The sequence below is a fragment of the Plectropomus leopardus genome, chromosome 9, assembly GCF_026936395.1.
Source record: "Plectropomus leopardus strain MGB_pleo_1.0 chromosome 9, ASM2693639v1, whole genome shotgun sequence".
Lineage (NCBI taxonomy): Eukaryota > Metazoa > Chordata > Actinopteri > Perciformes > Serranidae > Plectropomus > Plectropomus leopardus.
The window spans coordinates 27,769,328-28,057,685 of NC_142184.1; the positions used below are offsets into that span (position 1 = coordinate 27,769,328).

A 288,358-nucleotide genomic window follows, 5' to 3' on the forward strand; every position below is an offset into this window, starting at 1 on the left:
GACCTCAACTGTACGGCAAGGTGAACATTACCATAGCAACAGATACAGCGCGGTGGAAAATACCAAATGAAAGGTGGAGAGGAATAAATGCTAAGATTGTGAATTTCGGTTTAGATGTTCGTAATCGGGGTAAAAAGACTCGTTGTATAAGCACCGTTCAATTATGTGAAATCAGTACTGCTTTTTATTAATGACTTAAATTCATAAATACTCCTTATGAAATCATTGATTTACTCGGCTAACCCCTCTTGCACTGAGTGGTAGAATCCTATTTCAACATGGCGGCCGCGGGTTTGAAACTCTGAACAGGCAGAAAAGATAACATTCGCATTAACAGCCCCGTCGTTCGCTATATTTCTTGTTTTTTTCGCAATGTCAATCTCATTTTGCCATTAATTACAGAAAATGGTCCAAACAGAAGACATGTCCACTATGGCGGACGGCTGGAGAGAAGTGTTTGACAGAAGCCGGTTGGTTCCCCCGCCCAGTCAGACAGTCCGCCGGGCGGTGGAGAGCCACCACAGCCGGCCCCGCGGCTTCCAGCTCAGCCTCAGCCGGCTCACTGCCGCTCACCTCCCGCAGGTGATTGCCCACAGCTAGCGCTAAATGCTTCGTAGAAATTTAGAAACAGTTTTGCTCATAGCAGAAATGCGGTGGTAGTTAAACGACCTAAATTCCCTATAGTTATGAATTTGTGGAGTTGAGTCTGACTTTCGACAGTCACTGTTTAGGAAATACATAGTAAAGGGCTGTGCCGTATCTCGCCCTTCTAACGTATAATACGCCACAGTTCACCTGGAGAAAAGTAGCCAAACTACCATATAAAAGTTTTATAATTAAAGGTGATCTAGAATTTTACTGGTCAGTTACGTTGGCCTCTATAAAATGCCGGTATAAGCATGCTATGGATCCTCTTGTAAATTCGGTTTAGAGTTAATCCACCAAACACCACTGCAGCTAATCTTAATTTGTAATTATTTTATGGAACAAAAGAAACACTTTCAAGATAATCTATGAAATTTGTGTATTTCATGTATGCAGAATTTTCGGTTAGGATCTTGTATGAAGATGTTGAGTGAAACTCACTCATGAATGTTTGCTGAAAGGTTTAGCAACATTAAATTGGAAGATTGTGAGGTTTGTTTTTTCATTGGATTACCTGTGATTTCTCTTAAATTGGTGTTTCCCCTTTTTTTACTCACAGGAGATGTCAGAGGTGCAACAAGATTTGACCTACCAGGTGCGAGTGACCCTGTTTGATAGAAACCATCAGCAATTCTTTGGGAAAACATGGAGGAGCTCACCAGAAAGGATGAAAAACAACAAGATCTACTTTAATGAGGTAGCTTTACTATAACACTAAAATATACCCGACAACTGCAGAAAACACACAGCTGTGATTTAGTGTGTGTTAGGTTTTCGGGCTGTATTTAAACTCCGCTCGTTTTGTTTTGATAAGCAGTGGACTGATGATTATGTAGTGAAATCAATGCCCATTCAAGCATAAATTACATGAATTTAGCACAGCCATTATTTAATTAAAGCCAACTCAAAAGCTCCACCACTCAAGGCTTTCAATTAGCGCTGATGATTGGACTCTGTTCTGCTGCGCTGTTCAAAAGGTTGTCAGCCAAAACTTAGTGAGCTACAAACTGCCCTGACTGCAAATAAGTGATTCCATTTGTATCCAACAAGTCCCACTTTTAAGTGTCCTAGTCAGTTTCTCACCTTGCAAGTTTAAGAAGAGCACATTTTTATGTGAAGCAACAACTAATGAGAGTTATTGGAGATGATTTTTAAAAAAGAAAAATATGGATTCAGTACAAATTGATATCAGTTACCTTTTATATTGCTTTGTGGTTGACATGATGGATAGAAGATCAGTTAGTAATTACGCAGTTCAAGCTTTCAATTAGTGTTACAGTTAGGGATTAGATTAAATGGTCCTAAATCAGTCAGTGACTTTGACAATGTAAGAGCTAAAAGTTAAACGGGGCTGCTGCCTCGATAGATCGATTGTTTGTTTGCATTTTTGTGAGGCTTCAGTGAATCTGAACGACTCTTTCAACTACCAAAATCCACAGTCTGAACCATCCCTTTAAAAGTCAATAACACGTTCAAGTTGAACTGCAAAGGCGTAGTGATGTTGAGGAAGTCAGTGTGCTCAGATTAGTTGTGCTTGGCTTTGCATTGCTGTCATTTTTGGAGTGATGTGGTAAAACCAGCATCTTGTTCACACCTTTCAATTGTGGAGGCTTAGGTGTATTTTAGTTTTTCAACTCAGCCCTCCCAGTTCTCACACTCCCACTGAACAGATGTGAACAAAAATATGTGATTGATTTGCAGTCAGCATGTACCGGGCACAAGCCTTCAATATTTAACGTATTCCATAGCAGTTTCTCTGCCTCCTCTAAGATGTTCACAGATGCATCTCTCTAGTTCTCTGCTCATCCAACACAAGTGAGCAATAACAGACATTTCTCTCAGTTCACGTTCACTTTCATTATAGATTTAACTTTTCTGAACGACAGATTTAGAAGCCCCGCTTAGAACCAGTGCCAGTTCATTAGCAGCAGATATATTAAACCTGTGAGAAGCCTAGTGAATTCAAAATGGACCATTTGGCTTTATGTGCATCAATCAGTCACCTTAAACATCAAATCTGTTGATCCTGAAGAGTCACACTGCAGCACAGTGAGACAGGCAGCCCAACCACGTTACAATATGTTCATTTTGATTGACAAACGTCACATTGAGCCTTCGGTATCACACTATCTTCAGTTTTATCGTAGGTCTGCTGCGTACTGCTGGTAGGTGGAATCTTGGTCAGGCTCAGTAGAGGGCTGATCACTACATTGATGCTGGTGTGCTGAAGATTTTTCAACGACCAGAGTGAAGAAAGTTGTATGAAGTTACTTTTCTCTGCTAAAATCTGCTTGCTCTGTGACAGAAGCACAGGTCTTCCTGTGATGTGGTGATAAATTTAGTGTATTTCCTCATGTCATAAGTTTTATGTTCATGTTAGCGTTTGTATGCAGATTGCATTACTGAAAGCACGTGTTTGTTGGCCATGTCATCATGAAATAGGGCTAGGGGAGTTGTTTTATTTTCAATTATAATATTGTCTTCTAATGATTATAAAAACAAGATAATCAAGATAAAATTGTTATGCCACAGTCTATTTTCAGTAGGTTTTGAGAGTGCAGAGTTACTACATGTGTGATATTTATTTTGGTCTAATTTGTTTTTATGAATTTTTATATTATGTATTTAAGTTTATATATATATTTTTATATTATTTATATTTTATATCATTATTATCGGTTTATTTTGCATTTATTTCATTTGTGTTTTAGTTTAATTATATTAAAAGTTAAAGAAAATCCAGTGGTTAAAAATACATTTTTTGAGTTTAATTCAAAGCATGATTTTTCCAAAGTCAATAATTAATTGTGTTAAATAATCGTGATTAATATTTATATATCAAAAATAATACTGATTATGATTTTTGCCACAATAGAGTAGCCCTAATGGAAAACTCCTTCATAGTTTGGAGAGAAATTTGGTGTTATTGCATACTTTGCAATACGGTAGTATTTTTTGTAATGTTTCGGGGTGTGGTAATTTTTCTGCTGTGGTTGAGTTCATAACAACAAGCCACACCAAAGACTTGCTGCTATATTGTCTTGGGATTTTAACTGTAATGCATGCTCATCTGTGAGTCAGTGTGAATGAAGTTGGCCTTCTGGTTCAGTCAGATGTGGGGTTGGAGTTGCGCAGAAGTCTGCTGTCTCACTTTGTTGCACTTCAATTCTTTGCCAAACATTGTTCTTGGAGTCGTTTCTCCTCTATAATCACCATTAGACCAAGGGAACAAAGAAACAATTTCTTGATGTCAAACTGTGTGATGTACTCTTTGGAAGATGTGCTTTGATGATGAAATTTTCAATTACTTCTTGAAAATGCTAAAGAGAATGTCGAAGCTACGGAAGACAAAATATACCGCACTGATATTGAAATATGACACAAATCAGATTATCTCCATGCTATCGATTCAACTTGAAAGGACTTCTTTTGTTTAGCCGGGCACCCTGCGGCCTGTCATGTCCACGCTGCTTTGCAGCTTGTTTCCTGTACAGTGAGTGAAGTTGATGTTTTCATATAACCCTTTATGCTTCACTGTGCAATTCATTTTTTTAGTCTGTCCGATGTGAAGTAATTTAATGAAGGGCGCTACACTTTGATTTCAAAAAAGTGTTCTTGCTATGGTTTAAGCCAAAGATGATCACCATGGAGTTTTTTTTAACTCTACTGCACTATTACTACTACTATTGTAGTCTAAATATTGTTTTTGCAGGTAAATTCTGAATGTAAAATAGGTTAATTTCTTCTCTTATGTCTTTTATTCCATCAGATTAGTCTAGATCATTGTCCTGTGTAGGGTTAAACATGAATGTCTTTTTCAGTTGGGGCAAGTGGATCAGAAATCTACTTGTCTGAGTTCAGTATTTACTTGCCCTATTAAAATCTGTTTTATTTATTAACAGTTTTCAAGTCAGACTGTTAATTGCCATGTTGTATCTTTATTTAAGTTAATGAATCAGAACAAGGACACAATGAGTCACTGATGGGAAGCAACAAACATTCTTGCATATCAAAATTGGGGTAATAATTCCACCTCGTTCTTCCCTGAGATGGACTTGCCATTTTCTCGTGAGCGCCCAATCTGTGCTGAGCATGTGCAACTCTCAACAGAGATGAGAAGAAAGCAAGATGGCTCATTCCTAAGCTACTTCCATCATCAGCTCCAGAAAAAAAAGTACTGCTTGCCTGATTGGCAAGTGAGTCAGTAGATTTGCTAGCCTGACATGGCATTTTATTTGCAATGGGCAGTCCTTATTGTGGAGCCCTGCTGGGGTCAAGAGGAAGAGCAGAAATATTTTGCCACTTGTCGTTGTCAAGAGATATTTGACTCTTCATGCTAAATGCACCAACACTGACATGTGTTGTAGTTTATATAGTGGCTCTATGGAGACTGCTATTCATTTGATAACAATACACATTCATGATGTATGTTTTTGTGCTAGCTTTTGATATATATTTTTTAGAATAACAGACACATTTTCAGTACCAAAAAAGTATTGAGGTTTGATACTCAACCCTATAATGTCTCCCAGTGATGAAGTAATCTCTATTCAAAACAAGTGGTGAGCCCTTCTGGTTCTTGTAGTAGTGACACCTTTTGTTCTTGATGAAAGGGTTAACAAGGGCAGGAAGTCAATTGAAGTTGTGACCAAACAGCCCTCATAACTATGAAAAAGATGTATAACTACATTACACCTTCCGTAGAGTTTGTAAATGAAAACAGCGAGCTCTGAGAGATTAAATGTCAAGTGCTCTAAAATGACCACCATAGAGGAGTCATTCAATGTCTGTCAGTAAAACATTAGAAATCGACTTTTTGAGTGTATTCATTTTTATGAAAAACATCACTCATTTATTTCCTGGTAATTCATTTGCAATAATAAACTTAAAGCTCTCATTGTGGTGAATGTATTGGCATAATAATAATAATAATAATAATGATAATAAAAATAATACTATAACAATTCAAAGCAAAAGCAATTATTTTATGCCTGCGGTGGAAGGGAGAAAGAATGAGGAAACAAGCTTTTACCGCCTCTTCTTCATTTATGTAAACTCATCTATTTTGCAGTCATCTTTCAAACGTCTGCCCTTCACTTTGAGAGAAGAAAACTTTCAGCAGCAACTATTGGTCCCCTCTGTTATCTTCCCCCCTTCTATGGTAATGTAAAGCCAGAAGTCAGGGTCAAACACAGAACAGCAGCTCTGCTGATGGCAGGTATTTAGCATCATCTTGTTCAAAACTAAACACTTGAAGATAAATTCCTTGACCCTCAATCCTCTGAATCAGTATAACCTCAGTGCCCTGTGGAGTTTTTCTGTGAAAGGGTCATCAGTTGTGAGCTAGAAAACGTTCCCCTCTATGGTTTCATCCCTCTAAAATGTATTTCCCAGCATTATGTTTCCCATCTCTTTGAAGTCATTATGTTATTTTGGAGCAGATATCTGTGGAGCAGCTGGTTGTCTGTGTTCTCTCTCAATCAAACATCTGAAGGCCTCTGTACATCCTGGTTGGAGGCCAGTCACCCACTGTTTTATGATCGCGTCACTGCTGAGCTCCTCTGTAACCTTCAATGTTGGCGATGCCCGGCCTGCTTGCGGTGTGAGCTGCCACACAAGATGTTTTGAGAAACTCTTTTGAATGGAAAGAATACCGTGAGCTGTAGCTGGCTGATAAATGCAGAGTGTTGCATAAGTCTTTTACAGAGCCGCCAATGAGTCACAGCTATGGCACATTTTGATTTCCAGTTTTGTCACCATCTGTTTTCTCTCCTTCCCTCTGCTTGATGTTCTTTTGATCGAACAATCTCTCACAGTGTATGGCCTCACTTTGATCCACCATAATAGTCGTAGTCTGTATAAAAACCCACTTGGTATCCCAATAAGCGTCCAAATCCTATTATCCATCCAGGGTAATAATATAAACCACATCATATCCTATCAGGATGATAAAGTAGGGCTGGCCCTCTCTGTGTCGTGCCGCAAGAGCTGCACCAGCTTTTTTATTGGATTTGGCCCGATGCACTCGCATTCATGCTGGTGTTTATGAGTGGCAAATTGCTGTTTGATATCCAAATAATGTCAGAGGGGGGATCCTCTCCTAAGTTACAGGAGCGGGGTGAAAATTGCAAGGCCCCACCTTCCTCCTCGCCTCAGTCAGCCATGATGGATTGGTTTTAATATCGCATGAAAAGCAAAGATGCGCCGTGATAAAAGAGAGAAAGAGGGAGCTCTTACTAAATCTATTTTCTTGCTTTGTCTCCACATTTCTTTCTTTTTCCAGTAGAGGTGAGACGTTTTGACAGTGACGATGTCTGTTGCTTTTTGTTCCGCTTTACGAATTGTTTTCGAGTTGTCAAGTCTGAGTTATGAAGCTTTTATTTTGAAAGTGGAGAGCACATTTGGATTTGATTCTTTTGTCAATGCTTTAATGGTTTTTTAAAATCTTTTGAAAGGCTGCTTTTATGCTTGGAATGAAGCAAGTACAGCACAATACATTCACACAGAAAATCTAGCTTTGCTTGAGCTAAGTCTTTTTGCTTGGATGCACAAAGGGAAGTTTAGGTTACTGTACATTTCCATTGATTGGATTTTGATACAGAGGAAGAACAAGGACAATTGTGTCATGTCATGGGCTTCTGTGTATGTGCTTTTTAAAAATATCTCTAGACTAGTATCATTTTTGTTTTTTTCTCTTGTTTTTATCCTGCTATAAAGTCCAGTATGTCCCTGAAATCACTCACCACTTTCACTTTCTCGACCATTGCTGGTTTTCTTTCATCGTGATTCATATTATTTAACAACCGTTAACATTTCCTACAAGGCAGCTCTCTTTGCAGTCTAATGTAGTGCAAGTTGTGGGCAGTAGAGGGCAATGTTGTGCTTCAGACGGTGCAGACGGAGGAGTTGAGAGACCGTAGGAGGCAGAGAGAAATGTGCATCTTTCTGCATTGTCTCTCACTGTGATCACTCCATTTGAACTCCCTGCATTCACAGGGAGCCAGTGGTTCCTTCTCATATGTGCAACATTATCAGGCCGACAGCTGGGCTTTGGAGAAAAGGCCAAGTTTTGTTCCTGTCCGTGCAACCTCTGTTTTTTTTTGGGTCTCCAAATGCTGTTAGGCGTGACGTAGGTAGCGCTGCACAGAATAAACTGGGAGTAACACACGCACACGTACACACATGCATATTTTATTTCTCTACCCTTTATTCCTTTGTCTGTTTTCCTTGCCCTAACCACATGCCTACACCTAACCCCTGTGCGAACCCTCTAACCTTAACCCTGCGATAAACTAAAGTAGACCCACAGCAGAATGGACTATCATGTCTTAGTCCCCACAATGTGATGAAAACAATACCCCTCACCACCATATGCACCAACGCGCACACACACACACACAGCCTTATTACATGACTTCAAAGCGCTGAAAAGCAGAAGAAGACAGTGCTTCACCGATGGGAAAACATTTGAACATCAGTCATGCAATTCCTCCGCTTTTGTTTCTCGAATAGTTGTTCTCTAAAGAGCAAACTGGTTTCAAAGTGAAGAATCCCATATGGTTCAAACTTGAGCTCGGAGTAATGAAAATGTGGCAGTAGTCACATTCATCCTGTAAAGCATAAGTTTCTCCTTAAAGCGTACAATATGTTGCCAAATTTAAGCTGTCAGTGCTGTAGAGAAGCTACAGTTAAAGCCTCCAACCCCCCTACCCCTCCGCCCCCCTTTTTGGCTTGCTTTCTAAAATCAGACACATACTCCAGAAAGGCTGGCTCAGCTGAAGAAAAACTTCTCTTTTGACTTTATTATATTTGTTGTTGTGTGTGCTATAGTGTTTGCAGTCTATTATGTAGGATTGCACTCGTGATCTATTTAAGTGTGTCCATTTAGCGGTCACGTAGGAAGAAACTCTGCCCTTTTTGCCAGTGTTTAGAGAAAAGGTGAGATTATATTGTATTTCAACTCTTAATTTAACTCCACAATAAAATAATAAACTGTTTGCAAATGAAAATGATGTTCCTCTCTGTTGATAGGTTTTTAGGTGTTTCAGGCTGAAAATAGGCAAACATCAGTGATAGAAGGGGCCTATTGATTTAACCTGTAATGTTTATTTTAGCTGGTTTAGGAATGATGCTGCTTCTCTGTTTGTCCTTTATATTATGGACATTATAGCATGACGGTTACCATGCCAGGGTTTCTACATTTTTAAAATCAAGGGATAGGTTTTGTTTGGATTTTATTGACCCAAGTATCAATACTGGTAGTGCTTATCATTTTTCTTATGTTACTGTACTCTTATTTATATTTCTTCCTAATTCTGTAAATAAGATGGGCTTTACCTGAGAGCAACTGACAATGTGGAATCACTGTTATGCATGCTGGCTAGCAACTCGAACTCAGTTGAGTGGGCGGATTCAAAGGTCTGGACCCAGGCAAGCTAGCTGTAGCAACAGTCTGTTTGTCGTAATCGAAAATGAATAAAATGAGAGAATATTTGCATGGCATTGGTTTTCATTTAGATTTTTCGTAGTTAAAGAAAAAATTCTGGTGAGCGTGCTTGCCTAACCCTAACCCTAACTCGCCAATGTTAGTATAACAGAGGATGTTTACCCTCAATAATAGACATGCTGCACGGTTGGGAATCAGTGGCACTCATGTACAGTGTCAAATACATGGCATTCTTGGAATTAAGGACCATGTTGCATGGAGAGATGTTTCAGCATGTTACTGATGTTTCCCATGTTACTTGAAATGATCCATTCATAGACATTACATCATTACAAGCTGTTGTCATCTTTCGTCATGAAATCAAGCCAAGCTTTAGACATTTCTTCTACTCGCTTATTACTCCTTGTTCCCTAAATTTCAGTGGTGTTGATGCATGAGTTCCTCATCATTGTTTTGCAATGTGCAACTGTTAAAAAAACATTCTGTTATCGATAAAATGAGTGATAAAATGATTTCTTTTTTTTTTGGAGGTGGTTCTTAACTGGAACCAAATCTTGATTCCCAACCCTACTCTTCAGTTGCCATCACTTCCACCACTAAGTACATACCTCTTAAACAATGGAAAAAGTAACAGTAATTGTATTAAACAATGAATAGCTGCAGTATGAAATCATGTTAAAAAAATGTACGCTACGTCTTAGCCAACACCCACGCAGGTGTTTTCTCTTAGCTCGATTAGACCTGTTTCCAGCACTTGACTGACAGCTCGCTCCAGCTGCCCCTCTATGTCAGGTCAACTTCTATCATTCTTACTGGTATGTTGAGACTGGTGACCTATGTGCCGAAATCAACTTAAGAAGAGGTGCTGAAAACAACTGTGTGGGTGGGCAGCGCCTTCAAACATCACTGTTCATTCTTGACCTCGGAAACAGTAATTTGACAAAACAGTCAGAACTCAAGGTCCATTTAATATGTGTTGTTCAGAATTGTGTCCTCTGGTGGTTCAGGCAGAAAAAAACAACTGAGGGGCGTGACATTTGATGTCAGGTATCCTGCTTTAAAAAAGACAGTCGAGAGCCAGTCATGCACAATATATGGCGTGTTTGTATATATACAACTGAATACTGTGTGGGTGGTATTTGATATAATGGTGCAATTATCACCTTTTATTTCAAATGCATAGCTTACACTTTGTAGCTTATGGACCTGTTGCCTGTTGCCATACATATACATAACTGCCTTTATTGAGTAGGTTCGATAAAAAGAGTGATTAGTCCTGTTCCCTGTATGTGAAAGTCATTAGAGACAGCCTCACTGTGTATGTGTCTGGTTTGAAAATGTCGGCTGTTTGAAAGTACATTGTTGTAATTATGGCACCTGTCCATAAACCATCACATCTAAAGCAGAATGTCTTCTCAACTCTTTCACAAGCTGCGTTTTAGACAAACTGTGATGAAAATATTAATCAGGATACACATTTCTGCTCAGCCTATTCTGCAAGGCAATTGTACATAACTATATTTGTTGTGGTATTATATTGTGTCGTTTTTATTCTTGTATGATTAGCTGTGTAGTCAGTCTTTCGGCTTCCCGTGGCTTGCTCGTGAATCTGTCAGTGCTGTATGTACATGCTATTTCTCATTTTGCATACACACGGGTACATGTTTGCAAGAAATTGTAAACGTTTCCACCGCTGAGGCAGATATGTTGGTAGATTTTGACCTTTTCATACGAGGGATGAATAAGAAAACTAAATTTGTTTTCAGTGTTGTTCTTAAAAGTCCTGTGTGTAGGATTTATATCGGCAGAAATGGAATATAATAAGTACGTTTTATTTAGTGTATAATGGCCTGAAAATACTTTTTTTGTGTGTTTTTGTGACTTTGGAATGAGTTATATATATCTTCAAAGGAAGTGGGTTCTTGTCTATGAAGATTGCCATGTTTATGACTGGCTTAAGATAGTGCCATTAGTATTTCGTATCATCCACCTTAGTTAGAAGCATGAGCACCATAGGAAACACATTTTTACTTGAAACTACTTAATGCTGTGTTTTTACTAGTTTAAAGCCATCAGGTTCATATGTTTTAGAGAGGAAAAAACCTCTGTTGATGCCGCGGCTTCTAGTAAAAACATCTGGACAATGAACACTAAAGGAACTCTGACTGGGAGAAGTTTCAGCTGGCTGAAATCTGCAGTTCTCCTCACTGCCAGACACCACTAAATCTCTCTAAAACTCGCACACTGTTCCTTTAAACCAAAAGCTGGGAATAATGTGTATATTTAGTTCTTATAACTGACAGTGATTTTTATAATATTTCCTGATACCTAAACAAATAACAAGTATTGTATGCATGTCAAAACCCTGGTATAGCTATTTACTCTGCCATAGAGCTCAATTTTTTTTTAGAAATATTAAAAGTCCTGTCAAAAAGAAGTTAGAACATCTTTAGCTTCTATACAGAAACATATATCCCAGTGAAACTAATTGTTTAAATGGTGTAAAGTTACAAGAGGTATTTAAAACCAATCCTTCGCAATCGACCACTAAAAGGTAGGCAGGCTTCGAGTGTAGCCTACTCAGGAGCTACAGCACATAGTTAACTGCATGCACACCTCCCTCGCTGTGAGATCAGGAGAAGGATGAGAGAGAGTCGAAGGAATTAGACCTCGGTCGCATTGTTTTGTATAAAAAAAACAAAGGTTTTGTCCACTGCTATCCGAACACACATCTCATCTCTCACCAGTCGCCCAGAGTTTCATTTGCGTGGATGAACTTCTGTTCAGCACCTGAGTGCAGGATGAGTCTTCAGACATAATTACAGCCGTTTTACAGAAGGAGAAAAGACAGCGACTTTGATGTAAAAATGCTCTGATGCGGGTTTTTTTTTAACATATATTCAGAATATAACGAGATAAATGACCAATTAACACAGTGACACAGGATTAAAACAGGGAAAAATTATTTTTAATTTCACTGGGTCTTAAAAAACACATCAGTGAGCCACACTGTTGCTCTGGGAATTGCGTTCCTTCAGTACCATGAACATGGGTACTGAAGATTATTTTTTGAAGCCAAAAGTATTAAGAGACAGACTAACACATTGTTTTTCTTGGTCTTTTCATGAGATTTGTTGACAGTAAGAAAAATATAAAATAACAATAGCCCTTACACAAATTGAATTGTGTTCCTTTTTGAATGCTCACTCACTAGTCCAAAATGGCCCAAAGGAGTCCTCCTTTAAACTGCTTAGAGCTGAGATAAATGGCGAGCAGTAAAACAAGAACCTATATTGAGTCTTGTTATATTCTGTCTTCCATTCTCTTTTTTACAAGGCAAGGCATTTCCTACAGTAAATGTAGCGAGCCTATGAAACCCGCTTGTGTGAAAAGCCATATGATTGATGGACAAAGGAGCCGCTACAGCAGCACAGACAGGCCTTCAGCTTACCTCGGGGCTTAATTCCTTCTCCCAACTGGCATGCCACACTAAGAGATATACACTTCAATTATACATGGGGATGGTGGGGGCGCAGGCGCTGCTGCCTTGCTCGAGAACTGATCAATATTTCAGCTCCAACGGGGACCAAACATCTAGCGGAGCAGCTGCTGCTTAACAGCTTTACACACTGGAGTGGCACACCCCGTAACACACAGCTATATGCCGTAGGTGTGTGTGTGTGTGTGATCAGGGGAATTCAAGGGCCACAAGAGCTGCTGCCGAGGTGACAGTAGAGATGAGAGCCCCGAGGAGGTGTTAGGTGTGCATGTGTTACTTGTGTGTAGTGCATTTTGACTTGATTCTTACTTGACTCTTCTCGCGCCATCTCTAGCTCATTTCTCTTTCCGTCACTCCCTCTTTTCCTTCCACACATGCAAACAAACACACACAGGCGCTCAAACGCACGCACCGAGTGAGCTCGTCCCTATAGTTCTGCTATCAGCTCTCCCGGGGGTCTGTATTGCCTGTGTGTGGGGTAGAGAGGGAGAGAGAGAGACACTGAGACACAGATAGAAAGAAAGAGAATCTGTCTGTCTTGTACTTTGTTGTTCCAGGCTTTGACATGTCAATTCCCGACTTCCATTGAAATATACCTTTATAGAATACCTTTTTGAATCTGAAGTTTGGCAGTGTTCCTCCAGCACTTTCAACGTTGTATATTTCCTGCATTCCTCCCCTATTGTGATGCACCTCCAGCATTCACAGTCGGTGCCCGCAGTTTGTCTGTGAGGCATTTCAGACAGGATTTACAAAATGTCAGGAGACCAAAACCTGGGTGACAAACTAAGACTTTACCCGGCGAGTGCTGAGATCTGTCGGTGGCAAAGCTGGGGATGTTGTAGAATGCAGAATCTTTTGGATTTTATTTTTTTGTTGAAGTCAGGGACAAGGCAGCGAACACCAGAGGCACTGAAGCTAAAAACGAGGAACGGGGACTCGGGGAAAAGGGTATGGGAGTTGTGCTGATTGGGAGGTTTTTATTGTGTACAGGCATGTGTTAGGGAAACTGGCGTGAGTGTGATGCTGACAGTAGGTGTGAACTGCCATTGAAGCAGGCTCGCTACATGGAAAATGTCTGATGGAATTACTCCACTACTGCTGTTCTTTCATCTTGTTAATTTCTCATCTGTCCCAGACCAGCCTTGGCTGTGATCCAGGGCATATAACCTGTCAGCGCACATGTAACTCAGAATCGACGTTCCCTCTGCTTTCAGGACCTTAGTTACTTTTCGGCTTCATCTGTTATACCCGTGTCAGTTTAGAGCCATTATCCATCATTGTTAGTGTTTGTCTTCTCCATATTGTATCGGGAGAGAAAGAGTTTGCCCGTTTCTTTCAGGTGATAACAGTGTGTTTGCAGGCATGTGGCATTTAGACACACTACTGTGAAATAAACATTTGCCTTGGTTTCTGTGGGTACTGAGGATAATAAGTTTGATCCACAGTTTTCTCTTTGGACAACTTTTTCCCAGTTTAGCATGACATGTACCATAGATCATTTTAAGAAGATGCCGTTAACCTCTCCACAACATTTAAACTAGCACTGTCATCAGGTAAAAAAAAAACCCTTTGATTTACCTGTTGACCCATTTTAATATTGCAAAAATGAATGGCAAAATTGCCATGTTTATCTTTCATAAATCTAAAAGACTGATTGCCACAAAATTGACAGAACATTTGTACACGTGACTCAATGCCTTCCTCTTGTGCTCTCCCTGGAGCCAAACTGTTCATTTTTCTACAAAATATTTGTTTCCTTATAGTCTGTGTCGTCAATAAAGCAATTGAATAATAGCAAAAAGCTATTAGACTTGTTGCTCATTTTCCTTATAGGAACACTTAACGCCCCAAATGATCATTTCTTCAACTCGTGTTGCAACTTTGTTTTTCTCACATGACTCCGATGAACGGAAATCCAGACATGGGGATGTTGGTGCTTTATAGTTTTCTTTCCACTGCCCAAAAAAAACAAACAAAGTTTTTCTGTCTGGCCTTGACTTGTTTTTAATGTTCCTGCTTGGCTTAACATTTAGAGGATGCAAATCGTGAGCTACAAAACCACAGAGTGGCTCATGATTTAGAATGAATTTTGTGAGAGCAAAAGGAAGCAAAAGGTCAATGAAATGCTCAAGAGTGTGTGGCATTGATGCGTAATTGCTGCTGCTGCAGTGTAGCAAGATGGTCAGCCATGATACCAGTCACAGATCTAGAGCTGCAAGATAGTGGACACAGAGCCAGTGTTACAAAGACTAGACTCCATTCAGTCAGGATCTTTGTGATTAGAGATAAGGATGTTTGTGCTCTTTGCTTAACATTTGGACAACCAAAGTGAAATTATGTTCTGAGTATTTTTGCATTACAGATGGCAAATATAAAAAGAAAAGACCTTGAGATGTGGCTGAAAGCTTAAAAAAAAGAGAGCATGCCAGATGTTTTCATGTACTTTACTGTTTATAAATGTTTTATTTTTCTATGTTAAGGAAGGTATTAAAAGGATTTTGAAATTTATCAACAATTTTATATCAACAACCAATTTCTGTATTTTCAAAAAAATGTTAATTACAAAGATGAGGATCCCACTGCGCATAATTTTATGTTGGATTCTTTTACCTATGGTTATCGTTATGTTTTTATTCTCTACCTTTGAATTGTGGTCGATACCCACTAGGTCTGGCAATCACCTGAAACTTGAATTAAATCAGGATCTATCAGATCAAACAATAAGTAAACAAGATAATGAATCTGACTCTTGATGCCAGCTTTTGCTAATTGACGGTTTTTCAGTTATCGGTGCTTTGGACACATTTAGGTCCGTGCCAGAATAGCATTGAGGTTCAGTCGTATACGTGCTGGCCAGGCATCTTCAGCTACAATGACAATAAAAGGCTGGTCACTTCTAAATAAAGTAGCTTCACTAGCTGTTTAAATTGTCTGTAGTCTAAAATAGCCTCAGATGGAGATTTTTGAAAAATGAGAATTACTGGTCGATGAAAGTCTTTGCTGGATAGAAATCGCATCACTGTCACCCTCGTTCCTTGGAGGGATTCCACATAATTGGGCTGTTTCTCCAGTAATTGCTGCAGTCCTCTCATCTTTGGCTGATAAATCAGCTTTTCCCCTGTCCTCCACCTGTTCTTTTTACTTTTTTCTCCTCTCTCTGTTTTGTCCTTATGACATAAACTTTTATATCAAACCATTTTTTTTTTCTTTAACTTCAGCCACATTGCACACCTCAGGGGACACGTTCACTGCCTCCATTAATGCAGTCGTAGCCTCTTTTTTTCCTTGCACCAGTCACTCAGGTGATAGAAAAGAACACCTTTTCTGCCTTCAACTTCTCAATCAGCTCCATTACACTGCTTGTTCTTTTTTTCCACCTGTCATGCTTCAGGATTTCACAAGCTGCCTCCTTCACTTCTACATCTCTGATCCTGCAGAATGGCCACCTTAAACAGTATATAGGGTTTCAGGAGTGTATTATGCTAATGGTAAGATGTAAGCAGACTTCCTACAAAGATCCAAAGTTACCATCTGTTCAGCAAGCACAACATTGCATTTAAGTTAAATGTTTTCTCTTCAGAAGATCATGTTATTTTGCCCCAATCAGTCACCAGTGACTGACTTCTACCTGCCTCTTTGTGGTCTGTTTGACGTTGACACAGAAGCTGTTAGCAATCGCTTTGGAGCAATAGCTTATATTGCAATAATTAGCATATCACAAAAACATTTAAAATGGCCATAACATTGTATCAAGAACTAAGTACCGTGATAATACTGTATCAGGGGCCTCTGGTGATTCTACCCTTTCTGTCAAGGTAATGCAGCTCTACTATGCGTGGATGTGTGACAACATTTTGCTTACCTTCACATACGTTTCCTCATTTTCTCTCTGTGTTCTGTCTCCTGCTTCATGTATGCCAGCTAGCTGAAAGTTTGAATAGAGTTGGTGCCGTAGACATTGGGCAAGTGACGTATTCCCACCTACAAAGCTCAGACGAGAACAGCAGAAGACTTGTCTTAAATGATCAAGAGAAAAAGGGGGATGGTGGTTGTTATTCAGAAGTTTAAATTTGTCCAGGTCCAAATTATATTCAGATTAATAAGCACTTATTTTTGGAATTCATTGCAAAGACTTCACATTGATTGTTGGAACTCGTATTGCTATCCTATTTGTTAAGTTGAGGTGCATCAAGCTGCTGCCAGAGTTGTTGTTTTTGTTCTATTTGGGATTAATTATCCTCCAGTCTAATTAGGACCGACTCTGACGGTCTGTTTTCTTTTTTGGATCTGCCCTCTTTTTAGTAGATTTTCCTTGGGTCAGTTACACATCGGGTCTAAACTGTCGGACCAGTGAGGACCTCTTGTTAAAAGTCTGTTTGGTTCAACTGCCACACAAATGCATACGCAGTCCTATCTGCCTCAGCTGCGATCCAGTGACATTATTGGCCAAAAGGCAGCCCGAAGCCTCCATCCCTGTCATTTTCTCTGCCTCTTTATCATCCACGCTGCCGTCTCTCCTATCCTGGTGACAGTCACAGAATTTCACACCGAGAGGATTTGTGATGCTGATACCCGCTGTTTTCTGTGCCTGTCAAATGACTCTCTCTCTCTCTCTCTCTCTCTCTCTCTCTTTCTCTCTCTCTCTCTGTCTCTCTGTCTCTCTGTCTCTCTGTCTCGCTGTCTCGCTCTCACTCCCCCTGAAACTCAAGGCGTTGGCTATCCTGCCAAAACTAGTATCAAAGCATTACAGCCAAAAATCTTCCTGAGTGCTTGCGCCTGCTTAGCTTCATAGCACTTCATGAGCTGAGCTATGACTTTGAGTTTTTGCTTTTAACAACAAAGTCCCAGGGGGAAGGCACAGTGTATACAACAACTTTAGTAGATAAACAGTAGGAGCTCACAGTTATATGTATACACTTATGTACTGCAGTAAAGCCTCATTGTGTGCTTTTTTTCAGTGCTGCATTATGACAGCCTTTATTCATCCTAGACACACGTGCACACACAGTCACATGCATGCAGGTACATGCTTAACATGCAAATATTTCATACAGGCTTGCAGACATGTGCAGCTGGCCTGTTATCTAAGTCCTAGGTAGCTGACACCGGAGCTCCCAGCCTCCCAGCCAGCGTGTTAGCTAAATGGAAATGCCCTGTTTGCTTTTCTTTTGGGAAGCCTCCGGGGGTCAAACTACAGGGCCCTGTCAATTACACTCCAGTTGCTTTGGACCTCTCTATGCAAAACCAATGTTCATTTGCAGCCTCTTTGTTTTGTGCAATGCCTGTGATTCCCCCTTCAGTGCTTGCCCAGTTGCCCACAAGTCAGGCATTTGAATGACCACCTCGAGGGGGCAGGAAGAATTAGTCTCAGCTTTTACATTTTGATAGCACTGTGAGAGGCGCATAATTGCTTATTTAGCACCACCAGCCACTAATAGGACTCCATGAAGCTATTACACAAGTTTTTGTTCATGTTTTCCAAAAGGAAGTTTTATGTACGCATCACAAACCTCTTATTACTGATCAATACTGTAAGACAGACAATAAGTTAGCTCTGTGATTTAGTGTGTTACTAAAACAGCTGAAAAACCAATTATAGATATAGAATATATTTTAACTTTTTATCAGTGTATTAATTTTATGCAATAAATTAGAGAGTGCAAACTAGCTTAAACTGACAAAGCATAGTCCAAAAATGTCTCTCTTCACACCACATCGAATTGTTTTTGTCTCAAGGGCAGCATGATAAGTTTATTTCTGCATTTTACCAGCAGTGCAACCAAAATTGCATACTATGCATGACATCATCAATATGTGTATTATTGTCCCACATTTTTTTGTGTGAATAAATAGTAGAGGGGCTGCAACTAATGATAATTTTTGTTGTCAATTTATCTGTTGATTATTTTTTCAATTAATCAGTTGGTTGTTTGCTCTGTGAAAAGCCAGAAAATTGTGAAAAATGTCAAACAGTGTTTCCCAAAGCCCTAGATGACATCCCCAAATGTCTTGTTTTGTCAACATCTCAAACATTTTCAGTTTACTGTCATAGAGGAGTAAAGAAACCAGGAAATATTCAAATTTAAGCAGCTTTTTTCTTCAAAAATGAATGAATGCAGTGAATCGATTATCAATTTAGTTGGCAGTTGACAACTAACCTATTAATTGATTCATCGTGCAGCTCATCGAGACAATGACCTACCACATCACTTCCTGAGAACCTTCTTGTGGGTTGTAAATGTGTAACCATGGTAACCCTGGTCAATCCCTGCTAACCTCAGTTTTGGTGGCAATTTATAAATAATTAAAAATATAGATATACCTGTATAACTCCAAGAAAAGTGAAAACTTATACTTTTAAATTGAAGAATTATCGACCTTACAGTGCTATCTTGGTAGCTGTCGACCATTGCTTGTTGTGAACGTTGTCATCTAATACATTGCATTTTGGATTATTAATGATGATGTAGTGTACAGTGTTTGCATACTGTAATATTTCACCAGAAATAATATGCAATTCATGTACCATTGGTTTTATACTGAGGTACTGGACATGCTAAAAAAATCACATATTGTTTTACCATACTGTATGTTAGTATGGAATTTGAGATGCAGCCCATGATACATCTCTTACCTGCTGCCACAGCAAGTAAAACCAGCTTACCATGAGATGGATGTAAAACAATTCAAAGCGGAACAACATCACAATTCTCCCTTCATCTCTCTTGCTCTCTCTTTTCTACTGTAGCTGTACATCTGAAAACAGCTCCCTCACGCTTTAATTTGCCTTTTTCCTGTCATAGTTAAGTTTTCTGTCTCCCACAAAGGGGTCTCTGTAAAGCCCCCAGAAGCTGCAGACAGGCTGGTTGTTGGGAGTGACAGTGACTTTAGGCTACATGCCTCTGTGCTGATGATGTTTTAATGTCACCCCATCGCCGTTCGCCCCTCTTTACTCAAGTTGCGGGGGGATGGATATTTACCCCTGTGAGAATCGATTACTGCTTTGTTGACAGTCGCTGCGGAGTATAACCTCTCATTAGGTCCGACATATGCTGCGCCTGGCATAGCTGCCGATGCAAGCTGTTTTCTCAATGACATCTCCCAGTGCTCCTGTGGCGTCGGGAAGGAGCAAGATCTCAGAACATTGCCTCTAATGTAAAGTTCTGGGGGAAGAGAACTGTTGGTTATGCTAGTCTTGAAATTGTACAAATTTGGAACTTTGCTCAGGCAAACTGAAGTGAGTGTCAGTGTTGAATATTTCAATGTGAGATGAAATATATTTCCATAGCTAGAGGGGTAACAGTATGCGAAATTAAAAATTTAGAATCCTCTTTTTCTCAAAAGGCGACATTTTGCATTTATCAATAAGTTATCTTAAACAAAACAACTGACTTCTTGTTGGCAAACACTTTTCTTCATTTGTGCACAAAACATTATAACACATCTATTTCCTATTTGCATAACTTTTGCCCAACTCGCTTGATACAGTTGGTTGAAGACATGGCACCATCATACTTTTGCCCTTCTCTGAACAACAACACATGATATGTAAAACCGCTTTTCCCACTGCTCAAAAAAGCCCACTAACGCCTGCTAACATCTGGCTTTTGTATGTAATTGGAAAACTTCATGGCATTCACACCCAGGTCAAATGACTCTGCAGTAGTCACAAGTATTTAGATATTGGCTTTAAAATGAAATATCGGATTCGGCCAACATGCTGATTTCTGACGATATCACAAAACGATATTTCTTTTATTGACAAAGTAAACATGTACAAAACATCAACCCTAAGTTGAAGTGTTTTTCGTATTGAGCTCAATGAATGAATGTCACATACACTAAAAAGCATTGTATTTGATGTTTCCATCTGCTGGTGGGCCATCACAGTAAGACTATGCGTAATGTGAGGTTAATTCCACTACAGAGGAGACTTGATGATCAATAAATTAGGTGAGGAAATAAGTGGATTTATTGATTTCAGCTTCAGTATTGGGTATAGGTTATTGGTAATCAGTCAAATTAGTTGTTCTATATTTGCATATTGTATATTGGCAAAAAATCTAATATCATGCATCCCTAATGGAAATACAACACCTGGGTTAAATGCCCTAATTCTAGCTCCTTCCTATGTTTAAAAAAAAAAAAAATTGGTCGAGAAGGGGTGAGAAATCTCCATATGTGAATTTCTTTTGGAAAATGAAATAAAAACAGCTCAGTGTGGTGGAACAAGTTGCACCTAAAACATGACGCATGATGTGAAAAACTACACAAATCTGCAAAAATATTTATTCAAAACACTTGACACTCTTTTATCCTTAGTTAAGCTTTTTGTTTTAAAATATTCATAACCACTCATGTCTGCTTTCTTGAGCATTGACTACATCCTTTGAAAATCTGAATTATTTCAAACTGAGTAAAGGAGATGTTTGCTCTATGGGGACATTTTTGTTTATTTATTTATTTATTTTTCTTTTTTCCCCCCTGAGATTGGAACAGAATCAATTTGGAGGTATATCAAAGCAGTGAGGCAGATGAAAAAGAAATTCTACCTTTGAATTGGAAATCCGTCATGAACAATGTCCACGTTTGGATTGCTTTGAGCCTGGGGATTACATCTTTGACCACAATGCAAATTCCACATTATCACGGGGGGAAGGATACTTGGGTGATCATGTCAGAAGATATATATCGCCCCCCACGATGTCTTGTTGATACAGCATGGGACAGGTTCAATAGAAGTTCAGTCACAGATGAGACTTTGATTTGGGAGTTAAGGTTGGAGGGAAATAAATAAATAAATAAAGTGAGTGAAAGTAAAGTTTTCAATCCATGAATACTGAATGACATGCATCTTGGGATGGGGGATATTTTTACTCTCTCAGCTCAGCCAGTTGTTTGCTGCTGCAAGAATATCTGTCTCAATTCCAGCTCAGCAAACACACACAAAGAATGTTCAGCGGCAGAAAATATGTGTTACCATTATTGAGAAATGAGTCAGTTGTCAGAGTAGAACAGAGATATTGTTAAGATTTCATAAAACAACTTTTGCCTCAAAGTTTCCATTGAAAGTGATTCCTCACAGATTCACAGCCTCTATGTTCTGTTACCAGACATTGTTACTTATCCCATTCTGTCTCATTGCCCGTGTTGATAAAGCCTTCACAAAAATGTGTTAATGTTGAATCACCTCCAGCAAGAGACTTTCATCTGAGCAGACACACCAGTTTATGAGCTATTGTGAATCTCAGCATCCTTGTCGGTAAGGCAAAGTCCGGCGATATATGAAAACAGGCAAACAGACAAACAACTAAATCAATGGCCAGATGAGTACCTTTGCCTCCTACGTTTCCTATTTGTATTCTGCAGTGTTTTTATTTGGAAAACTAGTAATTTAAACTCACTGTCCACATAGATAAAAGACTGATGTGGCCAAAATAGGAATGCCTTCGAGGTTTTGAATTTGAATATACTGCTCTGTGGTGGCTGATAGCTGGGGTTGAAGATGAACAGACTCTGCCACAGTGGGCTGAAAGAAATTGGCTCTGTATTTCAAGGTAGCTCATGCCTACTTATGCCATTTTTTTCTGTTGACACTGTCATGTTCTCCTTTGTGGCTTTGAAAAATAACAGGCTTTATTGTGCTCGGGGACCAATGGATCACAGAGCATTTGCGGGTCTCTTTATCATATTCAGGCCTTTGTGAATGTAAATCAGCGTGGCTCTGCTGTAGGTAGGCTATTATTTCCAATTTGAATGGCACATCAGAGTCTGTAAACAATTGCACCTACCTGGCACCGACTACAAACGGGCTCCCATAAGGCTCGGCTGTCTTCCTCTGAACCTGTGTAAAAATAGTGAGGTCAAACTCCTCTATATAATCCTAAAGACTCTCATCACCAGGGGGGCATACTTGCCTCTTTAACGTGAGATATCTGGTGTCACATGCTCACCAATTAGGCATTCTTGTCAACCCTGGATTTTTGGGCTCTTCCTCTTAGAGACTTGGAGGGGCATCAGTTCGTGTTGAAAAGTGGTGTGAACATAAGGGCTCAGATTTTATACAGTCCTTAAAATATGTGATTTTAGGCAATGTAATGGTGGGGATTGGTACGATGTCAGAGTAGATTATGGAGATTTGGGAAAAAACACCTAAAAAAAAGATAATTTTGAGCATCAAACACTGTACTTCTTACTTATTGGTAAGTTTTTATGCACCTAATTATGGTGGAAATGTCGTTATGTTAAGGAAAACACAAAATTCAGGCAGCAGGTGACAATTCAAATGATAAAAATATTATGGAACATAATGCAATAAGCCTCCAGGCACTCTGTATTGCTTCAATTGCTTTAATGTCCCCAGTGTCCCCAGTGTAAATGACACCTATGGAGACTTGTGGTATGGAGAATGACACCAACATGCACAGCATGACCACAAATAATAAACATCTGCAACAACAACTGGATTAACGCAAGGATTTTATTTATCCTTTAGGGGTAAGGTTTTATGACTGTAACAGAGGCAAACAATGCTTTTGTTTTACTTTTCTCATTCAGCCTGACATATTGTTCTTTTAAGCCCATGTCTTATATGTAGGTGGCATTTTGTTTCCCTCACTCTATCAAAAGTGAGTGATTTATCCATTCTGCTGCTGTCACTTTCATATTATTGGTAGCAGTTGCTAGGAGCAGCTAACTTTATTCACAATTAAAGAAATTTGCCTATTTTAAGAGTTGTTACCTCATATAATGTGGCCATCAGGGCTCAAATTCAGTTTATTCAGGATACCAATCATCTGGGATACAAGTACACCATGAAATATGTAGTACTGTGGTACCATTTTCATATACTTCTGTTTTTGTTCTTTATAGTTTTCTAATGGTACATGTTTTTCTTTTTTTCTTTATAGAGAAAATCAGACATATGTGATCAAAATGAGTCTAGTCTTTGTATTACTTTCATTCTCAGTGTATCCCCGGGTCTCTCTGTGTCAAGGACCCAGTATTATAGGTGTATGATGTTCTTTTGATTGTCCCTGGACTGCAGTAATGTAAATGCCAGCAAGAGTTGATGTTAAAAAAGCTAGGTACCAAGGGACTGTACACCATCTGCACTTGTTTATGTGTCATTTCCCTGAAGTGACGCGCAGCATGCTGTTTATTAAGTACAGTATTTTTTTTTTTATAAATGCTTTGGAGTAAGGCATACAGTGATAGAATAGAAACAAATTATCTATTTTTTTCCAAAGAAAAATGTGCTTTATTTTATGACACTTTCACAGGTCACCTGTTTGGCTCAGTTAAAACAGGGGTGTCCAAACTTTTTAGAATGGGGGCCAGATTAGATAATGTGAAATACCTCGGGATCAGCCGCTTCTCACATCAGATGACTCATTAAAAAAACAAACAAATAAACGTGTTTCATGTGAAAAAATATGTAACATTCCATCACTATTGAAGGTGGCAGCCCTCGCTGTCAACTATGCTATTTCGCCATGGCCATGTCTACTACCTTGGAGGAAATATTTAGTGTTAAATAACCATTAGCTTCATTAGCTTCTTTGCATCTTCTCTACATATCTTTATCAAAAACATATGTTTTGCCTATTCGGTGCACGTCTTCAAACTGCATGCTTGTCCTGCCATTGTGAGGTGAATGAAAATACATGGAAAGTGATCGAAGTAATATGGTGTTAATCAAAAAAAATTAAAAGACAAGCCAAGGGCCGTTTAAAATTGGTGTGAGGGCCACAATTGATCCCCCAGGCTGGACTTTGGACGTAACTGGGTTAAACTTAACCCTGTGACATTAGCCTGTTAAGTGCAGTTTGTTTGGGCTGGTGTGACGGCTGACAGAACACATGCATGTTTTAACTGTGTGTTAACGTGGCTAAATTGCACTGTTTTATAGTGTAATGATATTATTTGAAAAAAACTTGCTAACTTGTTTTAAAAGTTGCATTGACCCATGCATACCTAAATTTGATGTGTAATTCTTCTTTTTTTTTTGCTGGCTCATTTAAAATCTGGCTTTAGATAAATCCAAGCTGCTCTCTGAACAAAGCAGAAATGTAGCATTGATAACATCTTTCTTCCATCCATGTGGCTCTGTAGGTCCTGTACTTCCATACGTCTCTGCGGCTGCCCAGCACGGTGCTGGTTCTGGAGCTGGTGTCATTGTCACCCAGGCCAGACGGCTCCCAGCAGGCCCTGGGACGAGGCTTCACTGTCCTGGAGCTTTTCACCAACAGGCCAGAGGCTCAGGCTGCTGATGGGAACAGAAGGTGATTAGCCAATTCTTAATTACACCAGCCAGGTATTAATTCAGTTTCTCCTGAGGAGATAGTTGAAGGACAGGAAAGGTTTTGATGAGGGCGTTGCTGCCTAGGTATCATCCAGGGACTAATTGTTACATATTATACCTGTTTAGCCCTTGCAATAAAATGTGGCACAGCTGCAGAAATCTTACCTCTACTTTGTGTTTTGCGTTTGCTCTGTTGTCAGCAGTCAGGATCTAGAGGGGATACCCGGAGAGGTAGTTTGGTTGAAAAACAGCGATTATTGACACTTGAATTAAATGTAACTAGCTCAACATTAGACACATGTTTTTTGTTAAATGGGCAACTAAAGCAGCTCCTTTCGTGTATTCATTCATTTATGTTGGTTTCAATTTATATCTTAGGCTGAATCTTCACCATGGATCACCAAGAAGCCTCCTCCATCCCCTCCTGAAGGACACTGTTGACTGTAAGGGCATTTTTTATATACTATGCTTTGTAAATATTTACTAGCCACAACAGCAGGGCTGGTATTGTTTTCACCTTGTGAGTGTGTGTGTGTGTGTGTGTGTGTGTGTGTGTGTGTGTGTGTGTGTGTGTGTGTGTGTGTGTGTGTGTGTGTGTGTGTGTGTGTGTGTGTGTCATCATAGCACAATATGTTTCTGGAGACACCTATTGAAGCAGAACTGACCACAGAAGACTTGACCTAATAGTTATACATCTGTCAGTCTGTTGACATATTTTGTCACCGCGATAGCGTCACAACTGTGCAAAATTAAGTTGTGAAATTTTACAGGTGTGTAGGTGAGATCACAGTGGGGGCTCAGATACTGAAGTAGGGGGGGAGTCATTGGGATGTAGTTATTATGGTTAATGGATTGTTTTTGAATAGAGCCTTTTTTAAAACAAGGTTTATGTCACCCACTCATAAACCCTGCCAAACCCCTGGGTTGGCATGCTGTTGTAATAATGCAAACGATTAACCCTTTGAAACCTGGAGTGACATCACTTTCCTTGTGCTGCTTTTGGATGCCTTAGACAAATATTTAAACATTTGAACCTTGAGCAAACAGGTGTGATTTTTTCCAAAACATGGAATAAAAGTTAATGAGCAACTTGGAATTTAGAATTGTTCCACAAATTACAAGGATTAGTAGATTTAAAATATGATTTTTAAAAAACTAAGGAAAAGATTGTCATAAAAAATATCAAAATTGCATATATAGAATTACAGAATTATCATCAATTACTAATACCCTTCTTCCAGTGTTTTGAAATATATATATATATATATATATATATATATATATATATATATATTTATGTATATATATACATACATACATATATATATATATATATATATATATATATATATATATATATATATATATATATATATATATATATATATATATATATATATATATATATATATATGTATGTATGTATATATGTATATATATAATTATATATATAATTTTAGAGCATTTTTACCTTACTGGACAAGCAGCTTAACATTTGCCTCCTCTTTACCCATTAGTGCACACATTCATACACCAGCGGCTGCCATTCTGGCTGGTCCATCTTGAGCAGTTTAGGGTTTAATGTCTTGCTCAGGGACGTGTGGAGCCAGGGACTGGACTGCCAACCCACTCTACCCCTCAAGCCACAGCCGATGGCATAGGCCTTTTCACTTTAGGTATATGTCCCTGGAGTATTGTAGCAGAAAGTTGACAGGGCCACAGTGCATGTGCATGAGCAGTATTTATTTCTAGGCCATTTCTACTTTTTGTCATTTTTTAAAAGGCTGAGCTGTTTCAAAATGTTGTTGAATCATAATTCACTAACACATAATCTAGCACATATAATCTGAAGGGATTATGTCAATTGTGACCTTTGGGAATGTTATCTTGACAGAGAATTAATCTGTAATAATAAAATTAATTAGATTGAATAGCAAAACATTCAACTAACATCAAAACATCTAACTGCAGCTCAACTGGCACTACCATCCTTAAACCTCGCGGACATGGAAAATACTCCCAGTATAAACCCTAAAGGAAAAAAAAATAAGATGTGAAAACGCAACAATACAGCAGTGCAGTAGGTGCTGTGAGAAAACAACAACATGGGCATTGTAATGGGCAATGACATTTGAAGAAGAAAACATAAGTGTGAATTGACAGAAAGACTGGCTCTCTGTTGAGTATCTGAATTCTCTGCCAGGTACCATCACAGACAGACGTGTCAACTGCCATGTAAGGTCAGTATAACAAAGAAAAAAGACAGATTTGAAGCAGATAACACCTTGCCCCTTGCATTTAGCTTGAAATAAAAGATTTCCCCGGGAAGCCACGGTCAATATATTATTGACCATCTGTTGTTCTTCTCAGGCCAAGCTCGGCTGTTTCAGTTGTTCATGTTTTAGCTACATACATTTTTAAGAAACCACGTGCAAGTTGTTTCTCAAGCTCTCTGGATGATTTTAAATATCATAACACTCTGCATGATACCTAACAATCACATATACAATGAATAGGTAATGAAGAAAGTTATTACAGATGATTCGATGAATGAATTTAACTGTTTCTCCCTGCTGGAGGCTGACAGTTTGATTATTCCTTTGGCTTTGGGTGTGAGTTTTGTTGGGAGAATTCATAACTATTGATTTGGTTATCTTTGAATATTATACTTTTATCAGTTCAGCGTTTGAGAGCAAATCTTTTTGAATTATTAAGTTTGCTACTGAAGCTCGGGGTTGGTCTGGATTTGTCCTCGCTTGGCCTGAAAACCAAGGCTATGAATTACAAAACACTGTAGTGCCTCGCAGTATGAATAACAGTGCGCCCAGTGAGAGTCAGAGTTCCTGTCTTGGCTATCATGTCACATGAATATTAGAAAACCTGCTCTCAAACGGACTCTTATGCTCGCTGAATTATTAACCACATGCCTGTTGTTTGGTGGGACGTTGCTTTTTTGTTTAAGAGCTATATTGCAGCCACTCTCGCTGTTGTTCTTTTATAGTCAGGACATTTTTCTCATTTCTTTTTATCGCTTTTAGTCTGTGACAGGAACACACAGTCCTTGCATCTACTGCGTGCTGTGAAGCATTTTGAGTGTGAATTTGTAGAACCTAAACAATATCTGAAAGTGTTCTGTGCTGAGCTTAAATTTTTCTTATGGTGGTCATTCATGTCTGGTTGTGTAAAAGAATTATAATGAGAAAACATGCCCTGGAGGCCGACATTGTTTTCATCCTTCATTCATTACAAATTCCACTTTATTCAGTTTCTCCGACTTTGTTTTGGAAAAATACCACTGCTCCGGATAAGAATAATATCTTCATTACCTCTTGATGTTTTGCAAATGAAGTTGGGGTGAAAAGTTGAATTGAATAAAAGCGAATGAATTAAAACTATAAATGGCTCAATTTCCACTTGTCTACCATAGCAAGCATCACCTCACCATCATCACTGCAATGGAGTGTGCTTCCTAATACACCTAAAACAAGCTGAAGCTCAAGGCAAAGATGTAGTTCAAAAATGGTCTGTGTCGCTGTGCTCTCCAGACTGTGTGACTGGGCCTCACATGTCAGCAGCGGTGCTCTGAGCTCCGTTGGTTTCAGTTCATTTAGGTTTACAAATAAATACAGACAGAAACAAACAACCAACTCATCAGGGATGAGAGTTATAATGTCCATCACTGATTCAACAAATCGTTTTTCTTTGTATTCATCTGCAGGAGGGCTTGACCATAAATCAATATTATATCAATATTGTAATATGACACAAACTGGATTTTGGATATCATAATGTTGTAAGTGTTGTCTTTTCCCAGTTTTAAAGGCTACGTAACAGTGAAGTGATGTAACTTTCTGAACTTAACTGACTGTTCTAGCTTTTTTATAATTTCTCTTTATACACATCGCTGTGATATTTATCAAATTCCTCATTCTGTGAATATTTTGTGAAAACACCAAAAGGAAACCCTACAATATCATCGCAACATGGATATTTAGGTAATTGGTCAAAGTGTGATGTGTGATATTTGATTTTTTCCCCAGCTCACCCAGCTCAGTCATACTGCGTTCATCTACTCCCTTGAAAATTGTCAGTAAGGCCTTACTGAATGTCATTTCTTTTTTATATTTGATGCTTCAAACAGTTTTATATGAAGCTTTAATAGATCAACTTTATTTGATAAACAAATGTAATATATGGTACTGTTAGACTGCTGTTAGACCACCACATTATTTGCAGGTATGTGCCTCCCTTTATGTGCAGCAAACAGTTTTTTGGCCCTAGTGAAATTGCTAAATCCCAACAAATGTAGATTAAAGCAGGAATTTTCATTTAAAAGATATATTTGAGTTTTTAAAATGATGACTCCTGTCCATTCTCACTTGACTTTTGAACTTGAACGATCTGGAATCATTGCGAATTTTTGGATCACAGGAGTTGGAAACAATTCGACGATGCCAGCCATGGAATTTAATTCTACAAATAGTAAAAAAAAAAATAGTACAGTACTAATAACATTAGTGTAGCCAAATCCCCAACTGCAACTATGCAGAAATAAAGAGAACAAATAGACATGCAATGCAAAAAAAAAATTGAATGTCAACATTATAAATGAAGCTTTGAACTATTCAGTACAGCCCTAGTCGGCAAACAGTCACAAATAGTAAGTGGCACTCTGCAGCAAGACCTAAGATATCTTGGTGCGAAACACAATGGACTGCCTTGGTGTGGGAGTGTTGTTACAGGTACTGGAAAGGGCAAAAGATGCAAACCAGAGTGGCTTTTTTTCGGTGGGCTGCCCATTGTGTTGGGACCCCCGCTTTGCCCACACAGTGGTCTTATTGAATGAGAAGGCTGTGTTTTTTTTATGCAGTGCAAATGACGATGTAAACATGTTCTAAACGTCCCATTGTTTGTTTGCGATAGCTTCATACAGACAGCCTGAAGCCAGGCAGAGTAAGGACAGAGTAAGGCTCTGTTTTGTGATTTGGTTGATACACCAGAGATCTGTAATTTTCCTCTTGTTAAATATACATACCAGGCGATAACAACCACTGAAGCATGTTGTTGATTTTGTTACACTGTGAAGAATTTGTTGAAAGAAGCCAATATTGACTGCCTGGATGTTGACTCACATGAGCCAGTGTTTGTCCCCGTGTTTTTAATTGAATCTTTAGCACGGTGTAAACTGTGTGCATATTGTATGAACCTCCCTGGTATGGAAGTACAAGAACTGAAGAGCAAACAAACCTCGGTACTGCACAATGGAGCTTATTTTCCGTTTCGAGGCCAGTAATTGTACTCTGTCCTCTGGAGTACACAGATAGGTCAGCTTTCAGTCCGCCATTCACGGTGCAAAAGGTCTTTGTCTCACAATATACTTAGAGTGGTTTGCTGCATCAGAATATAGAGAAAAAGACACATTTGATACATTCTTGCATGGAAATATATTTACTGGGTTCTTCTCACAAAAGGAATGAAGAGAGATGAATGTACTTTGTGGCCTTGTGGCAACTCAGTTTCATAGAAACAATAAATGTTACACGGCATATTTGGGTCACAAAGTTTCGTAAAAACTTTGTTGTTCAGTTGCAGTTATCAGGATTTATTCTACAGTGACCATAAATGTCTGTACAAAATCTCATGGTAATCCTTCCTGTATTAGTGGAGACATTTCACTCTGGACCAAAGTTGTAGACCGACTGAGCATCCGTAATTGCCCTCCCCGAGGGCCCAGCTGCTAGAAAGGCCAAAAAAATTACACTGTTAGTGCTGCTAATGTCTGATTGTTTTGCCTTTTCGTAATCCTGTGTTTTTGTTCTTGTGAATCTGTGTAGTATTGTTCAGTGTCACTGCGGAAACCATGATGTTCTGGGGCAGAACTGTCACTGGAAAGGCCTTTTTGCACATTTGAAATGTGTGTATTTTGAGCCGTTCAGACCCTCATTGAACCAATCACAATCATTTACCTGATGTGGGTTGATACAATGACTGGCCACTTGCAGAGCCTTCGTGCTTTATGCAAAATACATGACAACACCACTTTCGACTCTTTTGATTTGCACACTGTTGAGTATAAACATAGCTTAGTAAAGAGGAGGTTTGCTGCTGAACCGTAGAACTTTCTGTTTTGATTCGGATGACAGAAACGGCAACAATGTTTTACTGACATATAGATGCTGCATCATCACAGCTCACCTCTGCATATTGTAGTCTGTTTACATTTGTCTGTCACGCAGCGCTTCGTCACATTTCGTCGCTCTGATTGGTTGCAAGTCTGTCCAGTTGCGTCCAGAAGCACTTGGGCATCGTATGGTGTGTGTGTGTGTGTGTGTTGACAGTAAGAAATTCACAGAATATGCCAGCCTTATCCTTTGAAACAGGTATGTTAAAAAAAACAGCCACGTCAAGGGGAAGACAATGACTCACATTCACATGTAAATGCACAACATGTACATATAGAAATGTAATTTTAATATATGCATTTACTGAGATCCTCCACAACTGTGTCATAACAGAGTCAGTCCACAGTTTCTCAGTGACACTGCCAGCTTTTACAACAGGCCTTCTGGAGATATGTTACTCACTGCAGAGAATTGCCACTGCCAGAGCATGTACACGCTGTATATGTGTGTGGTGTGTGTGTGTGTGTGTTGGGTGGGTGTAATTGCCAGAGTGTGAACAGGGTATATACTGTAGGTGGCTGCCAAACACTACATGTTTCTATGTTCTCCTGCCTAATCAGGCTCTCTGCCACTGGCTCAGTACCACACACATAAACACCCCCCCCCCGCCCCCGCCCCTCTGGGGCAGGGTAATGAATGGATAGGACTAGATAGCTAAACATGAATGCATGAAGAAGAGAAAGGGGGAAAGCAGCAATAGTTTAAAACTGATTTCTTAAAATGTATGGATGCCAATTATGGGATGTGTAATTTTTTCATAACTGCAATAATAATGATTGTGCTGCTTTTGAGGACCAGACTATATAATTAGATGGTTAGATTACATATGAGGAATAAATGCAACCACTGGGCTGATTAAAAGATACAAAGTGGTGCAGCTAAAGCAGGAAAACACAGGCTTTTCATGTCTCTGAAAAGGGGGTATTTCTGATAAATACACTTTTCACTTTACAACAGAAAACAGAAGTAAGTTTGCTCCTTGGGTTAAACACAGTTTTAACCTATGTAATACATATTGGACCGAGAGGTATAAGATCAGAGGAGAAAACCCAAATGCTGAAATAGAAATTGGAGACAAGTCAGTCTGAATTCAGACAGAAAAAGGAGCAGTGAAACTGGGGATGAAAGAAATAGAGTGGTAGTGGCAGAGAAGTCAAAGCGTCTCTATTTTCCAGAACTGGAGTCAGGGTCAAGAGGCAGGAAATGGGAAAAGGAGAGAAGATAGAGGAAAGGAAGTTGCCTTGGGGCTTTTGAAAGTCTTAGAGGATGGGAGGCAAAAAAAAGAGGGGAGGAAACAAGCACGGAGGGAGGCAGTAAGCTCATTGGCTTGATCTAAGCTTCTCCTCTCGACCAACTGGGAGGAAAGGGAAGGAGTAGAGAGAAGAAAAAAATGGAATGAGAAGGATGGAGGGCTGCTCTGGGGCTCTCTTAGTGTGATGAGAGGACAAACAGATGGTACATTGTGTTCACATTAGCATATCTTAATTTGAAGCACGATGCGTCAATTTATTGTGTGTACGTCTGTGTGTGGGGGACAGAAAGGTAGTGCCATGACAAATTTTCTCCCTGATATACTGAAAAGCCTCGCTGTGGCAGAGATAAAGAGGTTTGCTGGTGTTTTCAAAAGGGTTTTCCCTGCACATCTGACTCCAAGGCATCCCACATAAGTGTTTGTTTTTGGCCACCCACGCCAAGGTTTATTGCTGTTCGGGTGAACTTCAAACTTCCAACAAACATAATGAAGTTAAACAACACTTTACCCCTGTAGTGGCCCCTCCGCCTGGAACATGTTCCGCTTTAGGCTCATATTGAGCCTGAGCAAAATCTGCTTTACAGCATTTATACTATTCCTTCAAGTATATGATGCACCACTGTTACTGATTTGTTCTTTTCTCAACCTTTTTTGGTAAATTCTTTCCCCAAAAAACTCCCTGCCAAGATTTACACCGGTTTGACACAGTTTCTATAATAACAACCAAGATCTGTGATCTATTATGTGTATATTGAGCAGCAAAAAGAAGGAAAGTTTAACTTTGTCAAAGGTTCATTCAGCTTTCTGATAACTTGGGCCTTAGTTTTGCACTTATGGGCAACATTTGAGCATTTCTTGCCTTGACTAGATAGTTAACAGACAGGAAATGGACAGAGAGGGGGGGTTTGTCATGCAAGAACATTGGACGTTGCTTATTAGTGTATTTATAAGCACCTTTCAAGAGCAGGCATCACAGTGTGCTTCACAACAAAAAAATCAAAATAGCAAGTAAATGACATAACAAAAGATGTAAAGAGGCAGCTATCAAGTTGAAAACATAAAAAGAGATTAAAAAAAAACCTAAACAAAAGCAAGTCTAAACAAATAGGTCTTGATCTGCTTTTGAAAAGTGTCCACAGAGTCCACAGATCTTGAGTTCACGGGAAAGAGTTCCAAAGTTTAGCAGCTAAAACCTCAAAAGCACAGCCTCCTTTTGTCTTGAGCCTGGAGCGAGCAACAACCAACAAACGCTGATCAGAGGACCTCGGAGACCTGCTGCTGACGTGGGGCTGCAGTAGCTCTTTAATGTAGGCAGGCGCCTGACCACGCAAGGCTCTAAACGTGATCACAAGAATCTTGAATCTTTCTTTGTATCTATATTTGATGGGAAGCCAGTATGTGGTTGGTTATTTGTCATGTGCTGTAACCATTCAGCTGCCAAGATGCTCAAACATTTCTATTCTTATATGTTCTCACCAAGTTTAGAATGGCTAATATTAGCTTATTGCAGATACATATTGGTATCAACATATATCAGCTGATCAGTACAAAGAAATGGCATGGTACAAGACATCAAAAATATGTGTTGTAGATAATTAAGTAACAGAGATTATATGGTTTGTCCACCAGAGAACAATGACAACTGTTAAATGTTCCACCCAGTGGATATGTTGATAACATTTCTTCAATAATAAAATGCAAGGAATCCTTACCATGGATGTTTTAGTTACATGTTCTTGTGTATGAGGTATTGGCCAGTATATCACTGTCACATTTATTTTATTCTCAAATATTTGTCAGTATCAGTAAAAATCTGTCTCAAAAATGCACATCAGCATTTCCCAAAAGTTCAAACTGTTCTCTCACATGAACTCTGGAGTTTTCCCAGTCACACAGTCTCAAAATACTCTGTATGCTTTAGGCGAGGGGTGTTCCCTTGGCTAGAGTGTGTAGGATGCAGAACATGATGTGGACTACACCATGTTTTCATAGCTGGTTTGTAATTTGGTCAAACAACAGAGTATCTTGCCATTCTTTGAATTTGTTCGACATTGTGTGTTGCTGTCTTTTTGTAAGTTACCCTCCCTCTTCACCCTCCTGTGTTCGTTTTCTTCCAGTTTTGCATGAATTGTTTGATAGAAGCGTCATCCACAGTAGCCCAATTGGGGCACTGACTTATGCATGGTTGGCATTAAGTGCGAGTGCTGCTGCAGGCACATATGTCAGCATAGCTTTAATTTACCATTTTTTTGTCTTCACTATTACCTACTTTAATTACGAGCATTGCAGTGTCTTTACAGTCATGTTTATAGTTTAATCAAAAAGACAAGTGACACCACACAAATGTAAAAGAAAGCGTCCATTCTTTGATTAAGAAATTGTTCTTTAAAAGTAAATAGTACTATTGCAATAATAAAGTGCCTGAAAAATGAAATTGCCGAAAATTAAAAAAAAATAAGCCGCTTTGAACAAAGTTGAACAAACAGTCAACAAACAGTTGAATCAGCTTATTTGGTATGAAAAATGAATCAGACTAGACACTATTCTGACACATTACTACCTCTCAGTTTTAATATTGAATGCACTTATAAACAAAAATTCAGTTTACTAATTTAACAGTTTAAATTGACAGATTTAATGGGGTGGCACCTGGGATGGGCAATCTGATTTTAAATAGGCCAACATGCTGTGAATTCTCCAGACTATTACCTGCTCTATTCACACATGGGCTCATTTCACCATGAGCTGGCACAACAAGGTCTGTTTAAATTCGGTCTTACTGATTCAGCCTTTTCCGTTTTCACATACAGCTCCTCCAGGTAATGTCTAGATAAGTTCAGGTTTGCTGTGCATTGTCTTAAAGAGGCTCAAGTTGGCATTTACAAATTGCTTGATATGTCTGACCAACAGTCCAAAACCCAACAATTTAGAATGGTGTAAAAAAGTCTGAGGTTTACATCCCTAATAATAGCTTCCCTGTTTGACAAGTAATCTCAGGGAACATGACATGCAGAAGCACTAAAGTACTGATTGCTTAATACAGTACCAGACGTAGAAACAAATGCAAGTCTCTGCTTCAAGTTGGCAGTCAAACCTTTCAAAAATAACCCCACTGGTTTTCATCTTTATTACTTTCTTCTTTCCCACTCAACCATCTCCCAAAACCACTGCTTCTGTTTGTCTGATGCTGAGCCATTTTTTAGGTCCCCCCCCTCCACTTCCTTGGTTTCACATCTCTTGCCAAGTTGCTGCTGAACTGACTCTGAGGTACCATGCCACTGCTGTAAGGAAAATTTGGGGTATTTTTCTAATCTATGCACAGCATCTGACTGAAACCCAAGCTTGATGCATAATGAATAACAAGAAATAAATGATGAAAAAGTTTGCCGACACCTGGGCACCATCTGTGTCAAGAAAGTTCTACACTTGATTCCCCCCCCTCCTCTCTTTTTCCCCTTTCATACCCATCCTACTTTTTTTCCTGTTTCATGGTGAGAAACACCTTTTCTACGAAAGCTGCTGTCGCCACTGAAAGCGTTTGTAGAACAGAGTCGAAGCTGTGCTGCATTCTCAGAGATTTCCCAAAACCATTTTCCTTTTTGGGCTTTAGACATAAGCACCTTTTTTGTCGTAAGTTAACTGTTCAAGAGAGTTAAAGGGTTTGGATGAGATGAGTCATGGACAGGGATGGGAGGAGAACGCAGCCATATACTCTATCTTCTTTCTCTCACAATCCCCTTTCATTGACTTTAAAGATAGAGGTGTTTAAAAGTGGAAGAAATTGACATTTACATTCTTCTTGTGAAATGATCAGCTCTCCATTTTTTGTGTGTTTTACATGGTTGAAAAATAACTCCTTTATTAACAGAAATGTCGCTCACCCTCAGGTCCATGCCATTTACCATTTATTTCAGGAAGTTCTAACAAAAAAATGTTATTTCTTTCCAGTCCTGCTGTTCTGCTGTTCAAATCATGATCCATTTGTTATTTTGTTGCATTTATTTTCTTGGTAAAAATGTTACAAATGTTTTACTTCTGTGGTTCTAAAGAATAACACAGAAGCACAAAAATGTTAGTGATGGATTTACCAGTTTGTTTTGAAGTGTAGCTTCATGTCTTAAGTCATTTCAAAAGCTGAATTCATTGTGGGCAATATCTGAACAAATTGGATTCTTCCATCCAGAAGTCTGGACTTTGTTTTTATACTCGAGGTATAAACTTGTTTTCTCGTGGACTGAGTTTGTAAAGTAGTCAGAACTAAAAAGAAATGCACTGATGTTTTAAGAGCTGATAGAGTTTATTGTAAAAAAAAACAAAAAAAAAAAACAAAAAAAAACTGCTCTTGTGTGGATTACATTCAGCCATTTTCCCATACCTTGGGATGTTGGGTGTTTTTTTCTGAGAACTGTGATGCTGTGGCTGCATATTTTGATGTCTTCTAAGAAGTAGTTTGGCTCTCTGCCGTATATTAAAGGTCAGATATACTTCAGAATGGACATGAACAATAATAGGCACATAATTAATTTAAAACTACATTAGTTGGACATGAATGTCTTTACACATGTTTGTCTGTGTGAGAAGTCTGTGTGGTGTATATTTTGGGCTACACTTGCACATAAATAAATTTGGATCACATGACACAGGTATAATTTGGGTTTCATTGACAGTATTTTGTAACAGTCAAGGGTCTTTTGTCATTGTTATTGATCTTTGTGGCACAAAAAAACCTTAGCTGGATAAAATTATGTAAGTGGCACTTCAAAACCTGAAAACAAATCTTTAGTATTTTTTCTTGGACAAATGGTGTTATTTGACACCAATAATCAAACGAAGTAAAAAAAGTGTATTTATATGCACTGAAAATCACAACTTCTTGATATTTGTTCTGTCCATCATCACAGCTTGAAACCTCGTATTGATTTTGCCAAGCGCTTGCAGTTTTGGAAAATTCACATTATCCCAGCACTTTTTCACAACATCCAATAGTCTCCTTGTGATGTTAAAGTGTGTATCATCTTTTCTCATTGATATGTTCCCTTAAATATTTGGGGGTTTATGTGTGGCGACTGAGGGAAAGCCTTGTGAGTCAGCAAGTCTTGCTCTTCCTTGGTCTTCAAACAGACCTGGCACCGCTTTGATGCATATTTTGTGTGATTGTCCTGCTGGGCATTTATAGTTTTCTGCACAAGTTGAAGCCAGAAGGATGGCCGGCTTCTGAAGAGGCTCTCTTTGGTTAAAATACAGATGATCCTCTGTGTGTCACAACTCTGAGATTCACACAACTTAACATTTCCATTGACATGTGTCTTGTAGTAAGCAGAAAGAGGAAGAACAGTTTTTTTGTTGTCATTTATTCTCCCTTTTGTGCAAGGGAAACAATAAATCTACACCATAAAATATAACTGAACTGTTTTAAAGTAATTAAGTATTTCATTACACTTCCTCTAAATGAGCAAAAATTCAATCATACACATTTATGAAAAAAAACTTAACATGGACTTTTACATGAAAAACATATTTTTCAAAAAATAACTGCTGCTAAAGCCTTTTTACTACATATATCGTAATGCCCCATCTAAGATTGATTTAATATTTCTCTGAAAACAACTGTATGTATTTAAATATCTCACCAAAAACTACATTTTATAAGGTTACAATAAACACATCATGTGAACATTATAATTTACTTTCACCCAATACTCAGAATTCTTTTTTTTTTTTAGAGCTGGAATGAGTTCCAAAACCCAGTTTCCAGCACTTCCAGTTCCTGCGTTTCGAAGTCAGTGGGTTTTTTGAATGTGTTTTTTCGTTAGATGCCTGGAATAAAATAAATTAAATGCCTGACATAAAACACCTCATTTAATACCATACTCATGAACTCTATAGCTTTTTTTTACAGTCTCGTTGTGGTGGCAACATTAAGTCTTGCAACAGTTTTGTAGTTTATAGCCTAACGTTAGCTTTTTACTTTTAGTGATTGCATTTAGCTTCCAAAAATCCTTTAAGTAGTGTTCATTTGTGGACATTATCTTGCTTAACAAAACATAAAAGTATCATAAACGTTTGTTTGCCACAGAGCTTATTTTCTGCTATATTCTAAAATCCAATGAAAAAAAATGAAAAAAATCCCATAGACTTATTGACGAGGGAACCAGGATGGCACTAACTTCCATGTTGGCCTCCAGAAAAACAGTTATTTGTCAGACAGGTAATGTAATGTACTTTTCTTGCATCTGCTCATTAAGGCTGTCTGTCTGTCTGTCTGTCTGTCCATTGGTCAGTCTAATAAAGACATTTATATTTATTTTCTCTGCAAACACTTATGAAATTACAAAAGCTGGCAACAATCTCAGTGTTTTTAGACAAACACTGTTTACCATGATGATTATGAACTTGAATTACTTTCTCAGTGCTCTCAGACCCCTATTTCATAATCTATAACGACTCACCTGCAGATTGCTCACTGTCACCTTGTTGAAACAGCCTATGGGAGTGAATGGAGCTTCCCGTATTGATTGTCACTGATGCTTTCGAAGGTGCAATCATTAACCCTGTCAAGAGTGAAGGATTGTTCAGGCTGTTCAAGCTTGAAGGAAGCCAACATACGCAGCGCATCAAACACCACTTTGCTCACCTTCCAAATGGTCTGTGCTTTGTGTCGATGGCAGGAATTGTGGGTCGTCACTTGTCATTGGATGACCTGCTTGAAAAATGACAATGTCTAGCTCATTGCTCATAGCTTGTGCCTCATCTACGCTGCAGTGCTCTTCTGGAGGAGCACCTCTTCCAACTTGAATGGTTGTCATTTTGGTTTAGCCCTGGAAAACGATGCTTGCAGTGTAATGGAACATTGCACCTAGGTCACCAGCACCCTAATGGAATATTGAAAAATGGTCTGAGTGTTGGGTGTCATGTTGTCTGTGACTCATTGCTTTTGGGGAAATATTAGACTATGACGCACAGAGGAGATTGATTCTTTGGGTGGGTTGGGGATGATGGTGGTTTGAAATATCATATCTAATTCATTTGTATTCACACAGTTTGCTTCTGTTTCTTGAAATGCATGTGAAATAGTAAAACTGTTCTATGTGCAACCATTTGTGATATGTCTTTTTCTGCAGACAGCAGTATCCTGAGGACTATTGATGGAGCACATTTGGACTGTGTGATAAAAAACCACCCTGCGCTGGTTTCCGTGATGCATCTTTTCCCAGAGAACGTCCTTGTATCTGGAAATGAGAACATTCCTGGCCTTGCAGCTTCTTCAACAGGTAAACTTCACATAGCCGGTGGAGATGTAAGGTCAAGGAATGAGTAATAAGCTCCCCTGAAATCACAGATGCTCTTTTAAGATGTTATTTTTAGATCTTTGACTCCCAGATATGTGGAACAACAGGAATGTCAGACCTGAAGAAAATACCACAATATTTTTGACCAAATACCAATTAAGTTTTTGAGCAATAATCATGTAGTGGACATAATGAACAAGTGGGTAAAGAAAATAATAGAACAACTCTGGTAAGTTCAGAAAATTACATCATTTTACTGTAATGCAGCCGTCAAAACCAGGAAAAGAAAACAATTATGAAATGATGATATCCAAAACCTAAGATGATATCTAGTCTTATATCACAGTTTCAATATAGTTTTAATTTATGGCCTAGCCCTAGATCAGTGTAAAAAATAAAATCACAAAAGAGGAAAATATATTAGAAGACAGTTAATAAAATCACACCATGTTTACAAATGGCCTATGAATGAGATGGTGGCTCCTTTATTCTTATCAAGGGAATTGTGAGTTTGCAAATAGTGTCGCCAATAAAAGTGAAAACCAAATCCAGATTCACTCAGTTTTGCATTTTCGCCTCACTGTATTGGCGTTTTTTTCTGCGCGGGGTAGCTTCCTCTTGGATACGTGCTGCCTCTGGTTTGGCACTTTGTTACCTTTTTATAAAGCACTGACATGCTGCACACTATGCCTAAAAATGTCCCAAACACAACAAAGAAAGAAGATAATAAGAATATACACTCCGAGACCAAGCGTCTCTGCAGATAAATACACCGCCACACACTTCCAGTGGGTCGCAAGTGATGATTGAGAGGGATTACTTTTGTACAAATCAATATTTTCTAAGTCTGCATAGTAGACATTTTAGACTTAAAGACTGTCTTAAACACATTTGATTTTCTGACTTGAGCTAGCTTTGTTGTCATCCCGTGTGTGAGTGAGAGTAATCATGATAAATATTATACATTATAAATATTATACTAAATTGGCTGGCAAAAAGCCCTAAAAATGGCAACAACTGGTGTGTTGTGCCATGAGTAGTAATAATTTTATAACCCTGTTGTGGGATTCAGAAACCCTAACTCTCCAGCTCTTTATGCAGAGTCTCTTTAATGTTTTTCCTTAATTTTCTTGCCTCGTTGGCACAAATTATAGCATTAGAAGGTAAACGCTTTTTACATCTGTCAGTGTCTGTTTTGAGGTAGTCACATCGTTTTTGTGTTCTTCAGGATTAAGGGCTTTGTCATTTGACACAACTCCAGTTGAACTACCTGTTGTTCACTGTGTTGTCCTTTATATTTATCATTTCTTTTATAAATGCTCCTTTCAGACAAAAACAAAAATAGATCTATGCCTGTAGAAACAGTCACATGTAAGCTGTCTGTGTCTGCAGCTATATGCAGCTCATTAATGAAATGTACGAGATTCAGTAATCAATTTTTGAGCTGCTTTGATTTTTACGTGACAACAACTGTACAGATACTCCTGCTGCGCTCTCAGTCCTGATTCAACTCTGAAAAACAAAAGTTAGTGAACAAAGAGGTCAACTAAACTCGAGCCAGAGTAATCAAAATATGACACGACTCAAACCAAAACCATCAGCATAGTATATCAGGTGTTACCTTACGTAAAATAATTCAGAAAATACTCACTTGTGTGTCTCCAACTGCCAAAATAACAAACAGGACACTCATCATGGTACTTAATAGTGGTCTTTTTTTGAAACTTAGTTCCATCAGAAGTTGAAATGTCTGCAGTACTTAGAAAGTAAGTTTCTAAGGGGGAATGTAATGAAGTCTGACAGTGCAGAGCTATAATCATTGGGAGTCAGTGGGAGGTATGGTAGCTGGCTAATCCTCTTCATGTTCTGGGGCTGTGAGCAGCAGAGACCTAAGCTGCCTTTTAAGACCACAGCCACCGGTTTGATATTCATGCTGCATTCAGAACAGTCCAACTCTGTGCTCCAGAGACAAGAGCTGCAATGAAACGCTTGATGGCTACATTACTCTCGAAGAGATTACAATCACACTAGCTATTTTCTCTTTGTTGTGTCTGAAAGGGGTGATTGTAGACTTCACAGGCTTCCCTGCTTCATCCATTGGCTGAGATGCTTTCTTAAATCGATTCTGATTCAATTTGTGCCGAGTATCCAGATGGAAACAGTTTTGGTGGATTGTTTGACAACAGCCCTGGTATCTCTCTGTGGTTTAAATATTCCAGTGATTGGCATTAGACAGGTTACTACAAATCAGTGAAGACTTCATTGAGATGGAGCTGCTGTCTCTTCAAAAAAGTTTAAATCAGATATATTCAAAATCAAAAACCGTGTAAGCATTTGATGCCAGCAAAGTGGTGCATTTCGTCATCCATGTGACATATGACAATAAGTCAAGCATGGCTAAAAATACAAACAACCAAATGTTAACCAAACATTTAAGGACTATGTAACATTTGAAGTGGAGCGTCTCTGGAGTCCAGGGTGAGGGAGACATATTAATAAGTAAAGCTGCCATGAAACATTCAGTGTTCCTGAAAGCCAACCCTTTGGCTCCACTGTTGACACCACTGATAAAGTAACATGGAGAAGTTCTGCTCAGTTTGTAAGATAACGCACACACATAAGTAGAATCCAGCATGGCTGTAGCACTGTATCAAACCATGTGTTTTCCACTTGACCTCTTCCTTTAAGGTTTCTAGAACTTCTGGGGTGCAATGATAAATTTTCAAGGGATTATGGAAAATTTCGGGGAAATTTGCAAATGGGTCATAAAAAGGAATATTTTGAGACATATGTTTTAACTTGTTTCCCACATTTATATCACTAGATGGTTTTCCTATACAGCAACACCAGCAGATATTTTCTGAGCTGAAAGCTGAAAATGTCAGTTAGCGCTTTTAGCATTGCTGATAATGCTTTCAAGACTATGAGCAAACCCCATTAACAATGTTAGCTCTGTCGGCACTTGCCGTTGTTTGCACTGCACTGCTAGCTGCATTTTGGCTTTGATACCTCCATGGTTGCTTTTGACAGCCGAGGTGAGAGCTGTGTACCTATATTGCAGATTTAAGCAAAGTGAAAAAAAAAATGTGTGTGTTGTCCTGTCATTTAAATTGATTCCAAACTTTTGTGGGCTCTTTCCTGGCCCGTTCTACACGCTTCCAACAGGTTTCATGGTTTTTCCATAATCCTATTGAACACACACACAAACTGCACTGAAAACATATCCTTCTTGGTGGACAAAACAAACTTCAGAAAGAAGAATCACATTTTAGCCCCAGAAGTGGTCTAAATTTGATATACTTGTGTAAATGTCATGGTGATTTGATACGTTGATGCCATCTTCATACTGTCACCAGGAGATGCTCTGCTGAGGCCTCAGCTGCTGAAGCTGCTGCCCTTCACCCTGAGCAGACTGACCATTTCCCTCAAGCCGTCCCTGGAGAAGTTCGAGAGCCAGCTGCTGCAGCTGATCAATGCTGACGGCCACAACACAGTAAGACCAGACTTTCACAACACACACAGCCTTGATAGTCCGTGCACATGGGACATTAGGGACTGTAACAGTGTCATGACATGTGTGCAACCACTTTCAATAACCTTTTGATCCGTATTCTGATACAGGGTGTCTACATTTTGGGGCATATGAACTGTGCACCTCAGAAAAGATGTTGTATTTAGAAAAGCCAACTTCAGATACACTGTGAAGGGAAATATTGAAATCATCACACTGGTTAAGCAAATATGTCTCTTAATCATCTTACGTCCTACTTTCTGTGAGTGTATATGATGTGCTTACGAGGAAAAACGAGTCACCTTAAAGGTTTTGGATATTAATGCACATACAAATCCAGATAACATTTCATCCTTCTGAGGCAACAGTTCACTCCACTCCTCAAATTAAAGATGGCCACGATGGCCTTGACATACCTCTGCCAAGATTATTCTCTCTAGCCCGATGCTTTCCTTTATCTCACTTTCCGTTTCTTTACTGTGCAAGCACAAGCCCTTTTTACAGCTGCCACTGCAATTTAAGGCACATCGCCTCCCAAACTAAATGGAGCTTATCTATTCTCTTCTCCTTTCCTTGTCTCAGGAAACCCAGATGGTTAACCATATTTGACAGGTGCAACTATGGACTAGCAATTATTTGTACAGTGGCTTTGCACAGGCCCTATCTGTTCATTTCAGCCTAAGTGAGATGTGTCTTTGATGGGGATGAGAATTGATATGACAACACTGTCACTCTGTATCGCTTTCCCGCTGCTCTTTGATACTGCTGTACTAGATCCTCAAACACAGGGGATCGAGGGAGCGTTTAGAGTTTATTAAGTGGCGCAAAAGGTAGGCACTAGTGCTTCTACCTTGTAAATTTAAACTAAGTGCACCAAGATTGAAAACTGCATAAATATTTGTTTTAGGGAGAGCTGCAGGTGGCTTTGGGCTTACGTGCTTATTTTGATGGATGAGTGAAGAATCTGCATGGAAAAGCCTATTCCATATAAGTGGTTTTAAAGTTCCCATGGTATTGTAGAGTTAACATTGTGAAAACAAATAATAGTTCTATTGAATTGCAATTATACCGCAGTAGTGGTTATTTATTTTGAGAATTGCATAGACTCTGTATAATGACTTTGTATTTTCTTTCATTCTTGCAAAATATGACTGCTATATATTAAACACATTTTGTTATACTGTAGATTTCTGGCACTCAGCATTCACAGTACCTGCTTTTTAAAGAGAATAGTATAGCAGTTTTGATCTGAGGACATTGAAATAGAATAAATAGGCTTTTACTCCAGCACATTTCAAAAACATGTATTTACTGCAGGTGTGAAAGATCAAGCCTGAAGTACAGTGCAATCAATACAAAATGACCTTATGACTTGTGAAGAGTCCCACAAAAAGCTTGATGAAAATAAGCTATAATTTGACACAATTTGTATTATTGGACAACCTTTGACAAGGTGATCAAAATACAAAATAACTGATTGTTTAAGAGCCCTGCAGGCTTTTTATGCAGTTCTTGTGGGCTACAAGCCTCCATGAATTGTTGCGGCTCCTGGTTTGTCTGATGATCATCGTTTCTAATCAGCTAGAGGTGATTATTTGGCTGCATTTATGTGCACTTATTCAAATATAATGAATTGATTAAAGGGGCTTATCTTGTAAACAAACAAAAGTTGTGTTTACATTTAGTGTTACATACCAAAAAAACATTACGTGTATCCTTGAGGTCAAACAAAATTGTCGAATGTAGTTCTTCTCTCATAAAACTTTGAATACATCATCAAAAAAGGAAAAAAAAAAAAGAAAACTTTCCATAGGACTAGAATTAAAATAGAGGAAAAAATGAAGGTACTGGTAGCTGGTTCAGGTAGTTTTCCTTTTCCTTCTGTTCCCTTTACTATATTATTGAGCGTGCAATATTGACTCCGCCTCAGGCCACCCTCAGACTCTTAAGGGACGGCGCTGTCTTTTCATGGGTTCAACCTTGCTTCCCTTCTAGAACTGCCCACAGACCCTCGGGATGGAGACAGTTCTTTAGGGACTAGCAAGCCTATTTAAATATAGTTATACTCAAATGGAGGCTTTACGGAGAATCAGCCCTGCTTAACTTTCCATGCCGCTCTGCACCAGTGCGGTGAGTCCCAAACTGCCGCCATGGCAAAGGGGCAGTAATATTCTCTGGAAGAGTCCAGCCCAGATTATGTGACCAAAAAAAGGAGGGGAGAGAGGGGAATTAATTCATTAATTAATAAATGGACACACAAGAATAATCCTAATTTAATAGGCAGATTGGAATTAAATTTGCTAAGGCACATTTTGTACTCCCAAAGGTTCACACCCCACAGCCAGCACCAACCTCGAGACAGTGACCATAATAGCCTCATGGAGGGGATGTCAAACTTGTTTTTGCTCATGGGCCACATACTGCCCAGTAAAACCACTGATTATATATAACAACACCTCCAAAGTTTTCCCTTGTTTTACTGTGAGTAAGTAAAATTACATTCTGATTATACAGTATGTAACAACACCTCCAAAATGAATGGATTACATTCTTCGTCTATTACAAAACAGTTGATTGACTAGATGATTCATTTTTCCACATTCAGTCAGTCTACAGTTCACTGTCATTACATGTACATTCTTTCATTCATTTCCACTCCTGTCTGATAATCTTGGCATCACCACACTAAAATTAAGTGGAAACTATTTGTGAGCCAGATCATTTACATATCAAAAGTTTAGCGCTGCCTTGGCAATAGGGTTCCACAAATATACAGGGTTCCTGCGGATCCTAAAAAGTCTCTAAAGGCCAATTTTGGTTAAGTAAAATTTGTCAAATTTTCAGTCAGAGTGGAATTTAAAGTCTTAAAAAGTCTTAATTTTAACTTTCCATAAGCTGTTGTAACCCAGACTTTGGTTTTAAAATAGAAGTCTGATCCAGATTCTTTTGTACTGAAGCTGCTAATTGACAGTATTTTCCACAGTATTCAATATCTTTAAATATGACAACAAAAAACATTCATTGTTTTTTTTCAGAGAACTGTATTCTGGTCAGAGTGGAAAAAGCCTGTGAAGCAGCATTTTACTTGAAGTAGGCTTCTCACTCTTTAACCTGCCACAGAATCCTGATACCTCTTAGCCTTCACAAGTGCATCAGTATTAGTTGTGCAAAGTCATCCAATGGGCCAAATTGAACCCTTTTGCGGACCAATGCTGGCCTGCGGGCTGTATGGTCGACACCTCTGCTCTAGGTGCTGCTGGTGGGGTCAATCACCAATTCTGGTTTGGTCTAAATGAACCTTTAATTCACTGAGTCAGATAGGGAAACATGCTGGATCTACACACTTAGCAGCAGTTCTCCCTTTTTCTTCAGAGGCTGGTACAGTACATCATGTTTCATCAAACATGCAATCAGTGGCAACAAAAGAAATGAGACAGAGTGGCAACCTCAAAGCTGGAAAATAAAGCCAATGTTTATGTTCCCAAAACTGAAATTCATTGAATGACCACTTAAGGCTGTCTCCAAAACAGTCAATCCCTTTAGGCCCTCATGTTAAAATTTACAGCAGAAATAAACATGATGGGTACAAAAAATGGAATGGTCTCTGTAGCTAATTTCAATATTCATGACAACTGTACTGGGAGTGATTTTTTTCTGTAATTGACCCATTTAAATTTTATTATTATTATTATTTTAATTAATTATTTTAAGTCCCAAAAAATCTAGTTGGCAACAGACGAAATGCTGAACAAGAAAGCTCCAAAACAGGAGCCCACGAACCAGTGAGAGACACCTCAGCTAGGTCCATTAGTTTGTTAGTTTGAAATGTGCTAATATTTTAAAAGTATGCAGTGGCAACAGTACACATAAAAATGGCCGCCGCTTTGAACATCCTGCTGCTGATTTGAATAGAAATGTCCGTTCTACACTCATTCTGTTTCTATGGGTTTGGGTCAGCCCCCAATTTTTCTCCCAGTTGGATGTTCCCAGAATACCTCCACAGGGAGGCACCCAGACCAGGAGACATCCTCATAAGGATGAGCAGTATATACAATCACCTCAACTGGCTCCTTTCACTATGATTGAGCAAAGTCTACAATGAGTCCAGCTATTTTTATTGGCACTCACATATATGACGTTTGGTGTGTGTGGACGTTTACTTGGTTATATGAGCAGTGGTAGCACCTGTGCTAATTATCGCATGACCCTGTATCAATGGAAAGTAGGCTACAACTTTATCTTCTTTTTCCACGGTGAGGTAAGTGACATGCTCGCATGGATAATTATCTCATTTTTGAGCGTTGACAGTTTTTTTTCCCACCTCATTTGTGCGATGTTCTTTGAAAGTCTTCACAACCAGCCTAAGTTGTGTAGATTAGTAAAATGTTCCAGACTTGTATAACTTCAGAGGTATGACGACATTCTCATGTCTGCGAGAGGTGTTAATACATGCAGCAGTCAGCTTGATTGCAGATTTTAATTAAAGGGTGCCTGTACTTGTGTGTGTGTGTGTGTGTGTGTGTGTGTGTGTGTGTGTGTGTGTGAAAGAGAGAGAGAGACAGACAGAGAAAGAAAGTGTGTGTGATCTGTGTGTGACCTTTAAAAGTGTGACTCCAGCTGGATTGTCATCAAGCTGTCTCTGAAGTGATGCTGACACCTCACCCGCCAACTCAGTTTCACTGTGTGTGAGGGAACATGTGTGTTAGCGTGTGTGTTTGCGACTCTGTGCCAGCATGTATGTGCTTAAATTGGTATAGAAGCAGAAATGTAGTGACAAAAATTAAGAGGAATGGGGTGGTGGATGAATGTACAGTGCAGCATGAGACGAATCCCTTATGCTGGCTGCAAGTCTGACATACAGTCACATAATCCCCCTATAAGCATTGCTATTTTTAGCTCGACAAACTATCACGGAGTGTGACTTCTTTTCACAGTCCACTCTCCTATATATTATACAGCCAGTGCCTTAGTTGATGTGCTCTTCATGTCAACTACTGTAGCTAATTTCCATAGCTTCTTGGCATACTTTAATGAGCACCAGGCTAATTTGAACTGTGTTCTTGGAACACACTCTGACCTCCACTTAAAAAACTTAACACTTTCAAGTTTTCTTGAACATGACTGCCTTCCCCAAGTTTGAGTGAAGCCAGAGGCTGCATCACCTCAAATGACCTGTAGCAACCGCTCATCTAAACCTTCAATAAAATATTTTACCACTGATGAAAGGCCCTGAGATCTTGTCAGAAATTATGTAACATCTTGGCTTGTGATCAAAAGACCTGGGCGCACAGAAGACGATGAAGAGGAGGAGGGAGGCAGGCGAGGACCAATGCCACGCCGCAGGCAGAACAAAACGCCTTGGGCTGATTTAATGAATGGAGAAAGACTCTGGCAACAAAGCTCCAGGAAGTTTTCATTTGTCCTAAAAGAAGAAAACTCACTCAAAGTAGGACTGCCCCTGTGGACGCGGTACTATAAAAAAAGACAAAAGAGGTTGTACATTTCTGAAATAGCAGGCGTCTCGCACATTGTTCTCTGAGGACACCGGGTTTGGCTGCACCTCCAAATGTGCCAGCTGAGTGCCTTCTCCTTATCATTATTAGGCCTGTAACCACTGTAACTGATGCAGTGCACAGGAATGTGGTTTAATGCACTTGGCTCGCATAAAATATTCATGAAATGCAGGTCTACGTAATGATTGACGATCCAATGATTAGACGAAATAGACTGCGACCGGTTATAGGCCCTATAAGTCAGACAAGACAGAAAGCAGTTGAAGGAGGAGAGTCTGTCACTGCTTTTTTCTCTGCTGTTACTCTCTAATGTATGTATAGAATCTGACCAAACTGCACAAAGTGACCCCCAGGAGACACTGTTGTATACACAGAGCTGATACTGTGTCTCTAGGATCCATCAGTCACAGTTGGACCTCAACTATTGCAAGTTTTGCATTATTGCGAGTCTTTTGGAAGTCACTGCACCTTTCATACATGCAACAAGGGAGTAGTGCAGGGTCAGATATGAACAATCTTGGATCAGTTTATAGGTTCCAAGCTTTGCTCAAGGGCACTTCAGCAATGTCCCAGAGATGAACTGGCAGCTGGAGAGCTGCCAGTTCACACTCCGTATTTGACCTGCACGGGGACTTGAACTAGTGATCCTCCAGTTCGAGAGCCAAGTCCCTGCAGACTGAACTACTGTTGCCCTCAGTGTCTTGTGCAAGGGAAATTACACATTCCTTCAGCATGGTATTGTTCAGCATAAAGCAGGTTATTCTCATCTCACCTGAAATATAGCTATTGCATGTTTGGGAATTCAGCTGGTCCCTCAGGCACTGCCCTTTTGATGATCACCAAAATAAGATAAGATAAACTCATGCTCTTACTCACCTAACGCTAGCTGTTCTTTTAATCGTTGTAAAAGAAAATGTGTGATGGTATAAATGCCTTTCTGTATCAAAGCATTATTTTTTTGGGACTTATACTTCAGGCTGTTCTTATGCACTGTGCATATTCATACCTATGAAAAGGTATGCAGCAGAATTTGTATATAATCCACGAAATTATCAAGGCTGTGATCATGTAACCGAGGCGCTTATGGGAGTTAAAGAAGGGAATACAACAAAGAGTGAAAGTCTATGTAAGAATGTAGGCTGTGGTGGTGGATGGGCTTAAACTGGACTTTTCTCCAGGAGACTGCTGTTCATGTCCAATGTTGTAAACTTTTAGTTATGGTACGTCATCATGTTATGTTAAGTATGTATGTTTATATCGGGCCCAACCTAACCTAACAGGTAGGGGTGCTAATTCATTAGATATGAAACAAACAGTTGTATGAAAATTTGTTAAAAATTTGCAGAAATCATTATTACAGTCTATGTAAATTTGCCATACTAAATAGCAAATATTCCTTCTACAGGAATAACCTGTTCCAGATTATGTAGTGTGGATACTATAGATGTAATATCCACAGTTCTAAGTGGCATAATGTTATCTCTTGTGGTAAACTCACCTAATTAACTGGTAGACTAGACTACTGACAGTTGTGGAGAGCACAAAGGCTATTTAAGCATTTCTAACAAATTGGATGAACCATCAATGACTGCTAAGTAATACACCAGTATTTTCTGACCAAACAAAAATATTTTCACTGGCTCTTGAATCATGTTTAGTGCTCTCTTACATCCTTTTGCAAGTTTTTATTAGTAGTTTTATTAGGGCTGCACAATATGAGGAAAATATGAAATAACATGTGACATTTAAGTGACAATTTAGCTTGTGATATTTAAGTCTACTAAGTTATGCTGCTTTTAGTACACAGTAGAAATACAAGAAACTGCATGTTGAATTAAAAAAAGGATAATAAATGATTTCCAATGGTCTTGTTTTTTGAGCAAATTCAATATTGAAATGATCACAACACGCACCAATAAAGCATGTATACTCTTTCCCTCTTTTATGGTCACTTCAACTAGTAGTTTATTTTGAGTTGATCCCATATTTAAATACTCGATAGTGAACCAAATGTATATCTATCCACAGCTAAGGTTGTTTCCAATAAATGCACAATTTAATCCAGTTTGAGAAACTTTTGGTAAAAACCACAGTGTCCAGCTATTCTAACTATGTATTTCTTGCCGTTATTAAAAGTTTTATGTCTTAATAAGGGACAAATGGGCTTGGAACTGAGTACAACATGGTAGGAAAGACAGAATTCAGAGATGGTCTGATGCATTATTGGTTTTGGTCTTTTCATGGAATTTGTAAACAATAGGAATAAATATACGGTAATATCAGCCTCACCCTTTAAGGTTATGATAGTGCATGTGGTGTGTCCTGTTGGTGTTCATAGTTGGACTGTACCAGCATGAGGTGCTTCTTTCTGAGTGGAACCAAAAATATGCTCATGGTGGTGTAACATGTGCAGTGGATGAAAGTAGCATGAGTTAAATTATGCTTAGGGACAAGTGGTATGAGAAGGGAAATGGGAAGGCAGCAGTATGTGTGTGTGTTTGACTTAATATTTTTGGTTGTGAATTATGGGAGTGTTTCAGCAGTAGGGCAACAGTGATTTATCAGTGGAAGCGCTGTGCCAGTTAAAATCTGTTAAGGAGTAGGAGAGTGGGAGGATGAGAGCGGCATGCTAATGATGCTGCCACTGTTTCTTGCCATGGATGACTCACCCTCAATATGGGGGAGCTAACATCCACTGTGTGGGTAGCAACACATACACACACACACAAACACACACAAACATGCATGGCTCGACATATATGCAGATCATGTGTAGGTCAGTGTCCTGACTGCTATGTTATCAATTGTTCAAAATGTGGAAAATGATGTGAACAGCCAACTTGCATCTTGTCCATGACTACCATGTGTGAGAGATGTGTGTGAGAGGCATTTTTCTTTTGTTTGCTAGTTTTCAAAGGTAAGAGAAACATGCCAGAGTTGTGTAACTCACTTGGTAATTGGCTTATACAAAACTCATGGGGGACATACATAATTTCATCTGCTTTCTCTCTCTCACACTCTCTTGCTCTTTCCCTCTCCGTCTCTCACTCACACACCCCTTGAGGTGACAGTTGCCATCTGTAGCGTTATTATTACCTTTTACAACAGCCTACACATTGATTTCGGAAAGTACAGACAAAAACTTCCTGATGAATAGCTGATGGCTTTAATGGTGCCATGCATTAAAATAATCTACTTCGCAAAAGCTATGAAGCACCAAAGCTAGGTGTTTTTAGCTGTTATTATAGCCTTTTATAGCGTTTAGTGCAACATTTGCCACAACACCTTCTTTATTCTTTTATAGGAAGATTTAAATGGCAAGGACTGGAAAGGGTGGAAGTCTGCCTCTTTCAATTTAACCCTTGTGTTCCTTTTTTTTTTTCTTTTTTTTTTTTATACATTGTAGTGGCTTCCTCTTTGTGTTTCTACAGACCCAAATGCATTAGATGTGAAAATACTGAAAGGCCAACCAAAGGAAAACCAAAACCAAAAACAAAACAAAAACATTTGTCCCTTTCATTCCTCAACTTTTTCTGTTATACCCAGTTACATGAAAAGTATCAGACGCTTTTCCACAAATTAGGCTTGCATACTTAAGAAAAGTTATACGTACATTACCATAAAGCATTGTTAATACGCCAAATAAGCAGTTTTATACGTATTGCATGCAATGCTGCTGACACTGTGTAATAAGCTGTCTTTTTTGAGATTGTTGCAACCTAAAATGTGTGCTCTCAAACTTTCTAAAAAATCAAAATGCATGTTGTAATGTTTTCAGAAATGTCTAAGCATGCGTACAGCTTTGTAGAATGGCACTGGAAACACACAAAGCAAACATAACAATCATTGCAATTATCTCATTAGGGCTGCACAATATTAAAAAAAATAAAATATAACAACATTTTTGACCAAATATCTGAACATCTATATTGTTATGATGCTGTTGTTGCTTTCACAAAATATTTACACAATAAGATTTTTTTGCCAAATAATCATCAGTAACATGGACATAATGATGTAGTGGACAAATAACACTTAATGATAATATGCCATCCAAAATCTAAGAAGATATCTAGTCTTACATTGCAATATCAATCAATCATTTCCCAGCCCGACACATACCCTCTATGTACTGTATATCTGTTTGTTTGTGTTTGCCTAAACTCAAACACAAATTAGCAGCATTATAAGACTGGGCAAACAGATAATCAAATATAATGTGATATAATGTGGGTAATCAGTAATGTGAGGGAACATTATTAATTATATTGTCAAGTTGAAGCACAAGAGAAGTTTGAAAAGATGTAATTATCCTGTGAGTCATAGAACCATTTTGACTATTTTACTTATTATATATTTCAGCTGAACTCTGCGTCGGTAGCTTGGTCATCACTGTTTTTTTTACATGAACATGAGGCCATTTTCCTTTGAGTGAGACGATAATGACACATAATGGCGACACAGTTTAACTTGTTTAGGCTCCATACTTCTGTTTGTTCATTTTCTTTTCTTGGTGAACGTCTACTAGAATGGGTTTTAGTGGCAAGCTTTAGGCTGTGCCTTAAATTGCCTCCGTACTGGGCTCATCATAAGCACTCAGTAGTTTACAGAAAGTGGTAAATTGTAACCTGGGAGACTGTGATTCTCCAAAATCTTTTCTTAATCACCGGAAAGTGTAGTGTTGGATGAAGCAGTGTATTGTGGGATTTTTTAGAGAAACTCAGATATAATGGTGGAAAATACACATGAATAGTGAGTGATTTTGTACACAGCAGTAGGGTGTCAGTAAGTAAACTCTAACAGAAGTGCATGGTAGAATAACTTCAGAAATATCTTCTCCCACCTTTCCTGACATCAAAATGTGGGGCTGTTTCTTTGATGGTCTAAAATCAACAATCCAACATTCATAGCCACTTAACCAAGTGACTTCCCAGGCGTATAGAATTACAAAATAAGCAGGGATTCTGTCCCATGCTCTTTTTTTTAGTTCTTCACACAGATATTTCTGGTACTTTTTATGTGTACAAGCAAGTAACACTATACATAGTTTGTAACAGCTATGCGTGTTACAAACTATGGTCCATCTTTGTGAGCAAATTTATACTTTCAGGGTGTTTGGCAGTTCAGCTGACTGGGAAGTTTCTCAACTCTGAATATAGTTCTGGGCAAATAAAAAAAATGTAAAAAAAAAATTATGGCATGTAAATAGTCAACAATCAGCAGTTGGGCAGCAGCTGTTTCTATAAATTCAAATTAAGTCTATAAAATGCTACAAAGTATAAGGGTTGTAATCGAATCAGACTTGGCTGTTCAATACAAATTTTTGCTGATTTATTTTTTTCCATATACATTTTTAAAGTTTGAACCAGCTTAGCTAGATGTTCACGATGACAGCGGCATTCATGTATAAAGTAAACAAGCTGAATGTGCTAACGATGGTCAAAAAACACTCAATATCAAACAAATGCCTGATTCTGTGCTGTATTATGTTGCTGTGAGCTGTAAATTCACCACTTCTAAGCAGAAGAGATAAGATCACGTCATCTCGCAGCCTTACAGTGCAGTGTCTCTTCCTCTGTGCTGCTGCATACAGTCTGCTGCAGCCTGAACCAAAGACTTGGTGAAAATCAAGAGCGCTCACTCTGCAATAATCTCAAAAATGACCAAAATTCCCCAGATGTACACTGCACAGAAAACTGACTAGCAGAACCCCCCCCCCAAAAGACTGCTCAACTTGAAGCAATTTCAGTCGACTGAGACTGATGATGGATGACTGATGATTCGAATCTCTGACTTTTGGGGGCAGCCTTAGAAAATAGTACTGCTGAGTTAAATTTACCCATCAATCTCAGAACCTGTTGGCTTTTGGTCTGACAATGATAAATCCTCTAGGGGCGAGAACCAGTATTTTGGGCCAATCCAGTGTAGCCAAGATGTTATCTTCTGTGTGCTGGTCATTTTGGCGAATCTAAACAGATGAATGCAGGTCCATTTAAAAAAGCTAACATGAAGCTACCTCTTCGCCATACAATAGCCAATGGGTTCAAGAGATTTTTTTTGCCATTCTGTCTTACCTGCCGTTCAAACAACTACAAAAGAACTACAAACAAACCACAAACAGACACAGAACACTTATGTTACCAAACTTTAGTCCCGTTCTGCATGTATGCAGAATCTGTCTGTAGAGATTATTCCCCATAATCCCTTGTGACGTCTTAAAATGTTTGTGCTTATCTTCATATTGTTTTGTTGAACCAAGAGTCCAAAACTTCGAAATACTGTAATCCCTCTCTCTGTTTGTTGATGCACTTTGCTGTCATACATGAATGGCATCTGATGCTACAATATTGGAGACTGGTAACTGGTTTCAGAAGCACATCTTAGGACTTCTCTCCCTATTATTGATTAGTGGCGCTAAGCCCTGTCATGGCCATTTATGTAGTCCCTACTCAGTGATTACAGGGTCAAGACCCGTTTTCTGCCTTGAGCTTCTTATGTCCCAGTTGGAGCTATTAAAGAGCTTGCTCTCTCACTTCATATCCTGCCCTTTGAGCACAAAAGAAATAACCTTCAGAAACTAATTTATCCTCCTCTGAAAATCTACACTCATTTTCCTCAAACTCGCACAATGAGGCAGCTGCCGCCTGCTCTCCATTTCTCTTCCAACTGCTATTATTTCCAAATTCGCTCTAAATGACTTTCTTTCTTTTTCAGCAGTTCCATTTTATTCAAATGACAGTGTCCTCAACTAAATCAATTTTGCTTACTAATATGTCATCCTCACCCCTCTGTTTCCCCCTCACCTACCCCCAGCAGTTGGACCGGTAAATTGAATCTAAGAGAATCTTTGTTGTTAATAAACAATGATAATATTCAAGTTAGGAAATGGTCTTCCACTGCTGTACTCAGAGTTTTTTTGTCATTTTATTTTGGATTGGAATTCAGATGAGGTAGAAAAAAACCCAACACACCCTCAAACATAAAAAAAATGTGTCTGAGTTAATACCATTCATGCGGACTGGAATCAAATACAAACCTCTTCAGCAAACATTATGCACTACAATCCTCCACAGAAAAGTGTTGCCTGTATTTTCTGTGGAGTTTTTCATTCCAAGATAAGATATGTTTTTCTACCAGTGTTATCTTTGACTTGCTGGTGAGCACTTTATCCCCAACATAGATTTCAAAGGAATATAGTCATTTTTCCTCGAGATTGCAGACACATTAGAAATGTGGGGGTTTTTGCAGTTAAAGAAACATTTCTGTTGAGCCCTCAAGGCCATATCGGTATAAACTCGGCTTTGGCTTGCTCTTGATGCACTGCAGGGTAACAGACACGAGAGAAGCCATCACAGATAATAGTGATGCACTGGCGTCCAAACATTTTCTGTTTATTGTCTTTCAACAGGAAATGGATGGTTAAGCAGAATGTTTAGCTTCCCTTCTTACATCGCCCACGCTAGGGTGACTCGTGTAATTGTGAGACAAAAAAACCCACCACCAACTCTTCCCTCAAAGGCGCTGCTTTTGTTTACTCTGTTAACAAAGCTCTAAAACAAACTGCCTCCAAAAGCATGCAAATTAGTCTCTTTCTGCCTCCCCCCTCCCTTTTCTTTAATGATACACACAGCATCTATAGGCATGTTGGCCCAGAGCAACTTCCACTTTTTGTAACCCAGGTGTCAAGTGTACATTACGGTGTTGAACATGTTGATCGGTTACAATATCGCTGCCTGGTTTCGCAACTTTAGAAGCAAGATATCACAAATGTGACATAAAAGCTGGAAACAACAAGCTTATGTGTGTGTGGAAGAAGAGAAAGACACACCCACGTGGCACCGGTGTGCTCATCACTCAGAAAAGTCCCTCTTCTGTGACTCTGGAAATGGAGTATAATTTAACTTGGGGGCCATTTCATTGTTCCCTTTAAGCTTCTTAGCTCTAAAATATTCATATTTCAGGCGAGGGAGGAAGAAATCTGTGACGGCAGCAGACAGAGGCGAGCGGGAGAAGAAAGAGGATAGCGAGTGAGAGAGGTAGAGAGAGAGAGACTGACGGAGTGAGAAGAAAGAGCAATGAAATAAATGAAAGAGAAACTTGGAGGAGGGGAGGGAGGAGAGGGATGCAGAGAACAGAAAGCAGCACTTTAACTGATGTTCTTTTATAAACAACTTTCTCTCCATCTTTCTTTTATTCTCACTGTGAAACACTTCACGGCAGACCTGTCCAACAAGAGACAAAGCCATTTCTCTGTCATTTCCCCAGCACTGGCTGCAGTGGAGGAAGAAGGCGAGAGTATGACATAATCATAATTATAATCTGGATGTCGCCGAAAGCTATTATTTACAGATATCTCGTCATGATTGTGCTGCTTGCTGCCATTCGTCAAAAGAACAATTTTTGTCGGATGGGTCAATTCAAATAAAATGTAATGTTTTGCTTGGAAAACTATACATACATAACTTACACCAGTTGTATGAATGAAAGTTAACAAGGTAAGATAGGGCTTTGTTCAGCCTGGGCAAAATCTCTGTGTAAGAGGCTGTCTTATACATAGTAAAATAAAGACAACCATTGGGCACATATTAACAAAAATTAACAAAAAGGGTCAAAGTAGGAATAATGAGAGGGCAAAGTACCTCTTTATTCCTATATCACTACTATGTTGCAAATGTTACATATTACAAGCACAGAAATTAAAAACTAAATAAATAAAAAAATGATGAAATAAATGAAAACAGAAGAGTAAAAACTATGAGTTGATTTTGTGATATGTTATTATGATAACAATCCCATTTTATTTTTGTAGCCTGATTACAGACTTCCTTTTCATTTTGTTTTTTCTCTTTGAAACCTGACCAAATTGATTTGATTTCATTCACAAACTTGGGAGAATGTAACAAGTAACCTAATACGATGGCCAAAAAATAGCAAAAAATTAGTAGAAAAGTATTAAGAAAATTGCTTGAAAATAACCACAAAAAAAGTAAAAAAATAATTTTAAATATATATATATTTTTTACTAATAGAATCAGTTATCTGGACATTTTTTTGGGGGGAGGGGGGGTACTTGTTAATAATCTTCCTCTCTTTTAAAAAAAATAATTTTAAGGTAATTTCTTTTAGTAATTTCATGCATGTTTTTGGGACATTTCTTGCCAAATTGGTTATTGCCTTTTTCTGTCTATCTTTTGTAAAGGAATCAAAAAATTATGTCAATCCAGGTTTGTAAGGGTTAACTTAACTAGCTCTGTTGCTTTATGTATTTGGCGACTGTTTCCTTGATTGAAGAAACAACTGAGCCAGTCAGAGCTTTGTTGACAGAATTAAGGATGGAGATCTCTGTGCCAGAGCCAAACATGGCAACAACTGCTGATGAGATTGAAGTAGCTGTGCAGGTTGTTTCAAGTGGAGTTATTGAAATAAACAAGTCATATTGTTTATTGTTGATACAAAATGATTATGATTGCACTGGGATCAGACTGGGACAGATGCTAATACTTACTTTGAGGTCTTGTTGCATCCACATTTCCTGCATAAATTTAAACTTGATGTTGTACCCAAGTTTATCCGTATTGCCGAGGGAAGCTGGCACTAAATTTACAAGATTGCAAAAATCTCACTGTCTTCAGGAGGCTTCAGAAGACGCTGTGTGTTGTTGTAACAGCATTCGAACCATTATGTCAAATTTTGTAATCATGCAGCATCGGCAGGACCTGCAAATGCTGTTAATACTTTTTTGGGTCATTTCTTCTTTTGTTGCTCATTGCCTCCTTTACATGATTTTTAAAGAAATCAAGCCAAGTTACTCAGGTTTCAAATGGTTAACGTAATTCTAACAATACATCATTTAACTTTGTTATTAAAGTACTTTCTTTAATGTTATTATAACAGTACTTTAACTTTACTGTAACAGTAGTTTATTTAGTAGTGTAGTATTTTCGAAGTCCACTGTAGTTCAGAGGAGATATATATATATATATATATATATATATATATATATGTATAACGTCTATTGAGATGTTGCCTAAAAAGATTGCAATATTACCTATTAACCATATCACCCAGCTCTGGTTCCTTTGTATTGAAGAGTAGGCAGACATGTCTCAGTAGCTCCAACACTCAGCAACTTCAACAATCTACATTAATAAACAGCACTACAGGTAAGAGGCGAAATATGTAGCTTTGATTTTGGGGTGAACTTTCCCTTTAAGGTTAATTCATATTTCAGTATCTCGCTGATAAGAGAGACCTGAGAATAAATTCCATATATACACCATCACAAGAGAATTCAGCCACATAAAGCAGTGAGATCATCTGAATATGTAAATGTGAATATGTAAACACCACTGTGTCTATTTTCAACACGCTGACTTCAAGAGAGATATAGTTTTCTTTTTTCCCTTTCCACTTTCAACACCTCACCTTAACTGTATAGTGCACGTCCAGGGACTTGATGTATCATTTTCTGCGGTAATTAGTAATTATCCTGCCTGTTACAGTGCTTACACGGTGCATGCAGTTGAGTGTGGGATTGAAATGTGTGATGTGCGGTCCTCTGTGAGGAAACATCTTCGTCTTGGCACTCAGACTGCAAGCGTTAATTGAATGGAGCCTTAGCCTATGTGATCCAGCTGGAAGACAGTTACGTAACACTCCCAAAGCAAAATGAGAGCTGACATGATTCAAAACAAACTATACATAGAACATTGCATTAGTGAGTCACCACATTCTCTTACAGGTAAATAAAAAATAAGCTTTCACAAAAGCATGGACCTATAGAAGGCCTTGTGAGGTTCTGCTATGAAAACTTAGAAAACTCATTTTCTTTTACACGTGTCTTCTGTTCTCGGGTTGCCAGAATTGTACTAATGTATAACCTACATGGATCTTTTGTGCTAAAAAATACAGCACTCGAGCTGAGGGGCGCTTTTAGGCATTTTTTTTTAGATGAATCAGAAAGGGAAGGTATCATTTTAGGTGATGATGAGAATCCAGACCTTTATCCCTATCACCAAAAAGAAAAAAATGTGGTACACTGGTGAGCACATACCAGCCGCCGCTTACAAGTAAAAGAATGAGCATTGATAAAAAAGAGGAGGGTAGATAGTAGACAGGCAGAGTGAGAGAGGGATGGAGTTAGTGCAGAGATGTAATGTGAGCGGTGCAGCGAGCAGTGCTGTATGTGGGCTGTACAGTAGCCAGGCAGGCTCAGCTGCTGCTCCTGCTGTTGCTGCTTTAAAAGAAAAAAAAAAACAAAACAAAGCTGAATTGATATGCTAATTTGATTGAGAAGCTGTGGGTGGATATGGAGAAGGTTTTAAGCAGAGAGAGGGACAGAACGAGAGAATGACAAGAAACGAGAGCGAAAGAAGGGGAGTGTGGGAGTAAGAGATGTGATGGAAAGAGGGAAAAGATTGAAATGAAACAAATGGGAAGGAGTGGGATGAGAGGTGAGCTCAGCATGGCGCTGCACTTTGGGGTTAGAGAGTTTACAGTCAATCACTTTGCAGTTGTCAGTCAGCTGTGTGTTATTAGTGGCAGCAGCTACAGGGTGGCAGTACAATCTCCACCAGCGCCTGTTGACACGATGACTTTGAAACATTTGTTATTTAACATACATAGTATAGTTAAAAAAAACAACAAAACATGGTGTCCATAAATTGTGACACACAGTTATCTCATTACAGTATAATTTGAGTTTAGTACAGTGTACAACTTTTTTTTTTTTTTTACTTTTTGATCAGTTGATTAACCCTTTAAAACTTGAATTGATATTAGTTTTCTTGTGGTGCATTTAGCCGCCTTTTGCAAGTATTGGTATGATTTCTTTTGAAAACGTAGGCACTGAGCAACCTGGCAATTATATATCATTTCAAAACATTTTCATTTCCGTGATTATTATTATTTTTTTTATCTTTACAGATTTTTTTGTTAGTCTATTTGTTTCCATTTTGTTCTGTTGCTGTTTTTATTTTCTAATTGTCAAGTAACGTTTTTGGTACTTATTTTATACTTTACTCTCTCGCTTTTAAGCCATTTCTTCTTTTGTTGCTTATTGCCTTCATCCCATATTTTGTCAGAGAAAGCCAGCCAATTTCCCCAGGTTTCAAAGAGTTAATTAATGCAAGTCAGTTACTTTGAGATAAACTATGCAGGATTTTCGAAAAAAATAAAAATAAAAAAAAAATATATATATATATATATATATATATATATATATATATATATATATACACACACACACACACACACACACACATATATATATATATATATATATATATATATATGTATATATGTATAGACGTACACAGACGTGTTGCCTCTCAGTCATCACTTACGACCCAGTTGAAGTGTGCTGTAATGTATTTATTTGCAGAGACCCTGCTCTCTGCCTGTGCTTTCTTGTGTTCTTCTCATTTTACTTTGGTTTAGACATACCTAAAAAGGTTGTGACAAGGTTGTAGCATTTATCCAAGAGGAAACTATGAAAACTGAAGATACAGTTCTATAAAAACAAATATTGAGGCAAAATGCTAATCAGACAAAGCCACTTTTAACTAAATGTATAAAATATTAAAACTGTAATTATTAAAAAAGGCTAATGAACAACATTTAAAACTATCAATTTACTAATGCACTGGTCAAATGTAGCCAATTAAATAACTGTGAAATTGACACTCTTTCATCCTTATCAGTTATTAATTAAAAAATTAAACGTGTCCCAGTTTTTATTTTATAGAAACTGTGCATGCTATATGTTCCTTTGTAGCCATCTGGTTCATTTGTATCCCATGAATAAGCATGCATGGTATACGATTTAGATTTACCTCTAAACAGGTGTTAAGATATCATTTCTAACCTTGCTGTAAGAGACTGCAGACCATAACTTCAGCAGAGACCGCATCAGAGATCGCCATGATTGAACATGTTTGCAGGGAGTGATGAACGACTGATCAGCTATTTCCCACAGCGGTTACATTCACAGACGCTCACTGACAGTCTGACAGTGGTGTGTGTGGCCTTAATATGTATGCAAAAACAACTTCACTACTTTCTCAGTGATACACCTCTGGGCAAACGTATTTCCTTGTTAGTTTAGAATTCTAATTCACCAGCATACACGTGGAGTTAAGAACAAAATCAGCCGGCGCATGTATCATGAATCCAATGCTAGTTTTGCGTGCACACTTATTTAATGTGCAGAGTAAAAACATTTCTATGCACATATTCGTAAATGAGGCCCATCGTGCTCACCCTCAGGTCTCTCCCCAGGTAGCCCCATTGAGTAAGTGGCTCAGTTATAAGCCGCATACCCCTTTTAGCACCGTTCTGTTAGCACTGTTAGCAGTGTCAGCACTGCTAGTGGTGCCCACATATAACAATGCAAAAGGGGCTTTGTGGCTTAAAATGAGGTTGCTTACTTACCATGAATCAATGAATGGGTGATACAGCCTGCTAGTTCCCACCTGCCCAGGTGGTGTGTTGTGCAGAGCAGCCAGGGTGACATTAGATTAATAGTGGACACCGGAGGATGGGCATCTGGCACTATATTTCAGCATGTTAACGCTGCTAGTCAGCTGTTTGTCAGCAAAGGCAATAGAAAATAAAATAAAAGCCAAGACATTTACAATACAAAACATTAAAATTTACCATTTCTAAATGGAAAGTGCTTTGAAATGCGGCATTAAAACTAACTGTGTGCCGGACCAAGAGGAAAGACCTCTTGTATTTCATGTCGTTTTGCATTTTTTTCCCTTTAAAAATTAACTAATTAGTTATCTGTTGATGGGTGTCAGGCTATCTAAAGCTAAATTAACTGAAACTGACATTCCTAGCCAGATTCTCTAGACCACTTTATTTTAACATAAAACTAAAAGTGAATCTGCAAAAACTGGTAATGATCCACCTGTTAAACCAAGTATCAAATTGTCAGAATGTTGTATTTAAGACATTTAATGGCAGCTTTCATTGCCTTGCAGTTTCGAATACCTGCCATACAATTTCATCTGTTCTGAGAAAAGACTGAGGTTTGATACCCAGCCCTTGTGCAGTTCAGTCTTACCTGATAGGGACACTGATCACAACTATAGATATAAGACCAAAGCTAGAATAAACCTTTATCCTTTAAAGACCATTAAAACACACTCTTTCAAAGTTATTAGGGACTGAGTGCACTACGACATATTTATTTTCTAGTGGGATTCAAACAAGATTGGTTTTGAAATTTATTGCAGTGAGTTTAATAATATTCTCAGTGACATTTTAAAGTCTCCTCTTTTCTTGTCCAGACAGAAATGTGCCTGAAAGAATAATCAGCTGATAAGATGTTAAATGTCTTTAACTCATGAGTAGTGTGGCAAGGTGTGCATAAGTAGTGCAGACGAGTGCTTGACCACTGACAGCCAATCCGTCAGGGTGCAGAATGACCTGAGGATAGTGTGAAAAGATAATTGGGACAGGCTGTCAGTCAGTCCTCGTAATTACTTCAGAAGAGACCCATTGATATGCCATTATCCTTATTGTTTGAAACCTAATATATGTTTTGAGATTTTAATTTAATATCAAATAGATTGTGTTTTCTTCATGGAGTATTTTTGAGATCTTCTGCCAACTGGCTGAGAAACAGACAAGCAAACAATATAAATATTCAGTTATTCTTCATATTGGGTCCACAAGATCTACAGTCAAGTTCATAATCCTTTGTCATACTTGCATAACTTCATGACATTTCAAAATATGAACTTGTAATCCTCTTGAGATTTGAGAATATGAATATGTCTTTCTTGTGCTTTAATGTGTGCTGCAGCTTTAAGATTTTCCATCAGTGTAACTGATGGGCCAGGCACGAAACCACGAAAAACATACCCCTATCAAAAGTACCAAATTGTTTGAGTACATATGTGACGTATTATGTGTTTTTGTAGTAATACCAATATTCCTCTCACTGATTCTCAGAAACAGCCAGGACCAGAGGGTACACTGAAGACGGTTGTCATCCAGGAGAGGAGGCTTCATGTCGGGGTCCACAATGGCTGGTGTTTCCTCGATAAGCCCCAAGTGGTGGTGCTGGAGCCCCTAGCATCAGGGACCAGAGGTCGAGCAGACAGCACTTCCAAACAGAGCACCCTGGTTAAAGACAGGTGAGCCGGGGTAAAAGATGGGTAGAGTGGAGCTGTTGCTGTAGGAAATAGTGAAGCAATATTCTGTTCTCAGACAAAATCCAAAGATTTAATTTCAGAAATGCTTATTTTTATAGTATTTCATCAGCCTCTCCCAGCACTGGTCCTTTTGCTGATAGGCAGGTGATTGAAAGTTTATCCTGTAAAGTCAGCAGAAATTGTATTTTTGAAAAAGCCAGGTTGCTATGAATTTCATTTGTGTATAGTATTAGTTGGGAGATGTCTTAAAATAGTGAAACATTGCAGACTTGTGTCTTATTTTTCCCCGGGTGACCATTTGTGTCATGCCTGTGTCATTTTTATTGTCATATGACGAGACAAAAAGGATTCCAGTTGTGCTGGCTGTGCTGGTGGCTGGTTGTTTGATCGTTGGATACAGTGGTCCTTTGATATGGACTAAAGCAAGCTGTACGTTTGAAAATGTCTCAACACCACCCTTCCTTTTTTAGCTGCTTCATTGTGCCACACTTAAAGCTGGACTTAACCACACTACAAACCTACAGGCTGGTGACAGATTAAAGTAAAAACCTGAGTAATTGATTAAGGAATCGTAAAGACTGCAGCTACTTACATACAGGGGATGATGGTACACAAAGGGATTTAATGAGTATTAAAATGGTGTGAGTCATATGCCATGGCCTTTACATTCAACACATGTAGACCCAGTCGAACACGTGTTACACCACACATGAGGAAATATCTTGTGAAGGGTTGGGCGAGGGTGTTATAAATGATGACTAATTTAAAGAATGCCTCTACATTAAGCTGGCTCAAGGCCCTGACACACCAAGCCTACTGTCAGCCGTTGCTCAGTGTGGGGCTGTCGGTAAGCGCTGTCGCCCTAGTTTTTGTGGAGTGTCCAACACTAGTCAGCCCTTGTTGGCTTTTTTTGTTGGCGGTTCAGCGTGTTGAACTGGCATCAGAGCCCATCGATATATAAAATTACGTTGACTGGCAGTTCAGCTCAGTCCACAATCACAGAAACAGAAGTGAGGAAACCAAACAAACTGCTTAAGTCTAGAGGGCTCAACATCGAAACCAACTTATCACATTAGTTAAAATTCTACATGCTACATCGTAGGCAATTTGACTTGCTTGAGTTTCTTGAAGACGTTTTCCCTCTCATCCAAGAGGCTTCCTCAGTTCTTCAGATGAGAGGCGAAATGTCTGTAAGAAACTCAAGCAAGTTCAGTTGCCTACAATAAAACACTTAAAATTACCATGACCGGGGTCATTGAGAATCTTCAGTTTATTGCCATTAGTTTAGATTATTATTTTTTTGCCATTTAGCTCTGTCATAAAGAGAGGAACTGATCAGACTTTTCCACAATACAGATACCCAAATTCAGGGTACCAGATGATATTAATACTATGTCTTGTTATTTCCCCAATTTTATAATCTGTAACTCTCTTTGTGAAACTGAGTAAGACCATTCTTGTGTATGCAGTATTAAATGAGGCTATATATACATTTCAGTTCTTAGTTATAATAAGTATCAGTTATGTCTGGCTAATACACGATCAGCGTCTTAGCGCTGAAAAAAGCTGAAAAAGCCAAGTAAGAATAATGCCTCTACACAGTTTATTAGTTGTTGCATCGATCAAATTCCTGTCAGTCAAATTCCATTCAGTTCAATTACAATTTGGTAAGTCAATATTACTAAAGAAAACCATAACCTCTTTCAACCTTTGATCGTACTGGTTAATGCACACAATAACATTTTAAATATAATCTCGTAGGAACAAATATATCTGTCATTTGTATGTGACTTTCTTGCTAGTCCATTGACCTTGCTCAAATAGCAAATACGCTTGCTAAGGCCCTACATGTCCTTACTCAACCCCAGCCTCATGATTTACGCACTGTTCCATGACACACAGCCTTCCGTCCTCATAAAACTGTCTTGCAATACATTCCAATATGTGCGAGCACTTCATAACCAATCAGGGAGATATGGCTCCCACTGCCTCTGCCCCTGGGTTTTATTGAGACACCATGACACTCAATACTAACCTTGTCAAAGTGCATGTGCTGATGTAAGGTCACCAGCGTCTGCCTTAGATCAGCAGTAAAACACTTGCATTGAACGGATTTAGCATGTCAAAGCCAAAGAGGGTAGAGTACCACAGCTGGAAACTGAGTCCCTGGTGAAAATAAGAATTTGAAGCATCTGCATTGCACATCACATAGAAGTCTCTAATCTAATTTTATTTCAATTTATCAACAGCTGCAACCATGTAAAAGCATGCATCCACGCATTCATGTATCACACCGCGGGTTAAATTAGGGTTTTAAAACCTAAGCCCATGGGGAAGTGCCTTAAAACCTGCATTTTTTCATTTTGTCAGCAGGAGGTGACACCACTGGCTGCAAAAATAAAAACAATTATCCTACCTCTCACTTGATTTCTTAAATAGTTTATGATCTACCTTTTATAACTTGTGGTCTCATTTAGAATAAAATAGACAATAAAGCAAGGTATGCTTCAAGGTGTGGCTACTTTGATTAACAAGTCGCAAATTTCAGCCTTACAGTTAGTAAATTGCAGTTGCTTTAGGTTGGTAAAAGCTTTGCAAGTGTTGAACTTTGATACAAAACTTTGAAAAATGTTGATATTTGTTGTCTTTTTTTTTTTTTTTTTTTTACCACAGGGAGAATTTGCATTTTCCTTGTCTTGGTTAGTCGCAGAGAAAAGCAGAATGGTATTAGTAAACATTAACTATTAGAGAGTGCTAAAGTGCTGCTAGTATCGGGGTATTGATATTATGTAAAATGAGTATTTGTATTTCATTTAGATTGAAACTGTTTAAGGTATTAAGAATCTACATGTGCCAGTAAATCAATATTTTTGGTAACACTACTTTGTGGACCAACAAACGGATGGACCAACAGAATACAGAGCTGCACCACCCACAAGTGTGTAGAACTACAGGTTTATGAGTTATGCAGGACATGGCAAAATTATGTGTGTGTGTGTGTTTATGTCTATCGGTGTGTGTGTTAGTGTGTGTTCCTATGCAGATTGGTCATGCTAAGTAAATCCATTTAGAAGTTAGGCGCAGTTTTGCAATAGGCTCCCCCATTATCACAGCCCTTTTAGCCAGTTGGCATGAAGACAAACAAACATCTTCACACACAAACAGATTTGACATTCATGCCAAATATGAGCCTTCTTGGGAAAAAACTGTAGTCATGAAAGGGTGGGGAAATTTCGACCGACCAACCAACAAAGTGCCTGTGTCCACATAACTTTTTTTTAGCAGAAAAGCTACTCCGACAGATGGGCAAGCTGCCGCAGATGCCTGCTCCTCATAGGGAGCAGTTGAAAACAAGACACCGTTGCTGAAGAAAAAAAAAAACTTTATGTAGACACAGGCCCCAATAGCAAAAGCAAAAGAATTGCTGGTTGCAGCTAAAAAAAGAGTATACCCTAAGATGGTTGCATGTTACAGCACACTCATTACTTTTGTTAAACCCAATTTCCACAAATTCAGGTCCTTAGATTCAGAGCTGGTCGCTGCACTTTACCAATGGATCAGTGGGGACTGTAAAATAGCCAGATTCCCTCAGATATGTTTGTAACTTATTGTGCTTTGGGTACACCAGCTGTCAAAAATATCCCATTACACCCCACTGAACCACTGGAAGCATTTCTTAACATGAATGCTGAGAGCGAGTGAACCTTTGACCGGCACAAGTAAACAACAGCCAGCAGTTTCAATTAATGAGCTGTCAGGGCACATCAGTGAGCCATTGAGCAGAACTGCATTTTTTATTTTTTTTTAACATTGTGCAGGTATGTCATGCTTGTTACTTGAGCATTTTGTTCCTGCAAGTTATGTAGAGAGAATACAAAAATCCCGTCACAACAGATCACCTTTCTTTCCACAGATAATATGCAAAATACAACAAAACTACAATGCAACATGTCACAAGAAATCTTAACAGAAAAGCTGTGTGCAAGCAACTTTTGGGTTTCTAAATGTTAATGTGATAAGAGGTTTGAGATTTGGGGGTGCTCTTGGCTGCTGTAACAGAAATGATGAAATTGATTTTGTTTCAATGGGAACTTGTTTACATGTTGTTTTTTTCATATTGTAAAGTAATATTTGTCATACTTATAGTTGCACAGAATTTGTCATACCTTAAAGAGTATGTCAAGTATTTTTCAACCTGGATCCTATTTTCTCAAGTTTTTGTATCTAAGTAATTAAAGAAAACAATGATTTTTGAAGTTGGTCCATTATGTAGTGAGACCACTGCAGTCAGCATCTGCAGAACAGGCTGCAATCTAGCCATGCGGGGCACGTTTGCGCTTTTGTTTTTGTCGCTGAAGGGCTAAGGTTTCTGACAGTTTCTGAAAAGTATCCCTACACAGGTGCACCTTTTTTTCTAAAATCGCTATTTCCAAACCCAGACTCCATTTAAATGAACAATATTTAAATAATCGTAAAACACACAACATTACAAGTCATCAGAAACAAAACAAAGCCCACAAAATTCGTCTTGTTTTGTCATCCTCCACCTACTGTTCCAACAATCACAGAATCTGCACACAAAATGTACTTTAAAATCAGGCTATAAAAAAATGTTATAGTCCTCATCATAAATATCAAATGTTAATTAATTTTACCCTTCAAATATGTCTTAAAAATGACTAATTGTACCTTGTACCTTGTTTCACTGGCATGTTTTTTGCACTTAACAGTATGAACTTTGTTGACACAGTGTATTTTAGACTTATTGTATGAGCTGAGCTGGAAATTCCAAGATCAAACAAAAATACACAATCTTGCTAAAATGTATGCCATATGCATAAAAACAGCCATAATTATCAAAAAAAAAAAAAAAAAAGAATAAAAAGTGTGTCCTATGCAGCAAACCATCCCTAAGGGGTAAACCATAACATAATCAGATACTAGTACTATTTCTACTTATTTATCATAATGTCATAAAATTGTATTTGTACAGTATATTTATATTCAGGGAGGCAGAATAAAAAAAAATATATATTTTTTAAAATTTATTTTTGTTTTGTTTTTTTGCCTGATTGATTTTTGGGGGATTTTTCGTTTCCTTTGCATGCATTTTGTCTTTAATTCTCTGTAACTCTGTCTGTCTGTCATCTGTTTTCCTCTTGCGAAAAAACTTCTTGTTGGATGTTGATTGTTGATTCTCAAGGTCTTCCTTCTCATCCTGCATTTGTCTTTCTTTGGTTTCCCAGCTGTGGTGTTTCTCAACCAGGTCTTGTTGGGAGTTTTCCTCCAGAGCTCTGTATTTGGCCTGCCAGGCTCTCTTGCTCTGGAGGAAGTCAGCATTTTTGCTGCTGAGCTCTTTTTCAGTCTCAGCGAGCTTTTTAGAGAGAATGTCATTTTCGTTGCGTAGATCCAGGAATTTAGTGTCCCACCTTCGGATCTGTCCCTCCATCTGGTTAACCTTATTCCTGTATTCAATCTCCAACTTTTCCCATTTCATCTGATTCTCAGCCAGGGTCTTTCTCAATCTTTCATTCAGTTCCTTCAGCTCGTCCTTTTTATCAGCCAGGCTTTCTTTGAGTTTCTCCTCCAAAGCGGTATGTTTAGCCTTCCAGGCGTCTTCACTCTGAAGGAGAGTGGCTTCTTTGCTGCTCAGCTCTTTTGTGCTCTCTGTTAGTTTGCTAGAGAGATCTTCCTTTTCCTGTCTGAGATTCAGGATTTCAGTGTCTCTCTGGTGGAGAAGTTCCTCCATCTCAGTCACCTTCTTCCTGTACTCAGTCAGCAGCCTCTCAACTGAATGGCGATGGTCTGAATTAAAGTGCATTGTGGTTGCTACTTCAAATGAGACACTAGCTGATGTGGTGATTACACAGGTGTCTTACAGGCATGAGATTGTGTGCTAGAACACGGGTAAGCATAATCAACACAGTTACATGCTAACCAACAATTGGCGCTTAATCACTGCATTATACGGGCAACAACAATCATCATCAAATTAACAACAAAAGTTATATGATCTGCTATGTTCTGTTTTCTTTGTTGAAGAAAGTGTTCTGTAAAAGTGGTTTTAGTGCGATAACAACAGTCAAGGCAATAATTATGATTTTTTTTTTTCGGGGTGCTGCTTTTGAAGGCTGACAGTCTGTCTTGCTTGTGTTATGCCTGGTGCTTCCAGACAGCAGAGAAAGAGAGAGTGGAAAAAAAACTCTGAAACGCTCGCTTGTTTAGTTCTCCAGAGAGTCCGTGAAGCGAAAAAGAGAAAAGGCGCTCGGCCCCACCTCGTGACACGCCGGCGCTCCACAGTATGCTCCCGCCTATGGTGTATGCAAACTGTGAATGACGAATACCAAGAGTGCTGTTCCACTGCTCACACAGGAGGCCAGTGCTTGCCAGGGAACATTCAGCGAGCGAGTGTAAATCCTCCCAACACATTGATTTCTTTTCTTTTAATACAAATTAAACTCTATTAAAAGAAATAAGGGCACTCTACATTTAAATTAGACATTATCATTTTTGTCAGTAATGGCTTTAAAGCACATAAGTCACAAATGAGCTTTATGTTTGTCCAATAATAGCATCTTTCCTTGCACCTCTCTCCCTCTTAACACTCCACTCTCACTATATATGTGTTTGTATCTTTCCTGTCTCCTCAGTTCAGCAACATCATCCCTCCCTCAGATGCTGGGCCTTCGTAGCAGCTTGGAGCTTCGGCTGACCAATCATCAAGCTCTGGCAATTGTCTTCCAGCTGGAGTTTGTCTTCTCTGCTCCAATTGGCCGAGAGACGATGGTAAGAGGAATGCACAAACACTTCACCATACTTAATGCTAATCCTAAACCCAGCGCCTAGTCTGAAGTCAACCTCTTGATGGAATTAGGACAAAACAGAATGAACTCTTCAGTCAGCTCAAACAGGTATTTACAATTATACAAGTAGCAAAGACACCTCTCTGTCCTCTCCTCATCCTGCCTTTGTTCTTGCGCCACCTCTCTCTTGTCCTTGGAGTATCACTCCATCCATCTCTTGCTTCTTACTCTCAGAGGAAATTACTGAAGGCATCCTTGGCCACGAGCCTATGTAAACAAGAAAGACTGAAAGTATAGATGAAAGGATGGACGTGTGAGACTGAAGTAAGGAACCAGAATCCAATCATGATGAACTGACCAGAGCTGTCAGCTTGCTTCTTATCCTCACTGTAATATATTTGATCAACAGGAGGTTCATCTATTCCTTCATTTTGGGTCTTTCATCGGGACAACTGCCCAGTCTCTCTTGAAATTTTGCAAAAAAGTCTAGTTTCAATAACTTATTTTTCATCTTTTGTTAAAATACACCTCGACTGAAAAGTTACTAAGTCTTCGTGTTACTCACCAAAATGTACTGTGTCTGTGTTTTGCTCAGCAAAATGCTTCCTCATCAAACATTTGCAAAGTTGAGTTTATAAAGGAAAAATAGACTTTTTTTTCCTTTATCATTATGAAGTAAGCCTGGCTTTCACTATGTCCTTCTGTCCGCTGCTGTGGTATGATATCCATCGCACAAACTGGTAGCTATTAGTAGCTATCCCCAGTAAGCTTGGATGGTATTTAACCTTTTATACCTTCCTACCTTCCTGATATTTCACTTAGGTATGCTATATATGAGGTATAAGTGTGCAGCACCAGTGATATGATACAGTATATATGATGATATTGAAAAACATACCTTTGGGATTTCTAAATACCCTGGTATACCATAACACTGTGATTCCACCAAAGCCTTATCCCCAGTTACCAAAGAGTATAAATGTATGTTAGAAAGCCAACATTCTTGTGTATTAGGTTGGCATATCTGTGGATTGCATCAGGGTTGATGTTATTTTGGATGCTGGCATGGGGGTTAGCATCACCCTGGTTCCCTGGTTTTCCCAAATTTTTTTGGGAGAATCCCATTGGATTTTGGATTATTGCAGAAAATAATCTTTGTGACAAACAAAGTTTTTGATAGTAAACATTTTGTTCAGCAAGATAATCTTCGCATATGCGCACCACTTTTATGATATCTGAGGTGCAAATGCAATTGGCAGAAGTAAAAAACTAATGTTAGGCTACAAACGAACTACACTAAGGTCACATGACTTCAATGTCACCAGCACAACTAGGCTGTAAAGCTATGCTCAGCGTGATGAAGCTCTGTCTCATTCACCCACTTGTTAGCAGCTTCCTCTTTTAATACATCTAAAGCCTTCAAAATTCATAAGTTGGGTATTTACTGATGTATTTTATGTCATAGAACCAAACTTAAAAGTCTCTCAAACTTATGTTAAACACAGACTTTATTTCAGGCATCGAACTAAAAACCTGATAAAAAACCCCAAACCTTGTCTGTTCCTACTTTTAAGTATTTTTAATCTCGCTTTCTTTACATCCATGTTTACGAGCTTGCAGTCTTCCTCTTTCTTTTCTTTGCTGGAACGTTGCAGCATATCTCAGCGTGTTACCACCACCTGTGGATCAGTGGAATATAGTGTGAAATTGTAGGACTGAGTAACTGGTCACCAGCGTGGGTGTGTGTACTCATGTGCATCCTTGTGTACGGGAGGTCAAAAACTCCACAGGGAAGTTTTAAGTGACAGGAGTTAAAGCTGTGGTAGTGGTTGCCACTTTGTCTAACCTCACCTTTTAGCATAAGTTAGGATGTTCTAGCTCCAGTAAGTAACAAAGTGGCAATGGCCAGTGAACTCAAACTCCAGGCTCCAAAATGTTGCCAGGGTGATGGTTAAGATCATTGACTCACAGCCTATGGGCATGACTCACTTTATTCCCAAAAAAACTCACTGCGTAGGTCTACTGTACAGTCACTTCTGCCACTGCTGAAACACTGCTTGTATGGGGAAAGTTTTTCAGGGTGATTGAAAGGCTTTCTGGGAAATGTGGAGAATTAAATATGCTGCCAGGGGTTTCTGAGAATTGGGAGTGTGATACTGTTTGTTTTTTCCCACTTATTGCTTGAGTGAGTCATATAGGTCTTTAATAAGTATTATAATGCCTATGAACTAACACCTATAGTTTATTCATATGAAACTTAGAAACAAGTGAAAAACTGATGAAACTGAAATGATTAACAAAAGTATATAGCAGCTGACATACAACAAGAATTTGCACTGCAGAAAACAGATGTCCTACAATCTGTCTATAAAATCAAATTTATTCTTTAAACTCTCAATATTGGTATCTGCATGAGCCTCAAAAATCCAGTATCAGTTGTAAGGCTGTTTTTTAAAAAAAAAAAAAAAATTAAGATACCAGTACCAATATCTGTGTCCTGAAAGGCATACCAATACCAATTGAGTCCTTTATTTGGTAACTATGATATGACTGACATGGCTTGTTGTGTAGCCATACTTTTGAACATTTTTGTGGCATCTTAGCACGGTGTACTGCTAGCTCTATCAAATATATGACACTCAACTTCACCTCCCTAAAAATAATTGGTTTACGATGCTGCTGGGGGAATGTGAGCTCTGCACAAGTCATGATGATTTGACCAGACCATGACACACCCAAATTTAATACGCTGAACTGACTGTTTGCAGATTGTAGAGTGGCTCCAGAGAGGGCAGCAACAGAAAGTTTCCTTATTTGGCAGGACATTGGAACAATCTGGGATCAGACTCCAGGTGTAAAAAGAACTTTATGCAGGTATTGGAGAAGTTATGATACAATAAGTAAAGGGTTTTTGGTTGATATTTTAAAGATATTGAGTACCAATACACAGCCCTAATCAGCTGGACTGTATTACAGATAATAAAAATCTAGTTAGCCCTTTAATTTGTCATTAAAGGGCTAACTAGATATTTAATTAATTTATGGTTGCAGAGTTAATACCTGACTTTCAGTTTCAGTGCAGATTTTTTTTTCCACAGCTACCGTACATAAACATTCTTTCTGTGCCATAGCTCTCTCCACTTTGCAGCTGTCTGTAATAGTTGACAGTGAACAGCATGTAATCAGTGTCTTGGGCTGCCTGTCATTTAAAGTTGATCGACCTGCTGTGTTGGTCTGTTGATGTTGTGGACAGATATAAGTCTACAATCAAAGATGATATAATGCTCAGACATTGCTGTTCAGTGCTACTTGATTCTTGGTTGGTCAGATAAGTTATTTTTTCATAGAGCAGGAGGCTCGACACACAAACTCTCTTATGTATATGAAAAAAAGTATTGTGTGATGATGTAAATGGTCTTTTATAAGCAAGTCAAAAGGTTTTGTAACCATACTGCCACGTTAGGCAGTATGGTTACTAAATATCTAAATTAATATTCCATTTCAACATAAAAAGTCCAAAGCTTTTGTCCACCAAATATCATAATTTAGTTGAGTCCTAATCTGAAGTCCTGTCATGTTTCCCCTCTGTCCATATGAATTACAAAGACCAGTAGATGGCACCTGGTACAGACTGACATAGTCAACACACCCCCGGGGAAGTCATTTCCAAATTCAAGCCGCACCACTTAACCGCTCATGGCATGGAAAACCTCAGAAAGACGGTGGTAATTATGTGCGTGGGTGAGCCTTCAACACTTAACGCATGCCAAGGCTGGGCTCTCATTGTGTTACTGCGTGATATACTTTATACAAGCGTGGGTCACCAGATCACCAATTAAAAGCAGCAGAAATACAGCCAGCCACTCGGTCATCGGAGCGCCATGGTGCATTTGCATTTATGTATTAATTCACCCATTCTTACCCCTGTAACCACTTGACAGCCAATCAGTCTGATGTAAATGGACAGTTTCCCCTCTTTTGTTTTCACCATGGATAAGAGTGTTTTTTTTTCATGGACTTGTTGACATATGATGGATGTAGTGTAGGGAAAAATAGTTTTTACAGAAGAGCTTTTTTCCTAAGTATTAAACATATCACAAGTGAGTAGCAGTTTGCCATCTTTGTTGCTTGCAGTTTTTACTCTGCTTTGCTGTTCAATCTTTTATGAAGTAAAGCAAATTCTAATTTACCATACCACAATTTGAATGATCAAGAATATCATTTTCCCAACTAAGAAATGATATGCCTGTTATCTGAAAGTTGCAGTAAACATTGCTTATGGGAAGGCACGCAAATATAGAGAATTATTCAAATAGCTTCAAATGTTTTTGCCAACAAACTCCTACACACCTGGTTTCTTGACAGAAGCCCTGATTGGGGGTGTGTGTTGGTTTATTTGACTCAAATACTAAAACATTCCTATGTTATCGGGAGTTTGTGACTTTGAGAACAAAATTAAGAATTCATAAAAACAACAAGCCTCCAGGTACGTTAATGACGTTGTGAGCAGCTAAGGTAGAGGCAGTGTCATTAGTTTTGCATCCATTTGGTCACAAAGTTGGATAATTTGTATTTTGACCTGATGACGGCACAGGATTGAAAGTCAGAGGATCACCAATTCATCCTGACAAGGACACTGATGTCTGTTCCAATTTTTAGGGCAATCCATCAAACAGTTGTCAAAACATTTCACTCAAAATCACAAATGTCAACCTGCTGTTAGCAAAAGATTAAATGTCAGGGGATCATCAAAGCCTGACTGACCAACTGACCTCGCTATCCCCAGAGCTACACTGCCAGCATGGCTAAAATCATAAGACTGCTTTCTCACATTATAAGCATTTATTTCAGTCGTTGGTTTGGAAATAAACTTGAGCATACTTAGACTTTTAGTCCTACTTGTGAATGACGTAGTCTAGAGACTTATCTATATTCAAAATGAACAAGGTTGCACAGCGTGTTGTCCACCATATCACATATCCAAAGTTGGACATACTGTTTTCAAAATGGCTTTTTTTGAAAGTGGAAAAAGGAAGTGGCTGTCAAAGTGAGGAAGGAAGTTATAAAGGCAAAATAATGGGGCTAATGAACAGGCTACAGAAAGCAAAACTTTGCATTCACAATCAGAACACAGATGTGGTGTGTGTGTTATGATTCTGTTGGCTCCATGTGGCCCAGCCATTGTTCAGAACTTGATTCAGGTTTTAGTTGCACTCTGCCAGACTCATTTCTGAAAGCAAACTGCCACCCCACTGCTGCCAACATGGAGGCAATTGGTGCAATGAACACAGCGGGAAGCAAGGAAGAAGGAATACAAGACATTTGGAGAGAATCTTGAGCACATTTAGGGCTCTGCCCATCGTCCCATCTATGAACACCTGGCCAGTTTCTGTGTGCTTGCTGTGTGCTTGTTGGTTTTGAAAAAGTATAGACTGGGCAACGCAGACCACCCTGTGTGGTCTTTCCAACCCACTGAACATTTCACCAGTTTCCAAAGGTACTTTTTTGGAAGCTGGCAATTGATCTTGGCACTTTTTTTCAGACTATGTCTCACCAACTTATGGCCAGGTTTACATTAGATCTGCTGCAGGGGTTTACGTTCCCCAAACGATGAGGTCTAATGTTTTTGATGACCTCCTGATCTTTTCTCATGTACCACCATTGGGCAGACATAGGAAGATTCTCGGAAAATTTTGAGCGCATTCATGCTCTAAAAGAATGAACCTTTTAAGAGCTAGAGCTATCATTTTTTTTAAAATAATCAAGTATTCTACTGATTAAACAATTGATTAATTAGAAAATGTGTGTGTGTGTGTGTTTGTGAGACAAATGTTTTCTACACAGAGATCGTGCTATAGAGCCACTACAAAGTCCCTTCTATATGCCTCTGTTTTTTTTAAGCAGAACCAAATGACGACAGCAACACTTTTCTTCAGTGTGCGATTTCAAATTAAAAAAAGAGGCCAAAAGAGACGTGACAGGAGTGACGTTTAACACAATGATGTCTGCCGCTGATGACACATATAACATAGGTATCAGCAATGCTTTCTAAACAGTAACAAAGGCATAACTTGTCAATCACAATTATATAGCGTCTGTTAAATGGCAGCTGATCTGATCCTCTGCTCGGAGCGTAAGTATACTGTATACTGAATACTTTCTGCTTAGATGCTCAAGCACTGATGTTCTGGTATTATGGTTGGCTTTTTCAGTTTTACAGCAGACTCACTGTACAGAGTTTTTGTTTTGTTCCAACTTGAAATGATTGTTAACGTTGGACACGTTCTGTTGTTTTTTATGGCCTGTCTCTTCTGTTAACCCCCATTTTCTCTCTCCATTTTGCAATTCTGTACCCTTCAATCGAATCACCTGTCCAAGAAGCATTGTGTGACGGTAAAAATCATCATCCATGTGAAACACAGTGCACTGTATAGATAAATGATTAAGCAAAGCTTCAATGCAAAGAATTTGCATTTGTAAGTTTTAGTTGTAGAGTTTCTCGTGATATCACTTCACTCTTTCTATTTTGGACACTTAATGAGTTCTATTATTGCGCCTACCAGCTCTAGTCCAAAATATCAACTTTGCACACAAGATATCTCTCAGTCCAATAGAAAGATTGCCATGACATTTATTGAGAATGGTTATGCACCCATTTGGGTACATTTCCTTTGCTTTCAATGCAAAGTTCACTCAAGTTGAGAAATTCTAATAAACCTGATGGAACCATCAAACTGATATCTGTCTACATCCTCCCAGAATAGCTTAGCAAAAACTGTTGTGTGGGTGACAAAAAAAAAAAAATCTCCTACCACTCTCAACTTCACCACCTTCGCCTTCTCTGGCATGAATGTTTGATGAGGTGAGAGATATTTAGCAGGAGAGTAATTTCTGTCTGTGTGTGGGAGTGTGTGTGTGTGTGTGTGTGTGTGTGTGTGTGTGTGTGTGTGTGTGTGTGTGTGTGTGTGTGTGTGTGTGTGTGTGTGTGTGTGTGTGTGTGTGTGTGTGTGTGTGTGTGTGTGTGTGTTATTTGTGATTGTTAATCCAGAGCCCGATCTGCCTCTGTGTTGACTGATAATGTTTGATGTATAATGCCTCTTGAAGACAGCAGCAGTCGTGACACCTGAAGTCTCACCTGAACCAACCACTGCGTCAAAAGGCTCCAGTATTATCAGCATGCTGCTAAAACTTCAGCGTTTGCATCTTCGGCTACCAAGACGAGCGTGGTGGGATAGTGTACACGTCCCCTGCACTGTGTCATAGTTGTCAGAGATGTGATGCTTTTGAGGTGTTACAGCTATGTTGAGCTGAGGTGTGCCTTCAGGGCAGGCAGCTGCATGCTGTCAACAGCACTTCGCAGCACTTGACACCACTTGTGAACCACAAATGTAAAGTTTCATGTCTGATTGCCACTACTGTCTCCTCTGAGACTTCTCAGGCCCCTGTGGAACTGTAGTGGTATTTAACCTGCAAAAATCAATGAAGTTACTTTGGCCTTTAACCGCTGAGGCCTTTTAGTCAAAAACAAAACACCTGAATGTGGCTTTGACAGGAGTGTCTGCATGCTCTCGCCTTTTCATTTGTTATGGCTGGAGTCTTTGATGGAATTTTACTTAAAGTTTAGAGTAAAGTTAAGCAATGGAAAAAGGTCTTGGTCATATCACAGGGGTCTCTTGACTTCTAATCTCAAGATATTAGAATGAAATGGTTAGATGGGTACCCATGAGTCTCCCCTGCACAGACATGACCACTTTATGCTAATCTCATGCAGTTTTTTGCTATTATTTGATTCCTAAGACAATCTGGTAAGGATTGCTTTATTGTTTCAATATAGACTACAAATCTGTTTTGAAATGCAAAATAGTGGAACTGAAAATGTGATGAATTTTGACTTTTGAAATTCAGCAAATAGTCAAAAAAAACAATCATTTCACAGCCCTATAAAACATACACACGACATATAATGATCCAAAAAAAGATCTGAAAAAAATGGCATGTATATGTTATAGCATTTTAGGATAGCAGAATGTCAAATTAATGTAGTAAAATATAATGTTTTGTCTCATACTTCAAAATAATCCTCTGTGATTTGATAATAATAATATAAATGTTTTGTTTTTTTTCTGTTTAGTCTGTTGGCAGTGGGCACAAACAAATGGCTGAAACACTGTCCTTTTGTCTGTGTGGATTCACCCACCAGTGACACCTTGATCCTCTCATTGAGAGACCTTGACAATGGAGCACTAAACCTGTTTTTTTCCCCTGTTGCTCTGCCTCTGACTGTATACTTTGCCACTAGATGGTGCTGTGTAGTGCAAGTTGAGGAAGCCTCATCTGCTTTAGGACTGTGTTGGATGGGCGGAGGGCAGGAACATGCAGTCTGCCTTACTGCTGTTCTTTCCTTTGATTAAATAGAATTATGTCGTTTGATGTATTTTAAGGGGGCTAAGGTGGGTGAAAGGAGTAAAACAATTTTGTTGAAATCCCATCTCTCCTTTAACATAACCGCTGCAATCCAGAGGCAATCACTTGGTGCTCTGAGACTGCCTGCATGTCTCATCTTCGTTGTGTTGAAAAGCCAGTCTGCTTCTCACTTTAAGACAAAGAAAGTGGATGGCCTCCTTTTACAAAATTGCCCTCATTGCCTTTGGTTATGAAGAAAGAAAACCATGCTGTGTCGTCATTTGTCCTCCTTGGTATTTTTGATTTTAGTTATTATCGGGTTGCTCTTTCTGTCTTGTCTGTCTGTGCCGCATACTTTCTCTCTTTCAGAGCCTTTGAGCGGACTTCTTTCATGGTCCTTAGCAGCAGTCAGAGGGATGGAGATAACAATTTAAATTAAGGAGGCTAGGGAGAGGAGAGGAACTGGGAATTTGACTGATAGGCTCTTCTCAGAGTGTGTCTTGGGTCAACGAACTTTAAATAATCAACTTTTCTTTCAGTCAAATGTCCACTTCCTGTCTTCTTGCTTTCCTTTGTTTTTCCTGTCTGTCTTTATTACTTTTCTCATCAAGGGCTCCATTGTATTACCCAGCATCCCTCTTATTGTTAATTCCCTGATGGGCTGTGGACACGGTAACTCTGTTTTCCCATAAACAATCCAGTCACACTTTTTGCACATCACTCTGCCACCTATTGAAGAAGAAACCTGAAAAGGGAAAAGGAAGGCCGGGTAAAAGTAGTAGTCGAGAGCTGCAATTAGTTGCTCCGCTCACTGCAGTGATTATGATGCCCCAGAATAAGATGAGGGTAGCCTTGATTCCTTCCATCTCTTATTATGTTATTAACATAAGTGCTCTTTTATGTGCTATCCTGATTGGCGGTATAAAACATGGTATTAATTGGATATGATGATATAATATTACGATTTGATTTACACACACTGATAGCTCAGTCAATCCAAAACACAAACAAAGTTCTATTTACCTTGATTTTCACCCAGTGCAATACAAAAGAACCACCATAACAAAACAAAACAGATGGTACCAGATTTTTAATGTGTACCCAGTTCCATAATAATGAAGATATATACCATTATGTACAGCTTTATACACCTGATAAAGAATGTGCATACATATCGCTGTCTTTGTTAGTAGACAGGGATTTAGCCTTGAACCTTCATAGAGTTTTATGTATTAGGCACAATTAGTGACTGAACAGCTGGAGAAAAATCAAGGCCATTCAAATCTTAATCCCAGAGACCATAGCTGTATAGGGACAGGAGTTACAAGACCTCCTAGACACAACCACCTGTTATCCTGTCAAGGTCAACAACCAACTGTCATGTTCAAAACCAAAATGGCTTAAAACCACAACAGAGTTGGTTACATTTTGTGTTTTTATGGTCTTTTCTATTGTGGATAATCTGTCCATTTGCACCATGTTCCCCACAGTAAAAAATGATCCCTCTTTCGTATATACATGTCACTAATAGGAACCCACTGGCTATCGGTCTGATAACGATAAAGCCTCAGGGCCTCAGCCAGTATTTTGGCATATCAAGTGTAGCAAGCTGATACTCAGGCCAAGACTTCCTTTTCCTTGTGCATGTCATTACAGCTAATCTCTATAATCAGATAACTGCTTATGAATGCAGGTAATTTTTCATAAAAGGGAAGGTTAAAAAAAAAAAAAAGGTTAATTATGTTAAGACCTGCACCTAATGTTACTTTAGTCTTTTTGTGTATTGCACTGCCGCACACAGCAATTCTATATTATGCTGCATTCAAACTATGAGTGACTCAGCAACAGGCTACAATTTGTTTTTAGTGGAATCTGTTGACATGACGCTAGAAACTGACGCCTGGTGCTTGTCACTGCTGACGGGTGTGATGTGCTACAAATGAAAATTGAGCTCCCCTCAACTTTATTCAGGCTCCACTGAAGCAGTGAAGAGATGTTGAGACTCAGACATTGGTCATAAGCATAGACATTTTTATGACCAAATACAAACATTAGAAGACGTTCAGTCGAGGTGCTTTGTGGCAATTAGCAGACACACACACAACCCTTGATGATGTAACAACAGTAACGAACACTTGAGCACACTTGAGCAGCAACTTTGTGATAATGTAGCTGGGCACACTGTTGCTGTGTCACTTGTACTGTGAACACAGCGTTGTGTTACAATAGCCATTGAGTTTTGAAAATTGCATTTTTTACCAACCTCTTAAATTTGATTGGTCAATACTACTCGGACTACAAATTCTGACACTAAAATCTTATCCCTTTGCAGACAAATTCTGCATACATTTGCAGATATCTGCTTATAGGATAAATATGTTATAATCACACAGATATCGTCAGTCTCACGACAGTATTAAGACTTTTTTTTATCACAATATTGCAAAATCGATATATTGTTACATCCTTAGCAAAAGGTAACCATACAGAAAAGCAAAAGAACTTCAAAAATAACATAATATGGTGCCGGAGAAGAAGTCTGCCATAGTCAAGCAGATATGGTGGGTTTTAGGAAACCTGGAGACGGTTCCTTAATGACCCCTAGCTCCGTCAGCCATGAACCCCGAAAGTACACACACAGCAACAACATACACAAGCCCTGGCAGACGCCCTGGTGCTGTCCCAGAGAAAATGCTTCTACCCTTTTAATCACCTTTGTCTTAGATCCTTAGATACTCATCTTTTTGAGATGTGAAAAATTGGTGTCCATCGTGGTAAATCATGTGTTAAGTTACCCGCTCAAAAGTGTAAGTGGACGCCTTCAACAGTACATGATTTACTCACTGTGAGAATACTTGGGTCAATGACAACTGATGCGAGGCGACGACAGCTCTCCTAATTGTGGTCTGTCAGCACCAATTTAGCCCAGCCGTAACTTCATCTGAGACATCTCTGGCCTGCTCCTGCCTGCCGATCGCTGCCTCTCCTCACCGTTTGTGCCGCCTCTCCTCACCGTTTGTGCCGCTCATCAATTGAGCAATATAATACAGTTGCATAGGGCTTAATGCAAGGTGATGGGGCTTATTGTTGTCTGACTTCTTTCGCTGACAAGCACTAGCTCATTGCTAATGGAGGGGCCGGTCCAGGGGAAGTGGATGCACGAGGCGCTGCCGGCCCGTGTGGCTTTGTCCTTTTGCCAGGAAACAATTTGTCGGGAGGCGTGACAGCAGCAGTCATCCAAAACACTGACACGGAGGATGAGTGACTGCTCGTAGGTCACAGCCTCAGAAGAATGGAAGCAAAGCAGCGAGATGGAGAGAGAAGAGGGGAAGGGAGGGACGTGTAGAGAGCAGATACTCGGTTTCATCCTCTCACTAACCACCGTTATGCTTCTCAGAGACTGTCAGATGCGAATCACATCCTCGGAACAGTAATTGGCGGCTCTCCGGAGCTGTTACACCACAGCAAACTTGTGTTGCTGAGAAAGGAACTTGACAGTTGTGATATGCGTCATGGACTGAAATGGGGTCTCTATTTGAGTAAATGGGCCAGCAACGCAACCAGTGATGAATGTGTCACCAGCATCATGTTTTCATGTTGTGTCACCTTTGACCCTGACTGGGCGCGGCGAATGGCACACACGATTACTGGGCGTCTGAGGAAGCGTAACCATAAATGCATGACCTTTAAACATACTCACTATTTTGCCCTTTACTAAGCTCTCATCTGGATATATGCAGACACAGGACTGAATCTGGCAGCGCGCCCATATCTCATATGCTTTATAAAGCAACATCGCTGTTCAAAGAAAACACGGTCATCAGTAAGTCCGAGATGTTTGTTGTGGTGGTCGCCGCCTACAGAATGCCTTGGGCTGCGTTCATGAATGTTTTCTTATTTTCTGTCTGTTGTTTGATTTAAAACTAAGAACCAAAATCATCTGTCAGCTGTCAGAGGGGCAACGGAGAATAATTTCCAAATAACTGAGACCAATGAGAGCAGTGGATACGGAACTCATTGAGACTTTTTCATGCATTTTCACATATTCTGAAGCGTGACCGGACAGAGAGTTGCCAGCACTGGAAAACATCCTGCTACAAATATCAAACATCAAGGTCAGACATGTGGCATTATACGGTGTCAGTGCTGGAAAGTATTTTAGCCAACAGTGACTTAATGCACCATCTGAAATCAAGCAAATTACTGGGCTCCTAGACCACACGGTTTTTGACCTATGAAAATGAAAAAAATACAGGCCTTAGTTGTCTTTTATTTAATCCATGTCCTAGACTTCTCCACAAATCTACCATTCTTAGTTTTGGTCTATGGATGTTTTGCAAATAAAGGCCTGCTGGGTCCTGCCAGTGATACTAATTCGAACATGCATGCGACTTAACATTTCAAAGATTAAGCTGATTTTGTCTTCCTGTGTTCATTTTTATTCACATTTAATTTTTGGGCGTTGTCTTTTTCAAGCTGGATCCTATTTTCCCACGATTTTGTGTCTAAGTGACAAATGGGAACAACAGTTTTTGAAATTGGTCCAGTATTGAGTGAGACTTCTGCAGACGCAGCGGCCAAACAGGCTGCAATGAGGCATGTTCGCACTGTAAAATTACGTCCACTTTAAAATGGAAATTGCTATCGCCAAGGCCACTGAACTCCATTAAACAAAATCATTTAATCACTGTAAAACATAAGTTCTCTCTCAAACTCTCAAAAGCTGTCTTGGTTCATCATTCCAATGTTCTATCAATCACAGACTCCACTTGATCCCAGACTTGGTTGAGATAAACCTCTAATTCACTTAGTTAGATGTGAAAATATGCTGGCTTTATACACACTAATTTGAATGGAGTCTGTGGGTTTGTTGATGGCAATTTTAAGGCTGTTTCGGGTTAAATGTAAAGGATATTTCTCTTTAGAAAAAAAAGGTTGACTTCTGTAGAGATCTTTTCCATAATGCTGACATTTGTAATAATACTCTGAACCTGTCAGCACCTTTTATTGGATGTATTTTATTGGATGGGGTATATTGCCCCAAGTGGTTACATTGTAGCCTTTTTTGCCCAAACAGCCAGTCACTGCAGAACTGCCAAAAACAGAAGCAACTGAATCCCCATAGAGCCCCTTGTTAAAATGCCCACATTTTATAACTCACCCATTTCTATTACATACATTTTAAAATTCACAACATGCTTTTATCTAACGAAGTGTTCTGCTTCAGTCTCTTTTTGAAGGGTTTTAACTTTTGTTTAGCTTTTCAAACACGTTTTTACTGCTGTCACAATCACTTAGCTTGTGTTTTCCATCATGCCTCATGCTGGACTGAGTAATTTTTAGTTTGCAGTTAAGTTTGCTGTCATATGTTTCATAATGCACATCACTTTTTGCCAGTGTTTATTATGAGTCTGTTCAGAATATGGTGTTTTATGCTGGTTAATATCATCTTTGTGTGTATACTTTACACCATTAGTCAGTTGGCTGTTACGTTTTATAATGCCAGGTGTATTTCCTGAGCATCTGATGCTGGCATTGTGATGCTGTGTAACTGATATCCATTGATATTGCACTAAAATGCTTCTTGTACCCCGCCTGATAAACGTTACTGTGATCGTAAAATGTCTAGTGCAGTGACTAAGAAATGGCGGAGTAATATTTTTAGTGATTTGGAGGGTGTGCTGTCATGCTAATTTGAGCACATTCATATGCCTTTACAAAAGGATAAGGTACTCTGTTTAATGTTTTAATCAGACCATTTGGACTGATTTTGTACATCACTTCCAGTAGAAGCAATAAACAGATAAAACCTGATTACAGTAGGATTAGAAAGTAAATACTGAGCTACTACTTCAGTTGTATGTTGAAAAGTCTCCTGGACCTATGGCTTAGTGACTGTTTAACCCTTTAACACCTGGATCGACCTCAGTTTTCCTGTGCTGCATTCAGATGCCTTTCACTACCATTTAAACTTTTAAACTTTGGAAACCTGAGAAAACTGGTTTGATTTCTTTGAAAAACACAGGAAAAAAACAAAGTGAGCAGCTTGTCAAGAAATGTCCCGCAAACTGCAAACTGAAAAAAATAAATAAAGGGTGAGTGAGGAAATTATCTAAATATTGACTGTAGGAGGGATTATTAGAGATTATCAAAAACTGAGGAAAAAATGTCCAGAAAACTATATTTATAATTCTCTTGATTATGTAATTAAAAATTATGTTACAGAAAAAAAAGTCTTTATTAGCACTTGGGGTCATTTTTTTCTGAAGCTTTTTTTTTTTTTTTTTTTTTTTTTTTTTTTTTTACTTATTTCTTACAAATTTTTGGGCCAACTGTTAAGTTGCTTGTCGCCCTCTTTCCATATTTTTGAAAGAAATGAAGCCAATTCCATCAGGTTTCAAAGAGTAAAAAATCTACGTTGTGTTTAATGTTAAATAATATTTCCATTTGTGATGACACAACAAATATCACTCTCAATTATCTATTTATACATTGCTGTGTGTCAGATGTCGTTGCCAGGGGATGGAGGATATACAGTATGTGGAGCAGAGAACAGTGACATGGCTAGCGGCTGGGTTTATTAAAGGTGTTGGCGTACAGCTTCTCCTCTGTGCCACAGAGACTCTTGTTTGGATTTTAATTGGCTCAGCGACAGGTACACGCTGTATAGATTGTTGTGTGTTTTTCCTGTGACTTCCCTTAAGTGGCTGTTTGTGTGTGTGGCTGTGTGCAGTTTTTGTGTGTGTATTTGCACGGTTTTTGTGTGCCCCTGCAGGCTTTAATGATGTTTGCTGAATGAAAAGCAGCTTGTGAAGCTTTCCCCAAATCACATCCTCATTAAAATACCCTCATCACAATGACACTGTCCCCTGACCTTATGAACCTTTCCCTTGGTCTTCGTTTCCTTGACGACTGACATTACATGACATGTGAACACAGAGTCCTCCTGCTGGACTGGACCTCAACCTCAAAGAAGCCAGATATATATTTGTTTGCTTCTGGTTTGAAATGTCATACAAATGTCAATTAAATGTTAATCAAACATCTTAAGCACAGCAACGTCATCGGGATTTGGCCGTGATATATTTATCTGATTTGCGGTCTGTAAGGGAGGTCATTCCTCCCTGGAGGCCCCCTTTTCCTTTTTCACAATAAGAAGAGAAGTTGAGGATCAGGCAAGGGAGGCAACATGCCGCAGAGACAATATTTCGCCCGCCTAATTAAAATGAATGTCAGCTTTCCCCCCACTGAGAAGTGCATCAATCTCCCCCTGCGATAGGCCCAGAGTGAGTCTTACCCTGTCAGTGCCTGCCAGCAGTGCTATCCTTCTCCAGACGAATGCATTGCCCTGGCAGCCAGAGAGGCAGCGACGATGATGTTTGCACATCTAATGGTTGCCATGTCGATGGCCACCTCAGACTGAGGCTCCGCTTCAAATATAGAGGAGTTTCAGCCCAGACTTGAATGATTTTCATTTTAAAGCGGCAGTTTTATAAAGTGGTCAGTGGCATTTTGGGGCCATTTGGGGCGCGAGCAGCTGTAGCAAATTCTGTTTTAGCCATCCGCTGTTCCATGTAGCAAAACATAGAAAGCAATGCTTTTCTAATGCTGCACTGTTAGTGCCTCAGTAAAGGCACTTTGCTAAAACATTTGTGTATTTGTTCTCCTGCCTGTGCCCAAAGTCATTAGAGTTCTGTCATTTGCCTGTTGGTAACGCAGCAGTCCTTTCTGCCCTCCAGCGTCTACATTATCTCCGAAAAATGGTGTGTTTTAACCGGTCTCATTTCAAATCTGAAAGCAATATACCTCAGCAAGTGCCTTAATATCACATTTATGCATTCCTTACGTGTATTACATCCCATGTTAAATTGGTTGAGCCAAACACGCCCATGGGAACACGGATGCTGTTTGCAAAATGTCAAGTCAGATTGCATGTGCAGACCTGATAAATACTGTAGCCCCACAGAGCTGTTATGTTTTATAAAAATGCATTCATGCAATGAAGATGAAATTATCATCACAAGATTAATTTGAGACTATATGGATAAGATATCATGTCGGCAGATTTATATGGAAAAGGAAGTCCTCGCAGTACTGTGTGCTCCTAATCTTGCATGTGCTCCTAATATCATTTACTTTCATCAAGTGATTCGGCAGTCATTTGTCATCTTTTGCATTATCATTATCTTCAGGTGATTTAAATTTTCATCTGAGGGTGTACGCATGATCTGCTGCTCTGATGAGAGATTGATAATCATCTCAGCTACTTTATATTACTGCTTTCAGTTAAATGCACCCCTGTTATTTCAAATGAGGAAGCTACTGATGCTGATGATTGAAACAGACTTTAATAATGTGTTTGTCTGAAGGTGAATCTGTTTTTTAGTTGGTGATACCTTCTCTACACTGTAAAAAGCACAGACTGCAATTGTCTGTCCCTGATAGCCACTCTGTGAGACTGTTATGCTCATTAAAGTAAAGGCAGATTATAAGGTGGATAAATGTTGAGGCAAAATTCTTGATCCTTCTTGATGTTAACATGTTTCACAGGTAGTGCTTTCCATTTCCAGACCTCAATTAAGTGTGTTTGCATGCTAACACTTCTTTGACCTGCTAATTAGGTTGTAACACAAAGTACAGCACAGCCTGATGGGAATATCAGAAGTTTTGCAGGTGTTCGCTCATAAACCAAAGGACTGCATAGATTGAAATTAAGACCTGTTATGCTACAAGAGGATTTTTTTTTAGTTTATCCTGTGTGGAACAGATGACTGAATGACATTTCATGACATCTTCCTCAGTTGCTGAAATTTTACGCTAGAAGAAAAGTCAGGGCATCATCTGGATCTGTGAATCCTTGTACAAGCCTAGAGCTGGGCATATATGGGTATTATATTGATATCGTGATATGAAAGTAGATATTGTCTTAGATTTTTGGATCTTGTTATATTGTTATATTGTGTTTTCTTTTACTGGTTTTAAAGAGTGCATTACATTAAAGTATCATTAAAATCACATTACTGATGACTATCAAAAATCTTATTGATTAAATATTTTTTGAAAGCATCAATAGTCAACCCGACAATGTCATCGCAACATTGAGATATTTAATATTGTGATATTTTATTTTCCCTATATTGCTAAGCCTTAATCTGAAATACTTCATTTATGTCTTTGATGCATCTATGTTTAGTAATGTCGAAAGCTCACTGGGCTTTACATTTTTAATGAGTCATTTCTTAGACAGAAATAAGTCACTCATCTTGCAAAGGCTCAGGAAACAGGTATGAACCCAAAAGCATGACTCTGAGACCAGACTGGTAAAATAGAAAGTTTACTTGGCGTCAAAAACAGGCAAAAGTTAAAACCAGCCATGCAGGGGAGATGAGGAAAGCTTATGGGGGATCACACCAAAGAGCAGGAGTTCAAAATGCAGGCTGGGGGTCCTAATAGGTTAAACTCAGGCAGACAGAGAAAATGGCCAATGCTGCATCTAACACTAAATCAAGTGTTGCTGCGAAAATGTCAGTCCTCCCAAAACAGTGCAGTATAGTGCGTCTAGACTGCTGTGGTAAGAATGCAGGGGATGTTGAACCAATAACCCCACAGCAGCCTGCAGTGATTAGTTGAAACAAAATCAAGTTTCGGAAAAATGCATCCCGATGTCACACTGTGATTACCAATCATTTAACCCGTCATTAGATTGAAAGATGCAGGGGAGCAAGTAATTGTGGCAATATAGGTGTCATGGTATTTGGTCAAAACTAAAAAAAGGTTTGACTTATATATGTATATATATATATATATATATATATCATGTGTTGTGTGGTTGCTCATTGCCCTCTCCCCATGTTTGTGAAAGAAATCAAACCAATGTGCTCAGTTTTCAAAGGGTTAACCATCGTGGCTATGTACAGCCTCAGATATTTTAGTAGATGAGCATCCAACTGCAGATATAAAAAATGTTTTTACATTCAAAGTAAATTGGCCTGAGCTGTGAACATGCCTTTCATGAGCATCTCCTTGAAGTTTTGCCATCAATAAAGACTAGATCTGAGACTGAGCGCAATTCTTCCCGAGCCCCTATTTGGCCCCGGTGAGCTGAATAGAACTGGGTTCATTTGGACTACTTGTGCAGATGGATGAAAATGTGAGTGCTTTAGTGCTCTTAAGTTAATGATCTCAGTGCATGTTCCCTCACTTCCTCCAGGGCATCTCATTGTGGAGAATAAGTAGCGGGAGCTGTGGGCCGGTGCCTGTCACAGGGTCTTGGCTGAAATAATGACTTGAACAGCCCAACAGACTGAGGTAATAGTAATAACTGTCAGACTCCGTCTCCCATCAGCGCTCACATCCCCCTAATTTAGGATTAATTCCTGCTGTACTCTGGAGAGCCCGGAGTCGCTGAACGTCCTGCCATTTTCTTTGAGCTTCTCCAAAACTCTGTTCCTGCAAACTCCTTTATCTCGGCTTATCACCAACTTGCTTTTTTTTTGTAATATATATTTGAATATAACAGCAATAGCTGCTCTGAATTGGGAGCTGTTTCTAAAATTAGTGGTGTTTTTACTTTTCTGTAAAAGAAGAGGCCTTTCATACCCTTTTTCAGTTAAGTGGTGCTGAATTGGACTGGTTGTGTCTCTGCTTCCAGTTCTTCTCGTCTGCTGGGAAATGGGGTTTCAGCTGTCTTTGATGTGCAAAACTCGCCGTCTGTCACCTTTTGATAATTTCCTCCTTTTTCTCCCTCTCCACGGTGTCCCCCCCTCCCCCAAAAAAAGTTTGATGATTACTTTTCTTGCTCCAGGTTACAGACATGAGATCTCTGCTTCCACCCCGTAGTATGTTTGAAACAGAGGCACTTTTTTCCCCTATTTTTCTTGCGATGCTGCATCATTATATATTTTACACATCTAAACAAGGTTGATGGATTCTTCCCTTAGAAAATACTTTGCCAGTTGGAGCAATTATGGGTGCAGTGACATCGCCTGTTATTGTTTTCAGAACAACTTTATGAAAAAGTTTGCTGCTTCCTTGTTTTTGCCTCGGGCTGCCTTTTGTATTTTTTTTCTCCCAAGTGCACTATCGAAACAAGTGCTCAGCTGCTCTCCGAGTGAAAGTTAATGACTCTTATTTTAAATATAGCCTTTAACACTCAAATCAACAGCGTAATCACACGTTGGGGAAATTGGCTATTGATCATTCTGCCTTGTCCGACATAATGACCAGTGCCACAGCAAGCACTTTTAAAAGCAACTTTTAATTCAAACAGCAAATTCCCTGATTAATTCAAATGTTTCCTGCCCAAAACAGTGTGAGTGCAAGAAGTCATACTTTATTTCCACTGGAATATAATGTCATTGATTTGATGTCTCTTTGCTGTCACCATGCAGGCTTTGCAATTGATTAAGACTCACTGAGTAACTGTGGTGCTCAGAATGAGTCGATGTGACTGACCCTCCAGGCAACTTTCCTCTCACTGGAGGCCTTAACACATGCATACATCAGCTAACTACCTCCTACAGCACTGAGTTTGTTCTGCAATTCCATTAAACCACCTTCAGTTGCATGAAGATGTAACACTGATCTCCGCTGTCATATAATCAAGAAACTGCGTATTGTTGTTCTTAAGCTCATGTATGCCTCCAAACGTCGGGGACTGTTTGTGTACAAGGATTACATGCATAATGTGAATATTCTGCCAGGCTCTGAATCAAACTATTATCCCTGTTTGTTTACTCAAACCACAACTAAGGATTCTTTTTGAGATTCCTTCAGTCCCATTGTTTGCCAGCCCGAGCTGTCAGCGCTTTATGCAGTTTATATGTAGATCACTCTGTTCTGAAGCACGGCGCGGAAATCATGAGTGATTCATGTCGCTAACAGCTTTGCGTCTGAAAGGGAATTCTTATTCTGTGCCATTGTTGTGATCACAGATTCGAAAGATCCTCCATATTAACCATTAATAAGTTATTACTTGCTTGATGGATGGATGAATGTACACTTCACATGGGAGTACATGCAGTTGTGGTGAAACATGTTAAGTTTCGATCGGTCTCTGGTACCTAGTTTCCTTTTTATCCTTACTCACAGTTACTCAGAGCAATTTTGAACATAGAGTCATTCTCAGTTTCCTATGATTGGAAGACTGAAAGTGTGTGATAAGCATTGAGTGTCGGACAGATAAAAGCTCTTTCCTAGGCTGTAGGCGTCCCTGTAGAAGAGGCCCTTGATTGCTCCTTTGTCTCTCTCATTCTCTCAGAGCTCAGCTGGCATTTCTGCTCCTGAATCCTCCCTGCAACCGAATATATTCATTGAATAATACAAGAAGCGAGTGTTGGGTCATGTGCTAGACACTCATTTTCCCCTTTTGTTCTCTGAGAGTACAGACATGCTGGAGACAGAAAGTGCTTGGAGAGACACATTGGATAAATTGTCTCACAATCTTTACTGGCGACTCCTTGTGCCATAAAGTGATCTTTCTCTAGTTGGATCATTTCTACAAAATCATCACTTTGAAAATAGACTTGTTTGATTGAATGGTTCATATAAAGCATCTTATTAATTCAACCCCATGAGATGGAAAAACAGGCAGCGCCTCAAGGGGGAATGTGCTGCTATCTGTTTTATGACTGCCATATATTTCTGGTGTTACAATTCAAATAAATAGCTGTTTATGTCTGTGCTACTTGGGGGTAAAAATATAGTCTGAAACCAACTCTCTTGAGAGAAGAACTGAATATTGATCTGCATAAGACCACTTGAAATGTGTGAAGCTTTGAAGAGGTCTCCTTAGATACACATAGCAGATATTTAATGATAGGGCTAGGTTGCTTAGGCAACAACAATACTCTGTATATGACTGAACAGTCTGCATGCATATAGGCTTTATAGCTGTGGCACAAATTGAACAAGGCCAACATCATACAGGGGACTGGAGAAATTGTTCATTTATATAAGAAAATACAGCAAATACTCAAATTTGTCTACTGTAAAACATGAGGCTGACCTGTCTCTAACCTTTACACCTTTAGCACTCTTAGTCCTCGCTGAAGTGCACTATTAGTTGTGTGCGCAAAATGTCAGCTCCATTAACCTATCTGAACACTTGACTTTGGGCTTTGTTAGCAAGCTAACTGGACAGCGAGGTTACTTTGCATAATAGTGTGACATTTTGAAACTGCCCTCAACAGAAAAAACAAAGACAGCATTGGCTGTTTGTTCAAAAGCCTGAAATTATCTCTGGTTTTGTTTACCTGACAAGAACCTCTTGTGGACATGTGATTAAGGACTGTTGACCAGAGACTGCTGCTTATCTCAGGTTTTTGTACCAACACTGCTTTCACAACACCATCTTTCTCTAGCCTGAGCCGGTAATTTATGAATTTACTTGTTCAAACTTTATTTATTTTGTAACTTTAGCCAGGTGTTTTTGTGCCTAACCCTTACGAAACCTTAACCATACCAGTGTCAGATCTGATAACAATCAAATGATGCTGGTTTTTGGATCATTTTCAAAGGCAATGACATCAAAACCATTTTTTTATTTTGGAGGGGTTTGCTGGATATTTTTCTGCACCAATAAAGGTTAAGTTTCACCAAATTGCGCCAAATGACCAGGTCAGCACACCTTACATCTTTTGCCCATTAAAGTAGAAATGCATTGTAAATTCAGACCACTTGACTTCTTGCTGGCATCCAGACCTTTGAATCCGCCCACTTCACTGAGTTGACATCTGACATAATGACATGAAGTTATTATTGTCAGACAGTGTGCTGAAACCAATAAGGAGTAATAGCAAAAATGGCGACTGCTTTAGACAAGATAGACGCTGCTATCAAAGCTGTTCTGAATGACTGTCTTCTCAATATTGCCCAGCATTGTAATTTGTTTTAATTTGCTCTGCTTTGCTCCACTCTTAAAACCCAAGCAAAACCAGTATGCTGGCATTGTCACCTTCAGCGTAGACTTAAAATAACATTAGAATCAGGCTGATATGTTGGTCTCCAGTGATTGGTCTGGTGAAGTTAAATCCTTGTTTTTCAGAAATGACATCTGATTACGGAAGCTCTCAATGAATCAGAGCGGCAAGGAGCATTCTGCCAGCTGGTTTGTCCCTTATCAGGCCTAGACTATTTCCTCCACTGCTAATGGCCAATCTAGAGCTCCATAGTTTTTTTTTGTAAACCAAGAATTTGACCATTTTTAGCAAATGGTTATTCAGTTGTATTTTTCAGAAAAGACAGATGATTAAGGAAACTCTCAATGAATCAGAGCAGCAAGGAGCATTCTACCAGCTGGTTCGTCCCTTATCAGGCCATTAAATGGTCTTTATCAGTGGTTATGCGCATGATAGATATGGTTTAGAAAGACCTGCCTCACCTACTATAGGTTCAGAGGGTCATTATTTGGCCATTAAATGGTCGTTTACACTCACTGTTAAAATAATTATAATGGGGACAAAAAAGGGAGGCACCGGATATAGTATAAAGAGCAAGAAAGTCTGTGATGTACAGGAGGGATGGGGTGGTGGGGGTGTCAACCAAACTGAGAACTTTTACCCAGCAGAGCAGAGTCCTGCGTGAAACCAGAAGTCAACGTTGACTTACTGTCAACAGAGATATTTTTTAAAGTAATATATTTTGAAATTTATTCCTAAACCTCACCACAGAGTTTTTGCACCTATGATTAACAAAAGTTAGGTATGCAAATAACCATTTACTGGGCTGATAATGACCTTCTGAACCTTACCCATATCTATGAGGCTAATAACCACAGATAACAAATAAATCAGGTAAATCAACGACCCTGAAAAACTATATACTCTGATCATTACATTACAAAAGTGGTATATGTAAGGTTATATTGTTCTGTGCTGTATGAATCTGTATGGGTATGACTGGATGTTACTTGACTCACAGCTGTGAATGACGCCAGAGGCATATTGCAAACAGCTGATGCTATCAGCCTATAAAAGCGTGACTTCAGGGCTCTGCCTGAACTAATGCTATGCTTCATATGTATTAGTCAACATTACATCTGTTTTTTAATGCTCAGGGTATACTTTATTTTTTTGTGTGCCTAGTGAAATGTAACCTCCATTGGCAGCCACTAAAAGCCTGATAATTCTTGTCCAGGGTCCTTGCTGTTTCACCTTTGTCGTTTTCACTGTGAACTGTCCAGTTTCTGTGGGCATAGAGAGAAAAAACATTTTTTTTCATCCTTGTTACTGGCAATTTGTTTTTGCCCATTATTTTTTTTTTAATATCATGTAAGGTAAAGACCTTTTTTTCTGGCCACTGTCCCTTCAGCTGCTCAGCTGTGCTAGTAAAATATCAGGCGGTTCTTAGGACAATGACAGCGGTAACAGAGTTTGAAATTTCAAGTCTGGTGGGAATTTGGGGAACCAGACTCTATTCCTCTTGGCTGTTAGTATCACTGCTGCTGACAACCCATAACTGGACAGACCAAAATGTTCTGAATCTCAAGGCTATATCGAGCAGTATTCAAACCCGAGTCAGACCCAGAATTTGATGTATTTGTTAGAGAATTTCATTTTTTTCACATTGTGACAAACTCTGTTAAGAACACTTTAGAATTATTTCAATCATAGCAGGTTTGATTCCAGCCTTCGAACTGGCATTTGGGTTTTGTTGCCTGTCATACCCCCCCTTCTCCCCTTATTTCCAGTCTGCCTATACACTGCCATTCATCAAATGAAGGTGAAAATGCACCAAAAAAATCATTGTGTAAAGAAGTTGAATCACTGACATTATGCTTTAACTGCACTCACATAACCTTTCTGTGTGCACAATCTTCTTCAATACTATTGCAGGCAGTTCCTGTTTTCCATAATACCACCCAATGGACACTGCATGACATTTAGAATAAAAGCGATACTTACATGAATGATGACCTATAGTATTGGATTGCAGTGTTACATGTAAAGAATGTGCTCAGGGGAAATGTAAGCATTGAGTGAAACATTATATGCTCGACTCTGGTCTTGAAACGGTGTGGACTTGCCGGCTCGTTGTGTATTCCATAACGTCCCACCTGTGATTGATTACAATTGTCTGAGGCTGACCAGCTTATTAATCGATTCCACAAAACCTCAGTCCCCTGTGGATCATTTAAAAGAAAATGCTTTTTTTAACTTTTCCTGGAACGGCTGGAGAAGAGGTGCAAAGGGACTGATTGTAAATCATGTTCAAACACAACAAACTGCTGCTAAACTGTAGGTGTGACCTAGTATTTAGGCCCCTAATGCATAGACCACTATGCAGTATTGTCAGATGTAGTAATTTGTAAAGTCACTGCAGTACATTATTGTGAAAGCTTTGTTGTAAATTTGACCTATTTTCAGATTGCTATCTAAATTATTCACATGAGTAATGGAGTACTCTTTGCACTTTAACCTTAACTGTAAAATGCACTAACCACTAATCTTCTGTCAAATGGAGTTTTTTCATTGGGTTGCAAACTGCTGCTTTTTCATAATGTGAACAACTGTCATCAGACTCCCTGATGCTGCCTGGCACCACCCGTGTTTCCGTATGAAAGGCATGGTATGGAAAAAAGTACATGCTTAAAGGGAAACTAAATCTATTGTATCTTTTGAATATCAAATACTCATTCTTTCTAAAGTTGGAAGGATAGAGACTTTTCAAATCCACCCATGCAGCAACTCTCCCATTGTTGTTCCATATGTTTATATTTCACAAAAAATAAAATAAAATAAAAAGATACATTTTATTAAACTTGGGGTTTCTTGTGTGAACTCTGGAGTGTGCCACTGACCCAACACATGACTCCTGCCAAGCACAAGTCAGCTGTACAATTAGAGCGCTAGCTCCTGCTCCGTGGGTTTGATGTGTATGTTTATGTGGCAAACTGCATGGAAGAGTGATTCATTTTTAAATTAAAGAAATGTGCAACACTGTATAAAAGTGTGTGTTTACACAGTCATGTATAGATGCATGTGTGTAAAGGACAGTGCTATTTAGATCAGTCTAAACTTGGTCTTGGAAATAAAATTGTTACTGCAGGGAACTAGTTAACCAGGCATGAGTGGCTAATGTCTCCCTGTTTGGAGAAATTGATGGGACTAAAGCCCCAGAAGCTCAGCAATGCATTGCTGTGGATTAGAGTTAGCAGCAAAATGTATTTTAGCCACATAAAAAAGGCTAAATGTATGCTATATTGAGAATATTTTAACAGTTATACCTTGCCATCAGACAACCCTTTCCTTTGGTGCCACATTTTGTCAAGCATATAACTTCTGTATGCTGTGCTGCTCACTTTGTCACTCACTGTGTCACGCCAAAGGTCAGCTGTGTGCAATGCATTGCTCAGCTTCCGGGATGCTAATTTCGTCTTTTTCCCCAAAAAAGGGAACGTGCTGACAGCTATCTATTATAGGTAATACACTAACCACATACAGCCCCACCTCAAAAAAACCCGAACACCCCATTTAAAGCAAATGTTTCCCTAAATCCATACTTGCTAATGCAAACTGATGAAAAATTCAAATATTCAACCACCATCATGGGCATGTTGGAGTAGAAGTGCAGGCCAGGTGTGAAAGTAGAAAACAAGTACAACTAAGACTTCTATGTTACTTAAACTATTATAATTCTCTGTGGAGTTATGAAAAGGTTAATCAAGGTTGTTTCTGTATACAAAATGAATAATAATCATGTCAGGGTCGGTACGCCCTCTGATCTGGTATCTTTTTCCATCACACAGCTGTCTGCCACCTCCACATCCCGAGCGGCCTTCTTGCAGTGCCTCCGTTGGGGGATTTGGTGCCCCTTCCAGGAGCCAGCTGACTGGAAGGGGGAAGAAATACAGCTTGTTCTGCAAGGAGGTGCAAAGCCAAACCCTCACGGAGTCATGGTCTACAGCACAGAGATGTCTGCCAAAACTCAGAGCCCTGCACCACTCTCAGCTGCAGGCACAGCTCAGGTAGCACAATAGCACACATGTCTTTGTCGAAGGAACAGAATGTAAAGAAAGTGTTGAAAGGTGTTAAAACAAGGTGCTGTTTTCAGCACTCCCACAGATGTTTCCCTGAAGACTAAAGCTTTTGCATTACCTAAATTGTTTTTTGGGCATTATGTGGTGCATTAAGATTGTCTTTATTGGCATGTCCTCAGGTCAGATGACATCATCCATTAAAGCTCTGCATTGTAAATCATCATCACAGTTTACAGCACACTTGTAGGAGACTAATTGTCTTCAAGTCACATATTTTCAGTGACGATATCAAACATTCCAAAGGGTGCAAAAGTCGTCATCCTGTGGTGACTTCACTTTTCACACCTTAGCTGTGAATTTTCACACAGCTAAGATATTAGAAAATAACTACATGTCACCGGCACATATCTCCCTCTTCTGTCTGCTATCTCATTCATTCCAGTTGTGTTCTCCATTACACAATGTGAACTGTTAGTTCTCTAACAGCTTTTTTTTGTGTTACTGAAATGTGTGAAACTTTTTCCTCTCACGGAGGCGGAGGATACCATAACGTTTCGGCTGTCGTCCAGTCTGGAAAGGAAGGCATCGAGCCCAAAGGCGTCTCTGAGGACAAAGCAGGGGGATGTGTCACATCAGAGAAGATCACCTTCATCACCTTCACAGGGTAAATATCATCGTGTAACCCATAATGACTTTTTAAGCACATAAATTAATTACTTGGAAAGGAAAAGGGGCACGCTAATATGAAGAGTTTTCCTCCAAGGTGGATTTGAGAGGCTCTTTACTGCTGAAAAAGAACCCACAGTTTTGTTTCTCTTTCTTCTTTATTGGAACGGAAAGTGTGTGGTCTGTTTCTGCAAATTGTTTTCTGGGCACACCTCAGGTGTGCGGCAACACCCAGGTGTAATCAGCCAAAGTTCTAAGCAACAAGCACAGAAACAGCCTGTCCTCTGCATGTGATGCAGCCCCCACCTCTGCAGTGTTATCTCAATTGCACCACCTGCTCTCTGCATGATTAGCACGCTTCATGATTGAGGTCTGAAGGGAATAAAGGGATAAACTCAAAGTGCTTGGAGAAGACTTTGGCAGTCCATTAGGGCCTCTTGATCTTGAACAAGACTGACTTTGTGTCTTCATGCTCGTGTCTGCTCTGAGAGGGGAACTTTGGCCTGTACGTAGACAACAGATTCACACATCTTATTGTCACTCTTTAGATACTGAATAAATTGGGCTTTTAAAGGTGAATTGTGATAGTGTTATTTATTTTTAGTCAGTGATACCTAGTACCTGTGCCAAAATGATTCAGTATCCTATTCAAGTCTTTGACAGTATGAATGGTAATGTTGGCCTGTCAGTCAGTCCACTGCTTTAGTCTGGACTGGAATACCTGAATTGCCAGGAATTTTGTGTCATGGTGTCCATAGGGCGAATCCCAATAACTTTGGAAACCCTTCAGCTTTTCTTGTGGCACCACCAGCATATCAGATTTTTAATTTATCCAATGAAATATCCCTACATCTACAAAACAAACTGCCAACAGTCATGGCTCCCCGAGGATGAATCCTATTCAATTACTCCCTAGCTTTTTCTCTTGCACCCCCAAGTTGATATTTATGTTTTGTATTGTAATGTGCCAATAGGATTGCTAAAAATTGTGGTATACTAGTTCATGCCCCCCTCCAAATACTCATTTTTGTGATACCCAGATATTTGTTACAGCACTATTATCTGATAGAAAAATTTCCCATTTTCTATGTTGTATCAGTATTTGTCCAATACTTAGTTTAAAGACAACATACACTCAAAGCTGTTAGTCTGGAACATTGTTGCATGGCATGTGTTTTTTGTAATATGATGTTTTCATGAGAAATCATAGGAATGATGGCTGACATTAGAAAAAAATAAAGTTGTAATAAACCTATAAATATATTTATATTAAAAAGAAACCTGAATTATCCTTTTAAGGTGATGCAATAGGACTAACACATGGAGTTAGGCCTCAGTCCATAGCTCATTATTTTCCTATTTCTTATTTTAATTTCTTCATTTCTTAATTATTTCTTGCTCTTTGTTTGCTAATTCAGTTTCTTCCTCTTCATGAAAAGCAAATATTAAAGCATGTAAAGTACTATTTGTACATAGATAATATAATGTCACTAAAACACTAGCAGCAAATATTTTCTAGTTTGAACATGGGCATTTATTCTTAACCTTAGGAATTCTCTCCCATTTACAGCCTTCACTTAGATGTTCACATTTATTCACCAATCCACACTTACGTCACGATACAATATTATTGCGATTTTAAACTTTTTGTGCTTTGCCGATTATTGCAATAACATGTATTTGATTTATTTCCTTTTCAACTGTAAATTATATCCCCAAAGGAAAACTTTGTCAAAATCTGTTTTATCTTATAAGATAGGGTCTGTTTTCTAGTCTGTTCATCTTACTTTAATCATTTTTTATTGCAGCAAAATGTATCAAGTTGACTGAAAAGAAATTATTTTATTTTTCTAGTAGGCTGCCAAAAGTTGAATTTGTGTCTAAAAGTATTGATACTTGAAGTCCCTGCATTGATATAATATTACCATGCAAAATATTGCCATACTGTGCTGTTTTACTTTTTTCTCCCCAACCCCCGTAAACCACCTTTTGATCCAGTGGTTAACTGCAGTGAGATTTTGGCCATTTAACTTTTTGTGTGATTACTTATCCATGTTTTGGCATACAGTAGAAACCACTTGTACTTGTGGGTTGTAATCCCACAAAGAAAGGCCAGTGTTCCCTCAAGCTTAAAGAGGTCTGCGCAGAATCTTGTTGAAGTATTTGGAATGAAAAGGAAGCCTGGAAATACAGATTCAAGAGGGTTTTGTGTTTTCATCATCCAGCTGAAGTCCTAATCCTGCTTTGTAAGACAAACCCTGGTTCTCCTGAGTGTGAATATGTACAATCATACCGGCTTGAAGTATTGATTGTATTTCAGAGTTTTGATTTCCCACTGTTTTGCTGTCCTTTATAACCAACTTTGATTCTCAGAATTTTCCAAACCTGCATGCACTTTGTTTTGTTGTGGAGGAAAATCAGAAAGTTTCTGAAAAAACTTTCTAGGGCTCAATTACAAGAATCCCAGTGACAATGACATATTGTTTATCCATACAAGTGGGATCATTGTTGCAGAGCAGCTTCAGTGTGCATTTAAAATACATTTTTGTCAGCACACATATTGGCTGTTCTTTGCTTTCTATAAGTGCAGTGATTAAGAATGTGAAAATAAACCTGAACCAAGTCCCTGTTTTTTTCCCTTCAGATTTAAGGTTGTTATCAGCGTATGCTGCTGAATTTTTCCAACAGAGGCATTTTTATTCCGTCGCTCCCAATTAAGCATGACCGTTCCACGATATCCTTCCAAAAATAACTCCTGAACCCGGAGCTTTAAAGAGGCCTCCCACTGAAACAAAGTTCTGATTAAATATTCCACATACTGCTCACAGCCAAAGATAAATGATGTGCCACTGTCTGCATCTCTAACTGAAACCCAAACTGCTGATTTGCTCTGTGTCTGTCAGTGAATTGATTAAAAGTGTAGTAAACACTACACACAGCCACTCAATCCCTGTGACAGCACAGAGAACTTGAGTGGACCCCGGTCGTATACTCGATGATTTCCCCACTAATGATGCTGTTAACTTATCTTGGGAGAGAAGAATAGCGTTGATCAGGGCCTACTTCATGGGCGTGTAGAGAAAGCTTTTGGAAAAGTCTATTAATGACATTTTAATCAGTGTTCAAGTGTCCTCAGAGGATCGCCCAAGAAGCCTGAATGATTTGGGCTAGTGTTCAAAAGAGAATGATATCATGAATCTCTGTCATTCTTTGATTTCAGAGCTTTAATCATCCTTGACTTTGTTTTTGTTTTTTTTTTTTGTTTTTGTGTGTGCATGTGTGTGTGTGGAGGGGCACACAGACATTCCAGTATGTGTGCTGCTTTCCATTGCAGATACGTAGCTTATTTAGATAATATGAAATTCATAGCCAGATGGTTGAAGGAATTGGCAATATATCAACATTATATCAATGTAATGATATGAGACAAATATCACAAGTGTTGTCTTTTCCTGGTTTTAAATGCTGCATTTCAATCAAATGATGTAATTTTCTGAACTTACAAAACTGTTCTAGCTGTTCCATTACTTGTTTTAACCCACCTTATTGGTCGGTCGGTTGGTCCGTCCATCTGTCCATCCTTCTGTCCTACTTTCAGTTTTTATATCGGGGTATACCTTGAAACAGGTATCTTGCTGCACCTTAGTCTGAAATATATAATTTGTGTATTTGATGCATGTATATTTATTAATTTGCAAAGATCACTGAGCTTCACAACCTCTGAATCAGCCATTGGATAGAAAATAAAAAACAAGCCACCCGTAACCTCTTATATGAGGCAAACTTATCCAACAGGTGGATCAGGCGAAAGAGCAGGAGTTCAAAAGGCAGGCTGAGGGTCATAACAGCTAAAACTCAGGCAGGCAGAGAAAATGCCTGGAACTAAAATCAAAAATCAAGTGTTGCAGCAAAATTGCTAGTCCTCCCATTGACTTCAATGTGCATGTAGGTAGTACGTCTAAAGGATGCATGAAAAAAACCCCACAGAGGCCTGCAGTGATAGTTGAAACAGAATCAGCTTTTGGAGAAACGCAACCTGATGTCACACTGCAATGAGCAGTCATGTAACCGGCTATCAGGTCGAAAGATGCCTGTGGACCATGGAAACAAGTTATACAGTTTCTTTATTTCATTATATATTATAGTGATTAAAAGAACCAGTGTGTGTTTGCATGTGTGTCTTTTCTGGCAGTAAAGATACTACAATAACAGTAATAAAATGGAATTTTACAGATCTTTTCAGCAACCATAAAGAAACTTATTAAAGACAAATACACGGTCACTGGGATGGTGAAATTGGCTTTCTATAGGTAGTCTACAACCTTCCCTCCCTCACAAATGGGCCATCTCACACTGCTGCACAACCCTGCGGCTAATCATGGCAATGCCTGATTTGGTATGAATGCAGCCTGAGGCAGAAGGACAGTAGATGATGTGGCGGGGAATAAATGGAAGTGGGGAGGTATATACGCCAGTGGACTGATGGGGAAGTGAGAACAGGTGTGCGGGTGGGCAGGGGAGGTCAGATGGTGGTGAATGGATGGAACAAAGGATCTGAACAGGAGAGTTAATGCATGGTGAAGACACAAGGAAACCTCTAAGTTAATCATGATGGACGTCAACACAAGGGTGGGAAATCTTGTCAGGTCCATACATTTTCATTAATCTACAGTTTAGCAACAGAATCCCTGTTTACATGGCCATCTCACATCATTCACGGCTTCTAATGATCAACTGAGAGGGGTAAAATATGGAGGCAATCTTGCTGTTTTGACACAGATGCTCATTAATGAATGTTAATGATGCATCATCTTTGCATATTTAAATGCATTCTTTCTCAATCTGCGGTGTCTTAGGTGCTTGTATCCGCCTCTTGTACATCTGCTAGTTCGCTCAGCTGTCAGGCAGGCCGCTCATTGATCACAAATAAACGGCCAACTGCACTTCAGTCCAGCTAATGAGGTGAAACACATTTACCAGCGGAGATGTAAAACAGAGGAAGTGCTAAGCCCTAAAAACAAAATGGCTGCCGGGGGGGTTTAAGGAGAGGGGGAGGAATGCCAGAGCTCATTTTGTAACATAGAGCCAGCCCCGTTCTGCTCCGTGTCCACTCTGTGTGCATGTAGTCTGAGCAGATGGGAGCTACAGTAAGACACCCCAGGCAACTGAAGCAATTTCCAAAAGGCCAGTCAAGCCCTGCACAGAGAGCGAGAAAGAGTGGGAGAGGAGGACAAAGAGATGCTGGAAAGCCTTTCAATTCAGCATTACCATGGCTACCAACCAAAAACCTCAGGAAGCATTGTTAGACTTTAAACTCAGTGTGACATCTAAATCCAACATTGCCTCCTGATCTGTGTGAAATTGGATAGATTTGTCCCTGATTGTAAGTACTTTTGCAATTCCAGTGTTGAGTGGAGTTATTTACCTCGCTAAAGTTAGGCAGTGCACATTGTCACAGTATGTTCTTCATACCTCAGGATGCCACCTGAACGCAAGTGCAATCGAAAAGAGAGCAATCTGCAGATGACATGCCTTCATACTGTTAATTCATACGCCCTCTCACGAGACAATATTCTGTTAACCGTTTGAAACCTACAGCACCTTTCTTATCCTGCTTTCAGCTGCCTTTCACAAGTATTTAATCATTTTAACTCTGGGCAAAAATTAGCTAGGGGGAAACTACATTCATAATAAGCATAGTTACATGTATATAATTACACACACACACACATATAATTAACAGTGCTGGCCGGTACACAGAGCATAAGGAAGACATGTTGATGATTGAGCTTGTTAAAAATTGAACTGGTGTTGTTTGTACATGGCGAGGTGATGCACAATACATGAAAGGGATAACTGCTAAACTTATTTCATGCGTACGCTTAGTTTACGCTTTAAAAGGCGGATGTACTGTTCGTTTTTTGTCTTAATCTACTTTTGTTTTGCTTTTGTTTTCCAGCTCAAAAACATATTCCACCAGCTTCTCCTCCAGAATCTCCTCAAGGCCCCGGGGTAAGATACCTTGTCACCTACACAGCTTAAAGTACTGACTAAACCCTAAGTGCTAAAACAGCTAGTGCTGTGACAAAAAGGTGTGTGATGTTTCTTTTTTTCCCCCACTGAATCCAAGTCTACACAGCAAGCATTTTTGCTGCTTTGGTTAAAAAATTCTCTCCTGCAATCAGTCTGTCCATGCAGGATAACCTGTGCTAATCACCTGTCACTTAAAACTGTATTATGGGATTTTCATTTGCTTTTTTGGCCAATTAGAGCAGCGGAACAAGCTGAAAATAAAACAACTGACATATTACCATCTCATGAAGTTACGGCTGACAAATAGTCTAGACAAGTAGTCTATTTACACATCCACCAGACAAGATTAACAGTCATTTAGAACTGTGTTCCTGTCCTATTAATATAGTGTTCCCTCTCCTTTGCTCTGTTTCGGTCTATTTGACTAGCTGCTAAATGTCTGGCTTTCTTCTAAAGCAAGTCACTAACATTGTCTGTCTGCTGTCTAAGGTGTTCTTGAGATATTGTGCTCACAAAAATAAGACGGATGAGGTCACAGGGACCTTGACCTTTGACCTATGACTACAAAAATCAAATCAGTTCATCATTTAGTCCGAGTGAATGTTTGTGTCAAATTTGAACAAATTCCCTCAAGGCGTTCACAAGAATGTGCACATACTGTGAAACCATGATATTTTCAGACAGTTATTGTACCGTGAACATGTAATACAGTTGCAGCCCTGTTTTGTATGGTATTTGACATATTATGATGACATTTCATCTACTAAATAATGAAATAATAATAGTGATAAAATTGCTTTATGTATTGATAATACATAATTAGCTTCCTCAGTGGTGGCCTACTTTACAGCTGTTTTTTACTGTATATCTGCATGTAAAAGCAAGAATCAAATTTCACTTGCTCAGTAGAATTGCATTTTGATCCTTTCAGTATGATTCCTATGTGATAATGTATTCAGAGCAGATTTAGACCAGCTTTAGACTCTTTACACATGACACTGTGAAGTTGCAAATGTCTTGCCTCTTGTTCAGGTGTTAATTAAAAACGTAAATAGTAAACAGTGTAACATAGGTATCTGGAAAAAAAAGTTCTAGTGCAGTTGTTTCACAAAATAGACTTCATTTCACGCTGCTGATGTGCTGTTGAATGCTCAAAACTGTTATATACAAAGATCAGTAATTGAAAGAAAAGACATGAATGCTGCATGCTCAAAGTAGTATTGTTGTTCTTGACCCCGATCATGGCGCAGTGATGAAATGTGTCTTTTCTCTCACTTTTCTGCTGAGTGAAGAGACATTATTAAAGTGTGCAAACGTTACCTGGCTCTTGTCTGTACTCAGCGATATGAATGGATCCAGTTAGCAGCTGACCTGGAGTGATTCCTGGCTGGATGACAGGATCAGGAAGCCCCTCTAGCAGTTCCCTTCACACAGATACAGCTACCCTTCCATGCCATTTAGACAAAGCTCATAAATCTTGACTAACCTGCAGTCATGCTGTGTCTGGTTTGTCGACAGGAATTGCAGGTCAAGCATGTATGCGTTTTTTAAAAAATGTCATGAAAAATGCATTATCTGTCCCAGATCTCTCAGCAATAACGTAATCAGGAAGCATAATTGGCATTGTTTAATCTTTTGACTCACCTGAGTGAGATTCTAGAAAGGTTGGGTCTATTAAAACATCGTGCAGCCAGAGTTTTACTGATTATGTATGCCGTTGGCTTGGCAAGGGAGGAATGGAAGTGTGTGGGTATGCGTCTGAAAATGTTATTCTTGGTGAAAGACAACAAGATATCTGTGTGTGTCTATCAAGGAGTGGTTAAATCAGCACAGAAACCTGGGAAATAGGAGACATAGTGATGATGATAATAACGCCTATTTGCATTAAGTCAGATTAAATGTCACATTAGCATCAGTGTATGTTAGAGGCGTCCCGCAGGCAACTGATATAGCACTGATCAATTCTACAATAACTATGTCATAAATTTAACTGCACCATAACCATCCACCCGTTGTATCTGAGGTGGGCGACATTGACTGACTCACATCCTTTTCTTAAAAATAAAAAAAATTCCCGGCATCAACCATATGTACCAACAGTGTGTGTTGCTGTGTGTGTATTTGATATGTCTGTTCATCCTGACTGAGCTAAGCTACCGTTACCATCATCCTTCAGCCTGAGCGGAGATGCCAGTGGAGTCTGGGAGTTGTGATGGATGCTGTTCTCTCAGTATGAGGGCAGGGACACATACACACACACACACACACACACACACACACACACACACACACACACACACACACACAGACTAATATTGTGCCACAGAGCAGAGGAGGAGAGAGATCAGGTCTGTTTCAGTGTCAGCTCTTGGGGCCAAAATGAGCCGCGGTCTGTATCGTCAAACCAACAGGGACCGGGAGCTGTGGGAGCGCAGCACCCATGAACTCTACAAATCGACCCTTATTTTGATTAAACAGTGAAGGCGGTGAAAGCCTGTAAGTGGGCAGCTCCCAGTGGTTAACAAGAGACGACTGTGGTCATACTGGGCAGCCCTTTGGGGATGACATTAGAAAATGATGGTGCTTAGTGGGGTGTACCACTGGGCATGTACAGTCTTTTTTTATCTCTCAATTCCCAAAACATCTGGTCTATCAAACAGGCAGAATGAATGTGAAAGGAAAATATGTTATTTCCAATGTGTGTTTTTGTTCGAATGACTCTGAGTCTTTCCACCACCAATTAGTAGATGTTTATAGAAAATATTTTCAAGGTTTAAGGGTCACCTTTCAACCACATTTTCCCAAAAGGAGCAAGCAATTAAATTTGCACCCAAGGTGAAGCACAAATTATAAGGAGGAAAAAAAAATATTTAAAGCATGAATATTGCAAAAACAGTGGCCACAAGTAGCAATTACAGCATAATAGCTCACACAATTCAAAGACATCATCATTAGGCAACCTTACTGAGAGTAACTGGAGTGGAACCATAAGCAAATGAAATCTGGAAACTGACTCATTTTGTTACTTTCATGGTAGTTCCTATTGAAAGTTTTCTCACATTAGCTACCATAAGCCACTGGTCATACCAGATGGATTATGACTGTAGGTATTAAATTGAGGGTGGGTTTATAAAGCTATTTTTTCTTATAAAGGCCAAGTGTTTAGGATTAAGGAGGATATATTGGCCGAAATGGAATATAATATAATAACTGTTTGCTATTTAATCATCGGAAAATAAGAATTTGGGTGTATTTGTATTTGCTTCCTTAGAATGAGCTATTTATATACGGAGCAGGTTGTTGTTTATGGAGATTGCCATGTTCACCCTCATATTTCTACAATAGCCTAGAAGGGACCAACCAACTACGGCTTCAAACAGGGCCACTCATGTTTCGTTTTGGTGTTTTGAGTTTCTGGTTTCGTGTTTCACATTTTGCGTTTTTGTGTTGGCCACTGTAGTTATCAGCTCATCTGCGACATGCAGCTTTGGAAAACTACTACATTGTAACTTAAAACTGCATCATTTAGTGTTTGTGAATAATTCGGCTCATGATAAAAACCTCGTGAACATCTGGATCTTATGTTATCATAGAAAAAAGGGGAGCACAACTTAGCATGTGGTGGGCCAGCCACCCATTTCAGATGGCAGATATACACTGACATACACTGATTTATAACATGAAACTGCTTTATTCAAATCACTAATCACTTATTTAAATCACTGGGTCCATTTGTTTTGGGGAGGGAGTGATGTCTGCGAATAATTCTTCCCCGGGAAGAACCTCCTGAACAATGAATCATGAAACCTAACTGGGACAAATTTCATCTGGTTGCAATCTGCAATCCTCATCATGAGATGCCACTATATCCCCTGTCTTACACATTTTAATTCTTTATTAAAAAGTTAACCCTTGATTTCTTTCAAAAACATGGAAAGCAGGCAACAAGCAGCTAAAAAGAAAACAAAGACCCCAAAATAAGCAAGAAAAAAAATTTACCTGAAACAAAAGAAAACAAAAACAAAAAAAGGAATTAAAAGAAAAACAAACAAACATGAAATGACCTGAACTATGTGCTAAAATAAAATAAAAACAATACATAAAAATAACTATTATTTCTGATAAACAAAGTTTTCTTGTTATTTTACCCTTAGTTTTTTGATAATGTTCAAATGATTTTCTCTCTCTTTCTCTCTCTTTTGTAGCTAATTTTCCAGTCATTTTCTTGTTAACTTTTACTTATTTTTTCGCAGTTTGTCTGGCATTTTGCGTCAAATTGCTGATTGCCTTTTTTCCCATGTTTCTGAAAGAAATCAAACCGATTTGCTCATGATTCAAAGGTTTAAAAGCCTGGGAAAGGTATCTGAACTCAGCACATGGAATCTAATCTCAATCCAAGTTTCAAAGGCTTCAATGGTCTCGCATTTAGACTGCACTTTTTTTCTTTATTTTTAATTTGAACATGATGTAATCCATTTGATATATGTGAAATATGAAAGAGTTCTTTTTAGCCTCAGATAGCTCAGTGTTTTGGTTTTCCTGCCTGTAAATACTACTGTCAAACATCTAATGTCCAAAAACAGCAAAAAAATTAAAATAAAGTAAGTAAATTAATTCAATTAAATTCAATTTGCTTTATTGGCATGAATGTTTATAAATAAAGTTATTAAGCAAGTAAGTGAAATGGTGACTATCTGGTGAAGTGAGTTAAATACTCAGCAGCTAAAAAGTCAGGAATTGGTGGAAACCATAACAAAGCAAAGAAAAAATAAGAGTCAAAATATGAATTACATTTGTTAGTTATCTCATGAAATAAATGCTAATGTTCCTGTTTGTCTGCTGAATGTGTAAATAGACAAAGATTAGCTAACATGCAGTAAGGAGTTACAGATGTTTCCAAATTGTTCCAATGCTTTCAAGTGGCCAAAAAATTGCCAACAGCTGCTTTAAGTTTACAGCAAATGTATCTGATAATAAAATCGTCGATAATAAACTCATATTTAGGAAATAAGGGTGTAAAACAGCACTCATTAGTGCCCTGGCTGCTCACTGTGCACAGCATAGACATGTATCTGATGGCTATCCAGGATTCTGCATAAAGAATGGAGACCGAAAACACTGTGTGAAGACATGCCACTGCTGCTGGCAGTCACCGTGCAATTCATCACGACTCCAGTGTTGCTGCAAAATTCACAAATAGTCTCTGTGTCTCTCCCTGTCTCTCTGTCTTCTCCCCTTTTAAAGATACTGTTATAAAAATACACTTGTTCCAATCCTAAAATGATTTTGCCTGTTCAAGAAAAAAAAAGAAGAATTCTCTGCTCTTCAACATGACTGTCAAGCGCTGATTAATCAATGGCATCCTTCTCTGAAATGGCTCTGTAAACACGCCGTGCGCTCCGGCTCTGTCTGTAGGCATTGTTGGATCTGACAACTTTCTCTTGCTCGCATAAATTATTGATCCTTGACACTCTCGGTTTGCCGCTGTGCAGAATGCTAAGGATCTTGTGGTATTTATAGCCAACATTTGGGAGAGCAGCTGAGTTTGTTTGCCCGTGTTGATGATGATTCCTCGCATCGGGCTGCGGTCATGTTTCAGGGTCGTGCTCGTGTTCTGTCGACCCAGGTGGTCTTGTAGTCCGTGGGCCGGAGGTGAGGCCGTGTTTCAGTTTGTTGCTGGCAGAGGGCTTTTTGGCAGCTGGCACTGACTCAGTCAGACCTCATTTTTACAGCTCTCGTTTGTGCAGAGGTACTTCATGCCTTGTATCAAATGTATTCTCAAAAGAATAGGATTAAAGATTCCTGGCATTTTTTGTTGTGTGATTCTATTTTAGCAGTCTAGCCTTTATTGCTGTGCGTGAATCCCTCTGTATAAACTCTAGAAAGTAAAGGGGTGAATATCAGAATCATGTTGTGGAAACTCATGCTATAAAGTAAATGGTAAGTGATGTAGATATTTCAGCAATACATTTAATTTAAAAAAAAAAAATTTTTAGCATGAATATTTATCACAGTTTACAATGATTGTTGTTCATGCTGGTGTTTTTCATATGACAGCTCAACCCCTTACTGCTACCTCAGTGATTTTTTTGGGAGGAAAGTACCTCAAGTTAGTTTGCTGCTTTACATTCATTAGCTGTAAATCAGATGCAACTACATATTATGCATAGTTTTGCCAGCATGTGGGTTTTGTAGTCTAGTTTTGGAAAATCTGAATGGAAACCATTGTATTGCTTTTGAGAGCTGGCTGATCATTTTGTGCGGTTCAAGATGAGGAGGTGTAATTGCACCTCTGTTTGTGTAATTTGAAACTTAAAATAACCAGCTCATTTTGATAACCAGTCACAAAACATTAAGAGGGACATAATTACTTTTCTGCAATGTACCTTTTAATTTGTGGAATTGGAAACATTAGTAGAAGTGATTTCTATGCCAAATGGATTCACATTATTACCTGTTAACAATCATCCATCCTACAAACCTTAGTGAGGATGATATGTGTTTTTTGGAGGTTTTGGAGTGAATTTTAGGTAATACTAGTAAAGCCAGTATGCGTAATATATAGAAAAGTTCATACTTGAATAAGAATAAGCAGAATGTTCACTTGTTATAGATATGGCTGTGTCTCAAGTTTCCAGCAGATCATTGCTTACTTAGTATCATTATGGTAGTGGGAAACAACAGAACGAAGTGAAAGTTCCAGGAGTCAAATTGTTATTCTCAGCGAAGAGAGGCTTTCTCAAAATTAAATTATGGCTAGACTAAAGGTTTCTAAGGGACCAATGAATGGAACCTTAAACACTTGCAAGAACTACTTGACTGGCTGTGGCTCAGGAAGTAGAGCGGGTCGTCCAATAATCGAAAGATCGGTGTCATGATCCATGGCTCTGTCAGTCCTCCGTGGGTATATCCTGAACAGGGCACATACAAGGCAGATACTGGCTGTGAGTGCATGTGAGTGGTTAACTGAGTAGCAAGTGGTACCTTGTATGGTAGCCTGGCCACAAGTGTATGTGTTTAAATGGGTGAATGAGGTGTTCATGGGCTTTTCTTCACAATCACCTGACCTTAGCCCCACTGAACATTTATGGGGACACTTGAAGACTGATAAAGCCAAGCACTCTGAGGCATCACAAAAAGGTCTTTGTTAAATCATGCTGCAGTAACATTGGTCATCAAACCTGTAGAGTCCATGCCAGCGCGAGTGAATTGCAAGATTTTCTGCAAATCATTTACATTTTTTAAAGATTCAACTTTTCACTCAAGTTTTTATATTGCTGGTGTCATCGTTTGTATTGGAAAAAAATAATGTTGCCTTTGAAAGAAATGAAAAGTAAAATGATCTTGTTCAGTGGTATATATATATATATATGTACTATATACTGTATATATTTATATAGTATATATCTGTACACAACCACTAAGCACACTGCCACAAAGTCACCATCCATTACATTACACAGAAACAGAAAGAACAAAAAAAGCAAAAAAAGACACAAAAAACTCTCACTAGATATTCATCCATATACATACACATGTGTATATGAGCACAAAAACACACACACACACACACACATATATATATATATGTATATATGTATGTGTGTGTGTGTGTGTGTGTGTGTGTGTGTATATATACACATATTCATGCACAATATATCAACATCCACGTATTAGGATTAATTCAACATTCAACAGTCAATCAACCTTTTCTTGTTTTGGCCATAATAGAGCCGAATGATTAATATTGAAATAGAAATTTGGAAAAGTGTCATTTTCATAACTCACATAATTAACAGTGCCTTAACAAGCTGTAGCAAGTGACAGTTGATTTCATCTGCTATAATGGTGACTGTCAGCAGCAAATTTACTGAGCTGTAGTTAATTAACATTGAATCTGAGAGTTGGCGACATCTAAAAACTATGGCTTTCCATGGTTAATATGCATGCCAGTGTCACTGAGGAAAAAAACCTTGATGTGTGAAGAATAATTAGGCGTGGGCTGTGTCTTTGTGTTCAGAAAAGACCAACGGACGATGTTTGTTTTGCTTGTTCCAAAACGTAACTCCTTACATTCCCTCCAGGCTACAAATATACAAAAATAATCATAATTTAATTCACAACATTGGTCAGAAATATCTGATATTGCCCTCAAATTTTTGAGCGCTTATCAAAACATATTTCTGCATAATCTAGTATCAGCATATTTTAATTAAATCCGTCAATGTCAAAAATGTTTAATTGTTGCTTCCCATATTTCTATTTTCTGTTTGCTCCGCTTGTATTTATTTTCTTTACTGTCTTATCATTCATTAGAGTTTAATCCCACTGCACTTCATATCTTTGTTAAAGCATTTCACTCTGTCCGCCTCACCTTTCACTCTCTCTCGTCACGCTCACATGCAATTATCACTCAAATTTACTCGCATCCAACCCTGATAGTTCCCACTTCGACTCGATAATCTTCCTTTTTAATGCATCTCTAATATTTCTCTTTTTTTGTGTGCTTTACCATTCCACCTCTTGCTCTCAATATTTCATTCTAGTGATCTCTCAGTCTTTTTCTCTGGATCTCCTTCTCCTGTTCAAACCACACATGCCTCTCACTTTCTTTCTTTAATGGTGAGCTTGACTCCATGTCACTATATTTCCTCCTCACATACACACTTACTGACCATCAGGAAGCAGCCACATGAACATTCATGAAGGTCTTTGTCAAACACACATAAAAAAAACCATCACACAGAAAGGGTAAAATATACTTTACATGTAGACACATATAATGCCTTGGACACACACACACACACACACACACACATGCAGGTACCATGAAGCTGGATAGCGAACAGATGATCTGCTTGGCTGTCAGGGCAAACAAGCTGAGTTCAGAACATTGGCAGCCACAGCAATGCCACTACTAATTGCCTCTGCGTATTCTCTGGGTGTGTGTTCATTTGTGTGTGCGTGTGTGAGAGAGAGATTCTCGCATGCAGAGTGAGTGTGCTGTCTTTCACACCCTCTGTGTGCAGGACATGGTGACTCAATGTTAGATCACATGCATGCGTGTGTGTGTGTGTGTGTGTGTGTGTGTGTGTGTGTGTGTCTGTAGAATGTGATATGGCTTTGGAATACCAGTGAGGACTGACTTGTGACAACCCACTGGTCTTGACATTTTGGGACATTCTGACCAATCCTAACAGCCAAAACAGCTCATTTTAGGGTTACGCCTACACCTAGTAAGTGAGCAGTTTCTAATGAAAGATATCAACTTTGAAATCATGTGCAAGCTAAGCCACTTTAAAATCTCTATTTCAGTTTTTTTTTAAATTAACTTAAAAGTATCTTGTCAGGATGTGAACACCCAAAAAAAAAAAAAAAAAGAAAAGGTGGCTGTAAAAAATTCCTTGACGTTCAACAGCAGCTGTTTAGCTTGAAATTATTCATTTAAGATGAATTCTAATACAGCCCAACAATACTAGATTTAATAAGTCCTGTAATCCCACAGGGGATGGGCCAAATGTTTGGCATAACACAAAAATTAAAAATACTAAACTAATCTTAAAGATTAAATGCATATATTGATATTTAAAGTTTAAATATTCAACAGATATCTTCCTTTCAACATAAATAGCATAAACAAACATTTTTGATACGGTGACGCAGATCTGCCGAAGGGTCTGTCATTACAAGCTCAAGCTGTGCAGCCACACATTGCTCAAACCCACAGAGCATTACTTTTTATTTCTAGTGAACAACCCATGTTTCCGAGCAGACCAGATTTTCAGGGTGATTTTGGGGTAAATGTACACGAAATGATTCCCTAGATATCGAGAATATTTCCATTTGATGAAACGGTGCAGTCATCAAAAACATGCAGTCTGCTGTTTGAATATTTCACTCAGTGTAAACATCATATATCTTCAATGGGGATTTGGAGCAAGCTGATACAGAATATAAACGATGCTGTCAGACAGTGTGGAATACGAGGATTTCCAACATTAAAGCCACTTGAAGGAATACTTCACCCCCGAAGCGATCATTTGTATATCAAGTTTTACGCTGACTTCATGAAGACATTTTTTTATCTTGCATGCCTCTTGCACGCAGTTTAATAATACAAAAACTGTAAAAGGAATTGATAAATTGTAAGTAAATGGGAACCGCATTTCAACAACAGCAAAACTATATTAAAACATCTGTTTACAAACTCTCACACAGCTCATGCAGCACAATCCAAGTCTTATTTATCTAATAGTGTGTTCAGTACTTCCCCAAAACATGCTTTTTTTACTTAAACCCTACTGTTAAAAAACAAGAAGTGCACCTGGGTGACTTAAAAGCACACACTTGCCCAGGTGAGCTACTTGTATGAAATGTTTTAAATAGCAAGGTAAGGCAAAATTACATGTGTTTTTACTGAGTACTGAGCATACAACTGGATAGATGAGACTTAAATTACACTGCATTAGAGTTTGTGAAGTGATGTTTTGATACTGTTTAGCTGTTTTTAAATATGGACCCCTATGACTTCAATTCATCAAGAATTTTCTCAGTTTCAGGATTGTTCATTCACTTTTGAGGCTGGTGAGAAAAGCAGCGTTTTCCTCATGAATTCAGTGTCACACAGGGTGAGTAACTGATAAATGGTCATTTCGGGATTGAAGTAGTCCTTTAAGTAGTTTTAATGTTGGAAAAATCATCTTACTACACTGTCTGACAGCATGGTATATATTCTGTACCAGCTTGTTCCCAATTCCCATTGAAGATCTATGATGTTTACACTGAGTGAAATATATAACAGCATGTTTTTGATGACTGCAACATTCCATCAAACAGAAATATTATACTTATCTTGGGAGTCATTCTATGCACATTCACCCCAAAATCACTCTGAAAATCGGGTCTGCTTGGAAGACCATTGTAGTATGTGTTTAGTAATTGACATAAATGGTCATTTTGTGGGTGAAATATTACTTCAAAGGGAACAGTTTTCCCTTTTTTCAAATTCATATGTATATTATTCTTATAGTCTTATACAGTAAAAATATATTATTGAAAATGAGGAACTCAACTGAGGAATAAAAACACTAGAGTACTAAAACTCAAACTTGTGATGTTATGGGCTGGAACTGCTCCACAGACAATGCATTGGGAAAGAGATGACACTGAAAGCACCCAGGGAAATATTCTGATTATGAGTTCATTTTCTGTTTCAAATATGGGAACTCGCCAATATAATGAAGCTAATTTGGGTATAAAAAAGAAAACAAACATTCAGTGGGTCTTCAAAATCAGGTTTTGAATCACTGTTTATCAAACAGCTTCAGCCAAGTTTGAGACTCACATGTTCACAAATATTAATTGAACTTTCGGAAATAACCTATTGGAATTCGTGATTTAGATAGAAATCCCCCCTAAAATGGAAATATAAAGGGACCATGGACGTTTAATGTAGATGTAAAATAGTATAGACGTGATTAGTTGTCTTTATCCCTTGCCACATCTACCTACGCTGCTGAGAACAGGATAACACTTGTTGCTATGGATACCACTGTCACCAGTGCATCCTTTGCCATTAAACAACATATCAGAGTTACCTCAGCTTGAAGCAGGTCATATATAGTATTTGTCTCTGGTGTTTCTTCAGCTGACAGCCACAGCATAGTCACACTCTGAATATTTCCTTCGTGCTCCATACATTTAGTGTTTCATCGTGACATGTGTCACAGTAGCACACTGAGTCTGCACAGTGTGACTATTTGTTTGATATGGAAGAAGAGGTTTGGAGTGAATGGAAATATCTGTTTGATCTATTTTAAGGCCCAAGGGAATTAATGTAAACCAATGTAATGTTCTCACAAGCATAGCAGAGTCAGTGAGTGCATATGTGTTTGATAGTTTGCTGTGAGCATTTTCTTTTTTACTGCTCAATATGGTTCAATACAGTATTTTATTGTCTCCATGAGAGCCACTTGTTTTGACCATTACCGATTCAACAGCACTCACAGACTGTTAGATGAGGCCAACTCAAAGACACATTTAAGTTATTGAGGAGTTTAAGCCCCAAGAAGTCCAATAATACAATGATACTGTTTTTGTTGTTGTTGTTTTTTTTTTTAACATTGTAGCATTCAATGTTACTTAAGATGAACTTTGATTAGCCCAAATTTAAATCGATTGATTTAATATTTAAAACAACACTGATCATGCCATCTTTTGCTAAAATTACACCATTTGTCATAGCAAGAAACTGTAAAAGCGGAAATGGTCAATGGAATTTCTGACTTCCTTTAACAAATCGTGTGCAATCAACGCTTCCGTCAGGAAAGATAGCTAAATCTGTCACTTCATTCCATGTCTTATTAAACAATTCTCCCGAAATAAGTATCGTAAGCCATACTCATCAATTCAGATTCCCATAATCAAAAGGACAACGTAATTTTCCTTCAAAGGATGTCTGGGCTCACACTTAAGGACAGTGTGAAGAGATCAGATTCCTGAAGGAACTCCAAGCACAACCGCTTCTCTTTTGCGCAGAGAGTCAATTGATGCGATTAGGGTATCTGATCAGGATTCCTCCCAGACGCCTCCCTGTGGACATTCCTCTGGGAGGAAACCTCAGGGCAGACTCTTGCCGGAGGTGTAATATATCCTGTCGAGCCAGGGAAAGCCACAGGATCCCCACGGAGGATCTGGAGTCGACCAGGGAAAGGACTCTAAGCTCCTTGACTTACTTAGCTGTCTCTGCTAATCGAAACCAGATAAATACTTGGAAGATGAAAGGAATTCAAATTAAATTTCCTTTTTAAATGTACTTGTGATTCTGGTCATTAGGCAGGCATATGTTAAAATTGGAGTCAGCATTCAGTCACAAGCTAACATCTTGATTTCTAAAACTAAAACATGTAAGCGATAACTCTTGACGAGGTAAAATAAATGTGTTTTATGTCACAACACAATGAGTAAGACTGTAACAGTAATGGTAAGGCTTATTGGTTTATGGTTACAATGGCAAATAATGGGTTAATAATCATGGTCATGATTTTAAAAAACAATGCTGAAAGGGAAAACTGTGTTTTTTTAGTGTTTAAAGCCAAACTATTGTAAATACAGCTATTCACCTCGACTTCTCTACATGGACCTTTTCATTCCATAATCTTGCCACTTTACTTTCTCCTTGGCTCTTGTCACAATTGTCCTTTACTGCACGTCCAGTGGCTGTAGCTGCGCATGTCAAATTGTAACAACCAGGAATACATCACCCCCCAAGTGATACTATATAAATCAGTTATTCAGCCTGCGTTACATTGAATTCGGGATCTTTGTTTTTCTCGCATGCCCCCACGGTGAACAAAGATTCCAAAACTGGAGAGAGTTCTCGATGAATTGGAGTCAGAGGGGATCGTGTTTACCAACTGCAACACTATATCCAAACATCTGTTTACTAAGTCTCACTACTCATGTAGTATAATCCAAGTCTCATATCAGCAGTCATGTGCTCAGTCCTTCCCAAACACATGCAATTTGGCTAAAACCTTACTATTCAAAACACGAGTTTGTAAACCAGTGTTTTGATATTGTCTTGCTTATGTTAAACACAGTCCCTTAAGAATCCAATTTATCAAAAATTTTCTCTGTTATTGGATTGTTTGTTCACGGCAGAGGCGTGCAAGAAAAACGATGATTTTTGTCCCTGAATTCAGTAAAACACCCAGGGGGATAATTGATGTACAAATGGTAATTTTGGGCGAGAAGTATTCCATTAACCTTGTTCTCTGTAGAGTGCAAGTTGAGTGGCCATGGCTCTCACCTGTTTTATGGATCATATTTTACTATTAATAAAAGTCCACTTTTGGTAGTGATGACACCCCTGTGTAACGACCAACAGCAACTCTCAGATTATTAGCTACACTCTGTTTTGTCTCCAGTCAAAAGTCTTCAGAAGCAAGAAGGGAGCAGACAAACAGTTTACAATTCGACCTGCTGGGGGATGACAGTGCTGAAGGATCGTGGGTGGAGAAGCGGGTGGAGTGAGAAGGGCTTTTAAGTGCCATAGCAGTGTAATAGTCTGTTGTTGTCATCTGAGACGGCACATGTGTCTCTCTGGCGCAAAGTATATTCCTGAGCTCTGTTATTCATAATCATAATAATAACAGTGAATCATTTGCATTGTTTCTCTGCAGCTCTCACTGTCTCAGCTGGCAGCTACTTCACGCTACCCAACCATCAGCCACTCCAGCTCGGCGTTGCCGTGGCAACAGTCGTTTCCTTCTCTGCTCCATCCTTCCCCGTTGGCATCGGCCCACCAGCTGTCACATGTCGTAAGATTTCCACCCCCGTACACACACACACACACACACACACACACACGTACATACTGAGGAATAGATACCAGCAAAAGGGAGTTGTAGGTGCATTTACACACAAGATTCAAACACAGCATCATTTAAACACACAACATAGCCTGTAGAAATCCCCAAGGACACGCTGACTGTCACTCACTGGAGTTCAAAAACACACTCACCTTTACAGCACACAAGGATACAGGTGAATGACACTGAATGTAAACAGAACTTTTGTTTGTTTACCAAAAACTCCACAGGGCACCTTCAGTACGGCACATTTCTGTTATATGTCTGTGTTATGTCTAACTCATTTTGTGTTTGCAGTGCTTCATATTATTATCATTATGCAACCTTTTATCCATCTATTTTCTGCTAAATGTCTGTCATGGTGGCGGTTTTTCAAAATAGCTCTGATTTTTTTTCTTCTCAGGGTGTCACCGGATAAAATGGCAGTGATGTTGCCAGGTTTGCTGCCTGCATTCTTGACACCCAAATATTTGAAAGGATGCAGGGCTGTACCTGACTCAGAATGATGTCAGTCCAATCAGATCCGGCCCTGAAATATGAATATCTGCTGATTCATTTTTCTTTTTCCATATTAAGTTTCAGAGTTTAAACAGGGCTCAGCAGGACATTCAGTGTCACAGTGGCATTTATGTAATATACTAAACAAGCTAACGGTGCTAACAACAGATCGTAAATGCGCAACAACTTTTTTTGCCGATACTGGATACCAAACAAAAGCCAGAGGCTGAATCGCACAAGTTGCTATGGGCTGTAAATTCACCACTTCTAAGCAGAGGAGAGATGATAATGTTTTTTCTTAACCTTGCAGTACAGAGTGTCTCCTCCTGTGTGCCACTGCATCCCATCTGCTGCAGCCTCTACCAGAAAGTAGTGTGACAGTCAAGAGAACTCACTCCTCAGTGAAGTCTGGGGACTGAGTACGTCCACAGAAGCACACTGCACAGCACACTGACTAGCAAAAAAAAAAAAAAAAAAATTAAAAAACAACTGCTTGACATGAAGCTATCTCAGTTGACTGAGGGGTCTCCAACTTTCAGAGAGCAGCCCAAGTAAACTCACTGTTGACGCATCTGGGAAAAACACCCTGTTATTTTTCCCAGTAATGTTTCATTGTGAACAACAAATCCATGTTAGAATCATAGGCAGTGGTGTTGCATGACTTATTTTGGAAGTATTTCTCCTGACAGACACCCCTGAGATTGTGTTTGGATGTTATTATTATGCTGTCACTGTTGATGTGTTGGTGTTTTTGCTCAGGTGCTCTGCATTGATCTGACACCTGGCTACCCGCCCACTCTCCCTCATCCCTGGCTTTCTGAAGCTCTGTGTGCCACCATTGCATGGTGTAAAAGGCGGTGATGTAGGCATGGTGGCATGGCATGAAGGTCGGGGACGACTGTTAGACAATAACTGTATATTTATGTAGGGGTGCCCCTTGTAAGTCAGAGACTTGAATCATCAGTCAGAGACCCTCAGTCGACTGAGATTGCTTCAAGTTGAGCAGTCCTTTTTTTTCTGTGCAGTGCACTTCTGGGGGACATTTTGGTCTATCTACATCTCTGAATTGGGATATATTATTTACAGGTTTGATATCTTGATGACCTTCATGCTTATGTATCTTTAACATATCTTTAACAAACTGTACACCTTTCAATGTGAAGCAGCAGTGGTTTTACTGCAAACTCATTTTAGTTGCTCATTATTGCAATCTACCTCATTTGGTCATTAAAGCTCATGACCATACTGTACCATACCCCCTTTTTTACACTGACAGTCTGGTCTCCAACTGAAGTAGCCTCTCTGGAAGTCAGCATAAAGTGTGCTCCAGGCCCTTGCGGACACAATGAATTATGCATTAGGACAGCCCTGGGCACTTTGGACTTCACGAGTCCATGAGTCTGCAAGTACATGGACGTCTGGACATTTGGATTCAGCCCTTAAATAGTGGGACTCTAGTCTTAGTTACAGTAATTGTAATTCGCTTACAGTAGTTTGTCCAATAGTATACAGTAAATCTGCATTGTATTTCTTCATTCTCCTTTCTCTATTACGTTATTTCTTTCCAATTTGTTATCACATTGGACTGTGAGGCTTTTTCAAAGCTGTCCTGTCCACCTGCTTTTACGCCTCAGCACAGCTAAGAAGGACTTTGCTCATATTCTAACAAGACAGCAGTTGCTTTAATGGGTTTTCTCCCTTATTTCATGCTCGAAATCCATACAGCCTAAGCTATGAATCATATTGCAGGAATAATCCAGGAACTGTGGATCAGGCTTACTGGAGATAACAATATAATCAGACGCACAATATGGCTAAAAAAAGCACAATTTAATTTGTTTTTGAAAGACTGACTGGGTCGTGCTTTGTTGAAACTGTCAGTACAACTTATGTGTTTCATATACATTAAGAGTTTAAAAGTACACAGAGGTTTAGGAGTCATGGTTTGGTGTGAGGTTGGTTCAGTTTAAAAAAAAACCCAAAATGCATAAGGATCCGTTCTTACATTTATTTTGAACAGACAGTAGTTCAGCCTCAAAGACTTTGGCAAACTATTTTTATTTTGAAAATAAGGGTCTTTTAAATCACTTGTATATTACACTGACCAAACACTTTTTTAAAAGGCAACAGGTCACAATAGACTTATATACAGAAAAGTATCTCTTATGCTATGAAGCTGAAAATACAAAATAAATAGAATAATAACAATTAAAACTGGTACATTAAGGTCCTTCAAACTGGTGGTGTGACAAATGAACAACTCATAAATGCAGAATCACCAGGGACAATTTGGCATGAAAATTATATACCAGCAGCGATGCCAGTTTGTGACAGTTGCAACAGGTTCGCCACTGTTATAGTTTTGCAACATCACATCACATGATTGGCTGATGCATTTAGTCACAGTGTGAAAGCTCGGGAAAATCAACTTTGTTCTAGGAAAAAAACTAAAAGCTTTTTGCCGCACAATATTTATGTTCTGTGTAAAAGGTACTCATGAAAAAAAAACCACTTCTAAAAATATATTGACCTGCAAATTACTTGTATGGCAATGAAAGCAGTGGGGATAAGGAATTGTGCTCAGGTTTTTGTTTTCCTCATTGGCACATCTGTTAGCATGTTAGGCGTGTTTCCATTTACATAGCCTACATATGTGGAGCAAGGCAGGCACACTGTCCTCATCTTATATAAAACTTTATTTCTATTGCTGTTGCTGCTCAGGAACCCACAGACAGGTCTTCCACTCGCTGCATTTCATTGTACTTGCTGCAGTGTGACTGACTCTTACGACAATTGGCATATTGTACTAACCTCAGTACCTGTTGCTAACAGCATGCAGCTAAAAATTTGTGGCTGAACTTGTGTTTGTGAACTTTGGTTCCACATTACATGCATAAATGGACCTTGACCACTGTATGGGATGGTTACAAGAATACATGAACCATTTCAGCCCTGATATATGTATATCTGTATACCCTCAGTCAAGAGTTTGGAACATCCTATATGTTAGCATTTGTGGTCATGTAAATTTCAAAGATTGAAGATTGTTTGTTTTTTGTTGTTGTTTTTTTTAATTCCATGACAGACGCAATGGGTGCAAGTGAAATAACCATTCATACCTGGCAACAAACTCTCTGCAGTTTTTCCACATGTAGAGATTATCTAAACTTCTCTGGTGCGTGGATTTTTTGATTGTCTACAATTTAGCAGGGACTTTCTTGTAGAATTAGAAATGTGATGACGTTTTAGAATATACCTTTGCACTTATTCAGTTTCACCAATTATTTATAGCACTGCTTCTGTAAAAATAAATGTGTTTGCATATTGTGTTTTTTATTTTTTTATCCCTCATGTTGGGCGAGAAGGTTAAACATTGGACTGTTTTGCCAAAGCAACAATGTATCTGTCAGTTAGCCAGGAGCAGCTTGTTCAGATGAAGATGACATACTTGTGTATCACACTGAAGTGAAACACTGATATGCATTCGTTTTGATAAGCCTTAAGGGACATGCAGATATTATAAAACAAAGAGCTCAGGGAATTAAACGGCTATTAAACGGCTATAATTGCTATTACTTTAGTATAAAAGCGTGACTATATAACATTTGTCAAGCAGCTGCCACTGTTGCCACAAGTGGCAATAATGGTAAATGCTAAAACATATGGCAAAAAATAATAATAATAAAGTTAAATAACTGTAATGAAGCTACTGGTCATGACAGATGAAGTAAGGGCCTGTGTCTACATAGTGTTTCTCTCTTAGTGCTGGCATTTTTTTCAATTATTCCCAATGAGGAGCAGGCGTATTTGTCTGCGTGTGTTTTTAGTTGACAATCTCTTTTACTTTTAGAAATGTCCTGGTGATGTCACCGCTGTCATATTAGTATTATTAGTAGTATTAGATGTAAGGTCATATTAGTTTACTAGCTAATGTTAGTGTTGAGATATCATAGTCAAGAAACAACACCCATGGACAGGGCGTCTTAAAAAAGTTTAGTAGATGCGGGTTAGCAGCAAAACATGTTTTAGCCACTTAAAAAAAGGCCAAATCCATATCAATTTGAGTGTAAAGCTATATATTGAGAATATTTTCATCGCTTTACCTTGCTGTCAGAAAGCCCTTTCTCGTCGCACTACATTTTCTCACCTGACCCAACACCCAACTTCAGTAGTCCTACGCATATCTCTTTCAACCTCTTTAGTCTACCTCTGCAAATGTTTTTCTTTATACTCCGGTTCATAAAGGTAGCCTCCAAAGTGACAGGCATTTTGTTGTGACTATCATATTGCTCACATTTTAGATTTTTTTGAATTTGTTGTCTCCTTTATAAAATGTTGAAAGTCTGACCAAAATGTTATAATACAGTGTGTGGCACAGTTGTGCTCATGCGTAGGAATACGTACCTTCTATGGTCAAGAAAATGTAGTGCCAAAGGAAAGAGACTGTTTGAGAGAAAGGTAAAATGATCAAAATATTCTCAATATAGCGTACACCTAAAATGATCCATTTTTTTGATAGGGGCCTTTTGTTAGGTGGCTAAAACACATTTTGTTGCTTCTCCTTGTCCACAGCAGTACATAAACTTCTGTGTTAGTGCTCCTGCCTGTTTTCTACCAAACTGTTAGGATGCCGACTGCCATTAACTGAAGTGCTGACTATAATTAAAAGCCTCATACAACCTCACTTCAAAAAATCCAAATGATCCTTTTAAGAGTCTGATTCTGTTTTTAACATTTTCTCTTAAATTCAAGTGGCAATTGCTTGATTGCTGTTGCTTGTTTCATACTCTACAGCTTATACTATACAATGGTTCTTTGGAAATGGAAGAACACTTCCAACATTAAGCTTTGGATAAGTATGATGCATTATATCCCCAGTCCCCTGGCTGCCATTAGCTCTCAGTTCTGATACTCTAAGAGAGTTTCTGGGACATTCATTGTGCATATATTGAGTCATTAAATCAACTTGGAGAATTTATTGTTTTAACCTCCATTTGTTCTTGACCTGAAAACACTGTCTTATAAAAAGCAATTTCTCATATGTCATCACACAGTGTAAGCTTGATGGCAGCAGATTCAGATACAGTATAAAGCCATTACTTTGAAGCCTTTTAAACATGCTAAGGGTTTCACGCCATGCCTTTGCATCCTCGATGGTTATTACACCGCAGGCTGCATGATCAGAGTGGGAACATAGATGGTGTATGTTGCAGCATGACTTTGGTCGAGGTTATTACCAGCATGCTTGATGGAAAGCCCAGTAATGCACAGCCATGCATGTGCTCTGATAGGCCAACTGAAGCATACACATGTATCAGAGAGCAGAAAAAAAGAAACACTTGACTGGAAAATGACACCATTAGCACTCCTTAGCTAATTATCTGTGCTAATACCCCTCCAGCTGTGTGTCTGTCAATGACAAGAAGAGGGGATTAATGTTTGCCACTAAACATTTAAAAACGTTGAATTGATCCACAGGCATTAACAGTCCTTTTTCTTTTCCTAAGTAGCTGGTTTTGTGAAGGAGGGAGAAAAATGGATAACAAGCCAAACAAAAGAATATCAGTAACTGAATTGCAGATTAAATGCAAGACTGCCTCAAAGTCATAACATAAACAATATGTTTTTTATAGCCTGTTTGCTTTTACCTAAATCAAAATGAGGAATTGACTGTCAGTGGCACTTTGGGTTAATTAAAAGTTGCCACAGTGGAGCTCATTCTCTCAGCAAGAAGGGACAAAAAAAAATTGTCATCTTCACAGAACAAAAAATGAAGTTACGCTTTAATTGTTGACTCTTGGAAGTTTCCGGGGAAAAAAATGATGTAGTTTGGTACTAATGTAGGGAAAACAGAAATGTCCTTGAAAGCAAAGCTCATTTTAAATGCAAGCAAATAGTCTTAGTGCAACCAAAAGATGTTTATGTTAGTTTTAAAGGACAAGACCAATATTTTCCGTACTGTCAAGAAATCCCTCAACAATGAATTTAACCCACTAATGAGTATTGTTTGTGTATCCAAAACTTGGTATATCTTACTCCTTTCTACTAAACATTTACACTGCCTGTTCGAGGAGAGAATATCACACTCTTATACCACTTTGTTGTTCAGTATATAACATCATATCACAGAAAGTGGGGGACACAGTGGTCTCACCTCTGAACCAGAAATGGACGTAGTAACAGAGCTGAACCAACGTCCGTGTAAAACGTAAGGATGTAAAGACGTAAAGACGTGACCATAGGTGTGGAGGTGAAATATTTTTATTACGTGTAAAGATGGTGGCTTCACCGTCGGGGATTTAAAAAGCAGCTGTTTTCCATTTGCAGCTAATTCAAAGAAGAACAGTGGACATAAATGTTCACAAACTAGCAAAACGTTGATTTCGGGAGCTACTTACCCTCTGAGCAGAGAACAAGATCAGCTGCCATATAACAGAGAGGATAAATTATTGTGATTGACATGTTATGCCATTGTTATTGATTAGAAAGTGCTACCGATGCATATATTATATGTCATACTAGAGGCTGACGCTGTTGTGTACATACAAATATTTGATTTCATATCTGTCAATATATTCCTCTATCTCTGACAAACTGGACCTTTTATCCATGGCTTAAAATAGACCCCAGCAAATACACTGTTCACTCCTGTTTGAGTAATGTTTTCTAGAAGCTACAGTGCCCAGCTGTTTTGCAAAATTACTTTTTTTAAATAAAAAAAACTAGGTATTTCTGACTCCCTTTTTAAGATTTGCATCTTCACTAGGAGCTGATGGGCTTGGGACCACAGGCAGAGAAGGGTAATGGAAAAGTACTGAGAGGTGGACTAACACATTGTTGGTTTTTGTCTTTTCATGTGATTTGCCAACAAACAATTTAGAATGAAAATAGCAGTCTAAAACAGTGATGTGCAGGTTGCACTATCTGAGCGATTCATCTCTTTACAATCTATCCCACATATTCTGTCCTCCAATAGCTTGAGAAATTGCATTGGCACACCTTACCAATTTCTCTCAGGGATGTATTGTCTTCATGTCAAGTTTATTTATAGACTGTTTTTAACAAACAGGTGTGTCATTGAGGTCTTTGCAGAAAAGAAGGGACACAAACGCAGAAAAATCCAGTATTATTAAGCAGAAGCTATACAAAAGACAGAAAAAACAAACGTGGTGAGTTACATCTAGGAGGAAATCTTAAAATTCAAACAAACAGACTGTAATTAATGATTTTATAATTGGTAGGGCAGCTTGTGGGGAGTGATTGATAAGAGAAAGTAACACCTTCTGCCTCCCGCTTTTCCACATTTCACTTTGAAATAAGAATAGCAGAGCACAGTTTCTGAGATTCACACGTCATGCTGTTCATCTTTGGTTGCTGAACATGTCGATTTACAGTTGTTTGTTCCAAGTAAATTATAATCCAGAAAAGTTGCTCCCTGCAGCTTTAAGCAGTGACTCACATCCTGATATGTTTTATGATGATACTCCAATACTGAGTGAAAACACTGAGAGGAGAGTGTTTGTGGCTTCACTTCGGTTTGAACATTGATGGACAAGGCTATTTAATGCCCTGTAACTTACAGATGGGCACTCAGAGTCAATACAGGAATTCACAAGGACCGAGACGTACTACAGGCATATGGCTGCTGTGTATTGAAGAGGTTTGAGCAGCCAGAGTATAAGGCCATGTCCAGAATCCCTTCTGACAACTCCACCACTAGCATTCTGTCTCCCTGCCGTGTTGTATTGTTCTAAGCCCCCATGACACAGTTTTACTGTCCATGCATCCAGCTGTCAAGAAAGCCTGTTTTTTGGATTCCTTTCTGTCTGAGCTTGTACCACAGTGAAGTCATTTCATGTTATTGCTTTTTCCTTTTCTCACACTTTAGTTTATGTGCGTCTCCATACACGGAAACATCAGCCCGAACTGTAGACACGGTGAATTTGAATTGTACCTTATTTGATAGTGATGATGCAATTCAACACAGTTCCAGTATGAGACTAGTGTATTGCACAATGTATTGCTAATTTTCAACTCTTGTCCCTATGGTTGGTCTTGAAAATGTAGACTTACAGTATTATAATTGAGCTTTCCTGGCGTCTTCATAGATTTTTATCAAAAAACACTAGCTATTGTTCAAATGGATTTTCTTTAGTAGTTTTTTAACCACCTCTTAATTTAATAGCTACTCACAACCTGTATCTGTGTCATCACACTTTGGTACAGGCCTGCTCGGGTGTGAGCAACATTGCCCACCTGGAGATGGACCTTCAGCGGGAAAGGGGTGTGTCACCTTCAGCTCAGGATGAAGGAGACCAACTTCAAGAGCTGCCCTTCACCCCTGTCCATGCCCCTGTCATCACCCTAGGGATGAATGTGCCGAGGTGAGCCTTCTCTATTATCTACTTGAGGCATGATATAGAAAGTCAAAAGGTTTTTATTCTACAAAAAGCCTCCCTGCTGAACAAATACAGTTAAGTTTAAAAAAAAAGCTTGTTGAAAATCCCGAAGTATCTTGAAGTGGTCTGAAAGCAAGCAATGTCATTTTAATATTCAGTGATAGCTGCATAGTAAAAGTTTACAGTAAAACAAATAGAAAGCCAAATAGCCAAAAGATTAAGGGGTGGGTTCTGTTTCATCTTATTACACCGTAATACATCACTTATAAATTGCTTTTACTCCAAGGGCCTTCATAAAACATGCTGGACATTATTTCCTTTAAGAGGACCTATTGTGCTTGTTTTCAGGTTCCTACTTGTATTCTAGGTTTGTACAAGAACACATTTACATGTTTTAATAGTAAAAAACAAAACAAAACAAAACTATTTTTCTCATGCTGTCTATGCTGGAACAACTGTATTCAACCTCTGTCTGAATACTCTGTTTTGGTGCCTGTCTCTATAAGGCCCTGTCCTGAAAAAAACCCAGTCTGCTCTGACTGGTCTGTGTTTCTGGGTCTCTGCACATCTGCACCATAATGCATCAAGGAGAATACACTTTCTACTATTTAAAAATCACCAATAAAAGTTTGTAAACCAAAATCTTTACAATTGCTCAGCTTCCAACAGCAAAATTGTCTGAAATCATGCTGAAATCAAAGCAACCAACATTATACGTTTCCCTGACATTGGCCTGTAGCTACATGTAGCAGTGTAGGCTATGTAATATAAACACTTCAAAGGTAGTGTATTCAGAACAGTTTGGAGCCTGAAGTTTTTACTCACAGGGATTACTTTTGCATGTGTTTACCTCATTATTTGAAACTTTGACAATGTTAAATATGAACATAATAGGTCCCATGTGAATGTGTCATTTTCTGGCGTTCTTTTGTCATGCTTTCCTCTGAATTATCATTATTCATGTTAAAGTAAGCTATTTGCGTAAACTGAACCAAATCCAGTATCAGAGACCATTTTGCTCTCTGAAACTCAAAGCTATTTCTGATTCTGTGTGAGAGGAGGACAGAATACCACTTCATGTATGTTGGTGTTGGCATCAGCTGTGTAATATGGATTGCAATAAAGAGGCCAGCTGGTATTTGTGAAATGGTAAGTACTGGCCAGTAAAATGATAGACGATGATGATGATGATTATGTGTAGCCTTACAAAAATCCATTGGTTTGGAATTGAACTGGAAGTTGGCACTTCAGTGTGAAAAGGACGTTCTAATGTGTCCCACAGATATGAAACTAGTATGATCTGACCACCATGTTCTGGGATGAATATGGAGCTTAAGCTTGCAATAATATTTTCTTCTTATCTTCTTCTAGTTGTACTTTCTGTGATCAGGGCAGTTTTTGTTCAGGCTAACCTCCCCATGTGAGTGATACTCATATTTGATAGGAGACATAATTGAATTAATGCTGCTTTAAACATCCTTTTTTACACGCTACTGTTTTTCTATCGGCCCGGTATCTGTGTGAACACTAGTACAGTCCTTCATTAGCACAATGGTTTGCTGTTTCGCTATCTACGGAAGGATATTGATCGGCTCACTAATTGGCAACATGTGTTCACTGGATAGTATAGTGGTGTTGTCAGTAGGCAGGAGAATTCAGCTCTGAGCCAATTTAAAGAAATCGTTTTGTCAGCCTTTACATCCCACTTCGGGTAATAGTCTCGGCATTGTTTGTTTGTGTGAAAATTCATTATCATATCCAGCCGTAAAAGGAAGAGCTTTTGACTTTGATTTAGTGTTACACAATGCAATGCAATGAGCTCACAGTGTAGACTGCAGCTAATAATAGAGTTTGGAGAGGACATCTTAATGGTGAAGCGGCCAGGTCTCCGAGGTGGGACACCGAATGAGAGAACACCCTGCAAATAATGGGCACAGTAACTCCAAAACAAGACATTGCATTAGCGCAGAGAGTCTGTAAATAAGCAGCTGGCATCGAAACAGTTTCCCAATCCCAGAGTTTGGATCCAGACATGATGCTGTTCAGTTCAGTGGGCTGAAACATCTCTGCCTCTTCACTCGGAGCCAAAACATCTTTTTGACTGTTTTCGGTGTGGAATGACCCATTTCTTTTAGAAGAACAATGAAGTCTAAAGAAGTTTAATTGAAGTTGCCGTGCATATCTGATAGAGCCCCCCTTTGAAATAAAAAATGATGGCTTGAATATTAATCCACTCCGGCTAAATTAAGATATAACTTTGAAAGTGTGAAATTGACACAGCCGCAGAGGAAAAGCCAATAATCTGTCTTCTTCACTGTTGTTGCCTTAATTAGTTTGATCAAGGCGTCATTCTTATGCAAATGTAAAGCTGTGAGTTCAACTGTTTACCGACTGGACATAGGCAGCGTCACTGTTATGATAAGCCCAAACATTATCGTTCATTTTCCTGTGCTTGCACTTTAGCCAGCCATCTGTGCACTGTGTTTATCATACCCAGAGTGTTTGGTGTCAGCGCTGAAAGTATAAGTTATGAATGTTACCATAGTTGCGGAAAAACAGGTGGCCGCTATGATTAGAGATAACTGCCAATTATGTTTGAAAATCCTGAGGGAGCGCTTTGGCACCCGTTCTCAGTCTCTCCCCTGTAAGCATTCTTGTGGTGCTGCTGCTTGATGGATATTGCTGACATCCTCATGCTGTCTGACCATTGTTTCACTGCATTTTTGTTAAGTCCAGACGGATATTGAAATTCAGGTTAGCCAGGAGGTAACCATCTTTAGTCACAATGGAGCTGATCCAAGATAAACTGGATCTGAAACGATAAAACAGCACGGTATTCCACTTGGATCCAAACATTTTTTCTGCTTCATTTACAACCACAAATCACCCAAGTGAGGCCGGTGCATCACGGGCTAAAACACATTACCTCCTGCTGCTCGTAAAGCATCGGGAGAGGCATTTGCTGAAGTGTTTTTCAGCTTGGCGAATGATCAATGTGCACTCATGATTCTGGAAACTTCCTCTAATTGAACCCTTCTCCTACAGTTCCTGCTCAGTCAGCTCCAGGAGCTCACTGGCCCACCTCTACTCCGCTGGCTTCCCTGACATTGTGGACTGTAGTGGGCAGGTGGCAGAAGTCCTGGACCCCACAGAGCCTGTGCCCTTTGACCCTCAGCGTGAAGAGGCTGACCCTCTCCAGGGCAACCTGCTGGTGTTCCAGTTCTTGGCGTTTACAAGGTGAGGCCTGCAGTACTGGGACACACGAGGCAGCAGTGTCACTATGAACTGTAAGCAGCAGCTCATGGTCTGCACAGTGTATTTGCTTTTATTATAGAGAACAGTATATATTAGCCAGTATGCTGCAACTGATAACATGCTCCTTAAAGCTGCACTTGGTAACTTTTATAAAAATATCACAAATAACTTTTTATTGCTTGTGAGCTACAAACTGTCAAAAAAGACAGCACTTATCAAATATGAATCAAGATTTTGTTATCACAATGCCTATTTCCTGCAGCAAATGTTTTCAGAAACATATTTTAGTGCACTGTTTAGCTGTGAAATGAGAAAATTTGTGAACCTACCGCCATATCAGCTGACCCAAAAACAAAGCACTGCTCGCCAACCATAGCAAGCGGTCTCCTTTTACAGCTAAGCAGTACACCATAATATTTTTCTTAAAGCATCTGAGGCAAAAACAAGGAAATGCAGTAACAGAATCTGAATGTTTTCAGAAACATATTTTAGTGTACTGTTGGGCTGTAAAATGAGAATGTTTTTTCCAGCCAATGACTGGATCAGAAAATTTCTCATTTTCCAGCCAAACTAAACTGGTAAACTAAAATATGTTTCGAAAAACATTTGAGGGTAGAAATAGGCAATGCAGTAACAGAATCTTAATTCATATTTGATCAGTGCTGCCTAAGTGACAGTTTGACCACAGTTCATGAACATGACATGATTGACAGCCGCATTAGAGACTCCTCTGCTTCGGTTGGTTGTTTTCGTTAATGTGCAGTAAAGCCAATATAAGCAAAGGCACAAAGGCAAAAGAACATGACGTTTTTCACAGATTATTTCATCTATTATTGTGTGGATATAGTGACAGTTTCAGCAAATGTGACAAGAAGTTATTTTTATAAAAGTTACCAACTGTAGCTTTAAGTGCTACTGTAAAAATAATAATTCAGTTTTGATAAATGTCAGAATCATTGTTGTTGCAGCCTGATTTGACAGCACTTTACTTGCATCTTACTGTACACTGAACCACTGGCCATATAACTGTATACAGGAATAGATCCATCCATTATGCACAACAGCAACCCGCCTGCCCTGAGATTTCTCTGTTTTCTGTATTGAAATGCAGCCAAAATTGCAATGCACTTAAACCATGCAGGCATAAAGTCCTGCCAGTCATCCTTTACACACGTCAAGTACATACCCATACACAGCATGCAGACGTATGCTCGCAATTTGAAGAAAAACACATAAACACACTTCCCGTCAGCACGGGCTGAATTGGGCCTGTCAGCAGCCCGTCACTAAAACCCTGGAGCCAGTGTCCCCTCTGTCAGGGTCTGACAGTGGAGAGGGGCTGCTGAAGGATGGGTAAAAGACACACTACTCTTTGTGCCCTTCTATCTTGTCATCAGCACCATCAGCAGTTTGATGAACTCAACTCACGTCTGTCTTGTTCATCATAGGCTCACCGTCATGCTGTGTTATGTGTGAACAGAGGGATCTGCTTTGTTTTCAGTTTGGATTAATATATGTATATAAAAATGTTTGGCTCTTCCTGTGTGGTAATAGATGCCATTAACTTAATGTAGATTCACTTCAGGGTGCTACGAACTGTAGAGACGGAAAAATGATAACAGAGTCATAACACTGATTTGAATTTATATTTCTCGCATCTTTATGTAGTCATATAACATAGGTGCAAAGCCCTTGCACTTTTCAATGAAAAAAAGTAATCTTATTGCTGCAAAGCTGCAAAATGTGACAACTTGGGATGAAATGTGTTGAATAGCATGTAAAGGGATAATTCTGGTTTTGGGGGAAAGAAGTTAAATAGAGCAAAGACCACCAGAAGTCATGTGATCAGACAGGTTGTAATCAAAAACCCCCAAGTTAGCCAAATTTAATTAGAGGACAAAATTGAGGATGAACTGTAAAATCATTACCAAAAGTCCGAAGTAACTTCCGTCACAGTTTACAGACTGACTTTCTGGTTCTACTTTAACCTTTCACACTAACAGTAATTGTTTGTGCACATATCATACACAGAACATCCATTGTTTCTCCACAGAAGCTGAGCAGAGAGGTCAGTAATGACATGTCTCCTATCACCAGCTTTCCCCAGCATAGCATCACTATTGTGTTTACTCCATACAGACTGGCAATTAAATCAGTTCCCTTCTGCAGGCGAGTTGGAATAGTTTGGTGGTAAAAATGTAGTTATATTGTAAGATTACAACAGCAAATATTGGAGGCCCCTGGGTAGGTTGAAACGTAATCATATCATCAGTTGGAGACAGAGAAACAAAACAGATATTTTAATATCATAGCATTGATTTTTTTATTTTATTTGTGTGTTCAAAAATATGACACCTTATTTGGTTCAGTGTTTGTTTTTTCAAGGCCAGCAGAAGGCAATCTGAAGCACAACCTGAGCCATACACGTGAACATACATTGCATATATCTGTTGCTCACTGTAGAGTGAGCTGAAGGTTACCACATAATTATGACAAACAGGTATGGCAGGCTGGGATTTCGGCAGCGGTAGCACTTAGGCAAGCGGGGAGCCTGTGGATAGGCAGTATAATTTCTAGCTCTCACCCGGGCGCCATAATTATCAATATTGCCTGTTTACAGAATGAATATTAATGCCTGCTCCTCTGTGAAGATGGAGCACAGCGGCATCTTTAACAGTGGAATATCAGAGCAAGTGATTGACTGGGAGGTCACACACCGCTCTTATTAGATTCCACTTTGAATTCTCCGCCTCAGACGACCTGTCCGCGGTCGTGGGGGGCCTCCCAGCGGTCCCTGCTTTGTTTTCAAATGCCTTTTCTTTGCTCCTCATTATTGAATGCCCGATGACTGATTGCTAATCTGTTCATCAGACGGAAACAGAAAGAGGCTCATCCTGAAACCCGCTCATTACTTAATATGCTTGGTGCTAAATCGAGTGCTTGCAGGCTCACCGGGACTTTTTGTGGGCCATCAGCAGTTTGAAGTGTGTGTTTAGATCTGTGTATGTGTGTGTGAAATCACACTCAGAGGGTGGTTTGTGTGAAAAGGGATACACAACACCAGGAGGTTCTCTTAGTCACAAAGCCTTTTTTTTCTCCATAGGAGTCCTAGCAAACAAAAACTGCATTCAGTGATTCTGTTTGTGAATACAACCACATTTATACACGTTTCTGACACAAATAGACAAGATTTCCTGTCCTCCAAAGATCTAATAGCTACTTTTCAAGCTGCCTTAAGTTTGAAGAAGGAGCCAAGCTATCCACTTATAATAAATCAAAGGTGTAGAGCTGAGTTTGTACCCACTCAATCAGCAGTCCAATTTATAGCCACTTTAAAGTGTGATTTACTACCTTGAGTTCTAATCCTCATTTTTATTATTGGGTTTTTACTTTTAAGTAGCTGTAAAGCTGAATTACCAGCATTGGTAGGACGTGCCAGACATGCATATTTGATTTTTTTCTTTCCTGGAATTGTCCGAGGTAAATCATTAGCTGAAATGTGATTTACTCCTCTGGGTTTTTAATGGCATTTTCAACCATTAATTTTCAAATATGCATACCACTCTACCCTCCATATAGATTTTGGAATAAAAATACCACATTTGGTGTTAATTGATAACACTCAGGGTAGTAAATCAATCACTTTTGCATTTATTTACATGCATCATTGCCATTTTGATTTGGAATATTGCACCATGAGTGATCATTATTTTTGGAATAATTATCATCCTCTGTGTTTTGCCAGAATACCGACAGCAGGTGTTGGTCCTGATTGGCCTGCGAACATTTACTTCACCTTCCAGTTCTATCGCTTCCCACCAGTCACATCGCAGCAGCTCAAACTACTGACTGGTGACAAGGTTCAGCAGAAAGCTAGCACTCCACTTCCCTGTGTCCTGGCCTCCATCAACAAAGACGGCACTGTCAGCTCTGGTAAGGATCCACTGCTGTTGCTGCTCCAACAAAAAATACTGCTCATTTCCTCCCTGAAATGTAGAGTAATGCCTACATTTGTTACCTGTGAATCTCTCCAGTAAACATTTTTGATGAATGAAACTGTCCTGACTATGGCCCCAACAGTTTGGACGCACTTAAGAAAACATGCAATTACAGTGGATAAAAGGTTTTGAATTAATATATTTTTATGCCTCTGCGCTGGTGATAGCAATGGCGGTAGGCATATTGTTTTGGGGTTGTCAGTCTGCCCCAAACTAATGAATGCAATCTCTCAAGAACATCTTGAGGGAATTTCTTCAAATTTGACACAAATGTCCAATTTGGTGGTTGAATGTCAAAGCTAACTGTGACTTCACAAAACATATTTGCTTTGTCACAGACACCTTGACCTTTGAGATCAAGAATTCATATGTAATTGACCCTTCGCCAAACCTCGCCTCTTTGTGATGGTCCATCAAGCTGTGTGAGCTAGCATGGAGCTCACACTGTAACTAACTGCACTCTATTATATCATTTTTGTGAAAATGAAAAAGTGATCCCCACAGAGAGGCAGACCGAAGGGTCTACAATATTTATTTGGAGGATATATCCAGGATGTCAGCCTCACTCAGCAGCAAAAACAGGTTATAAAGATAAAGTTAGAGGCTAAAGACTAACACACAGATCACACTTTAAAAGTGAACCACCATATCGCCAAGTGATTGAGACAGAGGGATGAAAAGGATGAAATGAATATATAGGGAAACTGTTTTTATTCAACCAGCTGTGTGTCATCGCGGTGTGTGCAAAAGAACGGTATGTAGCTGCTCCCCTGTAACGCTGCCTTTCCCCCCCCAGAGCTCCCAGTCCACCAGCCAAAAACCGCTCATCTGCACACACTGTGATGACACATGGCTGGTTAAATACCGGCAAAGTTCCTCGGATTCCCTCCACTATTCCTGTAAAGCAGAGTAGGTTGTAACTCACTTTTATAATCATTAAAATAAAAAGTAGCTTGTTTATACATTCAGTAGGCTACACCCTCAGTAGCTAAGTCAGATAGCTATCCCTACACTTTTTGGAGTTTGATTTTGGTTTTGGAATACCGAAGAAATGTTAATCTCCTTCCAACCTCTCCAAGTAATTAGTGTAATTATTACATGTTCACCAGGCACAATGTTAAGCTCAGTATCAGTAAAACCAGCCTGAAGATGAGGAAAATCTGACATGATTGCATGAGAGGCTATGGAGCACAGCCATGAAGTTGTCGGACCCTTGTTGGTGCTGGCCGTTGCTGCGCTATGATTGGCCAGTGTGTGTTGAGGGGCTGGACTTAGGGAAGGGTCAATTATGACAAAACGATGAAGTTATTATATTTAATGTATATCTAAAAGTTAAAAGGTCAGCCTCACTGTGGCATCATAATGTTCTACAAAAACACTTTTACTCAGCGTCATATCTCAGCAACAGAAGGGGAGACATTTGGTCAGATACTAAGTTGGTGACACCAATCTTGGATGCCCATCTTGATACTTTGCTGATTTTATAGATCTTCTGTGCTGCTAAGTGGGAAGATGTGTTCGAAGCATCCATGTTTTCACATACAGAGATGTAAATGCAACTTGACTGCTGCGTGGAGGCGTACAACCATGATAAATGTAGTTTTTCTTAACCTTCTCGCTGCCATTGGCTTCCATTTGTATGAGCATGGTGTGAAACTGGAGGGACTTCACATGCCATGTCATCAACAAATTGTGATACCTTTGAGAACGTGAACTGACAAATTCAAGCTGTTCATGGTGCATTCACGTCCATGTCAGAAGGTGGGAAAATGCATCGTGTGCTTTGGAAAATGTGTAAATCCCTCCCATTGATTACTGTAGTGTTAGAGTTGTATATTTGTTACAGATTCTGGATATAAGTCTGGCTGTGATTCATTTTCTTACTCTCCGAAAAAACGCTGTACAATTGGTGCCTACAAACGAGGCGAGCTCGTTCCATGATGCTCCATGATGTTCTCTGATGCTGAGGCACTTCTCTTTCAATCAGCCGAGCGGGCGCTGATTGATGTCAAGTCTATTCATGTAGCAACTAATGAAATGGAAGAGATATTACAGCTTTTGACGGAGCATGATATTGAGCACACAAACAACCCCCCCCCCACATGTCTCGTTCCTACGCCTACCCATATTCTCCATTCCCCAGACACACACTTTAGTCTAACTCAGTCAATATTTCTCTGTCTGTCTCTGCGTCTCTCTCAGTCTATAGCATCCAGTATACAATTTCACAAATCCCGCCTACATTCAGACAGATCCTTCTACATATTCTGAGCATGGGAGCCTTTTCACCTGTTTACTCATAACTGTTGAATTACCAAAGCTTCTCTCATGTTTAAAGGATTAAGCAGTACGGTTATCATTTAACAGTTTGCTCATTCATTGCCTATCTTAGTGTTTAACCAGGTAATTGTTTCTTTAAATACTGAAATCTGACTCCTTAACTCCAAAACAAAAGGTAAATACAGTTCATACACAAACAAGAACTACCCTTTCTGGAAAGATGTTATCAGAATTTGGCAAGAAATTGTAAATCAAGATTACCCAAACTGAGTGGAATCAGTGCTGTGACATTAAATTAGCTTTTTTTGTTGTTGTTTTTGTTATGCCATCATAAGCAGATTAGAGTGAGGTTTCTGAACATTTGGAATGTTATTGAGATTTGTGTTATATTTGCTCTGAAAACGACAAGTTTCAACACCATAATTGCATTCCATGCACAGGCCGAACAAACCATTACACAGAAACACTTAGAGAGTCTCTGTTGCTGATTTTATTTGAGAAAAGTTAATTTTGTTTCATGCAACTGTTGTTTAAGCAAAAGTTATTTAACCAAAGTAATAACAGCGAATTAGAGAAAATAAATTAATGAAAACCTAGGTTTGCTTGTTGTGTCTATGCAGTAACTTGTTGGAGCAAAAAAGAGGAAAGACAAAACACTTGTATGTAATAAAAAAGCCCCCCCCAAAAAACAATGTTTTTGAGGGAAATAACAAATATGTGAAAGAAAAATAACTCAGTCTTCCTATTAACAGATGATATTTGGATTTATGACCATTATCTTATAGTGGGCTAGTGTTAGTGAATTTCAAGTGGATATTTCTGTATTACTGACAATACTGTTAGTTTGCTAACTTTGTGATCATTCTATACTTCTACCTTTTAGCATATCACAGATAAACGTATTTGTTGGTTTCTGTCCGTGGTCTCACGCCACTTGATTTCTGTCAGGTCACTCACGTCACCAAGAGACCAACTCAAGACAATCTTGAGAAATTAAGGGACATTCAATGTGCCATTATCCTGATTGTCACTTGTAGCTATAGTAATTGCTGTCCAATAAAGGCGCTCCAAAGCTGCACTAATCAATATTTACTATTGACAATGGAACAAATGACCATGTGCAAGTTTGTGAAGAGCTGGTGAAAATTGGAGATCTGGAGGCTGATGAGCTTTTTCTCAAGACTTGGCAGAGACCAGAGCAGAGCAGAGCATGATTATTGGACATGTCTGCTAAGTGGGTAAATAAGCAACTGGTTGCTAACATGATGAACATATCAACTTTATAAGGGGACGCTGTCAATGCTGCTGCCTCCAAGTCACCAGGTGAAGAAAATATACACTGCGTTTGTTGCCTGGGTCTAGACCTTTGAATTATCCCACTCCACTCAGGGGCTGTGAACACAGCAACAGTTCTTGCATGAAACGTGAAACTTTTGTTGTGGTTTGGCATTTTGTGCACACGACAACAGTGTTTTGGGGACCTGAAAATGCAAACTTTTGAAACCAGGTTCCTGAGTTTAATCTTTTGAAAACATCACCCCTTCTGTTGCTGTGTAAACTAGCAATGTGCAGTTCCTGTGAGAACGCTGATGTCACAACTGCACTTCATGCATGCATGCGTATTACATTACAGACAAAAAGCCAAGTCTGCATCCTGACGTGTTAAATTGAGATGGTGATCACTGTGATGTTAAACCCAGTGTGTGGAGGGTACATGCAGATACAGTCAGGGTATACCCACCTCTTTTTCTGGCTATTTACAGAAATACTTCATTGATCCCCAAGGGAAAATTGTGTATAACCACCTATTACACAAAAAGTTGTTGAGATATATCGCAGAGTTTAGCCACTTCCCCCCCGGTAGCCTTCTCATATACCTAGTAGTACTGTACACCTACCTTATTAACTACCACTACACCACTGATTATACCTGGTAGAGATGATGTTAGCTGTGAACATGGTGGGATGCTGGCATTAGCAGTTAGCGTGAAGCACAGTTTTGCCAAGGTACATGCTCACAGAACCGCAAAGATGAAGCACTCTGACACCACTCCACAATCACTGTATGTTTTTGCAATCCAATAAAACCAATAGTGTGTTGAATTCATAACTACTTCTACTTCATTTATAGCATCATAAAGAAATTACCATTGCAGCTATAATACAGTGACAAATCTACTTCATTTTACAGATACCGACTACCGGGAGGGAACTCAATTCCCCTTTTCCAATAACGTTTTTATAGTCTTTTGTAATCTTTTACTCCCTAATTGGACAAATGAATGTTAATGTAAAACATCGAGCACACTCTTTACTAGCTGCGGTTTAAGTGATCTGTAAAGATATGAATTATCCAAGTATTGTACAAGATCAATGAGCCACTGACGACTCCCTCGTCATTCAGTAGTGTGTGTGTGTTTGAAAGTAGGGTGTGTGTGTGTGTGTGTGTGTGTGTGTGTGTGTGTGTGTGTGTGTGTGTGTGTGTGTGTGTGTGTGTGCGTGCGTGCGTGCGTGCGTGCGTGCGTGCGTGTAGGGGTGTGAGACAGAGGTTGAGAGAGAATTTGGAATATGTCTGAGCTTCAAAGCTGCTGCAGTTACTCAGCGTTGTGCCTCTGTGTCCTACTAGGTGGGAGCTCCCCAGTACAACACACTGAATTCCTCAACCCTGTTGAGACAGTGGCAGGATATATCATGCTTCATTAACCCATTAGGTCTCAGAAAATGTCTTTCAATCCAGCTATCAAGTTAGTTTTACAACTGATCATTTATCAGCCTGAATCACAAAAAAAGAGGAATTTCACAGGAATGGGAATCATCTCTCCCCACAGAAAGTGTGAAAAGTTGAGAGCAGAATCCCAAACTTTCTTTGTGCACTGACGCGGTAAATGGGTTGAGCTGTAATGAATTAATTACGAAGGGGGCCCTTAACATAAGCTTTGTTGGAGGGGAAAGGTGCAGAATATTACATGCAATTCCAGCTTTCATATTTTTTCCCACCACATACAAGATGCTATGTCTCTCACAGTCATTTTGTGATATACAGACCAGAAGACAATCAGGATCTCGTCCCCTAACTCTCCCTCTTTCCCACTGTGGACCTAAACAGACTGAGAAAGGAAGTGAGACTAGTTTGGCATCCCGCTGTTTACTTTATATAAGTTAGCTCACACAGCGATTTAAGTGCTTTGTTTCCACAACTGATTTCACTAAGCCAATAGGTGTAACATTTTCACCATCATGTGCGAACAATTACAATGGTTAAACTGTAGGTAGGAACAATTAAAAGAATTCTCCGGAGAACAAAGGAATAAGCAGTCTGCTCCCTTTGCATTAATTTGCATTTTCAGGCCTCAACAAGAGAGTTTTATTTTAAAGGCACCAGTGGGACACACAAGCTCTGAGCAGCCAATGGTCAGTATGTGACCTGTGATATTTCTAGCAATTATTTGCCAGGGATGGAAATTATGTTGCAAATGCTCTACAAAGCTAGGGTCCACCCACACAGCTGTTTTCATTCGCCTCCTGATTAGACCTCAGGACTGTGTAGGCGTGTACAGACTAGGCTTGATTGGCATGACTGTGACTTTTTATCCGATTGTGTTGAATCTGTTGAGAACGATTCAAAATTGAACACGAGGCCAGTTTAAACCTTGTGACAAAATCTACCAGCTGAACAGGCGTTTGCTATAGCTAGCTAGCAATGAACACACCAAACATTAGTCTGTGTAGTATTTCTGGACTGCGTTTGTGTGAAAGCTGAGTTCAAAACTTACTAGGAACTTCAGCTGCTATTTTCCTCCTTTTCCTGACTTTCTATCTTTTTATGATTGTGGTCATTAAGTCCCGGAATAACCACAAATTTCTCCTCAAATTCAAGCAAATAAAATACTTCACTGACAAGGATATAACCTCACCTTTGTTTGGACCACCGCTACATCCAATAGCACTGCTGTAAACATTCACTTTACATTCAGTCTGAACACTGCAACTATCAGCATTTACCCACCATCTCCCAATGTGTTGCAGCTCCACTCATCTTCAACTTTTTGAGTTCACGTTGCATTTGGAAAAAAAGTAGCATTTGCCAGTTGTACAGTTCAGTATCCTAAAAATAATTTAAAACTGGAGAAACTTTACGTAGTGAAGTGTCTCCCCATGATGTTAGTGCTGCCAATGGTGCCACACTATTTTACTAATCTACAGGTGACGGTAATGTGCCAGTAATGGCAAGAAGGAATCCACTGCTTATATAGAAACATGTTAACAATGCTGGGTTTAAAAAAATATTATGCCACTGCAGCCTCTTGCAAATCCCATTTGTACTATGTTTACACCTCATTTTTAGAGGTGGAGAATTTCCCCTTTTTTCCCCACCCAATTAGCATGTATTAGGGCTGGGCAATATATTGATATTATATTTTATCAATATATTTGACATATTCATATTATATTTATATTTTATTTATCAGTATAATGATATGACACTAGATTTTATATTAGATTTTGGATGCCATAATATCGTAAGGACTGCCTTTTCCTGCTTTTCAAGGCTGAATAACAGTAAAGTGATTTGTTTTTATTTTACTCACCAGACAGATGTAGCAAGTTTATAGTATTTGCATTTACCCACTTTTGTCATAAGATCCACAATACTGATGGTTATTTATCCAAAATCGTATTATTTGATTTTTTTTTCTGAAAGCACAAATAGTTAACAAAAATATCAATATCGAGGTATTTGGTCAAAGATATCATAATATTTTTATTCCGTATTGCTCATCTCTAGCGTGTATACAGTATATGCTGTTTTCTTCAATCCGGGAAAGCTCCCTTAAAATAGGCGATAGACTCCTTTCCCTTTGCCAGTGGACAAGTATGGCTTGGTTTTGTATTTTTGTGGTGTGTCAATTTCACCGCCACGAACATGCTAGAAAATGGGGTTAGCAAACCATGAGAAAGCAGCTTGGAGAGCAGTGGTTCCTTTTTTTACCGTATTTTATTATTTGTTCAGTCTTTCTTTAACACTCGGTGCTGACTAATTTGGAATGACATTTGAGCGCTGCTTGGATGGATGATTGTGCTGGAATAGGGGCAAAAATTAGCGAGTCAATCCAGGTGTCATGTTTCCATGGCTGCTGATTGAAACTGCTACCAAACAATAACCATGGCTACTTCAGAGTCACTTGTCCTGGGAATGAATGCAGAGTTTTAACCTTTCCCACTAAAGTTAAAAGGCCATATATTTGTGGGCTTCTTGTCCAGTGGCAAAGGGGCTAATTGGCGGATATAATCCACTGTGAGTTATCACCACAACAGTAAAAGCAAAAATCATTGCCAGCTAAAAACGGATTAATTCTTACATGTTTGCTAATAACAAGACGAGGGTCACACATGTGCTACATGCATGGTTTTGAGTCTCACAACACAATGTCTTAATGGAAGAAAAATATCCTCTAAATGAAACAACAGTTGTATCAATCCAAATGTGTGGGCAGCCTGCTTTAGGTTATGCAAAATTTATTCATGTAGAAAATGTTGCGGATTGTTACTTGCAGGTGGTCTTGTAGAAGAGCGTAGGCCTTCGGCACAAAGTCCATCATCTCCTGCATGATATTGCAGTGAGTACCTTGTTATTTTGCTGTTTTGTTTTTTTATACACACACAGAAAAAAATAACCAGTTTGCCACTGATATCTTGGTAAATGTAGCCTTTGTTTACTGTGGTGCTCTGGTTTGCGTCAGTCTCCACATCTCGCTGTGCACTCTGTGCATCCTCACTGTTTTCTCTCCCTGCAGCCTTCACAGCGTTGTTGAGAGTTGTTGATCCCCGGCAGGATTTTCAGTCCGTCTGGCCTGCTGTGTGTACACCAGGCAGGCCATCCAGGTTGGGCGGGAGGGGGGGGGGTTCTGCTGGGTGCTGCTCTTCGTCTGCAGACTTAGCTGCACACACACATGGACACACACACAACAACCCTGTACAACCCTTGGGCCAGATCTGTCAGCTCTTCCCCGCTTGTGAGCACAAACACACATAGCACGTTCTCTCTCTCTCTCCCCCGCTCTCCCTCTGTGCTCTCATTGCCACCCGTCCACTGCACACAAGCCCAGAGCATGCTGGGAGAATTAATGGTCCAAGTGGAGAGAGTTGGCGGCTGGCTGGGGAGTGGGGAGGGAGAGGGGGAGGTGAAGGAGTGTGTGTAGGTTAGGTTAAAGGAAAAGGAGTTCTAAAGCTGCACAGAAATATCAAGACTACTTTGGTCTTTGTCTTTGCCCGTCGTCTGTTATCATTTTCTTGAATACTGTCAAACAAGCCTCTTGTAGCCTCGGTACAAACTGTCTATCGTTGTCACTGTTGTCTACTTTAGATGAAATGAATGTTCCCCCAGTATATATGCTTTTGTTCCTTTTTCATTTCACACATCTGATCAGAAAATAACTCTTCCACTGTGGGTGGATTTTTACTCAGCAGTCTGTGAAACCTTGACTGTAACCTACCTCAACTCACTGTAATGAGCTGCAGCCTACCCAGATGAATGTGTTTTGCCTTTCACTGCAGAGTTCAGTGGTCTAAAATGTTGTTTCAGAGGCTTTTTTACCTTGACAAGAAAAAATATCATTAGTGCAGGATATGATCTGATGAATTAAAACAAATATTGATAATAATGAAAATAAAAATAAAATAATAATTATAACAATAACAAAAATATATGAAAATAAATGCTTTTAATAAGCTGTTCAGGGCTTTCAACTGTATTTCAAAGAAGCAGACAACATCACCTGTTTGTGACCAACAGACACACACACACACACACACACACACACACACACACCCCACCAACACACACCCCACCAACAGAAACTGTCATTCTATATTGGGAAGAGATATAATATATAGTAGAAAATTTATTTTTAAGGTCTTTCCCCTTAAGATTACTGCATATATGCTTTTTTCAAGGAATTGTCAAGAGGAGACCAACACTCTAAAAAAAAAAGAAAAAAAAAGGTTATAATACGCATCCATCTTTTTAAGTAGTTCCAATGGCATTATTGTGAAAACCTATTAGTAATTTTTTCGGTACAGTACAAATATGCTCGGAATTTTTTATTTTATTTGATCTTGTTCAGAAATTGACTGAAGTTTTACACTAGTAAAGGACCTTTGAGCTTGATTTTTTTCTTACATGAGATAAATTTAAATTTACAAGTCCCTGAAATGCTCAGAAAATAAAATAGAAATTTGAAAGTCAACAACTGAGGCAAAGTGGACAAAATCCACGTGCTGAGGAAGTTCATTTGATTGAAAACTCCATAACAGCTTCTAAATGGACCTTGTGGAGAGAGTGTGTTCTCAAATTCAGGTACTCATTTAGACCATTAGCAAATTCATGAAAGGAATAAATCACCTTTTTTTTATTACCATGTGTCATGCAGAAATTGTGAAGAAAACATTTTTCTCAAATGCCTCCATGGTGAATGAAGAATCCAAACTCTGACACAACACATGCAGTATTATCCATGTCTCATTTATTTAGTCGTTTGCTTACTTCTTCCCAAACCTTGCTAAAACCTTACTATTTATAACACTTCTGCATATGAGAAGTTGTCTGCTCATGCATAACATTGAGCAGAGGTGTGCCACTTGTCCATGCGTGAAGTGTTTAAAAAAGTAGTGTTTTAGTGAAAATGCAGCTGTTTGGGATGTAGCACATGATTGGATAAATGAGACTTGGATTATACAGCATGAGTTATGTGAGAGTTTGTAAACGGATGTTTTGATATAGTTTTGCTGTTGTTAAACATGATTTACTTTAATTCATCAAGAGTGTGTGCCATTTTTGATTGCTTCATTCATCATTGAGGCGTGCGAGAAACTACATTTTTTACAGGCTTACTAATTGATATACAATTGATCATTTGTGGGTGAAGTACTCACTTGAAAGTGTCATGAACTAAGCGTTGAAAGATCTGACAAGTGATCTAAAAGGATTTTTAAAGTCTTTTGATGAATGGGGATTAGATTCAGTGAATTATTGCTGAGCCCCAACCCTCACTATGGGTTTTAGTATTGGCCTTAAAAAAAACTTTGTATTTGGGGCCCTAAGAAACAGCCAGTGGTAGCAGTGATGATCTGAAAACAGGCCTTCTACATGCTCAAAAAAACTCTGAAAACTGTGTGTATGTGTTTGAAAAAAAAAGAAAAGTATTAATGTCCATTCATGTGTGATAGAGTTACAGGGGCTTGCTGGTCTCTTTAATGCAACAGGGCTGTCACCAAAGGTCCTCATTACTCCACTTCTATCCAACCAGCTGCTTCTCTGCACTTTCAACTTATGGGAATAAAGACAGCGTGGGGGCTTTGATAGGGACTTGGACGGATGCTGTGTGGGGAGAATTCTGGAAGTCGAGTTGGCACTCAGACCCACAGTCACACCTTTAATAGGCAAGCACGGTAACATTAGCACGATGCTGCAGGTTGGGTTTGTGCTGCAGCTGACTGATTGTACCCACTCACCAGCTGAGTTGGATCACTGATGGGGTCAGTTTCATTTGAACCGCTCCGAGTTAGAGGATGAGTCAGATTTGAAGTCGGTGCCTTGCAGAGCCATCATCAGAGAATCACAGGGCACTCGTTTTACATTCTCAAAAATCAGTCTGGGCTTTTACTCTGATCTGATTTAATCAAAACGAAATGTCTGGCGTGTAAGATTTACAACTGCCTGTTGTCTTTAGAACAGCTTTAGTCCTCGGTATCGAAAAGTGTTTTCTTCAGAAAGAAAAAAAAACACTTACTTTTTTGTGAGTGATGAAGAGGAATGTACTCCTCTTAAGGGTCCATTGTGGATGTGCTGATTAAAGCCATGACTTTATCCCGCTGATCATAAAATCACTCTTGTGGTTTTCTGGCCGTGTTAGGTACCATTATCATCTTGAATTATGGGAACCCTAGGGTGCTGCTGATTTTGTGAAATGGCCTCACACTCCCTGGTTATTGTACTCCCATGCAGCGCAATCATCAGACCTAATGACTCCCAGTAGATGGCTGCAGCACCAGTTCAGATTTGTCCACAAGGTTGACAGCTGATTACAGATATTATGGCTCTTCCCCCAAATTTGAAACCATCTGGATGGAAGCATGAGGCCAAAATAAGGATCACACTGGTGACGTTTTCTCCAGGTTGTGTATCTTTATGTTTTGCTGTGAGTGAAGACATAAACACACTGGTGTGCTTTTTTGGAGTGTACAGCACTTTTGTGGTATTGAGTATCAGCTTGTCTTTCTATTAATACAAATTGATGATAAATGAAAAGCTGATTTAGTGTTGCACATATATAAAGATTGGACAATTAAGATAAATATAACATATAGATATATAGATACATAGATAAATACATTATTGGGTCTGTCATCTTATTTTCCATCCTCTGCTGGCATGGCACCTTGGTACTGAAGAGAAGAATACCCTTGCTAAGACTGTAAAGGCCAGTAAGATGGTGGGAGTACATTTCAGTAGCTTGAATCACATATTCAACAGGCAGGTGATTAATAAAGCAATGGCCTCCCACTCAGAATGTGCCCGTCCCCTTAGTTTAGAGAACAAGCTGTTACCATCTGGCCTGTGCTTAAAGGGAAACGTCGCTGATTATCAACCAGCTGTGTATCATAACAGTGTGGGTAATATGTGTAAATGCAACACATTCTCATCCCAAGTCGTCACGTATTGCAGCTTTGCAGAGGATTTCCGTGTTAGGCTCTAGGTATCTCTCTGAGTTTGCCATTTTTTCTCTAGGATGGCGCTACCATGATGTCAACATAAACACATGGCAACCAACGACGGGACATCAACAAACGTACATGCCGGCATGCATGGCTGGAAAACCTAAGCGTTCATTGTGCTGAGTTTTAAACATTTGCTTTCAGTTGCTCCTCTCATCCATCGATCTGACCCGATTACCTCTGACTGAATTGACGGATCAGTTATCCACTCCACGACTCAACGTCCTCAAGCTGCTGCTGAGGAAAAAAAGAACTCATGAGGAGCTCTGCCTGTGATGTGTTCAAGGAGCCGCTATAACTTTTAAATGTAGAGAGGGGACACGGTATACTAAAAAAAAAGGACACAGACACAAGATAAAAAGACAAAACCGTGAAGTTTTCTGCTCTTCATTATTTTTTAACAGTGTTTTTGTTTTTCCCTCCATGCTGAAGTTTCCTCTCTCCTTGTCCAGCCTCCCCAGGCCTGCAGGTGCAGTTCAAAGTTGATGAGGGTTTCTTGAAGCCAGGAGAGAAGCGCTGGTTCTTGCGCTACCTGGCCCTCCACACCATGCACATCGACATCTGGGACAGTGACTCTTTGCTCCTCATAGGTTCTACTGCCATTGAGCTCAAGGTAAAAGACTGAAGTTGACTCGTGATTCAAATGTATTGAGATAAAAGTGACCATTTGTGATATGAGTTGTACTATTACATGCAAACTCTGATCCTCACTGACGTGGCGTTCATCACAAGAACTTCACAGAGTTAAGCATCAAAAAAATAAAAAAACACATCCTGGTTACACATGCACTGTCAACTCGTGACGCACCTTCATTGCGATGCAGTGCATCTGTCAAGGATCCATGCAGTGTTTGCAGATTGTTTTAACACATTTAATAGAGTGAACCAGGCGTTGCAGAGAAAACTGCTTCTGATAATAGAATGTCAAGTACAAAAGCACTATACTGCATATTACCCAGGTTTCCTCAAATACACAAAACAGACATTTAATAATAGTTGTTAAAATGGTTTTACGCAATGACTACTGGGACCAGAACAAAAACAAATTATCTTATTTTATTAGATATGCAAACATAGCTGTTGAACAAATTCAGTACTATTTAGTTTTGCTCCCTGTGTACTCCTCTGGATTTGACTGAAGCAAATTTCCCCCCTATTTTAACCTCTAAAGAATAAATGAACCACACATTAAAGGCTCTTGAATTTTGGTCTTTTCAACTCTGCTGTTTATTGATCGGACAGAAACTCTCTTGCCAACCTTGATGTGAAATTGATTTGTTTTGCAACTTGGTGAAATTTGTAAGGCATTTAATGAGAAAAAATTAAGGGAGTAGTTTACAAATGGGCAGGGCTGATTTGACCATAATCATTTAGATGTAACTCAAGCCATCCCTAGCGTATGCTTCCATTTTCTCAACCATTTCCCCCCACGTCTGATTAATACATTGATGTTTGATGCGTACTTGTGAATAAATGCATCTTATCTCCTTTTCTCACACCTTATTTTGCATTCCCAGTACATGTTGCGACAGGGTAAATCAGCAGTGCAGGCTCTGCATGAGGTGGAGGTGCTGACCACCGATTATGTGGGTGAGGACACCCCGCTGACAAGCACAGATTTTGGAGGACGGCCAGGCCTCAGCCCTATGACGGTCCGCACCATTATCAGGGGCAGACTGCACATACGCACAGGCAACATAGGCAAGTACTGCAAGATTCTTTTGGCACTTAATTGTTGAAAACCTTCTTTGTTTACGAAATAATGACATTTTTATAGCTAACATTAAGATAGACCATCATCAGATAGAGAGACGAATTAAACAACCTTCTTAAAGGAATGCTTCAAACACAGAAAGGCTATTTCTATACTGACTACTTATCCCAAGTTATGTTGAGTTTGTGAAGAAAACTTTGTTTTTCTTGTGTGCCTTGAACAGGAAATGAAAATTCCAAAAATGGTGAACATTCATGATGAATTTAAGTAAAGGGGGAACCGCATTTAACAACAGCAAAACAATAAAAAAAAAACAAAAAAAACATTGGTTAACAAACTGTCACAAAAGTTGTGCTGTATGAGCCAAGACTCATTTATCCAGTCGTTTGCTCAAAACTTTCAAAACACAGACCTTTCAAATGGGACATTGAACTTAACTGCTGGTGTTTTAAAAGGTTTAGTTTGGATATACCAAAGTCATACAATAACAAAATACAGATGTAGGCAGTTGTAGATGAGCAGCTCCCATGTTCAGCAAAGCAAAATCACTGTTTTTGTCACTGCTTTTTGTTTTGAGTCTTTCTTTAAAGAGAGTATAGAACTGGATAAATGAACTTTGGATTATACTTTTCAAGTTGTGTGGGAGTGTGTCAATGGATGCGTCCCCCTTTTACTTCAGTTCATCAAGTATTTTCTGTGTTTTTTTCTTCTTCGTTCACTGTGGAGGCATGCGAGAAAAACAATGTTTTCTTACCAAATTCAATGCAACACTGGTTGGGTAATGGATACACAAATGGTCATTTGTGAAGTGTATTCCTGTAAATCTGACAAAATAGTCTCAACTCAAGGTGCACTTACAAGCCTTTTCAGAGCTTTTAATTGCATCTCACCAGTGAATGGAACTGGCTCACATAGCATTATGGGGCTGAAGTATGGAACTTTGGTTGATGTTATTTTGTCACACATATTGATCTCAAGACAAAAACAAACTTCATGTTCAACTTTGTTAGGCATTTCTACATAAACAATCAATGCTCTGCATTCTTTGATTGTGCTGATTGGAAAAGTCTTGATTATTATGGATATATGTGAGAGTCTTCTGATGTTATGTACCTTGATAAGGTGCTAATGATTCATGAATGAGGATAAGATATTGCTGAATGCACTTGAATACTAAATTAAGTATTTAGTAAGATTCATCTGACCAGCCAGATAGTTGTCTCACTTTGTGTTGCTGTTAGCTGTACTCCAGTGAAGAAACTTGTAAATCAAATAGACTAAATCTCGTATTGCCCCCACTGGGATACAGAGGAGGATTTAGAGTGAATGCACTGTATGAGGGCTGTTGCAAATAGCTCTATATTTGCATTCCCAAAAGCATGAAGGTAAATGTAGGGAAGCCAGGAAATTGTATTTGTTCTATCTTTCGAAAGAAAATCCAGTTTCAATATCACCCGAATCTCACTCTAACTGTGAAATATTTACAACAACGTTTTATATTCAGGTCATATTCCATTTGGGGCTTCAGATTATGAAGTAATGTTGTCTGTTTACTTTTATTGATGTGTAGAGTTGGGAAATGACAGTGAATCCCCAGGGCTGCTGCTGCTGCTGCTGTTGAAAGTTCCCATTTTCCGGAGGTGTGCAGGCTTGCAAAGCAAACACTGTGCCAAAGCGAAATATCTTGATGTGATAGTTCCACTCCGTCAAGCAACTGAGCACCTTTCCACTTCCCCTTGCACTCATCCAATTTGGGCCTGGCATGCCCCCGTGGTGCGATGGCAGCTGACGATAGCTTCCTCGCCATTAATCAAGTGTTGAAACGATACTCCCTCTCATAAACAATGCATCATTCTCTGGCCCTCAGAAAGTCTGCGCAGTGCCATTGTTGGGGCTAAATATGCCAGAACTTATCACTCAAAGCAGGTTGGGAGCACAGTGGGTTATTGGGTGTGCTGAAGATGGAAGGGGGAGGGCCATGTCTGGCATGTAAATTCCAATCAAGGCTCAGATATCCATCAGGCGCCTAGGCCGACAGTCAGAATCAATTTGGGGAGGGAGGACTTGCAAGCACTTTTCTTTGTTTCAGCTTCCATCTGTCGCTGCCTTTCTCACATTCACACTCCTCTCTTCGCTCTTTGTCACTGTCTTCCTGTTTTCTCCTATTCATCCATTTACCTCTTACCCTTCTATCACGCGCTCTCTCCTCCACCCTCTCTCTGGCTGTTTGTTTTCTTCTCTCACCTCCCCTATATTCTCTGTCTTCTCCTGCGCCTCTCATCAAGCTGTAATAAATAAGCACTCCTATTTTGTGGGTGGTAAAGGATGAGAAGCTCGATCATTAATGTTTTTCTGTTGAGGGGGGTGGGGTGGCTTGAACACCAGAAGTTACTCACAGTATGACAGATGGATTTGCAGTATGAAGACTTTGACAGATATTTGATAGGAGGGACACACACAGTGACACACTCACACACACAGACACACACACACACACACACACACACACACACACACACACACACACATAAGCATGTGTGCTTATCAAATTTCTCACACATGCCAGGAGGGATGCACTCATGCATACACGCAGACATATAGACAGACAGGTGTAGCAGAGCGTGGATGGCTTCTGTGATGAGGCAGGGTGGCAGAAATGAGAGGCGGACAGGTATCGCTGACATCATGTGAGAACCCTGCAACTCCAATTTCTTTGTGATTTTCAAGTTCAATAGAAGGATTACGTGGTGTCTCTATGGATTGGAAAAATTCTACTAACCCTAAATCCCGACTGGATGGACTCAAAAAATGCACACCGACCAAAGCTGAATGGCAGGCTATATTTCTGTGTTGACAGTGTGCAGATACAGCCTGGATTTCTGCTCAAGAGGTGAAGGAAGGTTGCTTAAAAATGCTTGATGGCACAGAGTGTAGGAGAGGAAAAGAAATGTGTGGCAGTGTGGCGGGAAGAGTAGCTAAAGCAGTAAAAGCTTTTTTCACTGAGGCTGAAATGTCTTCTTGTATTGTGAGAATTTTGTTGATTGAGAATTTTGTGATGATTTAATATTTAGTCATGCATTGTTATATAATAAATGGTGGCTACTTAAACCCTTTAAACTCTGAGCAAACTGACTTGATTTCTTTCAAAAATATAGGAAAAGGGTAATGAACAACTTAACAAGAAGTGATCCAAAAATGAGCAAGAAAACTACAAAATAAACAAGAAAATAACCTTAAAAAGTGCTAAAAATTAAATAAAATAAGTGGATTTCAGTAACATAATCTAAATAATTAATAAGGATAATTTATTAATAAAGACCCATTTAAAAAAAAAAATCTAATAATCTCCCCAGCAAGTCTTTCTTGTCCCCTTTTATTATTTTCATTTTGCAGTTTGTGGGATAATTCTTGCCAAGTTGGCCATTGCCTTTTTCCCATGATTTCAGAAGAAATCTAACCAATTTTCCCAGGTTCAGGGGTTTCAATGCTTGTGAAAGGCGTCTGAATGCGGCACAACAAAACTAATGTCGATCCAGGTTCCAAAGGTTTAATTTGTACCGTAAATTCCCAAATAAATGCCCAGAGTCTTTTATTAGCTCAACACTATTAGCTTTACATGCTTATATAAAACAGAGTCCTTTTCTACTTCCCCCATTACCATTATATTTTAATTACAATGCTCTCTGTTTTCTGATCAATTTTAATTGATAGATCAATAAGTTAGTTTTATGCTTCTCTGATGCTGTTTGGCCTGTCAGAGACAGGCAGCTTGTCCACCACATGCTAATGTGTACTCGCCTTTTTACTCTGATAGTAAAACATTCAATAAAGAAGTCTTACATCACAAATCAGCAGTTTACCAATGTCGCTCATGGCCAATGGCTTCTGACTTTTTTGGACAATGCAAAAATGCAAATGGACCTATCTAGAGCTGGTGTTTGGTTTGTCCACTCTGGGCTACTGTAAAAACATGGCAGTGAACATAGCGATGTCCATAAATGAGGACCTGCTCTCTATTTAGATCTTAACAACTCATTCTAAGGTAACACAAACACAACCATTTTGATTTTCAGGTAATTATGAACAAAAGAAAACATACTTATTATTATATATTACATTCCTGCTTATAGTCCCTAAATTCTGTATGTAACATGTACAGACTTTTTTTTCTTCTTCTGGGGGGCATAACCCCTCCAATTGTAAGAAATGTTGAGTTTCAGTGACAATAACTTAGTAGCTCTCACAAAGTGTCAGAATGGAAGTGATTGGAATGGATTAGAAAAAAAACAGTAGCCTACTTGTCGAAAAAAAGAGAAAGGCAGCAGCAGCAGCGGTGAGTCTACCATGTAGTTGCACTGATGGAATTCGTAATGCAGAAATTTCCCTTATTCTGCATTCACCATATGAGCCATGGTGTCACATAGTCACAATTTAAAGAACATAAGACTTTTTAAAAAAATGTATTGGTTATATGATCATATGTGGGTCTCTCGCTCCCTCCTCAATGACTAATCCACAAGCGATGCAGTCCTGACTACATACTGCTCTCTCCCTTTTCTAATTTTATGTGTTTCAGTCATGCATGATATTAATCATGTCTTTACTTCGCCCCCTTGGGGATCCATCAGAATTAGGCTTCATTGGAAAAAGTGAGTGGCAGACTGTCATTTCCAAAATGAAAAAGAGTGAAACACCAAATGATATCCTTTTTAATCATCACAAGGTGGGATTGACAAGTAATTAATTAAATGGTAATGATATACGCTGTCAGGCCTATTCAATCATTCTGTAAAGCAGCTTTTATTAATAGCGTCGTAAAGGACTAAAGAAAGTGGCTTAATCAGAATAATAGAGGGTTGTGAAATCTCGGTGTGAACTTGGAGGGGGGGTTGCTTTTGCTGTAGTATGAGGTCTTGAGGAAGGGAAACTCCCACACAGAGAACTGTAGGAGCAGATGAGGAGGGTATAAACCATGACGACCGCCTGCCCGTCACATGAAACTGATCGACTGGTGAATCCAGAGGAAAGCTATGATGCTTTATTGATTTCATCTGCTAAATCCACATGAACTCTGAGTTGAAAAATGAAGATAAAGGCAGCGGAAGAGATACACAAAAGAGCAATCTTTAATCTAAACACACACACACACACACACACACACAAAACTGCGAGAGCTCAACATTTGAAAGCTGGTACTATTATTTTTAGCACCCGTCGACATGGGCTGCATTCTGCTGAGTCAAATCAGAATCATCAGTATGTGGGAGCAACTTTGTCCCAAAGATGGTAAATAAAAAAACAAAAAAACAACACTGAATTATCTTTGTAATCCATGATGTCATTATGATGTAAAGCCTGGAGCTTTCCCACAGACAGACACTGTGGATTAATTGATGGCCTGTTGTATTATATTATCTCTCTCAAACAAACAGCCAAGCAAACATAGATAGATGGCCGATGGATAGAAAGTAAAAGATGGATTAAATAAGAATATAAAAAATGAAAAAAGCAAGGACAGGCAAACCATTTTGATAAATTTAAGGCTGAATGGTGATACTCAATTTGCGGCACATGGGCCAAATCTGGCCCGGGACAGGGTACCAGTTAACCCCCTGAACATTTTCTACTTCACAATGAAAATATATTTATTCACACTGGCTTTTTTTCTTTGTACTTTTAATGTGAATAAGGTGCCAGAGTGCATAAAAAGCATTCACCCTTTGAAACCTTGATCGACATCACTCTCAGATGCCTTTCATATGTATTTAAACCTTTGAACTCTGAGCACATTGGTTTGATTTCTTTCAAAACAATGAGAAAAAAGATAATGAGCAAAAAATGTCAAGCAAGAAACTTGTTGATTTAGTATTACAATTACTTAATTAAAGTATTATTATATTTGTTGAGCCATTTTTTTTTCAGGTAATTCCTTTTTTTCGTTTTGTATTTTTTGTTTTATTTGCTTCTTTTATTGTGTTGCCAATTTTCAGGCAATTATCTCATACTTTTTACTAATTTCTTGACCATTTCTGGGTCATTTCTTCTTAAGTTGCTCATTGCCATCTTTCCATGTTTTTAAAAAGAAATTGGGTCAATTTATCCAGGTTTCAAGGGAGCAATAGAGCTTGATTTTTTTTTTCAAAAAAGCTCAAGCTTTTTTTTTTTTGTTTTTCAAAAAAGTACAAGAGGAGGACCCCCCGCACCCCCTCACAAAGATCCAAGCTAAGACCGGAATGTCCTTAAATCCCACAAACGCCCCTGTGTTTAGCTGACATACTGAATGTGGGCTGCTGTGACTGGCCCCTGGCCCCTGGCCTCCTGTCATTTTGCAAAAGTGGCCCCCTGGGAAAGCTCGCTGAGTATCCTTGCTGTAGAACCATATGACAGGGGGGTATATAGTGAAGTCAAGTAGTGAAATTCTCATATTTTCTTTCAGTGTGAATGTCTACATTCCCAATTTCCTGCCAGCAGTAAGGCTGAAAATTGCCCTACCCTGGCAGGTAGGGCAATTTTTATTAGTGTCATTGTCTATTCCTTAACTTCCATAGTAAGCTTTTGTATATTGACATTTACAGGCCAAACTCACACTGATTTTTTGCAAATAAATCAAGAGGAGTAAGCATGTTATAATACAGACTCAAAGTTATTTCACTGATTTGGCAGTTTTGACAACTGTCATCCTACATCATCAGGAACCAGGTGGAGAAACCCACCTCCAGAGACTTAAAGACAGTTATGCAGCACTTTAATGCTACTGATATGTATATTTATGTTCTCTGGTGTCACAAAGAACAATGCATGTAATCAAGAATAACTGATTGTATGTAAATCAATTTATGAATAATAACTAACAGGTAGAGACAGGGCTTAAAGGACGGGTCTTGTGCAGTAAAGATTCAGGGCTCATTACTGTGAAAACACTGTTACTCACTATTTAATGGACTTAATGGACTGACTAAGTACATGCAGTCGGATACGAGCAAAGCCGTTTTAACAGCTTTTTAATCAGGGAAAATGCCTTTGCTGACGTGCATACGTGTTACCAAATGATTAGCATGAATGTGTTCTATACACAGATCTATCATAAGACTGCACACAGATTTCACCATCAGCGGATGGATGCATTAGTAGTTTAACTTTTGAAATCATACATGTCATTTGAATTTAGCGTCACGGCAAAAGTCATAGTAGACACATTGCTGAAAATTAAGACAGTAAGCACTTTTGATACTCAGTTTGGAAACATGTTTGTAATATTTTCCAGTAGAAAAAAAGGCCCATATGCGAGTGAAGAGAAAGCCTATTGATATAAAAATCATTTTGCTGACTGAGCTGTGTCTATCGTTTCTCTCTAACTCTCACTGTCTCTTGCAGTCCCTATTGCTGTTCACTCACACTCTCTCACACAAACACAAACAGAAAGCATGTATCTGCTTCAGCACAGTAGAGAAGACAGATTAGAACCTTCTCCAGACCTCACAGCGCTCCTCATCTGCAACAGCCTGATAAGCCCTGGAGAGACTGTTGCAGCAGGAGAGAGTAGAGAGAATCCTGCCGAAAGCTGCCACCAGTGGAACAAAATATCAGTGAAATTTACCTAACAATTAGTTTAGCTCGCTGGCTTCCCTAAGGGGTGCACATACAGTATGTCTCACTCATTAAAAGCTCTTGCTGCTGGTGCATTAAGGCACCAACTTTATCAACCTTGCTTTTAGCCCTGAGGTGAGAGGAAATCTGCTTATTCTGAAAGGTCAGTGGCCTGGAACGAGGAGGCAGAATAAATCGAATATTGCAGACTACTTTGAAACCCCCTCGGTGCTTGCTCCCATTTGTTCTGGTGGCCAGTAAATCAGTGGTTTGTTGTGGCCTTAACCTCAAGAACTGCCAGCAGAGCGAAGAGGGCGGGCAGGTGGGGTGGCACCGAATAGGGTTATTGTCATGCAACAGAGAGAGGTAGTCAATAAATTTGATAGAGTTCGAGTTAGAGCCCCCCCAGCACTTTGCTCACAATTACTCTCCTCCACACAGACAACACGGAGCAGCAAACGCTGTGCTTGACTTTCTCTCCGCAACACAAACCAGGAGTATTAGCTTACGTTTCAGTGATGAGGATCATCAGCCCTGTCTTAACAATCTGCCAGGGTGATTCAGCAGTTAGGGACGGATAATGTGACCGAGAGCAAGACATCCACGTCAGCCTGGATTAGCATTAAAGCAGGCATTATCTGATGGGTCTAATGATGGTTCTAGCGATAGGCCAATTCATTAAAATGATTGACTGATTAAATCAGAGGGTCATAATTGGGTTCATCATCAGGCCATTTGTTTTTATTGTGGGCAAGTAGCACCCGGTGTTCATCTTATCTCGTCCTTGCAGGCTTTTTGTACAGTGCGATTCTATCCATCATCAAAAGCATTCCTTGACACAACAGAAAGCAGGCTAAAAGGCCCATAATGAGGCACTGGGAATGAGATCTCTATGGCTTTGTTATTGATTGGAGATGTTTATGGGACAGCAGAAGTAATGCCTTCACAGTAATATTTGGGAAATATAACTCAAACAAATACATTCGGCTGAGTCGTGTGGCCGGGGGAAGGGTGATGGATGACGAGGGGAATGCATTGGGACGGCAGACACCTCACCCATTAATCTGCAGAACTGTGCTGTCTGTGTCTGTTTGCATGGCAACACCAGCTCCCCATTACTCATTTAGCTGCCGCCCATTATCAGTTTGTTGATGAAGGAGTTTGCCTCTAAAAGATTTGGAGGGTACTTTTGGCTCCTCTTCTAAAACTCCTACAGGCTCACTGAGGTGTGAGATCTGGGCGGCAAAGCCACTTAATTGCTGCACTCACCATATTTCATATGAAAGCATCCGGGATGAGGTGTTTCAGAGCCTCTTAGAAAAACTTCTTATACCACAATTAAGCACCTCATTCGGGCATGCTGTGATGTTCTAAAGCCTGGAAACTGATGGGAGTAATGGGAGCACTATGTCAAAGTGCACTGTAATTTAAAGAGTCACAATCGCTAGTTTTAATTACTCTTCCAGTCAACCATCGTAAATTGTATCTAACAGATTGCAAGTGTTGCCCTCGGCATACCTGTAAATTGCACAAAGTAAGTCTTTTGACCTGTGGTATTTGAAAAATGCTCTTGTGAAGATGGTACATGGCTGTGGCTTGGTGTTGTGAGCAATTATCCGTCACACGTCCATTAATGGGCATTTTGTGCATAGAGCACCTTTGACAAACACATGAAAAGCATTCCCACAACTACTGTGGTTGAATTGTTATGTAACATTGTTCACATTGATGTAATTAATGCGAATCATTTACTGTCTTTGTACAACCGCACCCTGGAGTGCTTACTTATCCACTTGTCTTTTGAAAACAGGGATAAATTATGGTTTTGCCATTGAGGAATAGCAAGCTGAATGCAGTCTGGTTGTCAGGAGTCTGGTTTTTCACAGGATAACCCCAAACTGCCATTCAAACAATTGCAAATAAAGCCTCTGTAATGACATGACAGGACAATTCAAAAATCACATTAATCTTTAAAAAAAAGCACCCACCTCCAGGATTTAAAGCTGGTTGGAGGATTTATTTTAACAGTTTTATGTTGAATTGTCTCAGTTCATCTCTGACACCCAGCACTCAGCCAGGCCGGACAGAGGCCGGCACTTACCATCAATCAGCATGACACTCATTGCGTTGCAAGCTTTCGTTGTCCAGACCTCTCTGGCAATTTCAGGCCACTAATTAATCGCTGTAGGCTTGTCTTCATGTATTGATCCTGCCTCGAATGTTCTAAGCCAGGGTTTAACCTGGACTGTGTTCACTTTGGCGTTGTCTACAATGAAAATGTATTGTTTCTCATGTGACTTCAGAGAGAACTCTGGCAAACTGGACAGATCTGGTTTCAGATCTCAGTTTGGCTTGTTACTTAAAGGAGTGGCAAACACCCGAGTCTCCACTGCTGGAGTTACACAGATCTGGTCTTTAAATAGAATGAATCAAATTGAGTGTTACAGAGATAACTTTGCTCCTATCAGTTGTGATCCGGAAACTGATTTACTATCAGTATAACCTCAGGCAATGTGTGATCAAACAAAGAGTGAGGCTAATATTCCTCAGTGAAACCTCTGTAGGGAAGATTGCTCACTGGTTTCGCTCTCTTGCTCACGAGCAAACACTGCCATTCAAGAGATTCAGTTAGAAAAGGTGCTTCTCTAACTTGTAACAAAAAAGGAAGGAGCATGTAATGTCATCGAACCAAAGCACCTGAAATGACACCCAGGTGATACCCAGGTTTAGAGCCTCAGTCACCTCAATCCCAGCAGTTTTTTTTTCAGGCCAACATACCCGAACTATCAACGAGAAGAAAACAAAAGTCCTCTAGCCTCCAGGACTATCCTCCAGAAAGAACTGGACAAGGGAGAATGGGTCTTAAAGGGACAGTTAATACCCAAAACAAAATCCATATTTTCCCTCTTATCTGTAAGGCTGTTTTTCAATCTAGACTGTTTTGCTGTGAGTTGCAGAGCGTTGGCAATATCAGCCGTAGTGATGTCTGCCTTCTCTCAAAATTATTTAGTTAGATGGTACTCAGCTTGTGGTGCTCAAAGTGGCAAACAAATTCTATCAAAAACAAAACAATGTCTCTCTCCAGAAATCATGACCCAGTTACTCCAGATAATCTGCAGACCTTGTTTTGAGCAGTTTCATATAGGAAACTATTTTCTTTCTTTCTTCCTTTCCGCCAACCGTATCACTGCGTAAAAGGAAGCATGCGTCTACTGCTTACTCATCTAGCACCACTGAGCTAGCTAACCTTACAGCTCAGCCTTCTTGGCTTGATGATCGCTCACGATGCACAGTGATTTGGTTGGCAGTTGTAGCTCAGTAGAAAGAAAATCGTTTATGAAACTGCTCCCAGGGGATTATCTTGAGTAACTGGGTCATGCTTTCTGGGAAGAGACATTGCTGTTGAGTTTTTCACTGTATCTTTATGGTGCTTTGAGCACCACAAGTTGAGTGTCATCCAGTTCAATGATATCTCTACAACTGATATCCCCAACACACTGCAATTCACTCCAAAACAATCTAGACTGATAAACAGCACTAAAGCACTTCATTTTTTACTGCATGGGTCTTTTAGTCCAGATAATTAACACTCAGGCCTGCTTGTATGATCAGTTGACAAAGTTTAATGAAACTCTTGGTTATTTTGTTAAAAACCTTGAGGAAAAACTTTAAAAGCTAACATTTGGTGTTGTACAGCAACATTGTTGAATAGTTTGTCTCTTTATCTGCTGTCAACGACGGTGATACAATCATATCCCATTTACTATTGTTGTATTTTCAATTAAAGGTGGTGAAAGAGTAACTCTGCAAAACCACACACACAACCTGCAGGCGTCTAAAGTGTTTAAGTCGCAGCGGCTATTTTCTTCTTGCCTGGAGGCATCACTGGTCAGCAAGTGTACAGCTGGTCTGACCGTGACCATGTGGAGAATCTGCAGTCTGTTATATATAAATATGAATATAATCATATAGTAGATGTCAAACTAAAAACTGTATATCTCTTTGACAGGGTGCCCAGTAGACCCCAGCAGGAGGAGGGCTGCAGACATGATGTCGCCTCATTCCCACATCATCACACCTCGCGAAGTCACCGGTGGCTTCAGAGGAGGAAGTCTGTCCTCCAGAAACATACTCCAACTCAATGGCAAGCACTTAAATCTACACCCCACTGATTCCTGTCAGTGCTTATGTACCAACGCATCAATTAACTTCACTTTCATTAACTGTGCAGTCCTCACTTAGCGTATGTCTAAGCACATGTGTATGTCTATATTCTACGCTGCGGAGCAATTAGCGCCTTTCATTTAGGCGGTGACCGTGCTCCCGCTTTTATCAACTCCACCAGATCCATTTCACATTCTGTCTCTTGGCTGCACCACTGAACCACTCAATTTTCAGCCTAATTGAGCTTGCAGAAGCATCTCTGGTGGCTAGCCACAGTCCTGTTTGTGTTTTGTGTGTGTGTGTGTGTGTGTGTGTCCAGGCAGAGGAACACACACTGGGGAAACCAATTTTTTCCTCAATTAGACAAGCCGTCGCCAGTCAACTGGCGTGTATTCCTAAATTTGTCCTTAAAATGTTGACTATGACTCAAACACACAAACATGCAGTAAGAGGCATCAGAGAGAGTTTGAAAATAAGTAGAAAATTGCCTCTAATGATATAGAATAAGTCTGGCAGATCTGGAATTACATCACACCCTGAGACAAACAGACCTTAGAAATGCTTTTGTGTAACACATTTTGATGTATTTTAATGTATTTGCTGAAAGCACACAACATACAAATACACTGATTAAAAAAATATGCATATGGAATTATGAACAAACATGTACTATATAACACACGTTTGCAAATGAATGCAGGCTCAAATATATTCCCCAAACTGTTGCAATCATTTATTCAAAGCTCTTGTCACTGTGCAAACACGGTCTGTTCAGTGTTTGCTTTGTTTCTTACCTATCTCCCTCTCCTCCTCCCCACCACCACCACCACCTCTGCACTGCTCTTGTCTCTCTTTCACACTGTACTCTTTTCTCTCACCACTCTAATTCCCTGTGACATTTAAACATACAATACGCCTAATTACTTTCACTGCAGTCCAGTCGCAACAGTTAGCCACGCTGAAGCTGCGTGTGAGTGTGTGCTCAGTCACACTCTTGTCCCGCTCACGTCGGCCTGTGGCTCTGAAGGAAGCAGTGTTGCTACACGCTATCTGGTGAGGTGAATGGCAGTTGACCCAATGCCGGACGGCTTCGAAGAGGTTCTGGACCACCATCCGGCGTCTCAGGAGGGGGAAGCAGTGCTCCGTCAACACTGTGTATGGTGGCGACGGGGCACTGCTGACCTCGACTCGGGACGTTGTGGATCGGTGGAAGGAATACTTCGAAGACCTCCTCAATCCCACCGACACGCCTTCCGTTGGGGAAGCAGGGCCTGGGGACCCGGGGGTGGGCTCCTCTATCTCTGGGGCTGAGGTTACCGAGGTGGTCAAAAAGCTCCTCGGTGGCAGGGCCCCGGGGGTGGACGAGGTCCGCCCAGAGTTCCTCAAGGCCCTGGATGTTGTGGGGCTGTCGTGGCTGACACGACTCTGCAACATTGCGTGGACATCGGGGGCAGTGCCCTTGGACTGGCAGACTGGGGTGGTGGTCCCTCTTTTCAAGAAGGGGGACCGGAGGGTGTGTTCCAACTACAGGGGGATCACACTCCTCAGCCTCCCTGGTAAGGTCTATTCGGGGGTACTAGAGAGGAGGGTCCGCCGGATAGTCGAACCCCGGATTCAGGAGGAGCAATGCGGTTTTTCGCCCCGGTCGTGGAACTGTGGACCAGCTCTGGACCCTTGGCAGGATCCTTGAGGGTGCTTGGGAGTTTGCCCAACCAGTCCACATGTGCTTTGTGGACTTGGAGAAGGCATTCGACCGTGTCCCTCGGGGAGTCCTGTGGGGGGTTCTCCGGGAATATGGGGTTTCGGACTCCCTGATACGGGCTGTCCGTTCCCTGTATGACCGGTGCCGGAGCTTGGTCCGCATTGCCGGCAGTAAGTCGAACTCGTTTCCGGTGAGGGTTGGACTCCGCCAGGGCTGCCCTTTGTCACCGATTCTGTTCATAACTTTTATGGACAGAATTTCTAGGCGCAGCCAGGGTGTTGAGGGGGTCCGGTTTGGTGACCTCAGGATTAGGTCTCTGCTCTTTGCAGATGATGTGGTCCTGTTGGCTTCATCGCGACCTTCAGCTCTCACTGGATCGGTTCGCAGCCGAGTGTGAAGCGGCTGGAATGAAAATCAGCACCTCCAAATCCGAGACCATGGTTCTCAGCCGGAAAAGGGTGGCGTGCCCCCTCCGGATCGGGGATGAAGTCCTGCCCCAAGTGGAGGAGTTTAAGTACCTCGGGGTCTTGTTCACGAGTGAGGGAAGGATGGAACGGGAGATCGACAGGCGGATCGGTGCGGCGTCTGCAGTAATGCGGACTCTGCACCGGTCTGTCTTGGTGAAGAGGGAGCTGAGCCGAAAGGCAAAGCTCTCGATTTACCAGTCGATCTTCGTTCCTACCCTCACCTATGGTCACGAGCTTTGGGTAGTGACCGAAAGAACTAGATCGCGGGTACAAGCGGCCGAAATGAGTTTCCTCCGTAGGGTGGCTGGGCTCTCCCTTAGAGATAGGGTGAGAAGCTCGGTCATCCGGGAGGAGCTCGGAGTAGAGCCGCTGCTCCTCCGCATTGAGAAGAGCCAGATGAGGTGGCTCGGGCATCTAATTAGGATGCCTCCAGGACGCCTCCCTGGTGAGGTGTTCAGGGCACGTCCCACCGGTAGGAGGCCCCGGGGAAGACCCAGGACACGCTGGAGAGACTACGTCTCTCAGCTGGCCTGGGAACGCCTCGTGGGTCCCCCGGGAAGAGCTGGATGAAGTGGCCGGGGAGAGGGAAGTCTGGGTTTCCCTGCTTAGGCTGCTGCCCCCGCGACCCGACCCCGGATAAGCGGAAGAAAATGGATGGATGGATGGATGGCAAATACTGTAGAAGTCTGAGAAAATTTAGCTTTCATACATCAGTGAATGTATTTCCACCCCTTGTATATCTGATGTGTTTTTCTTGTTTAACTACGGTATGTCTAAAGACGCACGGCTGTTTGCTGATTGATTGGTTAAAAGTCTGGTTTGATGGTGTCAGTTGCTTTTGCTTTTATCAGCAGCTCAACTCACTGCTGTTAAAGAAAACTCATGCAAATTGACAAGCGAAAGCAAATGAAGAAAACACCTTCACCACTTGGACCTTACATAGGGTCCATCTGCAAGAACACTGCAGAATACGAAAAACACTTAAATTAGAAACAAATTAAAGAAACATAAAGACATGCACTGAAATCACGATGAGAGACGTTACAAGTACCACAGAACAAAGCAGGACTGAGTTAAAATGCAAATCAGTTTTCGAGAGATACTCAAATCTGTTGAACACACAAGGAAACTGTAAAAGACTGACATATACCCAGTTTCTTAATGCACTTGTGTTTTATGTGTTTGCTGCATTTTGTTTCCATAAATGCAATGTCTGTTCTGAAAAAATCGTGAATGCCTTTTCTTAATTTGCGTGTGTTTTGTCAGTTTTCATGTGTTTTGCTGAGTTCAAGTGCACTGAGCTCTCACGGCCAGTTATAGCCATGGAAGTTTGCAATAGGAGTAGGGCTGGGTATTGTTTAAAAGTTCAGTAATGGAAATATGATATCCAAGTTATACAGACACCAAAACGGATACTTTTTGTTACCTTCGAGGCCAATGTATACACGTCTTTCCATAAAACCTTTTGGTGCTGGCAATAGCTGTGGCTGGGGGCATCATGCTTTTGAGTTGTCAATCTATCCCATCCTTTTTTTTTTTTAAGATTATTTCTGGGGGATTTTCACATTTTTTGTTAGGACAGGAATATTAGCATGAAAGGGGTAGAGAGGGGGGATGACGTACTTTGAACCCACGGCCACTGTGTCAAGGACACAGCCTCTGCACAGCGAGACCGCTCTACCAGTTGAGACACTGGGTGCCCCCATCAATCCCATTCTTGTGAACGTGATACCTTAATTCTTCAAATTTGGCACAAACATCCATTTAGATCAGGCATGTCAAACTGGTCCACAGGGGGGCCGGTGTGGCTGCAGGTTTTTGTGCCAACCAACCAAGAGCACACAGTTTGACCAATCAACTGTCTGAAGACGGAGATCAGTTGATTAAATGAGTCAAGTCTGGTGTGCTGCTACTTGGTTGGAAACAAAACCTGCAGCCACACCGGCCCCCCTGTGGACCGGTTTGACATGCCTGATTTAGATGTAAGGATAAACTGGTCAGAATTCTGTGGACAAAGTCAGTGACAAAGGTAAATGTGACCTTGCATTAGTCTCATTCTTGTAAATGCGATACCACAAGAAGGCCTCGAGAGAATTTCCTCAAACTTGGCACAAATGTCCACTTGGACTCAACAGTGAACTGGTTTGTATTTAGTAGTCAAGATCACGGTGACCTTGTGTTTGTCTAATTCCTTTTAATGTGATATGTCAAGAGCACCTTGAGGGAATTTCCCCAAATTTGGCACAAACCTTTACCTGGAGTCAGTGTGGAACTGATAAGAATTTGGTGGTCAAAGGCTACTGTGACTTCATATTTTTGGCCATATATCAAGAATTCACAAGCTAGTTGTCACAAAATGTCATTCAAATATCTGAAAGGATAAACTGATGAAGTGATGACATTTCATAGCCAAAAGGTTGATGGTCAATTTCATTGTGAATGGAAGAGGCGACGTTTGGTCAGATACTGAATTTGTGACACTAACTGGCTTAAAATTGCTAATTGTGGAGATCTCTGTTGCTGTGATGAAGATGTGTGTAAACCATTTATGTGTTAGAATATGTGGCGTCTATGAAGCATTCTTAAGTCTCTTGGCTACATATGTCTGCGCACAGGCATGGATGTAAAATGTAGCTGCAACTGCAGTGTTTGCAGAGGCATAACCACCGCCAGGCTGTAATTCTTGTTTCCATTTGTCAAAAAAAGCTAAAGTTCTTTAAAGTTAATGTCTAAATGCAAGTCGCCATACCAGAACTTTTATGATCCAAGAATGAATAATTTATCTTTCATGCTGCAAAAGATACTTCATCACTAGGCTACAATATCTGTTTTTAGATGACAAAATAAGGGCAGCTCTGAGTTTTAAGTTTGTTAATGTCTGAGTGTTGTTCAAAGTGCAGGATTAGGGAAATTTTCTTGTCAAAGCTTTTAAAGAACATGGCTAATTTGCATGATCCACTTCAAATGAGGATGGATTATTTGGTGACTAGTACTGTAGATGAATCAGGTATTTTAATTAGATATTTTGGGGCTTGCAGAGGATACGTAGCCATGGAGGTGAAAGCTAATTTGGGAGGAGAGAGCCGGTCTGTTTTCCCAGCAGTAGGGCTTTTGCCCAGTTGTAGTGGTGCCAGTTGTTTGACTGGACTGTTGTCTGTGTACAAGCTGTTGTTTCTTGTGCTCCAACAATACTTTAATCTGTCAGCGCCTCTCTCCCTTGGACATTTGGAGGGTTTTTAGAACATATGGTCAAAATGGCAAAGAGATTAGATTCCACTCTGCTCAGTAAATATATTCATGATTGCGGCCTGTTTCTCCTTTCACAGCGAGGAACGCTGCACAAGCGCACAGACTGGAGATAGATGGAAATCGCGTGCTGTTGTTCAGACGTGGGATCAGAGCTGACACTGCCGTGCCCGGAGAGCACAACCTAAATGACCCCGACGGTGGGCGCCGCAAGCTCAGCTGCATGGCTGCTGTGCATCAGCGAGAGGCCAAGGAAGACGCCAAAGAGGCAGAGGTCATGGTGAGGTCAAACTTTGCACTTGAGCCAATGGGAAGACAAGAATAGCTGCTTAACTGCAAAGCAGAGCCAGAAAAGTCCGTCCTTTTGTCTTCTTCACTTAAATCTCAAACAGACAACAAAGACAAAGCAACAGCTTTCATTCTGGCTCTGAAACATGTCATGAGGGAGCTTTCATAGATGCGTGGAGCGTCTCCCAGACAGCCTGCCTGTGTTACAATTCTCGTGACAATGTGCCCCTCAACCCTCTGTGTTTTAGTGACTGTACAAGAAGGTGTTAATTGTTCCTCTACCCGAAGGCACATCTTGTACTTTCACCCATGGGTGCACATGCTAAATGTGATTTTGGCTGTGGTGCATGTCTGTCTCAGACATTTTACACATTACAGTTCCTGTGGTAAGACCTGTGTCTTAGTTGTTTCACACCCGCATAACAGCCAATACTATGTGGAATATAACCGAGTCTTGCTCGCACAGGAAGACAATTTTAAGAGTTGCTTTGCAATTCAATTTGGATTTGACTTTTCTGGGCTGATAGCCACGACCTAATTTGGTACAGGTTTATCCCCAGCATAATTTCAGTGCACTAGACCTGTGGAAAACCTCAGTATTATTTTTTGCTCACACACTTCGCTTTACCACCCTGATTTTGAAACTCAATTTGAGGTGTTAAATTTATTTTTAAGACAAGTACACCTATAGGCCAGAATCCCTGGCATGGTGCAGTTATTGCATCTTTAAAATATTTAAAGGGTTTAAGTGCAGCAAACGATGCCATAGTATGTTCATAGGTTTAAATTGGACTGCATTGTTATGTTAATGACGGAGGAGAGATTTAATAATTCCTTTTGTTTGTCACAAACTGTTCTAAAAGAAAAACTAAGTAGAAATTATGGGCCTGTTTACCTGTTGTTTTGGAGCAAGGCTGCAAAAAAAAAAATAAACCCAAAATTAGAGAAAACACACAAATTCCTTTCAGAATTCCTGTATTTAGTGTTACAACAGTGATGGACATTGACTCTGGATGTCCTGCATGGGTTGTTTCGACAAACCAGTAGAAAGAAAAATTGTCGTAAAGGTCATTTCAACACTTGGCCCTAAAGCAAAAGTTTATAACATCAAGCTTGCCTTCTTGTAGAGTATTGATTTTACAAACACCAGAATCTAGCCATGCATGCATTCGTTATGAAGAATGTGTAATTGGAAGCCTTGAAATACCACAGAAGTAATTGCTGAGAAAGGGACCTCGGTAACAAAAATGTCAGAAGCTTTTAAACTTTCCAACATGTTTGACACTGAGGTGAAACGCTAAGGGAGCGCTCCTGAAATGTTGGTAATTGCACAAGAAAGCAAGGATGGTAGCTGCTCTGTAAACTCTGCTTGATGTTTAAAATGAAAGTTTGGGTAGCCACTTTACAGAATGTCATGATGTATATTCCCTGGTGTTACGCTGGAATGTGTTTTTCAGTATTTGCCATTGTTTTTTGGTGTTAGGATCGGTCTAAGGAAGCCCAATTGGCCAGAGAAATTAATCGGATCATACCCTGCGAAAAGCAAAGCAAGGCAGAGGTCATATCAAGCATGCTGAGCCAAGCAATCACCACCCAGCACCTGCTCTACGCCAGCTTGGGCTCTGCTGAGTACATGGAGTTTGTCCTAAAAAATCCCTTTAATGTGCCTCAGACAGTCACCATTCACAGTGATGATCCCGAGCTCAGGTAAGCCTCTGGTGGTGGTGTCAGACTTGCACCCCGCCCTCTACTGTTTATTCTGTGTGATGATATTGTCCACTGACATAGAGGAAATCTGAGAGAGCAACTACCTGTTTGTTAGTTAATAGGTGTGTCTCCAGTCTAATACACCAACTGTGAGTATACTGTGAGTACTTTATCCTATGTTTTCTATTACCCCCCCCCCGGTCAAATTGTGCTCACACGTTCCGAGTGTGTCTCCAAAGGTGATGGTGCAGCCCTGCAGATTTTCATCCTGCTTTCAGAGAGGATGCTTCATCCAGTTTGACCCATCCCATTTGAGACATCCAGAACTTTGTTCTTTGAAGTGATGGTTGAGCAACCAATTACCACCAGTCTTGGCATTAGTGGTCGCCTATAAGTCTATAAAATACAAAATACTTAAAAGCTACAGTTGGTAAGTTTTATGAAAACAACTTTTTATCATATCTTCTGAAACTGTCACTATGTTTCGAAAGATGTATATGAAACACATAATCTGTTAAAACATTTCCCTCTTCCTCTTCCTACTGCCTCTAGTGGCATTTGCAAAAATATATCACAGCGCACAAAAAACAACCAATCAGCGCTGAAGAGTCTCTAAAGTAGCTGTCAATATTAATCACTCTTGAATTGTGGTCAAACTGTCAAACAGGGCAGCGCTGATCAAATATGAATCAAGATTATGTTACTGCACTACATTCACTTCAATTTTTTTCACAAACAAAATGGTCCAGCATGTAGGATTTAGGAGGAAATATTGGCAGAAATTGAATACAACATAATGAGTACATTTTCTTTAGTGTGTAATCACCTGAAAATAAAAATCATGTTTTCCTTACCTTAGAATGAGTTGTGTATATCTACATAAGGAGCAGGTCCTTGTCTATGGAGATCGCCATGTCACACCGCGTTGTTTCCACAGTAGCCTAGAATGGGCAGACCAAACACTGGCTCCAGATAGGATCATTATGTCTGTTTATTTTTAAAAGGAAGAGACCTCTGTCTATAATTCAGCTCTGGGTAAAATCCTCCTGAACATTGAACACTGAAGAAATTCTGTCCTTGAGTTTTAGCTCGTTGCAGTCTGCAATCTTCACCCCTAGATGCCACTCAATTGTACACACTTCACTTTTAAACCCTACACTATGTTTCTGAAAACAACTGAGGGGATGCAGTAATAGAATCTTTATTTATATTTGATCAGCATTGCCTCGTTTGACAGTGTGTTCACGAGCAGTGATTGACACGACTGACAACTGCGTGAAAAACTCCTTGGCTCTTATTGGTAGTTTTTGTTAATATGCCATAATGCCATCAGAAGTACTTCACGACAGTAGAATAGGCAGAGGAATTTTTTTTTTTCACAGATTATTTGTCTCATTAAGTGCTGTGTGAATAAAGTGAAAGTTTCAGCAAATATGAAAAAAATGTGTTTTTCATAAAAGTTACCAACTTCAGCTTTAACAGTAGAGGGCAGTAAGCAACATTTTACTGGCATTGATCCATTGTTGATACAAGAGGAATAAGAAAAAGATGTATCTCTACACTTAATGTCTATACTGTGTAGAATAAGTCACGAGTGGCGTCCTATCCTGTAGATAATTTACTACCAACCAACTCATAATTCTCATTTTTGAAGGCCGCTTCAAACCATTGCTGCCTTCAAACTAAAGGTAAAGTGTCACTTCCTCAAATTTCAGGTGGAGCTCACAGTGCTGTTAATCATGACTGCTTATTCATGATGCTGACTTAAACATTTCGGCTATCACATTCATTGCATTATCTTTGAAACCTCTACACTCTTTTTATACAACTGTACAGTGGAAATACCTTTTTGTTTAGATTCAGGTCATGTATTGTTTGTGAAGTGAAAAAAATGTACCTATCATAAAATATACAGTCATTTTAATTTGTCTTTAAATGTTTAAAACACATTATGATATAGTTAATCCATATATATTTTGTTTGAGAAAAGCTGGTGTTACAACGTATAGCCCATGCAGTGCTGTAAAAAGAGAAACAAACATGACTAAAAGGAATGTCGATCTGAACTAAAATACAGAGAATCTGCCATGTAGTGATAAAAACTGCTTTATAAAAATGATTAAGATACTAGAAAGCCAAGATGGAGTGCGGTCAGGAAGATGATTGCTTGCATGACTACGTGTTTTATTCAGGTTGTAGGAGTCTGTTCACAGCTCTCTCACTGTTTTAATATGATGCATGTGTATGTAGGTGTAAAGCAAAGTGCGTGTTTGCATGTGTGCCTGTTTTAGCGTTTAAAATTGGTTTTATTTACTCTTTAGACACATCTTATTTGCATGTGGTGGTTGATTTTCTTTCGTTTTGAATTTTCTAATTTGAGACATCAGTCGTGTGTTTGTGTGTGTGTGTCTGTGTGCGCACACTTTACACATTTTAATTTTATTCACAGTTTTGAGACGTGTTTTTCTTTTTCATGAATAAACAAGATAAATTATTAGTTTGACAGTAAATAGCGGCAACATTTCCGAACACGTTTTGCACATGTGTGTCACAATGAATAAATAAGATATATGCAACATTCCACTTTACTGTTAACACACGCTGCAGGCCTATAAACAAAGAAGATTCCAGCTCTTTCAGCAGCACAATCGGTTGTCCTTGACGCAGATGCAGACGTAAAGCTGGTGATATGCTAAATAACCCCTTTAATCCACACATAGAAGCCATTATGGTTGATATTTCCTGGATCACCCGTTCTTGATATCCATGCTGTGTTTGTTTCCTTCAGTTTGCGTCGTCGTTAATCCCTCAGCACTGAATCTTTTGTTATGGATTCTGCTCATGCCCGAGCTTTTGGATTAACATATATCACGTTGATCAACAAAGGCTGGAGTGCGCCATGGATGAATCATTATGGCATTAGCCTGGCCACCGGGCCTACCAGGTCTAATTGAGAGTCATCAATCCCTGCATCTGTCCTCTCTCGGCTTAGCGCCCTCTTAGTTTATTTATATATTTCCGGATGAGGCAGCGTGACACTTTACACCAAACCGTCTGCCACCTCTATCAAGAGCCAGAAATGTGTAAATTAGCAAGGAAGCTCCTGCATTTGATGTGTTTCTACCACAGCACTGTGGGTTTCAGAGCCAGATTCAGGTCACGTATTCAGGTAGAAACAGTTCATTTCGCCTAGAACACTTTTATAATTTTATGACACTGTGGTTTTATTAAATTTTCAGTAGTGTTATATGTGTTATGTATGTGACTGTGTAATCTGTAGAAGAGGTGAGATATGATGGGAGGAAAATTCAAGTCATTACTAAGTATATCAGACTTGAATGATTTTAATATAACTGCTTTCTGGGTTTATTTCACTTTTTACCAGGAAGCTTGGGATTTCTCAGGATTAAGTTGTAACGGTAGAGCATTCTTCTGGAATCTGATTTGTGGATGGAACTCTTCATGTCTGATTAACTCACTTTTTGAACTGCCTGCAGCGTTTTTTTATTATGAATTTTGTACTTGTACCAACTAAAAAATAATATTTTGCCACAAGGCTGAACATGTGCAGTAGTTTTTTAGAAATGACTGCTGACCATGATAATGCATTTCAGGTTTGGATCTTAGTGTTTGTTCTTTTCAGTTCAGACATTAGCCTGCTGGACGACACCATATCAAGGCCATTATAGGTTAAATAAAATATAGAGTCCATCCATCCATCCATTGTCTACCGCTTATCCTGGGTCGGGTCGCGGGGGCAGCAGCCTAAGTAGGGAAGCCCAGACTTCCCTCTCCCCGTCCACTTCCTCCAGCTCTTCCCGTGGAATTCCGAGGCGTTCCCAGGCCAGCTGTGAGACATAGTCTCTCCAGCGTGTCCTGGGTCTTCCCCTGGGCCTCCTACCGGTGGGACGTGCCCTGAACACCTCACCAGGGAGGCGTCCCGGAGGCATCCTGATTAGATGCCCAAGCCGGCTCATCTGGCTCTTCTCAACGAGGAGGAGTAGCAGCTCTACTCCGAGCTCCTCCTGGATGACCAAGCTTCTTACCCTATCTCTAAGGGAGAGCCCAGCCACCTTATGTAGGAAGCTCATTTCGGCCGCTTGTACCCGCGATCTTGTTAAAATACAGAGTCCTAAAAAAAAGAATCTTAAAATGTCTTATGTCCCACTTGCCTTAAGTTGATCTGAGATCAAATGCCATAAAGTCTGGTGACATTTTAAAAAGGGACAAAGACGATTTTGGAAGGAAGCTGTGTTGGATGAATGGATAGAGTTTAGGACCTTTTGTATGCACGCTGGTGATAGCCAAAGCCAGAGGCATTATGTTTTCTGTTTGTTCATCCTTTCATCCATCTGTCCGTCCTTCCATCCTTCTGTCCTTCCGTCTGGCACATTCGTATGAACATGATATCTCAACAATGCCTCAGTGGAATTTCTCCAAATATGACACAAGCATTCACTTGGACTCAATGATGAGCTGATTAGATTTTGGTGGTCAGAGGTCAAGGTTACAATTTAAGACTTTAATCTTAGAAATTAACATGCTTTCTCAGAATATTACGCCTTTCCCCTGGCAGTGGTCCTGATACACTGCCGTACTACGGGACACAAACACACGCGCATACGAAAAATTCTGGTTGCCTCAGGACTGTTTCCTAGTAAAGTTATTTGACTTAACTGAAAATTCCCTAAAAGTCCTTGGACCTGAATTCCCAGTATTCAACCCTCATCTATATGTCATTGCCACATCTAAATCTGTTTTTGAGAAGTACAAAATGCATTAGTTGTCCTTGAGGCAACATGAAATATTTTTTACACCTGCCAAGTCTATAAAGGGCTACACAATATGTACACAAACAACAGCCTCCTCCAGTTATCCTGGGCTGCATGAACGATAGCTAGGCCAGTGCACTGAGGCTACTCTGCTGTTACTTCCTTGTCAATATTTTAACCAATATTTGACAAGGAGCTTTCTTTGGAACACAAGCAAGGCCTTGGGTGAGCTCTTTGTTCTACAGAAACAAACAGAAAAAAAGAGCCTGACCCTCAACCTGAAATCCAGCATCAGGCTTTGAAGGGAGAGTACTTAGAGAGACTAGGCTAGCTCTAGCTTTGATGTCTGCAGTGGTTTAGAGCCCAGAGGCTCCTCTTGAAGTGGAGGACGCGTTTGCTACCTGTTGCCATCCATTTTGCATGGCTACCTTTTACACTTGGCCTCACAGAGCAGAGTGTGAGCCATGTGTGCTGGTTTGCAGAGTGATAGGGGACTACATCTCCTCTGCACCTGTCCACGCCGCTGCTTTATCTCTTATTATTCCTCCCTCTCATTATCTGTCGTCTTCTCTGAGATTTCCCAACACTGAATTCATTCAAGTCTCACTCTTGATATCCTTTAATCATCTTTATTTTGTTCCGTCTTTGTTTTTTCTCAGCCTGTTTGTCCTCTTCACCTCCTACCTTGTTCTATTTTCTTTCTTTAAAAATGAATTCAATCAACCCGTGTGTTTTTTCATGGAGGCTCAGGTGAAACACACACACACACACACACACACACACACGAGACTCTTTGTTGTTATGATAAGCCACAGGCAAAATGTTTTATTCCAAGTGCACAGGTGGGAATCTCCAAATAAGTTTCATGGAATTGACTGTTGCATCTTGCTCTAATGTTAGCAAGGTGGGTCCCTGAAAAATTCATAAACTCTCGCTCTCCTATTGAGAGAAATCCTCCTCTCCATGCCCATGGGTTGGAACCTTTGAAGTTTAAAGCAGCACTTCCCTTTATGCATTTGTGCGTGAAATTTTTCCATTCAAAGGAAGAGGAAAGAGCGGAGACGAGACCTCCCTCTGTTGGAATGTGTTATCTGTTCCTGTTGCTTTCTCCTTGGAAATCCATTTGTTGGGGATTGGAGGGGGCTTTCAGTGACCTCTATACAATTTTATGAAAGCTGCCGTCAGTAATTAAAAGTAAGCATTGTGTTCCTTGTGTTGACTGCTCGACCGTGGAATTAGCTCGATTGTTGGCTGTACAGTGAACTTTACATTGCTAGAATTGGTTTTTAAGAATGGGCGATCAGTTGTGTTTGTCTGTACTAAAGGGAATTGTACTGTCTAGATGGGTTGCTGGATCCCTTGAAGAGATTAGATCCGGTATGTAAGAAATATTTACCATGGTTCTCCATGGTCACACACCAAACATAAAGAATATTTCCTTCTGGCAGGCAAAATCAACCATTCTTTTTTGAAACTGTCTTCCCCAAGTCACCCAAAATTTAAAAAATGCAATTTTTACTTGTGCTATATATCAATCCAAATTAGTATTGGTGTGAGTCGCCGAGTGTTGGAGATATCGGTGAACAGGGAAGTGCAACAGAAAATCCCTGGAGTACCTGTTTAATTTCATTTTCACAATACATCATTATTTTCGATAGCAACATCAATTGATTATTACATTCAAAACTCTTCTATTTCAGCAAATACAGGGCACAATTCCGCAAAGTATTCTGTGGGTAGACATGCTGAGAGCCCAGAGGCTTAATGCTAATGTTTTTTAATTGTCCTCTGATAACACCATCAGGCTAAATTTCCCCTTGCACACACACACACACACATGCACACACAAAAATAAAATCTAGAAAATCTAATTTATAGATATAGAGATATAGATACCTATTAAATTTCAAGGTTTAATTCATAACCTAATTGATTTTAACTGTTACAGTATTTAGCTTTTTTGTTTTTAACCTTTTGGTTTTAAATTGATGAAGTTATATATTCTTCTTGTACTGCTATATGTTTTAAGTTGTGTTGAACATACCTTGGCACCACTGAAAATGAGGGTTCTTCCTCAGTGTGTTCTCTGAGGTTTTAGTTAAGATAAATGAATGAAAGAATTAATTTTACCGAGAACATTCAGGCTTTTCTAGATTAACCCTTTACATTTTCCCTATGACCTTTCCAGTACAATCAAATAATAACCCTTTAAAACCTGAGCAAATTGGCTTGACTTATTTAAAAATCATGGGAAGATTGTAATGAGAAGCGAAAGAAGAAATTACCCAAAAAATAACAAGAAATGTGTAAAAAGTACAGGAAGAAAAAATTTAAAAAATTACATAATTCTGTAAAATAATTTAAAAAATGTTATTTACATATGTTTCCCCAGCTTTTTTCTGTTTTCCTGAGACATTTTTTCCAAGCTTTTAAAAAATAATTTTCTAAATCTACTAATTTCTTGCAATTTGGGGTTCTTTTCAGATCAAGTTGCTCATTTCCTTCTTTCCCCGTGTTTTTTAAAGAACTCGCACCAATTTGGTCAGAATTCAAGGGTTTAAATATTTGTGAAATGTGCCTGAAGCAGCTGAAGAAAAGTGATGTTGCTTTAGGTTTCAAAGGGTTAAGGTTGTAATAAAATTGGCTGAGCACATTCATGTTCAAGCGATGAAACCAAGTGATTTTCATTTATTTTTGATAGCTACTGATTATAGTCCCAGACCCTTTTCTCTTCCGCCACAGCCTGTATGTTTAGCCAAACTTCTGTTAAACATTAAATAAAAGCAAAAACATCAGAATGTTGTTTGTTCTGTTAGGTGCTATTTCATCATACTGTAGGAATGAAGCAAAGTTCAGCAGAAAAGTTTTAGTCTTTTATTCCTGATATTGTAACAAGTCTGACTTTTTATCCTGGATGGATCCCTTAAAGATATACAAAAGCCTGCTTTCATCTCCCTCATGTGCTTTAATCTTTCCATCCAGTGTCATCACTAACACAGAGGAGTGGGGTTACTTCAAAGTACTAACCAAAACCCCAACCCCACTGGAGGAGAACATGTTCCACTTGGAGGAAGGAGCTCCAGGTCCTAGGGTTTACCTCCGGCCCAAGGAGAACATCCATATCCCCCTGAAATACCAGAGTTTCCTGTGCGACCACACCATGGCCCTTCAGGTACAGTTGAGACCAAATGCTGATGGAGCAGTTAGGATTGGTCAGCTGTTAAATCTATGTTTCAGGAATGGTAATTCTTGCAGGATGCAGTATTTTTGACAAATAGGACTGTATTTCAGCAGTCAGATGTTATGCATGGATTCAACCAGTCACCACACATTTCCATCACCACAGATGAAAGAGCAAAGTTACTCTCTCCTTCTAACTTCTGATGTCACAGTACTTCAGAAGTGTACTTATTGATTCCAGTTCTGACAAAATCTTTTTTTTTTTTGAAGTGATTGGCCTTGAATGGTCCAAAGATGTGTGCTTGGTTTGGGAACAGTGTGGGAATAAGCAGTAATAAAAGTTGAAATTTCATTGATGTAAATGTCACTACACCTCAAGGATTATTAAACATGATCTATTCCAAGGGCAAGTTATACACATGTAATGGCAACTCGAGCTCGACAGTTAATTTGATGCCAGAAGGACCGTTTGAAATGAATGTCGTTTAAACAGGCTGTGCTCTTATCTCCTGTAGATGACTTGGGGGGGGTTACACCCTTGGGTTCTGTTCTGCTTCTTGTGATCATTTACAGTTTTCTTGCCTGAAGTGCACATATGATATTTTCTTTGCTGTCATTGGCTGATTTTTGGCAGATGATCACTTTGATAACTATTGTGTTTCTTATCATCTCGTCACAGGGACCAAGCTACCCACCGATAGGCAAAGGTTCTCAGGTGGCCAAGAAGATTCTGTCCAATGTTGTTGCTGCCAAGACTATCAAGGTAAAGAGCGGTCTGCTTATGCTTTGTGCAATATTTTCTGTGTATTGTACCGTTATTATCTGTTTCTTTAGTCACCTGCTTCTCAATCCATCGCTTGTTTGTCTCCAGGCTGGAATTATAGTAAGCTATGGATTTAAGATGCTATGTGGATGTGCAGTATGTTTCTGCTATGATAAGAGCTTCAATGCAGTCTATTTTAAACATTCCTAGCATCTTAAGGTCCAGATATTGTTATTTTATGTCTTCTTAGTCAGCAATAGCCATGGCCTGTTTTTGGGTTGTCTGTACGTATGTCTGAATGTCTCATTCTTGTGAACACGATATCTCAAGAACCCCTTGAGGCAATTTCTTCAAATTTGGCACAAATGTCCACTTGAACTCAACAATAAACTGATCATATTTGGCCATGAAAAGTCAAAGGTCAAGGTCCCTGTAACCTCATCTGTCTCATTATTGTGAACTCAGTATCTCAAGAACAGCTCCAGGGATTTTTTTCAAATTTGGCACAAACGTTCACTTGGACTTAACGATGAACTGTTCCTATTTTGGTGGCCAAAGGTCACTGTTACCTTGTATTCATCTCATTTTTGTGAATGTGATTTCTCAAGAACACCTTTGGGAAATTTCTTTGAATTTGACACAAACATTCATAAGATATAATAATAAAGTCTCAACTTTGCTGTGACATAATAATGTTCTGCAAAAACACCTTTCTGGCCATTATCCAAAGTCATAACTTTGAATAATGGAGCAGAAGAAAAAACATTTGGTCAGATACTGAATTACTGACACTAATTTTGGATGCCCACCTTGAAACTGTGATGATTGTACAGATCCTCTCTGCTGCTGGGGGAGAGATGTGTGTGAAGCATCGATGTTTTCACAGACATGGATGTCAGCTGTAAGTTAAACTTGAGTGGTTTTTACATACAACCATGAGACAGTAATTCTAGTTTATTCAGATGAGTAGAGGAAGACAAAGCCTAAACTAGTACGATGCTTTTGATCTGGAATTTAGTCGGGTTAACTGTCTTATCTGGTACATCCCTGAGTCTAACAGCATCTAGTGTACAGACACACTCCCAGACAAGTCTCTGCGGAGTGGCAGTGCACCGCCTCCTCCCTCCTCTCCTCTCCCACACAGCCACAGCGCAGACACAAAGAACACTTTGAAGTGTCAACTATTTAAAAAGTTACACTAGCCAGACATGATTGTCAAGCAAAATTATATGCTGGAAATCACTTTTATCTTACTGAACATTGTTTATCTTCTCCAACTGGCAAATGTCAGGCTGGAGGGTTAAACTATCTCCAATTGGAGGACAGCTTGACAAGTCTGGCTAATCTACTTTAAATGAGCCATGCATGTATAGTATTACTCTGAAGTTATTTTCCCTTTTTATGTGCTTATTCAACCGTTTATAATATGCAAGAAGTTTAGAGGAGGGAGAAACAATGTGAATGTGCTTGTTCGGATGTATTTCAGATAAGACGATGTGCTCTATATCTCCATGTGATGTAATGTGCTCTGCAGCCCCTGTTTGCTTCAGCTGTCACCAAAATAAACTTCTGTTCCTCATGAAATGGCTCAGATAGAAATTTTGGACTGCTCTCTACCGACATGAGCGTAAACGGCCGCATTTATGCTGCTAAAAAAATATATCCATCACTGTTCGCTACCTGCAGTACCTCACAATAATCCTGTTGTTCATGTAGAGTACAGTACCCCGAAGCTCTCCCATTGCACGGGGTGATGAAATGTTTGCCAGTCTGCCAAGTCTGTGTGTGTGCTGTGCGTCTGCCTCGGGTGTGTGTGTGTGTTTGTGTGCCAGTGTCAGCACTGCTGCTCTGAGCAAAAATCCTGTCAAGAGGTCAAAGAGGTCGGGTCTGGATCAAATCTGTGTCCCGCTAAAACTGACAAGCCCCAACAGCAGAGCTGTCAGGATGCCAGCTTTGGCACCGCTGTCAGTCAGCACACATCACCAGAGCCAGATATGGGCTACTATTGCAGGTCAGCATGGGCTTGCAAATCTGACGCATCAACAGTTTGGACAGCTGCTGTTTGGCAGGGATCAACTTCTGAGTTTGTGAATCAATGACCAAAATGTGGAAAGTTAACTTCTGTACTTCTAACTATAGTGCATTACTCGTAACTAGATATTTAAATCTGTTATGCAGTTTCACTGAAAGTTCTCTTAGTTACTTGGAACTCTTTGTATTGTAGCACTGCTGAGATTTACTTGCACAATGTCTGTTTGTATAAATATACATGTGTATATATCAATCTGAGAAATATTTGCACAAACTGCTGCGGTGGAATTTATCTTGTGTAATAATGATACTCTACACTTTGTAGTATGTGGACACTCATACATTACACCTATATTTTCAATGAAATGATTGTTAATCAGCTTTAATGTGCTGCTACTATAGCCTCCAATCAGTGCAAAACCTTTAAAGAGGAGTGGAGTCGACTTCTCTGTTAAGGCTTTCCAAAAGATTTTGGAACCTGACTGCAGGGATTTGCTCCCATTCAGCCATAAGTGTATTAGTGAGGTTAAAAAGTGAAGTTGATAAGGTCTGGCACGTAGTCAGTGTTCCAGATCATCCCACAGGTGTTGGATGGGGTTGAGGTCAAAGCTCTGTGCAAGCCAGTCGAGTGTTTTCAAGAATTAACTCAGAAAAAAAGCTCACATTATAAGCCATGACATACTAGATCTTCTCTGGACCTCACAATAGGAAAGTGTTGGTAAGAACAAATAACCAGTACAATGATTTTTGCCTCCTTAAGAGTTTCTTCTTATGTTTCTAGAGTTTTTTTTTCTGGATAGTGTGCAATGAGGTTAAAACTATATCAGCTGCTCTGAAAGCTGCAGTAGAGGAAAGGCCATGAGCTCACTAATGACAAACGTTTATATTTGATGGGGATCTGGCAGTTATTTGATAAACTACGTGGAACAGATTTTGGCCTAACATTGACTAAGAGTAAAGTTTGTGGAATTATAAAACTGAAAATAGGTTATTCATTAGAGAGCATGAATACATTTCTTTCTACAATACATATCTTATTAATCTGTCCATTAGATTCTTATGTACAAGTGGAATTTCTAGCTTGATTTTGGCACAGTGCAGGGCAGAGTATCAGCTTAAATATATGCCTGGCGCAATCAGCAACTTCCAGGACTGAAAAATGAAGCCAACATGGATGTGTCAAAAACTGCAGTTATTTGAATGAGCACTTAATGCTGTCTCTAGAAGCCAGTCAATCACAATGGACGCCTATGTTAAAATGTCCAATTTTACAGCAGAAATAAACCTGTTTACAGCCTGGTACAAAAGAGAGTTTTGATCTCTATTGCTAATTTTCCCCGTCATGATATGCGGGTTAATTTTTATATAACTCATTTGTTTATTTTCTAAGTAAGGGCAAAGCCACTTGAGTGAAAGGTTGTCTGTGTTGCATTGCTGCGGTGTGTGAGGGAGATCCAACCCTCGCTCCTCTATAGCTTATGCCTCTCAACCAAATATGGTCCCTATTGGCCTCAGAAACCAAGATAGCGATTGTCAAAATGCGGAACTTGAAGCTTCAAAATGGAAGTCCAAGTCAGGGTAGCTACAGCTATTATTTTTACAGTCTACCATATTTTGGCATCATTGGAATGGCAGTCTATAAATGTCTGGAGACATGAATACTCACAGCAGATTACCTGTGAGTCAGTCCGTGACATTTCCAGATACATTTTTTCTTGGGTTACAAGTGTTGGATAAGTGGAAATTCTGACCTGACAGTGGTTTCATACATAGGTCAGAAGGTCAGAAAAAATTTCTCGAAAAAATTTCTCGAGGGTCCTTGTATAACTGCAGTATATATGACCAATGTGACCCAAAATGTCAAAAAGACAGACAGCGATTTAGGCTTTAGGCCACCTTGCTAACTTGTCTCCACCTCCGAATAGTTCTCTACTAAAGTGCTGTTTGAAATACTCAATAAAATATTCTTAGCACTATAGTACGTAATTCAGCGGCTTCCTTATTGTTCATATCCCGCAGTTTAGTCAAAGGTTATCCATAATTTCTCATCTCAACTCGAGTTATGTATAGCATCACATCACATAAATCAAACCAGCGAACACTATTCTGAGATGATGTAAAGTATGATCTTACCTGAGACGGCCAGCAACTCCAATGTGTTTGCATACGTGGTAAACATAAAAACCACACTTCCTCTCTACTCCTCAATGAGAGCCCAGTCTTCCTCTAAATAAGCTCTCATCATGCAGTTATAATTAGCCATATATTGCAGCCAGTATGTGATTATAAGAATATTACCATATACCAGCTATCATATGCAACCATATGTAATTAGTGCATAAGTATGAAGACATTCATGTTGATTTGCACAGATCAGATCCTGAAGGCTATTTTAATGCAGCAAACTTCAAAGCACACCCAGCAGGTCTGTAGAGGTTTTAGCAGCTGGATTGAAGCCAACTTTTTTTATTCTAGTATGCAGCGTGCTCCATCATCATCAAACTCTCTGGTGGATTTTGAAATAAAACTTCTCAAAGGCTGTTTTTTAAAAAGCTGTATATGTTGTTTAAAGCTGAATTGCCTCGGGAGGAAAACATGGCAACTCCAGTTATGTACTTCACTAAAGACAGCCAAGAAATTAGAGTGTAGGGATTCTCTAAATGTCTAATGACACAGGACCGGGTTTGTTTGAGCGTACAGGTGAACTAATGAAATTACAAGCTCTCGTATGGTTTTAAATAAAACCCCATAGCCAAATGTGTTTGGAAGAGAAAGTGACAATGGTGGAATTATCCACTGTTAACATTCGTCACAGTGTATGGCTCGACATCCTTGTTCAACTTTAATGCACTGTGCTTGGCATTGTTGTGCACACAGTTTTACTGAGCACTGATTTTTACAAACATTTCAGGTACTCTAATGTTTACATATATACCTTCAAATACAGTGTTTCGGATCAATTCTTCCAAGCCTTTGGGCTGGGACTTCCCATTGGGGTCCAAAGATAAAGTCGTTTGATGAATACTTGAAAGGAAAAATATACATTTCTTTTGTGTGTACATTTAAAGTATTTTCTGGATTTAGCCTTTTTTCTCTCGAGAGTGCATTTTTCTGCTCATCAGGGCTTTAATCATCCTCTAAATGAAACTGTTTGAGAAGTTGTTTTTTTTTTAAAAAAATCACCATTTGGTGGGCTGCCTCAGGGTTTATGAACAAAGTAAGTGCAAAATAAGGCTAATAACTTTTGACAGGGCATCACAAGTAGATAAAAGAGTTTTTTAGGGGGTCACAACCTGAAGGTTGGACAACACTGCTTTAAATAATCTGGCGAAACCTTTTGCTTGTTTACAACCAAGTCACATTGTCTCAGTGCTCATGGATTATAATGTTAACAAAACATTTAGAAATTAGAAAACTACAAACACCCAAGTTGAAATAACCTGTAATTCTTCCTTAAGCAAGGTATCTACAGGTTCTCAAAAGTCCTAACATGTCTTTAATTCCATTTTATAGGTATTTGGCCTTAAAAATCATTAAATACTCTTGAATTTTTTTATCTAATGTAATCTATCCATCCTTCAGTGTCTTTTTGTCAGAATGAGTTGAGCTCTTTAGTGTTAAAAGTCCTGTTCTGATGTTAGAAATCAGTAAACCTACCACTGAACCTAATTCTGTCTCCTGTATAATAGATTAACCTAACTCACTTTGTCTTTCATTTGGTTAAGATTGTAAAGAAAATGTCATAAAAAGCATCGAATCTGAGTGTCTAATACCTGTAGGCATCCTATTAAGGAGCTTCTAACCCAGCTCTGACTGTTTTATTAGTTTGGCTTGAGGAGTTTTACTCCCCTGTGATGATGTAAAATGCTGTTTCACTGCAGGAGAGTGGCATGCTGCTGATGCTGCTGGCTTTTCACCTTCCCCCCACAGGTTACATTCAAAGCAGAAGACGGCAAGCCGCTGGCCATCTGCCAGGTGAACGTGGAGCCAACTCCTCACGTTATCGACCAGACTTTCAGGCTTTACCACCCTGAGCTCTGCTTCCTCAAGAAAGCCATCCGCCTGCCACCCTGGCATGACCCCACAGGTAGCACTGGTTTCCCCTAGTTATGTCCCATCAGACATTTCCCCAAGTCCCACAGTTTCCACCCTTCATCCCCAGACAGTGTTAACTTGTAGATTGGATAATTTCATATAAGATTTATAGCATCTTATTAATTTGCCCATAATTGCATTTTTTTAGTATTTAGTATTGGTTTCACGCTTTCATGAATACATCCTCAGTATGTGACTGACTCACCACGAGTAGCATAAACATGTAAATATGTGCATATACTTGCACAAATACAAAACTTTTTTTACATTATGCAAGGTGTATGGGAATGAATAATGTATGCTACTTTCAATTTTATTGTGTTTTTACTAAAACATCACCAAAAACAATCTTACAATATAATGCAATTTCTGTCACAAAAAAAAGGGTAATAACAACAGGGAGGCATCTAGAAATAGAGCAGGAAATGAAAAGCAAGAAAAAATGACATTGATAATATGAAGAAAATAGCACAGCGTGTACAGCACAAATGCATATTTATGCCCATATATGCATGTTTGCATAAAAATTATCACAGTAGACATGTCCTTAAGATCTGCTAAGTGTTAAAAACAGCTTCCATTCATAACTGCTTCAAATTGCTTAAATGTATCATCTACCTCAGATCTTCGCTGTCTGTTTATCAACTGTTTCTTTCTGTTTTTGGATTAACCAGCCGGAGACCCAGATGTCAGGACTCACATTTCCGTACGCTGCAGTGACCCTAACATCATCTGCCAGACAAGGATGCCGGTGAGAGAAAAACATTTTCTTACATTTTTAAGTGCCTTCTCTAAACACCCATACTAATATTAGCAGGGGATTAATTGCTGGAAAGAAAGCTTCCCCACCATTTCCTGTTTGAGGGGGGAAAGCACTTTATTCTAGCTCACCTGTCATGAATTCCACGCTGTTTTGACACACAAAGGTTTGCCCTTGCATCACGCCGTGCTTTTTAAAGTGCTAATGTGAGGTTTCTTTTATTTCTGCCTCTTTTTTCCCCTGTACCCCACCATTTTAAAATCTTTCTGCCTTTTACTGTGTTTTTGTCTAGGTGCCGGGGGAGCCTCAGGATGTGTACTTGAAAGTGCCAGGGAGTCCCAGTCCGCACATAAAAATGTTCTTTGTGATGGTTTTTACGTATGTATTATTTACTGTGCAGGCATGCTGTACACAGTGAATACTCTCACACACACACACACGCACACACACATTGCCTAGCCTGAAGATGCATTCTATTTTGGACTAATTAAATTGTTCACGCAGGCTTGAATTAATGAACTAATCAGATGGAGGTTTGGTGGTCTGACTGCCTGAAGTTACAGAACTTGTCCTCTAGGCTTCCAAATCTCCATCAGAGATGAGACCAATATAATGTGTGGGTTTGTTAATAGGAAGGGCCCATTTTAGCCTCTTATTAAAATTCAGGGATTTACCATTCAAGTCTGTTGGGTACGATAAAGTTTTTATACATTAACTGCAGAGCTGATCTGCATTAGGTCCCCTGTGGAGTTTTCTTGTAAACTGACACATTTATGTTAACATTCAGTGTCTCCCAGCAAGGCAGATTGCATTCTTTTCCTCATAATGCATTTGCAAAGCAAATGCTTCGATCTGCCAGTTAGTCAGCAGAAGTGTGGATTGCATCATCTGCATGCTTGAGCACATCCAAGTGTGTCCTTGTGCAGTTGTACAAAATACATACACAACAAACAACTAGTGGTCAGAAACTCTAAAGGGCATCTTTCCTTGCTTATAATGAAAGATTCAGATTGTACTCTGCTTAATCAGTCATATTATGCATAAATCTCTACAAGAAATGGACACAGTAACAAGAACAAAGCACTTTATAGCACTTTATTTCAAACACAGTGCACATAGCAGGCAGCTTCATTACATACTTAGCAACTGAGATCATCCTCCTAAGCTGGAATAATACTGGCTCTATATTTTTTTCTGTGTGTCAATTAGTGTGTTGTAAGTAGATTACATACAAAGTTATTCAGGAATTTACAGCATGTCAGCTCAACTTGAATTAATAACGAAATACAAGGAGTTAAAAGTAGCTTCTGACACATACCCTCCGCTACAAGGCATGGCCACAGGAAGAGTTAATAATGGAGGACTCTTTGTGGTTGATATTTCATATCAAATCTAATTGTGTGCAGTTGTGTTTTTCCTTGTTGATAATCCAGCCTTGTTACGAGGAAACGTTTTTGGAAATAATTCAGAATTTATTGTAAAGTAAAGCATGACAGGAAAACCCAGCCCGTTCTCATTCCGAAATCTTTATTTACCACCACTATGTCAGTGATTTTGGCATCAGATCCGGATCTGATGCTCCTGACGCTAAAAGCCACCTTTCACAGCAGTATGATACCACTTAGGTTCGTCAGTTTGTTATGCAGCAGGAAGGAATCTTTGGCGGTGTTATGAAGCGCAGCACTTGTAGGGGCAGTATGAGACGTGGTCGGGCAGCATCAGTTCAAAATACAGCCGGACAGCGCCTGTTGCAGCATTATGATATGCCACTGGATGGTGTCAGGTTGAAATGCTACGTAGGTCAGCTGGTGGTAGGTGGTGGATGGATCCGCCAAACCCCGGACTTTCATCTAGGAGCCCGCTGTTTGCTTCCTGTATGAATGCAGAGCCAAACCATGATGTTTTTTTCTAAAGCTAACTATATGCTTATGTTTCTTAAAACCTGACCACATGTCAATGTTAACATCCCAGGTTGTTTGCGGTGTCCTTGAATACCTGTTGACATACAACTCCACTGACAAAGCGGCAATATGTGAGGACTCAGCATGAGAACGTGCTGGAAAACCCAGTGTAAACATTTGTGGCATGGCAGCTGCAACATGTGAAAATGCTGAATATCATCTTAGCAGCTTGAATCTAACACCAGTGATATTGTGTCTGCCTTCAGAAACCCACATCACTCGAATTCCAAATGTCCCCAAATGCTCTTTGAGTGCTGTTGTCAGAGCAGGGGCTGAGTAGGTGACTACATCGCCTCCCACTCACAGCTCTCTTATTCAGCTGGGCCCACTGAGACTGACTTGCTTTCTTTGCAGCAGTAAAGGATGATGATGATGATGAAGATGATGATGACAACGGTGTTGCTGCTGCTGTTTTTTTAAAATGCGTGCACAGCTGTAGATCAGCCCTCCTCATCTCCGACCTCATGCTGACCCTGCTGTGTCTCCAGGAGGCTTCAGCCTAATTGTTCCTGATGATGTTTTTCTCTGTAGTGATAAGTGGATGGCAGTGCCCTCCCAGATCTGGCAGATCTACGTGCATTTCCTGGAGCGGGTGGATGTCAGCTGTGTGACTGGCCAGCGGAGCTGTCAATCAGTGGTGCTGAGGGGGAAGCAGGCTGTTCGCAAGGTCAAATGTTTCTCATCACACCCCCAGGAGATTGAGGTACATGTCTTCAAGAGTCGCTCAACCCTGAACCCACTGTCTTTGAGTTAGATTATCCATCGTAGCATGTAAGATGTGTTTATTGGATGTACATATCACAAATATTTAGCCAGAGACCTTTATGAAATACTGTTGGGGGTTCCAATTTTATATATGCTGGTGTTTTCCCCTTTTGTATTTATCAAGAGTAGCCTTGATACTGGGGTACAATGTAATTTTTTTTTTTTTACCATAATTTAGTTATGAATGTTGGCAACAGATGTGGTATGTCACGTGACTGCTACGAGCACTATAGGTATTTAAGATGGCAACTTCCTGTTGTTTGTCAGAAATCTGAGGAAGAGCCATAGTCTCAGAATGTTACCTTCAGTAAAGTCCTGTACATACTGACAACTGTGGTCCCAGACTGTAAAGTTCAATGCAACAGCAGTCCTTTTGCTTTTTCAGCTGTAAATCGAGTAAGGGTTTATTTATACTCCATTTACGTGCATCACTGCACTATAGGTCCATGAGTCCCTTATAATAGCATAAATACAGCCAGAGGTGGTAATACTGTACCTATTATGGAGGGGAGGATATTAATTGCATCACGACATGTGCACAGGTTATTCTTTTAACTATATTATCAATTCATTCCATTCCTCCATGTTTTTTAATGTCTTTGTTGTGTCTTATGTTCCTTTAAATGGAGGCAGGAGTACATTAAATACAGTGGGACAAGTGTGGTTTGTTTTTCTATATTACTGATTTATTACCTTCCACTTTTTTTTTAATGTCTTTGTCATCTCTTATGGTTGTATCTCACTTGAACTACCCTTCACTGCCCCAAAGGTCTGCGGTGGTACTGCTGTGTGTCGTCCATGTTTGTAAGTTTCAGAAAACATGCACAGATACAGACAAAATGAACACAGAGTACAGACAGAGGGATCCATCTGCGTCCGTAGACGTACCTAACAATGAGCGTAAATGAGCTTTAACACTGCATGCTAGGCTGAAAATTCAGATCTGTGACGTTGCCTATAACTCCAAGTACAGAGCAGAATGGCATCATTCACTTACCTTATTGAGGCATATTAATAAAAACAGAAATAAACTGTCAGCAGGGTGAGGAAAAGAGGTCGTCACAGTTTCTTCGGTTTTGAGTAACAACCTGGTACCTGAGTTATGCCAGGTATATTCAGAATCAGAGAGGGTTTTTTTTATTGGATAATACTTTAAGTGTATCAATGTGTCTAAAACCCAAAACCCAAACAGATCCTCATTAAGCTCTAATCTTGTGTGCCTCATAACCATTACAGTAGAAAATGTTTCTTGAAGCAGATGGAGAGTGCAGAAAAAATGACATGTTTCACTGCTCTTTTGGACGCTAGTTGCTCATTAATTGGTGGAGCGTTATGCTGCTGCCAGTGTTGGTGTTTTCTTTGTATTTGGGGTGGCAACATTATGGATCAGGTCTAGTTATTTTGGGGTCTATTTGGATTGAGTCTTTTTATTGAAAATGTATTTGCATAAGTCAGGGGCTGTTATGTATTTTGGACCTGTAGCAGAGAGGTCTTCATGGCTGCCAGAAACAGTGGAAACACACCCAGAATTCATAGCACTGTAGTCACACACATAACATTGGAGTAGTAATTTGACAACAGTCGTAGTCGTTTGAGGTTCTGCGTTAAGTGTTTGAGGTAAATTTCAGTGGCATTTCAGGCATTTCAGTGTTTAATCTAAAATTAGTTGTTTACCTTTCCCTTTGTTATTAATTTCATTTTTTTTTAAAATTGGGACAAAACATGGCTGACACAATTTGGAAGCAACACAGAGAAAGGAGGAAAGTTGAATTCAAAACAGCTCAAATCATACCTTGAATCTTTCATATCTAATGAGGTTTTTTCTTGACGTATTTTTTTTGTTTCTTGGCAATATTCAAACTCCATATCCTACAATGATTTCATGAAAAAATTGTTCTCTTAGCAACAGGAAACAATGGAAAAGCGGGAGCATCTTTTGTAATAACCCCAGGTTCAGACTCAAGTCATTATCAAAAATGTACAACTGTAGATTGACAGCATGATGGGTCTTTTCTTGTCATTTCATTTCATTTCATTACATTCCCTCATCTACTTCTGTAATCATATCAGATCATGTTAGGACACAATTTGACACGATCTGAAAAATTACCAATGGTTGTATCTTCCCTGAACATATGGAAATATGTTTCAGGAGTGTCAGATTGCCCTCTTTTTGGATTGTGAAAATTGTTTCTTATTTATAACTTGGGAGGAGAGTTTGACAATGCTTCTCAGTCAGAGCAGCAGTAAAAGGGCATTTCATTAAACTGTAATTGAGCAAGACACAATTGAATTGTGAGAAACAAAGACACATAAGCTGAGGCAACATCATCAAATGCCATTTATTTCCATCATTTTTGACAGCAGCACATGTTTTTCTATTGGTCAACCAGCCCCATATGCTATAGGCACAAAAGATGAAGCAACCAATAGAAACAATTTGTACATTTAATTTAAACAAGAGCCAGAAACATAAACATTTTATAGAGTATCTGCCCATTTTTTAAGCACCTTATCAGTAGGACTGTACTATACTTTTTAGACTTTTTTGCAATTGACCATTCAAAATAATTAGAATTAAATAACAATAAAAACATTGTTTTTAATCTTTCAAAATACAGTTGTTACTGTTACAGTTGGTTAACATCACTCATCAGACTTTGAAATTGCATATCAAAAAGTAGCTGATTCCAATGTTTAGTAATTAGAAGGAACACATTTCCAATACCTCTAACTTGTTTTCAGAATATGTACACTTTTTTTTATGTTGATACCATAAAACTGAAATGTTACCTTCACCAAAATAGTGAATGACTTTCAGATGTTTTAACATAGATGAGTACATTACTTTTTTTTTTACATTTACATTTGCATTTGTAACAATTATTAACAATTATAAACAATTACATTTATTACATTTTTCTCTATGGCCTTCAAAGGTCCAGAAAAAAGCTATGCACCCTAGTCTCATCTAAGTATTTTAATTAGGGCCAATGCGTTAATCGCAAAGTGATTAAGGTTGTACATAACTTTTTTTTTCTTTTTTTTTCTTAATCGCATAAATGGCCAGTTGACTTTCCTGTCATTAAAAGGGTTTGTACTGGGCTGCAGTGGTACCAGCCATTCCATCGTCTTTGGAAGGGAGCTAAATAACGCAAGTCAGAATAAATTTTGGCAAAGGAAAAACAGCATGGCCATTTCACAGGGGTTCCTTGACCTCTGACCTCAAGATATCTGAATGAAAATTGTTTCTATGGGTACCCATGAGTCTCCCCTTTACAGACATGCCTTCTATATGGTAGTCCTATGCATTTTTTTTGCTGTCATTTGATTCCCAATCCAGACAAAATTAATGGTTTGACAGCCTTAGTTTTAATGCTACAATGTACAGTAAGGTGACAGTGGGCTTTTTCATTTGCAGAAAAGTCTGTACAAACTAAAATCATAAGTGCGCCAACATAGGAAAGCACTGCTTAGTTCCTGTGTACCTTACTGTTGTTTAAAAAAAAAACAAAACAACTCTGCTTTTGAGGGTCCTGAACAGTGAATTGTTGCTGCCTGTCTTACCCTGTGTCACACCATCCGACATCCCCACCTCCTCCTGATGAGAAAGTCAGCTCATATACATCTGGACTATGAACTATGTCATATAAGGTACAAATGCAATATACATGTAGAATGTGCAGAAATGCACAATGGCAGCATTTTATTCTCACAGCTTGACTGCATGTTTTCTTGTGCCAAGCAGCTTCATTAATGATTTAACGTGGCCATGTCATTTGTCATATTAGTCGGCTACTTTAAGCTGCATAAAGGTAGAAGCACATCATTTGTCAAACGTGAGACTGTGACATTTCATTTTATTACTTCTTAAATTAACTATAAAACATATACAGTAAAAACTTTAAAAACTGTGTATTTGAGTAAATTTTAACCATTACTTGCATATGACAAAAATAAAAAAAAAAAGTTATGGACTGTCACATTCATCCTGGATGCATACAGTACGACCCAAACGTGTCCTCCCTGAAGAATTAGGGTACTGGCTGAAACAGTGACAGATGTATTTTTTATTTTTTTTTTTTTACTTAAGATTTTACCATATGCATCAGTGCCCGCTTTGATCTGACTCTCGGCAGGTTAGCTCACTGTGGAACGCATCTGAAGAGTCTTATAAAACCGGATAAAGCTCACCGCCAGAGAGTAGCTTTGCTTTTCTCAACAGATTGAAAAGGAGCCGCACAGTAAATCTCATTCTCACATCCTTCTGTCTCTCTGTCACTTTTCTGCCTCGACGTTCTCTCATTTCATTGTCCGCCCCCCTCGCTTTACCTTTTTCACTGAACCTCATTCGCCCTTTCTTTCACCCACTCTCTCCTGAAATCCGTACATCTCCTTTATTTTCCTCTGACGCTGTTAACCACCTTTTCCCATTAATTCTGTCCTTTTCTATTTCTTTTTTTATCTATTCTTATAAAATGTCTCTTCCATAGAGTGTCACACTCTGTCTTTCACTTGGTCAGTGCCTCTATTTCTCCTCCATCTCTTTCTCACTCTTACAGTCCACCTAATCATCATCTCCACACCGTACTGACAAAATCAATCACCCTTGCCTTTTTCTGTAGGTGGACCCAGAGGGTGTGTTCGTTCTGCCTGCCGCAGCAGTGCAGGAGCTCCAGCTGAAGGTACAACCATGGCGAGCAGGATGCCGCTTCTTGTATGTTAACGCTGTGGATGTGGAGAACCAGCGTCTAGTTACTGCCTGGCTGCTCTGTCTCAGTGTCCACCGGCCTATACTGTCCAAGGTATGAGTAGTTTTGTTTTTTGGCTTTACTACTTAAAATGTTAATTAACCTTCCATCTTGCACTTGCACTGCCCTTCTCATAGCAAACTGTGTGTCCATCATAATTATTCAGTTGTTGAGGTTTTGGTAACTCTTGGCAATTTCTACAGTGTTCCAGTAAAATGTGCTCGGTGTCTGCTTGAAGAGCAAAGGTTTTGAGCACTGCAGTATCAAAGTCTCAGACCCTCTAATTGCAGCCTTACTCATCTGTTCCAAATCATGTTGTTGACACTATCAGATAGTAACCTTTAGATTCAAGCCCCCCTTTCTCTTTTTAATGGACAATGTCTTGATCTTTTACAGATCTTGCAATTAAGGAAACAATGTTATTAAAGTCATGCATTGAAAATGCAGTACTTAATTAAAATTGTGTAAGTCTGATCAAGGAAATTAAAGTAAAATTAAAAAGTAAAAGTTCCCTGCACAAAAATGTATCCTGGGACATATTATATTATTAGTTTCTCTATTAAAAGAGTGATTGTTTGGTTTGAAAAATTAATACAAACCTCAAAAGTATTCAAATGAAAAGCAGCAAATCCTCACATTTCTGAAGTTGGAACCACAAAATATTCTTGCAAAAAAATATGATGAAACCATTAACAAAATAGTTTCCAATCAGAGTAATTTCTCTGGCAACTAATTGATTCATTGATTATCCTTTTGAACTGTACTTGAACAAATATACTCTTGAGGAGTGTTATTTATAGTGAACTGAAATCATTTTTTATAATCTCACCATGTGTTTTGTTTGCATAAATCTTTATTTTGTAAAGTCACTACAGCTGTTTAATATATTTCTTGAAGTAAAAGGTACAATGAAATGCAGAAGAGGACAAGTCATGAAAACAAAAGCATGAAAAGAAGGTAGAAGGTGGATTTTTTGGTCATTAAAGTTAGTCAGTTTGTCAGTTTTAAAAAGAAAAATCACATTTGTCCTTGATGCTGCTACATCTTTGGAGTTGAAGGATGAGTTCATTAAAATCAGCAGCTACTATGTAAATTCCACCTGGTTCTTTGGGCATGTTGCTGCTGGTGGTATCATTCAGTTCCTGCAGTGCATTTTTTGACTTTGCATCAGAGTCTTGTGTCCTTACGGCTCCCAACAAGCTGTGTCTATCCAGTGCAATAGCTTGATCCGGAATGTTAGGGGTTAACCACATCTCTGTGAAAGACTCAAGAGAAGTAAAGTATGTCAAACTTATACTTGTGCATAAGTAATGTTCTTAGTTACATTAGACCCTTGGTCATTATATAGTAATTCACGAATTGGAGGAGGAAGTGAAAAGATAACGTTTCACTGACATTGTTTTTTTTACAATGTGTTTTATTAAATGTCTGTCACATTACAAGTAGCATGCTACATAAATGTTAGCTTGCTTCCATTGGCCAAACTAGCTCGTTTTCAAACTGTAAATTAGCAAGCTGGCAAACTTGGTTTCCGCAGTATGTTAAAAAGAAGTATATGTGCCATCTGTATTGTAACTGACAGCAAGTCATGTCTCTTTTATGAAGCAGGGCTATATAAAATTAAATGGGTGGCTCATGCTAACTACAGTTTTCACCATATTAGACTTTAGATATGTGGCTCCATGTTTTCAAATGTCTGCTGTTAGCACAATTTGCAGTTGGTCAGTGGTGCAAATGTCTGTGTTGAATTTGCTCATGCAATATGGTTTTGCTAGTAAAGTGCTATTTTATCTAACTTCTTTATCAGTTTGGGACTCCCAGACGTCACAGAGAACTTTGCCAATTTTACATATTAAGGCCTGTTAAAAGATCTTGGGGAATACGAGGGCATATGTGAAGAAGAATTATATGAAGCCTTGTGCGACTCAAGAGAGAGCTGTGTGGAGTCTGATTAATTGCCTCAGCTGATTTTGTCCAAGCTGAAGACTACAAGTCAAAAAATGAAAAAAAAAAAAACCAGGATGTGTGGAGGTGTGGTGTTAGAAAGAAGTGGGCAGTTATGTTGCATTGAGCAAAATGTCTACACCAGGTATTGGCAATGGAAAAGTTAAAAAAGACAAAATCTCAGGGTCTGCTGCATCAATTTAGATCATTTTAGGATTTGATCCTCTGATTTCCATCATGAGTCCAATAATGTCCAGTAGTGCAGAGCTTTATGAGTGAAGTGCTCTTATGTGGTAGCTGCCAATATGATTGTATATTACGTTCTTTCACTTCTCAAGAAAAGTGATATGATGAATGACTCCCTGTAAGGTCTGTTAGCTCGAAGTCACTAGTGACTCAGAGTCCCATTCAGTGCTTACTGAACCATGCTGGTGGTTTCCTGGGTCAGCTGGACATCCCCAATGTCTTTATGGCTTGTGTCAAGAAAAGGCAAAGGACAGCTAATCCAAGACCAGCACTCAAAGCCAATCCCCTTTGGAGGGGCTTTCTGCCTTTCTTAACCAACTGACCACATATGGCGGGTTATGTTCACATTACAGCTAAGTGACTAAATTAAATGTCAGCCTCTCATATTCGATGCTTTCTGGTTGTGTTGCAATCAGTCTAAACCACACAAAAAAGTATTTTTCTAATCTCAGTCACTTACACGTCTTAAAAAAGTGTGTCTCAAGGCCCGCACCCAATGTGCCAATGGGACAATCATATTTCAATACTGTTCTAAAAAGAAAATCAGAAACTGTGCTTTTTCAGACATGGTAATGGTTTCATGTCCAACTTTGGCACTAATTGTCTGTGTGTGTGTGTGTGTGTGTGTGTGTGTGTGTGTGTGTGTGTGTGTGTGTGTGTGTGTGTGTGTGTGTGTGTGTGTGTGTGTATTCAGGCATTTGAAGTATGTGTCCCTGTCAGTGGTGGGCATGGCAGCTCCAAAAAAATCACTTACACCAACCCCTACACCAGGGGCCGCACATTCCTGCTGCGCTGCGACCATCCGGACCTGCTCCAGTTCAAAGAGGATAAATTCCAGGTGAGATAAGACAAGAAGTCATGCAGTTCTCTTACTTTCATTAAGTGTAAAATCAATACCTTAATTAACACCTCGACCTAAAGCAAACTGTCCTCCTTGAACAAAAGCTTGTCTTTGTTGTTGAGGGAAATTAAATCCTGCATCAGTACAGGTAGTTTTATGCGATTGATGGTGCCTGGTGTTGTAACTACTCTGTAAATAATTAGTGTTAGCTGTAATGGAAAGTGCAACTGACCAATTTTAGGAATCCTTTTTCATCAGCTGTTTTTTAAATCCTGTTTAAAATAAAATAATGGAAATACAAACAAATACTTGCATAACTTTTGCCAAAACTAAAAGTCAATTTTAAAGGCATTTAAAATACTGCTACATTTAAAGTCTAACTATTAATGAATTAATTAATTAAAGTTAGAAATTTAACTTTCAGCATTTTCCTGACATCTATCAGTTATCACTAAGACTCATACCATTGGTTGTAATACCTGAAATCTGATCTGTAGAGGAATTTCCTCCACTGACATTAATGTAATGGGTGTGTAGAAATCTCAGAAGTGATGTTCACAACTAAAGGTAACTTGACAAGTCATGCTGCAGGCTTTTTTGGGCTATTGTGCCTACTTTCACTTTTTCATACCACATCTATATGTAAAAAAATTGAATTGAAAAATTGCAATTGAAATTATTTTGTGATAGTAAGTTCTTTTTGAGTATTCACCAGTATCTAATACTGTTATTCCCATAATATATTCCAATCATGCAACAGAACAAATTATTTGTTATCTGTGAGAAGTCTTTTCACTGACTGAAAGTCAGTTTGATGCGTCTCAGGGCTTTTTGTGGCTATGATAAGTTGCTTTTGTTAAATAGTTTTATATTCTCCCCTCGTCTCTTCACAGAGACACCACAAACTTTTCAGTTTGTGAAACCCCTTTCCCACTGGACAAAAAATCTATTAACACCCACTAACTGTTTGTCTTTCGTGGGAAATGTTGCAATCAACATTTATTCCCTGAACAAATGAATCTGCAGTACTCATGGCAGTGTTGAAGACATGACACTTGGGTGGACATGTTAATTTTCACCCCTTTTCTGGCACTACCATTGCTAACTTCTGCAACTGTTGGTCATCTCAGCCACAAAGTCCATACTTCTTGTCTAAGCAACACTTTAATATTGTTTCAAATTAGTCAGCACAAAGTTTGAAAGTTAGACTGAAAAAGTAGCCAATATAAAAAAAGAAGTAACCACTGTAGCATTTTCACTGGCCTCCATGCTGCTTTCCAATGTTTACTAACTTTTCTGTTTTCTGTTGTGTTTGTTATGTCAAACATAAAAAAAAGCAACAAGGCATATGAATCTAGTGGTAATGTGAAGGTTAGTTTTTCACCTATTTTAGCATGTTTCCTTAGCGGTAACCTCTGGGGCTGAAAAATGAAACCAACACAGACGTGCCAAAATTGCAGTTTCCATTGCAGCAAAATCTATATTGGAAAACCTGCTGTAGAACAGTTATTACAATTAGGAAAGTGCAGCCACAAAGAAACTGTTGTGACATTGATCATAACTGTGGCACAGACATGTTTTCACCATGTCCACAATGAAGTCAATAATACAATACTAAACCTTATTGGAATTGTAGCTGAAGAAGAACAGGTTGCTCAAAGACTCATACAATATCTACACAGCCTGTAATAGTGTGAGCAGCAGCAGCAGCTTGAGTCCTCCATCTGTGTCCAAACAGGATGCGATCAGGCACAGTATTGAGTGTAGGTCACCTGTGTTTTGGCAGCGCCCAACACACAATCACTATAGTTACACATGAAAATGGAGGAAAATAGACTTTAGCAATGTGTCTGAAATGTGTAGACATGTCTTTCGTGTGGGTCTAGGTTCTGGTGGACATTTGAACAGTGAGAGAGTTACAGCATGATGGAGCTGTAGTGCAGCCAGAACATGAGGAGTTAGACATTTTAGTATTGGATTATTTCAACAATGTCATGCTCTGACATTTTCTCCTGCTATCAGCCTTAAAATCAGTTTTGGTGCACTCTCAGCTAAAATAATGAATTGGCTATGCTGCGACATCACTTACTATGCACCAACTTTGCAGCGGGACACTGTAAAAAGTTTTGACCATTAAACCAATTGTAAAAAACAAGTTTTGTGTCCTTTAGTGTTAACTCCAACACATAAGCAGAAACTTTTCTGACTTTTCTCAGCTCGACAGGTGAACAGAAGATATCAGTGATTCCTCATGTCGACTGTTCATTCCTCAGATGTTGGATAAGTGAATGATTTCCTTGTTTGCCTCCAGACCCAAACAGGAGGGACATAACAGTAATTACTGCTGTTATTTTATGGTTATGTTGTCTACCTCAGTGTCTCTAATAGCTCATTCACTCACACACAGACATAAAGCATCGGAGTCGCTGCCATCATTGCCTTTCATTCGCTGAGGTGTGATGAAATGGCAAAACAAATGGGAAACCAGCATTTTAAATTAGCAAATAAATGAATCAGACGCAAAGGGAGTCTGTTTCCACATAAACTATTTAAGAGTCTCGTTGCTGCTGTCCAGAAGACACTGCATCAATGAGACAGGAGAAGGTGGGCATAGTGAAAAACAGCCCATTGTTTTTTCCATCTTGTCAGCAAGGCGGCAGGTGTCTTATAAAGAATTTACTGTGCCTGCAGCATTAAGCAAATGTGGAGACACTTTTCTATTTTTTGACACAACTACCTTACCGTGATAAAACCAGCTGTCAGGAGGGAAAGCAAGGCGGAGATCAATACTTTGATGCTTTTGGGGAAGATTACTGCATAAATCCCCCAAATTGACCCATATATCTATTGCTGGCTATTACAGAAAATACTAGAAGACACTTCTGGTCTGATTGAATACTGGGAAATAGCAATGGGTGGGCCAGTTCTTTTCAAAGTTTCTGTTCCTTCGGGTTGATACATGTACATGTATCAAACCTTCCGAGTTTTGAAACTTTCTTGCAAAACGTGTCAATTTTCCCATTACGCTCTGTTGTAGTACATGTACGTTCAAAGCCAGCACGTCAAAAAAAGACCTGGTTAGGTTTAGGCAACAAAACCACTTGGTAAGGTTTAGGGAAAAACATCACAGTTTGGCTCAACACTCATCTTGGAAGCAAACAGCGGGCTCCCAGATGAAAGTCTGGGCTTTGTTGGGCCCCTCCACAACCCCTCCCATCCTCAATATTGGGACTTTTAAGCTCCTTATATTGCACTGTTACATTGTTAACTTGACACCATTCAGCAGCATATTATATGGCCGCAACACGTGCCGGCCTGCCAACCTGCGGCATATCATAACACCACAAAAGGTTCTGTCTGTCCATGTTTTACACTGACGCTGCCCAGCAGCAAGATGATAGACCACACAGTGGCTTATCATACCACCGCCAAAGATGGCTTTTGGTGTCTGTGTCTAAAACCTAAATCACTGACTGAAATTATGAATGAGAGCGGGCTAAATATTAATTTTCATGAAGTGATTCAGCATCCAGCTTGTATATAGGGATGCTATGTAAGCTCAGTAGCACATTACAGAAATGTTGCTGGCCAACAATCTGTTGATCTCTGCAAGTTGCAGATGTGATATCTGCAGCCTCTTGCTGCATTCATGTGATGTCGGAATAATCTGAAGAATGAGGTCCCAATCATATTTCATGGCTCACCTGACCCCTTTTACTTTCCTCTTCATTATCAACGTATTGGTTAAACACTTTGAACAATAAGTACGATAGAATTTAATACAGTTATTCTAAACACTGCAACTGTTGCTTGAGTTTCTACCTCTTCAATAAAATACAACACATCCTCTTTGTAGTATCCATCTTGTTTCCACATTACAACTTAAATTTCACGACTACATCAAAGTCAGAAGATTGGCCAACTGAGGAGCACATGAATGCACCATTGGCCTCGGCTGGTGGAGGTCTGGACTCCAGTCCGATTTAATCACTTCTCATTCACTCACTGTAGTAGGCAGTGTGAGAAGCACCCTAAAATAATAGCAAGTGGAAAACATTGGGGATCCATGAGCACTCTAGTGTTCGACAGGCTGACCCTGTACATACCAGACATTTGAAAGAGTGTTTTTAAAAAAGATTTGTTTGTTCATTTTTGTTCATCACTACAGGGGAAAACAGAACAAAGACCAAACAAAGGCTTTTCGCAGCCTTTGATCTCTGACAAGAAAAGCATTCAAACATTAAGCATTGTCTGCCTTTATATAGAGGAAAGAATAATCAAATTGCACTGTGTATAAGGAGACAGCAATTCAGCCAAAAACAATATGTGATGTCAAGGGGTTAGAACAATTAAGAACACAAGCCATTTGGGGTTTCCTCATGTAATAATTAATAACCCTCATTACAATAGGCAATGGAAACCCACAGTGAGGATACACAGTAACACTGTGTGGAAGCTTTTGCACTGTGTACAGGACATTTATTACACTGCAGTGTTTTAAAATCTGTCTTAAGGAAGGTATTTGTAGCTTCCTCTTGAAATGACAAGCCTTTTTTATGTTGTAAATTTCACACTGAGCACTGTGATTTCTTCAAAAGTTGATTTCTTTTTTGGCAGATCTGAACCTGCGAGAGGGATATGTAGAAACCACTGTAAGTGATGTATCATATGGGTAAACTGGCGACCCTTATTGATTTTTTTTTCTCTCCAAAAGTCTGTTATGCAAATCAGGAAACCAAATCAAGAAATCAGCTATGTGATATAATTAAAGGAAGTGCAAGTTTGAAAAAGATGACTAAAATGTGATGCCAAAAATCAAAATCAAATCAAGTCATACAAATTTCAAGCATTCTTTCTACAAATTATAGAAAGTGAGCACAGGCAAAAAAGACGTTTCATTATTTTTTGAGGTAAAAGGTGCTTTGTTTCTTGTTGAACAGAAAAAAATAATCAGATGAATATGTGTTGTGTTCACTGTGCTCAGATTGGCGGGGGAGAGAGTTACACCATTGGTCTGCGGTTCGCTCCCAGCCAGAGTCCAGGCTCAGTAGAGATCCTGGTCTACGTGAACAACCTGGAGGAGAAGACAGAGGAGACGTTCTGTGTGAAAGTCAGCTACTCATAACCTGGTGCTGTTTCAAACGGCGAGTACAAACTGTGCCCTGGAAATGTTGACTGATCTGTGTTTTGCAGCTATTTTCTGAGTGTGAAATGAACTCAAATGAGTCAGGAAGTTTTCTATTTCGTGTGAGTAATTTTGTATTAGATCATATTTAAGACTGAAATAAACTCTTTTTGTCGCATATGTTGTTTTCAGCCTTTTGCACAAGGTGCAGTGTTCTACACTGTAAGAATGAATGAGATTTTTTTGTGCTGGCTCGATGAGCTTCAATGAAAGAAGTGAGTCTCAAAAAGTCTCGAAAATCAAACCTATTGAATGCAAGACAAAAGGGTGTAGGTGCTCTCCTAAAAAGTTTTGAACACACACCCAAGCACATCACGTACTTTTACCCAACTGTACACCAAAGCAAAGAAGATACTGAACACAGCAGATCATTAAAAAAGTCTCAAAATGTGTTGGATTCATTAATCTAAAAGTAAGTTCATAATTGGTACTAAATGTAATGACAGCAGCAGAATCCCACATGCAGAGTGAGAAATATAAACTTATCCAGACCCCTTCACCCAACAAAAAAATAAATAAAATACATAAATAAATCATGTCTTATTTACATTTGGGCAAAATAATAATGAAAAAAGCCTTAAAAAGTCTTAAACCTAATTTTCCTTTAGCTGTAGAAACCTTGTCAACTTAAAAGTGCCTTTATGCATAAAATCAAAAATGAGGATGCAAGAAAGAAACAAAAATATGCAAAAGCAATTGAATGAATCTAACTTTTTGTTTTGTAATGAGCAAAGCAGCACAAAAGCAGCAAGTTGGAGGATTAATCTCAATCGTGAGCTGTCCCCTTTTTGAAATGTCCGGCAAACGTCTGACAGTTCATCCCCTAGCCATCCAGGTGGGCTGAGGGTGAAAGCAATAACATTTTATCGACTTTAATTACCCAGTAAACCCACTTGAATGCCACTTGATGGTTGAGTTTTAATCTAAGACAAGCCAGGGGTCTGCTCTCTGCGTCCCCTTGCCTACCAAACAACTTATCCTCATCACTGGTGTTATTAGAAACAGTGCCGTAATGAGGTATGACTTTCCAGCGAGGCACACATCTCTTCAGATCGCCCTCATTAACACCGGCACCCACTAAAACTCTCCATCTTCTCCTTCCTGCTCGCTCCCCATCACTCTGCTGTGTGTCTCTCTGTCTCAGAGAGAGAGAGACAGAGAAGGCTGTGCACATTTTGTTATGTAACACACAGAGTTACACAATCCCCCCGCCACCCCCTCCCTCCTCGTTCTCTCTCTCTCTCATTAGAATGCAGGCTGCAAAATAAGCCTCAGCACAGCAGCAAAGGCTAATAAAAAGACGATAGCAACCACGCCGGCTGCACTTCATCTTTACCTTCACCAACATCTTGTTTGAAGCTGAAGTCTCATTGTGTTCTCCATTTTATGTTAATATGTTAACATCTTACAGAAATGCACTTTAAAGCTGATTTCACTTAATAATTTGTTCCCTATAGCCTTCTGCTCCGTCTACTCAAAGATGCTCTCTGCAGCTTTGAACATTGGACTTAAAGGATGGGTTTGGATTTTTTAAGTTAATCTTTATGCATTTCTTACATACCATGTGTAAGTCGAAAGAGTTAGTGGTTGCTGTAATTAGTGCTGTGACAGTATGGATTTTTTTTCTTCACGGCAATAGAAATGCAGCGCATCACCAAGGCTTACTGCCAATGCCCCAACCCCTAAACAGATCCAACACATTCTGCACTTGGTGAAAGTGGTAAATTTATGCTTGTTACATACATTGTGTCCTTTCAGAATATGCTTCAGTTTTTACAGAAAATGATCAGTTTATGCTCATTAAATGCATAGTCTCTTTTTAAAGTAAACTTAGAAAGTAGGTGAAAAACTTTAGGTTTAGGCAACAAAAGTAGGATTCCCACAACCATGGAAAAGGTCATGGATTTCTACAGTCTCATGTTTCAGGCCTTAAATAGTGATGGAATAAGTGAAACCCTCAGAAGATTTTGTGAAAGTTGTGTGTGTAATGAAATTGTTACAGTAATCCTCTCTGGATAAATTTGCTGTTATGTAACATACATAATAGCAGTTTTATTTTCTCTATTTGTTGACATAATGTACTGTAGCTCTAATATGCATCTGTGTGAGATTTTTTTTTCTATGTACGTTTCTTCACTTTTGTCCCTGCGTTCCGTCACTTCTTGCATGTATGCCAGCTAGCTGGAATTATGGTTTGAATCTTATATGTTTGAAAAAAGTCGAGCAAGAGGGGCAAAAGAAAAAAGGTTCTTGAAAAGTCATAGAAAAGTTCTGAAACTTTGTCCGTGAAAATGTGTGGGAACCCTGTATATCACATGACACATGTCATTAGCTTCATACGCTACACAAACACAAGCACACTATGTAGTTATTAGAATAATGTTTGGTTTTACATGAGCCCCAAACAATGGTTTGCTCAGTGAAAGTCCAGAGTTTCCCAAACTAGGGCAGTTGTTTGTAGCATTAAAAATGCTGATGCCTGGTGCATCTAATATCAATGCTAAAGGGTGCCTCAGTGCGTCTGTATCTGATGCTCAGGGCCACAGACCAAGCATTGGTTTTTGACAAGATGGGAGTGAGACGGGGATGACAAATCCAAGATGGGGGTAGTGATTTGGAAATCTGGATCCCGGTAATGCTAAAATCTTGTATTAGCCTCAACTGAACTCTTGGATGCATTTTTTTTTGAACAAGGAGGTTTAATTTTAAAAGACACTGTATGAATGTAACAAGCAGAAAGTGACACATCCAAAACTGACACTAGAGATGTACCTAGAGCAGCATAATTTGAAGCATATGGCCACTGAACAAGCGTCAGTATTTGAGTTTGCAGTTAGAACATGCTTGCAGATCATGTGAATGTATCGAGATAGACTTCAAATATCAGAGCGTTTCCCCTAAATGCTAAGTTTTCTTTCGCAGCTTGCTCCCTTTATCCATTGGGGTGGAGATTTTGAACAGCCGTCATGTTTCCATGCTACACTACCTGTGCGTGTGGAACATTTTCCTGCTGCCATCCGTCCCCAATTTGACCAAAATAACCCACGGCATCTCCAGTAGGCATTGGATGTTTTCTGCAGCAGCTCTACTTTGTGATTCACTGTAGGCTGATGAGGCATGCATGTTTTGCGTGCATTTTCAAAACTCGCATCCTGGTCTGAGCAGCAACCTTCAGTGTGAGCTGCACGGTTGCTCTCTCAGTGAGGGGCAGAGCAGCACTGACACCTTATTAGCGCTGCCAGTGCAGTTGTTGTCGGTTCCTCCTGAAGGAGCACAGACACCCGCCACAACAGCTCACACTGTCTGCTCACCTTGTTAGTGTGGTTAGACGGCTGCTGTCTAGCTGCCCAGCGGAGAGGCTGCCTTGATTTTTGACTGGGTGGGAGGGTACCTGTTATTGCCCTGATCTGGAGAAAACCCGGCCACTGGTGCATGTCTCTGTGTGTTTGTGTGGCGGTATGTAGGTGTCTGGCCTGAGCCATGTGAGTGGGTGCATGTCTATGAGAGAAGAGAGCGACGCAGGTATCAAAGAGCTTTGTAACGGGAGGAATATGCAACCTAGCAACCAGCCCTCCTCCTCATGTATACCGCTGGCCTGGATCAGCACTCGTACAGTAGAGAGAGCACAGATTATGTGTATTCTTGTTCACTTGAAGATCATAAACCACTAAACACAGACTGCACACATATATTACTTCAGGAGGTGTTTTTTTTTTTTTTTTTTTTAGAATTTACAGAAAAATCTAACTAAATGAATAAATAAGAGCAACAACAAAATCAAAGCTTATCTTGCCAGCTCCTAATCAGTGTCACAGCTGATGTCAAAGGCAAAACACCTGCTTTGGCATCGTTTATTGGGGGTGTGGCTCGAAATGCAACATGCAACATTTCACCCACAGGTTTGAAAACTGTGATCTTTGAAAGCAGCACGGCAAATCAGAAGTCTTGTGTGGATTTTTAATCATGAAACAAGAAGAAGAAAGCAAAAGAAAAGAAAGGAGAGGTAAAGTTGCAGCTGCTGTCTTGTTTTATCTCGGGGAGGGAGGAGGTGGGGGCGCTGGGTCAGATTACAAGTGCAAGAATGAGCTCTTAACAAATTGAAATTCAAGTACCTCGTTACCCGTCTCAGCAGGACCTTCCCTCAGCCTTGACTGTTGAGCACAAAGGAAATGTGTTTGTCTGAGGGAGCGTCCCTATTCCTCTCTCTGCAAACACACATCCAGTCTGAAGACACTTCTCAGCAGATGGCAGCCTTTTACACATACAGCACATTCGCACTGTTGTTCTCACCAATCTCCCTTTCCTCCAGAGAATACAAAAAGTGGTAAACTCTGGCTTTTAATTTGAAATTATCACGAGGCAAAAATAAACCAGCCTGTATAGCCCTTATTAATTCTAAGAAAATCTTTCTGTCAAGTTTTATTTCACATTTCCTCCTTAAATAGATCAACCTATACAGTGATGATACACTGAATTTCATTTAAAAATAGGCCAGGTTAAAAACGCCATTCCACAAATAAAATTGTGGGTAAAGCAGTTTCTCTCCTCTTTCCCTCTCTTCTCCCTTACTTTCTTTCTTTGCTCCTTGTGTTTGTTCAGTGTTGCTGCTTGTGACGACCCCTCCCACTCTGCCTGCCAGTTTCTCTTGCTCTGTTGCTTGTTTTGCAGATACTGGAGTTGGTTGGTAGGTCGAGCTGAGAGGGTCGTCTGCTCATACCTTGCCGCCTGGGCAGGTGGTAACACCGCTCCAACCTCCAAGTAGTTACAGGATCAGGTAAAACTTTTTCCGTATTTGTGTGGTTCCACGTTAAATTTTGTCGCGTAGCTCAAATAGATCTGGTGATGTTCCCTTAAATGGCTGTGGATGCAACTAAGACTGTTGACAGCGACAGTCGGACAGGACAGGACATCATAAAGCTAACTTCTCAGTAGAGGACTGCATTAAGATTACATAATGTTAGTGTGAGCGGGCGGTTTAACTTGGGCTTGGGAGCAGGTGGTCAAAAAAAAAATGTCAGTCCCAGTTTTTTTTTTTTTGAAGTGCAACAAAATAACAAGCGCTACTCCTTATTAGTGTGTTAAATGTTTGTTTTTTTGAGTCTCTTTGAATACCTTTCATTCAGGGTGCTCATGACAGCATGTGATTTTTGCTGGCCAGTCACGACCAAATTGGTGAAACCTAAGTTCACGTTATAGGCCTAACAATATAGCCTTTTGCTACTGTTGCAGCTGTAAAACAGTGGATAAGGTGTTTTATCTGATCAGTTTGGTCAAATAAGAATTGAAAATTTAAGAAGACCTGTACGACTGAATTATGTTATCCTCATTCCAGTTAGCATAGTGCTGAACTGAAAGTTAGCTGTCTAAGCAGAAGTCTCATGTGCATATGCCTGGCGCATTTTATGAAAGATAATAAAAGACGTAAATACCCCTGGCAACCGTGGTATGCTGAACATACAGTATGTAATCAGCCCTCACAGATGCATTTAAGTCTTTTTTGGGCCCCATGGCATCACATTACGGACCCAGGAGTTGTAATTTCACAGTTTGGCCATATGTCAAATTGGCTTCAGAGACAAACACTGTTCCTATAGGCTTGGTCCCATCATAAGACTTGTTTAAATTATTTTATGGAACCAGAAGTGACCATATTTGGACAAGAGGATGGAGCTTTGGAGGAACAAGACGCTGAGACTGTGTTGATGTCTTGCAGACACCCTGTCACAAAATACCCCGTAATACCACGCGCAGTTGACATGAATGTTGAAATTAGTTATAGAGACTAGAACTGCTTTTTGTACCAGGCTGTAAACATGTTTATTTCTGCTTAAAGTTGGGCATTTTAACATGGGGGTCTATGATGATTAGGAGATTTTGGAGCCAGCCTCAAGTAACCATTTTAGGAACTAAAGTTTTTGGCATTTCCATGTTCAATGCTACAGTTTTCAGCTCTGGAGGTTGCAGCTTGGTCTTATCCCACCTTTTTTCACTGAGCATGCTCTAAAGGCGATACACCCGTAAGGTTTCAACAACACTGTAGTCTTTCCTCTAGCACTGCCCTGTGGACAAACATGTCAGTATATTGTTGGCTCATCCAGCACTATAGTATTGTGGGGTGTGTTGAACTGCCCCGCTAGCAGCCTCTCTTACTTTGGTTCATTTAGTCTGAAGATTGGAGAGGACAGACTTTTTTTTCCACAGTTGAGAAGTTGATGTTTCAACTGAAGTTGACTGCTCACTGAAAAGATGGGGGCTTAGGGTACATTCAGACCACTGAAATGTAAGAGGCTGTGTTGGTGTGGGCATGTTGCTACAGGGCCAGGATGAAAAAATGATATACAAACCAGTCCAAGCTTATTAAATACCACATAGTGGCTCAAACTCAACACAGCAGCCATTATTTTCCATTTGCCTAGATCAAAGGTTCCCAAGTGGTGTGTCACGGTCCAAAAGTGGGGCACAGGTATGAATTGACCACAAGTGACTTGTGAATATCATGTTTGTAAAAACTCACTTTATTTTGAATTACAATATATTTTTTGGCCCAGAGCTTTTATTTTGAAGTGCTATTTCTTTTTATTCTTGCAAAAAGCTTTTTTTACGGGGGAAAAGGGGTGGTTCTTAGTTAATGTGTTGTTTACATTTTATGAAATAAAATTGAAAATGTGTGGACTTTAAACTAATGACAAAATAGAAATCTGGAACAGTTTGGAACCTCTGATCTAGATACTAGCAATGTACCAAATTTGCAAGTTGCATGCACACTTGCATGCATGTGATTAACCTGACAAGTTTTTGCCAAATCATGCAGCATTTTCTTCTTTTTTGGACCTTTTTTGGCCGTACTGCCACACTTCCTTTAATTCAGCTCACTTCTGCAGAACTTTGCCAATGCAGTGGTCACATAGAAAAGAATATTATATTTTTTTTGGCTTTTTATTTTTACCACAGTGCTTTTGTTGGTAGAAAGGGTCCTAACTGCTGTGTGTGTTCATAGGTTTGTCTCTGCAAACATCAGAGGTTTACACCAGAGGAAAACAAAAAACACTGCAGAGGCAGCAACTAGCCTCAAAAACCCTACAAACTTCACACACATACTTAGTGTATGTATTTATGGATCTTAAATGTACAATAAGTGTCCTCCTTATGCGCACCACTAAAGTCATCAGTGCTCATTGCTGCTAATTTATTATATAGCTGAGGATAAATGCCTAAGATAATGTTATGGTGGGCTTCAGGAGAAAGATCATCCTATAACTGGGTCAGTGGCTCATTAACGATAACAGCTACAAGCCAGTGACGTGTTCTAAGTGTCCTTGAACAGTTTGTGAACTCTATTTGCTCCCTCCCCGTTAATTACTCTGAATAGGAGTGTCAGCTAAATGCCTAAATTGAAACTGTAAATTAACTCAAGTCAAGGAAGAAAAAGGGAGAGCAACGTCTGGTACAGTGGGAGGTAAGGCAGATCGAAAGCTGTGCCAAATAAATTGATCCCCCCCACCGGCTTAAAAGTCCTCGTTGTGTAAGAAAGAAGAAACTTATCCCCACCTTTGTGCTTTGGATACTCGCTAACAATAATTTGTGTAGTCATTACATGGAAAGTTCATGTGGGTTTATCGAATAATAAAGCAAAGATGTATTGTGGGCCGCTGCCCTTTTAAAGATTTTATGACAGAGGCAGTTACACAAAGTGAATGCAATGCCTGATCGAGGACTGCGTGATCGTATTTTCTAGTTTGCATTCGTATTCTGTCCGCAGAGATTTAAATATGTGCATTTTTATGCGCGGAGAGATGGGACCACCACTGTGTGGTTCAGTGCAGTAGCATGGGTCAGTCTTACAACATCTGAAAAAGGTAGAAAGGGTATTAGAGATTCTGGAGATATTTCTGAGATGAAAATATGCTCTTAGGGATATTGCTTTCTGGGGTTTGTTAAATGAGAGTAGAGGATCAAAGGTAATACCGAAATTCTAACATATTCCTTTTTGATAACTGTACAGCCACCAATATTAAGTGAGAGGTCTGATCCAGATGATTGAATTCCTTGCTACTTGACACTAAAGTTTTGGCACATTGAAGGAATGAATGTTTCTGTCATCATCTGAAGTTTTTGATGAGACTACAGGTGCATATTACTGAAAGGTGCCTTCTCAAGGTTTGTATTTGAAACCAGAATCAAGCAGAAAATGGTACATTGTAGAAGTGGATGTTCCAGGCACAATGCCAGGATTATTTCTCTCCCGGTGCTAAGGAGGGGCTAGACCAGTATGTGGGGGTGCTAAGAAAATAGGTTCTTTCTCACGTCGTGGCTCAACTTTTTCCATCTCCAACAAGTCTGAGTCATCATCTTTCTCATCAGCCGCCTCAGAGAAAGGATCTGGATTTTCATTTTCTACCCGCACTTTGTTCAGAAAATGGTCCATGCTTCATGCACGCAAAGGGCCAAACCGATATGTGCAACTACAAATGGCATATTCATGTTGTTCATTTGAGTTGAAGTTGAAGTATTTATGAACTTTCAAGATGTGACGTGGAAACAAAATGGACAGATGCTAAAAAGATGTGTTTTGAACTTTTATTTTTATGTTTAGAATGTTTAAACAACACATTATTAGCTGTTCATTGCTTTACAGTTAGGAATTATTTTTCCCCCATTTAGTCCGAATGACACCTAAGGCGGCTGAACTGGTTCTTCCAAGATTTGTAACATGGCTATAGCCCCCCCCCCCTAACCCTGATGTGATGATGTGCCAGGGATGCATGTTTTAGCACTGTGTCTCTTGGATGCCCGTTTTACAGTCTGGCAGTTGGTCACCGCCTTTTTATAAGGTCCCGACCTCACCTGAGCGCTGAATATGACTCACCAATACTCAGTGCTTTTGGCTGAAGTTAGCCAGTCAGCATAACCAGAGATACAACATTGGCTGCATTGGTGTATTTACTTCGTTTCTGCAGTATTCATTCAGATGTCACACTATGACCACCCCCTGCACATATGTCACCTTATTTTACGCTATTTGGCAGGATATTGTTACAGTAGGAGCCCAGGTGCCAGCAGGAAAAACACTACTGGGTATATTCAGTGGACCGCATACCATGGGATTAAACCTGCTAACTTTTATGAGTTATGCGCAGTTTCACTGAACTGAGGTCACGCTATCTTGGTGCATGTAGTTATTATTATACATGCAGGCGCTTGACTCATCACTTAGTGAAGTTTCTACAATCATGCTAGAGGAGCTGTGCTGTACTAGGACTGGATGATATATTAATATTGTAATATAAGACTATACAATATCTTACATTTTGGAAATTGTGATATAATTTTGTCTATCCTTGTTTTAAAGGCTGCATCACAGTAAAGTGATGGCATAGACTGTACTGACTGATCTATTATTTGCCTTTACCCTCTTAGTCAATATATCATATACTGATGATTATTTAGCAAAAATCTCATTGAGTAAATATTTTGTGAAAGCACCCCAGCCAACCAATATTGTCTCAAAATCAATATAGCAGCTAAATGCCAATGTCAGCATGCTGATATGGTCACAATAATATGCTGATGCCGAACATGTTACCATGTTTACCATCCTAGTTTAGTGTGCTGGCATACTTAAAATTGCAGCTGACAGGCCATCAATGACGCAGCAATATCAACTTAAATTTGCCACTGCATGCTAACATTAGCCTCTGTAAGCTTACAACTCAGAAACCTTTTTTGTCAAGGAGCACTACATCTGTTGTATTCAGCACAAGCTAGATAACAGAATGGGAACATATTTGAAAGGTGAAAAGGTTTTTTAACACTAATGGAGAGTTAATATGCACCAAAGCATCTTCATTTCTCATTTGCAGCCCTTTTTTCAATTAGAGCAAACTGGAAGGTCAAACAAATTTAATTACAAGCAGCAGCAGTAGGCTTGCATTTTGGAGGCTTGATTTTGATTGGAAAACCTTTAGGAGAAAACAGGTTCACAAGGGGGCTACCACTGAGTTTACTTGCTATCAAATTGAAATGAAATGGATAGATGCTGTTAAGGTGAAATTATTCAATCTGATGCAGATACCAACTGCTCTAACAGCAGAGGGGATTTAAATTACTTAAGTGTTAGCCTGTTATGAATTTTAAATGGGAAATCATGTCCCATTTCCTGGGTTTAATCAAGTCTCTTTGAAAATCAGCCACCGGATTTCTGGTTTAATATACTAACGGTTAGAAAGGAGAGAGAGAGAGGGGGGGGGGAATGAAATATGGAGTCCTGATTGGGCGTCACAGTGCACTTTCTGTCTGTCAGCAGAATGGCCTGCCATAATTAGGTAAAGCAGCACAATGGAAGCAGTGTGTTCAAAGCCAAGAGCTCTGCTCTTTTATTTTTTTCTCCCAGACCTACTGGACCTATCTGCCTCGCTTTTTTAACCACTGCACATCAGAGTGAGCAGCCACTTAGTGAGGCTGGGATGTTCAGAAACATTATCAGTCACATCAGAGACACTGCAAATCTGCGTCCCGCCTCCGCCTTGTCCTTTTAGATTTACACATTGCATTTAAAAGCAGCATCTGTCAGAGGCACTATCTGTTAGCAAGCTTCGATTCAGATTCCCTCTGATCGACTACAACCGGAAAATTCATCTTAACCTAATCAGATTAGGCCAGGGGACAAAAAATAAATTGCAGTTATTAACCTATAGCTTCAATGTTGATTACCAAGTGCAGTCCTATTGACCTAAGTGCACCGCATTAGAAATATTGTAAATATTCATGAGTGAGCGGTGGGTCCCTGGGAGATAGATTGGGCCCTCGCCTGTGTGTCCACCTTATCAAGCGAGGGGTCAGAGCTCAGGTAATTTCTTACAGCAGAGTGGAAGCAGTTCAAAACCTTCCCATAAAATCCAACTCAGAATGGAAAACTCGCGCTTTACATCATTCCCCATTTCCTGCTGTCAGCAAGCACTCGTTAAAGCAAGAAATTAGGCCCCTGGTGATTTTCCAGCGTCTTTGCTGACCCAGTCCTGCAGGAGGTTTACCTGTCAATAACACTCAGCTGTCAATATGCCTGTTAGCCACACTGGACTACTATTTCTGCACATTTTTGACACTGGAGAATTAATCTTTGTACTGTGTTGCACTAATGCTCATTACATAGTAAAAATTCAATCTTCGAAAGTAATTTAAAGCTGCAGTCATCAAGTCATTTATGTAAACAATGGCTCAGATGATTGTGTTTGATGAGAAAAATGTTGGTTGTAGTGATGAACTCACAGATAATTATCACCCTGCAGTTCCTCTCAGCTTTACAAAGTGTTTTACCATCTTTCATCTTGTTGTTTAGCTTTTACAGCCCACAACGTCACTGTTTTGGTTTAGTCTCGATGCTTTTTTTGTGTCCGTTTTCCAGCAGCTGCAGGTTGCTGTTTTCAGTGAGAAGGCTCTCGTAAATCAACTGTGTACTACCTGTCTAACACTAAACAGCAGACAAAGTAAGCATCTTGCTGAGGAACATGGTAGAGTGCTGTTTAGCAGCTGAATTTTAGCAGCCAGACTATGATGCTCTGTTTGCCCCTCTAGTGTCAGCTTTGGAAGCTCTGAGACGATGTGTCAGTTCACAGTAATGTTGATCTGTGTCTGCTGGGCGTGTAAATCAACGACTGCTCATTGTTAGCCATATTGAGATTTTAAAACTATAAAATACTATATGTGCGTATGATGTTCAGCTTGCTGTGAAGTTCTGAAAAACAATTAAAAATCTAAACTAATTCTTGCTGCTTAAATATGTAAATGAGGTATGGGAATTATAGTAGCTGATCTTGATGTGACGGCATATCTGCTTGACCAATCACAAGCAGCAGCACTCACTGCCAACCTTAAAACATTACCTAAAACTTGTATTTAGTGTCACCTGTTGAGCAGTGCCCAAATTCATTTCCATGACACTTGCACCCAATGACAATACGTTAGTTTACATTACGTTCCTGCAGTGGAAATGGGTCAGTTGTGTCTGTAGTTTTGTGTTTTGTGAAGAGAAATCCAACACAAGACAGAGAAGCAGCACAATGAAGTGTTTTTAGCATACTGACTGTTGGCTGGTTTTCAGGTGTTAGGTCTGTTTTATTTTCATTTTTGGAGCATAATGTGACACTTTGCAGGACTAGTCAGAACTGTGGAAGTTCATATCATTGAACCAGTGATGAAATCTGCAGGCCTTGTGGATTTTACAGGCAATAGTCAAATATGAATTACTTTAGTGTTGCTGGCTGTGTTGTCATCAGCTGTCCTTTTTCATTTGTGTTCAGCTCCTCCTCCAGTGTGTGGACAAGCTGCCGTTTCCTCCGAGCTGCGGACCTCCCTGTGACCTCACAGTCTTACGTCCATGTGTCTCACCACCCAGCACCTCTCACACTTACAGCACATTGATCTTGCACTTTGCTTTCCTAAATTAAGATGAAAGTCGGTGTTTGCTCCTTTGGCACTGTAGACTTTGATAGTACTCTCGTGTTCCTTGAGGTCAGCCCAGTCTGTGTGCCCTGAGTCCACAGAGACTCCATGTCCTGGCTCTGGGCAGAGGGCCAAGCATCACCACCCACACCCCCCAGTCGGCCTCCAGAGCTCTGGGTCAGCTGAGGTTCATTTACCCTTCAGACAGAAAATGATCCAATGTGTGTGGACAAGCTCACAGTTCATAAAACAGCAGGCGTCCCCACACTGAAATAAAAGACTCGCTGACTATTAGAATGGACTGATGTAGTTTTATGGGCTAACATTTTTCTGTGTTGTGGTTACACACACACTCACATACAATATTCACACTCTAGTCATATGATATGTTGCAGTTTGATTACATATTTTATTTTTGCAGAGTTGTGTGTGTTGATGATAATTGGGTTAATGGGATTTACTTTTAGTGTTGCATGATCCAAATGCTAATTTGAGGGCTTTTTCAAATTAATGGAAAATCTCAGTTAAACACATAAAAGCCCAGTTTTAAATTGGCACTCTAGTGATTAAGTGTCACACTTCAGTTAAGTTGGGGGACTCACATGAGACAGATTAAACAGAATGACCAAAATCAAAGCAAAAGTCGATCCTGACATTTAGTCCTGAGTATGGGTCAATGGATCTCACATTTCCTATAATACAATCAATGGCATATTTTTGATGCAACCTCCATGCCTGGTAAATACCCACATCTTTCAAATTCAACACCCTGCCTTGTAATTAAGGCTTTCTGGTAAAGGTTCAGTAGTCTTTCAATCCAAGCTGAGATAACCTTGATAAGGATAATCCAGTGGTGTAGTGGAGGGTATATGCAAGTATATGGGGCAAACCCACCTCCTTATTCTGGCTATATGCAGTATAGTCACCAATTAGCCAAAAAGCTGTTGAAATAAACATGAGTGAATACCCACTTTCTTTATGTTAACCTACCCATCTATCCAGTACTACACCCACCTCATCTATTTCACTACACCACTGGGGTTATCATTATCATTATCATTAACCAAAGGCAAAAGGCTTGAGGAGTTGAATTAAGCTGTGAACACTGTTGCCCAAGGCTATGCCAATAACTGGGCATCACAACAGGAATTTCACTTCTTGTGAAAGTGTAGTGTGCAGGATTTAGTGGCATCTAGTGGTGAAGTTGCAGAACTCAAACTTTCCCCCCGTGCCAAACGTGTCAGAGAACTATGGTGACTAATCCAAAAATGCACGTCCATATCTAGTGCCGGTGTTTTATTTGTCCGTTCTGTGCTACCGTAGAAACAACATGGCCGACTCCATCGGAGAGAACCTGCTCCCTATGATATTCAGTGCTCATTCCAAGTTAAATAAAAGCACGATTCTTATCTTCAGGTGATTATAAACTAAAAAAAAAAACATAGTTATAAGCATTTCATTCCATTTCTGCCCCAAAATCCCACACACTGGACCTTTATTGTGTTTTGAGGTCACCATTTTGAGGATGACTGATACCAAAGTTTGCTTGTTTCTTGCTTGTCCTACTTAGACTGGTTTGATGTGCAAGACAAGAGTTATTTTGACAAGCTAATCTGCTATAATAGCAAGTTTATGCCAATCAAACATAACAAGCTGGGTGAGCTTTTATCACAATGTAACCTTTAGTCACCATCGCCTTTGGGCTTTACAATGTTTTGGGAACTTTCATAAAAAATCTTAAAATTCATATGAATTTTTCAAAATGTTATTGAAAATTCTGTCTGAAGTGTCAGCTCATGTCTCAGCGTGGTGGCATTGTGTCTAAGCTGTGCCTTTGAGCTGAAGTCAATGCCTGGGCCACCTCACACATAAAGAGTCTAAGGGAAAACTCTGCAATAGTAGAACTTTTGATACAGAAATGATGTAGTTTTTTTATTGTAAGGATCCTCAACTGTGGTTTTCTGTATCTGATATACATGTATATAATATCATACATTGGGACAGAGGAGGCTGTTAAGTTACCAAAAGTTATTAATCCTCCAGATCCTCTTTGTTTGAGTTACTCTGACAGCTTCAATTCAGTTGCATGAGAGAACCACAAAAAACTCACAATATGTTAGAGTGTCAGCAGCAAAAAAACGTATGCCAAAGATAATGCTGTTTGTGGAAAAAAACTACTTGTTGGCCAGCAAAAAATGCATTGCAGTATGCAAAACATGCAGGCAGAAAATTATAGACAAAAGCACAACAACTTCCAGAATACTTTTTCAACAAATAACTACAAATTTTCAAAAGCATAAATGATTTTTGTAAATTTAATTTATTATTTATTTATTTATTTATAAGACATTACATTATGAGCACATTATTACATTATATTTAGGATTTGAAACATGGAGACTTGAATTGTGACTTGCCAGCCTTGACTGTGGACTTGATTCAAGACTTTTCAGCCTTGACTTGGGACTTGATTCAAGATTTTTCCGTCTTGAATTGGGACTTCACTTGGGACTTGTTGGTCTTGAGAGAAGAGCCGAGACCTACAACTGACTTGCAAAACAGTGACTTTGTTCCACTTCTGGTATTCACCGCTTATTATATTAAAATAAGGGCGTCATGGTCAAAACAAAATAAATCAGAACACTTTTCAAGCCTTTAAGATCTGATCTGTTTATCTCTACTATAATGGTTACCTTCATACAGCACAAGTTTTACACTAGATGAATAAGCGGAGCTACTGAAAACAGCCACAGTAACAGAAGTGACCTTCCCGTGGTATTAACTCAGCGGGCACTTGAGCACACTTCCTGCCGGCCACCTTCCTGTCCTAATGTAGAAGTGAGTGTCCAGGCTCTTAGAATAAGTATGAAATGATTACTGGTTGGGAGCTGGTATGCTGTGTTCAGGCCTGCTCATATTTCCTCTCTGGTTCAGCTGCCCCCCTGCAGCGGCGCTGTCCGTGGTGCTGAAAGTCCTCCTCACAGAGAGTAGCAGAACCTCTTTATCTTCCCAGCATGTACCCGCTCTTACATACACTCTGACTGCCTACGGAGTGAACACACTACATGTTTGCTCTCTCAGGGAATTTGACAATAATTGCACGGTCAGTAATCAGGCCTCATGTCTGTTCTTCGGCCCTTGAATTAAGGTAATTTTAATGTCCTGGCTGCTCAAACAGTACATAGTGATGGAGAAAATAATCCCATCTGACTATTTGGTTTTTCTTGGCCTGCCTCTGATTCTGCTCTACATGGGAATAATTTGAAAACAATTGGATTTGCTCGATCTCATACCCCCCCCCCCCCGGGCCTCCCTGCACATGAAATTTCACTTCTCTGCTTTACACCAGGCACTCATGTCTCTCCTCGGCTATTTAGGCTGTAATGTGTGCTATAAATAATATCCGGGCCAGAGAAAAGGGATAGAGGGCATATTGCCATACAGCTCAGTAACGAGCGGTGTTATAAGTCATTAAAGATTTTTGTATAATTAATGCAGCATATGGTAAGACACCTGCTTTGGAGACTTGATGGTGTTACAGACCTCCTGTAAGGTTTTATATACTAACTCTTTGTTCGAGACATACTGTAGGAACAATCAGTATGAACTAGCTCTGTGAAGTTCAACTAAAAGTCAACATTTATCTATTGTTAGCTATAGAACCTGCTATTTATTCAGTTAATTAATTTACACTTGCCCTCACGGTTCTCAAAGCATCACAGCCAAATGACAGCATTTATTTCGAGTATTAATATGCATTATCACATTTGCATTGTTTATCAGCATGAAATGGATGCTCTGTCATTAATGAGTGTAACTGTGTGTTTAATTACACAAAGGTTTAATTAATGATGGCGATACTGAACATCAAGCTATACATTCGTAGATGCCGACTGCTTTTACGAGTAATAACAGAACAGGTACTAAGTAAAAAGTATAGAAAATGTTTTATCCAGACTCATTCAGTCTCATGGCTCTTTATTGATAAGAAATGTAAAGCAGGTTTACGGGAGGTCATGATAAAAACAAAGTACTAAATGGGTGCAATGCCAATTTTGATCTTCCAGTCAGGGTACTCTCATCATGATAAAGTATGTGGCTCTGATCCCAGAATGCTCAAAGATGCAATTAGACAGCCAACTTGCACTACATACCCTTACTTATCCAACACAGATTTATATAATGTATAAGTGCTGATAAAAGATGAGGCTGGGGTGGTGAGGGTAACAGCACAGCAGGGGTGGCGTACGGTCACGACTGTATGTAACCCACAAGCTGAGTCCTGCATAGCAAGAAAGCAAAGGCCCCCAAATGACTAATATCTGCATTTTTTTTGTCATAAGTTGAAACAGGTTTGCTAACTTTACATCAGAGAGTTCTATAGGTCATTTCTTTTTTTTTTCTTTGTGCCTTCTCACTGGTTATAAGTCTGACACAGGAGATGTTTCAACCACATTTTCAGTGTTTTGTCACACCCAGTGGTGGAATGTACCTAAGTACATTTTACTCAAGTGCTTAAGTAGAAATTCGAAGCACCTATACTTTACATGAGCATTTACATTTTATGCAGCTCTATACTTCTACTTCACCACATCTTGGAGGTAAATAATGCATTTTTTACACCACTATATTTATCTGTCAGCTATAGTTACTTTTCAGATTACAGTTTTCATACCCTTTGGTCCAGTATGACCCGTAGGCCTATATTAACAAATTTGGTGATTCTGAGTGAGAATTCTTCAGATAAACTTAAGGATTTATTGTGCCTTGGAAAAAAAGTCCCCCTTGCTTAATAAACTACTTAACAACTCTCTTGGATTAGTGGGGGAATGCATCATCACAAAGCTGTTCTTAGCTCATGAAAAGTTGACTTTTAAGAAAGACACAGGGCATCAAAGCTGAAAACATTTTATAATATTAGAGAATATGATGCATTACTGTAGCTAAAACTACCTAACAAAGTTGTTAAAATTAGCACAACTTTAAACATATGCAGCAGTAAAACGCAACATGTGCATGAATTCAGCAGGAATCCAAAAACATCATATAAAATAGTGAAACACTGAGAGGGAACATTTTACTTGCACAACGTATACTTTTATTTTGATATTTTACATACATTTTACTTACAAACTCAAGTGAGGTTTGAAATGCAGGACTTCTACTTATAGTGAAGTATTCTCAAAGTGCTACTTTTGTTTAAGTAGGCTAAAGGATTTGAATATTTCTTCCACCACTGGTCTCATGCTGTCTGACAGACAAGATACACTTCAGTCAATACAGCTGCTCACACTGGCCGTATTTCAATTGCGCTGTACACACAACACAGTCTGTTTGTTGCCATTTTCTACGTGTGACTACAGTGATAGTGTATTTGGTTGTGAGTGCTGCCAAAAAGCTGCCGACCTACACTCAATACTGCGGCTGAATGCATAGACACAGATGGAGGACTGAAGCTGCTGCTCAGCTAACATGCTGCTCATGCTACACAGGCTGTGCAGACATTGTGCCGGCTACAAAAAAGTGATGTCAACTTCAATGCTCTGATCACGATTTGGCAACATTTGTGTCAAAATCCTATAACAGTTGGAGGGTTGTTTGGTCACTGTCAATCAAATCTGTTCAAACTATACACACGCACACTCACATAGTCCTGATAAAGCAGAAAAACTCAATTAAACTCTTATTAAATAATACATACAGATGCTTTGAAAAAAAAAAAACTTTTATTGCAGCTCATTTAGTCATGAATATTTAATATTGTGGAAACATTGTTGGGATTAGAGGAATTCAGGGGCTTTCATACAATCTGTCAAAGAAAGCAACTGCCCCAGACCCACAGTGGCCCCAAAAGTCCCAAGTTCACTGTGAGTCTTTGGGCAAGTCAAGAAATTGCACCATTAAAGTACAAAATTTACTGATGTGAGTCCTGCATTATTACTTAATATTGTGTCTCTGTTTTGCAGGAAGGCCATGTAGTTCCAATCATTTTATTATTTTAACTCCCCCTCCACCTGAAAATGTCTTTTTCTTATGTATATATCCCATTAAATGTCTGACCGTGCCTATACTGACTTGTATCTGTGCAAAGGTTGTTACTGAAGAGGTGTTTTACATGTACATGCAATAAACAAAACTGCCCACAAGTTTGATCTCAGCAGTGGTGTTTTTTACCATTTAAAGAATTTTATTGACTTCTCACTAAAATTCCTCCCTCCCTAAAAATGCTGCTAAGCTGCAAAAATACTTTTGGCATTCCAAAATGGATGATGATGTACATAGTGGGCTGCAGATCTGTAACTCTCAATCTGACCTGACTGTATGCAGTGTTACTTTAAACTGTTAGTGGGCCTGATTTAAGCAAAACCTACGCACTTTGCTCAAAACAACATTTTGGAGAGGTTCAGCTCAAAAATAACAGCTGACTTGAATTAAAATAGGTGCAACACCTTCTCAAAAGTTCAAAATTAAATGATGTGGGATTGATCAGCATCAACTGCAGGTAAAGTTCACAGAATACTTTAAGAGCACTTTAAATCCCCTTGGCTGCAGAGAATACTTTATTAAGTTTATGAATCCAATGCTTTTCTTTTTTGAGACATTATTGTTTCTTACAGTACAACTATGGGATGCAATGGGGAAATCAATTGTTTCATTACTGAAGAAAGAACAAACAAAAGCATCTCTGGTTTTAAGTTGGTGTTTTTTTTTAGCTTTGTGTTTGATTAGTAACATAAACAATTGTCCAAAAATATACTTTAAATGTCTTTAGTAATCTACATATTGGACAGATTTGGGGAAATTTATTGTCAAATGAGAAACAAAGAGTAGATAAACCTCCAAGAACAATCCATTTTTAACAGGTGACAAATGCTGTTAAAACTGTTTTCTGTTTAGTTATACCTAATATAACTTTTCAAAACTTTGAGGATCCCTGGACTGGGTTGGAGGCAGGAGCTACAAAGGACGATATCTCACAATCTCGGTACAGAAAAATAGTATAAATATGGCCCGACACTGTTACAGGTAAAAGGGAAAATGTATTTTTTTTTTTGTGTGTGTGTGTGTGTGTGTGTCAGTGAACTGACTTTGAACTGCAGCAGCCATAGCAATAGTGCTTCTGCTTTGCAGTGAAATCTTGCTGGTAAGATGGACTTAACTAGATCTTCTCCTGACCACAAACGAACTTTGCAAAGTTGACTGCAGTTTGACACAGCTTTCTGTTTTGCCTGCGTTTTTTTAAGAAGTCATGGTTTAAGTGTGTGATACAATTGCAGAAGGTGATGGTGACGTGAAGAAGTCACATATAAAACATGTTTTAGAGAACAAAAAAAAACAGCTGTCAGTAGTAAATAAGAATACATATGACGTGTTTAAAAAACACACACACACACACATATATATATATATATATAATCTCGTTGCATTTCATACACCTGGTAACAATATAAAAAGAACCAAATATATTTTTCAAAAATAAGAAAAGGCCCAAAAGCCCCTGATCTAATAATCTGTCATTCCATTCATACTTTTACTTGAATAAATATACTTAAGTACATTCCACTGCTGTTAACATAAAAAACATAGGCTACATTCAACTGTTCACCCACTCTAGTCAATACAGTTTGATTATGGCATTTGTAAAGTATTCTGTAGCATACTCAGAACTAATTACTAACAACCACTAATATTTTTTCTCATTACAATTTATAATTAATCTGGAAAGGAAGAGGTTAAATAAAGTACCAGCAAGCATAAAAAAATAATAATCAATCAATCAATAATCAAAATAAAGCTTGTTCATGGAAAAAAAAAAAATCAGGAGAAAGCTTCACATGGGCCCCCCACTGAGCTAAGCCCCCAATGTCCTCAATTCCTTAAAATGCCCCTCTGTGAGGCCATAGACCTCAAAACCCGGATGTCACCTGATTACAGTTCATTGGTGGTTCCCCTCACTTCTAGCCTAATTAAGGCACGTTGCCCACGCGCGGTTTAGGCCGGAAGACAGTGGAGGAGAACGCCTGAATCACCCATGGATGTATCACAGTGAAGTCGGACTCACCTGTGTACACTTGCTCGGTTATTATGTCCGCGTGAGTTGAGGCGTTTGTGGAGCCGGACACCCACCATCTCTGGAGGCTGCCTCAAAGTTATGGAAGAACTGTTTTCACCTGTCGGATTATTGAGGATCCAGGCCTACGCGGAGCGAACGCCGAGCCTTCAAACCCGACTGATAGACCGTCTACTCCCGGTGAGTGCACCCGTAAATAATAATATTTTTGATCTGAGAGCGCTGTTTTTGCTTTGTGGGATCCGCTGTGATCTCAGAGGGGATTGTGAGTTTGTAGCCTGTTGTTTGAGCAGACTGGATCGGACTGAGCTGAATGTGTTTGAGGGGGTTGACAGGCTGCAGTGAACTCATTCAAACACACGCACACACTGCACTCACAGCACGTTTTTTTTTGTTTTTTTGTTTTTTTTGTTTTTGCTTCTGGTTGAACTGTTTTCTGTGTTGTTGCATTGTTTTGTTGCTGAGATTTGTCTCATTGCTTGGTGTTTTGTCATAGGCCTGTTTTGTGGGGGTTGACTTGGAAGACTGTACAATTGAGGAGCCATGACCATTACTTTATCAGATGTGACTCTGACTGGCACCCTTCAACAAGTGACTCAAACGGTAACAAAAAGAGGCGCCCCAGTTCCCAACCCTGGATTTATCATGCAGCTGAATTCAGCACATTGTAATGGCCTTGGCACAGCAGAGGACTCTGGGACATCATTTTCAGGATTTGGAGAATACACTTGGAGCTTTCAATTTCTTGGATGTAATTTCACAGGACCATAATGACCCCACAGTGGAACAGGAGGCTAACCAAGAAACCCCAGCTGGGGGGGCATACAAATACTGCAGACTGGACATGGAGTGGCATTGGAGTAACTTTATCAGCCATTTATTTCACTGGGACCAGGAGACTACTAAGAAATCTGTTTTGCATCTTTGGAGGAGAGATGTCAAGGACTTATGGATGCACAAATAAACCACAAAAGAAACTCCAAATTACAATACAATCTTAATTAAATGAGGCTTTCCTGAGAAATCAGTTTATCTATAAGAGGTGACTAATCCATAGTGGATATCAAGAAGTCACTAATGATACAGTCAATAAATAAAGATAATGTATGGAAACTGCCATAAAGTGTGGAGGAAGTGTGACAGGAAATTGTCACTATTAACCTGTTAACACCTTGCATTAAAATGCATTTAGTATCCAGATTGTATCTACATATGATTTAACCTGAATTTGTCTACACCTTGTATTAATATGTGTCTCCAGTGTCCACATTAAGATCTGAATCTGAAATCTGATCTCTCTCTCCACCTCAGGCAACTGAAAGCAGTCCAAACAGGCCCCACATCCACTTGTCATATCATATACAGGGTTTCCCACGTTTATTCTGGTGGCCTAGCATGATTAAAAAATGTGCTGCCACTTGTTGATTTTCTAATTTTGGAGCTGGACCATCATTAGGAAAGATATGAGAAATATATAATATTCAGTTAATTATTTCACCACGCTCTTGGAGCCCAGAGCGTACTCTGGCCACAGAGTAGCAAAATGCCAGATGCAGTAAAAGTGAAACTTAGCTGTTGATTCTAGATCTGAAAGTTGGCCTTCTCTTGCTTTTGTAAGATCTGTTACTCCGTCCATCAATCGGATCAACAGTGATCAGATTGACTGACCAGTTTTTCAGCCCATGACTCAAACTCTACAAACTGCTACTGATGAAAAAAAGGGCTCTTTATTAGTTTGGCAAAAATGTGAATTTAGAGAGGGGCCAAAGCATGATACAAAGGATACACACATGCGAAAAACAACACAGATTTTTTTTTATTCTGTGAGAAACACTGAAATATGTCATGATACCAATAAAAAGTAGATTTTATTATTTATTAAAAAAATTACAATTTGGGTGCAGTTACACCTGTATTTTCATGTTGTCAAGCACCATATACTATTGCAATCTGATCACCCAAAATACATTTTAATGTGTCCAATGAATGGATTCTAAAAATGTAAACTCACACTGAAATACCCAAGATGCTCCAAGTCAGGAAACATGGCACAGCATCTCCAATAAATATGCCTTTCCTGATAAAGTTGCATCATCAAGCTATCATCGAGCTAATCTTCAGGAACATGAACACTTATATGGCATGCCAGCTATGGAGTCTCTGCTGTGAATGAGCTTGTGAGATTAGAGCAGTGGCCGGAAAAAGACACTGCAAGTCAAATTAGCTGTAATTTTTCACCAGTGTTGAAACAAAAAGAGATGCTGGATTTCTCTGCTACTACCTGCAAAACAAACAAAGAAAGCAAGACTCTCACTATGTGTTCTGCTGAAGATGGAAAGGCAGCTGTGCTCAATACAACCAGTCCAAGAAGTTCAAATCTCCTAATCACTTCCAACTGCAACCACCCCCATGTGTTGATCCCTCAGTTCACATTAACCCACACAGAGCAATCAGCATCATGACTGAGGTCCAATCCTTTGCCGGATCTAAAGAGGTCTCAGAAATAGAGTCCCCTACGGAAATGCCCTTTTACAACAGATGAAGGTTTGACTAACCTTAAACAATTGAGCGGCAAAGCTGTTGTGAACTCAGGATCTTCCTATATTCTGCTCAGTGAACATGTATGGAAATACATCAAGGCCCGCAAGACAGACTTCACCCATGGTCTGGAAAACCACCCTTATCTGGCTGCACTCTGGAGCTCAGGATGCAATGCATTAGCATTTCCTCCTCTGCTGAGGTTGGACTTTAAGTTTTATACCAGTGAAGATAATAAAGTTGCAGTAGCAAAACAATAGGTCAGGAAAAAAAATAGATGTAGCTTACCAAGTACAGATACTACTTTGTTAGCGGCGCTGGCAACTACATTGGTTTCTTTTCAGTTAAAGTACCATCGACCACCACATTGTCTCAAACACTGTCTGCTTTGAAAAGAATACATTAAAAAAAAATATCACACTAGTCAACCGCACTAATATTTGTTCCACAAAAGTGAATTGCACTGGCTTTTTGAAACATTTAGATCCCTCTCACTACCCAGTACCCATATGACAGAAACCTCACAGAGTCTCTCCTTTCAAGTGGAGGCTGATAAAAGAACTTGTAGACCACAGGCTGAAAGAGAAGGAACCCTATTTTCTGCTTATTACCTCTCTAATGTTAATGATTCATAGGGAGACTGTCAAAACTAGATTCTGTGTGAATTTGAGAGAGGTGAATGACAGTCAGGAATGCTTACTCCTACTCACTGTCATTTTCTCCTCACTGGGTCTAAATAGCAGATACTCGCAGCTCTCACAATGTAAACACTGATTATGTGCACCTGGACAATATCATCTTTTCAAAATCCTGTGAGCAACATTTCTTTAATGTCCAAGTTATTGTTCAAGGTAAGACAGTAGCAGGTAAGCATCAACTTAAAGGGGAGTCAGAAGATGATGAAGCCCAACCCTTTCTCTCCTTACTTTGGTCAAGTTTCTAAAACTATTCTGCCACAGAACTGGAGTGTCTAGTTGTGGAGTGGACATTGGAGAAATGGAGGACCAATCTGAAAAGCTGCCACTTTACTGTGGTGACATAATGTGCTTTCCCCCTGTGGGTGTTTGCAAACTGTTAAACCCAGCACTCAACTAATCATAAGGAGAATGAGGCTCCAGGAATTTATTTATATATTCGAATACATGAAGAGAAAGTGAAACCCAGTGCCAGACGGCCTTCTATACCTGTTTGTACTACCCTAATGTCTGCCTCCTGAGAGTTGTTAAAGGACCTTCCAATTTTCAATTCTGAAAGGAACAGTGGGGAAACTCTGGATGTGTCCCTGTATCAAAATGTTGTGGAAAATTGGGAAGCACCTGCCAGTTCAACAACTTGATTTAGCAAAATGGAGGACCATATCGATTGTGTTGTCAATCTCAAAAACCCTGTACCATCTTTACACATCTGCCTCTTCTGGCTTGCAACCTTTGGGGTGGATTCCCTCAGACTGTCAAACCTTGTCTACTGGCCACAGTTGAGTTTGGATGAAACTGAACAGAGCTGCCAACTCTGTCAAATAAACAAAAATGGAACAATAATAATAGCTAATGGGAAAACTTATACAAGTTCTTGTCCATCAGAAGGCTGCCTCAAAGGAGTCATCTCTAGACAGACTGAATCTATTTTCCAGTCAGATTCAACCTTGTAAATTGCAGGCCTTGACTAGCTAGCCAAGCCTTAAAACCTGACTGACTGTTTGACTGACTCATGGTCTCTATGGTACAGTCTGCAAGTCCTGTATATTGGTTAGAACTGTATTCACAGACGCCATTACTTTGATTTTGTGGTTGGTTGGTTTTGCTGTGGGATCTACCATAAATCCTAGAGTGGACTGCTGAGTTTGGTATCATATTGTTTGTGCAGAACCGGCTTGTGCTGAAATGAGTTTGGGGACACACAGGGGATTGGAGGAAGTCTTGGCTGGGTTGATTGAACTCTGAACTGTTGCTTGACATTCACACACTCGTGGCACTAACTAACATTGTTGGCTTTGGTTTTGCATGTCTCAGTAACAACTGGAATTTTAAATCTCTTGCTGTGTTGACTTGTTGTTGTGTGTTCTATACAGAAAAGTGACATTTGTGTGCACACACAACACCACACACACTACTTGCTTATTTTTGGCTTTGCTTGTGTCAATATCAACTGTTTGCTTCATTGCTGCATTGCTGTGCTGATACTTTTTTTTGTGTCATTACTGATATTGGTCTCCCTGTTGCTTTGCTATTTTCTCATATCTTGTGGGGTTTTCCACCCATACTTATGATCTTGACAGATGTGATTGGCATACCTTAACATATGAATGTCAACCTGTTGCATTATTCTGCCTTATGTTTTTGTCTGGGTGTCACATTGCATTTTTTTTTGGCTTGATTATTGCTATCCAAGAAAGGTGGTCAGGGATATCATTGGATTGTTATTGCTTATCCGACCTGTATGTCTTGAACAATTCTCAACTAAACTTTTACTGACGCAGAAAAGCAGATTGTCTTGTGTTCTCCAATACATTCACTCTCTTTTGGGCTCACAGACTTAAGTCTATTATATATTCACTAAATGTCTCCACCATGAGTGGACAATTTAAAAATCTTATAGACAGCCTGGTTAATAAACTGCTATGAAAGCTTTGTCTTTTTGCACAGAAATTCAATAAGCTGCCCTGTGAGTTGTAGGAAGAGGATTGTTTAAGCAGTTATCCTTTCAGTTCTGGATTATAGGGATGTCATTCATGCTGCAGCCTCCACTCAGATGGCTTTAGATCCTGTTTACTATTCCTCTCTTGTTTTCATTAATGGAGATCATTACAGTACTCACCACTACATTTTGTATGATAAGGTCAGTTGGCTTTCCCACTTAGATGGAATCATCGCTGGTACTTATTTATCTTCAAAGCTCTTGCTGTAAAATTTCCATCTCATGATTCATCTTTGCCACTATGGAACAAACTGAATGCTTACTGGTGATTTTGCTGATGCTCTACTGTATACCAGAACCTATTATGCAAGTACTGCTTTGCTATTACGAAACAATAAGCATTTTAAACAACATAGATAGTTCTCATCATTTTATTTGTGTAATCATAAGGCCTTCTAAAGGCGAGATTTGTTTCTTTTTCTGTCTTCTTCCTGCACAATTTACCACAAGTATGACCTATGGTGCTACAGCCAAGCACTAAGGGAAAGTGAAGTAAGAAACATCACAGCGTAGTTTTTGTATGTCCCACCAGTCTTAAGACTTGTCAATGAATAGATGCAAAATTCCGAAACCGTTAGAAAAACCATCCTAGACTATCAGGCACAGCTAAGGCAATCTATAGCAGCCGTGATGTCATGATTTTGTTGCAAATGCATATAGAAAAGTATCATTGTCAGTGAAATGTTACCATTTCATTTAAGAAAGGCAAATAAACTTTAAAAATTGACTCATGAAAAAAACACTACAAGATGCGGAGGGGCATAAAAAAAAATGACATTTTTTTGAAAACCTGGGAATGAAAACGAGTTGTGTGTACACAAGTATTTGCTAAAAATTGAAGTAATTACAGTATTGGATATCCTCTGGCATTTCCATGTTACAATACTTTGATAACGTTGGATTGTTTTTTGATGCTATGTTTAGCTGTTGAATTGTGTGTCAGTGTCTGTGTGAATATGATATTATAACAAAGCATAATGCAGAGCATACCATACTGTGCCATACTGTAACGTACCAAAACATACCATACCATACCGTACAATACCTTACCATACTGTATACTTTATAGTCCCCACAGGAAAATTTGTCTGGGGCACAGATGCCGCGTCCATAAACGATGCCTTCACAATTATAATACACTGTCATTGTGAGGAAATTTGAATCGACAGTTTCATAACTTTTCTTCCCTTTCTTGTGGTGGTAAATGAAAGTGGATGTAAGGACAAAGAAACTTATGATATATCAGGAGGATAATTTTCTTCCTGATATATTCAGACAGGGTGATGACCTGAAGCTGTATTGCAATAATTCCATCTCTTAACTTCATGTCCTTGTGAAAATGTACAATGGTTTCTCCTTTATTATCAAATAAGGGCTCAGACAGGCCAGAGCTTCGGAAAGACCTGTCACTTTAACGAGACTCCAATAGTCAAACATGTTCTTTGTGTTGCTTGGAGATCCTTGGGTCACTTTGAAAGCAGATGAAAAAATCTACAACGAAACCAAACTGTAAAAGCTAGTTGTCATAGACACAGTTTCACTATATCCATCTCTTTTTTTTCCTATGTAGCATGAGAATCAATAATGAATGACTTTGTGATGTAAATTAGTACTAGATCATCCACTTAAATATCTCAGTATTTTATATAATGTTGTACTTATTATGCAGGGTTGGTGGGAATGCGCTAAAAAAACCCTCTTAATTTCAGTAATGGGGTTAGACAGCAGAATTTGGTCTCCTTTCTTATTTAACTTGTGTTATGATCATTTGTCTGTGTAGTTGAAAACAGGAAAATGGGTTGTGTTTTTCTTTATCCCATATGTACTTTATGCATGCGGATATGATTTGGCTGCATGAGTGTGTTATACTATTCTGAGTATATTTTCCCAATATGGTGCTAAATGTGTCATGAAGGCAAAAAGCAACTTATGAGAAAAATTAGATGTAAAGAGGATATTTTTGTAATTATCCATACTTGAAAATGTTCTTGTGAGTTCAAATATTGTGAGGCTTATTTTAAACATACTATAAAATTCTTATATACTCAGGGCCTTATGCTTGCATGTTAATTTCACAACTAAGTTCTCTGTGTGATATTTTTATTATATAATCCTCCGCAATGGTTTAAAAAGAGAAGAATCCAAATATTAGTCACTTAAAGATATCATGAGAATGTGATTGAGTGTGTGCCAAGAATTTATATCGTTTGTATCATTTTTGTTTTAGTTTTGTGTTTTCTGTGTTTGAGAGAGAGAGTTCATCTTCACATGTATTGATTGTTCTGTCCCAGACTGTAAGAATAAATTAGAGAATGGATTCTTCAATCAAATGCAATTTGCTATAAGTAGTGCTATTAAAATTGCTGACACGTTCCAAGAAAAGCTCAGTTTGTGATCCTTAACATAGAGGGCTGTAACTCCTCCCCGCTAGTTTTCTAAATGTGGCAAAGTGATGGCGATAGTGAAACTGAAGAGTTTCCTGTTTCCAGTGTGGTATTAATCAAATTTCCAAAATCTAAAATCAAATTTTAGAATTTTAAGAATAAAATCAAATCCCACTGTAACTGCAATATGGAAGACTAAAAATCCCAAACAGCATTTACAAAAATTTAGTCTTGGATAGTAAAGAGTTTCTGCCAGGTTGGATAATATATTATGGAAAATATAGCTGGAAGCTCGACTCCAGAACACTATCAGCCACTTTACTGCAGTCTTACTCCATGAATTTGTTAAAAGTTGTAATTTGTTGTATTTGGCAGTTTTGGGGCATGTAGTTTTTCTTAATAATCCAGCTGTATATATTCCATAGTACATCATTCTCTTGATGCTGAAGTTTTTAACAGCTTCCACATATAGTATTTTAACATTAATACACCATAATCACATTCATTTTGAGGCATTGGTGCATGTGCCTCAAACGAATAAGACTATCACAGAGGAGAGATTTCAGATTGAGTTTTTTTTCTGGGATTAAATTGTTGAATAGTTGTAAAGGTTAGCAGGAAATATTTGGGCTTTTCATTAATGTTAAACAGAAATCTTTTGAATGAAATCAGAAGGTGAAGAGGGTCATCCATTAATTGCAGTTTGATCTGCAGATCCTCCTGATAGCATTTCGAGGCATCACTGATATAGATGATGAAGAGGCCAATGCCTCGAATAGTTTCATAGCCATCAGTGTCTCTTGGTATGTGTGTGTTGTGTTTGTGAATGAGTGAATAAGAGCATTTTTTTATTAATTTCTTATGCTTGGGTAGGAAAGTGGTGTGTAACTTCAGTCCATAGACCATTATGGAAAATGTTGTCATAGTTTTGTTAAACAAGAGGGATGCCATCTTAAACATGCTTTTTAACTACATACGAACAGTGTGATAAATACATGACAAATATGAAAATATTACAATAATTCACAATTTAAAGTATACAAAGTCAGAGCATAAAGTCTGCACGAACATGCAATGTACATTTCTTCATAAGCAAACAAACATGAACATTACTACAGAAATAACATTAAAGGCACACATCCTCTTCTGGCAGTTCACCAATCTTGCTCTGTAAAATCATTTTGGTGGGATTTATTTATTTTGTATATCTTTGAAATAAACAGTTTTAGAGGTTTTAAGAACAGACAAAATAAAACTCTTAGCCTGTAGATGTCTAAAAAAAAAAAAGTCAGGCAGGTTAATCTTTTCCTTAAGTTCCTCAAAAGTCAACAGTGTTATCTTTTACTAAGTCCCCACTTACTGTAATCTGTTTATCTGCCCATAGGAGAAAGGATTTAGGTTCAAAGCCTGGTGGGAAAATCATAATGCAGGGACAAAGGTTTAGGAGGCCCTGTTACAATAACCCTCAAATGTCTTTGTCAGACTCAATACTTTTTATACTATCCTGTAACAAAAAGTTTCCATTATCAAGCACTTTGACCTGATTTTAAGATATGTAATCAACCGTGTCTTCGAGGCAGTTGCACCTCTGCTCTATTAAAATAAACCTTTCTTCTACTGTTATTTATCTTGTTACAAAAAAATCCCTAAATGTATGTATTAACAAAACCTATATGATTTAAATACTGCTAATAATTGATGCATTGAGTTCACATACATAACAATATGTCATCTGCAAATATTACAGCTGCCTTTGAATACATTCAGTAATGCAATAATACTTTTGTGCATGACTGATAAGAGTTTGCACCTCAGAACTCTCTCTGAGGTGGCAAACCCATTTCAAAACATTAAGTATGTGTATTTTTCAACAAGTAGTTCTGACCAAGCAACCTGATTGGTCCACAAGACCTTTAGAACATGCTCAAATCTGCATAAGAGCGCACCTTATTCATCACTAAGAAGAATACTTCGCCATTTCTGAAACATTGCTCTTGAAGTTCAGTGATGCTTGCGGACCTTGGTCCTGACCTTACACTGTTGTGCTCAAAGGACGTTAAAACACACCCTCTCGTGTTTGCTTAAAGACGGATGGATGTAAAGAACTCTTCTAAAGTAATTTTCAGATGGTCAATAAGGCAAACTGTTGTATCTACCTCCCATGTTATCCGTCCTCTTGTGAGTCATGAACAAACAATGTTTCCAAGTGACAGCCTAACTCAAGGGTGTACTGTCTCTTACGAGGCATACAGAGACACAGAAAACAGTCTTGTGTCTATTGTCTACACACGGTAGCAGAGCTGAGCACCTTTCCCCATCCACAGTGCTCGTTTGTGTTGTCTCTCAAGATTTTTCTTCCAGAGACTCTGCAGCAGAACAGAACCTTTTGCATAAAACAGACATGTTAGTAAGATAATAACCTCATCATGAATCTTGTTTACTGATCCGGTACTTCACATACATACCTCTGAGGCTGGTAAGACCTGAATGCTGGTATATGTGATCAGGCTGAGCAAGTGAACAAGGTGTAGGGGGGTTGTTGTGTGGTTATGCAAGCAAACAGACCTTGAAAATGTAAATGGAATTTTTTTTTTTTTTAATTTCCATTCTTGCATTTTTTACAGTACTAAAACTGTACTTATACCACCAAATGTTAAGGGACAGTTATCATCCCGTTAATGTGCCAAAAGAAATAAAGCTCCTCACTCTATTGTCAAATGTTTTAGGAATGCACTTTATTTTTTGCATTTGCTGTATTATTTAGTATTAGTTTTGAAATGAACTGACAATGTTTAATGGCTTACTTTTGTCGAGGCTTGATACAGCATTTGCATATGTACGCCAGTGCACGTAATATTCAAGCTGTGCTCATAGTCTCAGCTTTGTTTACACCAGTACACTTACCTTGACAGAAAATATGTTGCACATGGCTTCTAACTGTCACACAATGACCATGAGAATCACACCATTGACACTTGTCACACTGTGTCACGCCACGAATCCATTTCCTCAGGCAACAAAAAATAAATTTAAAATTGATAATGTTGCAGCATTTAAAGTATGGACAGACGGGAACAGAGCAGCACAGAGCAGCAGAGTGTAAAACCTGGTCAAGTCAGCCTCCGCTCAGACTTTAATGGGTATCCTTTTTCCAAGTGCCAGCAAGGACGAAAAGAAAAAAGCTTTCCAAAAACCATTCATTTCACATCACGTGTAAAATAAACCTTGTTGTGTGTGACCTTACCAAAGAAGTCCTAATATGTCCAAAAAAAAATTAACTGAAAAACAAAATGGATTCAAGTCAACTCAGGTCATTAATGCATTTATGGTTTCCTTATTGAGTGGTGCATGTTGGATTTGGTCACATCCATTCATTGTACAAGTGCTCAGAAAGAAGCACAAATGTGCCAAATAGTGCAGTAAAACATTTTCTGGTGCAGGAGAAGCATTTTTAAAACATGTCCTGTAATTTCAAACATCACATGCACCAGTGCATGTGCAAAGAATAAAAAAGACTAATTGTTGAGTATGTCCTTGAACACCTTAAATATATGCTTCTTTTCAATTTAAAATAACTTGGAAAAAATTCAGAATGACAGGAACGTGATGTGGACACCCGCTGTGCTCACATTTCCTCCGAGAAAGTCTTCTGGGCTCTGTGATTTGTCCTGCAGACAGTATAGAATTATGATGTCAGTATGTGCAGTAATGAATAGCTCTCCAATTTCATGAAGGAGAGTCACAACAGACTCACCCCAGGCTTTTGGGTATGTGAGTGCATGTCTGCATGCTAATGAGGTAACTTGTGGCTGAACTGTGACTATTGACTAAGATCACAGTGACTCCTCAGTGTCTTTGGGCAAGAGGCACATTGTACACCAGGGCCTCCTATGATTCAGTTGTAAAAACCTCCCTGATTTGCTATGTCATTTTTTTTCAGCCTGTGATTAAGCCTCCCACTCTTACACAGCAGGTGTGTCCATGGATGTGTCACCCACCTGCTGGCTTTGGCCCAGGGGCTAAAATAGCTGGATTGCTCTCCAGGTAGGCACACGTCTAAGGCAAACATACAAAATATTTCACCCCCATTCAACCCCCAAAAGTTCTGCTGTGAAAGACTAATGCCATCAATAACAAGCCAGCTCTCTGCAACCACACAGGGTCGGCATCCCTGCCCGTTTGAGCTCAGTCCGTCTGCTGCCATTAGGGCCTCGTCCAACCTTGTACCAGCAAGTATGAAGGGAAGAGAAAGGCGAGCTGGACATGCAGACTTCTTCGCTGCCTTTTGCATGGGTGGACATTTGGCCGCTCTCTTGGAGAGCACTCTTGAAAAATCACTCCATAGGTGGAAAAAGCGCAGTTCAATTTGCTGTTGACATGTCAGTTTTATGATACACTATTGTGCCTTTGTGGTTAAGTCTCTAACACATACAGCAAAGTATGGGTTTGGTAATTACTATATTATTACTATTATTTTTCAAGAGCCTTGAATTTTGATTTAATGCATATGTGACGTGATGTGGAGAGGTTGCAGGAAATGATTATGGTCATCGGAAAGTCACCCAGTCAAGTGTATTTTGGCCTGTATGCTTAATTGACGGACAAGTCTTTCCCTAATTACTACACTTAAAATAATCTGTGTTTAAGCTTTTTTTAATAATGAGGTTTAACTGTGAAATATACCATACAAAGAGTACTTGTGCTTCAGCATGACAAAAAATGAATTACAATACCAAAAGAGTTACGTTCTGCTGTGTGGTTACTAAAAGGATGTTAGTCAACTAAGCATTGTGATGTGTGAGCAGTTGTAGATAATATTGTAGGCCACATACAGTACATTTTATTAGGAATCATCCTTATTCTTGAATAAATTATTGGCAAATTACTGTAAAGAGTAAGAACTTTAGGTACATGTTATTGTGGCTACTTCTGTCAGTTAGGGTGGAGCATCTAGATTTTTAGCAGTGGACAAACACTATATTAATGCCTTCATTATAATGCCGTCATTCTGTCATATTAATTACAGTTTTTTCTCCATTTCTATACAATTTTGTTTTTCGATGCTTTTGATTTTACCTATAAAACATTATAAGTGATCTGTTCACAGGCAGGGCTGTCGTGCTGTTTGGTAAAGCACTGCAACACGTTTCCAGTTGTGACTCGTTTCAAACGTTATGTTACCTCTGTTACTATAATGGCAAATTTACATATAATAGTTAACTATATGTACAAAATGAAAATGTTTTGCTTGATTTTTTTGTCTTTACTAGTTAACAAGTAGCTGGCTATAGACTAAGAAAAATATTATTTAATGAGGAAAAACTCCCCATGCACAGCCAGTGTGATCGTCAGGTGGTAGCAGGAACATTTAAAGTGAAAAACAAAATCGACCGCAACGCATTTCGCCTGTAGCTTCTCCAGGTTTGCTCAGTGACACTCAGGAGAAGCTACAGGTGAAACGCTGAGCTTGCTCAACGAAAAGTCACAGTAAAGTTCTTCAGTGTGCAGCGGTTGATTTTGTTATTCACAAAAAAATAATTTATTCCACTGTGCCACTCAAAGACGCCGGCAGCTAGTCGCCACTTTTAAAGTGGAATGTTTTCTTTGACGCACCTTAAATGTCATTATGACAACTCGGACCAATCCATCTCTTTTTTATCGTCTGTTTTGTAGTTGCATTTCTAATAGTTTTAAGTAGCAACATGATATATGATCAGACATTATAGTTTCAGGATAAAAGAAAAGTTAAAAGCAATTTATTTAAAAAACAAAAAAAAAACAAAAACAGAAAGTAGCATTTTCCAATAATTTTGACTAGAATAAAATAATACTCTATTCTTCGGTTTAGTCACTGCCATCCTTGATTGGTTACACTTGTAAATAGAAGTATGCATTTCACATGGCCAGTTTCTTTAAGTCATTGTATGCGCCCAGTCCAATATTGCAGATAGATAGATTTGATTCCTGCTGTGTAATCCCATCACCTAGCAATTACATTTGTATATAACTAAATTGTTTTCATAATTACATGGTGACAAAGTGGTTACTACCTGAATTACGGTTTTTCTTTGAATAATGAAACACTATATGTACGTACCGTGCTATAATTGCAGGCAGGTGGTCAGGGTGGATGGTGGACATACTGAGTTCAGGGACACCAGAAGACTGCTGTCTCAAGTGTAGGCAAAGAAAAATATGTCACTTAGCAACATTTCCTCACTCTGTTTATATAAAATGTAATTCACCTAGCATTGCGTATGCCTCAATTATGTACTGCTGTTTTAAATGAGGTGTATATAAATGTAATTTGTGGAGAAAGGGCTGTGCTGTGAGTAACATGTGGCCTGTCACCGGGGCTTATTCTTGGCAGTGCCATAAAAGTAAGTTCTCGGTTAGAATAAACAATCACAGAGAGATGCTATTGATCTTGGTCATGCTCTCTTTCTCCATCCTATTTATGACAGAATAGAAATTTCCAAATGGAACTGCCAGTCACCGGCACTGAGCTGTGACGGTGTTTTAATATTCATGTACCTTCTTGTAATGAGCAAGTCGAGTCAAATGTCAGTGTTTCACAGCAGAGGCACAATCCCACCTGTGATAAGCATCCAAATGGGAGAACACAAACAAACATGAAAAGGCATGTTGGTTTATGTATGAGATCCACGGACGGCTCCTACTGGAACCCATGGGAGAGGAGTCTGGGTTTGCGGAGACACAATAACCACAGGCAGCAGGTGATCGGGGGAGACCTCAAAAAAAGGTTTGCATCATTGAAATCATGAATTTCCAATCGTTTCCAGATGTTGTTGAGATATGGTGTCCGCTCTCCACTGTGTGCCTGTCAAAATACATGAGTATCTATAATCTGCCGATAAGCCATTCTCAGGCTCCCCAGACAATCCTCTTTTATTCTCTGTACCTTTCAATCATGTCACTTATTGAGTTACAGAAACAAATGGAGCTAGACTAAAGTTCTTTTCCCTTCCTTGCGGATGGTAGAATACTAAAAAGGGATTTTGGAGCTGCTCCATCACAGCTGGGAGAACAGGTGGTGGGAAGAAGCCCTGGGGAAGCTCCGGTGGAGCAGACCTGGCCTGTAGGCAGCCTCAGGTAGTGCCGCTGTCTTGCCAAAATGACAGGCGCGGAGCGATTTTACATTCCCTCTGATAACTCCATACTTGGGTTAGACCAGTGTGGTGATTTGTTCATTCCTATGTGTTTTTCTACTTAATATTCATACTGTCCAGATAATGGTGTTCCATAATGACATAGCAGTTTAAGTGTTAGAAATGATGATCATAAAATTGACTGCAGTGTGCACGTGATAGAGGGATCATCCCTGTATTTTGCACCTTTAAACCAGTTACTGAAGTCTTGTCTTCATTGCTACTGACCATTTTTGAATGTGCACTGTATGTGAGATAGTTAGTGATTCCCAATTATATATATTGGGAATCACTAACTATGCAAACAAGCAGCATTGCATTTAGGATTGCAGCGAGTCCGCCCACCACATGGGTCCGGACTGAAATACATCAACAACTGTTGAATGTAATTGCAATAAAATGAGTGCTGATGGCTGTTATAAGGCCATTAATAGCTATTACCAGTGGTTATAAGCATCACAGAGGTGGGTTGGTATGGGCCTGCTATACCTGCTATTAGGTTAAGAAGGCCATTATTAAGTGAAACTTTCTCTCACAAACTGCTTTCATGATGAGATTAGGCAATTGGAGGAGTCGTCGGTAAATCAAACACCGGACTTTCACTCAGGAGATTAGTGTTGTCCCAGTTGTCTCCAAAATGACTCAAACCATGGTCTTTTTGTAAATCTAATCATGTCATTTTGGCACATTGACCTAAAGAAAGTGACACCTAACAAACCACAAATGGCTGTTTAATAACCCCCTGAAGGCCTTTCAGTGGGTGTAGCAGGCCCCTGCTGACCCATGTCTATGAGGCTTAACACCACAGATAAGTTCCTTCCTTTCAGGGAGCCATTACTTTGCATTCACTTCACTACAATATGAGAATCAACTTGCAAAGAATTAAAAAAACTTTTCAAGTAAGGTAATCTATTGCAATGAGCACCCCCTATGCTGTTATCTTTTTCATCTACACTGCATCACTGATAATTTAATGTGACTATGATGGCTTTTCTTTGTTCATTTTTATCATGTTCTGGAATAAATGGGAAAATGGCCTGTCTGGATGTAGGAATAACAAATATTCAGAATACTAATAGTCTGCCTTAAGATTATTTATTTTCTCTAAAGTTTTCTGGCTAAAATAATGTTCCAGTGTAAAGAAACTGACTGATTGCTGAACATATTGGAACATATCAGTTTAAAATTTAAAATCAAAATCATTTAAAAACTCAGAAGTACTGTAGTATTTAACAAGTCTTCTCGACATATGCTCTAGGCAACACACGTACTTGAACCTGTATCAACTTCTAGCATTCAAGGCTACATCTCAGTAGATATACTTGAGCGCTACCTGGACATCCACAGCCCACATATTCTTTGTAAGGGCTCGTGTTTCACTGACAGTTCCATCTCACTTGCTACTTTACACCAAGATGAAGCCAAAGAAAAGCTTGTATTTCAGCGCTTTTCACTGCGCTGACTGCAGCCTTGACAGTAATTGTATAATCAGTGATGAGGGCATGAGACTGGACCACTACCTTGAGATTAAAGGAATTTTAATGTCATCCTGCATAAGTGAAATAACAAGAATTCAGTATCAGCAGCATTTTGTTAGGTTGGAAAATTTTTCAGTCTAAATAAAAGAGATTGAATAAGGTAACATATGCAACTTGCTGTTTACAAAAAAGATGGCATCACTGTCGACCTTCAAACTCCATCAGGCATTCATCATTAGATGTAATATCTGACGGGTCACTATGTGCTACCCATTTATGAAACACCTTGTACACACAAAAAGCAATAGCACAGTTTCTAAAAGACAACTTGTTTTCCACACGACATATTGTAGTCTTTTACTGTATTTCATGTTGTAAGTAGTGCTTTATTATGGTAAAAGGCGACAGATCTGGTTTAATTTGCATGTGAGTTAATCAAGGTAGACATGGCGATGTGTAATGGCACTTTGTTTTGGCACATCATTTATCAAATTGGGGGCTGTAGATTTATCAACAGCCTGTCCTGCTGCCTTCAGATGGCTGCAGGGATGTCATGAACTGATTGAGACACTTTTGAAATGGCATGAAACAGCTGTGGACAACAGATACTGTATTATTTAGATAATTTAAAATGAATATAACGACATTTAGGCGAGGCTTGGCTATCGGTTGTAAAGGGTTGGTAAATAACTGTAAATTTCTGGAAAAGAGTTCCAGAAAGTTTGCAAATTTGGGGACTGTGTCTCCAGTTTCTACTGGTCGAACAGGCAGCTGTGCTAAAAGACACAGCGACACCTAGTGGACCAGGGATAAGTTACAGGACTGTAAACAGCTGGCGGCATCTTCTTTACATCTAACTTAGCGAATTAGTGCTGCACACTCATACCATCATTACCACATACCTGAGAGGTATAAAGGTATAAAATTTTAAATACCACCCAAGCCTATAGCACAATATCAGTATAAATATGTGACTTTTTTAATAGTGATCTATTAGGGAAAATACACCTCCAACAGCTATAGTAGGTCTTATAGCATGTTTTGGTTAAAAGTATGCCGCTTTAATTGAGCTGCACTGTGGATTGCATTCAGCAGTGCATTTTTCCATCATATGTAAATTATCCACATCCCAATGGGAATTCAGGAAAATTACAGCCCTCTGCACAGTGCATTTCTCCATCAGCCTGCACTATACTGCCGACGCACTGCACCATCTGAGCCAAAGGACTACGGGAATATATTTTATGTTTTTATGATATTTCAGTTAATCAGCAGATAGTAGCCTAAAGCAAAGCAATAGTGAAGATGAGCCATCAGAGCCTGACAGAGAAAGTCCATGGAGAGGATATGGAGGTCTGAGAGGAAATAATTTTTTGGAGAAAAACCCTTTTGCAGGAGGTCATAATGACTGTTGTTTTGGTTGTTCAGTGAAACCTCAATGTTAAATCAGTCAACTCATTTTAGTTCAACTCAACTAGTAAAATAAAATAAAATGAAAGGGTTAACACTTAGGTCTGCTAATGCTATATTTAAAGGTTTGTGTCAATCTACATTTGAAAGCCTGAGATAATTTCCCTTACATTTCCATTTGATCACTCTTATTTCCTGTCAGTTTCCATGAAAGTTTTCTATGTTGCCATTGTTTAGACTTTAGAAGCACTGACTTAAAGTCTGCTTATTAGTTTTATTCATTTTTAGTGAGAGAAGTGAGCGAACAGAGATGGGCATGATGTAAAAGGAGAAACCAGCGTGTTAGTGAGGTGTTGGGTCACCAAAAGCCCCCAGAACAGCTTCAGTTCTCCCTGTTATAGATTCTCAAAGTCTCTAAACTCCACTGGAGGGATGAACATTATTCCTACAAAAGATTTTCCCTCATTTGGTGTTTTGATGATGTTGGTAGGGAGCACTGCCTAACACAAGGCTCAAAAATCTCTCATAGGTGTTCAAACTAGTTTGAGATCTATTGACTGTGAAGGCCATAGCAGATGATTCATCATTTTCATACTCGCCAAACCTTTCACAGAGCATGTGGCCTGTGGGTGCCGTTTGAATCTGCTCTCAAAGTCACTTAGATCTTTTCCTTTTGCCATCTTGATCCAAAATCAAAGTCAAGCCGGCGTGCTCAGCATGTTTGAACATGTCACAGAGCATAAAATGACAATGACTGCAGCACTAACATTCGGCATACCTGCATGAAAACATCTGCATCTGTTGTGTTTCTCTGCTCATTTTTTTCATTAAGTCCTGTCAACCAACTGTAGGTCAAAATTCATATCTATTTTCCAGATTAATGCTGCCATAAACATTCATAAATAATGAGGTGTTATTCTTTTTGGTTTGCATTTTTCCTTATTTTATTTGCAACTTGATCCTGGAGCACTATGACTATGACCATAGACATAAAAAAAACTGCTGTCTCATAACATCTAGCATTATATACGCCATCATAAGACTCACTCACCCCTGATTTAAATTATACTTATGCCTCCTTTTATTAATGTGTAAATAGTTCCAGTTCTTGAAACCTAAATGGCACTTTTGCATAAATTCTGTTGACCCAGGTTGCAATTCCCAACTAATGCAAAAACATGTTCTACAAACAATCTTACTGTAGCTCTTGCATCTCTCATTAAAATTTGCAGATGGCACCACAAGACTCATAACTGATGTGAGAGTGTGGTGTGTGTGCTGTTACCTACAGACGTAACCCGCTGTGTGCGCACCAGCATTTAGCAGCTAACACTGCTTCTAAAGCAACTTGGGCCAGAGCTACTCTTGGCTGGAGGAATTGACTGAAGGGTTTTTTTAAATTTCCAAAAGCATACCCTTCCATATAAGCCCAGCAGCCAGGAGAAAATGTCAGTATTTTACATTTCTGCAAAGCATGATGTATTGTAGGTTTTATATGACTCATATCAATATTCCGAAAGTTATGTAATATTACTTTGTCATTGGGAGGTGGAGGGGATGGTGTAACACCTAATAAGACTCCAGCCAGCCTCCCGACTACGGTATTTCCTGCTGGGATAGTGTCACGACAAGCTGTTTTTTTTTGTTTTTTTTTTAAAACAAATAAAGCATTTGTATTTTACAGAGACATTGCTGCATTTCCAGCCTGGATCATGTCACAAAAAGCTGATATATGAAGCCAAAATGCGATCTTTTCGCAACCATAACCAAGTTGTTATGAACCGAAAAATAACAAAAACAAAAAACAAACCCACACATTATCCACAGCATTGCTGAAACATAAAGACAGTTTTAATATATCCACTACATATAGCATACAAAAGTAACATAACCATGACTTGCAGAGATGTAAAATACTAACATTTGTGCTTTATTTATTATTATATAGTTTTGTTGAAAATGGCAAATTTAAATGAATCACACTGACCTGGGAACAGCTGCCCAGACGTGATTCCTTTAATTTAATTTTCAACTGGATCAGAAATAATACAGGAAAAATGTAATGTCCTTTTTTTCAAATTTAGCTGCTCAACACTAATACACTTTAATTTTTAATTTCTGAAGTAAATACCACACTTATTGAATATGAGCTGAGTCTGTATTAAAAGGAAGCTCTATTGTATGAAACTGGCTTTGGGACTATGGATCATGTAGCTGCAGATGTGCACAGAATCTGATGAGAAATAGATACAAATCCCTAGTTGTCAGTAAAACGGGGGTTTCCTGCAAACATTTTTTTTTTAAATCCACAGATCATTACTGAACATAGCAGTTAACCAATGATACCATTTTGCCAAAAAGGAGTCTCCTCTCCCTGACCACATTTTATATTGATTCTGTCTTCATTAAAATGACTCCAGTAGAGGAGAAACATTACAGGCAGATTATGAGCATGGCTGCATGTAGAGCTCCCTCCCTGGCACAGAGCTTATCATGTGAGCACGTTTGGAGACGAGATGTGCCCCTCAACATCAAAGCCGGTCAGATATGATAACGTCATGTCAAGCATTTCCCTGTTATTGTCCTTTGAATTATTATTACCTTTTGCCTCTCTGAAGGTTGTCTGCATTATTCAGTCCTTGATACAATATGTTCTGTTCCCATGTGCTCTTAGGTGAGGCGAAATTCAGAGTGAAATATTCACCACTTTTCCTCCCCTCTTGTGTCTTGAGTGTTTTTCCAGCTTGGAGTACATATTGTACAAGAAGTTAACATGGAGAGGATCATCATCCGACACAGTAAAAGCCTCCTTTTCACAACAGTTATCCCAAATAACAAAGAAAGTGGATTGTTATGGGGCAGTTCATGAATAATTACCTTTCAGTGTAGTGCAACATGACTTCTTTTTATGCCAACCTTGTCTTATTAACTCCAAAATATCAAGATTTGACTTTTGAAGTGGTGATAATCTTAAAACAATTATACAGTTTTGACACAAAGACGATGCAGTGTGTCTCCAACAGTGTGCAGATTATGTTATTTGAGGTGAAGATTAGAGACACGCGATTAAACTTGTCATGCTGCACACTGCCGGGGTCTTGTATATGATCATTTTTGCTCCTGCTGATGCTTTCATTTTGCAGTGGCACTACCATTACCGGCATAATTGCATCTTCAAACCGCCAAGAGATGCGCCCTTGTTGCAGAATCCATTAGCACGCCACAACACTCTGCCCCTGGGACGAGGACGGGGGTTTCCAACGAGGCTTGATATCACTCTGCGAGAGTGAATAAAACATGGACGCTTTCCTCCTCTTAGCCTGCCCTGTCACTGATTGTCTCAGTGAGACAAGGAGAAGAATGACTCACCTGAGTTCAAAAGGCTTTGTAAAATGAAACATTACGACGCTTCATATGTGTTTTCTCAGCACTGAAAAGTTTTTGAGAGCACATTTTGCAACTTAGGATGGCTGAGAAGTTTGTAACATTTGTTTGTCATGGCAGCTACTGGAAGGATTTTAACTAAAGGCTCACAACCTCACATTACTGCTCTGTATCTCAAAAGTAATACTTTCATTTCTTACTCCAGATTTTGCTTTCAGTTATGAGATATTCAAACAAGTTCTCTCAGTGCATCATGAAGAGCATTTTTCTGTTTTCTCATGCAGGTCTCTGGAGAAAGTCACGTTTTTGCTTTCTTGTCTCAAGTCTTTTCCAGCTCCATCCCACACTGCCCTATATTGTCAGTTATGTAATGCTTACACACCACCTGAGGGCAACAGTTCTCCCAGCGACGAGGGGAATCTCATAAACAACCACTCTCACTTTTATTTTGCATTAAGCTTGATATTAACTTCTTTACAACACAGTTTCAAACTTGAGACATGAGCGTCCAAACTTTTTAAAAGGAGAAATGAGCGCTGGGATATTACAAGAGCCGCAGCAACAATATATGAAACTTCAATAAGACAAAATATAATTCACAGTGCACATCATACACTGTGTGCAGGAAATTAAAGCAGCCTTTCTTACAATTACTGCACACTGAAAGGCAGTAAAAGAGTGAGAGTTGTCTTTAAAGTCTCACAATCAGTCCAGAGTTTACAGTGTATGCGACACCTAAAGGGAAAAGACAGTAACTAGCAGAAACTTTTATACAAGCCAGGCTGTGACTGAACTTTAATAAATAAATTGTAAGAAAAGCGTGCTGCTGGTGTAAGCCACTGGCCAACAGATGACAGATATTCAAGTGTATAAATATTGGTAAATTTGCTGTATAAACAAAAAATGCACACCATATTAGCAAGTGCTATTTAAAATAAATTAAAAAAATAAAATATATATATATATCTGAGTCATTTTTGGTAATTGTTAACCATGTCAGAGGTGAAACTCAAATGATGGCTGTTCACTTTGTGTTTGGTGCTAATTAGCAGCAGCTAGCATGTTAACATACTAAACAAAGATGGTGATCATTTTTAAGCATTACTTAAAAGTGCTATTGACAACATTTAACCACTAGCAATCTTTAATGGTCACCATCTTAGTTTGGTGTGTACGTAGCAGGAAATTTCATTCAGTTTGGCAAATTTGTGTCTTTGGATAATTAACTTCATGGAATGGTTCAAATGATATCTTAACAAATCTGCGCCACATGAATGACAATATATAACTAATGTAAAGTTACAAATAGAAACTTTACCTTAGGTTATTTGGTTATGTTTAGGAAAAAGAAACCTGCACTCGTGGATTAAGTTTTCAGATGTCATGGGCCATCTTGAGTAAAAGTCTTAAAACTACAATGTAAAAATACTCTGTTACAAGTACAAGTTCCACATTTCAAGATCTTAAGTGAAAGTACAAAAGTATTTGATTATGTTAAAATTACTGATGCATTCATGTGTTCATCACTTTAATGTTGCAGCTGGTAAAGGTGGAAATAATATCAACTGTTCTACATACTGCTGGAGGGCTTTAACTATAAGAATATATTATAATCTATTTGCAAATAAAGGTTATTGATGCAAAATCTAAATAAAATTAAATAACTAGTAACTAAAGCTTTAAATTAAATGTAGTAAATCAAAAAGTATAATTCTTATAACTAAATGAAATGGAGTAGAACTAGAAAGTAGCATAATTTGGGAAGACTTGAGTAAAGTAATCACTGGTATGTTTAAGCTCCAATTTGCAGTTTTAGCATGAAATGCTGGAGTAAAGATCCAGTGTAGTGTAGTGTTGCATTTTTTGTTCAATCAAGAAAACTTTTGTGCCAGTGAGCTGCATGAAAATCCAAACACGGACATATTTCACTGCTACTGCACTATTGTAGAACTGTCTTCACTGTATGCAATCATACATCTGCTGGTAAACCTTATCAAATATCATACCAAATAGAGCAAAGACAACAATAGAAGTCATATCCATAACATGCAAACAAGAACCTTTCTGCAAACATTCATCACAGTGTCACCTTTTGCAGGCGTAAATGTGAACCCGCAGTGATAGATTTGCAGTATAGATTTGTGTGAGATGCTGTGGTTAGTGGTTGATGTTATTAAATACTGTATAGCTTTTGATCTGCACTACAGAAAAGATTTAAAGCACTATAACACAAGATCATTGAAAAGCATGTCACATTTTTGCCTGTTTCCTGAGATATGGGTGGTGTTTTTAACATTGGCTTTCATAGGTATACACATTTGTTGGACTTGTATATCATTTGCTGTGATGTACTATAGATAATGAAGGGTCAGAAATATATGAGAAATTTCTTTAACATTATTAGAATCATTTAACTAAAAAATGTTAGTTTCTAACAGCTTGGATTTTATTTTCTTACACTTCCATTGTTCCTGTTGGTACTGTAATAATTACATTTGTTATGGCCCCAGGGCCTCTACAAGGGCTGCAGTGTGTTGTGTTTTGTGTTTTCAGTGTTTGATCAGGGAATTGGAGGCATCTGGTCCGCCTCATCCTGGTCTTCTTGTGGCAGACTCCCTCCTGTTGTCACCTCGCCATGTTGCTTTCTCAGTTCGTTGCTTTGCTTTAGAGTTCTGTTTTTCATTATTCTAATTTATCTGACATTATGGTTTGCAGTCAGCTCCGTTTGTTCACTTTTTTATTGTTACATTTATAAAACTTTAACTTTTGATCGATAAAATTCCTTTCGTTTTGTTTTAACTCTGCATGGGTTTCCTTTATTTGTTGTGGTCACGGAGCCAGGCTATAACAAATTGGGGACTTGTCCAATTTGAGTATGTGACTGTCCATTTTGTTGTTTAAACTCTGATTGATGACATTGTCACTAGTTAATGTGGCATGCTCTGCATGTAGTGCTTTGTGTGTAGTGCACGGATATTCCAGGATGCAGTACCCCGAGTTGTGACATCAGTTTTGGAGTTCCCTCTGCTGCCATCAGTTTGGAAGCTCACATGAGGTCAGCCCTGAAAACAAAACAGGCAGCGCTTTTTTAGTGTGAATTGTTTTTTTGTGCTCTTTTGGTGTGCTCTGGTCTGTGGAGTGACTTGTGCACACTTTTTTTTCCTTGCAGAGTAGTCACAGGGGCAAGAGAAGTTAAGTTTTGACCTCTTTTGTGGCGCAAATGGATCTGTTGAGTGAACTCCCCCTGTAGGAAAAGCGCATTTCCCCTTTGGGAATTGTGAGCTAATAAATGTAGTGTGGAGTGAAAGCGGTTGAAGCTATATGCTCTGGATGACGTTTCTGGCTCTCTGGGGGTAACTGCATAGCAGGGACCTGCGGACCCACTGGTTTTTAGTGAGTAAATACCCGCCGTCAGAAGCCCCTGAAGACAAGGGTTGAGTTATGGAGATCTGGTCAGGCAGTTAGAGGGGACACTCAACTTACGAGGTTGCTCTCAGGCCTCATTTACGCACCAGTGGGGTCAATACTTTACATTCTGTTGTTTTACAGGGGCTTGCAAACCACGGCAGGGGTCGATGATTTTATTTTTTATGCCCCATCAGAGGCAGCACTAGATCAGTGCACAAGCTCATCAGCTGATTAAGACCACTGATCATTATAAAATATGTGTTGATGATAGAAGGCAAGAAGAACATGCTAAGGCTATTGTGAAAGCAAATTTGTATGAAATTAGTAATTGTGGAGATGGGGGAAATCCAGCAACACTGCCACAAAAATACATCAAAAAAGAAAAGACTTATTTGTACGTAAAAACACAGGAGGCTTGGGTGGTATGTAATATTTCATACCTTTTATACCTTCTTGAAATTTTACTGGGGTATCTAATGGTATGCGTGCGGTGCTAACACCCCACCCTCGAACGGCAAGTACGCTACTGAATTTCAGCTTTTCAGACTCATAAATACACAAAAGAACCCCACAAAATGTAAGAAAAGTGTTAGTCTCACATCCATTTTCCTTATTTAACGTAATTCATCATAAAACACACATTATTTAAACTTGACAAAAACAAAATAAAACTCACCCAAAATGTTTTGGTTGTGCTTGATAATAATCTAGTTAGTGAGTCCACTGTTCAAACCATCACCAGCTCCAGTTTGGTTGAAACAAAATGGTTGAACAACATTCATCAAGTGTAAAAAAACATGCTATCATTCCCCATGGTATTTCCCTGCCTGCTGGTTGCCAGCTGTTTACAGTCCTGTAACTTGTTCCTCCGGTGGTGCGTGCTGTGCACTACATGCAATGAGTTTAATAAAAAGAGGGGCGTCCGTATTTGAGATGGTATTGAAAAACGTAACTGCGAGATTACTAAATACCCTGATGTTCTGTTACACTGTAATACCGTAATAACACCCAAGCCTTGTGTGCAGTGACCCACATGAAGAAGAAAGTTGCAAATTATAACTTAAACCTTATGGTGAACTGTGACACAGTGTGAGTGTGTGATGTTTATGTATTCCAGTCAGCTGTTTGGCCACTGGTGGGCCTCCAGTCTTTAATTGACCTCTGTCATGAGTCAAGTATCTGCAGCACTTTGGCTGCAGCACGCAGCCATCTTCACCACTGGACTGGAGAATTCAATTAGCCGAGCTTCCTCTTGGCCACTGAAACTGGCTGCATTGGGGTAGAGTTTCCTCTCCCCGTGAATTCACTATTTGCAACACTGCACATTATTTACAAACACCAATGTGCACAATGAATTCAGAAAGGCAAAGAGGGACACACATCAGTATACTGAAATACACTCACAATGCCTGGCTCCCCGCAGTCTGCTGCATTCTCCCATCCATAGAATTTAATACACAAGCAATTTACCCGTGGCGTTGTAATTTTTCTCTGCTTCCACTGTTGATTTGGTTGAAAACAGAGAGTGGCACTGCAACAGCAAGACCTCAAGGGGCAGAGTTTGGAAATTTCCAGTCACTGAGCATTTTCATTCAGTCAGATGATTGTTCGGCTTTTAAAAGGAGAGCCCAGATCATTACAGAAATTGGATACACAAAAATGTCTTGTGAGTAATTACAATTAAACACGAAGATGACATCATGACACCAACATGGAGAGACAGTGCAGTTAGCTGAATCTGCTACATGACTTTGCTAATGATAGCAAGAGTCCATCTATTCTTGAGAAAAATAAATGAATGTAAGAGTGTCCATATGGCCTCTTGGCTGTAAAGTTACTGAATACACACACACACACACACACACACACACACACACACACACACACACACACACTCTGTAGCACCGGTAGCTCTGTCTGCCTTGCTGGGAGAACCCACCGCTCCAGGAACAGCTGTTCGCTGGTGTCCCTTGTGGCCCTCTGCCAAGTGAAATGTGTGTGTCAGTCCATGACCACACAAAACCCACCCTGCACAGTGAGGCGCACTCTGCACAAATGAGTGAATAAATGAAATGAAGAAGTGTAGTCAACACCTAATCTGCCTCCCAAGTGCATGGCAGCCACAGACTCTTAAAACATTTAATGAAGGAATGCAAGAAGACAAAAACAAGAGGAGGAGGATTGTTGCAAGGAACTGCTGGTCAAGGAGAATGGAGCCCAACTGTAAACACGGTTAACAAACAAAGGATTATGAGGAAATGAGCTGTTCGCATGACAGCATAAATCAGTGGGAGGCATTCTCCTCTAATGGAAAGCTAGGGCCCCATGCCGAGGCCCTTATCAATCATAGAGATAGAGCTGCCACCATATTAAGTATGCACCAAACAAACAATATCTAGGATAGGGTCTAAGTGCTATTCCCAGTACAGGCCACATTGTAGATCATGCCTCTGCCAATGTCTCCTGGGAGCACATTGAATTATTGAGAATGCATGTGTGTGTGAGCGCAGAGCTGGGTCCCTTTGAAAGACCCGTGGTGTGCCGGATTACAGCAGGAAACATCACTAAAGGTCACATTCATTGTAAAATATCAGAGGCTGGAACATCTCTTAAAAGAGGCTAATTTCACAAAGCTATGCAAAGTGTGGGAGACTATTTGCAGAAATTTGGAATATATGCTAATGACATTTGTATAATTCAAAAGTGCTCCTATTATGACCAGTATGCACTGGCTCAGAACCAAACCTCAGTAAAATGTGAGAAATGAAAGTGGCTGTGTTTTGTTTATGACTCATACATTTGGCTCTCAAATACTTCTCTGATATATATATATATATCCCTCTGATTTACACAACCTAATTTAGCAAGTCATATTGCTGCTGTGGGGGCGGCACAGTGGTGCAGTGGCTAGCAACGTTGCCTCACAGCAGCAGGGTCGGCCCTATAAAAGACAATTGGTTACAGGTAATGGAAGGATGCATTTGTACGCAAAAACACAGGAGGCTTGGGTGGTATGTAATATTTCATACCTTTTATACCTTCTTGAAATTTTACTGGGATATCTAATGGTATGCATGCGGTGCTAACACCCCACCCTCGAACGACAAGTACACTACTGAATTTCAGCTTTTCAGACTCATAAATACACAAAAGAACCCCACAAAATGTAAGAAAAGTGTTAGTCTCACATCCATTTTCCAATTTCAGGAGTTTGATTTTTAAAGTGGTGGATAAGTGATTTGTCCGTCTGGTCAGATTGATGGATAAGAGGAGCACCTGCAGAAAGGCCAGTGAGAGCAAACTTTAAGACCAAGCGCAATTAACAATTAAGTTTCACTTTTCTAAAATCTGGCACTCTGCTGCTCCATCTGTGCCCTGAGTACAGTGTGGTGTAACAAATAACCGACCGTAAATAAATAACTATGGGGCTACTAATTAACAGTTCAGCTCCAAAAATGTTAAATCAATACGACTGCAGATGTGTTAATCATGGCAGGACACCAAAAATAAACGAATGTGTGGGAAACTCTGTTTTTTACATACGCATAAGGTATTGGCTATGTTAATAATTCAGTGTTTACGCAGATAAAAAGTGCCTAGTGCTGATAATTTTGTGGTTTTCAATATAAAAAAGGATGATTTCTGCATGTTTATCAGTACATTCTCAGCACATTTTAACAATACCATAATAATTCTGATAGCCATGATCATTTTGGTTACTATAATAGTAAAATTACATTTTTATATACTGTTTCATCTCTATTAAAAGTGAATCTTTAAAGTAGGCTTATGAATTTAGTTTCTTAAAGTTGAAACCCTATATTTACTGTATAATGGGATTTTCTAGGACATATAGACACACACATGTCTGTGTGTGCAGTAACTAAACTGCGAGACTTTTGGGGAAGCAGTCAGAAGCATGATGTGGATCTCTGTTCTCTTTCTGGCTGACCTGTTTTGGTTAGGAGTCGTGCACCACAACGCATAGTTTTCACTGCTTAATTTAGCAATCAGTGCAGTGGAAGGATCTCTGAAGGATTGTGAGCAGCATCTGTCTGCTTTTAAGACTTGATCTAAGGATGATAATGTGCACAAATTCTGGTTTTCCCACTGGGCACTGGACGCATTCACTATCAAAGTGCATGAGGTGACTTAGCTCAAATGTTTGCTGCATGATACAGGAACATCATGGCCTGATTAACCAGTAAAGGGTCACTGGGGCAATTTTTTTTGTGCACCATATTAACCCCCAATCCTCTGTGCAATGTGCCTGCCTCCTCCAAATTTCTAATTAACTACAGTGCAAACAGAAGATTACACTTTGCAGCTTCATTACATAACATAATTAAGAAATATGCACAATGTAAAATTTTCTGTTTTCACGCAGAGCTCTTCTACAACACTGGGCCTCAAGATTATATATTGATAGAGGACATTAGGTTATATAGTGTTTCAAATAAATTTTAATTGAATCAAATTACCAAGACCCATTGACATGAAAACTCACACTTAGGGGCCCCTGTGTGTTTGGGAGCCAGCTTTACTTGTGTGGTGATCCAGCCCCGAGCTACATAAATCCACCCTCAAATGCTCCAACATTGTTCTACATCAAAATTGTCTGATTTCCAACTTGTGTTCCAGAAGCTGAAGTGTTATAATTTACATTTCCGTGTACCCATTTCCTCCCGACCTGCATTGTCAACTTCTGCTTCAGTTAGCAATTTCCTGTATTTCCCAGAATGGCTTTTAACAGCCTCCAACAAAAGGATTCTCTGCGCTGTAAACATGTAGGCGGAGAGAGCGACAGCAGCGGGTGCAGCGAGTCTTAGAAAAACAGAGAGAGAGAGAGAGAGAGACGGAGAGAGAGAGACGGAGAGAGAACAATGCCGTTGAATTGTATGACTGTTCGACACTAGCATAAAATGGTGAGACTCGAATGAAGCTCTGCCTGTTTTGTTCTCGGGGCTGACACCCACACCTGATATTAACTGTTTATGTCTCTGATTGCTTTCAACAATCTGCTATCAAACACAACGTGTGGTCAAAAGTCTATGGACACATAAGTATCACACCCATATGTGACTGTTGAACATATAATTTCAAAGTGGCATTAGTATGCTGCTATGACAGACTCCACTCTAATGAGGAGGCTTTTCAGAATATTTTGGAATCTGGCTGCAGTTATTTGCTCCCATTCAACCATAAGAGCTTCAGTGAGGTTGGCCTCTGATGTTGGGAGAGAAGGCCTGGCTTGCAGTCTGCATTTTAGTGAATGCCAAAATTGGCTTTGTGCACAAGGGTATTGTCATGCACACATTGTCAAACAGTAAAGGGCCTTCTCCAAACTGTTGCTGCACAGTTGCAAGTCCACTATTGTCTAAAACTGCTGTCTAAAATATCATTGCACTGTATGCTGTAGCATCAAAGGGGAGACCACCTAAATTAAGAACTTCAGTGTGTTATTTCCATGGTCTAGGACAGTTCATTCGATATTTATTAGGGGTGACCCCAGATAGTCATCTATTAAACAACTTGATCCAAGGATCCTGATTCGGCTGCCAATCTTAAAGTCAAATCTTTACAGATGCAGGAAAATGTGATTACAACACAAATAATCATTCAGTTTCAACCATATGGGCATGCTGAACGGCTGACTTTACAAAGAATTGCAGGGTTTGTCCCCATTTGTCTTAAAATATTGGCTTCTGCCCTTAACAACAGAAGTTAAAGAATCTGGTCATCTCTCAAATTAGATCTTTTTGTTGCCATCACTGACAACGCTGCTGCTGCATCTAAAAAACACACACCCGCAACCCTGACACACAACAAACAGCATTGAATAGTATATATAAAATAATAAAACATGCCATGTAAAGACAAGTCATTAGGCGTTTTAACTATTTTGTCTGGTTTGGTAAGAAAAATGGAAGCTAATCATGCAAATGAAAACATGGATCAAAGTAAAAAAAAAAAACAGACATGGCTATCAGTTGACGAAAGGCAGGAGTTGGAAGTATGGAGCTACTCCATAATGCTCAATGAATAGGAGACAGAATTTGTGGACCCACCAAACAACGAAAAAATCATTTTTTTTTTTTTACCCAAATGAGCTTTATTCTATTGTTCTGTCTTGTTCTGAAACAGAAAATGTACCCACATACTCAGAAAAGTCTGTAAACTGCTCTCAGTGTCATTAAAAATATCTTTCCCAGTTGATTGTCTTTGGAGCAACTCCAGACTTTATGCCTGATGAGATCACAAATTTAAGTTTTAGCACTCTAGGTTTTGGATTTGGGAGGGGTTTTCTTTAGGTTCACTCACATTTTTTTACTGTCTGAAAAGGTTAGAAATAACTAATGAATTTTGAAAATGGGTGTAGTGTCCCTTTAAAATTTCCCTTAATTAAAACTAAGGGACTACAAAACTATAATAAACATGTCCTTACCAGATGACATACCAACAGTGTATCCAGTTCCACAGTATAAAGGAAAATGGGAAGTGCATTGACCTGTACAGTAAGGGATTATAAAAACCTCGCTGACAATCCCCGAAAATATGTAAAACATCACAGAGACTCAAAATGTGGATATGAAATTAATTGTTTCAAAGCAAAGACGGATGCCAACAAGAGCCCTGTACCCAGCTGCAGCCAATCACAACATCTCACACACTCTGTTGGATACTGTCATTGGGTCATGAGGTTAATGATTTTGTGCTCTGTCAAATCAGATTTATTATCTGAGCATGGATTAATTTGTCAGTATTGTGCGGTCCATTAAAGCACTACCAAGCAAAGCCTTAATTAGACGAACGTTAATTGCAGTGATTACCAGCCTCCTCTTGAGGCGTTGTGAATGGGCGGAGGAGCAGAAATCGGCACCAAGTTTTGGGAGTGACGCAAATTAAGCGTTCTGAGAAGTCACACACTGCGATAGTATGTGGGGCCTCGCGCTCTTCGTGTTTCATCCAAGATGTGATTTCCTTAATCTCTTTGGATAGCCTGAACAAAATTGCTGAGTGATTGCTCAAGTGTTGTTCACATAGATAATGTTCTGTGTGGAAAATCGCAACAAATTAAATTATTCCTACTGAGGGAGTATTGTATTTGAGGGCTGGAAGCGTGTGCAGCTACAATCTCATGGAAGACACACAAAGACAACCCCAAAAACACAGTCAGCTCTGTAGGCAGCGCAAGTGTTTGTTTGTGACACTGATATGCATTCGCAATCAGATGAAAGACTGGAAGACTGTTTTTGGACTGGAGGGCAGAGCTGAGATGAGGATGCCAGAAGCACGTAACCTTATCTCAACCTCTGTTCAATGCTCTCTTCCTGTGGGCTGTTCCCAAATGGGAATGCTTCTCTGCCCCAACATTTTTGGGGGGTAAAGCTGAAAACTCAAGCTGTACTGCTGCTGTTAAGCTGGTTTCAGTTTCCAATCTGCATAATGCTGTTTTTCATACAGCTCCAGTCAGACAGAACTTGATTCAGAAACTCAACAGCAGTTTGTAATTTAGTAGTGGCGTCCATTAAGGGATAATATCAGATTCCTGCTGGTTTGGAGGATACATTTGAATCAGGACAAGATATTAAAAATGGGACAGAAGTCAGGATTACATTTTATTCACAGGATATGATTGGATTTTTTTCTAGTCTACCTTAGATAATGAGGTTTGGATTTTATTATGCCCACGCATCAGCAATGGCAGTGACCGGAGGTATTATATTTTTGGCGTTGTCAATCCACCCCATTCTCATCAATGTGATATCTCAATAACGACTTGTAGTAATTTCTTCAAATTTGAAATTTGAAATTTAAGTCTGTCAACATACAACTAGCATGCAAGTATTAAAGCTGCACTAACTAATTTACGTTTCGGGCCACAGGTTTGTTTTGGTCTCTACCAATAACGGAGAAAACAAAGTCTCTTTAGCCTCAGGATGTTTAACTTTCTATGTCAGCAACTTTCTTTTGATTGACTATTCAAATACTTGAGTAATTGACTAATTGTTCCAGATCGCATTGCAAGTGAAAACATTAACATTATGCACACTTGAGATCCGATATTAATAGAGAAAAAAATGTGAATGCAGAGCTGCAAAAACATGAAAAAAATAGATCTATATATGTGCCTTGGTTGGGTAGAGAAACTATTATACTCAATATCAGAAATAACTACTTGGTACTGAAACAGCAATGGGAGCAAAAGAGGTCAAATGGGAAGTCATGAGACCTGGTGGGACTGGGAAGAAATAAATTGAAACCAGGCAAAGTTTTTAGAAAAGTGTCCCTCCCATGACACCCTATCATTACTCAACACTGTCTTGTAAAATTTGCTGAAGTGTCCACAAACTGAAACACTTATTACTATTTGTGGACAAAAAATGTCAAACAACAACAGAAAAAAATTGACAATTTCCCCTGCCCATCATGGAAAGGTCAACTAGCAGTTAATTTACTCAAAAAAAGAAAAAAAAAGATTTGTTTTGGTTGTGTTTAAATGAGCAAAAAACTTATTTTTACAAGTTTGGAACTGAACCATAGTTTGACTGCACCACCATTACAGTTAACCATGCCATTTTACTGACAAAGAGTTTCTTTTTTCTAGTTTCATCTCTCATACAATGCTCTCACAGTGGGAAGCCATATTTCTCATATCTCATGCAGGGAACATGCATAGAGAGTCTTTCATCTGCACCACTTACAGTTCCCTTGGGCAAGGCACTGGCTGAGTCTTTCATGTGTCAGAGACAGCAATGTGTGTTGGTATGTATATGTGTGATAGTCTTTAAGTGTGGTGGAGCAGAGCGCTGCCTCACACAACCTGACCAATCAGGTCCTTTTTCTTCATTTTGAAGTGAGAGCAGCTAGTTTTTAGCTTGACTCCCAGCTTGTGTGGGATACATATTGATTCAGGCCTTGTGAAGCCATCCATCTTACAACAATGGGCTTCTGAGCTTGCTGCTTGTATTTAAGCAGTTGATGGCTATCACACCAGATATAACAAATCGATTGTGGACAGCATTATGGAATTTAATTCATGGCTTTGAGCGCAGCCAACAGTTGGCTGTAATTAAGCAGGCTTATTTGTAGATTGAAGGCTGGTGTGCTCACCGTCCCTTGAGATAAGCGGAGATGAATGTGTGTAGGTGGTGGGGGGGCAGATGGAGCACCGAGGGGTCAGGTTTTTCCTCAGTGGAAAACATGTCAGTTACATTTAATTGACAGATTGCATGTGTGAGTGCAAGCTTGCAGTCGCTCTTCAGCGTATTTAAACTTGTTTTACTGTGTAAACTAATTGCAGTTTTCGACCTTTGAAGTGTAAACACAACGCCACTTTGAGATTTCAACCTCGTCAGGTGGGTAGCTATGGCTAATATTTACATTTAAAGATACTGCAGTGTTTGTGCACTGAGTGGCACCAAAGAGCAATGTTTTTAAGGGTGAATGTGGAATATACTTTATATTTATATAAAAAAAATCTTAAAACCTGCAGTAATTGGCATTCCTCCTTTTTTTTTTGCAGCTCTAACAGCAAAAATTAAATTTCACGATTGCACTAAAGCAATGTGCATGAGTAAAAACTTTTCTAGCTGAGAACTCTCTTCTAACTCACCCCAGAATAGTGGAGCAGATGGCGCCACACACAATGTCCCTCTTGTCCCCAGTGAACAGGCTGGTGAGGCTGATCCACAGGGAGCGCTCGCTGTGTTTTAAGTTTGAATGGCAGACCGCTCCAGAACACTCGATTAAAATGTTGCATTCTGCAGGTGGATGATTAGTGGCTACAAAGCGCAGTGGTAGCATAGCCATTAGTCACAGTCAAGGAATTCTGATCAGTCCACAGTCTTTGCTTTACCTTATGTCCAGTTCTGGATGATTGATTCTTCTCAGACCAAAGCAATGCAGCAAATGCATATGAAAGCACATCCTCTTTTAGACGCGCTTAAACTTGTCACAGGGGCAGCTGGACGCCATTGTGTGGTGGGCCTAATTGTGCTGATTAATATAATCATATGATAAAAGACAGCGTTTCCCACAGAATTAGAATCTATGAGTGGTGGTATTATTCTGTTTTCCCTCTCTTAATTTGGAGATTTTTGCAGGTGTTCGAGCACAGCACAGGCTCAGCAGCACTTTTGAACTTTTGAACTTTCACTGTGCTTGAGCTGCTCAGTCTGTGCCCAAAGGTGCTCTGCACTCTGCCAGTATGGTGCAATGAATTACCAAAAGGTGTGTATATATATATATATATATATATATATATATATATATATATATATATATATATATATATATATATATATATATTTCAGTAGCTAATGAATGGTCTTTCTACAAAAATAGACAAAAAGTGGCAGCAAATGTTATCAGTGGCGGGCCACCACAAATAAACAGAAGTGTGGGAAACCCTTAAAAAATTCCCATACATAAACCCGCATACCTTTAATTGCAGATAAACAACACATTCATAGTCTGTCTTGCATAAATGCACGCTGTGTCAGTGTACTGCCATACCTTAGCAAAATTAATGCAACAAATGAATACAAGTCATACGTTTTAAATTAATTTAAAGGAACAGTGTAAGATTTAAGGGAATTTAGCAGGGAGGATTGCATATTGCAACCAGCTCAGACTTCTCCTAGTTAGAATTCCTTCAGTGTTCTTTGTTCAGTATGAGCCCAATTATCAGCATAGGTCTCTTATTCTGTAAAACAAACAGACCAGGTGATGAAAAGTATTAAAAACCCTAAATAAAGCAATTTCAAGTGACAAATGAGTGTCTCTCATATACTTTTACGCACGTCGGTACCGTTTTTTTTTCTCTGATAACCTAATGTGTGCTCTCCTTATTTATGATCAAGACATTCAGTGGCTTTTACTGAGAGCCAAATTATTTGCAGAGGTCTCCTCCTCGCCAAAACAGGCAGATTGGGTGATTTTAACTGGTAAAAACCCTGAAAAATCAGGGTTTTTTCCAACTATCTCATCACAGGCCTCATCTTGTTTTTTCCTTTCTTGGCTGCTATAGAAACATTGCAGTGCAACATGGTTGTCTCATGTACGAAGACCCGCTCCGTGTGTGCATAGACAGCTCATTCTAAGGGAATGAAAGCATGATTCTTATTTTCATTTAATTATACACTAAAGAAAACATAGTCATTAGGTTATATTCCATTTCTGCCAATATTTTCCTCCTAAATCCTACACACTGGACATCGAAGTTCACTATAGGTAAAACATTCAGTCTACTGAAACTTATGGGTAGTATGTAGTGGTATTCAACAAAGCAAACTGTTGGAAAAAAAAATCTTGAAGGAAATATGTGTAACTGGTGGCAGTACTTAAACCCTAGAGTAAAATAAATTACCCAGGAGACATGTCCATGTGTCTGTGTTAAGAAAACATAATGAGGTGTAAGGTAGAAATTCCAAACTGCACGATTGGCAGAAAATATTTCATAAACCTTCTGCAAGATATCACCATAAATGTTTGTGTGATGAGCCTTAAACATTTATCAGCGTATGCAGCAAGGATATAAAACACGAGCTGATGGATGTTTTTGATTTACCAGACAGCATTCACAGTTAAAGTCATCTTCACAACCTCTCACGGGACATTTAAAAAAAGCATTATTTTTTCTAAGATTTCTAAGGATTTTGCTCTCTTTGTCAGATATGAAAGATTTCTAGGTTGTTGAGAAAAACTCTATGCTGTAATGATAGTAAGTGTAAAAGCCAAAAAAGGCCAGTGAATGTGAATTTCACCACTTTTTTGCTGTTATTACACAGTTTGGCTTTATTTTGCACTCTGATGAAGTTTTTAGCAGAGAGAACCCACCCAGAAGCCGGTCGCATCATCAAAGTGTAACAGTGTAGGCGCTTCCCTCTGCTGTGCGTTGACCCTGAGTTACAGGCCCTGGAAACATCTGACACAACTTTTGTTTTGACTTCTGCTGCTTCTTTCAGCTAACGCGGAGAGATACCCTGATGTGTGTTCTGTCAGCTTGTCTGCCGCTTACCTTCTGTGCGGCGTTCGCCTGGGAAAGACCAAACAGTAATCTACAAAAGCACACTGTGGCGAACTGTCAGAGTTGAAGCTTGTCCTGCTATCCTCCCCTCTGTATCAAAAATCTCCGCTTCCCCCTTTGATGTGCAGGCACCTCTGTGCTGCTGGGTATGATGCCCCCAGCTTTTCTTTGCATTCATCCCCTGTCAGTCCAGCTGACATCAGTCAAGAGTCTGCATAAATAAATGCTCTCCAGTCTGCATGAAATGGTTTTGTCACTCAAGAAGAACACTCAGCACTGCAAACACAGGACTGCAAAACAGAGGTCGGGTGTTGATGTGGGTGTTTTGGAGACAGGAAAGATGGTGACAAGAGAAGAGTCCAGCTGTTTTTTTTATGGCTCACACAGTGCTAAGATGACTCTTTCAGTGTGCATCCAACCTGACCTTTTATTACTTATTTTTAATAGAATTGGTTTACATGAATTCTCTGATAAAGCAGCAGCACGCCCCTCCTCACCTCTCTCTCTCTCTCTCTCTCTATAATGTTTGCCTCCTTAAAGGCTCATATAGAGTGCTCCTGGGATGACGTTTTTCCTTAGGCCACCCCGGAAGCTAATGTCACTCTGGTTCTCTTGTCACGAAGCCTGTAGGATTTTTCCATTGGATTTGGATCATTGCAGAAAATAAGCTCTGTGGTAAACATTTAGGATACTTACATGTTTTGTTCAGCACGATCATCCAATGAACACGATTTTTAGGATTTTTCAAGCCCAGAAATAAATAGCTGGGGTCGGGCTATAAATGAACTAAAGTACGGTCGCTTCGCCACCACAGCAAGACTGTAAAGCTGTGTTCGGTGCAGCTCAATGTGATGACGTTCTGTAGTCTCACTTGTTAGCAACCCCTTCTTTTGAGACAAAAGGTTCAAAATGTGTGAGTGGGGCATTTACTGACATATTTTATGCTAAAAAACAATGAGGTAAGACTTGTCTTCATATAGCATGGCAACCAATCAAAAAGGACAGCTTGCCACAATACTACCACTGGACTGTGCCACTGTCTGAAATTTAAATATATAGAGGCCAAGATTCCCTTTTAGTCTCGCACCAAGAACATTGGATCCTTCAATTCCCATAACGCAACTCAATGGACCCTTTCGTGAGACACTTCCTGCCTGATTTTTCAATTCCACACCATGGTCTGTAACGCACGATATTATGATGATGTACTAGTCTAACCCAAGACAATATTAAAAAATCCAGATGCATAAACATTGACTATGCACAAAAGCCATGGTACACCTAAACTGGTATTAAGGAAGAATGTGCTTTGAGAGTGTGTGCATCTCACGCTGCCCTCAAACCGGACTCATACATGGTTTTAGCTAAGATAGCTGCAAGTTGAGAGATGTGTCACTTTTCTTTTTTTGCCAATTTCACTGATTGTGTTATTTTTGCAGGCTGCACAGCCCTCTGTAAAGTGTCAGTCAAAGGCGCATTCATACATTTCTGTTTAAATTATGCATGAGTGATGAATTTCATCATTATTTTCTATTTACATTTGTCTCCCTAGCAGTGATCATTTAACTTCATCCTCTGAAGCATTTTAGTTTCAACATGAGAGCTATAAATGAATCATTGATCATCCCTCTAACATTTAATAATAATGATGACTGACATTTTAACAGTGATGATGGTTTGCAGAAACGTGATGAATTAATGAATCAGACACTGCAAATCGCCACAGCCGTGCATAATCACAGCTGCTCTTGCAATGCTGGAGAACCTTGTCGATGTTACACAGTTGGTGAAATTGCAGTTTCTTTACTGTATTTCTTACTTACAGGTCAAATGGGTCTAATGAGTGGTGGAGAAGCGTTTATTTAGTTGTGGCGGCCTGCCACCATTAAAATATCTGCCCCCAATAATTGATTTTACATTTTTTAAGCTGGACCAGTTATTAGGAGAGCTGTTGGAATATATACAGTTCAGTCATTCATCTCACCACTACACTCTACAAGCGCTGCATTCATGGACATGCAAAAACTCAGGGAATGCAGGACTCAGATTTATTAAACAAAAGCCTGATTTGCACTGCACAAAAAAACAGCTAACGCCTTCTAACGCCTGCTAACATCTGCTAACATCTTTAATGCAATGGGAGTGTGTAGAAACAGCATTTAAACACAGGTCAAATTACTCTGCAGTAGTCATGAATTTTTTCCACTTGTGGCTCAGATTGGCATTGATGGAAACAATACCCCGGTGAACGCGCTTTTTTCAGCTCATTAACTGGGGAGATGCAATGACACACTACCATTAAAGCAGTCTAGCCAATATTCAGCAGATTTACTGGTGTTACTGGCACACACTAATTTTGGTTGGATCCTAATTTGAGCCTTGAAATCAAAATGTATAGATTCTAATCTGGTGGGAAACACTGACAAGCATCAATATGCAAATGCATTAAGGGCATTTCTACATCCATTCTTCCAAATTGTGGATATAGAAATAATGCTCGCTCATGTGTGCCCAATACCACAACATTTATAAAACACGATCAGATAAACGCGCAGCTTTATAAATCTGATGAAAAGAATATGCAAGCATATTTCTGCATTTGTGCATACACAGAGTTTAATATATCTAGCATCAGGAGTTAAACAACCCCTGATCACATTACCAGGGCTGTTTTCCAAGGTCTGACAAATCTCCTTCAGAGCCACATAATACATGACACAACCGTTTTCACAAGTAGTCCATGTGACAAGTATTTTTGTAATGTATGCCATTCTTGTTGGATATCCAACAAGAATAATGAAATATTGTAAACTGCACCCACTAATAACAGCTCTTTCCATGCAATATATCGTCTGCCTGCTCCATTCCAAACAAACACATGCATAGGCGTGTTTGCACAAAAGTGAAACATTTGCATGGGCATGAGCTTAATTAAAAAACCTACTGCTATAACAGCCCATTCAATGATGACTTGTGAGCAGGTCAGATTTATCTGATATGCTTTTCCTATTCAAGTGTGAATACATGTGTTGGGTCACATGTTGGACATTGCTGGAATAAACTCATATAGACAAGGATGTCAAAACACACACACAAAGGCACGCACACACACACACACACACACACACACACACACACACACACACACACACACACACACACACACACACACACACAGCTACAGATAACATGGAGCTCTGTTGAGACACTGTTCAGACCTGCGATGCACTGAAAAGATTAAGGATCCAAATAAAGTGTTGTTTAAAGGTCCTCTGTGGTTTTCTTCTCTCTGCCCCATTTCTTCATCACACTCTGCTTAGCTGAGTCATAAGTCTGTTTACACATTGTGTGCAGCAGGCAAGGAAGTACACACACACACACACACACACACACACACACCCTCACCCTCACAGCACTGTCTTCTATCTTCTTTTTGTATAAAGTGGTGCATTAATGTTAATACCTGGGCCTGGGTGGTTTTACTGACTAGTTCTTGTCCTGTGGTTGAAGTGCAAAACCTGTATTGTTTGAATGGCTATATTGACCTTTAAAATGAGTTCTCGTGGAAAGATTCTCTTCTTTACCTTACCACATCACAGTCCATTACCAGGCTCATTGTTTTCCCATTTCATAGTTTGGCCCATCCTATAAAATGCGAGGCTGGCATTTTAAATTTAGCCACTGTTCCAAAAAAAAGGCTTCAATTTATGATGAGAAAAATGTCAGTTTAGTGCAGATAGAAGGCCAAATTGGAGAGAAAAAGCCACATTTTCATAGCTCACTTCAGCAGATGTTGTTGCTGTCTGCACAATTTTTGGCAGGGAGGGCGAATATCTTGCACCCATTCCATTTGAGTTCCAAAATATTGACTCATGACAATCCCAGGTCAAGATGGCACTTTAACTGTTTGTCCAAAGCTACGTCACATTCGACCAGATGCCCTCGGTGAACCTGAATCAGCTGTGTGTATTTATTTAGCTCACCTTGTTTTATCATCCAGGGGGCTGTCATTGGTCTGGTAAGAGCACAGAATTGCTTGTGGATATGAGTTAATGGCCTCTTCTATCTTCTTTTAAATCCCTGTTGCTTTATTATTGCCATGTGGTTGAGAGGGGTTTCCCTGTAAAGGTCACTTCACCAATCAGAAGAACAATTTCAGTCCATAGACGGGTGAAAAATTCTGAATTAATTCACAAAAGGATTCCAGGCTTGGAAGATGAATTAACAGATTATCTGCATATTAGTGGAATTAGGGAGAGACGTGTTCTTTCACAGCCGGTGACAGATAAGTGATGCCATGTGGCCAAACACGGCTGCAAAGGTCAATGGTATGTTTACATGGAAGCTAAAGGAAATAGCTCCTATGTATCTACATCAGTTATTAGCCTAGCTGCCCACCTAATTAAGTAGCGAGCCCGGTAATCAATCACAGGCCAAATTGGATTTGGATTGGATTTCTGTGGTCTCTGCAGTGAACGGCGGATTGTCCAAAGCCTGGGCTTTGACTTTGACTATGACATTCCAAGTCGGCTCAGGCAGAAATTAGTCACACGCAGTAGGACAACGGTGAGATAAGTAGCAGTGTAATGACACACAGGGGGCAGGTTTCCAGCTAAAGTAATGCCAAATATCTCCCAAAATATCATCTCTAACGTTGAAGGTCTATATTTTATGTAATCATGCTGTGGATTCACTTTATTCTTTTATCAACATGTTGGCAACAGAACAGAGAAACAAACCAAAACCTTTTTCTTTAAAGTATGGGAGCTTAATGAGGCTCCATTACATTTAAAAGCTCCTGCACATATACCACATAAAGAATGGAGTAATTACTGTATATATTGCCAGCTGTATGGAATAACTCTGTCTTAATGAGACATCAGTAATTTCCCAACAACACACAGTCCAGCAGAGAAAAACAGCAGGATTGCTCCAAAACCTTTCACAACTGTAGGCCGTATTGATTTTGGGTCTCTTTCCCATTAAGAGTCGGAAACATTTTAATGATAGGAAAGGCAATTGGGATGCTATATGAAATGAAAGACCCCCACCAGTGTGAGCTGCAATCAATGCAGTGATAAATAAATCCCCACCTCATGAGTTCCAATTAACTGTGTTTCTCTAACAAATCGAGTGGTTGCGAACACCACAAGGTTACATCCGACTCCAACTTCAGCTTCCATTAAAGTTGCCAAAAAGCAGACTAACCTGCAAAATGTCCAGGCATTAAGCCTTCCCCCATCTGTTTCGGTGTTGCTTGATGAGTGTTGCTAAATTTGTTTAGTCTACAAATCATTTGTTTTAATGTAAAACCCAACAGCCCTGAAGTACCAGCCATGCCAACCCAACAAGTCATCCAAAGTTAATGACAAAACACTGTAACTACCATCCAAGTTGGGCCATATAAGCTTCTCTGATCAGATGTGCCTGTTATCTAAAGTAGGCGTTTCTCAAAAATGTTATAGATAACCCTTATAAAAACATTTTTCTCATCTGACAACTCTCTGAAGTCTCTACTGGTTGCATGGCAACCTCAAAAAAAGTGTATTTACATGGACGTGAATAACACCTTTACGATCAGGTTTTTTTATCCTGTTTGTGTGTTTGAGCATGCAAATGTTAGCTAACCAGCTGATGGCTGTAGCGTCATATTCAGCACACGGACATGAGTGGTATCAATCAGTTTAGGCAAGGAAGCAAATATTCGTATTTTCCAAAAAGTCAAACCATTACTTTAAGATCTGGTAAGGTTTGGGCAATGGCTCAAAAAATTACTTAATTAAAAGAGCACTACTCTGATTTAGCATTGCTCTCCTGTAGCATTGTCGGGTTCACATTTTTTGACACCCAAAAAAAGCAGAACCAGAGACATTGGCAATTGTATGCTATGCCAACTTCTGTGCTAGGCACATGCTGGTATCAGGAAGAGATGAGGAGTTCCCCTTTAAGGTTTGGGAAAGATCATGGTCATTTGAATGAACAACTGATGGTGTTTTTTTTTTTCAGGGAAGACAGTAATGACAAACCACTTACAGCTTCTTATGTGTTTGACAAAGAGAAGATGCAGCATTCAAATTCAGCCTTTTACTTCACAATGTAAATCATACCGCGTTTTTGTTGAAAAGCAGTACTGATTGAGTCCCTGAAGGGGTTTCTTTGCTGCCAAATACCTCAAACAGTGCAAATACAAAAACAATCTCCGCAGTTTGTTTCAGATTGAAATTGAAATATGAGGCATATTATTGAAGCAACAGTATGCGGTTGTGCGAAGCTGTGATTGATGATGACTTTTTCCATCCGCTCTGTCCGTTTACTTGAAAGGAAACAGATAAAATCAGATGAACTGAAGACCAAGAAACACAGTCTGAGCCGGCAAAGGCAGCATTTGCATCCTTTATTCATTCCCACATGGAAACGATAACCCACCAGCACACACACACACACACACACACACACACACACACACACACACACACACACACACACACACAAACACAAAAGTACAAACATAAGCACAGCTATTTTGCATACTGTTGAATACACATGGAGAAACAGGCTGGTAACCTCAAACGCAGCTGCTGAGTGAATATCAACTCACCTTGTGTAGTGTGTCAGTCTTCATGCAGTGCCTGGTTTGTGTTCAGGTTTCAGATGTCACTCAGTAGGAATTCCCCGTTTGGTTTTGATCCCCATCTGTGGCAGGTGTCACTCAATATTCCTCAGCGCCTTTCAGGGCTTCCCTTTTCCTTTTTTTTAAATCCTTTTTTGTGTGAAAATTATTTGAAAGATTCCCAGTTTCCACTGATGGTAACTGAGAAAACAGGAGCTTTGTGGAGATGAACGAGGGCAGTATCACAGTGTCAGATAGCTCTCTAATGTTCTGAGACCCACATTTCTTCAATATTCATACTCTGTTTGATTTACAGCCGGGATGAATGATTACTTTATTGATCTGGGCTTAATTTATTCACAGAAACTGAGTCTGCATGTTCACTTTGTATAACAGTCTTACTGCACACGCTTTTTGTAAATCTCTTTTAAAGCTTTACTTCTTTTGCTGGATAACTTTTGTTGTAGGAATTTATATAAGTGGACTTTGGGAGGATATGTGCTGTTAATAACTAAAAATAAAATTGAGATTTATTTTGAAAGCAAAGAATGAACATCTAAATATAGACAAATCTGAAAAGGCGTGGGATGAAGTGCAAACTTATTAGATCCCACCCCTTCTCCATCAGTTACTGAAAAATATTTGACCCACTTGAATTTTCTTTAACTATAAAAACTATATATAACTAGATATGAACTATAACTATATAAAATATATGTATTAATTATAGAAACTAAATAAACTCTATAGTAATGCTGCATGAAGCATTCCTTTGGATCCTTAAAAAGGAAGCTAAATGGAATATCTGTGGAGAAAAAAAGGTGTTCATGGAAATTTTTGCTCAAGCCATTATTGTACATAATATTGTACAATACTACATGTACTTCCAATGTTTCTAATATCTATCTATCCTGAAACTAATATATTTACAAGATTTTTATCTATCCTTGAATTGGATTTTATTATCTTACACTTCTCAAATATATAGGTTCAGCTACAGTAATAACAACAGTAATACGTGGAAAACAAGAAGTTAATCATGCCGGTAAGTGTACTCCTAGAAAATTCAACTTTTTATCCAAGCAAAGCACTTTAATCAGGCCACATGAAATGTTGGTGAGAATGAACTAACCATGCCCACATATTGTTCTCCTGTCAAGTTAATTTAAGACTGAAATAAGCAAATCTTATGCATACAATATTTCAGTGCACATTTTTATTAGGGCCAGAACGTTTACTCCTTGGGGAAAAAAAACACCTTTAAGTATACTCTCATTAATCTGATAAGCACCTCTTTAGAAATTTGAAGGTGGAATCTGCAATTCTGGACAAAGACTGGTGATACTTGAACTCTAAACCCAAACAAATACACCCCTCCTATCTGCGCTCCTTAAGAAGCTACGGTAATATCTCAGATGTTATTTACATTTCAGTGGCTCTCATGGTGTAGCTCTGATCCTTGTCAGTAAAGATGTGAAAAGGGAGATTAACATACAAGCAGCAAACCCTGAGGCTTAAAAATAAAGGCAATGTTGAAATGCCAAAAACTGCAGTTCCCTGAATGGCCCCTTGAGTCTGGCTCCAGAGTAAATCCGCATAGACCCACATGATAAAATGTAGAAGTAAACATGCTTAAAGCCTGGTACAAAAAACGGATTAAGTCTATCTCGCTAATTTCAACATTCGTGACATGTCGGGGGGGTGGATCTTTTTTTTAAGAATCACCCATTTACGATTCATAAAGGCCCAGAGTCACAAATATTTATGGTCTGAGCCACACTGTCTGTCATTCACAGGGCCAGGCCTGTGTGTGAACACTGGATTTATTTTCTCTGGACACAGTGAGGACAGCGAGAGAACCATGAGGAAGGTATCCACTGAATTGGACAAAAAGTGCATTGAATTAGAATTGCAGACTGTACCTTTTGAGGGTGTAGTTTGACATTTTGGTAAAATGTGCATATTTGTGGTCAGGAGCAGTAGCTTTCATGTTTGCTCACATCGATTCGACTTAACTCGTAGGCCAAAAAGCAACAAAAAACAAACAAACAAACAAACCGCAACAAAACCTCATGATGATATCGGTGCACCTGGCCAAGAAATAGTTCTGCACACAACCCCCAACAAAGGCGCACAGCTTTTATACTTTGCTTTAATGCATTCAAATAATAAAATACTGTTTCTTTTAGGTTGAGGTGTTGGTATTTGGCTATCTCTTCTCCTGTTTCCAGTGTTTGTGGTATGTTTAAATACTCTTGATGGTGCACTAAAGTGGCTAACCAAGATTTGGCTCAAAACAACTGGTGGCAGGTTGTAGATTGATTTTTTCTGTGATTCCTTTCAGTAGTACTTAAGAACTGTAATGATTAATAATCCTTACAAAAGAGTATTTTTAAAGAAAATGTGGTCATGTTAAACTTACACAGAAAGTTATGTGAGATGCAATGACTTTGCTGCACATTTAGTGAAGGGACAAAGTGAACTTCAGTCACATCCAGGATTTAAATTAATCTGTTGTTTCAGCTTACAATTTACCTGAACTGACCCTTTCAAAAGTTTAAAAGTTTTTAATCTTCTTTTTAAAAAACAACAATATATACCAAGGTAAGACTGCATGAAAGCAACAGTAGCCCTGTCTGTGGCAGTGACTTAGCATTGAAACGGTCAGCGATTCCAAAGGCCAAGTAAACACAGACTGTTTTTGTCCTTCCATTTGTTTAAGGTTCTTCTTCCTTGTTGTAATGAAAAAGTAACCTTCAGAGGCTTTGAGTCATCAGCATGTGATTTTCAGTGCAGCAGCAGGGGTACAGTATGTGCACAATTTGACTCTTCAAACAAGTGTAGTCCTCTGTCTCAAGGTTACATCTGCAAGTATGTATACAGCTGAGGATTCTCTTTTTCCAGGCGTGCTTTGAAAAAAGTTAAAACATCAGACAAACATTTTAAGAATGAACAGAAATGTACAAATATTTGTTTTGGCTCGAGTTGTTTACGTCTGAATGCAACATAAGAGTACACTTATATAAGGACACTTATTTGTACTCTGAAATTTGTTTTCAGAGAAGTCGATGCCATTTTTAGTGGCTGTAACTGAGAAAATATGGCTATGGCCTTATACTTTAGGGTCTTTTTTTCTCCAAATGTTAACATTAACCATCAGACAACAAAAAAATAATATTATCTGTTAAAAAAGCACTCATATAAATATTGATCTTACGTTTATCGACATATCAAGTTGATGTTAGCAAGAGTTTACTGTTTACACATCCAGCATTTTTTTCTCAGGTGCTGGTAAAGACCCCAAAAATATCTATTAAGCTGCTAGATGTTCAACTTTGATTTCCAGTTGTTCACTCTGACATTTTACCATTTTGTGCCTGGTTTGTCTGTGCTGTGTACGTGTTAATATTGGCAGGTTGATGAGAGCCGAGGGACTTAATCATATCAGGATGTAAGGGCCAAAAAACAAAAAAACAGTTTAAAGAGGTTAGAGGCTGCTTGGAGATGGAGAGCTTTTGGCTGATAATTGATTCAGTGGCAATGTCACAAACACTGCTAAACTGGACTTAAGCTTTTCTGCATTTTGTCTTGGGAGTGGAGTTTTGATTGATGCCTGTGTTTGTAGCCAGAAGCTAATAGCTGTGGAAACACTTCTGGAGGCTTTCTTCCAATGGCCAGTTTGTTGGTGTAAGCAAATGGAAAGCTGTCTGAGTGGCAAATTTGGCTTCACCTTAGAAAGGCTGTGTTACTTGAAATTGATTAATTTCTTTATTTTTGCTACTCTATCTAGGTTAGAGGCAAGACGAGGCAAGTTTATTCATTTGGCACTTAACAGTTACAAGGTAATACAATACTCAACATAAAACATCAGAAACATTGAGACAAAATGCAAAAGAAACACATAAAATGACATAGAAAAACAAAACACAAAAACGAAAAATTAAAATAAAGCAGGTATAAAAAAACAAGAATATGATATAATTATATAAATGTATTTCTATTATATTATCAACAGGAACTTCCCAAATTCAGTGCACTCTCATCTGCCTTGTTTTATTACCACTCATGCCTTTTTTTCCCCCTCACTTAACCATTTTTTTATGGCCACGTTTCAAGATGTATTTGTGAAACATGATCATAGCAGTGTAGTGTGTATTTTAAAAATTATTTACAAAAGAAGCAAAAGCAATAAAGACACACACACACACACACACACAGAGAAAAAACACTTTGAGACATAAGAGTACAGGGAAGAATGAAAATACAAAAAATACCATTTATAAAAACTATATAATCATAAGCAAAGATCAAGGTTATAATAAAGCTGATGCCTATCTTTTTTTTTTTCAATCACATTTTATAGCCTTCGATTTTACAGTGGCTTTGACCTCAAGGCAATTCAGCTTTAAATTTGAGAAATGTTTTTAACCTGCGGTGTGCATCAGAAATGGAATTTTCTTTAACTTTCCAAACACTCACTCACTGTTGTTCCAGACTGGGTAAAACATAAGATGGGCACAAAGGAAGATAGTGTTGTAAAAGTTTCTTGCAGAGGCTTCTTACGTCGGATCAAAAGTTAAAAACCACACTGCACTCCCACAACATATCCCAGCTCAGCCAGTGATGAACTTTGTGCAATGACTGGTGTCTGATTATTCAGCTTAAAGTCTGCCATGTGGAATAAATCAGAATCGATGGAAGAATTTGAAATGGATTAACTTATGTGAGAGGTTCTTTGAGGATTTACAGACGTTGCGCTGTTTTTTTGTTTTTTTTTTAAAGTGGCATACGCTTTCAATCTTCTGTTCTACACAGATGTCACTGATGAAAAAGTAAAGTTGGGTAATACAAGTTTGGAGTAGATAAATGAGACCAAGCCAGTGGGTTTAGTCTGGGTCAATACTAAAAGAAGAAAGGGATGATTAACAACTGTGACTCCCTGGAACACCATGGGATTTTAGAGCTGTGCAAAGTCTGAGATATAAGACATTAAAGGTCTTTGGGAGATCATATTGGAAAAGGGAAAAGTTTTGAAGACTAGTGCATGTTTGACCATTAGGTAAATTGCTAAACAGAAGGTCCTTATGAGGTTATGGCAACCTTTTAATGAATTGTTTCAAAACTGAACATATTTCAAAGGAGCCTTTCAACCTGCAGCAGGTTGAAATTGAGAACAAAATGTCACCATCCACAGTGGTGTCTTGAGTATTTTTGGGACAGAGTGAAGTGCTTTGGCAGCATGGGCAACAGGCTGTTTGCATCATGCTTCCTGCAATACAAAATTAATAGAATCTGGCAGCATGATTACTGTAAAACTCCTCTCGGCCGATTCAATTCCCAAACAGGAGATAACAAGATAATGGATGGCGTTGTCTCCTACCGAAGGTCTATGGGCTGATGTGGGCTTTGTTTTCCATTCACACAGCAGATATGTGGCCATATAAAGGCCTGTTATTTCTGCTGTCAGTCCTGAAAGAGGATGGAGGGCGATGAAAAAGGCCAAGTCACAGCAGGGAGACTGAAGGAGGGAATAATCTTACCCATACAGATTACAGGACAAGATCATTCATTGAAGTAAACTTTACTGTCTTATGTCGTGTGAGTGTTTTTCTGTTTTTGACCAGTGGAACCAATAATGCTTGGTTTTCTTTTTGCTGGAGGATGTTTACTTTGCTGCCGGTGGGTGGCGATGGCGAGGTTTTAGGTGATGGAACTAGGTCTTAGTAAAACAGACAACACTTTGGAGGCTTGTGTTGTTTCAGGCCGCCTCTTGCCTCAATCTGCATAGGCAATGGGGTTAATTAGGAAACCCACTTTACTGATGTGTTTCAAAGGATGAAATTAAAAATTAACCGACAGCCCTTTCACGCCAGCGGGAAACTGTGGTGGATAAACAAGGAGAACACCCCGTCCTGGTTAGAAGCTCTCACAGAAAGTATTTGGCTGCTCCCATGACATAACAAGGAACAGAAGTACTACAGCACAGATGTTGTGATCAAAGTGGATTGTGTTTCCATCTGACGTACAGCCCTTAAAAATTGCCTTCTAAAAACTTTGGTAAAGTTTTCTTTTTGATGGCAGCGAAGTGTCCGGTGTACATTCAAAAGTAGTAAAAGCAGTAAAGCATGAGTAAAGATGTGTCCCTGCGAAGGAGTTTTAAGGTGATATAAAACTTCCACGTTTATGGTAGGCCTGTCTGCAGCATATTTAATGCCACAATCAAGCCCGCTCTTCCGAATTGCCTGGAAGATTTCCAAATACTGGCCAGTATAAAATGATGTTTGGTCAGGGCGTGTTAGCTCACAGATTCATCACTGTGGCTGATGAAGGAGAGAACGGTGCGGTATAAGAGGTGTTACAGGAAGAGTTTCTTTAGTGCTGATGCACGGAGATGCTGTTAGAGATGTCAGAGGGACGGTAAAGAGCAGATTGAAGTGTAGATTGCGGAAGGCAGTTACATCCCTTGACTTTCAAAAGGGATTGCTTGATTTTATTGAGGGCTATTATTGCAGTGTTAACCTAATAAACTCAGCATGATTGCAGCTAATTGAAAGGTAATGACATTATTGATTATGTTGACATCATCTAGAGGGCCTTATAATGGAAAGTGTGTTTCTGAATTTTAATCACTTCGGTAGATGGGCGCTTGGGATTCTTTTTGCTAAAAATGGGAATTAGAGAAAATACAAACAACTTGACGTGATGAATAAAAAGCACGCTTTTATACCATACAGTACTAGATATAGTTGGTTATGGTGATAAGAGCGTTAAATCACCTTTTAAATGGATACTGACAAACTTGTTAGCAAATTGTTATGTATTTGCACAGCTAGCATTTAGCGAAATTCCCATTCATTTGGAGTTGTGTCTCTGTTCACCTCATGAATGGAAGTCCAATATTCACTCTCTTTTAGCTCCGTTTTTGGTCTCCACCAACTCCTGAGGAAAAAATCTGGCTCATTAGTCACTAAATGCTCCACTATGTTCACCAACTAGTCTCTAGCAATTACTGTCTGCTGCTTGGGGCTGGACTGGTAATTGGGCTGTATGATGCTTTGAGAGCAGTAAGAGTAACCCGTAACAGTTGTGGGCCCGAAAGCTAAGCACAGAGCTGAAACTCACCATAAAGCTCTGTGAAGCCGAAAGGGGATGCAAGTTTTGGTGATCATTCTCTGTAGTTTCATCACTACGAGCGCATGTTGTCCTTTGATAGATTATTATTAAAAACACCAATTATAGACATTAGGTAAATTGTTGGTATCTAATGTCTAGCATGCGTTAAGATTCAGGCAGAATTACAGTGCAGCATTCTCACCTTGTGCAGGCTGTATAAACTGGGATAGGGATTCAGTGCCACATAAAATTTTATTTGCCCTCAGTTCGCATTTGAGTAGGTATATTTGCCTTAACAGATGCTCTGCGCTTGTGTCATACTGGTGCTTCACATTTCAGCTTTTAATAACCGCCACAGTTTTTGAATATATGATGAGACATACTGGTTTTGTACTGCCCGTGGGAAGAATGAACACGTAAGAGTCTGTCCATTCTTGATTAAAAGCTCTGTTTTTTGCTGTCTACTTTTCTCTCCTCACAACACTTGAAATTACTTTTCTCTGACTCATTTATTTCTCCTGCTGCTGTCTCCTATTTCTCTCCAGTGTGTGTGTGTGTGTGTGTGTGTGTGTGTGTGTGTGTGTGTGTGTGTGTGTGCGGTATGTGTGCGGTGTGTGTGTGTGTGTGTGTGTGTGTGTGTGTGTGTGTGTGTGATTAGCTGAGTACCATGAGGGAGTACCATGATGTAAAATGATTTAAGACATGCAACTGGTCTGTGAGTTTGTGACCAGTGCTACAAATGCTATACCAGTTAAAATAGATGCACTCTGTCAGATCCGAATTTAATAATTCTCAATGGAGAGGGATGGCAGGTTAATAAGAGACAGCCTCCACCCCCCACCCCACCCCACCCCAACACCACCAAATCGCCAAATGATGATAGCTGCTTTAAAGCTGCACTTTTTTTGGCATTTGGGGATAGAACTCCACAACAAATCAAAATTTAATTTTGGTTAATTTGTAACAGTTGATTATTTACACATCCAGCACAGAACAGCATTTTTTTATTCTTGTTCCTGGTGTCCTGACATTTTAGTCCAATATTCATTTTTTTGCTTGGTTTTGGTCTCCACCAATCCTTCTGTGCTAATATCCTACAATGAGCTTATCAAATCAGAGACTTTTCGATAAAATACAGCCGTCCTGCTACTGCTGGAACTGAAGGTTGATGAGTAGGGTGAGCCACTGAGTTAAAGATGTCAAAAGGCTTTGAATGTGATAGCAAAGTTGTAAGATAGTAATGTTGTGTTGGTTTGTCACTATGAGACTTTCACAGTACACGCCATCATTTGACCCAGTGTCGATAGAAAAATATTTACTAGTGCAGCTTTAAGTTGCAGAGTTAACCACGATGAGCACTGAGCAACTCTACTGGAGCAAAAGTATAGTTTTTGTACTGGCTTACAACACAGAATGACTCTTATATATCTGCAGGGGGGGTTGATAGGACTGTTGATCAATACTAGTGACTCCACCATTACCTGGAGAGCAGCTGCGCCTTCTGGATTTCTTGTTAAGGCTTTTATTAAGAGGGTTTTTTTTTTTCACTTTGTAAGCCCTTGCTCTGAGTATTTGGGAGGAAAACACCACACAAACTGAAGTTAAAAGACCTTCTGTGAGACGTATTTTCAGCTACTCAGTGATGGAGGATGGTGCTTCAAGTGAGCAACTGCTTCCATTTCGACTACAAGCGCCAATACCCATTGGCCCCGAGCCATAAAAAGAAAGAAACTGGTATAGCATTTTTACATAACACTACTCATGATCCGTAATATCCAGTGTGCACAGTAGTTGGAGGGTCTCGTGAGCAATGAGTCAGGCGATGGGCATCTTCCATTTATTCTTTTGTGTCATTATTTTTGGAACGTTTAACCACACCTGCCTCAGCTTCCTCCCCAGCGGAGCACCTCTCTTGCTTGGCCAAACCCAGCTGTGGGGGTGGTTTCAGTATTATAGCCATGCTTACACATACAGCCACTACTATTTGGTCACATACTAAATTGGAACTCCATTGCTGGTCTACAAACTATAAATAAATTACATAAATAATTAAACTATACTTTAAAAAAAAAAAAATAAAGCAATTACCAGACATGACATCGTTGTTTATCGTTTTCACCTTGGTAGTGTGTATGTGTGTTATCATGACAAAATGTGTTCAGCGGGAACTACCACAGAAGTGGTTTTGAGAACTCTGTCTGTGTGTTGATGGACAGATTTTTTTTTTTTTATCGTGATATCCTCACAACTGTGCAAGATGCAGTCACAAGACTATTAGTCCCCCTACTTTACACCCCTGGCCCACATTCATTTGAAGTCACTGATTGCTATTTCCCAGTTTTAATCAGCCATTACTGTCCACTGTTCCAGCCCAATCTAGGGCACTTTGAATAAATCTGGCAAAGTTTACCTGTTTCACCAAACTCACTTATCTTATGAAATGTGTTCAATTGTACCAGAAACACAGATTTGGCATTGCGGGTGGTGTGATCCCATGGCAAATGGTCTCTGGTTACAAAATATTTCTCATTGCTAATTTGAAAAGGAAAAAAACAAACAAAAACAAAACACCCATGCATGCCAATAGAACTGCAGTTAGGTATAAAATGCCAAATAACTAGCTTAATATTTAAGGTTTTGACATTACGAGGGTTTTCAGGAGATCCTAAGGTGTCAAATACATTGGGCAAGAGGACCATATTTTGTATTAGCACTGTTGTTTAATGACTGTGTTTATTTTCTACCATACTTTGACTTGCTTGCTTAGTTTGACTTAATACTTCGTGACACACTTAAAGGACATTGATTTTGGCATATTGTTGTGACAACAGTCAATAAGGCTGATTATTGAAAGGAGGGTCTAAGGTAAGGGATCAACTGACAACAATGACTGTTGTGGAAAATGATTTGACAGATTGACTTTAGAGTCCACTTCAGACTTAAGTACCCAGCTTCCCTGAAAAAAAAAACATAACTCATGTATCAATCTGTCATAGCTTTATCCTGAATCAATACCTGACAGGGAACAGAAATATTTCACTTCTTGACGAAGGGTTCTGGGAAGGAGTCAGGAGGTCGTCCAACTTGTTAGCTTGATGAGGAATTTTTGGAGCTAAATGCGGGCAGCTGAATAATTAAACATACACCCGTTTAGCTCTTGGTGCAGTTCACTTGAGACTTGTCCCCTCAATAATTCAGCTTGTTAAGCCTTTTATTAAAATCTCCATCAAATATTTATCTCTCGCTGGGACCTCTCACAACCTTACTTCTTTTATAATCACCACTATTGGGCAGTTACGATAACTGACAGCGATTATCCTCATGGAGCGCTGCACGCTGACAAGTCCATCACATCAACCAATTGTGTGCAACACCTCACAACCAGACTGACTGCCTGGACCAGATCAAGTATGTGCTCTGAGGTCGGACTCATAATACTTGTCCCACTGCGCACCTGAGAAATTATTTGAATTGTACAGCAGTACATGAACTGAAATTAAGAGCAGAATTATAAAGAGTAGGCTAATTGGACACGTCAAAAATCTTTCAAGAGTAAATGAGCGAGAGCAGAGAGTTTCTGGAAGGACTTGGCAGCAAAGCACCCGGCATAAGGTGCTGCTGTGGAGTTGAGGCTCTGCAGAGGATTTTCTGTCACAGGGCAAACATTTCACTTACAGCAGATGCTCAGCGGAGCATTAGAGTTTGTGTGGCCTCTCCAGGGAAATAGCCTAAATGGGATCACTTGTACTCACAATGGTGTAGAGGAGAGACCCAATGGGGTACTTCATTGGCTCTCAAAAGAAATCCGACTATAAGGTAAATGCTCTGGTCACATCAACAAATTCAGCCCAGATGTGAGAGCACTGCAAGATCATTTAAGAAGAAGAAAATGAACTGTCGCCACATTTTTTGCATAAGTCAACAAATAAAAAGACAAACTTGGCACAATATCAGCTTTTAGTCCAGATCAAATAAGAAAGTGGATTACATTATGAAGAGGAAGTGGAAATGGCACAGATTCTGTCCCAGATGTAAGAAAACCTCATTCAGAGCCACACTGACATCTGTATTAATTAAAGTTATGAAAAATCAATCTCTCAAACATAACCCTGATCAACTGTATGTCATGGGGTTTGCCCCATTTGTCCACATGTGGATGGACAACACATTCTCATGCCAAGTTGTCAACTATCACTCCTTTGACAGTGGACTTTAGGGTCTACATTTTCCGCTCAAGGTATCCTCCTGCATCAGCTGTGTTGATGTTCCAGGATGCCGCAACCAATGCAGGGATGTCAAATGCCTATGATTAGATTTAGGTAACAAAAACATATGTCAACCAATGATGGGATTTCAACAAAAGTAAAAACCAAAAAACATGGTTTGGTTTTACATTCATGTGGGAAGAGAACACCGGGGTCCAGGGTAAAAGTTCAGCATTTGTTGGGCGACTGTAGAAACAACATGGTGGACACTGTGGATACTGCTCTTTATGTAGATATATTAACGGCTCATTCTAAGGAAACAAAAACACAACGATTTTTAGTTTCAGGTGATTATAAACTAGTGAAAACATACTTATAAATATTATATTCCATTTATGAAAATAAATAGTACAAACACACTGTAAAAACTGCTTCCACCTACTAACCAAAAGTCAACACTGCTTCTAAACCAGTGTTAGATTGAATTGTGTTTTGAGCACTGAACTTAACTCTTAATGGTAAGAGTGACAGAGTTAAATACTTCAGTCTCATTTGTTTGTTATGATGAGTATTTCACAGCCTGTGAAAACTGTTGTATAATGTTCTCTGTGGCTCATGAGGGAGCTTTCTGGGGAAATTACCCAGAAGATTAATATTGTCTCAGAATGGGCTTGTAATATAAAGCATAAAGGCTACTTTAAAAAATGGGGGTGTGGCGTTTGGAGTCTGTATTTATCAGGCAGAGAGGGTGTACAGAAGATGACATTGATTGGTATTATGAGGAAAAAAAAAACCGTATTTTTGGAGCTTCACTCCCAGTAAGGAGTAAAACTTGGGCTTGTTTTGATTGCTTTGATTTAGACCTGTCTTTTCAGTCAACTTTATGGAAATGCAAAAGTAAAGTAACTCTCATACAAAAGGGAAAAAAAAAAAAAAAGTTTTTCCACAGCTGTGTCATTTTCTTGTCTAAAGCGTGTGTAAGAGATGGAGCGCATTCACTGTTTTTTTTTATCTCAGTTGGAGAGTCAATTAGGCGCCATTAGATGGCGGTAAACATGATAGAACAGTCAATCGCCTCTGTGGGTGTGTTGAGGCAAAAGAAAATTAGACTCAAATGGTTGCATGTGGTGAGGAACAGGGTCTTCATGTGGGAATCTCAGAAGAGCACGCCAACAAGCAAACTGCACACACAAAGGACTGAATCTGACAGCTTTGAGGCCACAGAGCTAACCTCCAAGCCACCTTACAGCTGTCGATGACTGTAATTCATGACACTGATTCCCTCGTCGGGTGCTATTTCTTTTATAGACCTGGAAATGAGCCAAGGAAGTTATTGGATCTGCACCACATCAGCAACATTTTCCTCACTCGGATTGGGCAATCAGTGGATTTTTTCTTGTCAAGCATCTGGACAGTATGTGTAGACCACAGAATGCATTAGACTTCCCGCTAGCCACAGCGGCCTCCCCGCTGCTTCCTGAGTGACCCTGAACTCCTACAATTACACTCTTCTGACGCTCAGTGCATTACGAATGCATGTAAGCACAGAGTGGCACATGACATGCAGCATCACGTTGAGAAACATAAGCTGGGGCAATTATCTCTGTATGGTTTCTTTTGCAAACATGCCAATTACTGGCACTGCCACCTGCACACAAATGAAGTCCCGCAGGACCGGAGTACGCCCACTCTGAAAACCTTTTATAAACTGCACTTGCCTGTGGATTTTGGCTTAATTTTACAGTGATACATCTGCTTCTCTGGTGTAGTGATAGTTGATGAGGTGGGTGTACTACTTAGGGAGAGGGGTAGTTTACTAAGGAGGAGGTGAGTATACTCTCCTATTCATATGGCTTTTTCTCTCTCAGACTGGTATGCTATTGACTAGATTTCAGGTTTTCAGAACTTTGGTTTGAGTTTATGCAAACCAGCCGAATGGGCATCTGTCACTATGACATGCTCTGACAAATTAAAAAATGGCCTTCATCAGCAACTGGTGCTGACAGCGCTTTAATCATGCGCAATTTACTGCCGAGCTGAGCAACGGCAACATGAGGGAAATTAAATTCCATTAAAGGTGTGAGGGAGGATGAGTGGTGTACATTGTGTTTGTTTACTAGAAAGGTCATGTGTTTTTTTGGGTGATGAGATGAGACATGGCAAAGTTAGTGTGTCAAAAACACTAAAACTGTGCCAATATGGAAACATTTTGGTTTTAAATCCAGTGAAGGATTCGACTTTGAGCGCTATTTAAAGCTGAACTTTTGTTGGGTGCAGTGTTTCTGTTTGTTGTGGTTGCTCACCTTTTAAAGTGTCTCAAGGGCGAGCTTGCCTAGGGTGCTGGATGTGTTTTGCAATGGTAACAAATGTACAGTAGGTAGATAGCAAGTACACTGCTCAGCATTCTTTACGTGGTTACATCTCCAATGCACCGGTTAGTCCGAATCTTGTTCACAGTTGTAACACAGTAGCATTATGTTCCCCTCAGGAGCAGCTAAGTCAAGTAACAATGTCATTTAGAGGAATTTCGCTGGCTTTTGGAGCTTTTGCTCAAACTACAGGCTATACATCTCTACACGTTCATAATTTGGTATAACCCACCAACCACCGCTAACCCTGCTGCCCCCATGACGTAGTCAAAGTGTGATCAAGACACACACCCGCCCCTTTCTCTCTCTTGCACTCTGATCAAACTGTAAAACTAGGTGGTTTGGTTCTAGGTGATCAAATAAAAATCAAGATTATGTTACTGCACTGCCTTTTGCCTTCCTAAAATGTTCTCAGAAATGTATTTTAATGCCCTGTTTCGTCGTACTAGTGAAGATTGGAGAACAGGAATTTGGTGCCACACTGCTTCCTGCGCAGTTAAAATGGAAGATGGATAATGGAGACCATATGGTAACAATAAGCAGTGGTGATCAAATATATACCAAGATTCTTTTCTGAGTTGCATATTTCTTGCCTCAAACATTTTCAGGAACGTAGAAAGAAAGAGAAAGATGACTGGTTCCTCTGTAGACTACGATCAAATGTAGATCACAAACTTGTATCGGGTGCTCATGGAAGATGGGAACCAACAGGATCAAACAGGATCATGTTTTTAGAAACATGTTTTAGCTTACCATTTAACTGCAATATGAGATCCAGTCCGCTGCCATTGTTTCAAACGGATCATACCACATTGAGTCAGGCTCACAGCATTCTGGTCGTTGTAGATTTTCTACCTCTTGAGCAACAGCACCCCTTTTCTCTGTTTTCTCTGGTCATGTAGCACCAATTTCAAAAGTATTTCCATCTTTCTACTCCATAGACGGCCTAGTTTTATGTGAGGGCCTTCTTTTTATCAGTGAAATACTTCTTGAAATATCCTTAAACTTGTTTTCTGTAATGCCTGAGCTGTTGCAACAACATTTAGATCATCATATGACACTAAAACTCTTTCTAATTAAATAGATGTAGGTAGGTTAGCTGCTCCTGAGGGCAAGACTTAATAGAGCGACTCCCCTGACGCTGTCAAGTGAAATCAAACCCTCACTCCTGTCATATCAGCGCAGACAGCACTGACTGGCCGATACTCAGCTAATCACTATTCAACAATGGCCTGTCACACTTAAACAAATGGATATGTTGCTCTAACCCCGGCTGCAACACAGGCAACTCTCTGACCTCTGTTATGTCAAATCAGCAATCTGTTTCCTGTCAGGGCTCGCCGTTCAGATCTGACCCTCATGCACTACAGTTCTTGAACCCCCTTGATGTTGCGTAGCTTTTCAGAGCGCAGCAGCATCCCACCTGGGAGCAGCTGGGTGGGGGAGGGCAGCGAGGAAATATTGATCGTAATAAGCCTGGCAAATGACCTCCTGAAGTATTTTTAGACCCGAGCCATACGACTGGGAAGGAAACGGATCATTTCCATGAATGAGGAATGAGGCGGCCGTTTCTCCCGCGAGGACGGCCCCCACCACGTCGTTGAAAAGTATGCAAAGCCCTCCCCCGAGGCTTGTTTAATTATTCAGCCCCCCACAACTTCATGTCCGCCCTCCCTCCTCTCTGCTCCTTATCCCCAGTGCCCTCTACAAGAAAAACGCCACTGACTGATTGAATTGTTTGCCGATGGAACAATCCCCATCTTTAACTTTAAAGCCACTCACCATAAATCAAAGCAAACATTTCTGCTACCTGAATGATTAATGCAATTTAATATCGTTATGTAAATACCCGTTTCCCTCGGCACACCACAGGCACATGTGGAAGTGGCATGGCGAAGCGAGAGTACAGCACATGATAAGCTTGGATTAAGAGCCAAGTCTTATGATTTATCATCAAAGTATCACAGGTTGCTTCCGTGTCCTTGTCAGTCAGGTCACATATTGTTCCATTACCACTGTGTAATTTCCTCTCTGATGAATTGACTAAATGATTCTGACTCCTCTGTGTTTAAATGACATTTGCAGATAAACACCTTTTTATGAATGTAAAATGGGTTTTTAGCAAGAGCATTACACAGCAAACAAGCTAGGTAATCTATCTAATCTTTGCACAGGAGAGGAAATTTTGAAAACCCTTGAATTTTCTGTATGCGCCTCCCAAGCTCTGCTGTTTATCTGCCACAACAAAACAAAGCATTCATTCCTGATGAAACCTATACAGTAATCACAATCACAGCCCTTTCAAATCATAAACATATAGTAGGTATTTCCCTCCTCATTTGACATTTGTCTTCTTTTTTCAGCAACACAGTAGCAAGAGAGCACATTTCATTTTTCCTGACATGTGACGTGGGTGTTCACACATTCGCGAGCTCTGCATCTTCGCAGCTAATTCCTCCAGACTAAAATAGGTTCGCCTACCCCCTTCAGGGTTCATCCACCCCTCCAGTCCTGCCACACATTATTCTGATTACTGACATTAGACATCCAAACCATGACATATTAGCCCCAGACAGGGATTTCATCTCAGTACCCCTGGTGCTGCAAGTTAATGTCTAATCTTGAAGCTTTCAGCTCCCATGTCTCAGAGCAAGTCTCATAAATCCATCAGTGTCACAAGGGTGTTTGGAGATTTGTGATGCAATGTTTGTGATACGGGATGGGGATGTGGAGATTAGAGTTAAGATCAGGCCCAAAAATCAGGCACGACCCTACATGAACCAGCACAGTTTCTGTCTGAGCCTGACCAAAACTATGGCAGCAGTTTTGGGCCCGAGCCTAATTAAAATTCCACCGTCGCAGGAAAAAAGGTAATATTAAAATGATTATTACAAGCTGAAGTCAAATAAAGTCTTCTCAGTGTGGTAATAGACATTTGACACAATCTCTGACATGTGCCCTCTGTTACTAAACGTTCAGCACAGCCCAAAAACTTTCTATATGCTGTATATACTATATATACTATATATATATATATATATATATATATATATATATAATATATATATTATATATATATATATATATATATATATATATATAGTGAGAGAGAGAGAGAATAGATTGTATAACATATCCTCATTAATAAGAGGTGGTAATTGGATCGGGTTGATGAAGACACAGACAATATGGTCTGCATTTAAAGAAATAATAAAACACCCCAAAAAACTGAAGAAATCAGCACTGTCTGGGATGCCTCTCAAGCTTTTATTAGAGGTAAAATAATTGGATATGCAACCAAAAAGAATAAACAGAATAATGCAAAAGTGATGATATTAGAATCCCAACTCTAAAAAAAAAAGGAAAGCAAATTGACTCTCTATTATAATGACAGGTTGCTGAGGGAAGTTTCTTAAATTATAATTGTATATAAATGAGGTTTACAATAAGAAGGCTGAATATGCCCTTTTTAGGACAAAGGCAAATTTCTTTGAGAACGGAGATAAACTAGCAAGTTATTGGCCTGGCAATTAAAACAACAAGATGCTGATCATATCATATCAGGAATTAGAAATGAACAGGGAGAAGTTCTTACTAAGGCATTTAAGAATAATGAGGCATTTAAAAGGTTGTATTCAAATCTCTACACTTCAGATACAGAGATAAACGCAAACAAAATGAAAGCATTCTTTTCTGAGATTGAACTTCCAGAGCTTTCTGTAGAGCAGGAACTGGAGATTGATGCTCCAATTACTGAATCAGAGGTAAGGGCTGCCGTACAATCTATGAAAACAGGTAAATCTCCAGGATTAAATGGTTTCCCTATAGAATACTATAGACATTATATAGATGTATTGGCACCTATTTTAACAAAGGTTTACAGGGAACCAAGTATTTTGGGATGCCTCCCTGACACTTTTAATGAAGCTCCGGATCCACTGGGCCCTGGCAGCTTTAGACCGATTATCCTCGTGAATGTTTACTGTAAGGTGCTCATAAAAGTCCTGGCCATGACGCTGGAAAAAACGCTGTCCACAATTATCCATGCAGACCATCTTCTACTGACAGTCTTAGGTGGTTGCTCCACTTGATGTGGTTAAGTCATGCTCGATGCTGAGAAGGCATTGAATGAGTTGAGTGGAGATTTTTGTTCAGTGTTTTGCAAAAATTTGGGTTCGGAAGGGGATTTCTCAATTGGATTAAGGTAATTTATGCGAAACCTAGTGCGGCCATATTCACAAATGGTATGATTTCCTTCCATTTTTCGAGCTGTCTAGAGGCACAAAGCAGGGGGGATCCCCCCCCCCTTCTGTTTATATTACTTATAGAGCCGTTAGCAACAGCGATAAGAAAAGAAGCAAGGATTAAGGGAGTACTGGCTGGTGGAAGAGAGCACAAACTCTTTCCATATGCGGATGACATTCTGTGCCCGTTTTCGGAGCCAGCATCCTCTACCGAAGCTTTACTTGATGAAATTGAAATGTTCTCTCAGATTTCTGGCTACAAAGTAAACTAGCATAAGTCGGAGGTCATGCCCGTATCTAAGACATGTTACCCCAGTATGGTCACGAAGATAAAGCACAGTCTAGAAAAGTGGCAGAAACTTAATATAAGCCTTTGGGGCAAGATTTACACTGTTAGAATGGTGATTACCTCACAGTTTAACTACCTGTCAGCGATGCTTCCAGTAACAATACCTGGAGAAATTTTCAAACAATACAACCAAATTCTAAAGAATAATTTATTGAATGGGAATAAACCAAGAATTAATATACAAAAACTTTATACAACGAGAAGAAGGGTGGGCTTTCTCTGCCTGATGTGGAGCTGTGTGTAGTATGGCCTTTGAATTGGCTAAATTTGCAAAACACTGGATTATTGAGAGTAATCATCTAGGATGGATAGGAATAGAACAAGAACTTAGCGCCCCCTTTTTGTCCAATTGAAGCTCTATCACAAAATACCCAGTCTCTAAATAAGTCTGGGAGCAAAGAAACTAACCCAATTTTACAAGACTCAAAGATTTCACAGTATAAACAGGTGTGTTCTTCACCTTGGAGTAACGCAGCAGTAAAAAGAGATTTTTTGCCATTTCTTGTTGTGTAGTGTATACGAAATATGGCTGATCTGGTCAACAATAAAATATTTAAATCTTTTGTAGAGCTCAGTTCACAGTTCAACCTGAACAATAAATCAGATTTCTGGAGATATTTACAAATAAAGAGGCAGTTTGAGGAATGTTGTTAACCGGTGGCTTGGGGAGGATAATGTACTACAGCAATACTTTAAACTACCTAAAAACAATCACTCAGCCTCCAGCTTTTATAAGATAACTGCTAATGCAATATATGGAAACTGCGAGAACCTCAGACTTATCTGGCAGAGGGATTTAAATATAAGCATTGATAAGGATTCCTGGACAAAGATAATCTCCAGGGCAGGCTGGTTTACAAGAGTAGCATGGGGAAAATTTACACACTATAAGATACTTCATCGATATTATTTTACACCTGTCTGTCTTCATAAAACGGGTTTATTAGAAAATAATCTATGCTGGAAACGTAAAAGGCATGAAGGCACCTTTATCCATACAATGTGGGAGTGCCATTTAGTCTTGCCCTTCTGGAGAGAGATAATAAAAACAATACAAGAATGAATAGGTACGCCTGTTCCTGAACTGGTTCAAATTTGCCTTTTGGGAGACAGGTTGTGTTAACCTAACATCTCAAAAGAAGGATTTGCTGTAGCCCTCACAGCTTTTATTACAGTTGCTAGGGTAATCCTCTGCCACTGGAAAAGTCAAGCCAGACCTGAATATAGAGAATGGGTTAAGTTAATGACAGATAATGCATCATTTGAGTTACTGATAGCCAACCTGCAAAATCGTAGGGAATCATATTTGCTTGTCTGGAATCAGTTTTTGTCTTTTGTAAAAGGGCTGAACACTTATGTTCTATTTGCAGATATATCTCATGTCATTTTTACATTGTGTGCATTTCTTTCTCAAATAATTGAAATTGTAACATAAGATGAAGGGAGTGGGCTTTTGTTTTCTTTGTTTTTCAGGCTTGGACAGTGGGCTGCCTGATGACCTTCACAAGGATTAGTACTGTGCTGATGAACTTTTGATTCACTAATTTTTTGAATATTGTAGAGATGATGCTGTGCTTTTGTTTAGTCTGTGCTGTTTGTTCCTTTGTTTTTTTTAATTGTTCTCTCTTTTCTATCTGTCTCAATGTTGTTGAAATGGAAAAACTTAAATAAAAAACTTACCTTTTCATTTTGGACTAATTTAAGGTATGACGAAGACATAAAGCAACATTCAATCAGAAATTATTCTGACAATTTTAATTCAAATATTTATTCTCCATTTAGCTCTGTTGCTAGTCACTAACTCTCTCTGCTGTTTTTGCTGGGCAAATAACATGCATTTACTAGAATGATGACAGCAGTTAGAGTGGACCAAAACAGTTATGTTGTGAGCAGGCAAAACAACAAAACAATACGCTAGAAAGATTCTTAAAATCTGCTGAGGGGAACAGCAGCGTCAGGTGATAATTCTCTGTGTGTTCAGCTCTATGTGCAACACCTTTCACATTGCAGATAGTCATTTGATCTATTGTAAAAGTAAAACTATTGATTAGTGCAGCTTCATATAAAGCATTCATATTCTGCACTTGTTCAAGGTTAAGGGAAGATTGTAGTCTTGATTATATATAAGCATGACAGGCCAGACCATAATCATACCTTAACTTAAAGTGTTTTTGTAGCCTGGCCTAGCAACAGGTGAATGCGGATATAAAACTCTGGTATGAAACTCCCTTGCTTCCTTTGTCCAACCAATCCGACGTCATATACTTGGACAGGAAAGGAAAACAAAACAAACAAAAAAAAAATAACATTGCCAATGAACGTAAGCCTGCCAGCAGTTATGCGTCCTCCAAAATGTTTTTGGCAAAACTAATTAGTATTATATAAACACATTTTGTAAGAGACGGGGTTGCGACAGCACTCTTAGATAATGATAATGCATTTATTTTCTCCTGGAAAGCTCAGTTTATTGGGCCAGAAATTCTAATGCATTTGCAAAAGCCTATCAGTGTCTTCTGCAGAGTTTGTCAGTCTTCTTCATTCCTCACTGCAGAGATAAGGAGCCTGTATTGTCGTGGAGACGTGCCAGCCTCCTACTGAGTGTCGTAACTCAAAAGTCAAGCTACAGCACCTCCTGATTATTTCAACTTCAGCTCCTGTATGCTGGTGGCTTAATAGAAGTATTTACATCTTAAATGTGTTGTGTTTGTTGCGCATTTGTCAGTTCCCCACCACTTGCAATTTGTGTATACGCAATCACTGCCAGAAGTGATTAGTCATGAATAATGCATTTCATTTTTAAAATTCAGCACTCAGGGTTTGATTTGCACAGTTATATTTTTTCCTCATCTCCCTTCACTTATCCCTGATACTCCGCCTCCGCCCACTACCACCAGCATTTCTGCATTTGTGTTAAATAATTCAAATGGCGCAATAATCAAATGGATTGGATCCCGCAGTCTGTGTATTCACTCCGCTTTAACTGCTGTCCCGTTTCTCTGTGAATGGTATTTGAGAGGCAACCTCCTCGCACTTTTCTCTGTAGCAGCCGGTAGGATGTGAGGCTGGCAGGCCAGCAAGAGCAGAGAGCTGTGGAACAAACCGATTCCTCCTGGCAATCCCTGGCACGGCGTTGCAAGAAAGACTTTTTTTTTCTTTCTTGTTATCAATCCACAAATGCTGAGGAGGGAAATGGGGGTGGTGGGTGAAGGGTGGTTGGGGAGGGGGGTCTGATGGGATTTTCCCCCCCATGACACTGCTGCGTTCAGTGCTTGCGTCAATAAAGCCAGCTTAAACTGCTTAATTATATTATGTAAGCTGTGAGATCAAGGAACATACTGAAAGCCTCCTTCTAAGTGCAGTGCAGAGTGTGTGTCTGTGGCCCGTGTCTTCAAAAGCTTCTCTTCTACCTCCACATGCTCTCATTCCAATCTGAAATGAACCTTGATATATGCTGATGATGTCTCGGATTAAAAGAGTGCCTTTTGTCTGGATACTGCTTCTCTGAGTGCCGGATTTCAATTGTGCCCTGCTAAAAAATTCACTCTTCATCACAACAGAGTGTTCCTTATATCTCCTTGTCAAATAAATTCACACTAAACGAGTCTGTTTTTGCTCGGCACAGTTGTTTCGCAGCTCTGGACGGCTGCATTTTGCACACTTTATTAATAAAACATGTGCTGGAGCTTTTAAGTGGCACAACTCACATTCTTATCGGCGATACGCAACACCCTGAATAATTTCTAAAGTATTCTGTAGCATCCAAAGGGAGAGGAAACATTTGTGATGTGATATAGTAGATGTTTGTTTGCGTGCTGTCAGAGTGTGCGCAGGAGGTTAGGGCTGACAACAACCTCAATGATGTCTTGGAGAATTGTCAGGTTTGCCACCACATCTCTGGAAAATCTCTAGTAATAAAATTCGCACCTCCATTATGCATAAGCAGTGTGTTTATAATGTAATAACTGAAGGAATACCATAGCTGCACATGACTTTGTGCCAGGAATTGGCTCTCTTTAAAGATGTATTTCATTGTTGGAATGATGTTCTTTTCATGGAACGGGGCTGTCTATGCAGTAGATAGACACAAATACTTTTGAAATTGGTTCTATATGAAGACTTGCTCAAGAGGTAGAAAAACTATCAAAATGATTAATAAGCGCTCTGACTGGTAGGTGAGGTGATGTGGCTGGCTAGTAACAAACATTCTCATGTTACAGTTAAACAGTACACTAACATATATTTCATTTGAGACAAAAAAAAATCTTGGTTCAGATTTGATCAGCACTGCTTAGTTTTGCTATCTGATCTCAGTTTTTTCAGCCTCCACTTTTACCATCAACAGTATGGCGCCCACTTCCTATTCATGAACTCTGGCTACTACAGCTAAAACAGAGCACTAAAATATGTTTCCGCAAACATTTAAAGTTAAAAAATAGGCAATTAACAAAATCTTGGTTTGTATTCAATCAACACTGCTTAGTTTTACTGTCCTATCTTGTCATAGACTTTTTTTTCGATCTTCATTTTCACTCGCAGGAAACAGGGATGACCCCACCTTCTGTTAACAGACTCTCCTTATTACAGCTAAACAGGGCACTAAATTATGTTTTTTTTTAAAAACATTTTTGGCGAGAAATAGGCAGTAAATGGGCACTGCAGTAACAGAATCTTGGTTTATACTTGGTATATACATGTGCTTTTGGTATTACCATTTAATCTCAGGTATTCAGCCTCCATTTTCACTATGTAGAAAACAGTATGGTGCCCACTTCATGTTCATCGACTCTTGCTGTTACAGTTACATGGGGCACTAAAATATACTTCTGAATACACTTTGGGCAAAGAATAGGAAACGCACTAACAGAATCTCGGTTTAGAATTTATCATGGGCTTTGTAGTTTTACTGTTTAATCTGATTTTTTCAACCTCCACTTTCACGATGCACGAAACTGGATGGCGGCCACTTCCTGTTCACAAACGCTCGCTATTACAGCTAAAAAGGGCGCCAGAATATGTGTCTGAAAACATTTTAGATGCAAAATAGGCAGTGCAGTGACAGAGTTTATTTTTGATCAGCTCTGCCTAATTTTATGGTTTTATCAAAGTTTGGTCTGAGTTTAAGAGAGACAGAGAGGGGTGGATCTGTCTCTTGATCCACTTCTATACTCTTTATGTCCATGGTGGCAATATGGGTATAAAAATGAGGAAGTCTATAGGTGGAGCACCAGCCTGAGAGGCAGTGAAACTAATGTGTTTTGCGTTATCTGGTGGAATTTTGCTGGCAGTAATAAGCAGAAACTGTTTTGCTTAGAAGATAGCAGAGAGATCTATGTGTTGATTCAATGGTGGGAGGTTCAGTTCATTTGCACATACTACCCACATTATGATGACACAATGCTAGTTGAAAATCAGTGACGTATCCCTTAATTAGCATAGGAAACACAATGACTGACAACCCATAGAAATGCATTTATGTCCAATATGTATTGTCCTCTGCAGAGTTAATAGATTTGGTTTTAATGGCTTTATGAAAGGACAGAATGAAACATATTTGAAAGGAACAAGCAGCACGGTTCCTCTTACACAGTAGTTACTTGGCAGAGGCAAGAACAATCAGTTTCTACTGTAGCCATATGGCTGACAGAATTATAAAACTCAATATAAAACCAATGAGCCATGGAGAGGCACAAATTATTAGGGAAGTCAGTTCTGTATTGACTGCAGCACCATTAAAGGGATTGTGTCAACTCTCCGCTCACTGCTGGGAAAATGAAAGCCGAAATATTATGCATGGGCAATGTATGGCAGATGATTTCTCACTGATCAATATTTCCATCCGGGTGTGATACTGCATATTATAATCTTGCTCATAATGTAACCCTTTAGATGTCACAGCTAAACAAAATGACTCCCTCCCGCGATACTTTGATTTTCTGGGTGAATCTCGCAAATTAATACCCCTTTCATCATGATTGTGACAGCATGGTATACATTTTAGCAAAGGAAAACTGCATAGCAGCCATTTTCTGATGCGAGCTGTTAAAAATAACAACCAGGAATGGTCGATAAGGGAGATGCATTCCCCGGGACTACGGGTCTTACAAGTTGACTGCACAGTAATTACATCTCCCGAGGATCCAGGAGAGGAAAGTTTTCAAAAAGAGAGGGAAAGCTGGCAAGGCAGGAGAACTTCATGCTCCGCAGGCACCGCCATGCTCTCCTCCCTCCTGAAACAAAATATGAATGCTAATATCCCATCAGCAAACAGACGGGAGGAACGCTACAGACGCTTTGTGCTGGTTCATTTATCCCTTCTTTCTTGTGTTGTCCTTCTAGCCATGAAATTACATGTTATGTTCACACACATATGGCGTATAAGGAATCCCGTCCTTGTTTTGAGGAATGAGGAATGCTTGGATAGGTTCGCTGAGCCATCTTGGGGCTTTAGAAAACAATTCTCAGTCGAAAACAGTTGTGTCATCAGCTGCTGCACAGCTTCTATCTGGAGGTTGCAGAGATCTGAGAGGGATCACCTGTAGCCAGTTTGTTAGAGATCTGGCAACATTGCTCAAGGCTATGGCCTTTTTTTCATAAATCAAACTTTGGCTTGCTTTTGGAAAAATGTGTGAAAACCCACTAACATGACTTGCCAAACACACATATACACAAACACAAACACATGCACACACAAGAGACATGCAGCAGTGAACCAGGAAGTGTAGTCTTTCCCAGGTGGATAAATGTCTGTATAAAAGAATGTTTTTGTAGTTTCTTGGATTCTTCTTTTGCACATCACATACTTTGATTGCAGATGAAAAAAAAAAACAGAAAAATGGAAAAAAGGAAATGCTGTTAAGAACTGAACTGAGAATTTTCAGAAAAAGTCACAAAAGTTGTATACATTTACAGTGCTTGCTACTGTGCAAGCATAAGGATGACAGCATCCACTTTTTTGTGGTTTTTTTTTTAACTTTATACCTTTATTGGGAAAAGTTAAAAAGTAACTAAATCCCCAAGCCACTATTTTTTTAGTTGAAAAGCAATATACATGGTATTTAAAAGTATTCAAAAACTCTTGACATTTGAGTGTAAAGTATTAAAATTCTACATATTGTGCATAATTTTGTAAAGTGATTGCCCTCTAAAGATTAAAAACTGGTTATTGTGTCTTTATCCCTATGCTTGTCCATTGCCCTTCACCAACTTATCACTGCTATCTTTGGGACAGAACCATTCAGAAACCACTAGTTACCCGATAAAAATAGAAATCAAACAACAACAATATAAATAATTCTATTTTTCCCTCTTTTTTCCTTACTCTAACATTTGCTTTAACGAGTTGCAACCTAATATTTTAGTAAAGCAGTAGTTAACCAGAACCAAGATAAGTGTGTTACTGAGCTTACTTTGACCTAAAAGATAAACTATGCCCCATTCTCAAATTCATATATGTTATCCCTGTGGTCTAAGTTATTCCAAAAATATAAGGGAGCCTAAACAACTCTCTTCCAAATCCTAAAGCTAGAGTGCTAAAACTCAAATTTGTGATGTTATCAAGTATAAAGTCTGGAAAAGTGCTCCATAAACTATGAATTAGACATGAATTTGAGAGGGTCCAAGGGAATGTTTTGGTATATAAAAACATTTTCTGTTTCAGAAAGGACAACACTACAATACATGTATATTATACTTAATGACATCACAAGGTCGAGACTCACTCCGCTGGTTTCTTGCTATGAGAGAGGGGTACTGATTGAACTTTCCTCAGCCATGGCAATGACATACTAGGGTTCTTAATTTAGATGGTTTTCCCCTTTGGGCTATGTTCTGGGTTAAAGCTTGCTCATTTTTTAACTGCAGGAAACCATGGTAACCTCACACAGCATACCTACTCGACAGTCAATCACCCAAAGTAGAATGACTTGCATTTCAAGTTTGATGAAATAAAACTCTGTGGAACAAGCAGTCACCACTCTCTCTGTATTACAGGGCTGCTAGCTGAGTCACTGATTGGTTTAATGCTATTTT

General features: G+C 39.4%; 1 protein-coding gene and 1 long non-coding RNA gene across 4 annotated transcripts; both read left to right on the plus strand.

Annotated features, from left to right (window-relative positions):
* Positions 1-248: 248 nt before the first annotated feature.
* On the plus strand, positions 249-198,553 carry nphp4 (nephronophthisis 4). Of its 2 annotated transcripts, XM_042491381.2 has the most exons (29): positions 249-582; positions 1,205-1,342; positions 24,708-24,877; positions 25,276-25,340; positions 39,453-39,602; positions 42,977-43,113; positions 63,606-63,790; positions 70,459-70,594; positions 96,761-96,979; positions 97,526-97,655; positions 103,617-103,669; positions 117,874-118,011; positions 126,787-126,944; positions 130,005-130,196; positions 133,960-134,147; positions 146,719-146,879; positions 147,784-147,967; positions 159,577-159,711; positions 165,227-165,426; positions 166,918-167,141; positions 174,896-175,085; positions 175,773-175,856; positions 181,818-181,974; positions 182,657-182,733; positions 183,035-183,120; positions 185,235-185,406; positions 190,094-190,273; positions 193,104-193,247; positions 198,235-198,553. In XM_042491381.2, the coding sequence occupies exons 1-29, from the start codon at positions 406-408 to the stop codon at positions 198,373-198,375; spliced, it is 4,371 nt and encodes a 1,456-aa protein (XP_042347315.2). In that variant the 5' UTR covers positions 249-405; the 3' UTR covers positions 198,376-198,553. The 2 variants fall into 2 exon arrangements, with proteins under 2 accessions (XP_042347315.2, XP_087938554.1); XM_088082428.1 differs by lacking the exons at positions 183,035-183,120; positions 190,094-190,273; positions 193,104-193,247; positions 198,235-198,553 and having other exon boundaries at positions 185,235-185,373.
* Positions 198,554-202,177: 3,624 nt separating this feature from the next.
* LOC148188764 (uncharacterized) lies at positions 202,178-216,583 on the plus strand. Of its 2 annotated transcripts, none has more exons than XR_015777549.1 (3): positions 202,178-202,438; positions 203,035-203,209; positions 210,732-216,583. It is a non-coding gene; the product is annotated as an uncharacterized LOC148188764 (long non-coding RNA). The 2 variants fall into 2 exon arrangements; XR_015777550.1 differs by having other exon boundaries at positions 203,104-203,209.
* Positions 216,584-288,358: the final 71,775 nt, after the last annotated feature.

Bases quoted from the DNA above. Each gene is read 5' to 3' on its own strand.
- nphp4 (XM_042491381.2), top strand. From the start codon at position 406: ATGGTCCAAACAGAAGACATGTCCACTATGGCGGACGGCTGGAGAGAA. The intron at 159,712-165,226 runs GCAAGCACTTAA...CTCCTTTCACAG, and splicing joins AAACATACTCCAACTCAATG to CGAGGAACGCTGCACAAGCG. The intron at 167,142-174,895 runs GTAAGCCTCTGG...CTTTCCATCCAG, and splicing joins AGTGATGATCCCGAGCTCAG to TGTCATCACTAACACAGAGG.